This window comes from Microtus pennsylvanicus, chromosome 6, assembly GCF_037038515.1.
Source record: "Microtus pennsylvanicus isolate mMicPen1 chromosome 6, mMicPen1.hap1, whole genome shotgun sequence".
In the NCBI taxonomy this organism is placed as follows: domain Eukaryota; kingdom Metazoa; phylum Chordata; class Mammalia; order Rodentia; family Cricetidae; genus Microtus; species Microtus pennsylvanicus.
In genome coordinates this window covers 31,077,240-31,365,597 of record NC_134584.1, presented here as the reverse complement: position 1 = coordinate 31,365,597, position 288,358 = coordinate 31,077,240, and the positions used below count along the sequence as shown (strand labels likewise).

Sequence of the window (288,358 nt, the reverse complement as noted above, 5' to 3'; positions counted from 1 at the left end):
AGAAACAATGGCAGCTTCTCTACCTAGCATCCTCAATCCTAGGCTAAAGAAACCTATTTCAATGGAACTGATGTTTTGAGTATAAATCTGGAGCTTTGGCCTTCAGAGCTTGATAGGAATGAATAAAGAGACAAATTGCAGGTCTGTGGCTGTCTCAGCAGGGACTCCTATCAGGCCATCAGTTTACATGTTCCTCCATGTGCAAACTGCCCGAAAGACCAGGGTAATTGAAAGGCAGGCATAAACCTCTCTGGTTTCTCGGTATTAACAGAAATTGCTTCCTACTGAAGTTGCTTTCAGGCTTAGTATTCTGAAAGAAATACAGGTCATTCTGTTCTCAATAGGAGTATCAAATATCTTTAACCAGCCTGTCATGAAGAAAAGTCTCTATGGATTGGTATGTGACCTAGTGGTGAAGTTCTTATAATAGAGTTCTTAAAATGATTCTTTCTCTCTCTGTCTCTCTCTCACACACACACACACATCTATATCTATCTCTCTCCCCCACTCCCTCTAAAGATGTAAGAGTTAGCCAATAAGAAGCTAGAGCAAATGGGCCAAGCACTGTTTTAATTAATACAGTTTCTGTGTGGTTATTTCAGGGCTAAGCTAGCTGGGTGGCCAGGATGAACAAGTAGCCTTCTTGCAACATCCCTCTCTCTTTTTCTTCTCTCCTTTCCTCTTCCCATCACCTTTCTTTCCTTCTCTTTCCTCTCCTCCCTTTCTTCCTTTCTCACCTTCTCCCCTCTTTTTCCTTCTTGTCTATCTACTCCTATATCAAAAGTGAATAAATAGTGAATTCTTCCAGAGGTTGCAGTGTTTTATCTCACCTCCGAGTTTATCATGCCATCTACTAGGTATCACGCTGCCATCACAAATAATGTAGATGCCTAAGGCGGGTGCAATGGTTTGGCTATTTCCTCCAAGTGGAGCTATTGGTAATGGGAGCCTGGTGGAAGGTTCACTAAAGACAGGTCTTCAAAGAAAAGTAGGGTTGCTCTCTTCCTCTTTTCTTTTGATTCTTGGCTCCAGGAGTGAGTTGCTTTGGGCTCCCACATGCTCCTACTGTGACATGACACCTTCACCTGAAGCTTAAATCCATGGAGTCTGTCAATTTGGGACTGTAACCTCCATAATCATAATAAATCCTTTTCTAACAAATTGATTGCCTCAAATATTTTGTTATACTAATGGGAAGATGACTAATACAGAAGACTGGTAAATATGAATAGAAGAAGATTAGGTTGAAGTAGAAAAAAATACAGAATAAGTAATAGGATCCAAACATCTAACCCTGATGGGAAAGTAGTAATGATTTATGTACAGACACATCTAAAGCCATTTCAGGAAATACTGGGTAAAGCAAGTGTCCAGTACCTACAACTCTGAGCATATTCTCCCCACGATTTGATAAGCTCACGTCTTAAATGGAGCTGAGATCAGCCATCAGCTAGCTGGCTGTGAGAAGACCCCTTAATAAGTTATCCGAGTAGTTGCTAGACAATCCAGAGTTGTGGGGGCCATCTATCACACAAGCTCACTTACCATTCTATACCCCTACCATATGCCATGTGACTATCCACGCTCTTCCCTCCGATTCGAGGTAATGACAAGATTCTTAGAGAGATGGGGGATGGAGAAGGTACATGTAGATTGGTTTAGATGAAGTTATAAAAACCCAGGGGGCTGGTGAGCATCACTTCCTGTTGATAGGTTAACAGGAACGGGATGAGATCTCAGGAAGGCCATCCCAAAATCCAAGGCTGCCTGTCAGTAACTTGGAACAGCTATGTAAATGGTGGATGAAGATCTGTTTCTTATGTGGTTCTGTAAAAGTAATGAGAGTAAAGTACCCATTTCCTCCTCCCCACAGATCCAAAGGACCTTAATTTCAACACTGCTTTCAGCCTTTATGCAACATCTTGCTCTCAATCAGGTAATCCTCCCTTGGTCTGAGACAGAGCAAAACAGGCAGGAAGGATTTATTCCCTTCGCTTTTATTTACTTATGATATAAACAGTCCTTTCTCGCTTTCCTTGCAGACTTCTGCTTACAGAGCTTATTTTTAAATTTTCAAAATATCTTCCATGAGTCATTATCAAAAATAACTTCTTGAAGACCTCTGACAACTATTCTGATTCTTTGTAGGTAATTGTGGATTCCCTGCCTGGATTGAGGAAGGTCAGTGGGCATAAAAATGTTTGGAGCGGGACACACACACACAAATCCCTCAAGATGCCTATTGACTGCTCCTTCCCTCCTCCCATCCTTCCTGTGACTCATCAGTCTTTTGTGTCTCCTCCAGGAATGCTGTTGAAACTTCTTTCCCATACACCTTAGCCTTTAAATGTGCTCTTCCAAAAGGTTTGACCAGGAGAGTTTGTGATTTCAGATACTTTTGGATTTTAGAATATTCGCATGTACATGGTGAGGTATTTACGAGACTAGGATGCAAATCTAAAGACAGATTTCACGTAACCTGAAGGTCATTTTTTAGGACATGTTTAACACATTGATTGTGACCTGTCACTATGAGATCAGAGGCAGAATTTTCCACGTGTGGACATTTTCTGTCATGTCATCAATAAGTTTCCAATTTTAAAGCATTTGAGAATTTGGATTTTCACAGGGTAGGTGCTCATAAGTAGCTGAAATGTAACTCCAAACTAGAAAAGTAAATAAAGGAAAGACTGGAGGATGTTGAGATTGGTCCTTCTACATCATTCCTTATCTAGTTCTTCTTTGTGCAGTGTAGAAGTCTAAACCCACAGCTCCCTCTAACCCGAGGGCTTAAAATGTTTAAATGTATTGTTTTCAATAAGTGAAACCTACCTCTGTGTATCTTCCATATATTACATCTGCAGCAACTCTCAAGAGAGATTCTAGTATAAAAAGCTAAGTCTGGCTCAGTCAAATCAAACACTATACACTTCAAAAAGTTGAAAGAACAGTATCTTGGTTAAGTTGTCTAACTCTTAGCAACTTTAAGTTTGTTTGGAATGTATCTATCAGCCTCAAGAAATATATACAGAGATAGTGTTTATGCTTTCTTTAAATTCTACATCAGCCCACACACTTCACCCCATAGCTCATTTTTTGTTTATTTTTGATGAAAGATGAATAAGAAATAAACCAAATGCCAATGCTGTGTTCTTCTGGAAAAATCTAGGGGAGTAGCCACTTTAGAGAAGACTGTTCTCGAATATGCATCACTCAATAGCTCTAGCAGAAACTGGTGCTTCTTTGAATAACAGAGTGATTTCAGCGCTTGCATTTGACACATAATAAAGCAAACCTCCCAAGAGACTGAATCATATTTGTTCCCAGACAAGAAAGCAGACGGTGCCCTGTGACCACAGCATGATGAATTCTGCTCTGACATTTGAATGGTTCAATCTTCTGACAAGAATAAGGATCCCACACATGGGGCTGACTTTGTAAGACAAAGCATGACATTCCCCCTCAGGATAGAAAAAATTGCATCTGTTTCTTTCAATGTGTGTGAGTGTGTGTGTGTGTGTGTGTGTGTGTGTGTGTGTGTGTGTGTGTGTTTGATTTCACTGAGGAAAGTCAACCTTGCTAATCAGGAAATTATGTCCCTTCTGTTTTTCTTACCAATCCATAGGCCATGGACTAGGTCATTCATATTTAACAGAATCACAGGATGAATGGGGAACAAAACCATCTCTAGTCCCATCCTTTAATTTTACAAACACACACACACACAAAAGTCAAAGACCAACATGTTTTTCCAAGAACTCACAAGTAGTTCATACCGTTGGGAAAACAAAGATTGTTTGCACAGGTGTCTGAACAGAGAAGGAAGGAATATATAACAGAGGGAAAGGAGAAAAGATGGTGCCTTCATGGTGGGAAAGTCATCTAAGTGCCAAGTACAGATGTTTTAACTCATCATCCATTGACCACTAGACTGTGATGAAAAGGACCAAGGCTCCCTGGGTCCTACTGGGCTTCTTCAGCACAGGGCTTTATGGCTGTTATGGAGATGCTCTGCCCTCTGCATCTTAAGACACCTGCCTCACACTCGGACATCGTCTCCTCCTTGCCATTCACATCCACACAGATGCTGTACCCTGCTTCCTGGCACTCCGAAGCTTCTCTGCAGACACATTTGCTGTTCTGAGCTGGAAGAACAAGTGGGAGAGACTTAATGGCACATTGTGGACATGGGAGACTCAAAGCACATTCCCTGCAAACCAATGGCACAGTAATTTGGGAGCCCCTGCCTTGAGTGATACAATAAACTATCTGCTGGAAGAACAGGAAATAGGGCTATTTTGTTTCACTTGGTATAAATGAGCTTTGAAATTGGTGCCAGGCTTTCTACTGGCTGGACACATCTGAGGCAGGTCTATCCAACTCAAGCGTTCTTCCTCTCTTTCCCCATATGGGCAGCACTCCTTGTGGCCAGAAATCAAGGATAATTCCTTGTTCCCCAGACCAAATAAGAAGGTTTCAGCAGACAGTGGAGGGGGAATCAAAGCTCAGAGACACAGAAAGAAAAGAAGAAAAAGTTCTTTGAGAGAGAAAGTATGGCATTGAGAAGGGCACTTGTCCTATAAAAACTAATCAGAAACAAGGAGAAAATGTGGGAGGTAGCTTGGTGGGAATCCATCACCTGGGTCCTCTGGGGGAGAATAAGCGGGTCAGCCAGAGAACAGTAAAGCAGCAATGAGCCTGATGTGGTTAGAGTTATATATATTGTCATCCTACTGCAACTCAGGAAGAACTGAGGAAAATGTCTCTTGTGGTACACAGGACGGAGAATCAGGAAGCTTACAGATGTCACTATATATCACATAATTCAGTTTCCATGTTTACAAGGACAGAAACTCCAGGCAGAAGCTTGGTTCCTGCAGCCTAGCCCTTCCCCCTTCGCCATATTCCCCAAAGCTTGGGTGGTGTTGAATATCATTGCTAATCTCTGGTTAGCCATATCTTAGGATAATGAACCACAGTCTGAGAAAGCAGCTCCTTTGTGCAGTCTCTTCAGGATTCTGATTATTTCAAGAAGGGTCAGCTTGGCACTCTAACACTTTTTAAACACCCCTTACAACAAGGAGAGGTTTCTTTAATCTCAGAGCAGCACCTGGCTCAAATCTTCAACTTTACTTTGTTCCACTGTATGTATGTGTATGTGTGTGTGTGTGTGTGTGTGTGTGTGTGTGTGTGTGTGTTTGTATTCACACACTATGATGTGCATGTGGATTCCATGGACAGAACTCAGGATGTCAGACTTAGTCACAAGCACCTTTACCCACCGAACCATCTAATCGGCCCAGGGAAACTTCTTCACTGGGGTGTAAAATACAACGATCCAATCTTTAGAAGTTATTTTTCTGTAAGTCCTCTTTTTCCTATGATCTTTTTCATGTTTATTTTATGTACACGGGTGTTTTGCCTGTATGTATGCATGCATGCATACAATGAAGATAGACTGAGAATTAGTGGGGATTAGAGGGACACTTAGATGATCAGGAATGGATTTTTGCCCTCTGACGCTCATCACCCAACCCCCTCTCTAGGGAGAGAACTCAAAAGGAAGTTTACTGTCAAGCTAATCTAATATATTTAACATTTTGAGGTATCTGCTGATAAATTGGAAAGTACATTGTTTAAAACTCTTGGCACTGTCGCCTTGGCATTCATACAGTCGCAAACATGGAAGGTTCCTTACCATCACATTTGCTCCATGGCGGACAGGCACCACAAGCTTTCTCAGCTGACGCAGGAGGAGTACAGCTGTCCTTGCCAACGAGGGTGTAATTTCTTCCCTGACAGTGGAGAACGTGCATCTTGCACACGGTCAGAGACAATACCCTTCTGCCTCTCGCGTCTCGAGCACAAACATCCAAGGAAGATCTAGAAAGAGCATTTTAATTATGTTATTGGCAAGATTTATTTTCTTTAGAGCTGAGGAAGGTAAACAAAAGTAAGAGTTCATGTTCACGACTCTGCAATGCAATCAACACAACGACAACAAAAGCTATGTTTTCTCTTCATGTGCTTACAGGTTTCATACGCCCAGATACCTAGCGCTGGTTTATCTTCATCTCGGACAGACCAGACACAGCAAATTGGATGAGAAGGTGAGGTCTGCCAGCCACTGCAGATGGATTGATACCAAAGGAAACAGAAAACCAGCAAAGACCAAACAACCCCAAGAGATCATGTGAAACCACTGACCTCCCAGCTCTGCAACCCTCTGAGGCTATAATTGTGCGTTGTTCACTAGAATCCTTAAGTAAACAAGTGAAGATGGAACTACTTCTCAATGCTGTCTTAAAGGTTTATTTGTATTGTTTTAGTTAAGTATATATAGATCTGTGTGCATGCGGCTGTGCACACGAGTGCAGGTGCATGCAGAAGCCAGAGGGCTGAGATTTCCTAGAGCTGGAATTACAGATGATTTTGCCTGATATGGGTTCTGGGAAGCAAATTCAGATCCTCTGGAGGAGCAGCAAGTGCTCTTAACCACTAAGTCATCCCTCCAACCCAGTTTAGGGAATATTATATATATATTTATGATTATGTGTGTGTGTGTGTGTGTGTGTGTGTGTGTGTGTGTATCCAGTGATACAGATTGTTGAATAAAGACATTTGCCACCAAATCTAATGATGTGAGTTTGATCCCCAGAACCAACAGGGCGGAAGAAAAGAGCCAAATCCAGCAAGCTATCTTCTGACTTGTGCTGTGACTTAGTAACCTCCCCCTGCCAACAGACATGACTGTGCTTACAAAGGACTTAGAAATATTTCCACTAAATATCCTAGTGGTTTTTTTTTCTGTTGTTAAAATGGTTTGTGGTAATTTGAAAGAAAATGGCTCCCAAAGGGAATGGCACTATTGGGGGGATGTGACCATGTTGGAGTAGGTATGGCTTTGTTGGAGGAAGTGTGCCACTGTGGAGGCAGACTTTGAGGTCTCATATATGCTCAAGTCATGCCCAGTGAGGCAGACCACTTCCTGTAGTCAAGATGTAGGACTCTCAGCTCCTTCTTCAACACCATGTTGGCCTACATGCTGTCATGTCTCACTATGATGATAATGGACTGAACTTCTGGAAACGTAAGCCACCCCAAATAAATGTTTTTCCTTTATAAGAGTTGCTGTGGTCGTGGCTTCTCTTCACAGCAGTAGAAACCCTAACTAAGACATGGTATGATATAGCTATTTAGAAACATCATTTTAAAAAGGAATATTCCCTAAACTGGGCAGAGTATCACACGTAGTCTCAGAATTTGAGAGAAGGAAGCAGGAGGATGAGATGTTCAAGGCCAGTCTCAGCTACACAATGAGTTCAAGGCTAGCCTGGACATACAAGACCTGTCTCAAACTCCCCCTGAACCCTATACTCCCCCCCCCAAAAAAAACGTTTCTGAATAAGGATGGATATGAAAAGTGTTGTTGCAGGGAAAAGCCTTACACAACAAAGCATGTTTTATATACTTGTCAGGAAGATCTTACTTTCACATACTTCATTTTCTTTTTCTCTTTGCCCTAGAGCTGAATTTCTCTGGAGTAGCTTATATAGAAAAAAATTATTATGGATAAATCTTTTTTCTGTTTATTTAAAATTTGAATATAGCTACTTAGAGTGGTTTAAGAAGCAGAAACTTTACAATGCGATGTTGATATTGGCATCCGATACTGTGAAATTACACTAAAAATCATGCCATGGCTATTATGAATGGCAGAGTGAGGATAAACTGAGGGAGATGGAGGAGTTAGAAAGAGAAAAAATGATTGAAATAAATAATAGCTATAAGACAGCAATACCAGAGATGGAACACGAGGATAAAAACATATCTGGACTGATCACAATCTCACTAATTTTCTGCATATGAAAAGTCATGATAGGTTATCATTATCATCTAACATTAATTTGAGAGGTAGATATGGGTTTTGAGGAGCATGGAAACTACAAAATATTCAGTAAATTGCTGTTTTGATTCCTAAAGATGAACCAACTTAAATCCTTAATATTAAAAATGAAGATGGTCCAGAGACTGAATATCTCCTATGTCCTCCCAGAGCCGTCTCCATTCCTGTTCATCTTCTTTGAAATCTGGCAAGGAAGGACCGTATGAGACCATGCTTATCCTGTAGTTGTGAGTCATTCTGTCATTGTGAAGCCCTGGTGAAACCAGGAAGAAAGTGTTCTAACCACGGAAGGGAGTGTTTATAACCCTGGATTAGACCTGTGGTGCCTCTCAAGTCCCTAAAGGGAGTCTGCTCCTCCTTAGCAGTCATCCCGCCATAGCCGTATCTGTTTTCACATTTCATAAATGTCTTTCTCCCTCTTTCAGGCCTGGGTATGGATATACACATATACGAGATTATCGTTTGCTTTATTCTGCCTACGTTTTTGTAGGCATGCTGATAAACCTCTCCAAATTGTACAACCTGCATCTTGCTAGGCTCCTGACACAGGCATCCAGGAGCTACTTCCCAAATCCTCCTAAAAGCGGGGACCACCAGAAACTGGTAGCATTCCTAGAAGGCAGATCTAGAAAGGAAGCTTCCAGCATCAGAAAAGCAGCTGCTCTATTATCTATTGGTTTTTTTTTTAATTTTACATCCCACAGGAACCTCAGCCTAATCCTCCAAGGCTCTAAATCGTCAGGTGACAGTACCGTCATTTTGCCTCAGTTTATATAGAGAACAAGCAGTGTTCAAGCCCCTTCAGATTAGAATCCTGCTTAACACCATGGCCGTCACCCTATGTATAACCTGCAATGGCAGCAATGGGACAGATTGAAATGCAAAGACCCTTAGCTATTCATAAGCTATACCTTCATCCAATAAGCTGTTGGAAGCCACCCCATTTACCCTGGATAAAAGCGAACAGAAGAGGGGGTGGCGAAGACAGACTTACCCACACTCATAGGGCATTCTACAGATGCACTTTGAGTTCTGCGGTTTCTCCCAGGGCTGACATGCAGGAGCTGCTGGTGGGAGAGGGGTGCTGTCTGAAAGAAACGTTGAAGAGAGAGGTGATTCTTAGTAGAAGACAACTGCTTTACAATGAACTTGCTCAATCAGGCTCTGTGGGAGTCCCAGTTGTAAGGTTTTCCTATAGTTAAAAGATGTGCATTTGGGTAGATGGGGTCCTGGGGAGGATGAGGTTGGGGGAAGGGGAACCAGAGAAAAATTGTGTGAAAAAAATGCATTTTCAATTTTAAAAATTAAAAAAAAAAACAAAAACTGTCACCTCTCGTCCCTAACCAAGCAGCCATCTCTAATTGGCATCTGCTTGCAAAGGAAAAATTAGCTTTCTCCAGTAGCATCTCGCTGGGTATATTAAGCACACTTAAGGGTGGGCTCTGAGCCCAGCATGGGGAGGACAACACACAATGAACTCGATGGTATTTCTGTAATTTTTTTTGTCTCATATTGCTTGTTAGAGCATTTTTTTTTGCATTACTGTCTTTTACTTGTATATTATGGTCTCCAGTTTTGTGTTTTTATGGTGTGTGTATAGTTTGTGTACGTCTGTGAGTTTCTTTGTTTAAAATTCTGGTTTGTTTGGATTTGTTGCTGTTTACCTGTTGTTTTCTAAAGAAAGACAAAAATGGGCATGGAATTTTGGGTAAGGATCTGGGGAGGACGCAGGAGGAGTTGGGGGAAGAGAAACCATGATCAGGATATATGATATGAAAAAATAGTTTCCAGTTAAAATTATTTACATATTTAGGTGTGTGTGTGTGTGTGTGTGTGTGTGTGTGTGTGTGTAGCAGCAATTAAATAAATAGAATGCCATGAATTTGAGAGAAAGCCAGCAGGTGCATGGAAATGGTTGGAATGAGGCAAGGGAAGCAGAAAAATGATGCAATTATATTTTAATTTCAGGAAATAAGAAAATTTAATGTATACATTATAAAACTCTGAAGCATTTCACGCTATACCCCTGCAGAATGGCAACAGCTACCCCTTCCCAGGCATGTTGAACTGATCATGCACGGTTCATACACTTGATGCTTGATCCCTGTTAACAAGCTCCTATGCAAGAGATGAAAAGCCTAGAAATGGAAGCTATTTCAAATATTTAACAAATGTTCACATTTGAATCCAGGGTTGTGAAGCAGGTTCCCTTTCACGAAGCCGACCCTTGAAAACTGTCATTTTGGACTGCACTTCACCACAAAGCCCACACTGCCCACAAAGCCACTCAGAGCGCTGGAGCGATGGTTCAGCACTTATGAGCCCTTGCCAATTTTCCAGAGAATTTGGATCTGATTCCCAGTGCCCACATGGCAGCTCACAACAATCTGAAACTCCCATTCCATGGGATCTTATGTCCTCTTCTTTTGTGGGAACCAACCATGCTTGTGATACACATAAATACATGCAGACAGAACACCTATATACATTAAATAAAAAAACTAGTTTTTAAAAAGAACATATGTTGGAGAATTTTCTGGTACCCAAGGTACAAAGGTACCATAGTCTCTCACATGCAAATGTCCAAGTGGTCTTCCCTCAACAGTGTGCTTATGTCTGGAGTTGCTTACATTAAAAATATTCTATGTAGAAACTCATTATTTTAAGTAAACTATTGTTGGAATTTTGCTAGCAAAGCACCTTGGTGTGGCTTACAGTACCATAGATTGAAAACCTTTGCCTTGACTCTGGAAGATGGCAATGTGAAGTCTAAAACACTCATTTTTTTTTCCACTTTCTGCTTGCCTCATTTTAATGAAACTCATTTGCATCAAACTTTTGAGCATAAAATTAGATATTCATATAGTAGATTGTAAAGATAGTTTTATTAGAAGAACATGTTTTCTTATTTTTAACTGCATTTATTTACTTAGTGTGTGCATGTATATGGCACACATGTAGAGATCAAAAGACAACTTCCACCGTGTTAGTCCTGGGGCAACAAACTTAGGCCACCAAGTTTGGCAGAAAGTGGCTTCATACACTGAAGGGCATAATTTTATAAGTAAAAACAGCATAGGATACATATGTCCCTTGCTGTAGGAAATATGAAAAAGTTAGACAAGATAATACAATCTCCCAAGAGATTCACAAAATTGGAAAAACAGTAACAATATGAAACATCTTCCACAGCTAGAAATCTCAATAACAATCATGTCCTCTAAACACTTCAACTTGATGCGATGGCACTCCAAATGCAAAGCAGAAGCTGAAGCAGATCCTAGAAATTACAACTGCATAGGGGGAAACGTGGTTCTGAATAATAGGTTAGTCGGTAGCATCCTAGTAACGTTACATTCTCAATGTGTTTTTGCTTTGTTGTTTCCTTTTCTTTTGAGACCAAGTCTTATAATATAGCTCAGGTTAGCCTCAAAGTTGAGATCCTCCTATCTCGGTTGTCAAATACTACCATGGCTTGGGAAGTGGTCGAAATAAGAATGTCCCTATCCACACCATGGGCTCATATGTTTCCATTCTTAGTCCCCAGCTGAACTGTTTGAAAGGTTTAGGAAGAGCATCCTTGGTGGAGGAGGTGTGTTATTAGGGGTGGGCTTTGAGGTTTCAATATCCATACCAGACCCAGTCTCTCTCTCTCTCTCTCTCTCTCTCTCTCTCTCTCTCTCTCTCTCTCTCTCTCTGTGTGTGTGTGTGTGTGTGTGTGTGTGTGTGTGTGTGTGTGTGTGTGTGTGTGTGTGATGTCTGCAGATTAGGAATGGAAAGTTCTCAGCTGCTTCTCCAGCACCATGCCTGCCATTATGATAATGGGCTAACCGTCTAAAACTATAAGCAAACCCCCAATTCAATTCTTCCTTTCCTAAGAGTCACTTTGGTCACAGTGTCTCTGCAGAGCAATAAAACAGTAACCAGATATGGGCCACCACAACTGGCGGTTTCTTTGCTTTCATCAACTATGTTATGTCAATTTATAAAAAAAAAGTGAAGATAGGTGAAGATGTATAGAATCTAGATTTTGCAACTTTTCTGAGATCTTAAATTATCTCAAAGCAAAACGGTTTTCTATTTTTTAGGAGCATGTATTTTGGACTGAATTAAAAATATCCCCCATAAGCTCATGCACTTGGTGGCACCCTCTGAGGAGATATGGAAACTTTAAGAGGTACAGTCTTCCTAGCGAAAATATACCATTAGAAGTGGGCTTTGAGAATTCAGCCTTGGATCAAGCTGGTTTCATCCCAGAGATGAAGGGATGGTTTAATATACAAAATTCTGTCAATATATTCTACCATATAAAAAAGCTGAGAATTCACCCTGGCCCCCACATCCAGTTCTCCCTCTCTGTTTCCTAGGTGCAGATGTGATGTAATCAGCCAGCTTTCAGTTTCTGTCACCTGATCCCACCCCCACCAGCAACACCATTATAGACTCCCCCTCTGTAAATTGCTTTGGGTCATAGCATTTTATCAAAGCAACAGAAAAGTCATGAATACAACTCATAAGCTAATAGATTTCATTATGATATCTTCCTTGATGAGCATCATTGTATTTTTGTTATATTAAGCCCCCTATTACTCTCTCACCTTCCTCTCCCTCTTGCTGGTTCCCTTCTTCCCTCTAAATAGCCATCTACTTTAATATCAAATACATTTAGTACTGTTGCTTTTATTTTTGTTGTTGTTTATATGTGCACACAGGGACATATGTACCACAGTGTGTGTGTGTGTGTCTGTGTGTCTGTGTGTCTGTGTCTGTGTGTGTGTAGGTCAGAGGACAACTCTCAGAAGCAAGTTCACTTTTTCCACCCATTTTGGAGGCAAGATTTCTTTTTTCACCCCACACTCCAGATAGCTGACCTATAGCTTTCCATTTCACCATAGAAGGGCTAGGATTACAGACACTCACTACTGTATCTGGTTTTTTCACTTGGGTCCCAAGGTTCAAACTCAAGTCAGCAGGCTTGTATAGCACATGCTTCTACCTCTTAGCCACATTATCAAGTCTCACGCACATGTTTATAAGTGTGCATTGTACATATGAGAGGAAAACATGTTTGTCTCAATCTGCTTGCCACAGTGATCTCCAACTCCACTATTTTCTTTCAAATAATACAGTTTTGTTTCCCTTTGAGGTAATAAAACCCTCAAATGTGTTTATATGCCACATTTTCTTCTTGTTCTAATTTTTAAATTTGTATTTAATATTAATATTTTTAAAGTATCAAACTTACACCTCATTCTCTCCCCTCGAATACTTCTACTCTCCTCACACACACACTGCTATCTCCTCCCAACTTCTTATGCTCTTTTTTTTTTTTAACCCAGTGAGTCCACTTAGTGCTGCCTATATGTGGGTGGGTGTTTGACCAGCTACTGGGGCCTGGGTAGCCTCTCACAGGCTGCATTCCTGGAGAAAACTGATTCCACACACAGCAGCCATCAATTACCCAGCTTCTCAGCTAGCATGGGAACTTCAAGACTTCCTTCCCCATGCATGCTGGGATTTCTTTTCCAGTTTGATCTTAGGCAGGTCTTGTGTATAATAAATGAAATTTTGTTCGTTCATTCATCTGTTGGTACAAATCTAAGCCGATTCCATCTTTGCTGTTGTGAGTGCCGTGATAAATATGCATGTGTGGGTATTTATGTCCTATGATGACTTAGATTCCATCAGGTAAGTAATGTCATCGGAATATATAGTACTTCTAGTTTTCATTTTTTTTTTGAGGCATCTGTGAACTGGTTTCCAAAGTGATTAGACTAATTTACATTCCCATCTGTAGTGTATAAGGGTTCCTTACACTCCCAGAAGTTGTGATTGTTTGGTAAAATATTTTTTATTTTATTTGCTAGATCAAAACACATTTATATGCAAAATCTTGGAGACAGGTAGAGATGATAGCTATTCATCACGGAGTGTGCTTTATATTAGTTATCTGCATATTAAAATGATTAAAATAGTGAATCTTATGTATATCTTAGCAAAACTTTTACATGACTAAATATTTAGACATTAAAAGGTCTAGTACTGGCTTTGTGGGAGCCTAGCCAGTTTGGATGCTCACCTTCCTAGACCTGGATGGAGGCGGGAGGACCTTGGACTTCCCACAGGGCAGGGAACCCTGACTGCTCTTTGGACTGGAGAGGGAGGGGGGAAGGAGTGGGGGAGGGGGAAAGGAGCGGGGTGGGGGAAGGAAATGGGAGGCTGGGAGGAGGCGGAAATTTTTTCAATAAAAATAAATTAAAAAATAAAAATAAAAACAACCACAGCAACAATAAAAAGGTCTAGTACTTCATTCACATATCTATCACATAGCTGATATTTGTGTGTGAGTCTGTATGTGTGTGGAACGTGCATGTGTCGTGTGCTTAGCACGGTTTCTAAAGGATTAAATATTCAAAGGCTAGTACTTTACTCACTTATTACTTAATATTGTGTGTGTGTGGTGGTGATGGTGGTGTGTATGTGTGAGTGTGAACATGTGTGTTAGAGGTGTGTGTGGTGGTGGTAGTGAGTGTGTATGTGAATGCGTGTTATTATGTGTGTGTCTATGTGTGAGTGTGAACGTGTGTGTTAGAGGTGTGTATGTTGGTGGTAGTGAGTGTGTATGTGTGTATGTGAATGTGCGCGTTATTATGTGTGAGTGTGAATGTGTGTGTTAGAGGTAAGGGTGGTAGTGGTGGTATGTGTGAAGTGTGTGTCTGTGTGTGTGTGTTAGAGGTGTGTGTGGTGGTGGTGGTATGTGTGAATTTGCGTGTTACTATGTGTGTGTGTGTGTCTGTGTGTGTGTTAGAGGTGTGTGTGGTGGTATGTGTATATGTGTGTTAGTATGTGTATGTGTCTATGTGTGAGTGTGTATGTGCATGCGTGCAAGTGTATGCATATATGGAAGCAAGAGATCAATGTTGGGGTGTCTTTCTCTATCACTCTGCACCTTATTTTTGAGACAAGTCACCTGGAGCTCACCATTTTGGCTGGACTGGCCAACCAGCCAGCTGCCAGCATCCGCCAGTCCCTATGCCCTCAGCACTGAGAGTAAGGACACCACAACACCCGGCTTTTCTCTGAAAGCTGCAGATCTGAACTGGGCTCCTGGTGCCTTTGCAGCAGACACTGCACCCCCTGAGCCATCTCCCCATCCCCATGCTCAACTAAGATTTTAAAGCACTAGCTCTGAAAGCTGATAAACATGAGAACTTTAGTTCGTTATAGGTTTATTTTAAGTACACCTATTTTTGTTATCTACATATTCAGAAAAATACACAGGTCCATAAAACACCCTTAATTAGAACCAGCCATAATACCATTTTCTTCTACTGAGTGGGGGGTGGGAGGAAGCACACTAAATTATACAATAAAATGACAGAAGCAAGCATTTCAGAAAAACAACTACCTAATTTCCTCTGGAACCAAAGTATATCCTCATTAAGTGTATATTGTTCTCTTTCATCTTAGAATCACAGGTACAGGTGCCTTACTTGACACAACACTATGCTAGAGGGAACACAGGAGACAGCAATTGTTTTTTGATGTGTTCAGAAGAGAGTTCGCACCAGAGCTAATGCAGAAGGTACTCCATTAATCCACTCTCCTCCTCTCTACTGTCTGTACATCACCACAGTTCAGGTCTAATGCAAGGGAACAGGGTTCCAAGAAGTCTGATCTTTTCTGTTGTAAGCATCGAATTCACTTAACTGGATTTGTTATAGAATCTAGTACTTCATCCTCCTAAGAACAGACAGATTTTAGCACTGCATTAAAATGTTTACACTGATGACATATTATGTAGAATAGCATGTCCATGAGATTTCCCTCTTTCCTGGTTATAATTACTAAAAGCATCTTTCCAGGCTGGAGAGATGGAGCGGCAGTCAGGAGGACTTGCTGTTCTTGCAGCATCCCTGGGCTCAGCCCATGTCACACACACACACACACACACACACACACACACACACACACACACACATCTCTCACTACTGTCCTTAACACCCCCACTCTCCAATAAAAGCCACGGGCCTGAAACTGGGCTCAAAGTCCCAGGAAGCAGCTATCTGGGATCTGACTCCAACTCCAGGAGCTAGTGGTTGCAGAGACAGCAGACCCTGCAATCACATAGCTTATCTAAGAAAAACAGCTACCTCACCCCCACATTCTGCCCCTAACAAGGCCCTCATGCCCCTTCCCTATCCTTGGCTACAAAAACATCAGCCTTAAGAGTAGATCTGCATCTCTTGAACTCCAGTCATTGAGAGATTGGATCCTGTGCCTTCATCTTGGGGTGATTAGAATTGGAGACATCACCTCTCTGGTATTAAATAAAGGAAGCTCTACCTGCTGAGCCATCTAGACTCTCATCTTTTCCTTCTTCCTGAAAACTTAATTCTTCCGTACCCTCACAAAGAGTTGCTTCACTAACAACAAGATTTTTCTTTGACTAATGTCTTCTCTGCAGGGTTAAACACAAATGCTTTACAAATTTTCAACTTTAATATCAATAAACTCTGAGATTCCAGAAATAAAGCATTCAAAGTTGAAAATAAATTATCATCTTGACTCTGAGTTTAGGAAATCAGAAGAAAACCAAACACCAGCCTGCAAAAAGCCTTCATTTTCTTGGTACTCTGGCAGATATAACTGTCTATGGAGGAGTGAAATTCCGTGTGCGGTATCTTCTCCTGCCCCTGCACTCCATGAGTCTATCGTGAACCGTGAATGGCTGTTACACAATCTACACACTGACCTCATCCTCCTAGGGAGCCAGATGCAGAGAATGATGTGCTGTGCCAGAATGCCATGACGGTCATCATAAGGATGTTCACCTGTCTGAGCACAGGTGGCACTGAGGAGACACGGGGACCACTCACCTTTTTGCACACAGTGGGCATTCTTCAGCTCAGGACTCCACTTAAGGCTGGAGCCGCACAGGAATGCTGAAGGACCTTCTAAGGACATGCCAGCGGCACAGGAGAGGGTCACCTTCTCACCGACCGTGTAAAAGGGTTTCTGGGGGTGGCTCTGCAAGCCATTCATCAATACAGGGAGAGTGCAGGCAATTTCTGAAGATGAAGGAGAACAGAATGCAAGGGTCACTGCTTCCCCAAACAACCTTTTTAGGACAACCTGGGTGTGTGCTAAGATCCAGGCTCTGCCTTTTCGCGTCACAGGACAAGTAGGGAAAACAGAGTCTACTCATAGGGCGCTCCCAAAGGCAGGCTCCGCGGTGTCTGACACATAATTGACCAGCAAATGACTGAAGACAAAACAGCTGTCATCTCCTTCCCCTGCCCTCAAAGCAATGTGACAACCTAAAATGAGCAAGCCTACAAATAGAGTCCCAAAGCCCAGGCTGCTGCTAAAATTTGCAGCCTTCACAGCTGCCTCTCATCTCTGTAGTGAGGTGAGGTCCCACCAGAACTTCCCCAAGAGCTTCGCTCATTTGCATATCATTAGCTCTAATTAGATATGTCACTCTCTACAAATCTAAAGCACCACCTTTCACCTTGCAGCCGTGAAAGTACGCAGTGCTCTGTATTTTTCCCATCTCAAACTTTCCCTTAATGGCATTCATTAGTCCAAATCTATTTAAAAACAAAACAGCAGGAAAAAAAGTGAAAAATATACATAGTTAGGAAGAGCAGGTCAGGAACCATGACTGGAAACAGGAATCTTTGCCAAGTCCCTCGTGGATTTTGGACAAGTATGGCATTGCTCTGTTTCAGCCCTGACTTTATCAGAAGACCCGTTCATTTATTTATACAAACACAGTATTTATCATTTATTAAGTGCCTGTATTTTGTCCAATGGGTTGTGTACTTTGCTGGTAGATAAAGCAAAGTACTGGTCACATGCTGTGCCTTCAAAATCTGGCCATGAGTTTGTTTCTGGCATGATACATCTGTCAGATCTATTGCGAGAATATCCTTCAGCTTCTCTCCGACCAAGACAGATAGGAAAGTTGTTCAAGATTAAAGGAAAAATGTTTCTGAGACTCAGAAGGTTGTCAAACAAGTACAGATTCAAAGGTCCAAGACTTCAGGGAGGAGAAATCTAAGGCAGTGGTTACAGATTGGGCAATGCTTTTCTCCATGTGGTATTTGCAAGTTTGAAAAACTAACACAAAATAAAAACTAAGAACGTAATGCAGAACAGAAAAACTGGGGAGAGAACTGCAGCTCATAGGTTAAACTGTTTCTGGAGCCTGCATTAGAGTCACAGGGGAGAGGATCTAAAGGTCTCTGCTGTCAAGAAAAAGGGGGCGGTGCGGACAGCCAAGAAGAAAGTTCAGACTTTTCCTCATGAGCACTTAGTGGCTAGACACCATTGGAATAAAAGTTAACCAGTTGAAAAGTAGCTTCATTGTTGACACCTCCAAAGATGTCCTCAACGCCTCAAATTGTTCTTAAATTTTTCATGTGTAGACTGGCATTTAGTTAGAACTAATCTAATGTTCAAAAAGCTTGACCACTAAAAATAAAACAGAAACAAGAGGTACAGATAATGAGATTACTAGAAATTTATTACTAGAGCCTTGAAAAAGCCGCGATTACTTTGTTGAGAAATCTAAATGATGTCAAGTGTAGTGTCTCAGCCCTAGGAGGCTGAGACAGGAGGACTGCCATTAGTTGTGGTCAGGTGAATTCCATGCCAGCTTGGCTATTGAGTAAAATTTTGCATCAAAAGCAAACAAAAAAAAAACTAAATGACAAGATGGAAATTTTCTACAGAACATTGGAAAATAGCAAAGGCAGTAGTGGTGCGTGCCTTTAATCCCGCACTCGGGAGTCAGAGGAAGGGAGATCTCTGAGTTCGAGGCCAACCTGGTCTGCAGCATAAGTTCCAGGACAGACAGGGCCACACAGAGAAACCTTGTCTCGAAAAACGTAACAAAACAAAACAAAAAATTGGAAAATATAAATATCAAAAAATATTAACAATTCAATAGGATTCTTTCAAAAAACTACAACCACGATTATGCAGAAAATTTATGAGTGAAAGATAAACCAATAGAAATACTTACCATGAAAAGCAAAGCAAATTATATAAAGTATTATATACACAGTAATTGGGCACCAGCATCCATTTCTCTCAGCTTTCTGGCTGAGGAAGCTATGGGAACAGCCACCCAATCTCCCTCCACTAAGGCTTCCTCATCATGAATATACCTTCCCTGCAAACTGTGAGCTAACATAAGTCTTTATTTCCTTAACTTGCTTTGACCTGGTATCTTTGTCACTGTGGTAAGAAAAACAGCCGATGCAGGCTCCTGACAGCCTTTCAGGAAAAGGAGATGAGTTGCTAATGTCATAGAGTTGGTGTTAATTTGTTCTAGAGTATTGGGGTTAACATGAGTGTTATTTATCTTGATTCACCTCTTTCTCTATCATTCTGTCATCTTAGGATATATCCTACCGCCAAGACCACTCACTCTGACAATGCATTTCTCCGACAAGCCACTGCAAATCTTCTCCACATCTGGCAATGGGATCTCCAACAAGGGAATACCCTTCATTGCAAGCATATACTATGGTTTTCCCGACAGGAAACATGGTACCTTCATCCTAAAAAAGGCAAAAGATGAAGAAAGGTTGAGTTTGTGTGTTTCTCATTAATGAAATGTTTCTTTAGGTTTATTTGTCCTACAAACCATAATTAACTTTAAGCATTGGTGAACCTACTTTCAAGCAATTGATTTAGAAAACCAATATAAAGCATTTTACCCTGTAAGGGTCTATTCAACAACACTAGTACCACCACTGATTGAAATAAAGCCATAAATGCCAACATATAGCAGACATATAGACTGTTCCCCAAATATCAAGTGCTGCACTGAGCATTTGACTAAAATCACTTTAGTGGACACCATTATAGTGATTTCCTTCCCTTATACTTGCAGTAAAAAGCAGTTTGCCATCAGATTTTGGAGGCAGCTTTTTTTCCCCATCAATTCTTCATCTGAAGGATGTATATTTTGTTCATTGACAACACTACCTAATAAAATGTCAGCATAACAAAAATATTCTCATCTTCTCAATATCATCATGAAAGTCATTCTCATTGATGACATTTTATCAGCTCATTGTTTGCTTTGCTTTTTGAGATAGGGTCTCACTGTGCCTCTCAGGCTAACCTGAAATTTGCTAAGGAGTCCAAGCTGGCCTCAAGCTCAGAACCTTACCCTTCTAACTCCCAAGTGCTGGGATTACCACCATGTGCTACCACACCTAGCTCACTGATTACTTAAAATAAAAATCATGCTGTTGATCTCCTCCCACTCTTCACTATAGTTATGGAAACGCAGCTATGAATGGATTACATATGTTATTAGCCTATAATGTTGGGAGGCAAATTGTCATAATAAAGGAAGGAATTTCAAATCGCAGCCTGAGAGGGGATAATGACCCACATTTGGGGTTCTTGCTTCCTTCCTTACTCTCTGGTTCTCCCCACCCTGGGGAAATCCCAATTTTCTGGTGTCTCATTATCATTCCCAGACATACTACTCCAGACTTAGTCTGCCTCCTTCCTAGAAGCTAAAGGAAACAATAGAGAAGGTACGTGTCAATTTTTTTACTGTAGCCCCGAGGCCTTCTGCTACTTTGCAAGAGGGACTTCATGATGAAGAGGTTTCACTCAACACCATCCAAACATTTCTATGCAGAAACCAGTTTCAGAAACCAGAAAAGATTTCCAGGCTCCACCTGCAACCTACTGAGTCAGAAAGGGTTGGAGGATGGGAATCAAGAAGCAATGTCTATTCGGAGGCTCCTGAGTGATCTATGTGGACATTCTGAAACAGTGTTTAAAAATGTTGCCTCCTAAAAAAAGCAAAAGAGCTTCATAGGCTGCTAAGATGTATGAGTTTGCAATATATTGCTCTAAACATGTTTCATTCAAAAGCCCCATAGATCATGGTGAGTGTGTAGAACATTCTACCATTCTCTACCTCAGCTCCTTCTTCCTCATTTTCTCAACAATATATGCATTTGTGGAAACTTAAGCAAACTCTCATTATTGAAAGCTTAAGAGCCTAGAATTTAAGAATCAAAATGTCCCCTGAAGGAGATAAAGTTGGCAGCATTGAAGGCATCCTCATGAAGCCTATCTATTGTGTGAGCCATGAAGAGATCTCATTGAATTGGGACTCAAAACTCAATTGTAAGAAAAACTTGGAGAAGAACTAATTAAGACCATCACAATGCCAAGTGACATTACTAGAACAACCAATAAGAGATGACCAGGGTCCTTTCATGACAATAAAAATTGGTAAAAGTACAATAGCCTCCATCCATCAGACAGTGGTTAAAAATATCTCTGGCGGTAAATAAAATACTTCATGATGAAATGTTTTTATTTTTTTCAATGAAAAGAATAAAAAAGATTCTTTAGTCTTAAGAGTTTGTGTGTACGTTCACACTTAGTAACACTGGCAATGTTGACTAGCCCTCTGGCATGGTGGTAGCTCCCATTCATTAGGGGGCAGTAGTGACATCCCAGACCATAGAAGGAATGTTACCTTCTACAAAATTTGAATCACCTTGGGACAAAGAAGAAACATCACAAATGAAATCCTCCACTACTGAAGTTAAAGCACCTATAAAATATTTTACCACTATTTCACCGGGGAGAAGGAGATAGATTATAGCCAAGAGACAAAAGCAGTAATATTTATAAAGGAAAAAGATATCTTTTCATAACCAACTTGAACAAATCCATCTTTTAAGGCAGGAGGTGATGGGCAGAATCCTTTGGGAACCAAAGACAAAGGAAAGCAATGCGGTTCAAGTAATCTGGAAGAAAAAAAAACAGAAACAAATGGAAATCAATGTGATTGGTTTCCACAATTTAGATGGTATATTATATTATACTTTATTTTTTATTTATATCTGAACGTATGCAAGTAGAAAGTACAAGACCATGGATAAATATTTTGATCATTCTCAGAACCAAATATGTGACCACATTATATTTTTTAAATACCTTGAGTATAAACTCAATCTAGCAAAAGACAGCGATTTAAGTATCTACAGGATCAGTAGTATGATAAGCAAGCAGGAAGAAAGATGAAAGCCTTTGGGTAATGCATCCACATTATATGATTTCTAGAGTTTATCTCTTTCAGATATTGCTGTCTCCTGCTGTTGGGTTATGAAATTCTTTGATCACAAAATTAATTCTATCTACTTGGGGAAAGAATAGCAAGTCTAAAAGGTGCAGAGATCTATAATGCCACATCACCACCCTATTCCTGAAAATTTACCATCACCGTGATCATTCCAGCAGAAGCTTATAATTGTAATGACAATGGACATATCATCACTAAACAGTGATTGTCCACGGTGCCTCTGTGCTCATTTTACTACCATTTCTCTCCAGCGAGCAAAATCTGAGTGAGAGGAACCCAAGTAGGCTGTGGCACTTTCTTCTCAGCCAAATTTTTCATCTTTTGCAACACCCCAAGGAAACCAGAAATGTGAAGTAATCATCAAAATTTTCCTATATCTACCAATCAGGAGGACACATTCCCTCATTGCAGCAAGAGGAGGAGGAGGAGGAGGAGGAGGAGGAGGAGGAGGAGGAGGAGGAGGAGGAGGAGGAGGAGGAGGAGGAGGAGGAGGAGGAAAGAAAAACAGAAGGCAGAGATCACTTCCATGTCTCCTTAAAAACATTCCCCACTCTCTCTGGCTTTGTATATAAATGTTTGTTATTCCTGCATTTGGTAGACTTAGTTCTGTGTAAAAGGCAGAGACCTGCTTCCCACACTCATCCTCTTGGAGGTACAGTGCATTCTCACGATAACCCACAAGTCCTTCCCCACTGACACTGGTTATTGTCATTTTACAAGGCATGAAAGACCGAAGGTCAAGGCAGCCTATGCCTTCATCTATTACACACGCAAGATCTTTGTTTCTTTCTTTAACTCACATGGCCTACAAATTATCTTCCTGAAATCTTTTGTAGAGTTTTGGAATGTGGTACAAATGGACCAACAAATGCACTTTGGGAGTCTTTCAGATAGGTCCACTGGTAAAGTACCCCAAATGCCACACACGATAACCCCATTCAGCTGTCTAAAATGAGATCAGTCATTACTCCAATTCCAAAATGGCAACTAGCATTTTTTCTTCAGAGTGGAAATGATGAGGAGATAAAAATTGACTCAAAAGACCCAAAAGAAAAAAAGCCTGTTTCTTTTGTGGCTAAAAGCCACAAATCACTTTGTATCTCTTTGACCAACTCATCTTTGCCAGGTACCATGGATTCCAGAAGCACTGGGGGCTGTGATCCATGGTCTGGCTCCTAAATGATTTTTGGGTTACCACTTTACAACAATAAAGTCGCAGTAGGAGGAAACTCCTCTGGGGCTGGAGAGATAGCCCAGTGGTTGAGGAGACTTACTGCTCTTGCAGAGGAACAGAGTGCTGTTCCCAGCCTCCAAGTCAGAGGGCTTGTAACAGCTCCAGGGGAATCCTTAACCTCTAACCTTCTTGGGTATGGGCACTCGCATATACATATACAAAATTAAAAGTAAGAAAATAATTTTAAAAGAGAAAAAAAAACGCCTTCTGGTCAAAAAAATAAAGTCTCTGGGGAGACCGAAAATTTTAGTGAAGCCAGATCAATCACTTGGCCCCTAAGTGGACAGGCTCACCTTAAGCTATGCTATCTTTAGACAGAATAATATTTCTGTTAGGCAGAATAATTATCCCTTTATTGAGATCCTATACTTTGCCTTCGCTGAGCACTCCCCAGCACAGTCTCTTACAGAGGGCCACCATACAGCTTCACATATTAACTACTCAGGGAAATATAGCTTTTTCTTGTCTGTCTGTCTCTGCTCAACTTTGGATTTCCCTGCGTGTGACACTTTTTTCTTTGTTCCCTAAAGCTCCCCTCCCCATAACATGACTGCTAGTGTGTCACATGTCTGACCTCCATGTTAGTTTAAATAGCATGGCTTTCTTCCTTCCTTCCTTCCTCCCCCCTCCTTCCTTCTTTTCTCCCTCTCTTCCTCTCTCCCTCCCTCTCTTTCTTCCTTCCCCCCCTTCCTTCCTTCCCTCTTTACTCTTCCATTTTTCTCCTCTGGGAAGTTGATGAGATTTACAGCTCGCTCGCCATAGGAGTGTTTCTTTTAAACTCTAATAAAATTGCCTCCATGCTGAGAAAAATAAAATAACTCTGCAACAGAAAACAAAAACCATGGTCCTGGTGAGGCAAACTACAACACTTTGAAAGATCTGGAGTTCAAGACCATCCTCATTCACATGGCGAGTTTGAGGGCAGCCAGGCTACATGAAACCCAGGCTTGATTAAGTGAATAAATAAATGCTTTAAAATAAGTCTGGCTTAAAAGCATCTTGATTTATGACTTTGTTCTGTTGCTATAAAAAAAACTTCATGAAACAGAAAATAAAAATAAAAAATCTTCAAAAAATATAAGTCTGGCATAGAGGTTCGCTTCAGTCAAGAAAGCTGAGAGAGCTACTGCATGATCCTCACCAATGTAAAGTTAGAGTCAGATCACCACTAGACCAGTCAGGCAAAATATCATCCATCTAAAGTGTCTGACTTTATGCTTGTGCCACAGATCAAGAAAGTAGGAGGCAGTGCTGTGCCTGACCATCTACACGTTTATTGGCGTTTTCCACAAGCCTGTGTCAGTCACTTTTACATGGTGGATCTCTATAGTGCTTATATCGTATTATCGGTTTACCTACAACTATTATTCTGACTTTAAGGGTCAGTCAAGTGACTTGCTCAGGGCTACACAGCAAGAAGGAAGCAAAGCCACCGGCCTACTCCCAATTACTAGCCTCATATATCCCTGGTGCCTGGAACACCTGAAACTCACAGTCAGTGATATTGGCCATGACCAGCCTTCACTGCTAAGGGGCAAAATAAACAGTAGTAAAAAAATCACCATTCCCGTGCTGGTTATCTATGGGCAGCTATCATCAACCTTGTGCTCACTGCACAGGATATATTCTCAAAGTAACAGCCAAGAAGTTTGGTCTCCATTACCGCAAGTGCTCCAAGTCCTGGTCTTCACATTGCCGGCTTTCAGTTGTTTCTCCAATACAGGCCTTTCCACCTGCACTGGGACGGGGATTATTGCATTCTCGACTCCTTGATTTCTTCCCTTGAATGCAGGGGCCCCAAGAGGACCAACAACTCCAACCTCCATCAACCCCTCCTAGAAAGTAAGAAAGAGCCTCTTGACTTCTGCAGAGCAAGACTTCAGAGCTTGATGCTGGACTTGCTGCTTATGTGTTTACTGGGGGACAGGGATAATGAATGGCCTTGTGAGAGATTTAAAACAGGCGTATTGTAAGCTTGGAAGTGGCTGGGTGGGAATCCAGTGATGGTATTTTATCAGTTCATGGACTTGGACAAGTCGTTCAAACTTCTTGTTCCTTTGTTATTCTCCAAGTACTCCCAAGTGTTCTCTAGAATGTTTTACAACAGCCAGAAAGGCTCTCCCCTCTGACGTGAAGTATCCATATCCAGCCTGCTATAGCAAACATCTTGCAATACCTTAAAGTGTGCTAAATATTTTGAGAGTGTCAAAGTACATTCATGTACATTGTATGGTTTCTTTGCTTCTCCTGACAATGACCAAAGTGAAGGGGGGAAGACATTACCATTTCCACTTTAAATTCCAATTCCTACTAGCAAAGGATGCTTCCATTTGAATAGATAATTAAAAACCCACCTGTCTATTGAAAAATATTGACTAATGGTACACAATACAAAATTGTAGGGATGGTCCAAAGAGCTTGCTGTCAGAAAGGCTAGGCAGGTGACACAAGAGCTGTTGTAAAGCAAAGCCTTGTGAGACGATTATGAGAAGCTAGGTGATATTTTAAACATAATTCTATTCTACAGAGAATTCAAGAATGAGGAGTCAAACCAGAATGGTGTTTTCAGACGAGTAAGAAGAGAGAGCAAAGGACTTAACCTTAAAAGCTATACTGTGGAGATGGAAAACGGATGGAATCTAAGTGCAAGCGCAACTTCACGTCTGCAAACACCAAGCAGAGCATGTCAAGGGCCGAGGCGTTCCCTTTGCGGTGTATCCCTCTTGATGAGTGAAAACCCATCCCACTGACCTGCTTGATTGCCGACAAGGACGCCTTGCTCACAAGCTACACCAAACGTGTACGGTTTGCAGTGACACTGACACTGTGTCCCCACGACAATAGCGAGGCCACCATTCTGACAAGGCTGGCAATGGCAAGGGTCGAATTCATCCAGGTACTCCTCAAGAGCCCGCTTCAGGTACAGTCTTTTCACAGCGGCACAGGGCACCTCCTTGACCAGCTCATACAATGGCGTCAGCTACAAAGAGAAGACCTCAATCAGTGCTCAGACTTCAGTGAGACTGGGTTTCTTATGATATGTATACACAGTCCCACTGGAACAAAAGAAAAAGCCACTCTTGCTTTTGCTATAGCTGCTCCAGTAGTTCAAACGTCTCAAGATTTCCAATATAGTCCCCAAAGCAAGAAAGAACCAAATCCTACATAGGTTGCTTCTTCCTGTTCATATGCACCTATGATAAAGCATTAAAATGCTCTCTCACTCTCTCCATCTCTCTCTCTCTCTCTCTCTCTCTCTCTCTCTCTCTCTCTCTCTCTCTGTGTGTGTGTGTGTGTGTGTGTGTGTGTGTGTGTGTGTGTGTGTGTGAAAGAATGGTATATGTATGCAGGTGCCCGCAGAAGCAAGAAGAAAATGTCACTAATTACAGGCAGTTGTGAGCCTTCCAACATTAGTGACAGGAACCAAAGTGGGGTCCCCCAGAAGAGCAGCAAGTGCTCCTAGCTGATGGGCCATCACTCCAACTCACTGTGACAGAGTTTGGTTTACAAACAAGGCTGAACACGGAATTAACAATAACAGTTAATAATAAAATGAAACTTGTGAATTGCCTATTTCCCGATTTTCTGTGAAATGTCTTCAGACTGTGAAACTAAGGGAACTGAAAGGACTGATGAGTGTGTGCCCTGTACAACTGCTTCTTGTTTAAGGTGGTTTTCTTTTTAATAAAAAAAAGGGGGTGGGGAGGGAACTCGCTCTCCTTGCAACAAAATCTCCACAAACCTAGGAAAATTTAGAACAGATAGGGGGAAAATATTGCTTACATCTTGAGCATGCATTAAAGTAAAAAACAAAAAGCCAAAGAACATTCATTGTCTAGTTAATGGAAGATTGTTTAAAGACAATGCTTTATCACCTCCATAGAGCACAGAAGAATACAGAAGAAAAGAAATTGGGTTTGAATTACAGCAAGTAAGCAATTTCAATTACACATAGGATTAAATTTCCTGACTTAGAGATGTAATATCTCCTTCCTGGAGACCAAGGCCCTCTGCTGAAGAAATGTAAAGCAGGGAGACTTTATTACTTTATGTTTGGTTTTTTTCAGAAGAAAAGCAACTTTGAAGTCAAAGGTGCGGTGGCTAACCTTTAACAGCAAGGCTTATGCAAAAACATGCTTTCCCATGAACAAGAAGGCACTGCTAAAATTCCCTACACCCTGTTGTGATGGCTACATTCAGATTGCCACAATGATGTCACCAAGGGCTCAAGTGGAAAGAGGAGTGACTGCCAAACTCTTCTGAGCAAGGGCCTTCAGTGATCATAAAGCTGAATGGTGTCTGTTCATTCCTGTTCCTTTCCTGCCCAACAGTAAACTGGCTCATCCGCGACATTTTATGTGCCTTGTAGAAAAGAATGTAGTTGAAGCTGTGAACGAATGCCTACTTTCCTCTCGAGACTTTCATTGCAAAAGAAAGAATGGAACCGTGAAAATGGCCCATTCCAAATACTGAAAGGTAGTACTCTCTGAGACCTTTCCTGGAAATGTCCTCATTTAAGGTAAACAGACAGAGTATGTTAGGGATGCCTGATGAGCTAGTATCTTGAGCTTATGTGAGACCTCAAAGTCCACCTCCACAGTGATACATTTCATCCAACAAAGCCACACCTCCTAATAGTGCCACTCTCTTTGGGGGGCATTTTTTCAAACCACTGCAGTTATGTGTGTGGGCTCACACATGCCACCATAAGCTTGGGGAGACCCACAGACAACTTCATGGAGTCAGTTCTTCCACCTTTGCATGGGTTGTGAGGACTGAACTCAGGTCATCAGGTTTGTTGACCAAGTACCTTTATCTACCAAGTCATCTTGCCAGCCCCTTGACCATATTTCCTTTGGTTTCTAATCCAGAGGGGTTACAGATTTCCCCAGAGGAAGGCATATAGACTTGTTGTTACATCTGTCTATTGGATTACTTCTCTTTCTGTGCCATGGTTCATGGGCTCTGAAGTCACGCAAATAACAGTAGCACCTAATGCCAGGCAGAGCTGAGGGTGTTTTTACCATAAAAGTGATTTTTACTTTATAACACATTATATGTATTCCAAACAACAACGAAACAAAAAATAACCCCCCCAAATCCCAACCCTATTGAGTTATACAAACGTAAACAGTGAAGACCAAAAAAACATAGTGGAATATGGGGTTAGGTCTCCAACACTCAAAGTTAGCAATGATGCTGATTTTAAAAAAGGGGCATTAGCTGGGGTTGTGGCAGCGCATGCCTTTAATCCCGGAACTTGGGAGGCAGAGGCAGGTGGATCTCTGTGAGTTCGAGGCCAACCTGGTCTACAAGAGCTAGTTCCAGGACACGCTCCAAAGCTACAGAGAAACCCTGTCTTGAAAAAAAAGGGGGGGGGAGCATTGATAACAATAAATGCAAGGTTTCATGCATGTTAAATTATTAATAAATGCACTGATGCTGCCATAAATAAAGCAGTTTGCCTAGAAAACACTGAAGCTTCCTGGGTGCTAGAAGTTTGCAATGTTCTAGATCACACGGAGTAGAACAATCAGAAATCTGGTAGATAGTTCCCCAGATGGGTGGGTGTACATTGTTTATAATACTGTAGGTGAAAAGGCATGGATGTCTGAGCTGTGTGTGCATCTATGTCACATGTGTTCCTGAGCAGTGAGGTCTGTGCCCACTCACTCTGTGCATCTGTGGATATAACCGCACAAAAGAAAACACAAAATTTGCAAAATGCTCATGCAGTTCTCTAACGTGTCAACCTCAATTGAGCAAATCCACATTTCCTAAGGAACCGAGTCTCAGTTCTCTTCCTGTTGCCTGCAAGATGTAGGATTCTCAGCTGCTTCTCCAGCACCATGTCTGCCTGTACACCGCCATGTCCCACCATCATGATAATGGACTAAACCTCTGAAAATGTAAGCCTCCCCATTAAATGTTTTCCTTTATAAGAGTTGCTTTGGTAATGGTGTCTCTTCACAGCAATAGAAACCCTAACTAAGACACATACATCATGTACATACACTGATAATAAATCAAAGAAAGTAATTTTAAAAGAAAATATAATCATATTTAAGGCAAAAATTAAAACACGAATTCCCTCACTAATTTGCCTTGGGGTTTACAGGACATTTGAGCTTTACTGCTGATCTGTGAACAAACCACATCCCCTGCTTCTTATTATCATGTGTGCATTCATTTTCTATATAAAGCCTAATTGAGATGCAGAAATGCTAATTGCAGCCAATTCTGTTTAATCACCTTGATGTAATCTCATTTTCCCAACACAAATAAACACAACTGCTCCCCTCCCTGCTTCAAGCAGAGCATCACATACCTTTTGTTTTATGACTTCAGGAAGACTGGTTACAGATTCAGCCCAAGAAGAGTACCTCTCTTTGTTTCCGGCAGGATTATCCAGGTCCAGGTAGCTAAGGTCAGAAACAAAGCCGGAACTTCCGCCTCTGACAATGGGTTTTCCTTCAAGCTTCCTCCCCTGGCCTCCTACACAGGAGGAAACAAGTCAGCATAAGCAAATCAAGCAAAATCAACAAGGTAAAGTGCAAACTCTGTCAAGTGTTTTCAAAACAACTCCATCAAACTGTGTGGTATCTTGAGAAGAGCAAAAGACAACAAACCGGATGGACAGGCAGAACACACAGAGGAGTTTCAGAAAAGCTAAACATTCCGGACAACACTGCAGTCATTATTATCCATCGAGACATCCTTGAGAAGAGACATAAAATACACAATACCAAGAGCAAACCCTAATGTCGATTGATGTCATCTGAAAAGCCAGTAAGTCGATGAGATTCATTGTTTTAACAATCGCTCCACTGTAGCAGAAGATGTGGCTAGTGTGAGAAGTCTGGGGGCAGGAAGTATACAGCACATCTTTATATTTTCCTCTTGTTCTGCTGGGACTCTTAATGAACAGAAAAAATAAGATTGAAAAGTAGGCGGCTGGGGCTATAATTTAGCTGGTACAGCACTTGCTAACCTTTGGAAAACCCTGAGCTCACACCTGCAGTACATAAAACTAGTTGTAGGAGCGAGCCCAGGCCTATAATCTCAGCATTCATTCACGAGGAAGATGGGATCGGGTGTTCCAAGTCACCCTCTACTACAGAAAAAGTTGACTGTCTACCTGGGACACATGAGACTCTATCTAAATGATGATGGAGAAGAAAAAGAAGAAAACATCTATGGACTGGGATAAAGGATATTATAAAATTAGTTTTAAATACCTTATTTCAATAAGAATATCATGCATGCTTTGCAGAAGAACATCATTAGAAGAAGCATACGTATATTAAAGGATGAAGTATCATGAAGATGAAACTTACTTTCAAACAATTCCATAACTCACATAAGCTTTCTAAACACATGATCATTGATGTTGTTAAATAACCTGTCAATATTATAAACATTTATGTATATGTGTGGCAAGAGGTCAAATAAAATTATTATGTATAGGTAATCAGTATAGAAACAACTACTATGTCCCCTACATTTTCTGTATTTGAAATTCTTTGTGATAAAATATTGGAGAAAAAAACAATAGCCCTACATATAGCATATTAACAATTTTTAAAAGCTGTTACTTAACAGGAAGACATTACCTAAAATATGAGAAGTGCTCTGAAAAGTTTGAATGCTAATTGAATTCCTATTTTCCATTTATGTGCCTCATAATTTCAGACATATTTTTATCTCTACTTATCATTGGCTCTTACAAAGGTCACAACCAGACATTTCTAATCTTACAGATCACATTTTGAGTGATTTCCATTTCCTTTCTTGTAACTGTCCAAATTTTGCAATTTTTTTTCAAATGAACACACTGTACTTTTATAATGAGAAATTATGAAAACCTGGTATTTTTAATGAATTATCTGAGTGCCTCCTCATTTTCATTGTTAATTCTGGGTTTGATATGCAAATAATAGCCTTTTTCATGTAATATCTCACAAGTCCAAGCCATGAGTTAATGAGTCACCACCAGCTGGGGTGTCTGGAGATTTCTGAGCTCAAGAAAGACCTATAAGAATATCCTGGGAGGTTGAGAGATGTCTCGTGGTTAAGAGCACTGACTGCTCTTCCAGAGGACCTAGTATCAATTCCCAGCACCCATATGGCAGCTCACAACTGTCCATGACACCAAGATTTTACACCCTCACACACATCCATGCAGGCCAAACGCAAATGCAAAACATTAAAATAAATAATCATTATTTTAAAAAGAGAGAGTGAGAAAATATCTGAGGAAAAATGCCTCGGAATCTACATTTTTCTCTCTTTCCCCAAGTGACACTTGTGAGCATGAAAGATTGGGAATCATTGCCTTACTGACAAACCAGATTAGGATGAGCAGTCTCTACAAAATCGGTGCAATTTTTCTGCTTGTGTGCTCTGTCTCCAGACCCCATAAACCCTCTGCTCTGGCTAAATCACTCCCCCTCCCCAAGAAAGCATGGCAAGTGCAGCAACAAGAACCCAAATCCATGCCTTTACATCTGCAGCAAGCTTTCTTCTTGGATTAGCTTTGGGGCCCCAACCTGCAAATAATGATCTAGAGATTTATTAGTTATGAAAACTTGGCCTTAGCTTAGGCTTTTTCCTAACTACTTTTTATAACTTAAATTAACCCATATTTTTAAGTCTACATTCTAACATGTGGTTCATTATCTCATCTCCATACAGCTTACCCTGCTTCCTCTGCCTCTGCCTCTCTTCTTCCCAGATTCCTCTCTGTCCCTGGAAGTCCTGCCTAACCTGTTCCTGCCTAGATATTGGCCATTCATTCATCTCTTTATTAAATCAAAATCAGAAGGTGCCTTAGGCAGAGAAACATCTATATAGTGTAAATAAATATTTCACAATATACATCTCATTTTCTTGCGAGGTAATATTGTCCACAAACTTTCTAGTCAATTCATTTTTAAATTATTTAATCAACAATACTAGGACTCTAAAGAGGCCCTAATTTTCCTGGTACCACACAGTGCCCTGTTGAAATAGGAACGTCGGGGCTGCGTCCCCGGCACCCGGCCGCCCACATGGCTAGCTCTAGCTTATGCCCGAAATAATTACACGGAAACTATATTCTTTTACACACCGCTTGGCCCATTATATCTAGCCTTTTCTCGGCTAACTCTCGCACCTGGACTAGCCCATTTCTTATAATCTGTGTAGCCCACGAGCTGGCTTACCAGGAATGATCTTAACCTGTGTCTGCCTGGAGTGGGAGAATCATGGCGACTCCTAACTCAGCTTCTTTCTCCCAGCCTTCTGTTCTGTTTACTCCTCCCACCTATGTTTTAACCTATAAGGGCCAAGCAGTTTCTTTATTGCTTAACCAATGAAATCAACAGATTGATATATGACACTCCCACATCAGTGCCCAATATGGGGGTCCCCAAATTTCCTTGTGACAGAAGAATAATAATAACCCAGAGATTCAAGTGAGGATTAGTAACATAGTGAGAACCTATCTCAAAAATAGTAAAATAATAAAAAATAAAAATAATCAAATACATTTCTGAAGCAGAATGCCTGCTAATGATTAAAAAGCCTTGGAAATCAAAACTTAATTATAAGACGATCAAGGCCAAGCTAGTAATGAAAATTGAACTCTATCATTTACCTGAAGCTGATTTGAAAGCGTCATCCAGTTCTTTGCATCTCTCATTTGATGAACGTGCAAAAAAAATCTTAAGAGCCCAAGAAGAACATTTCTTCCTCTGGTCTGACACAGCATCTGGGAAGAAAGGAAAAAGCCAAAGTTTAGTTTATATGTTCATTAAAGAAGTTCTTTGGGATATAGCCAGGGGTGAAAATGGGAATTAGAAGTGGTTTCCATGATGACAATTAGGGTAGTCACCAATCTGATTATAGGGGAAAACGAGTTCAGGCACCCTGCCCACTACTGCTAGGACTCTTATCTGGGGTCATCCTTCTAGATTCCTTGGAATTTCCCTAGTTCCAGGTTTCTCCCTAGCCCCATAATGCCTCCCTCAATCAAGATATCTCTTTCATTGCTCCCCCCTCTTCATCCCTTCCTCAACTCGGACATTTCAAGCCCTCATGTTCCCATTACCCATCTTACCCTTCTACCCCCTCCCCAGTTTACCCTGGAAATCTTAACTACTACTCTTTCCTGGGACCCGCCATGTGTGTCCCTCTTAGGGTCCTTTATACCTAGCTGTTCTGTTGGATGAGGGTAGGAAGGGATGAAGAAGGGGAGGGAGGGGGAACTGGGCTGTTATGTAACATGAAAAAAAATAAATAAAATTATAATAGAAACTCTTTAGAAAATAACTGTAGTCACTCTGAGCTCCACCATCTTGTGGGATTAAAGGAATGTTCTATAAAATACTAAACTAATTCCATTTTAATGAATATTAATTGTGATTTTCCCAATTATGCATGATTATAGATGATGATGGAATAAACAACTTTCTGCATAATAAAAAGGAGTGGTTTCCAGCTGTCTGTGGCAATTTCCTAAAGAGTAACAAAATATGTGCAGTTTCAAGTGCTCTCCAAGGGCAAAGTTCAGAAAAGAGGATGCTTGGATTTTGTTCTTTTCCTTCTATTAGCTTTGGCTGAGGGTGGGGGTGGGAAGAAATCCCAAATAACTTTCACATAAATGCATAGAGGAAGCAGAAACTGAAACTTCACGGAGCTGCATTTTATACTCACTCACGTCAGTTTCTTACAAATAAAACAAATAGATAAACACGGGCGTGTGAGGGCTTCCTACTCACTTGCTAGAGATTCTAAAAGGTGAATTTTGACCCTATACAAACTAATTCCTAAACCCCTAGCCCTACTCACCTGGTATCTGTGGTTCCTAGTGAAAGGAATTAGGACCAAGATAGCCCTCCTTTGTAGTCATTATAGTCAGGGGTACAAGACTAAAGAAAACAGAATATCTACACACCCTGGTAGAACACGTAGTCAATGCCAAGAGAATCAGGACTGAACAAGAGACTCTACCTAATTGTTGAGCTGAGGGGCTAAACCCAGAAGGCTCTGACTCACCAATAATGTGTTCATCTCTTGATGGACATCTAGGCTGATCTCATAGTTTAGTTCTTATGAGTATAATTGATGTTGTCATTAGTGCAATGACATACTGCAGTATGCTAACAGTCCTTTGCTTAGATATCCAGGAGTGGTATGATTGGATCATATGTAGGCCTATTTTCAATTTTTCAATGCTGATTCCACAGAAGTTGGACAAATTGATAGCCCTGTCATCACTATACAAGGTTCTTTTACTCTGTAACCTCAATAGCCCTTATTGTTTTCTTAAAGATTGCTTGCAGGAGTAGGGCGGAATCTCAATGTAGTTGCAACCTACATGTAAATGCCACAAAATTTTGGATTTAGCAGTGAAACTAAGTTTATACCAAGCCATTTGCAATATTAATCTTTCAAGGAAATAATGCTAAAAAAACAAAACTAAACAATATTTGTGAATTCATTTTCAACTTATAAAACAAGAGAAGTTCAAATTCTATTTAAATTTAACGTGTAGGAAACTGAAAAGGTTCATGGAAGCAAGGAAAAGATTATGATTACCCCATAAGGAAAAACTACAAGCTCTTCTTAAATCCCATGGAAGAATTTTTATTCATCTTCAAGTTCAGAACAGAATCTTTACTGAAGTGGAAGACCTTGAAGAGATGAGTTGCAATGAAGGAATTGTGGGCAATTGCCCAAGGTAAAAGAGAAGGTTTGACATGAAACATTACTTAGGCAGACAGAAAATTCTCTGGAGAGGGCTGGAGAGATGGCTCAGAGGTTAAGAGCACTGCCTGCTCTTCCAAAGGTCCCGAGTTCAATTCCCAGCAACCACATGGTGGCTCACAACCATCAGTAATGAGGTCTGGTGCCCTCTTCTGACCTACAGTCATACACACAGACAGAATATTGTATACATAATAAATAAATATTAAAAAAAAGAAAATTCTCTGGAGAGATGGGACAGGGAAAGTGCCCCTCATCTGAGCAGATGGTGAGGGCCATCATTTCAAGCTGGAATCCCCAAAGCAAGAATTCTAGTGGCATGTTCATTTTCTAACAAAAATCTGTCACCTGTAGCAGCACAGAGGGAAAGCTAGGTTGGTTATGATACCAGTTTATTCTGACTTCAAACCCTTTCCCGGCCATTTATGTGAACTCAGAGAGTCTCATCATAACACCTCTGTTTTTTAGTGTGTGTGTGTGTAGTGGTGGTGGGGATCATGGTACCCACCTCAGGAGATGAAAGTGAGAATTCTAGGTATCAATGTGATTTAGTTCTCACCAGCTAAGCACAAACTAGAGTTACCTGGGAAAAGGAACCTTGACTGAGGAATTGTCTCCATCATACTGATCTGTCTTTGGGGCATTTTTTATGAATAATTGATACAGGAGGGGCCAGTCCACTGTGGGAGATGCCACCCTAGCAGCTGGTCATAAGATCTATAAGCAAACAGACTGAACAAGTTATGTGGAAGCTATCTTAGACATCTGTTTAAAATAGAAGTACTTTTTAATCCGAGAAATGGGAAAGACAGTCAAGTATGATAAAAATCTAACACTCTCTAGAGACAGCTGATAATGGTAATGGTTTAACTTGATATTATTCAAAAGAGTAGGCAGACATTTCTTAAATCATGTGAGAATTTAAGTAGAGTATAATAGATTCCTGCAATTTTGGGCTCCTCTGTAGTTTATCGAATTCCACAGCTGAAAAGTGTAAGTATATCCTCTCCCATTTAGACTCTTCAGATGCTTTCAGATAACACTTTTAATACCATACCACTGTGTTTGACATTTCCTGAATCCAGATAAAAGAGAACTCTGTATTCTCCTCCTAAGGACCCGGACTGCAGATAATGTGTCCCGTATTGGTCAATTAGCTGTCGGTAGGCACTGTAGTCGTACAGAGTGGGAAGATGGGAGAGCTCCTTCCAGAATGGCTCAGCAAGTTGTAAAAATTCAGGATTATTATTAATGAACTGGGCCACTTCAACACTGTTCTTAACAACCAACAATTGATAGCTCTGGGGGGAAAGAAAGAGCAAAAGGAGTTTTAGGTAGAAGCTAAAATCATACGATAAATATTTGCCTACCCATCATCTTGATCAGATGTTCATTCCTGTCACCTAGTCTGATTTTTCTTAAGACATAATGAGGTTTCTGCTGAGCTCACCTTCATGAAGAAACCTGAAGTTTTCTGGAGCCCAAATAAGGAAACATCTGAGCAATGCTCAACTAGGAAAAGGGAACTGACTTCATTACGCCTGCTAAATTAGTTTTGAAGAAAGTGTTCAAAGTAATCTATACACGAGACTCTGTCTTTAATAATAATAATAAATATTTAATGAGAAAAAGATAAATATATTATCAAATAACAAAACAATGTACCTCTAAAGAATGCATTGTCTGTTAAAGGAGTTATTTTGCCTTAATATAAAACAGAAAATTAGTACGTTTGCTAAATACACCTTTGTTAATGCCAATAACACTCAGTACTTGGTAAAAACAGAAAAAAAATGGTTAATGTTTCCTACTAACCTTTTTCATGTAGTTGTTGTTGTCCCGTGAATTATGATTCCGGTCATCAGATGAGGAAGAGAAAATTAGGAATTTGCCTGAAGAGGATGATTCAGATTCTCTGGATTCATGTTTTACATAAGCCCAGCTACTGTTGTAAAACTCATAGTCAAAATCATTATTTATTTTGACCTGTAAGAAAAAGACAACCTTTTACTATAACCAAATAAGGACTTGGTATATATCCAAGATGCTTTTGTTGTATCATTTAAGATGCATGCTTTTGGGTCTGGAGAGATGACTCAGTAGTTAAGAGCACTGCTTTTCCAGAGGACCCAGGTCCAATTCCCAGCACCCTACCATCTATAAATCCAACATCTAACAGCCTTACACAGACATACATGTAAGCAAAACACAAATGCATAAAAAATAAAAATAAATAAATTGAAAAAAGGATGCATTCTTTCTTCACACCGTTCCCCATGAACACAAATCTCTGCACTTACATAAAGCAACTAAGTCTCACAACAAAGTCAGGCCTGTGTACAGAAAGTGTTTGTTCTAAGACAACTCTGCTGCACAGGGGCTGTAGTATCAATGACAGTAACGCCATGTGACACACAAGGCACATTTGTATAAACATATATTCCATTTTCTTTACTCAGCATTTATCCCGGAAGTGAACGAACCCAGACAGCTATACTAAGGGAGAACTGGAAGCATTCGGCTCTTGATTTTCCATGTTGAGAACAGAGAAACAAATGGATGACGTAAAACAATGAGATCATTTGGACTTTGTGACATGATGCCAGTTTAAACTTCCTGATTCTATTGAATTGATGCTAAAATTCAATTCTCTTTTTCCAATAATAAATGATAGCAAAAAAAAGGATGATCCCACAAGAATTTGAAAACAGACCACAGGTCACAGTCACAGGTGGCAGAGAAGTGTCCTTCTTGGAGAGACAAATGACTCGTTTATCATTGACGTCACCTTGCATCAGAGGAAAATAAGCACAAGAGCTGGCAAGTACCATAACTAGAACAAGAACCTTGTGGAAAGCATGATAGTGACCACTTTAGGCTGCCTCCTGTGTAAAGGGTACCCAACACTGAATACATACAGTCATACTCTATAGCTATAGGCGCCAGAGCTACAGAATGACATACTTTTTTCACTATTTTGCAAGACAATTCCTTGTGTAAAAGTCTCTTAGTATCTTAATCTTTTTTTGTGTGTGTGGTTTTTCGAGACAGGGTTTCTCTGTGGTTTTGGAGCCTGTCCTGGAACTAGCTCTTGTAGACCAGGCTGGTCTCGAACTCACAGAGATCCGCCTGCCTCTGCCTCCCGAGTGCTGGGATTAAAGGCGTGCGCCACCACCGCCCAGCTTAGTATCTTAATCTTATAGGCAACAAATCTGCTTAGAATGTGAGTTTGCATAGTATAAAACAGACTTGCTAAAAGGTTTGTTTTCTCAGTTTCTATTTTATGCAGCAGTCAAACTGGAACTCACCTTTCACAAGCATTTCTATTTCACACACATCTGCTTTCATGATAAAAACATAAATAAATATTACTAAAACTCAAGGAACATATGGACTGTGTATGCCATACACAGTATTCTTCAATAAAATCCTGAAATTATGTCATTTGCAGAAAAATAGATGGAAGTAAAGATCATTAGTGAACTAAGCCAAATCAGAAAGTCAACTGCTGTGTGCTTTCTCCCATATGTGGAATCTACACTTAAAGATGATAGATAGATAGATAGATAGATAGATAGATAGATAGATAGATAGATAGAAGGCTAATGGCAGGCACATATAAAAATATCATGATACAAGCATTGTCAAACAGTGTTGTAATTAATATAGTTTCTGTATGATCATGTGGGTCAGAGTGACCAAGAAACATAACCGCAGTCTGCAGCTACAAATGGCACCTGAACGTTTGCCTGGGCTCTCTTTGCTAGAGGGGAGCAGAGGCACAGCTTCTTTAAGAAAGGCTTCCTGACTCAGCATTAATAGCAAAAACTCTCAGCTCTTTTAAGAGGCCCTGCCACCAAACACTTAAATGGTGTTTATGAGGAACCATTGGCATGCTTCTTGGTGGTAGCAAGGACCTAGAAACAGGGTTGTGGGGAAAAAAACCTGGCTTCTGCCAGTGCTTCTGCCATGAAGCTAGACTCTGAGAAAGCCAAGGAGTAGGGAGGAAACAGCTGCCAAAGCCACGTTTTTAATTCTAGTCATATCACTTAACCAAATTAAAGATTCATGGGGTCAGAAAAAGAGAGATATACAGTAAAGATAGATTCAGATGAAAAAAACTTCTAAATGGTTTACAGTGTGTTTAAAAATATATGTAGACTTAGGAGAGAAAAGAAAAAGGATAAGGAAAGTCCTTTTAAAAAAGAAAGATTGTAGTTGGGTGTGGTGGCACCCAACTTTAATTCCAGCATTTGGGGAGGCAGAGGCAGGAGGATCTCTGTGAGTTCAAGGGCAGCCTGGTCTACAAAGTGGATTCCAGGATATACAAAGATACCCTGACTCAAAAACCCAAAAATTCCAAATAAAAATAAAAAAATAGAGTAAAAATATTAAAGCCACATAAAGATGGAAAATACACAAAGACTTTGGATACTGTATGTTATTGTGTATACTGTTGTCTTTGAATTGTTTGACTGCTGAGGAACAGACATTTGATTATAAACATTGCTGGATTAATCATATATATATATATATATATATATATATATATATATATTCCTTTGACTTCAAATTTTAAGTTAAAAATATGTTACTTTGAAGCAGAGGTTTTGCTTTTATTTGCAGAGAAAATGTGAGGCTGCAGATTCATTCTGGTTAAGAAAAATAAGGTTTGACCAAGAAAGATCCCCTGAAAAATCTCCAATGGGAACAGATGACCCAGATGATCCAAAATTTCAGAGGACCTCTGATGCAGTTTCCTCTAAGTTCTATATCCAGGACTGCCTCAAGACTGCTGACTGAAATTATCCAGTCTCACATAATAATATTCAGTTAGGACTTGACCATAACCCTAAATTTTCTTTAGGTCCCCATAAGATTATCAATCTTAAAATCAACCTCAATCAGCAGGAAGTAGCCTGAAAACTATACCCACATTCCCTCCCCCAAAAAAATGAATTATGGATGTTTGTCTTCATTTAGAGTTTTGGTTACAAGTTGTTATGGACAATGATCAGGAATAAAACTAAACAAAGGAGATTAGATTCAGAGTTCTTGTTTTAAAAAGACAAAAGGGAGAAATGCTGTAGGATCATGCTCTTGTAGCCTGTAAAGATTTGTCACTTGTATTGGTTTAATAAAATGCTGATTGACCAGTAGCCAGAGAGGAAATATAGGCAGGGCAACCAGACTAGGAGAATTCTGGGAAAGAAAACACTCAGTCTGTGGTCACAAGCCAGACACAAAAAAGCAAAACGAAAATGCTGCACTGGGAAAAGGTGCCAAACCACGTAATTAACCATAGATAAGAATTATGGGTTAATTTAAAGTGGAAAAGCTAGCTAGAAATATGCCTGAGCCATTGGCCAAACAGAGTTGTAATTAATATGGTTTCTGTGTGATTATTTGGCTCAGGGTGGCTGGGAAATGTATGCACAGTCTCGAGCTACAAAGGTAAATAAAGTCATCTTAGCTATCATCCTCATATCAATAAAGGAAGTAGAGGCTCCAATAATTTAATATTGAAGTGAGCTTGTTCATTATTCCTTTGTATATGCAAGGTCTCTCTTCAAACAACATGATGAAATATGAAACACATTCATAACCAAAATCAGAAGACTCGATGACCTGTGTCCAGTGTGGTCTGTAATTCACTCCCATCTACAACAGGCTCCATGCTGAGAATGAAGGAAGCTGAGTGTCACCTTCCCAAGCAACTCTGGGGCCCTAATGTGTGCTTGGCTTCCAGTAGCCTTTTGTGTGTGAAAAGTATGAATAAGTAGAGAATGTGTATGACAAGGTTAGTGGCTTGGTCCAGAGGAAGCCAGACTTTCCCTAAAGCCTGCCTTCCTAATAACCAACATCCAGATTATAAGCGATCATACATGTTTTATGCTTATTAATATTGATGTCCCAAATAATTCCAAAGCTACCCTCTATGGGGTGGAGAGCAGACCGCACAGTGAGCACTGGGTCTGATTTTTTGAACTCTGGGGAGCTCTCACTGCCCTCATCTCCACAGCTGTATTTAGCACTCAGACGACTGGCTCCCTGCCTGTCCTCCCTTCCACCTCACTTCACTGAGGCTGGATTTGCAAATCAGTACTGTTCCGCAGTCAGTAACAGGCTATAATTTCCCTCTACTTCTGACAACACCTTCACTCAGTGATGGGAAAGACATTTCAGACGTCAGCCCCCAAACCAAGCCCTGCTGAAGAAAATGAGTGTCAGGAGCAGGCTGCTGTTAAATCATTTTCTTCAGAGGCCACAGGCTTCTAGTGTGTCTCTCTTCCAGTTAACTCGAAAATAATCTTCCTCATTATTTCCTCTTCTCTGTGACGTTCTAAATGTGTGTGACCCTTTTGAAAATTCATATACAATTTCGCTCCCTTCTAATTATGAAAGAATTAGTAACGTATCCTTCCAGGAATAGAAGCTGAACAATAATTATTAGTATCTACATGCTCATATCCCATGCTCTCCCTCCTAGCCAGAGGTTAGATTATAATACATGTCACTTATTATATAGAATTCAGAATTGAAATGCAAGAAATGAGGAAACAAAATGTGATATAAAATAAAGGGGTTCAGAATTTGAACCTCTCAAGCTAGGTCACACTGTTTTAATGTTGAAAAAAGTCAAAGTCTTCCAAGCCTCAATTTACACATGACAAACTAGCAAATATTACCTTCCAAAAATAGTGCAAGGATTAAATCTATACCTGTTACTTAAAACAGAGCAAATGCAGAGTAGATATTCAAAATTTGGTGGCTATACTTGTTTCTAAGTTAGGTTGATGTCACACTTACTTGACTCGATAAGCTTTTTTAGCATATTGTAACTGCACAAAAGTTAGAGGTTTTATGATGGCATTTCCATACACGAATATCATGCCCTTACGTCATATTCATCTTCGCTATCATTCACTTTTATTCCTCTTTTCCTTACTGTTCTCGCTGTAAGTAACTCCATCTATTGTAAACTGGAGGTTAATCCTTAGTAATCATAGTCAAAGCTGCTTCCCCAGAGGGTCTTTTGGGGGGGGCAGAGGGTCCTCCTTCCAGAAGTCATTTTTGTTTAAAAAACTGAAAGTTAAATGGAAGGATAACTCAACTGGAAATACAGGTGATTCTGAGATGAAGGAAAGAAAAGGAGTAAAAAGGTAGCTGTTGGAAGATGAAATTGACAAAGAGGTTAAAACAGAATGAGACCAGAAACCCCACTTTGCTGAGGCTGTGAAGACAGTTTTGAGGGGCAAGATATGAACTGGGGTGGGTGCAATGTGTTCAGGGTACTGGACTGGAAAACCCTCTTCCTCCACCCAAATCCCCAGGAAAGTCTCCAAAACCCTACGTATTTTGTGTGAGCATACTTGGTGTTGGTACCAAGAATCAGGATGAGCACAACAGGGGCATCTGAAGAGCTGGAGCTTGGAGCAAGAGGGGACTCTGATCAAAAGCAGAGACAAGTAGTCAGGTAGGACCAACAAGGACAGCATGGCTCCATGCCCACTTATCCACACTGCTGTTGGAATATAAAGTATAAAATTGTTGATGCAATCAATGTGGAATCACAGTAAGGCTTCATTGTGCAGATCCCACAGAACAGCGATCTGTGTGCTATGTGTACAACCCAAAGAATTTGTGTGAGATTCGTGCACAGGAACGTTGAAAGCATTTTCTTAAGAAAAAAAAAATGGGAACAGGGACGACAATTCCATCTTCATTAACATGAATAAACCTTAAAAACCTAAGTCAGCAAGAAAACTCATAAAATAATTAATACCATTTTATTTCTGTAAATAACAAAACCAGGCAAAGCTGAGTCACAAGCAGTTATTTAGAGATGCTTGGGTACATGTAGATATGTATGTGACAAACATTCAGAGCCAAACAAGGGAAGCATTAGTACAAAGCCTAGGACAGTGGCTTCCTGCAGGTGAGAGAAATGTTATCAAGGATTAGTATGTAGGAACCTGTGAGTCACTGGATATATGCTACTCCAACACATGGATAATAGAAACACATAGGCATTTGCTATATTGGTTTTCTTCCAATTGCAAGCATAAGTTACCAGACGCCTTTGTAAATATAAGTTGCTTCACAATTTTAAAATAACTCATTTTAATGAACCACTATGACAGAGGAAGGAAATCGCTGTAACCAGTCCCAGGCAGAACCTTGGATGTCAACACTCATACGAAGCAGATGATAAAAGGTCTTGAGCTCACATGAAACATGAACTTAAGAGGCATATTAAAAGTAGTATTGACCTGTATGCTAGACTTCAAAACCATGAACTCCTTTTAAACATACATAAAATGCTTATGAAAATTGACCACATGAATTCACAGCAGCTAGGGCTGGCTGTCCAAGGCCTGCTCAAGATCCAGCAGCCAGACTCCCAGGATGAATAATGGAGGGGCTAAGGAAGACTCACCCCTGGCTGGAAAGCTATTGGCAACTGATGATGTCTGCTGGGAGAGGTAAAGGTGATTTTCCCCAGGGATGCAGAACCTGTGAGGCCGCCCATGCCCCATTGCATGGCCCCACACCCGTGCACATACGGATAGTAGTAAATCGACTTAGTGGTTTGTTTTTTTGCTTTTCCTAACAAACAGTGCATGAAGTTAGGAGGTGAAAATAAGGATGATAGGGGAGGAATGAGAAAGATGAACATATTAGGCCATAAACAAATTCCCAACTAGTACTAAAATTTTGATGCATATAAAAATGATTGCTACAAAGTCATGGGTTACAGTGAATTACCTGGTGTAATTAAGTACCTGAAATGTATACGAGAGGATATTTCCACTCAGTCTGTAGAAGTCTTTTCCATCCCCACTAAACACTTTCCGGCATTGACCACCAAAACTTTTGGTGTTGAGGACTCTCTTCCCAAACTTGCCAGTGAGTGCGTTGTAACTGTGAGGAGGAGAGAGACGAGAAGGGGGAGGGGTGGCAATTAAAATCCAGAACTAGTACCTGCTGGAGAAACAAATATGAGTAAAGTCTTCTAGAAGCCAACCATTAAAATCCTCTACACCTAACACTTGAGACGCTGCACAAACAGGGCAACCCTAGCATCTCCTGGTGGTAGGAGAGCTAACACTAACAGCAGAGGAAACCCAACACTCTGTCAGCCTGAGGACATATTGGGGGACTTGGGTCTGTTGTATCTATGGCAACAGCTGCTTTAAAATTGATTCTATAGATAAAACCAATACAATTAAGGTTACTGCCGGTGCAGAGATTGCTTTCAACTGCAAGTTCCATCCTGACTCTCTTAGCATGCTGAAGAATGTTCCTTACAGTCACTCTGCCCTCTTCTTCTGTTAATAAACTTGACACTATTGTAGGGAAATTCACGTTGATTTTTCTAAGATAGATTATTTTAGAAAATAGAGCCTAGAATTGACTTGATCCTAAATTTTTAAAAGATGGTTTCCCTTTTACTTTCAGCTATGCTCCCTCTTCTCTCTTCCTTCTCCTCCTCCTCTTCCTTCCTCTCACTCTGTCTCTCTTTCTTTGTTTCTCTCTCCTTCTCCTCCTCTTTTCCCCCCTTACACTGACCAACTCTCCAGATTTTCCTATAGTTGAGAGGTTTCCCTCGATGTGAGACTATCAGCTCTAAATCCTTGTGTATCTGGAACAAAAGCTGGCTCTACATCTTACCCCATGTATCTATAGATATTCAACTATGAATTTTTAATTGCAGCAGGATGTGGCGAAGGTGTCTGAGCTGTTGGGTAACTTATTATTAGACTCGTCAAGCCCTAAAACACAACAGAAGTAAAACCTACAACCCATTGGTATTCTCGGAAGGCCTCTCAGCACCTTACCCATTGCCAGTAAGTTCTATGTTGGGAGGAGGTTTATCAGTGTCACAGGAAGGTCTGCTTTCTGCATCCTCACATCTGTCTTCATCGGCACTATCTTCATCACAGTCGGAATCCCCATTGCAAACCAAGGATTTGCTGATGCACTGACCTGGGCAGGAGAGAAACTCTCAGAACATATAAAGGAGGGAGGAGGGGAAAATATCCACTGGGATCACTCCAGCACCACAGTGACAGCCTAGTGTAGGTCTCAGACAGATCTTCAGATTGTCTGTAAAAGAACTAGTGATGGTTTTACCTCCATTTTGAAACACACAGAACTGATTTTTACCTTTTCTGAGTGCAAATTGAAAACAGACCTGAACTCAAAAGCCCAGAATCAAAGCCATAATCCTCAAGCATTTCTTGTCTACATTCTCCAAGATGCACACAATTCCGCTTACAGGTAAAACAGATTGACTCTTTTGTTTGTTTCTGTAGTTGTTAACCTAGACGTCAAACTAGTGATTTTCTTGTTGATTAATATGTGTGATTTTTTTTAGAGCAAAGAACTAGATCAAGGGACTGGAGGGATGGCTCAGCAGTTAAGAGCACTGACTACTCTTCCAGAGGACCCAGGTTCAATTCCCGGTACCCACATGGCAGCTCACCACTGTTTGTAACTCCAGTTCCAGGAAACCCAATACCCGTGGCAAAACACCAAGGCAAATAAAATATAAATTAATTAATTAATTAATTAAATGAAACTAGATCAAGAGGTTGAAACTCAGCATTTTTTCAGCATCTATTCTGTGGAAGACTTCCTGGTTGTGAGAAACAAATTTGTATGGTGTGGTCATTGCCAGACTTTTCATATGCTGTATAATCTGCTAATAAAGGCAATGATGATAGGAACCATTATAAGCCAGCAACATCACTGTTATGATAACTCAGAACACCAAGAGAGCACCAGTGAGTACCAGATGATCTTGGCCGTGTCTTTCTCCCCAGCATCATCCCAGCCTTTTCCTTATCAGTCTTCCTATGGTCTCTGCACGTTGGACCATTTGTATGCAGGTCCAAGTTTTCTGTCATCTCAATGACCTAATACCTCATTCTCTCTGTCTAGAAGGATTTTCTCTATTCCTCTCTGAGGTGCCTTTTAAATATCGAATTAAATATTATCCCTTTTTGAAAACGATCCTTGTCCCTCAAGCTATGAAGGTCATTCTTTCTCTATTTCTTCAAAGGCTGCTCCGTGCACAGGAGTCTTTACAGTGCAGCATGCAGCTCACTCTGTATCACTCAAGGCAACACGGCAAACTCTGTTGAGAGTCTGCCCATGCACCAGGCATTCCTCATGAGAAAATAACCAAACAGAGCTTATGTCTACCAAGCTTCCGAGAGATGGACAGGTCACCAATTTGGATTACGGACAGTGTAAGATCCACAGTGAGCACAGAGAAGTGATTTCCTGGTTAATTCTATCTCCTGGGGGATTAGTAAAAGCTTCCCGAAGCAGGTATCACCTGATTTGAGTTCTCAAAATAAAATAGGAGCTTTACAAGTACTATTTAAGAGCAACTGCAGACCTCCATGTACTCAGTCCTAAATGGAAAGTCTTTATCGAAGCCCTCTCCTCAGTGCTCAGGGATCTATGTGACAACATGCCACGCACAAGACCTGCGTAAGTTCAGGTCAAACAGGGTTTCAACCCTGAGAAGGGATAGTGGGCACAGGGTCTCATGCCTACCAAGAAGCTATTTGCAATGTATAACCCCCTATCAGAGAGAAAATCATTTTCTCCATTGGAGTGATACTGGGTGTATCAACCATACTCTGGGACAGGCCTCATGCTCAGGGGTAGCTAGCCAATACAAAGGGACTCCTGAGTGTTATTATGGTTTTTGAGGGTTTTTTTTATTAGTTTGGGTGCTTTTTTCTTTTTTGAGAACACAAAATTGGGAGGTGGGGAAGTAGGGATGATCTGAGAGGACTTGGGGAAGGGAAAGAATATGATCTAAATATATTGTATGAAAAAATTTAAAAAATAATAGTAAAAAAATTCTAACATACTGACTCTTGATCTACTAATCTGTTCATAAAACTCCAATATGTTGCAGAGTGGTAGCACACGGTCTTGAGCCCAGCATGTGGGAGGCAGAGACAAGAGGATCTCTGAGATCAAGGCCAGCTTAGTTTACAGAGTAAGTTCCAGAACAACCAGGGCTACACAGAGAAATCCTCTATCAGGAAAAAAAAGGGGGGGTAAAAAAAACTTCCATACGTTGTTTTTTTGTTGAGTAAGGGAGTTTCCACCTGTAACCTCAGCACTGAGGAGGTGGAGGATCAGGAGTTCAAAGTTACGCTCTGCTACATAGAGAATTTAACATCAGCCTCATCTACAAGACACCAGGTCTCAGAAAGAAAAAAGGAAGAAATTAGTTGAGGCTGTTAATAGCTTTAATTCTATCAACACACCAAAGAACGCCCATGCCTTTACGTCTCTCTTGCTTTTGAATGGATGCTAAGTGTGTAATTTATCTGACTATGCAATTACTATACTAGCAAAAGTCTTGCTTATATTAGGAGAAAATTCATTTGGAGGCCAATATAAATTTAAACAAATATGTATGGAGCCAGTTAACAAATAACATTTGAATTATATTGGCATGCTGAGCCCATGGAAAACAACTCACCAGAGAAACATCTAAAACGTTCTCCACAGCCCTCCTCGGTTGGACAGCCTTGTTCAGGGTTGCAGGACTGTGTTTCAAAAGCACTTCCCACGCAGGGGAAACCTCCATACTGCCCATAAACAGCAACCGGACGCCTTCGAGTCTGGAAGCAAAGCAGATCTCTTTGTATTTTCTATGTGAATTATCCCAAGTTTCCTTGAGGAATAAAATCTAAGAATTAATTCAATTTGAGAAACACTGACCAGAAATGTGTACTCTTGTGGTACAGAAGTAAAACCCACGAGGTCAATGAGCTCACAGGTTCAATGACAGTTGGATTGCTATTTACACAGAGCTTCTAACCATAGATTTACTCTCACTGTTGAGTGAGGGGAAAGAAACCTTCCTGACAACTCTTTGAAAAAGTAACTTGAGAGAAAAATACATTACAATGCAGAATGATTAACATTTTGGCCAAATCTATATTCTGAGAGTTAAGCAGAAGGAAAATCAAGTGTGTTTGTTGGAGGAAAGAGCAGGGAAGGTTCCAGGGAAAAGAGTTAAGATGTAGTGACAGTGGTGGCCCGCGCCTTTAATCCCAGCACTTGGTAGGCAGAAGCCAGCGGATCTCTGTGAAACCCCGTCTGGAGGGTGGGGAGATGAAGTGAAGAAAACCTTGATAAACATGATAGGTGATTGACCTGAGCTGAGCCTTCCAGGGGAAAAAATGAGACACGGAAAAGAACCCAGAAAGACAGTTACTGATACAGAGGCCAAGTGTACAAACTGAGCATGAGCAATCCAAATGCTAAGGGTGTTAACAGTGGGGTCTTACCAGCTGATGGAGAATTGCGCTCTGACAGGGGAAGTGCGTTAAGAGCAGACCTCTTTTAGAAAATGAGACAACGGAAGAATTTACTGCACTAAGTGAAAAAGTCCTAAGACATCCTAAAATTCACTTGGTCCACATTAAGTATGGAGTCATGTACCTAACGCTTGAACAACCTCAAGATCTGCTCCTGCTCTCCTCGCACTCCGGCCTCCTCCAGTACTTGCCTCTTGTGCGGTCTAGTTTTATGTCAGTTTGCACCAGCTGGAGTTATCTGAAAAGAGGAGCTTCAACTGAGAAAAATGTTGCCATGATTTCCAGCTGTGGGGCATCTTCTTAATTAGTTATTGATAGGGAAAGTCCCAGCCCATTCTGGGCAGTGTGGGCCTGGGTTCTATAAGAAAGCAGGTTGAGCAGGTCAGTAAGAAGCACTCTTCCATTGCCTCTGCATCAGCTCCTGCCTCCAGCTTCCTGCCCTCACTGCCTGTGATGATTTAACAGTTTTAGTTTTAAATGTACTCGTCCATCTCATGTTGGGTTGGCAGTGGGTATCCCCTGGAACAAGTGGTCACGCTGTAGTGTGGACTCTGAGTGAGTCTTCATGAGCCTCAGCCTGGCACTGGTACCTTGCCCTGCTTGCTCGTTCTCTCTCTCTCTCTCTCTCTCTCTCTCTCTCTCTCTCTCTCTCTCTCTCGTTTTGTTTTTTTGAGACAGGGTTTCTCTGTGTAGCTTTGGTGCCTGTCCTGGAACTTACTTTGTAGACCAGGCTGACCTTGAACTCATAGAGATCCACCTGCCAATGCTTCCTGGGTGCTGGGATTAAAGGTGTGTGCCACCATCACCTGTTTTTTTTTTCTTTCTTTGTAACTGACTAAGGCTTGCCACATATGTAACTTACCGGCGTGCCCTATTCTGGGTTCTGAACACAGACGGTATACTCTGCACAGGATTGTTTGCCCTTCCCCATGTTGCCAGCCGGGCCCTAAGGACTGCCCATCCTCCACAGACTCATTCTCACCTCTCTGGCTCTAGTCCTCTGATCCGTTCTCATTTTCACCTGTCTCTTTCTGAATAAAAATTATGTTTCATCATCTGGGATATAGCCACTGCACAATGACCTCCATCAAAGAAAAAAAAATACGTATGTGACAAACACTCTCTGTTTGTCTCTCTAGTTAGAAGTCTTTTTTGGCTTTTAAATTACAAAAAGGATTTGTGTGCTTGCTGTTTCTTTTAATTTGGCCTTGTTGTTCATGTGCATTTTCTCTGCAATCACAGGTGTCATCTATTATGTTTGTTAGATGCCAAATTTTTCATTCGTGTAACTTGCTTTGAAAATAGAACTCATATAAATAATAAAAGAATGCTTCATCAAAAAAATGATGGCCAAATGTAATCTCAGCACTTCAGAAGCTGAGGCAGGAGGATTGGCATGAGTTCAAGGCCAGCCTGGGCTACTGAGTAAGACTTTATGCCTAGCAATCCCAAGGGTCTGAGTTTGACCACAGAACTGCAAAGAAAATTGGAGGAGACGGTGGTGCCAAAGATGCTTCTGAAAGACCTGGATAAATCCAGACCCCCCCCCCAGCAGGAAAAAATAGAGCCAAAAATCTAAGCAGGGAGAGAAGAATCAGAAATATAGGATTAGCCGGTTCAGTGACTCTGTTTCAGGAACTAGCTGAAGGATAAGGTTAGATTGTAATCTTGAGAATAATCTTGAGAAACAGGGAGTTGGCCCCTTGTGATTATCATTGGTATTTTTGGAATACTCTGTTTCAGGAACTAGCTGATTATAATCTTGAGAAACAGGAAGTTGCCCCCTTGTGATCATCACTGATATTTTCAGAATTTTCTATGATGCCCTCCCTACCCCCTTCAGATTACTGGGCTGTGGTTTCTTCCCTTAAAAACCCCTTCTTTCAGTTCCTGCGTGGGTTGAGTCTAGGCCCCAGTGCACTGGTTCCTGTCTTGTTGAATAAACCTTGTGTGATTGCAGCAAGGACCGTTTCTTGTGAGTTACTGGGGTGGGGGTGGGGGGTCGTGTTATCCCGAGACTTGAGTGAGAGTCTCCCCTCACTGGGGGTCTTTCACTTCAAGACAAAACCATCTTCTGTGGAAGGGTTTTGTTATCTCATGCCTGATCTTACTCAAGAGACCAAGAAGTGACAGTCCTGCTATTCTAAAAGTTTACTTGTTTGAAAGAACTTCCTGCCAAGTCTGATCATCAGAGTTCAAGTCCTAGGACCTGCATGGTAAATTAAGATAACTGACTATTACAAATTTTTTTCTGACCTCCACACATGTGCTTTAGGACACACATGTTCATACACATACATACACCCAAATATAATTTTTAAATATAGTAAAAAAGTTTAAATTTCCTTTAAATATATACTTTAGCCATTTAAACTGAACCATTTAAAATAGTTAGCCGTTTGAATGCTAAACATCCTAAAATTCACTTGGTCCACATTAAGTATGGAGTCATGTACCTAACGCTTGAACAACCTCAAGATCTGCTCCTGCTCTCCTCGCACTCCGGCCTCCTCCAGTACTTGCCTCTTGTGCGGTCTAGTTTTATGTCAGTTTGCACCAGCTGGAGTTATCTGAAAAGAGGAGCTTCAACTGAGAAAAATGTTGCCATGATTTCCAGCTGTGGGGCATCTTCTTAATTAGTTATTGATAGGGAAAGTCCCAGCCCATTCTGGGCAGTGTGGGCCTGGGTTCTATAAGAAAGCAGGTTGAGCAGGTCAGTAAGAAGCACTCTTCCATTGCCTCTGCATCAGCTCCTGCCTCCAGCTTCCTGCCCTCACTGCCTGTGATGATTTAACAGTTTTAGTTTTAAATGTACTCGTCCATCTCATGTTGGGTTGGCAGTGGGTATCCCCTGGAACAAGTGGTCACGCTGTAGTGTGGACTCTGAGTGAGTCTTCATGAGCCTCAGCCTGGCACTGGTACCTTGCCCTGCTTGCTCGTTCTCTCTCTCTCTCTCTCTCTCTCTCTCTCTCTCTCTCTCTCTCTCTCTCTCGTTTTGTTTTTTTGAGACAGGGTTTCTCTGTGTAGCTTTGGTGCCTGTCCTGGAACTTACTTTGTAGACCAGGCTGACCTTGAACTCATAGAGATCCACCTGCCAATGCTTCCTGGGTGCTGGGATTAAAGGTGTGTGCCACCATCACCTGTTTTTTTTTTCTTTCTTTGTAACTGACTAAGGCTTGCCACATATGTAACTTACCGGCGTGCCCTATTCTGGGTTCTGAACACAGACGGTATACTCTGCACAGGATTGTTTGCCCTTCCCCATGTTGCCAGCCGGGCCCTAAGGACTGCCCATCCTCCACAGACTCATTCTCACCTCTCTGGCTCTAGTCCTCTGATCCGTTCTCATTTTCACCTGTCTCTTTCTGAATAAAAATTATGTTTCATCATCTGGGATATAGCCACTGCACAATGACCTCCATCAAAGAAAAAAAAATACGTATGTGACAAACACTCTCTGTTTGTCTCTCTAGTTAGAAGTCTTTTTTGGCTTTTAAATTACAAAAAGGATTTGTGTGCTTGCTGTTTCTTTTAATTTGGCCTTGTTGTTCATGTGCATTTTCTCTGCAATCACAGGTGTCATCTATTATGTTTGTTAGATGCCAAATTTTTCATTCGTGTAACTTGCTTTGAAAATAGAACTCATATAAATAATAAAAGAATGCTTCATCAAAAAAATGATGGCCAAATGTAATCTCAGCACTTCAGAAGCTGAGGCAGGAGGATTGGCATGAGTTCAAGGCCAGCCTGGGCTACTGAGTAAGACTTTATGCCTAGCAATCCCAAGGGTCTGAGTTTGACCACAGAACTGCAAAGAAAATTGGAGGAGACGGTGGTGCCAAAGATGCTTCTGAAAGACCTGGATAAATCCAGACCCCCCCCCCAGCAGGAAAAAATAGAGCCAAAAATCTAAGCAGGGAGAGAAGAATCAGAAATATAGGATTAGCCGGTTCAGTGACTCTGTTTCAGGAACTAGCTGAAGGATAAGGTTAGATTGTAATCTTGAGAATAATCTTGAGAAACAGGGAGTTGGCCCCTTGTGATTATCATTGGTATTTTTGGAATACTCTGTTTCAGGAACTAGCTGATTATAATCTTGAGAAACAGGAAGTTGCCCCCTTGTGATCATCACTGATATTTTCAGAATTTTCTATGATGCCCTCCCTACCCCCTTCAGATTACTGGGCTGTGGTTTCTTCCCTTAAAAACCCCTTCTTTCAGTTCCTGCGTGGGTTGAGTCTAGGCCCCAGTGCACTGGTTCCTGTCTTGTTGAATAAACCTTGTGTGATTGCAGCAAGGACCGTTTCTTGTGAGTTACTGGGGTGGGGGTGGGGGGTCGTGTTATCCCGAGACTTGAGTGAGAGTCTCCCCTCACTGGGGGTCTTTCACTTCAAGACAAAACCATCTTCTGTGGAAGGGTTTTGTTATCTCATGCCTGATCTTACTCAAGAGACCAAGAAGTGACAGTCCTGCTATTCTAAAAGTTTACTTGTTTGAAAGAACTTCCTGCCAAGTCTGATCATCAGAGTTCAAGTCCTAGGACCTGCATGGTAAATTAAGATAACTGACTATTACAAATTTTTTTCTGACCTCCACACATGTGCTTTAGGACACACATGTTCATACACATACATACACCCAAATATAATTTTTAAATATAGTAAAAAAGTTTAAATTTCCTTTAAATATATACTTTAGCCATTTAAACTGAACCATTTAAAATAGTTAGCCGTTTGAATGCTAAACATCCTAAAATTCACTTGGTCCACATTAAGTATGGAGTCATGTACCTAACGCTTGAACAACCTCAAGATCTGCTCCTGCTCTCCTCGCACTCCGGCCTCCTCCAGTACTTGCCTCTTGTGCGGTCTAGTTTTATGTCAGTTTGCACCAGCTGGAGTTATCTGAAAAGAGGAGCTTCAACTGAGAAAAATGTTGCCATGATTTCCAGCTGTGGGGCATCTTCTTAATTAGTTATTGATAGGGAAAGTCCCAGCCCATTCTGGGCAGTGTGGGCCTGGGTTCTATAAGAAAGCAGGTTGAGCAGGTCAGTAAGAAGCACTCTTCCATTGCCTCTGCATCAGCTCCTGCCTCCAGCTTCCTGCCCTCACTGCCTGTGATGATTTAACAGTTTTAGTTTTAAATGTACTCGTCCATCTCATGTTGGGTTGGCAGTGGGTATCCCCTGGAACAAGTGGTCACGCTGTAGTGTGGACTCTGAGTGAGTCTTCATGAGCCTCAGCCTGGCACTGGTACCTTGCCCTGCTTGCTCGTTCTCTCTCTCTCTCTCTCTCTCTCTCTCTCTCTCTCTCTCTCTCTCTCTCTCTCGTTTTGTTTTTTTGAGACAGGGTTTCTCTGTGTAGCTTTGGTGCCTGTCCTGGAACTTACTTTGTAGACCAGGCTGACCTTGAACTCATAGAGATCCACCTGCCAATGCTTCCTGGGTGCTGGGATTAAAGGTGTGTGCCACCATCACCTGTTTTTTTTTTCTTTCTTTGTAACTGACTAAGGCTTGCCACATATGTAACTTACCGGCGTGCCCTATTCTGGGTTCTGAACACAGACGGTATACTCTGCACAGGATTGTTTGCCCTTCCCCATGTTGCCAGCCGGGCCCTAAGGACTGCCCATCCTCCACAGACTCATTCTCACCTCTCTGGCTCTAGTCCTCTGATCCGTTCTCATTTTCACCTGTCTCTTTCTGAATAAAAATTATGTTTCATCATCTGGGATATAGCCACTGCACAATGACCTCCATCAAAGAAAAAAAAATACGTATGTGACAAACACTCTCTGTTTGTCTCTCTAGTTAGAAGTCTTTTTTGGCTTTTAAATTACAAAAAGGATTTGTGTGCTTGCTGTTTCTTTTAATTTGGCCTTGTTGTTCATGTGCATTTTCTCTGCAATCACAGGTGTCATCTATTATGTTTGTTAGATGCCAAATTTTTCATTCGTGTAACTTGCTTTGAAAATAGAACTCATATAAATAATAAAAGAATGCTTCATCAAAAAAATGATGGCCAAATGTAATCTCAGCACTTCAGAAGCTGAGGCAGGAGGATTGGCATGAGTTCAAGGCCAGCCTGGGCTACTGAGTAAGACTTTATGCCTAGCAATCCCAAGGGTCTGAGTTTGACCACAGAACTGCAAAGAAAATTGGAGGAGACGGTGGTGCCAAAGATGCTTCTGAAAGACCTGGATAAATCCAGACCCCCCCCCCAGCAGGAAAAAATAGAGCCAAAAATCTAAGCAGGGAGAGAAGAATCAGAAATATAGGATTAGCCGGTTCAGTGACTCTGTTTCAGGAACTAGCTGAAGGATAAGGTTAGATTGTAATCTTGAGAATAATCTTGAGAAACAGGGAGTTGGCCCCTTGTGATTATCATTGGTATTTTTGGAATACTCTGTTTCAGGAACTAGCTGATTATAATCTTGAGAAACAGGAAGTTGCCCCCTTGTGATCATCACTGATATTTTCAGAATTTTCTATGATGCCCTCCCTACCCCCTTCAGATTACTGGGCTGTGGTTTCTTCCCTTAAAAACCCCTTCTTTCAGTTCCTGCGTGGGTTGAGTCTAGGCCCCAGTGCACTGGTTCCTGTCTTGTTGAATAAACCTTGTGTGATTGCAGCAAGGACCGTTTCTTGTGAGTTACTGGGGTGGGGGTGGGGGGTCGTGTTATCCCGAGACTTGAGTGAGAGTCTCCCCTCACTGGGGGTCTTTCACTTCAAGACAAAACCATCTTCTGTGGAAGGGTTTTGTTATCTCATGCCTGATCTTACTCAAGAGACCAAGAAGTGACAGTCCTGCTATTCTAAAAGTTTACTTGTTTGAAAGAACTTCCTGCCAAGTCTGATCATCAGAGTTCAAGTCCTAGGACCTGCATGGTAAATTAAGATAACTGACTATTACAAATTTTTTTCTGACCTCCACACATGTGCTTTAGGACACACATGTTCATACACATACATACACCCAAATATAATTTTTAAATATAGTAAAAAAGTTTAAATTTCCTTTAAATATATACTTTAGCCATTTAAACTGAACCATTTAAAATAGTTAGCCGTTTGAATGCTAAACATCCTAAAATTCACTTGGTCCACATTAAGTATGGAGTCATGTACCTAACGCTTGAACAACCTCAAGATCTGCTCCTGCTCTCCTCGCACTCCGGCCTCCTCCAGTACTTGCCTCTTGTGCGGTCTAGTTTTATGTCAGTTTGCACCAGCTGGAGTTATCTGAAAAGAGGAGCTTCAACTGAGAAAAATGTTGCCATGATTTCCAGCTGTGGGGCATCTTCTTAATTAGTTATTGATAGGGAAAGTCCCAGCCCATTCTGGGCAGTGTGGGCCTGGGTTCTATAAGAAAGCAGGTTGAGCAGGTCAGTAAGAAGCACTCTTCCATTGCCTCTGCATCAGCTCCTGCCTCCAGCTTCCTGCCCTCACTGCCTGTGATGATTTAACAGTTTTAGTTTTAAATGTACTCGTCCATCTCATGTTGGGTTGGCAGTGGGTATCCCCTGGAACAAGTGGTCACGCTGTAGTGTGGACTCTGAGTGAGTCTTCATGAGCCTCAGCCTGGCACTGGTACCTTGCCCTGCTTGCTCGTTCTCTCTCTCTCTCTCTCTCTCTCTCTCTCTCTCTCTCTCTCTCTCTCTCGTTTTGTTTTTTTGAGACAGGGTTTCTCTGTGTAGCTTTGGTGCCTGTCCTGGAACTTACTTTGTAGACCAGGCTGACCTTGAACTCATAGAGATCCACCTGCCAATGCTTCCTGGGTGCTGGGATTAAAGGTGTGTGCCACCATCACCTGTTTTTTTTTTCTTTCTTTGTAACTGACTAAGGCTTGCCACATATGTAACTTACCGGCGTGCCCTATTCTGGGTTCTGAACACAGACGGTATACTCTGCACAGGATTGTTTGCCCTTCCCCATGTTGCCAGCCGGGCCCTAAGGACTGCCCATCCTCCACAGACTCATTCTCACCTCTCTGGCTCTAGTCCTCTGATCCGTTCTCATTTTCACCTGTCTCTTTCTGAATAAAAATTATGTTTCATCATCTGGGATATAGCCACTGCACAATGACCTCCATCAAAGAAAAAAAAATACGTATGTGACAAACACTCTCTGTTTGTCTCTCTAGTTAGAAGTCTTTTTTGGCTTTTAAATTACAAAAAGGATTTGTGTGCTTGCTGTTTCTTTTAATTTGGCCTTGTTGTTCATGTGCATTTTCTCTGCAATCACAGGTGTCATCTATTATGTTTGTTAGATGCCAAATTTTTCATTCGTGTAACTTGCTTTGAAAATAGAACTCATATAAATAATAAAAGAATGCTTCATCAAAAAAATGATGGCCAAATGTAATCTCAGCACTTCAGAAGCTGAGGCAGGAGGATTGGCATGAGTTCAAGGCCAGCCTGGGCTACTGAGTAAGACTTTATGCCTAGCAATCCCAAGGGTCTGAGTTTGACCACAGAACTGCAAAGAAAATTGGAGGAGACGGTGGTGCCAAAGATGCTTCTGAAAGACCTGGATAAATCCAGACCCCCCCCCCAGCAGGAAAAAATAGAGCCAAAAATCTAAGCAGGGAGAGAAGAATCAGAAATATAGGATTAGCCGGTTCAGTGACTCTGTTTCAGGAACTAGCTGAAGGATAAGGTTAGATTGTAATCTTGAGAATAATCTTGAGAAACAGGGAGTTGGCCCCTTGTGATTATCATTGGTATTTTTGGAATACTCTGTTTCAGGAACTAGCTGATTATAATCTTGAGAAACAGGAAGTTGCCCCCTTGTGATCATCACTGATATTTTCAGAATTTTCTATGATGCCCTCCCTACCCCCTTCAGATTACTGGGCTGTGGTTTCTTCCCTTAAAAACCCCTTCTTTCAGTTCCTGCGTGGGTTGAGTCTAGGCCCCAGTGCACTGGTTCCTGTCTTGTTGAATAAACCTTGTGTGATTGCAGCAAGGACCGTTTCTTGTGAGTTACTGGGGTGGGGGTGGGGGGTCGTGTTATCCCGAGACTTGAGTGAGAGTCTCCCCTCACTGGGGGTCTTTCACTTCAAGACAAAACCATCTTCTGTGGAAGGGTTTTGTTATCTCATGCCTGATCTTACTCAAGAGACCAAGAAGTGACAGTCCTGCTATTCTAAAAGTTTACTTGTTTGAAAGAACTTCCTGCCAAGTCTGATCATCAGAGTTCAAGTCCTAGGACCTGCATGGTAAATTAAGATAACTGACTATTACAAATTTTTTTCTGACCTCCACACATGTGCTTTAGGACACACATGTTCATACACATACATACACCCAAATATAATTTTTAAATATAGTAAAAAAGTTTAAATTTCCTTTAAATATATACTTTAGCCATTTAAACTGAACCATTTAAAATAGTTAGCCGTTTGAATGCTCAGGACCTTTAAAATAAACATTGTATCGTAAGAAGATTATGGGAACATATGACTGATGTCTTTATATTAAAATAGCCTCTCACTCATTGGCACAAAAGATAACTTTCTGAACAGAGCACTGATAACACAAGTACTAAGATCAACGATTAATAACTGGAACCTCATGAAACCTAAAAGCTTCTGTAGGGCAAAGGGCACTGTCAATAAGACAGAGGCATTCTACAGAATGGGAAAAGATTTTCACCAACCCCACAACGACAGAGGGTTAATTTCTTAAATACATAAAGAACTCAAGAAACTAGACATCAATAAACCAAATAATCAATTAAAAATAGGGTACAGACATAAACAAAAAGTTCTCAACAGAAGAATCTCAAATGACTGAATGGATAAAGAAAATGTGGTACATTTACACAATAGAATATTATTCAGGTGTTAAAAATGACATCATGAAATTCACAGGCAAATGGATGGAAAAAAGATCATCCAGAGTTAAGTAACTCAGACCAAGAAAAACAGACATGGGATGTACTCACTTATAAGTGGATATTAGCTGTAAAATGAAGGCAAATCATGCTACAATCTACAGACCTAGAGAAGCTAAATAACAAGGAGTGCTCAAGGGAGAACACATGAATCTCCTTATGAAGGGGAAATAGAATAAATTTTGTGGATGGACTAGAGGCAGTGGGGTTGGAAACAGGAAGGATCAGATGGGGAGGGGTAAGAAGAAAGAATACTAGGAGAGAATAAACTTATACAATATGAAACTATGGCTAAAGCCATCCACATACAATCTGTCCTGCCTACAAATGTGCTGGGGCAATGGTGATGCAGACCTTGTGGGAGTGCCCAACCAATGTCTTCTTTAACTTGAGATCCATGCCACAAGAAGGAGCCCATATCTGGCACTGCCTCTATGGCCAGGAACCAGAGAATGGCTAGCCTAGGGTCCTAGGGCAGAACCAAACACAACTAGCAAAGAAAAATCACTCCTAATGATATTTTGCTATACTCATAGATCAATGTCTTGTCCACTGTCTTCAGAGACAATTCCTTCAGCAGTAGATGGGAGCTGGTGCAGAGACCCACAGTGAGACATTATATGGAGAGAGAGAGAGAGAGAGAGAGAGAGAGAGAGAGAGAGAGAGAGGGAGTCTAAACTGGTTGTCTCCATAGGTTCCCTCTCCTCCAAGTTCATGGAACCTGGTGGGGAAGAAGGGGAGGAAAGACTGTAGGAGTGAGACAGGATGAAGCACACCAGGAGAACATGGTCCACTGAATCATCTAAGCAGGGCTCATATGGGCTCAGAGAAACTGAAGGAACAAGCACAAGGCCAGCATGGGTCTGCACCAGGTCCTCTGCCTATGTTGTGGTTGTTAGCTGGTATTCTCATGAGATTCCTAACAGTGGGAGTGGGTGTCTATCTGACTCTTGTGCCTGTTCTTGAGACTCTTTTCCTCCTATTGGATTGCCTTGTCTACCCTTGGTATGAGGGCTTTTGCCCTGCTTTCTTGTATCTTGTTTTTGTTGTGTTTGATTGTTGTCCCTTGGAGGCCTGCCTTTTTCTAAAGGGAAACAGAAGAAGAGTGGATCTGAGGGAGAATGGTGGCAGGGAGCTGGGAGGAGTGGTGTGAGGGGAAACTATGGTCATGATGTAGTATATGTTAGAAGAATCTATTTTCAATTTTAAAAAAAATCACTTAAAAGAATGTTGATAATGATAATTAAAAACTATAAGCAATATTGAAGATAAATTACTCATGAATGAAATTCTCAGCAGATAATAATAAAAATGAGTGTTAAAATGAATAAAATTAAGACTATAAGCATACAGAAAGAAAGCAAGCCGAAAGACTAGCAAAACTGTGGTATGTTTGTTTCTTCTAAACAGCAGAATTATGAGTGCTGTTTTCTTTCATTATACATTTCTGTATTCTCACCATTGAGTGTTTCATAAAGAAACACACATTTGTAGAAGTGTTGTGCAATATCCAAGCCAAGTGTTTCATTTTGCATTATTACTTAGGAAATAAATTTAAAACATTGAAGATCCTTAATTTATTCATAGTTGGTCCCTATTTGTGAAGTAAGGTGAAGCATCTCTTTCACTATTGACTGGTATTTGAAGTGGAAGGAAAAGTTGAAACTGGTGAAAAAAAGCACAGTTTTTTTTTTAACTTTCTTCTATGCTATTCCTATCTTTTTAAATAAAGAATTGCTGAACTCTCAGCCCATGTTTTGAAAAATTTTTAAAAATATATAAATATGGTATAAAAGTATTATAAACAAGTCCTTGTCTCTTCCTTGAAAATTACTAAAATAAGATTCAAAGTACATTAACACTAATTAATGAACATTCGAAAGTTGATTTTGTTGTGGTCATACCTTCACGTAACAACAACCAAGACAAAAGTTCTGTAGGAGCCTACCTGTGTCTTGGTACAACCATTGCATTCTGACCAAGGGCCAAAGGAGCCCCACTGGCAGTTAACTGGCGAGGAGGCTCTGTCACAGCACCAGGTTTGTCCATCAGGAAGCAGGTGGGATGATATGCAAGAGAACACAAAGAACAGAAAAGACTAATCAAAAGTCATCAAAAGCATCTCTCCTTGAAACAGTGATCATCTGTAATCCAAGACACACACATATATATGCCTGCGCGCCTGCCATGCTGGGAGAAGTCAGGTAGAGGCAGGAGGATCAGAAGTTCAAGGTCTTGCTCAGCTACTTAATGAGTTTGAGGATATCCTGAGCTACATAAGATCCTGTCTCAAAAAAAAAACACAGATGACAACAAAAATGTGCTTTAAGATACCGAATGTAATTATATGAAAATGTCACCATGAAGCACGTTTTATAAAATTATTATAGGTTGCTTAAAAAGAAAAAAATACTTCCAAAAATTTAAAGTGGTATTAAAAGTATCCTAAAATATATGAAAATGGGAAGAGGGGTACCTAATTTTACTATAGCTTAATTTTTGTTAACTATTTTGTACAAAGTACTGCTAACATACTTTGTTCAGTGTTCCTATCTGTAAGGATAGGAACACATACATTTCTAATCAATATACTATATCTGATGTGATAAATTTCATGACAGTGTTTGTACTGGCTAGTATTACATCAACTTGACACAAGCTCAAGTCGTCAGAGAGGAGGGAGCCTCAATTGAGAAAATGCCTCCATAATGGGTCAGGCTGTAGACAAGCCTGGAGAGCATTTTCTTAATTAGTGATGGATGGGAAAAGAGGGGCCCAGCCCATTGTGGGTGGTGCCATTCCTGGTCTGGTAGCCCTGGGTCCTATATGAAGACAAGCTGAACAAGCCACAATGAGTGAGTCAGTAAGAAGCCACCTTCCAAGGCCTCTGCATCAGTCCTGCCTCTAGCTTCTTGCCCTGCTTGAATTCCTGTCCTGACTTCCTTCTATGATGATTTGTGTTGTAGAAGCATATGCAGATAAACCCTTTTCTCTCCAATTTGTTTTGGTCATGTAATAGTAACCCTAACCAATATAATGTTTACATAAAATTTATTATGGAAAAAAATAAAGAAGTAGTCAAAATTAAGAGAGTAGGTGAGGATATTTGGTAAGAAGGTATTGGGCCTTTGAAGAAACTCGATAATGACTTGAACAGCTGTTAAAAACTTGAGAGACAAGTTCTAAAACAGCAGAAAAATGCTAGCAAGGCTATGAGACAGCAATTTATATTTAAATAGTTCCCATTTTCACTCTGGCCCCTTCTAAAGTACACACAGGTGAAAAGGGTGAGTTTATTTTTTTTATTCTTTTTTTTATTGAGAAAAAAAAATTCCGCCTCCTCCCAGCCTCCCACTCCTCCCCCCTCCCCCCACTCCTCTCTCCCTCCCACCACTCCTCTCCCCCTCCCCCCACTCCTCTCCCCCTCCCTCTCCAGTCTGAAGAGCAGTCAGGGTTCCCTGCCCTGTGGAAAGTCCAAAGTCCTCCCCCCTCCATCCTGGTCTAGGAAGGTGAACATCCAAACTGGCTAGGCTCCCACACAGCCAGAACATGAAGTACGATCAAAACCCCGTGCCATTGTCCTTGGCTTCTCAGCAGCCCTCATTGTCCGCCATATTCAGAGAGTCCGGTTTTATCCCATGCTTTTTTAGTCATAGTCCAGCTGGCCTTGGTGAGCTCCCAATAGATCAGCCCCACAAGCAATTCCACTCTTAACAAACATGTGGATGGTAGAGCGGCTCTCACATGATCCTAAACCCTGGCTGTGGAGGAAGACACCTGGTTTAGTCCATAAAGGTCAAGGAAGACTTGTGAAAAGCTCATGGGTTCCTTGGGCAGCTGAGGATAGGGAACCTGAAATGACCCCATCCTAGAGCAATACTGACGAATATCTTGCATATCATCATAGAACCTTCATCTGGTGATGGATGGAGATAGAAACAGAGACTCACACTGGAGCACCGGACTGAGCTCCCAAGGTCCCAATGAGGAACAGGAGGGAGAACACGAGCAAGGAAGTCAGGACCACGAGGGGTGCACCCATCCACTGAGACAGTGGGGCTGATCTATTGGGAGTTCACCAAGGCCAGCTGGACTATGACTGAAAAAGCATGGGATAAAACCGGACTCTCTGACCATGGCAAACAATGAGGGCTGATGAGAAGCCAAAGACAATGGCACGGGGTTTTGATCCTACTTCATGTTCTGGCTTTGTGCGAGCCTAGCCAGTTTGGATGTTCACCTTCCTAGACATGGATGGAGGGGGGAGGACCTTGGACTTTCCACAGGGCAGGGAACCCTGACTGCTCTTTGGACTGGAGAGGGAGGGGGAGAGGAGTGGGGGGAGGAGGAGAAGGGTGGGAGGAGGGGGAGGGAAATGGGAGGCTGGGAGGAGGGGGAAACTTTTTTTTTCCTTTTCTCAATTAAAAAAAAAAAAGCTCATGGAACCAGAACTCTCAATTTGTAGATTCATAGCACATTACTGGGCTGGGTGACATCTTGTGTCCAAGTGTTTCTTGAATCCTCAAGCTGTCAGATGATCCTACAAGTAACAAATTCCATTCTGTAGTGTGCGTTGAAAGAACTTTGGATACTTGCTAACGCATGGTACCAGTGAGCAAAGCGTATAAATGTTTTGACCCTTAAACAGTCCTGTGAATTTGCTGCTGCTGGCCGACCTGTGCCCCAGGGTATGGAGACAGGATGGACGCTGTTTGGCCTTCCCTCTTGTCTCCGTCACTACTCTGCACAGAGCCCTTAGCGTACCACACTGCTGGACTCAGGGCCTTGGCCACAGTGGACTCTGCACTCTGTCTCAATCTTTGTGATCCCACGTCTTGCACAGCTCCTGAAACTTATGGAACTAATAGTTCTATTAAGTGAGCTGGCTCTTTCCATTACCTTGGAAATAAAAAGAAGGGAATAGGTAAATGGTGCTGACTTTTATCCAAACTTCAGGAACCAATAAAACTATTTTCTTTAAAAAAAAAAACTGTTGACCTTTAAAATCTAAAGAATGTTTTTCAGGGACCAAATTTAAAGATTAAATATTACTCTGAGTCCACTGCAACTCTCTGAATTAAGGTGAAATCCTCGAATTGGGACCAAAAAAGGAACATGAAGTATTTTTTGTCCTTGTTTCTTCTTTAAAAGGAATAAATAGGCATCCAGAACCCTCCCCCTTTCTGCCTCTTTTCCTTCTTGGAGCTCTGGGGCCAAATCCTGAGGGCAACCTAGCGGGCGGAAGCTCCTTTGTTTCAATAGCCTGCCTGCAGCAAGCAAGGTAGGTGCTTTGTTTATGAGCTACCCAACCAGCATGGAGATCTGATCTCAGCACCAGGAGAGCCATCATTGGGGTGAGTTTTGGACCCTCAGCAGCAGCCCGGGATAGGGAACTCAGACATTCCTCATCCTCCCTATACTTCCTGGACTTCCTGCTGAGCCAATACTCCCAGCATACTACCTGTCTCTTCCTATCCCACCCAGCTTGCATCCAGAACCCTCCCCCCTTCTGCCTCCCTTCCCCCTTTCGGGGCACTGGGGCCAAATCCCAAGGGCAACCTAGCGGGCAGGAGCTCCTTTGTTTCAATAGCCTCCCTGCAGCAAGCAAGGTAGGTGCCTTGCTTACGAGCTACCCAACCAACATGGAGATCTGATCTTGGCACCAGGAGAGACATCCCTGGGGAACCAGGAGAGCCATTACTGGGGAGTGCTATCACTGGAAAGGTACATCAATAGGCAAAGAGACCTGATCCTGTAAAAGAAGATCCATAGGGAAGCATTCGGAGGAAGAGATGGGCAGGCGCCAATGCAAGAATTCACCCAACAATCTGAAAAACAACATGAAACCACTAGAACCCAGCGGCCTCACAACAGAAGGACATGAACACCTTAATCAAGAAGAAGTAGAAAAAATTGACTTCATGAAAGTGATTGACACCCTTAAACAGCATGTAAAAAAAATGCCCTTATAGAAATGGATGAGAAGTATAACAGAAAGTTTGAAGAATTGAATAAATCAGTGAATGATACCCTAGAAAACCAAGGAAAAACAATCAAACAGATAATGGAAACAGTTCAAGACTTAAAAACTGAAATGGAGGCAAAGAAGAAAACACAAACAGAAGGCCGGCTAGACATGGAAAATCTAGGTAAATGAATAGAGACTACAGAAACAAGCATAACCAGCAGAATACAAGAGATAGAAGAACTAATCTCAGATTCTGAAGATAACATAGAGAAAATAAACGCACTGATCAAAGAAAACAGCAAGTCCAACAAACTCTCATCACAAAACATTCAGGAAATATGGGACACAATAAAAAGACCAAACCTAAGAATAATAGGAGTAGAAGAAGGAGAAGAAGTGCAGCTCAACAGTCCAGAAACTATATTTAATAAAATTATAGAAGAAAACTTTCCCAACCTAAAGAAAGATGTACCTATGAAGGTTCAAGAAGCATACAAAACACCGAATAGGCTGGATCAAAAAAAAAAAGCATCCCCTCGCCATATAATAATCAAAACACAAAGCATACAGAATAAAGAATGACTATTAAGAACTGCAAAGGAAAAAGGCCAAGATACTTATAAAAGTAAACCTATCAGACTTACACCTGACTTCTCTATGGAAACCATGAAAGCCAGAAGGTCCTGGATAGATAGATGTACTGCAGAAACTAAGAGACCATGGATGCAAGCCCAGACTACTATACACAGCCAAGCTTTCATTCACTATCAATGGAGAAAACAAAATTTTCCAGGATAAAAACAAATTTAAACAATATGTAGCCACAAATCCAGCCTTACAGAAAGTAATAGAAGGAAAATCACTAACCAAGGACTTCATCAATGACCACAATAACTCAGACATCTAGAGACCCTTCACCAGCGCAACTCAAAGAAGGGAAACACACAAACTCTACTAATAAAAAAGTGACCGGAGTTAACAACCACTGGTCATTAATATCACTTAATCTCAATGGACTCAACTCACCTATAAAAAGGCACAGGCTAAGAGATTGGATATGAAAACAGGATCCAACATTCTGCTGTTTACAAGAAACACACCTCAACCACAAAGATAGGCACCTACTCAGAGTAAAGGGCTGGGAAAAGGCTTATCAAGCAAATGGACCTAAGAAACAAGCAGTTGTGGCCATACTAATTTCTAACAAAGTTGACTTCAAACTTAAATCAATCAGAAGAGATGGAGAGGGACATTTTATACTCATAACAGGAACAATTCATCAGGATGAAGTCTCATTCCTGAATATCTATGCCCCTAATATAAAAGCACCCACGTACATAAAAGAAACATTACTAAAACTCAAGGCAGCTATCAAACCACACACACTAATAGTAGGAGACTTCAACACTCCTCTCTCACCAATGGACAGGTCAATCAGACAGAAACCTAACAGAGAAATTAGAGAATTAATGGAGGTAATGAATTAATTGGACTTAACAGACATCTATAGAATATTCCACCCAAATAGGAAAGAATATACCTTCTTCTCTGCAGCTCATGGAACCTTCTCAAAAATTGACCACATACTCGGTAACAAAGCAAACTTCCACAGTTACAAAAAATATTAGTAACCACCTGTGTCTTATCAGATCACCATGGATTATAGTTAGAATTCAACAACAATGCTACCCCCAGAAAGCCTACAAACTCATGGAAACTGAACAGTCAACTACTGAACCATACCAGAATTAAGGAAGAAATAAAGAAAGAAATTAAAGTCTTCCTGGAATTCAATGAAAATAAAGAAACAACATACTCAAACTTATGGGACACTATGAAATCAGTCCTAAGAGGAAAGTTCATAGCACTAAGTGCCCACTTAAAGAAAACAGAGAAAGCACACATTAAAGACTTAACAGCCCACCTGAAAGCTCTAGAAAAAAAAGAAGCAGACTCACCTAGGAGGAGTAGAAGACTGGAAATAATCAAACTGAGGGCTGAAATCAACAAAATAGAAACACAGAAAACAATCCAAAGAATCAATGAAACAAAAAGCTGGTTACTGGAGAAAATCAACAAGATTGATAAACCCCTATCCAAACTAATCAAACGGCAGAGAGAGAATATGCAAATTAATAAGATTAGAAATGAAAAGGGGGACATAACCACAGACACAGAGGAAATTCAGAGAATCATTAGATCTTACTACAAAAGCCTGTATGCCACAAAACTGGAAAATGTAAAAGAAATGGACACTTTTTTAGATAAATATCATATACCAAAGTTAAACCAGGATCAGGTGAACAATCTAAATAGACCTGTTAGTTGCGAAGAATTAGAAGCTGTTATCAAAAATCTCCCTACCAAAAAAAGCCCAGGACCAGATGGTTTCAATGCAGAATTCTACCAGAACTTCCAAGAAGACCTAATACCTATACTCCTTAATGTATTTCACAATATAGAAACAGAAGAGTCATTGCCAAATTCCTTTTATGAAGCTACAGTCACTCTGCTACCAAAACCACACAAAGACTCAAGCAAAAAAGAGAATTACAGGCCAATCTCACTCATGAACATCGATGCAAAAGTCCTCAACAAAATACTGGCAAACTGAATCCAAGAACACATTAGAAAAATTATCCATTATGATCAAGTAGGCTTCATCCCAGAGATGCAGGGCTGGTTCAATATACGAAAATCTACCAATGTTATCCATCATATAAATAAACTGAAAGAAAAAAAACCATATGATCATTTCATTAGATGCTGAAAAAGCATTTGACAAAATTCAACATCCCTTTATAATAAAAGTCTTGGAGAGATTAGGGATACAAGGGTCCTACCTAAATATAATAAAAGCTATTTACAGCAAGCCAACAGCTAACATCAAATTAAATGGAGAGAAACTCAAAGCCATCCCGCTTAACTCAGGAACACGACAAGGCTGTCCACTCTCTCCATACCTCTTCAAGTGCTTGAAGGTCTAGCAATAGCAATAAGACAGCATAAGGGGATCAAGGGGATTCGAATTGGAAAGGAAGAAGTTAAGCTCTCGTTATTTGCAGATGATATGATAGTGTACATAAGCGACCCCCAAAACTCCACCAAAGAATTTTTACAGCTGATAAACAGCTTTAGTAATGTGGCAGGATACAAGATCAACTCCAAAAAATCAGTCGCCCTCTTATACACAAAGGATATGGAAGCAGAGAGGGAAATCAGAGAAGCTTCTCCATTCACGATAGCCACAAACAGCATAAAATATCTTGGGGTAACTCTAACCAAGAATGTGAAAGATCTATTTGACAAGAACTTTAAGGCATTGAAGAAAGAAATTGAAGAGGATACCAGAAAATGGAAGGACCTCCCTTGCTCTTGGGTTGGGAGGATCAACATAGTAAAAATGGCAATTCCACCAAAGGCAATTTATAGATTCAATGCAATCCCCATCAAGGTCCCATCAAAATTCTTCACAGATCTTGAGAGGACAATAATCAACTTTATATGGAAAAACAAAAAACCCAGGATAGCCAAAACAATCTTATACAATAAAGGATCTTCTGGAGGGATTACCATCCCTGACTTCAAACTCTATTACAGAGCTATAGTAATGAAAACAGTGTGGTACTGGCATAAAAACAGAGAAGTCGACCAATGGAATCGTATAGAAGACCCGGATTTTAACCCACAAACCTATGAACACCTCATTTTCGATAAAGGAGCTAAAAGTATACAATGGAAGAAAGAAAGCATCTTCAACAAATGGTGCTGGCACAACTGGATGTCAACCTGTAGAAGAATGAAAATAGACCATATCTATTACCATGCACAAAACTCAAGTCCAAATGGATCAAAGACCTCAATATCAGTCCGAACACACTGAACCTGGTAGAAGAGAAAGTGGGAAATACCCTACAACAGATGGGCACAGGTGATCGCTTCCTATGTATAACCCCAGCAGCACAGACATTAAGGGCAACATTGAATAAATGGGACCTAATAAAACTGAGAAGCTTCTGTAAAGCAAAGGACACTGTCACTAAGACAAAAAGGCAACTTACTGACTGGGAGAAGATCTTCACCAACCCCACAACTGACAAAGGTCTGATCTCCAAAATATATAGAGAACTCAAGAAACTAGACTTTAAAATGCTAATTAACCCAATTAAAAAGTGGGGCACTGAACAGAACAGAGAATTCTCAACAGAAGAAGTTCAAATGGCCAAAAGACACTTAAGGTCATGCTCAACTTCCTTAGCGATCAGAGAAATGCAAATCAAGACAGCTTTAAGATACCATCTTACACCTGTCAGAATGGCTAAAATAAAAAACACCAATGATAGCCTTTGCTGGAGAGGTTGTGGAGAAAGAGGTACACTCATCCATTGCTGGTGGGAATGCCAACTTGTGCAACCACTCTGGAAAGCAGTTTGGCGGTTTCTCAGGAAATTCGGGATCAACCTACCCCTGGACCCAGCAATACCACTCTTGGGAATATACCCAAGAGATGCCCTATCATATGACAAAAGCATTTGTTCAACTATGTTCATAGCAGTATTATTTGTAATAGCCAGAACCTGGAAACAACTGAGATGTCCTTCAATGGAAGAATGGATGATAAAAGTGTGGAATATATACATATTAGAGTACTACTCAGCAGTAAAAAACAATGACTTCTCTAATTTTGCATGCAAATGGATAGAAATAGAAAACACTATCCTGAGTGAGGTAACCCAGACCCAAAAAGATGAACATGGGATGTACTCACTCATAATTGGGTTCTAGCCATAAATAAAGGTCACGGAGTCTATAATCGGTGATCCTAAAGTAGCTAAACAAGAAGGTGAACCCAAAGAAAAACATATAGTTATCCTCCTGGGTATGGGAAGTAGATAAAATTGCCGGGGGAAAAATTGGGATCTTGGGGGTGGGGTGGGATGGGGATAAGGGGAGATGGGGAGAGAAAAGTGAGAAGGGGAGAATGGGGGGAACTTGAGGAAACAGGATGATTGGGATAAAGGAAGGTTGGATAGGGGAACAGGGAAGCACAAATCTTAGTTAAGGGAGCCAACTTAGGGTTGGCAAGAGACTTGAACCTAGAATGGCTCCCAGGAGCCCAAGGTGATGTCCCCAGTTAGTTCCTTGGGCAGCTGAGGATAGGGAACCTGAAATGACCCTATCCTATAGCAATACTGACGAATATCTTGCATATCATCATAGAACCTTCATCTGGTGATGGATGGAGATAGAAACAGAGACTCACACTGGAGCACCGGACTGAGCTCCCAAGGTCCCAATGAGGAACAGGAGGGAGAACGTGAGCAAGGAAGTCAGGACCACGAGGGGTGCACCCATCCACTGAGACAGTGGGGCTGATCTATTGGGAGTTCACCAAGGCCAGCTGGACTGTGACTGAAAAAGCATGGGATAAAACCGGACTCTCTGAACATGGCAAACAATGAGGGCTGATGAGAAGCCAAGGACAATGGCATGGGGTTTTGATCCTACTTCATGTTCTGGCTTTGTGGGAGCCTAGCCAGTTTGGATGTTCACCTTCCTAGACATGGATGGAGGGGGGAGGAACTTGGACTTTCCACAGGGCAGGGAACCCTGACTGCTCTTTGGACTGGAGAGGGAGGGGGAGAGGAGTGGGGGAAGGGGGAGAAGGGTGAGAGGAGGGGGAGGGAAATGGGAGGCTGGGAGGAGGCAGTAATCTTTTTTTTTTCTTTTTCTCAATAAAAAATTTTAAAAAAGGAATAAATAAAATAGATTATTGTATTTTCTAAAATCACAGACTATATGAAAGTTAAGCCATCCTAAACAATTTATTATTCCTTTATGTTATTTATTTATTTATTTTTGGGTTGGGGGGGTTTGAAGACAGGGTTTCTCTGTATAGCTTTGGTGTGCTGGAACTAGCTCTTGTAGACCAGGTTGGCCTCAAACTCATAGGGATCTGCCTCCCAAGTGCTGGGATTAAAGGTGTGTGCCACCACCGCCCGGCTAAGAATTTATTATTTCTTACAATTTTAAAATTTCCATACAAAATACAAAGCATTCTCACCTTGAGAAGATTTGAAACTCTGCCATGAATCCTGCCAAAATGAATAAGCTTGTTACCTAGGGTAGAAAACAATGAAATATTGCTTTAGTTTTCATTTCCTTAATGCATTAAAAAATGAATACATCTACTTGCATATGGCTTTGTGGGTTGAGAGAATATGAGTGGAGGAACCATATAAAAGATAAATGACTTTTTTTATGGGGTAGTGTTTTAAATAGAAGCTTGAAGGTTCTTTTTAAAAAAAAACTTAAAAATAGAGCTGCCATATGATTTTACCTTCCCCATCCCAATGAAATGAAATCAGTATGCCAAAAAAAGATATCTGCATTCCTTTATTTATTGCACTATTAGTCACAATCGCTAAAACAAGAAATCCAACAGTGTCCACCACTGGATGAAAAAATTAAGAAAAAGGTCGTAAGAGGCAATGAGGAATGTAGTTTTCTGGTGCTTACCTAATTTGTATGGTACCGTACTTGACCTTCAGTAAACTGGGTGGGAGGGACCAGGGTGGGGAAAGAAAACACACACAATGGAATACCATTGAGCCTTAAAAGAAAAAAAGACCTCCTGTTTGCAACAACACATATGGACTTAGATGGTATTATGTTAAATAAGATAAGCCAAAAACAAAAGGAGAAATACCATAGGATAAAACTCATTTATAGATGTTGTCTAAAAATACTGACGTCACAGGAGTAAAAAGAGGCTGTGGGGTACCTAACCCCAGCAGGTTTACGGTACCTGCTATAGGACAGTGTACTCTAGACATGACGGGGGTTGCACCTGTGACATCTCAAGGCTGTCATTGCCTGAACAAGATCAACATGCTAGCAAGGCTGAGGGAATCTCACAAGGCCCTAACTCTAGGTGAAGAGCAATGGAAAATGGATGGTTACAGAGAGATGGAGAAGCTGTTTCCTACAAGAATGGAGCTATGAGTTATCTAATCCCAAGTGGTCAGCACTAAATACATATACGCAAGAGGAACACAAAATGGATCCAAAAGGTTTTGGTGATGTGAGATTTCCCTCTGTATGCTGCGGTTACCATTGATAAATAAAGAAACTGCCTTGGCCTGTTGATAGGACAGAACTTAGGTAGGTGGCGAAAACTAAACTGAAGGCTGGGAGAAGGAAGGCAGAGTCAGAGAGAAGCCATGTAGCTGCCAGAGATGGACTCCAGAACTTTACCCCGTAAGCCACAGCCATGTGGCGATACACAGATTAATAGAAATGGGTTAAATTAATATGTAAGAGTTAGCCAATAAGAAGCTGGAGCTAATGGGCCAAGCAATGATTTAAATAATATAGTTTCTGTGTGGTTATTTCAGTGCTAAGTGGCCAGGAACTAACTAGTACCTTCTTACTACATTGTTGTGCGTGTGTATGTATGTATGTGTGTTTTGTGTGTGTGTGTGAGAGAGAGAGAGAGACAGACAGACAGACAGACAGACAGACAGAGAGAGACAGAGAGAGATGCTACAAAGCAGATTTTTTTTCTTTTTTTTAATTTATTTATTTATTAAAGATTTCTGCCTCCTCCCCGCCACCACCTCCCATTTCCCTCCCCCTCCTCCAATCAAGTCCCCCTCCCTCATCAGCCCGAAGAGCAATCAGGGTTCCCTGACCTGTGGGAAGTCCAAGGACCACCCACCTCCATCCAGGTCTAGTAAGGCGAGCATCCAAACTGCCTAGGCTCCCACAAAGCCAGTACGTGCAGTAGGATCAAAAACCCAAATCTGCGTTTACATCTACAAAGCAGATTTGTAGATGTAAAAGCCACAGAGGCAAACAAGACATGAATATCTAGAAAGGCCAGTGGAATAGTCTGAGAACAGCTAAAGACGATGTTGGGAGGACCATTCACAGGGGATTCTGGATTGTATAAACGAAGAAGGGGACTAAGCATAAGCATTTATTCACTGATTTCTTCTGACCACAGATGTCACGTTTTCAGCTGGAGCAGCCTTATTTCCCCCCACAAAGGGCTGTGCCTTGCCCTGGAAGCTAAAATAAACCCTTCCTCGAGTCGCCTTTGTCAGAGTACTTTGAAATAAAAACTGAGACAGTCCCTAAAATAAGAGCAATTTGTCTTCCTGCCCTTTAGAAGGAGAATAAAGCACATGAAAATAGAACAGCCCTGAGCACAAGCTGACTATAAACGATCAGTTCAGAATTTGCAGTGCTGAAAAATGGGAATGAACTGTGTCTGTCGCTCAGCGAGACCTCCAGCCCCATCAGTTCTTTTCTCTGGTTTTTCATCCCCAAATGGACACTATCTTGCCTGGTTCCACTAACACTTTCCAGCTGACTACGTGCTGATCTGAAACATCGCTGTGCCCAGCATGGACCAACCCCTGGTTTCACTCTGGGCTGAGCTCAGACCAAGAGGGCAGACTGCATAACTGGCCTGTAGCTAGCTTAGGGGGAAGCTCCTTGGCTATGAACCCTTCTTCAATAGCTCAGCCCCAAGTTACCACCTATTCAAGTGCTAATGAGAGAACTAAGGGGAATTCTGGAGCATGGATGGAGAAGGAGGTCTAAGATCATCCCTCCTTAAAATGCCAGACATAGAGATCACTTATGCTATTTGATAGCTCAGGGCTTTCCCATGTCTCCCTTGCTGGAAACATATCACAAAAGCATGCCATTCAGGTTTACACTAAGAGCGTAAACATGTACTTTGAAATACGAGCAGAAATTCTGCATGCATCTTGGAGTGAAACCTGCTTCATTTGTTGACATCCTATCAGCCAACTAAAAGGAAAAAAAACTATTTATTATCACAACATTAAAATGTCATAAATTAATGACTACGACACACGTTTTAAACATAAAACAATTATTAAGATGTCTCATCATAAAATAAGGAAGGAAGTTGATTGACAGTTAATTCAAATATTGGGGAAAACAGGTTAGCTAGGTGACTTTAGCAAGGATATCATGTTCCTTTTTGAACTAACAAGTATTCTAAATTGTTAAATGAACCCACAAAGCTCAGTAAAATAAATACCAGACCACACTGTAAATCTAACTTTGTAAATTGTCTTGATGCTGTAGCATTGTAGCCCCAAGTGTATCAACTTTGTAATTTGTGTTCAACTTCTAACCATAGAATTCAAAGGTTACCAAGGATCTATGTCTTGGACCTTCTCCAGCCTCACTAGTGAGCACAAATTCTGAGTAATAAGCCGGCAGTACAGTGACTAGGGTAACCCCACAGCTGGCAGGGCAGCAGAATTGGTCCTTCGGAGCGATAATGCAACAGTTTTATTTTAAATACCAAATCTGCAATAGCAAAAGACAGCTGCCTGGAAAGACAGCTCAATTGGTAATGCCCCTGCTGTGCAAACAAAAGGGTCTGGGTTTGATCCCCAGCATTTGTAGAAGACATTAGGTCCTTGGTCCCTGGCATCCATAGGAGGCATATAGATCCGTGTGCTCACAGATAAGTACTGCGAGACCAGGAATGTTAGACACACAGGGTTGTCTCTTCCAAGAGAGATGTATAACCTGTTTCTACCCAGAAGGCGGGGAATGGATGTATTGAACAGCTGGGTGACCTCTCGGCTAGCTGGATGGCCATCTACAGGACTATTCTCCCCTGGGGCCATGAGTTAGCCATGAGCATCGTTTTCCTTGAGCCTGCTTCCTTGGTTGATCTATAGAACCTATCTTTATGGGAGATGTCACTTGTACTTCACAAGAAGTTTGATGTAATCATGTCTTAAGCATACATGGTTGTGTTATACTGGGAAACTGTTTTCCAAATTGGGCTGTGTGTAAATATGACTAAAATAAACTGTCCAGGGTCAGACTCTTGAAGTTAGACCCAACCTTAGCTATTGTGTGAAGCTGAATTTCCTGCTTGTCTCCCCTGGATTCGCATTCTTAGGGCTGTGGTATTTCTAGACATTCTCTCCACCACCACCACCACACACACACATACATCTACATAAAAGCCAAGCATAGAAGTAGGTGCCTATGATCCCAGCACTGGGGAGGAAGAGGCAGGAGGATCCCTGGGTTTGCTAACCAGTCAGTCTAGACATACTGGTGAGTTCCAGTTTTAATGAGAAACCTTATCTCTTAAAAGAAAAGAAGGAAGAAAAGAGAGAAAAAAAATGAGCAGTTGGCCGGGCAGTGGTAGCGCACGCCTTTAATCCCAGCACTTGGGAGGCAGAGGCAGGCGGATCTCTGGGAGTTCGAGACCAGCCTGGTCTACAAGAGCTAGTTCCAGGACAGGCTCCAAAACCACAGAGAAACCCTGTCTCAAAAAAACCAAAAAAAAAAATGAGCAGTTGAGGAAGGCACCTGTGGCCTTCACACACACATGTGAACACACGAATTTACCCTGTGGCCTACACACATACATGTGAACACACAAATTTATCCTGTGGCCTGCATACATACATGTGAACACACAAATTATCATAGCAATTGATATATAAATAAAAACCAACTTGTTTTTCCATCCTACAGTTTCATTCTATAATAATGATTTCTGTCTTTGGGCTTTTGTGTGTATTAACTTTTTAGAGATATTGGATTGTTGTATGTTGGTCCAACACGTGTGTATGGTAAACTCATCAGTTCACTCCATGAACTTATATTGTCTGCCCTCACAGTCTTTTTCTCATCCAAGATTCTGAATTCTAACTTCCCAAAGCTACAGATTCAGTTTTCTATAAAGCTCTTACATCATCCAATCAAAACCCACTACATGGCCCAAAATTAAAATAAACAAGCAATCAAGCTGGAGAGAAGTTTGCCTTAGAAGTAACAATGGACGTACTGTATTCCTTTATTGCTTTCTTGGGAACTGTTTTCCTCATGAACATTTCTCAGGAATTTTCTTCATAAACATTTCTCAGGAATTGTTTTCTTCATAAACATTGCCTTCAGTTCCCTTTTTCCCAGCTTTCTCAGTCTGAAAACCTGATTCAATTTGGCTGAACTATTAAAAACCTGTTTAGATAAGGACATTTGTTAAAAGTCACCCCCCCACACCTTCTCACTCTGTGTTTTCCACATTCTTCTCTTTATCTGATTTCGTTCAGTTAAGTATGACCTTCTCTTTGAGATGCCTTTAAGTAGATAAGTCATAAATTATCATCTTACCTTCATGCTTGGGAAACATTCAGGGTAGACAAGAACAAGACAATTTCATCTGTAAAGACAGACAGGCTTTTGTCTCCCCCACAGTCTCTCCTCCTCTGGATTCTTTCTCCACTCATTTATAGAGCCAGCTACCAAGACTCGGCTCCCACCCCAGCTGGATTCTCCAGGGACGTGGAACGCCTGCCTCTGTACTTGATCTGTGCCTTGAAACCAGATACATTTTGTCAGTTACACAGACCCTTCCTGCAGCCAGCTGGGACCGTTTGGAAGTTAGAGATATCTTTCTGGGAAATGTATCTGCTAATCGGGAAAGACAGTAAATGTGCTCAGCTCAGCATCGAAGTGATTTCCAATCAAAGGAAACTCTGTGAAGCAAGGGCTGAATCTCCTTGCTATCTTAATCTCCTAAACAGAGTGCATGTTTTCATATCTCTCTCTCTTTCTCTTTCTTTCTCTCTCTCTCTCTCTCTCTCTCTCTCTCTCTCTCTCTCTCTTTCTCTCTCTCTCTTTAAACAAAAGGCATAAATTTATTTTAAAGATTCCAGGTGATGTCCCAATGTCAGTGAGTGGTTCCATTTCTTGTAGCTTCCATCAACCACATCCCTTTACAGTTGTTCATAAGAAGTAAGGCATGTGAGTGCCCCAGAGTCAGAAGCACTAGCTTCCCTGCACATGCAGTACTTGGTAAGGAAGAAGTCCCAAATGGTTACTAGTCTTGGCTAAGCTTCAGTTAAGCAGAAGCACATATTCCATGGGTATTCCAGCTAACTGAGGCTGGCAACATGAGATCATAGTACCAGAGCAAACAGAAAACATTTCCCTTTCTTCAGCAACTCCAAGAGGCCCTGGCCACCAACACATCACCTCCCTGCCCTCTTGGCAATACAAAATATTACTTTTGATGAGATCTTTTATATCCTATTTAGAAAAAATTCTTAAGTTGGTCCTTAGAAGATTTTTTTCTTTTTAACAGCTTCCCACAACTATCTGGTGACTCCCTATAAGGATGCTATAAAGCAGACTTGGAGATTGCTCTGTGAGAGAAGAGTTCTTTGCTCATTTTCTGTTTTCATAATAAGAAACTTGAGACTCGGACCTTTAAAATATAGAAGTATGTTTGGCTCATACTTCGGGAAACCAGGGAGTCCAAGATCATGGTGCTGGCTGGCATCTGTGTAACATCTGGTAAGAGCTGGTCTTTATACATCATGCACAAAAGAGGACATGACATGGTGAGACACCGTAAGTGTGGTAACACAACTCTAGTCCAGTCATATAAAACCACTAATGCTAAAACTAGGAGCCCATTCTCATGATGACCTCATCTAATCTCTGGAGGTCCTACCTCCAGATACTACTAATGGATGTAGTGGATACTACTAAATTTTCAACACAGGAATATTGGATGAATTTAAACCATAATAGATCTGGATGAGGTTCTGTCTGTAAAACATAAATGGAATGTTCTAGAATGGAATTTTCTGGAAACAAAATAGAGCATAATGGCACCACATTCATCCTTCTGTCTTTAACTTCCACAGATTAATCACAGAAAGTATTCGGGGGCTACAGCTTGCATGTGGAGTCTGTTCTCGTCTTCCAACTTGTGGGATCTGAGACTTGAACTCACAGTTTCAGGCTTAGTAGCATGCACCTTCACACAGCCAGCTGTCTTGATGGCCAGCTTTCAGTTTTCTTTTTCTCTCTTTAAGAGTTATTTTATTTTACATAGATGAGTGTTTGCATGCATGTATGTATGGGTACCATGTGCATGCCCGGTGCCCTCAAAGGTCAGAAGAGGGCATTGGGTTCCTTGAACTGGAGTTACGGGTGGTTGTGAGTCACCATGTGGGTGCTGGGAACTGAACTCCATCCCCTTTGAGAGCACAAGTGCTCTTAACTCCTGAGCCGTCTCTCCAGCCCTGATTCACCTATTTAAAGAAGCAGGCTTATAAAATGTGTCTCCACAATCTCACCAGTGATGTGCAGCTCACTGCTCCCTTTGTCCTGGTCCTGGAGGGATAAGGAATTATGCTTGGGCTCTGGCAATATCTGAGTTAGGATGCAGAAGGGCAGACAGACCTAATAAAACCACGTGGCAGCACTTTAGCCGTTGCACGGAGGGTGGAATTCTGAAAAGGAAAAGTACATTATTTCACTGAAGGGATAAATATTCCTCCCATCTCTTTAGCCTGGTGTTAGGTGAATCGCCTTCCTAAGCCAAGTGATTGATCAGTCCACCTGTAATGTTATGTAATGTTAGGTGTCCACCCCGACCACAGATTCTATTCTCTTGACCAGAAGGAAATGATTTTCCCTTGATGGATCTTTAATGCTACTGTAACAATGTCACATGAGTGCTTATCTGTTTGGAATTCCAACAGGGAAACCATTAGGATAAGAGCTTTAAACAGATGAGGTCTGCACTGTTGGCAGTGTGACTGCCAGCATAAGCTGTGTGGACTTTTGCAAAGATCAATGGAAACTCTTGCATGGTAAGGTTTTGAGGAAGAGCGAACACTCTGGGTCAAGAGGAGTCAAATGGGGGTGATGGGCAGGCTCACTGAGGGAAGAGACTGGAAGCAGAGCCTGGAATTCTTCAGTTTAAAAAAAAAGACAGAAAAAGCCTCATTTAAGGAGATAGACAAAAAGTCTAAAATGATTCTCGGGGCTTAGTGGTTAAACAGGATTTCAAGTCTGACTCCGAGAAGAGGAAGACCTTAACAGGCTAAATGAGGAAGGAAATAGAGATTCAAAGAGGAAGAGGTGATTTGTAAAGCGGGCCATCTGTGGTCTGGGAGAGCATCCCGCAGATTCCTGCAAGTAGGCTGTCTTCAGGAAGACCGAGGTCACCCCAGTTATGTAAGTGGAGCTACTGGTGTGGAAAAACACAGCTGGGGTCGTGGAATCTTCTGGCAACTTAGCATAACGAGACATGCGCCACCAGAAACATCCCATTTGGGGAGCGAGGAATAAAAAAGAAAAGAAAAGGAGCAAGAAAGAGAGATTATAGAAGTGTGTACCCGAGGGAGGCAACGCTATCAAGCCAGTTCTGGGAACTTCAAGGAGAAGAAGCCAAGGGGCAATGAGAAACAAAGGTCATAAAAAAGGAGCGCTAAGGGCCGGGCGATGGTGGCGCACGCCTTTAATCCCAGCACTCGGGAGGCAGAGGCAGGCGGATCTCTGTGAGTTCGAGACCAGCCTGGTCTACAGAGCTAGTTCTAGGACAGGCTCCAAAACCACAGAGAAACCCTGTCTCGAAAAAAAAAAAAAAAAAAAAAGGAGCGCTAAGGGAACACCAAGCCAACCGTGACAGCCCACTTGTTGGTGAACTTAGGGTAGCATTTGCCAATTTTTTTTTTTTGCCACAAAATTCTAGTACTGCAGGATACCTCCAGGGGAAAAAAAGGAACTTTAATTTATGGGTAAATAAGACTATAAGAGTATAAAATAGAGTTGGGGTGCTCCCAAGACCCTAACTGTGGGGACCTGGTGATGTGGTGCCTCCTTCTCTGGAATGGGAATGTTCAGCAGCAGCTTTGGCATTTAGGGAAAGTCAGCGTCCTGCCCTGGCCATGAGCGTCGAAAGTGTCTCCTGGTGCCAAATGTCCCCTGGGGCAAGACGCCCATCACATCCCTTGACTGATAATCACTACTACGCCATATTCCCAGCAAACACCCAGGTTCGTATCCGCGGTGTGGTGTAAAGTATGTGTCCTGAAAGACGTGAAGAAAGTGATACTATCGCTGAACTTGGTTAACCCAGAACTTCCCAAGCTCATTCAGCATCCTCACATTCCTGTTTCTAACAAGATTAGCGAGCCAGCATTTTTGGTAAACAGCATCTAAACCAAAAACGAATCCCTGAAAGGGGAAAGCAGGTTTCTGCCTGACTAGGGAGGGGTCAGCAAGGGCACATGCCCCTCCTCATCTCTCTCTATGACCCAGCCCCCTTTCCCATCTCTACTCAGTTCCCTGGGATCTGACGAGATCCGCTACTCCTGGGAAACTTTTAGGCTATTCATGATATCAGGACACAGTTTTGTTCCACCACGTGGACCTACATGGACGAGAGAGAGAGAGAGACAGAGAACAGAGACAAAAGAGTTCTACTTGTTGATTTGGCATACCTATTTAAGTTTTTAACCATTTTTACTGAATTGGGAACAAAACTGGAGCAATTCAGATCAGCTGCCTCTGGAGTGGTTGAGAAAAACAAACGAACTTGGGAAGGGTTAAAGCCTCTTTTTCCTTATTTGCGTTGAAACTGATAGGCCGGGCTTGACCTTGCCAGTCCTTGGAAGAAAAAAGCAATAGCACCCTCTAGTGGCCTCAGCCTCCAGGCCCTGCAGGAGAAGAACCGCAGCTGGCTCTGGAGTTGAACCACTCAGGAGCCCGCTAATCTTCCCAAGCTCCGGGGCAGGATCTTGTTAAGCTAATAAGTACTCCTGGTGGTATCTTTTCCCTAGTAAAGTGTCACTGTGTGAATAGTTTAAGAATGAAAAACGACTGCCAGGCAAGGCTTTATCCAAAGGAAGTTTTCAGCAAAATGATGGTTGTTAAGCTCTTTCTCGTCTCTGGCACCTACTGAGGTACTGAGCATCCTCGCTGGCAGCACTGCACTAAACACAGACCCCTGCGCTAAGTGAGCTCAAGTGCTGAGTTCTCTTAAGACCTTGTTTTTTCATGAGCTCATGTGCCGAGTTCTCTTAAGACCTTGTTTTTCATGAGAACGTTGTTTAGAGTTTAGATGTTTGCAATCTATTTATAGAGTTTTCCACTTCCCTCTGGACGGAAGGCCACACTATACAAGCCTTTACCCTAGCTGCCATAGTGACCGCAGAGGGCCAAGGTCAGATTATAATCAGGAGGTAATAAGATGTTTCGTCACTATTGTCTCCAAGAGTGCCTGGCGCTTATTAAACGTCGGAGAGAGCCTGGGTTTCTTCCGGTTTCTGACTGCTGTTTGGAATTTCGTTGTTGCTGTTGTTTTCTGTTGGGAGCCGTGAAACACACACACACACACACACACACACCCTGCCCCAGATCCTGAATTTCTGGTAAACAACTTGTAATGCTTGCAGCTGCTCTGAGCACAAGACCCTCAGAGTTCCTAATGACAGGGGAGTGGTTTCTGGAGGATATGGCTGGGGCGTGGCTATCAGTTAAGAATCGATAGATATATAAGCTGCCCCTGGACACAATAAAGGGGGCATTCCTGTTTCAAGGATGACTCGTGTCTCTGTCTGTGTGTCTTTGTGTGTTTTAATCTCCAGGCCCTTGCCTGGGCGAATGGTCCTGAAGCACATGCGCAGCTCTACAGGAGTAGTACCATAGTACACGTAGTAGTACAGACGGTAAAATTGTCTGCCACGCACATTGCAGTGCTGGCCAGAAAGCTCAAGAAACATTTCTTTGGGTTTAAATTTGAATCAAGTGAAACAATTCTGAAAGCGTTCATACAAACTGCGAAGATGTCTGAAGTTCTGGAGCGGACACTGTATAAAGTCACGCAGAGGCCATTGGCCGGCCAGAGGACACATTCCTTTATTTTACGTATACTTAAACTTTATGGTGCCAAAGAAAAGAAGTGAATTTTAAAAGAAAAAAAAGTTCAGCATGCAAAATTCTTTTTAAAAATCAGGCACTTCCAAAAAATGACAAGTGTGGGAGAGAATAATTGTTTTTTTTTTTAAATTTATTTATTTATTAAGGATTTCTGCCTCCTCCCCGCAACCGCCTCCCATTTCCCTCCCCCTCCCCCGATCAAGTCACCCTCCCTCATCTGCTCGAAGAGCAATCAGGGTTCCCTGACCTGTGGGAAGCCCAAGGACCGCCCACCTCTATCCAGGTCTCCTAAGGTGAGCATCCAAACTGCCTAGGCTCCCCCAAAGCCAGTACGTGCAGTAGGATCAAAAACCCACTGCCATTGTTCTTGAGTTCTCAGTATTCCTCATTGTCCTCTATGTTCAGCTAGTCCGGATTTATCCCATGCTTTTTCAGACCCAGGCCAGCTGGCCTTGGTGAGTTCCCGATAGAACATCCCCATTGTCTCAGTGTGTGGGTGCACCCCGTAATAGCCAGAACCTGGAAACAACCTAGATGCCCTTCAACGGAAGAATGGATGAAGAAAGTATGGAATATATACATATTAGAGTATTACTCAGCAGTAAAAAACAAGGACTTCTTGAATTTTGCATACAAATGGATGGAAATAGAAAACACTATCCTGAGTGAGGTAAGCCAGACCCAAAAAGAGGAACATGGGATATACTCACTCATATTTGGTTTCTAGCCATAAATAAAGGACATTGGGCTTATAATGCATGTTCCTAGAGAAGCTAAGTAAGAAGGTGAATCCAAAGACAAACACATAGGCATCCTCATGAATATTAACCTTCATCAGGCGATGAAAGGAGACAGAGACAGAGGAGCACGGGACAGAAATCTCAAGGTCCAAATCAGGAGCAGAAGGAGACGGAGCACGAGCGAGAATAATTGTTTAACTAAGAAGAGATGTATTACTATTTTACCTTGCCTGCCTAAGGCACCTCATTGGCCTAATAAAAAACTGAATGGCCAACAGCTAGGCGGGAGAGGGATAGCTGGGACTGGAGAGCAGAGAGAAAAGGGAAGCCAGCCAGCCTGGGCAGACAGACAGACACGGAGGAAATAGAAAAGCAGGACAGACGGCATGTAGATGAGGTAAAGGAACTTCAGGGCAGCACACAGATTAATAGAAATGGGTTAATTTAAGTTTAAAAACAGCTAGCTAGAAAGAAGCCTAAGCTACGGCCCAGCACTCATAATTAATAACAGGCTCCATGCCATGATTTGGGGGCTGGTGGTCCAAGAATGTCTGCTGCAGGCAAGCTGTCTCATAATTTAAACTTTATGTCTTCAAATTGTTTTAAATCCTCAATATCATATATATTCTGCATCATTATCATCGTCCTTATCTATTCATCAGGCCAGAAAAGAAGGAAAAATGAAGATAATAAGGATGTGAAATCCTCAATTGAAAGCCTCTTTTCTTTAAACTTCATTTATGTATTTTGTGTGGATGAATATTCTACCTACATGTACACCTTGTGCACCACGTGTGTGCCTGCTGCCCAGGGAGGCCAGAGGAAAACACTGGGTGCACTGAAACATGAGTTACAAACACGAGTTGTGAGCTGTTATGTGGGTTCTGGGAATCAGACTCAGGTCCTCTAGAAGAGCAGCCAGTGCTCTTAGCTGTGGAGCCGTCTCTCCAGCACCCATATGATCTCTTTAGATGCTAGTGGATAAAATTATATTGGAAGCCAGTGAAAAGCAGCCATACACACACGTGCCCAGAGATTATCCCTTTAATAAGTCGTACTGAAAGCAAAAGAAGGTACTACTTTGTGTTTCAGTGATACAGATATGTGCTCTGAACACAGTCTGTGCTCAAAATCTTTCCAATATTTTCGTATGTTGAACCAGCCCGGCATCTCTGGGATGAAGCCAACTTGATCATGGTGGATGATTTTTCTGATGTGTTCTTGGATTCAGTTTGCCAGTATTTTATTGAGTATTTTTGCTTCAGTGTTCATGAGGGAGATTGGTCTATAATTCTCTTTCTTAGTAATGTCTTTGTGTGGCTTGGGTATCAGGGTAATTGTAGCCTCATAAAAAGAGTTTAGCAGTTGAAGGCGTAAGTCATAAACAATGCCACACCAGTTTGGAATTATGATTGATAGGGTGGTATTTATTTAAAGGGGAAAAAACTTACAGATCACCGTCAGCCCTCTGCGCAACCAGAAAGGGAGTCTAGTGGCTGGCGGAGCAGGAAGTGAAGAGAGAGAGGAGAGGGAAGTGGCCGCTTTTTTAAAGAGAGAAAGACCACACCCCAATGGGCTGGTATCTCAGCAGCTATAGGCTGGAGGAACTGGAGGACCTCCCGCAACACCTCCCCCTTTTGTTTAAATAAGAGAGTTCTAAACCTACTATGAAATTATATACAATAAGTACAAATATCCTATTCTAACTAGCTTAGGTCTTGTATAATAAATAACTTGGCCAAATCATGAGAGAAAGTAACTACATTTATATAGTCTTCAACCCCATCAAAGATCTGAGAAGGGAAATAATGTTACCTGGGTAATTAGGAAGTTCAGTAAAACAACTTCCAAAACATGCAACAAATCACAGAGACAACTAGTTACCTGGGCAATCACCCAAAGTCACGTTAGCAGCGTTGAAGCAACCAACTTTGGCTAAGGCCTAACATAACTGACATACCATTTTCAAAGGCAAGCAACTTTTCAAAACTATCTTACCCTGTCTTGGCAGGATATGACAGTCCTGTTTTATCCATTGATGCGCGCTCTGTATCTTTGTCAGTGGTTGAGGTATGGGCATTTCTTTGCCCCAAGGCCACTTCTGCCAAAAAGAAAGGCTCCAGGTGGAGTGTCTTTGGTGCTCAACATTCTCTCGGGAATAGAGTGGTGTTGCCAGGAGCAACTGTGTCTCACTACCACAAAACTCTGAGTTAGATTAAAGGCCATTTTCTACAGCTCTTTGAAGAAGTTGAAGATTATCTGTCTATACTGAGTATAATCTCTATATATCTAAAGAACCTGATTAGTCTAATTATAAATGACAAACTTAGATGACTATTAGTCTATATTTCTCAATATCTATCTAACTTAAAGACTAAGACAATAAACGACTGTGAAACAAATGAGGACAATGACCTCCAAATATAAACAATGTACAAATATACATTGCACTATGGTAAATATATATCAATACACAAACATTATATAAGTATCTTAATCAGAGGTAGAAATGTACACTGCAATATGGTAAATATATACTATATATATATATATCAATACAATATATGTCAATACATAAAAAATGTTTTAAACAGAGGTAGAAACATGCATGCATACAATAGTCAATATAATTTAACTTTGTATCAATATACAAAAATCTATACCAATATATTTGTCTAAAAACAGTAACTCACAATTACAAATCTATTATCCCATCATCCCTCTTTTTTTTTTTCAAAATGATCCCTGAGCTTATAAAATTCCTCCCCCAACCCTCAATCGTATACTAATTATAATCAACCCCTAAATGATGTCCCTAAACCCAAGGGCAAACTTTACTGGGAGAGGGGACGTCGTCCTCTAGAATTACTTCCAGCTGTCATGAGGGCGACGTTCTTTCTGGGGGATCCTGTGAAAGTAAAATGATGGTTAAATTTCAAGATCAATGTCTTTTAAAATTGCCAATAGTCTCTGAGTATTTTGTGCAGGTCTGGCCAAAATGTTGTATAAGATGTGCACCATTTCAGCTAACCAAGTTGGAACTGTCTTGTGCAGCTGGTACCCAAAGCAGGTCTTGTAGTAGCGCTATCAGTATCATGACATCATATCAACCAGGTGGAGTTGTTGTTATGGGGCCCCATCGTCTTCCTGGAAACTTCAAATGTCACTTCAGGAAAAACTCATTGTTCATTGTGAAAAACTTAAACATTAATAATATATATTCACTGAAAGGCATGATAGATATATTCAATGAAAAGTATGATAGATATGAAGAAAAGCAAAGATGTTTTCTAAACTCATATTTCTTTCTGTCCCATATCATGGCTCTTGATATGAGACAGAAACTCCAGAAACTCTGGGTTTTTCTCTTACTAACAGGCTTGGAATTGGAGAGGGACTGAGCCAGAGTCCAACTTCAAAACCAGCTTTATAAATTTAGAAATATGGTTTAATATATTTTACTTACACAACTCATTCAGTTTTCTTGATATTTCCTATTGGGCAGGTATTTTTCCATCTGTCAGTATCCAAACATCCAGGGTCCCTTGAATTTTTCAAAGATGAGTGTTTTCCTTTGGAGATAAGAACAGAACCCTGGCCCCATTTTATATGTTTTTCTTAGCACCTGTATGAATATCATCACTGTGGATGAGTTGTCATTTCTCCTTTCCAAGAGGTTTCTCCTCTTCAAATCGAAACTTTATTAATTTTGATGGTATCCACAATTTTTCTTCTCCTGTGGAAACGAGAGCAAAACCCCTTTCCCAACGTAGCACATCTCCACTGAGAGGTCAGCACATCTTTGAAATAAATTGGTTGATTTAGTTCAACAGACTTTTCCATTATCCAATGTCTTTCTGCTGCTGTCGTTCCTTTCTCATTAGCGTTAAGAAAATTCAAGGTTAATAAAGCATTATGTAATCTATTTCTGGGGGTATTTTCGGTCCCTTTCTGTTTGTTCAGCATATCCTTTATAGTACGATTTGATCTTTCTATAACTGCCTGACCTGTAGGATTATTTGGTATACCTGTAATGTGTTTTATGTTATAATAATCAAAAAAGCGTTTCATTTTCTTAGATACCTATGCTGGACCATTATCTGTCTTTATTTGTGCAGGTATACCCATTATGGCCATAACTTCCAATAAATGTGTGATTACTGAATCAGCCTTTTCTGAGCTCAGGGCAGTAGCCCACTGAAAACCTGAATACGTGTCTATGGTGTGGTGTACATATTTTAATTTACCAAATTCCATAAAGTGGAACACATCCATCTGCCAGATTTCATTTCTCTTAGTGCCCTTTGGGTTACTCCCTGCAGGCAACGGTGTTTGGTTATAGAAAGAACAAGTACGACATCTCTTTATAATGTCCTTAGCTTGTTGCCAAGTAATGGAAAATTCTTTCTTTAGGCCTTTACTATTGACATGATGCTTCTTATGAAATTCTGAGGCCTGCAACACACTTCCAATCAATAATTGATCAATCTCAGCATTGCCTTGGGCCAGAGGACCAGGCAGACCTGTATGGGACCGGATGTGTGTTATGTACATCGGACAAAGCCTATTCCTGATTATGTCTTGTACCTGGAAAAACAATGAAGTCAACTCTGTGTCATCTGGTATAAATTCAGCGGTTTCTATATGCAAGATAACTCTTTCTGCATATTGTGAATCTGTAACTATATTAAGAGGTTCTTTAAAAATCCCTTAGCACCATAAGAATGGCATATAATTCTGCCTTCTGGACATAATTATAAGGGCTTTGTTCCACCTTACTCAATTCATCTGACTTGTAACCTGCTTTCCCTGATTTATTTTTTTTTTTTTTGATTTTTCGAGACAGGGTTTCTCTGTAGCTTTTGGTTCCTGTCCTGGAACTAGCTCTTGTAGACCAGGCTGGCCTCGAACTCACAGAGATCTGCCTGCCTCTGCCTCCCGAGTGCTGGGATTAAAGGCCTGTGCCACCACCGCCCGGCTCCCTGATTTATTTGCATCAGTATAGAATGTACGGGCTCCAGTTATTGGAGCATCACGTACAATTCTAGGAAGAATCCAAGAAGTTCTTTTTATAAGGTTAAGTCTACCACTTTTGGGATAGTTGCTATTAATTTCTCCAAAAAAATTAGCACAAGCTCTTTGCCACGGTTCATTGTCTTCCCATAACTTTTTTATTTCTTCAGTAGTAAAAGGCACTATAATTTCTGCTGGGTCTATACCTGCTAGTTGACGAAGTCTCAGCTTACCTTTTATAATTAATTCAGAGACTTTTTCCACATAAGTTTTTAATTTTTTACTTGGTTTATTAGGTATAAATATCCACTCTAAAATAATATCTTCCCTCTGCATTAGAATCCCTGTAGGAGAAATTCTGGAAGGCAATATGACTAGGATGCAGCTAAGATTTGGGTTCACCCTATCCACATGTGCTTTGTGTAATTTTTCCTCAATCATTGTCAGTTCCTTTTCTGCTTCAGCTGTCAGTTTTCTTGGACTATTCAAATCTTTATCACCATCTAAGGTTTTGTTTAAATGAACTATTAGATCAGGTGTTATCCCAACAGCTGGTCGTAGACTGGAAATGTCTCCTAACAATCTTTGGAAGTCATTAAGAGTCTTTAACCGGTCTCTCCTAATTTGTGCCTTTTGCATTTTAATTTTCTCTAACCCTATTCTGTAACCTAGGTAATTAATAGAATTTCCTCTTTGAATCTTTTCAGGGGCAATTTGTAATCCCCACCTAGGCAAGACTTTCTTTACTTCTTCAAACATTCTTTCTAAAGTATCTTTATTTGAATCAGATAACAAGATGTCATCCACGTAATGATAAATTATGGACTTGGGGAATTGTTTACGAATTATTTCCAATGGCTTACTTACAAAATTTTGGCACAATGTAGGACTATTGATCATACCCTGTGGGAGGGTAGTCCATTGATATTTCCTATTAGGCTGAGAATTATTATAAGTAGGCACTGTGAAGGCAAATTTTTCTCTATCCTTTTCTTGTAATGGTATAGTGAAAAAACAATCTTTCAAATCAATAACTATAAGACGCCATCCTTTTGGAAACAGAGAAGGCAAAGGAATTCCAGATTGTAGTGGGCCCATAGGTTGAATTACTTTGTTGACAGCTCTTAGATCTGTCACTATTCTCCATTTACCAGATTTCTTTTTTACAACAAACACAGGAGAATTCCAAGGGCTGGTTGATTCTTCAATATGGTGAGCATCTAGTTGCTCTTGCACCAGCTGTTCCAATGCCTGTAGTTTATCTTCAGCTAGAGGCCACTGTTTGATCCATATTGGCTTCTCAGTTAGCCATTTTAAAGGTAGGGCTGTTGGTACCTCTAAAGGTTTGGTATTTGCTGTATGTTCTTGTACAGCCTGAATGGCTGGTAACCTTTTTCCACAATACTTCATCATATCCTTCCCAGAATTATGAGTTCCTGGAACTACAGCAATGTTAATCTGGGTATTCCATTGCTGTAGCAGGTCACGGCCCCATAAATTTATGGCAATATTGGCTATATATGGCCTTAGTCTTTCTATTTGTCCTTGGGGCCTTATGCATTCAACCCATCTTGTGCTTTGTTTTACACGAGATAGGGTTCCAATTCCCAGGAACTGAACATCTACCTCTTGAAGAGGCCAATTTGGATGCCAAGATTCTGGGGTAATGATACTTACATCCGCACCTGTGTCTAATAAGCCTTCAATAAAAGTGCCATTTATACAGACTCTTAGCTTTGGTCTTTGATCATTAATAGAAGTCTGCCAAAATATACGTTTACTCTGTCCTACTAGATTTTTTTGACTCATCCTCCACATGTAATTCATCATTTAGACCAGTATTACTTTTTACAGCAGAAATTGGAGCTTTTAATTTTCTTGGTGGGGCACATTCTCCACTGTGACTGGGAATGACTGGGCCACTGTTGGCTTGGGGGCCTGCGAGAGGCCCCTCAAGGAGTTTCCCGATGGTATCGGGTTGCCTTGTTTGTCTGTTGTTGACCTGAATGCGTTGGACCAATGTCGGCCTTTACCGCATCTCCTACATATACCTGAAGGCCTAGGTCTCCTATTTTTGTCATTCCCAGAGGAGATATTATTCCTAGAAATTCTGTGCCTGCAATCCCTTTTCAGATGTCCTAATTTACCACAATTAAAACACCTGGCAATTTGATGTCTCCTCATTGCTGTGGAAATCGCTTCTCCTACCCAAGATTCATCGTTATAGCCAAAGGTCTCAACATTCATCGTATGCTGAATCCATTCATCCATAGGTGCTGATCTAGACTTTAAAGGCCCAATTATCTTTTTGCATTCTATGTTTGCATTCTCAAAAGCTAGAGATTCAAGAAGTATTCGTCTAGCTTCTGGGTCTGTTACACCTATGTCCAGAGCCTTAATTAATCTTTGCAAAAAGTCAATAAAGGGTTCTCTCTGTCCCTGCCTAATTCTGGTATATGATTCAACCCTTTTTGCTGGATCTTGTATCCTATTCCAAGCATTTAAAGCTGCTTGGTGACATAGACACAGTACTTCATCGTCATAAAGAGCTTGGACCTGTGGATCCTCCTGCACCAAGAATATGATCTTAGGAAACCTCAACACCTTTTGCTCTTCCTTGCTGTTCCATATGTTTGGATTCTTCTCTGAAATAAATTCCAAACATCAAGGAAGGTCCATTATCTAAAACTGCAGACACTAACTGATGGAAATCATGGGGGGTAGCTCTAGCATTAGAAGCCCAAGTCCTTATCATTTCCTTTACATATGCAGAGTGCAAGCCAAAATTAACAATAGCTTGCTTAATTTCTTTTAGATCATTCATTGCTATTGGCGTCCATCTAGCTTCTCTGACTCCCTTTGAGCCTTTAGAAGTTGACGCTTTGTCAGAATTAAGTATAGGGTATGCCGCTAAAACCTTGGGTAAGCCAGTTCTAATAGCTGATGTTGGCATTGTATCCTTTCCTTGTGCCTTATTACTCTGTTCACCAGCTACAATCATTTCTTCAATCATTTCAAGTCTTTTTATTATTGTCTTTATTATTGTCTCTTTTGAATCCTGAATCTCCTGACCTGCATGAGTTTCTAGTAAAGATTGTATGGTTCTTAGGAGTGCCATATTCTTCCTAAATGATAGAATATGCAAAAGAATACTGAAACCTAGTAACCAGTAAATTAAGTTATCCCCATAGTCATATAAACCTTGCATGATATAACCCATTGCATTGGTAACCAGAACAGTAAAATTCGCGTTGGAAAAGAAAACTGCCATATTACCTATTATCCAGAAGGTGGCACTGTTGCCAAGTCGTGACAAAAACAGGGTCCTGTTTCAGAGTCTGCCTAGTATTTGCTAAAAACTGGAAAATGTAAGTTGCTCAACAAAGTAAAAGTAATTAAAACAATTCCAGAGACGGAACCAGAAACCCAGAATCCAGGGGTAGAGAAGAGCAACCTGGAAGCCGCTTATGCCTCCACGTGACAGAGTCACCCTGAGGGGTTGCAGCTTTCAGCAACTGTGTGCTCTGGTTCGCACCACTTAAGAGCTGTGCTTGCAAGGGAGATTTTAAAATGACTCAGAAAAGAGCAAACCACACAGGCGGAGACTACGCAGGCCTATGGAGTTTAAATCCACGTGGGGAGGCAGACGATAGGGTGCGTGGGGACTGGAAGTCAATCTGAGGTGTCTAAAGAGAAAATATAAAGAACTGCAACAATAAAAGCCAGTGCGTGATCATTTATATTAAGCTGCTGGCTCCACGCACAAGACACAGGCCACAAGGCCGCCTGCCGGCCGCGGCAGCTGAGGAAGGGAGGCTCGCGCCAAGCCGAACTCGCGGCCGGCAGCCGAGCGGGGGAAGGAGAGGTTCTAACACCAAACGTTGGGTGCCAACTGAAGGCGTAAGTCATAAACAATGCCACACCAGTTTGGAATTATGATTAATAGGGTGGTATTTATTTAAAGGGGAAAAAACTTACAGATCATCATCAGCCCTCTGCGCAACCACGAAGAGAGTCTAGTCGCTGGCGGAGCAGGAAGTGAAGAGAAAGAGAAGAGGGAAGTGGCCACTTTTTTAAAGAGAGAGAGACCACGCCCCAATGGGCTGGTATCTCAGCAGCTATAGGCTGGAGGAACGGGAGGACCTTCCGCAACAAGCAGTGTTCCTTCTGTTTCCATTTTGTGAAAGTGTAGTAGGAGGCCGCTTGTTTGTTCCCAGCTGCTCAGCACCGAAACAATCACACAGAAACCATATTATTTGCAATACTGTTTGGCCAATAGCTTAAGCATATTTCTGGCTAACTCATATTTTAAATTAACCCATCTCCATTAATCTGTGTATTGCCACAAGGCTGTGGCTTACCAGGTAAAGTTCCAGCTTCTGTCTCTGGCAGGGCTACATGGCTTCTCGCACTGATTTCGCCTTCTTTCTCCCAGCATTTAGTTTAGTTTTCCCCACCTAGCTAGTTCTGCCTTGCTATAGGCCAAAGTAGTTTCTTTAATCATTAACCAATAAAAGCAACACATAGACAGAAGGACCTCCCACACCATGGAACAATTTAAGGAGTATTGGTATTAGTTCTTCTTTGAAAGTCTTATAGAATTCTGCACTGAAACCATCTGGCCCTGGGTGTTGGGTTTTTTGGTTGGAGACTTTTGATGACTGTATCTATTTTTTTAGCAGTTATAGGTCTACTTAATTTGCTTATCTGGTTTTTATTAATTTTGATAAATGATAATTATCCAGAAAATTGTCCATTTCCTTTAAGGTTTCCATGATCGAGTCAGCTTCATTCCAGAGATACACAGATGGTTCAACATATGAAAATCTGTCAATGTAATCCACCATATAGATAAACTGGAAAAAAAATGATCATCTCATTAGATGCTGAAAAAGCTTTCAACAAAATACAACATCACTTCATGAGAAAAGTCTTGGAGAGAGCAGGGATACAAGGAATATACCTAAACATAATAAAGGCAATATACAGCAAGCCAAAGGTCAATGTCAAACTAAATGGAGAGAAATTCAAACAGATCCCAGTGAAATCAGGAATAAGATAAAGTTGTCCAAACTCTCCATATCTATTCAACATAGTACTAGAGTTTCTAGCTAGAGCAATAAGACAACAAAACGAGACCAAGGGGATACAAATCAGAAAAGAAGAAGTCAAACTCTCACTATTTGCTGATGATATGATAGTTTACATAAGTGACCCCAAAAATTCTACCAAGAAACTTCTACAACTCATAAATGCGTTCAATAACATAGGAGGATACAAGATTAGTTTGAAAAAATCAGTAGTCTTCCTTTACACAGATGATAAATGGACTGAGAAAGAAATCAGAGAAATATCACCCTTCACAATAGCCACAAATGACATAAAATATCTTGGATCAAGTCTAACTAAACAAGTGGAAGACCTATATGAATAAGAACTTTAAATCTTTGAAGAAAGAAACTGAAGAAGACACCGAATAGCAAAGCTAACCCCTGGAGAGACAAAGCCTCACCCCGAGGGACACTGTCTCCAGAATGGCCCTTGCTTCTGCTGTGTTTATCCTGTTTGCTGCTGCTGTGTTCTGTTGTATTTGGCACAGTGTAGTTACTATGTGAAAGGATCCCACTGTATCTAGTGCAATTGTTTCTTGGGAAAATTCCACTCCTTGCTGGGCCATTTGCTTGTATAGCATAATGAAGATGATTCTTATGAGAACAGTGACGATTAGTTAGATCTATGATTTAGCTTGACTGTCTGAATTAGCCTCAATTACATGTGGTTAAGACAGTAAAGATGACTAGGGAAATGGTTTAGGTTATTCTGCCAATAGCTCCAATAAGATACAAAGAAAAGCAAAAAAATAGTCTAGAAGTTACCTTGTCTTTCGTTAGATGTGAGATTTGCTGAGTATAAAAAATAAGAACAAGGAAGTCTCGTGCCTTATAGACCCATGAATTCTGCCTGTGGGGAAAAAAAACAGGCTATTAATTAAAGAAAGCAATTATGCCCCTACACCCAAGGTTAGGCCTGAGTTCCTTGGTCATGGAGCTTACAGAATTAATCACAGGCCGCAGTATGCACCTTGATAAAACAAAGATGTGAAAGGAAATTAAATGACCCTATTGTGTGTAAAGAAAATAGTGGGTTAGCTGAGCACTTGTTTAAAGTTTTTTACAAAATAAAAGCCTACTACAGTGAAACAGCAAACAGCTGCCTGCCAGTGTAAAAGAACTGGCTGACATACCCTTGGCTTGCTTAAAAGTTTGCTAATCAATTATAAAAAATCATTGCTTTGGGATAAAGATGTTGTGGTAGGATAATTAATACAAGGAAAAATGTTTAACTACTTGTGGGCTTCTAAGGAAAACTTGTAACTTGTGGTCTTAGTGTGATTTCTTCTTATGTAAAGATTTTAATTTGTTTTTGGAAAATATGTAACCTAAGGTTGTGAGGTAATCTTTTCTTACATAGAAATCTTTGTATTCAGTATAAAAAAAATAAGAGAAGGAGAAGGAAAGATGTAGAAAAAAATCAGGAAAGAAATAGAAGGGAACCATCAGGGAATAAATAAAAGGAAAGCATCAAGGAAGAAACAAAAGGAGAACAATGGGGAAGGAGAAAGACAACATCAGGGAGAAGAACAGAACAGAGAAGGAACAATATGAGAACAGGCCGCCGAGAGCAAAAGAAACAGAAAATGAAGACTTGAGCCTTGTGCCTCAGATAAAGTTCCCATGTGCGTCTGTGCACCTGTCCAGCAGTTTGTCTGCTCTCCACCCCCTCCAGTTTCTCTGGCCTGCAGCGACACAGATACAACCTTGTCCACTCACAACAGGAAATGGAAAAGACAGCCCTACATCTCCTTTTAAAGTAATGGTGGCACATGCCTGTCATCTCAGAAAACGAGAGGCTGAGGCAGTGGATCACAAGTTTGAGGCTAGCCTGGACTACATAGCAAGATGGTGTCTCAACATGGATAATTCAATCTGGGCAGTGGTGTGCTCCCTTAATCCCAGCCACTGGGGAGCCAGAAGAAGGAAGAACTCCGTGAAGTCAGGGCCAGCCTGGTATACACAGTGAGTTCTGGGTAGAGTAGAGGGAGATATTGTGTGGGCCTTTAAGCACGCAGTTAAACTGAGTTTCTGAGACTCAGTAATGCTTTGTATTTGGGCACACAGTAGGCACTCAGAACATTGTACTGAGTGATCAGCTCTAGACACAATCTCCAATCCCAAAGATGCAAACTCCAGCTAGAGTTTCTCATTTTCCCAGAAAAATCTATTGCTAATGAATGTCTCCAGGAAAGAACGGTGAAGCATACTGATGCTGCCCATCCCGAGAGCAAAAAAGCTGTCTCTCCCAGTCCAGTTGTTTCTGTGTCATGAGTGGCTGTCCACCAAGCTGAGTGACTTCCATCCTAGAGCACCACAACCCTTTGCAAAAGATCATCGCAGCTGGGCTTGTTGACAGTGGAGATCCACAAATAGAGGGGCAAAGACAGTCCATGATTCTCACCTGTATATCCTGTTCCTCCCTCCCACCTGCTGAATACAATTCTGCATTAAGATAATCAGTAAGTCCTCTGCTGAGGGACTGCCTATGTGCCTTTCTAATAAGATTTATTAATTATTATGATTAATTTAATTGACCCCTTATAGACCCTGAGTCCCTTCAGCAAGAATAAAAAACAATGATTCTGACCATGTCTAAAACTGGTTTTCTAGGCCATTTCATTGTTCAGCAGAGAGAATCCTTCAAAAACATACGGCAAGGATACCGCAGCTGAAACCAGCCACCAAGCAGTGAAAGGTACCCTTCACCTGACTTGCTTAAGATGCATCAGGACTGTGCTTCTCAATGTTATTGACAATGCTGATCGAGGTAAAAGAGCTTTGGAGGTGACCCCGTCTTTGTCTTCTGCTTTTTAAATATTTTCTCTTTCAAAACAAAAAAAAATCTCCCTTATTAATCTTTATGCCCTCTTAGACTTATTTTCCAGGCATTCATGACCTGGCCTGGGTTTCTTTCTGCTGCTATGATAAACAGGGTTGACTGAAAGCATCTGGAGGAAGCAAAGGTTTATTGCATCTCCCAGGTTATCGTCCATCATCCAGGGAAGCTAGGCAGAAACTCAAGGCAGGAGCTTGAAGACAAAACTGACTGAGAAATGTTGTTTACTTGCTTGCTTCCTCAGGTTTATGGCTTGCTCAGATACCATTTTTTTTAGTTCAGCCCCACCTACCTAGGGATTCTGTACCGCCCACATGATGCAGCTGGACCCTTCTATGTCAACTAGCAAATAGCAGTCAATATAATGCCCCACAGACATAGCCACAGGCCAGCCTGCTGTAGGCAATTCCTCCGCTGAGGTTCCTGCTTCCCATAATGTGTCTAGGTTTGTATTAGGCTGACAGTTAAAACAGCTACTAGCCAACTACTTCTTTCACGAGACCTGAAATTAAAGCCTGCACCATTTGTCCTTTGCTTCCAAAGTTTTTCTCCAAGCTATACGAGATAAAAGGACCTCACTGCATGTGTGTTTACTGTGTAGAAGAAAAGAGAGAAGAGAGGTGAGGGAAAGGTATAAGAAAGAAATTGGGGGGCTGGAGAGATGGCTCAGTGGTTAAGAGCATTGCCTGCTCTTCCAAAGGTCTTGAGTTCAATTCCCAGCAACCACATGGTGGCTCACAACCATCTGTAAAGAGGTCTGGCGCCCTCTTCTGGCCTTCAGGCATACAGACAGAATATTGTATACATAATAAATAAATAGATAAATAAATAAATAAATAAATAGAAATTGGGGGGGGACTAGAGAGATGGCTCAGGGGTTAAGAGCACTGGCTGCTCTTCCAGAGGTCCTGAGTTCAATTCCCAGCAACCACATGGTGGCTCACAACCATCTGTACTGAGATCTGGCGCCCTCATCTGGCGTGCGGGCATACATCGAGGCAGAATGTTGTATACATAATAAATACATCTTTTTTTATTTTATTGAGAAAAAGAAAAAAAGTTTCAGCCTCCTCCCAGCCTCCCATTTCCCTACCCCACCTCCCACCCTTCTTCCCCTCCCCCCACTCCTCTCCCCCTCCCTCTCCAGTCCAAAGAGCAGTCAGGGTTCCCTGCCCTGTGGAAAGCCCAAGGTCCTCCCCCCTCCGTCCATGTCTAGGAAGGTGAACATCCAAACTGGCTAGGCTCCCATAAAGCCAGAACATGAAGTAGGATCAAAACTCCGTGCCATTGTCCTTGGCTTCTCATCAGCCCTCATTGCTCGCCATGTTCAGAGAGTCCGGATTTATCCCATGCTTTTTCAGTCACCGTCCAGCTGGCCTTGGTGAGCTCCCAGTAGATCATCTCCACTGTCTCAGTGGTGGGTGCACCCCTCGTGGTCCTGACTTCTTTGCTTATGTTCTCCCTCCTTCCGCTCCTCATTGGGACCTTGGGAGCTCAGTCCAGTGCTCCAGTCTGGGCCTCTGTCTCTATCTCCATCCATCACCAGATGAAGGTTCTATGGTGATATGCAAGATATTCGTCTGTACTGAGATCTGGCGCCCTCATCTGGCGTGCGGGCATACATCGAGGCAGAATGTTGTATGCATAATAAATAAATCTTTAAAAAAAAAAGAAAGAAAGAAATTGGGTTGTTGAGTAGGCTCTCATTCTCAACTAGCAAGAGTGAGCGAGAAAAAGCATCTGAGTATCACCATTATCCTATCCAAGACTTCAGTGGCTCAGTCAAGAGGATTAAGCTGCTCTGCCAGGGGCAAAAGTATATGAACAAAGAGAATGCGGCTTGCTCCTTGCCCAAAGGCACAGAACATGGTACAGTTATCCTTCCCAGAATAAGGGATCTCTTTTGGATAGAACAGTGTGACGTGTGTAAACTGATTGTGGTGGTTTGGATAAGAAAGGCACCGTAGGCTCTTGTTTGAATGGTTAATCATCAGGGAACTGCATGAGAAAGCTTAGGTTTAGGTAATATGGCCTTGTCAGAGTAGTGCGGCCTTGTTGGAGGCAGTGTGCCACGAAGAGTGAGCTTTTCTCTAGTATAATGTTTTTCTTTAGTACAAATGGCACCGAACACCTTATGCTCACTATCTTTGATCATTTATCATATCACAAAGCTAACATTATGTTTTACCTCCTGCTCAATTTTTAAAATCTTAATGTATGTTCCAGGTAAACTGTCTTTTGCTGTGATAAACTACTCTGACCAGAAGCAATTTGAGGAGTTCTCCTCCCGTTCGAATTATTTCATCTCACAATTCTCTGGTCACAGTCTGTCACTGAGGAAAGCCAAGAAGGAACTGAAGCAGAGACCATGGAGCAATGCTACTTACTGGCTTGTCTCCATGGCCTGCTCAGCCTATTTTCTTACGTAACCCAGGACCACCTGCCAAAGATCAGCACCACCCATAGTGGGCGGGGCCTTTCACATCAATCATTAGTTAAGAAAATGTCCCTCCCACTTGCCTACAAGCCAATCTGATGAAGGCAATTCTCCAACTGAGGTCCCCTCTTTATAAGCGACTCGAGTTTGTGTCAAGTTGACAAAAGCTCGTCTTGCACAAATATTTGCCATTGGCTGAGCTAATGGGTACCACAACTTTGTGGTCAGCCTGATCTACATAAAGAATTTCAAGCCAACCACTGTTGTAGAATCTTCCTTTACACTGTGGGAAGATGTGTCACTGTGACTGGTTTAATAAAGAGACGAATGGCCAATAGCTCAACAGGAAGAGGTTAGGCAGGACTTCTGAGGACAGAGAGGTCTCGAGGAAGGAAAAAGACCTACAGGAGGAGAGGTAAAAGCCATGAGCACGCGACAGTACATAGATGAATAGAAATGGGTTGATTTAAGTTAGTTAGAAACAAGCCTACGCTATAGGCCAAGCTTTCATAATTAATAAGTCCCTGTGTCAGTTTTAATGAGCTGGCAGCCCAAAGAAAAATCTGACTACAAGCCAGAGCTACATAGAAAGAACTGCAGAAAACAGCAACAACAAAAAATAATAACCAAACAAAAAAGAAGAAAGATGGGCATGTAGTTCTGTCAGTGGGGGTACCTTCCTAGCTTGTATGAGGTTAGTTCCCCAGGACTGCACACGCACCCACACACATGAACACACATACAAGTGGACAATGCTTATTTTTTGTACTGTTTCCCAATCCAAGCTTAAAACATTTAAAAATGCTGCAGAATGCTTAACAATTATTACTAGTATATTTATACCACCTTTAACCAATTGCACAGAAATACATTGCATAAGCATCCCGATTTTTCTTAAATTAAAATATACATATATATATATACCATGTATACATTAGTAAGTATATGTAGAATGAATTAATAAATTTCCTAAGCCAAACGTCATATCAATTTTGCTTCTTACAAATTTGTAAGAAAATTGTAGCCAATTTTCTTATCAAAGGGCAATAGCAATTTATATTCTCCACAGCACTGAGTACATTTTACCCAACACTGTGTGACCATTTCTCTTGGACTAATTAAAGAGGCTAACCAATGGCCAAAAAAAAGGTAGCTGTAACCTGGCAGAGGTGACACATATCTTTAATCCCAGCACTGGGAGACAGAAGCAGATGGATTTCTGTGAATGCGAGGCTGGCCTGGTCTACCAAGAAAGTTCTAGGACAGCCAGGGCTACACGTAGAAACCCTGCCTCAGAGACAAAACAACAACAAAAAAGGTGGCTGAATGACTTATGAAGGAAGGCCAACTACACATTTTTCTCCTTCCTCTGTGAATTAATACTGGTCTGATGAATAAAAATATCTGGCTCTATTAACTGAAGAGATACTTTACTGTATTTCCTCTTTAGAGAAGAATATCATAAAGTTTAATATGTCAGCTCCAAAGGAGTTACATGGACCAAGTTTTTAAAACCTGTTGACGTTTATGTGTGAGCATTGAAAGCGTCCACAAGGTGGCAGCATGATGATGCTTTTCAAAATTTTAGCTCTTCGGAGGGGAAAAAAAATCTTTGTAAAATCCAATATATAAATTCATTCTCCCGCTCTCCCCCCCCCTTCTCTCTCTAGCCCTGTCTCTCCCCGTCTCTCTTTCCATGTGTGTGTTGTTTTGTTTTGTTTGGTTATTTATTTGAGGCATGGTCTCTCACTACGTAGCCCAGGCTAGCCTCAAGCTCACCATGGCCATCTTCTTGCCTCTGACTCTCATTTTCTCCAATTTCAGCACCATATCCTTCTGTGTCTGGTATGACTTAAACTACTTCAAATCTGAGATGCCAGGAGAGCACAGAGGAGCATAAACTGAGTTGGGAGTGGGAGGCAAACCCACGGTGAAGAGCCTAGAGACTGACTTAACCAGAACGCCTGTGATTGTGTGGAGGGGTAGAGTGTCAAGGTCTGGATCTACACCTCTTGGGACTGCCTTTGCCCCCTTTATGTTCAATTGCCCACCTTTGTGCTTCTCCTAACGTCCATCTGGGTGACTATCATTGTGAAATGTTCAAACAAGACTCAACAGCAGCCAACCCAAAGGCTAATAACATCATCACACACAGCTGCGTCCTCTCATAGAGTGTCCCACTTTACTGTAACCCACAGCCTGATGTTCCAACTAAAGTATTCCTCGGTGCCTAGGCTTATTACTTTCTTTTGTTCTATTATAAAAATCACAAAACTGTTAGCAAGTCAGAACAAGGGTATTAAGGGGAACTTGAATCCATGTTCCTGGGCCATGGTCACTGGTATTTAGCTACAGAATAAATTACTTCATTCCGTTCAGAATAAATTACTTCATTCCGTTTAAAGTGAGAGCTGTATTTCGCATTACAAGCACAAACACATTTTTTAAAGTCAAGTGGTAAAGAAAAATCCTGTGAAGAATTAATATTTAAAAGAAAATGGGGGCTGGAGAGATGGCTCGGCAGTTAAGAGCACTGGCCACTCTTCCAGAGGTTCTGAGTTCAGTTCCCAGCACCCACATGGTGGCTCAAACCCATCTGTAATGAGAACCGGTGCCCTCTCTGGCATGCAGGTAGAACACTGTATACATAAAAACAGACAAACACACACAATGGAGAATGACAGGTGGGTACCCAAAGTGCTCTGAGAAATCTAAATGGTATGAAATAAGAACCTGAAATATTATCTCTGATTAAGAAAGACAAGAAAGAGCCAGTCATTCCCAGACAGGAAGGGGAAAGTACTTCAGGTGGTAGGAACCGGATTTAAATAGAGCTACTGTAAGCTTATTTCTGACAACTGAGAAATGCAAACATCTTTAATGATATATTAGGTGATATTAAGAAATAATTGTTCATTCTTGGGTGTCACAATAACATTCTGGATATATTTTTAAATCCTTCTCACAAATAACTGTTGAAATGTTTGTGGATGAAATAACTGTAGAGAGAAGGCCACGATTGGGAGCAGAAAAAGAGAATGCATCCAATCAAGGAGTTAGACAACACCAACTGTGCCTGAAGCATTCCTAATATCATAAAAGAAAAAGGGACTCCTTTCGGGCCTGCCTGCCAGGCAAAGATAGAGCACAGTAAATCTAGATTAACTGTGTGACCCAGTGGCACAGAACTCCCCACTCCAGAGACAAACACCGACTGATCAGGACATCAGGACCACCCTGGATTGCATGGTGAGATGACTGCTGGGAACCCCAGTGTAGGGAATGGCGCTCAAGTAAAAGTTGCCATGATCTGGTATTGCCCTTGCCCACTCTTTCCTTGCAGCAAATAAAACAAAAACACGGTCTGTCTTTTTGTCGTCCAGTCTGACTTGGGTGAATTTTTTCACTGCCCACCAATTCTCTGCCACAAGATTTGAATTTTATTCTTAAAAAAAAAGAAAAATATGGGGACAGGAGAAATAGTTCTGAAGTTTAAGAGCACTGGTTGCTTCTCCAGAGGACTTGGGTTTGAGTCCTAGCACTCGCATGGAGATTCGCAATCTTCTGTAACCCCTGTCCCAGGGATCCAACACCCTCTTCTGACCTCCTTGGGCATTGCATGCACACGGGGCACAAGCATACATGCAAGCTAAACACCTATACACATCCCTTCTATTTTAAAAAGAAAAAAAATGAGAATTTTACAAAGAGAGAAATTCATGGTTAGAACTGTATTGCTTTCTGTTTGTTTGTTTTCCAGCAGATGTAATGAACTTAGTAGAGGCTTAAGAAAAAGCAACTGACCTGGCCTGGATGACTGGTACAGATGAAAAATAAATAGTAGTGTTTCTGATCATGAAAAATCAGGTTTGCCTCCCACGCTGTATTTGGACTTCTCAGCACGGCCCACCATCTCCTGCTTCTGTAGAGAAGCTCCCGTGGAGAGGCAGATCGCAGGCCTACTCCAGACCTCCCATCAGAATCTCCAAGGTGGAACTCGGCAACAAGCAGCTTTCATGGTGACAAAAGGTGATTTTTATAAGCAAGCGCATTTTGAAATTGCAGTTTTAGAATTTCAGAAAACTTCCCAGGAGAGCGTGGAGAACACTGCATTTGACGTTTGGATTATAGAGGAGTTCAGTTTGTAGAATAACAGAAACCATTACAGTCCTTACATATACGCTTTTGAGTCAGGAGCAGGAGAAGGCTGGATTGCAGTAACAATCTCATATTCAAGGGTACATAATCTAAAGTCTCACCGCAACATCATTCAAAATCTGCTGGTCAATTGCTACCCCTCCCATGGCTAGAATCATGTCTGTCCCAAAGCCTATAGTAAATAGCAGATTAGGATAGATAGTAGGGGCGAACATTTGGTGTTTGGTGGGTTTTCTGTTCATGCCACTTGTACCAGAGGAAAGTGACACACACCAGCTACCTCTGCCTCCCACGGGCTAGGATTAATGCACCCCCAAGCTCTGTTTTTGCCCAACAATTTCTAATCCTGAGGAAGGATTGAGAGAAGGTTCTAACAATAACCACTATGGTTCACTTCAAAAGTTTAAACACAAAGTACATTTAAATGAGGAATCCTACTTTTACAGCAAATATCTATTTATTTAAGTGTGTGTGGTCTACGTAGGAGGTTGAGAGGTTGACGTTGACTGTCTTCCTCACTTGCTCTTCACCTTTTTTTGGAAGGGGGAGGGGGATGTCTCGCTGAACCTGAGGCTCATTAATTCAGGTAGAGTTGCAAACTTCAGGGATCCTCCTGTCTACACTCTACCCTGCCAACCCAGTGCCGGGCTTACCGATGTGCACCACTGTATCCAGCCTTTTGCATGGGTCCTCACGCTTTCATGGCAAGTGCTTAACTAACTGAGCTATATCTTCAGTCCAACATCAATGTTCTCTAGCCATCAACTATTTATTTAGTTATTTAGGCGAAGTCTCGCTAAGTAGCCTGTCCTATTTAAGGTCACCTTGACACAAGCCAGAGTCTTTTGGGAAGAGTATAACGGACAAAGGTTTTTCCATCTTGTCTCAGCTGAAGCCATCTTTGGTTTCTACCCCCTGCCCTGAAAAGTCCTGTGGGAAGGCACTCAGTCCTGTTATAGAAACTTAAGGTCAAAAATGTCCCAGCTAACTGCATGTTCTTGGCTCTTGTTAAACTACTTGCTTGCAACCACCAACCAGGATGTGGTTTTTCTGTGTTCTGTCCTTAAAACTTTCTGCAATGCTTCCTCCCCCGTGCAAATACTTTTCGTGCTTTTCCTCAAGCATGCAGCAGCATGTTCAATACAGACTCTCAATTCAAACTTCAATCCTTTGATTGTGTTGGGTGGTCTTTGGGTCTTTACCCCATAACAAGAGGGAATTTCAGTTGATACAATGCCTTACCAGATGGGCCTGTGAACAAGTCTATGGCACATTTTCTTGATTGACATGGGAGGCCACAGCACACTGTGTGCAGTACCACCCTGGGGCTAGTAGTCCTAAAAGCTATAAGCAAGTGGGTTGAGCAAGCCGTGAGGAGCAAGCCAGTGAGCAGTGTCCTGCCCTGACTTCCTTCAGTGGTAAGCTGTGATGTGGATGCGGAAGTGACGTGTCCTTTTCCTCCGCAAGTTCCTAATGGTCTTGGTGTTTTATCTTGGGATTTTTAAGTCAGCAATGGAAACCCAAACTAAGACAGCCCAGACTTGCTAGACCTCCAATGTCCCTGTCCTTGCTTCCCTGGTGCTGAGATCGCATGTGTGTACCAATATGTCCAGCAGGCGACTTTCATGTTTTCTATTGTGAGAATGAGGCTCCTCGGTTCATAATGAAGAGCACTGGAGACTGAGAATAGTAAAAGTTGTGCAGTTTATCTCACAATCTTTCATAGTCTGGTGGCAACCCAGACAAGAGGGGGCACAAACAAACTGAGCACCAAGAACAGTTTTTATGCCCTGAATGGTGGCCCCTTCCTCCTTATCTGCTTTGGCTGGGGGGTGGGGGTTAATGCATAGTCCCACGGGTCACCTACCACTGTCATTTGTCTGTTCTCAGCCCACATGATGTGCGGGTTAATTTACATATTTTATATCCTCCTTATTTAAGGATTTTCAGGAGCATGAAAAGCCGTGAAGCACTTTACGTCTGAAAGTCATCAGGCCAGCTTGTCACTTAGCCGTTTTCTTCTCTGAACTTCTGAGTTTGAGTGATGGTAGCTAGACTAGCAAGTGCCAGCAGGGCCCAGACTTCCTGTTCATCTATAGGTTGGTGTGCACTGGCTTAAGGCATTTTTGTTTTGAAAATGGTCCATTTTCAATGAGTACTACTGAGAACTCAAGAACAATGGCAATGGGTTTTTGATCCTACTGCACATACTGGCTTTGTGGGAGCCTAGGCAGTTTGGATGCTTACCTAACTAGACCTGGATGGAGGTGGGTGGTCCTTGGACTTCCCACAGGGCAGGGAACCCTGATTGCTCTTCAGGCTGAGGAAGGAGGAGGACTTGATGGGGGGGGGGGGGAATGGGAGGCGGTGGCGGGGAGGAGGCAGAAATCTTTAAGAAAGAAAGAAAGAAAGAAAGGAAGAAAGAAAGAAAGAAAGAAAGAAAGAAAGAAAGAAAGAAAGAAAGAAAGAGAAAGAAAGAAAATGGTCCATTTTATTTTTTACATTTATCATCCTAAAAAAATTCACAAGTTAAGATAAACATTCACATATACTGTCTTCTATTTCCTTTTCATCTTTACAACAACCATGAGAGAGAAATACAAGATTATTCAACATATGTACAAACACACACATTTTTGTGATATTAGACTATTTTCAGACAGTATTGATTCCTTTCAAAAGTTTAATTGTCATCCATTGGTCAATATGATTTTTTTCCTTGAAGCCTTGAAAGCAATTTTTTGGCTTAGCTGACTCCTTGGAACTATTTTACTATTTCAAATTAAATTTATGGGGACAGGTAAGATGGTTCAGCGAGGAAAAGCACTTGCTACACATAAAAGTGGAAGAAGAGACTTCATAAAGTTATCCACCGACCTCTACATATATGTTGTGACATGCATGTGCATACACACACACACTATACACAAGTACAATAAAATATTAAAATTCATACATTCAAAAACTGAGATGTTTAGTCCAATTTCTAAATCTTACTTTATTTCTAAGTGAGGCAAATTTTAACATCTACCTAGGAGTGGCTTGTTTTTGTTTCTTGAGGCTTGGTCTCCCTGTGAGCTGCTAACAAACCTTGATCCATCTTCCTCAGTCTCAAGTCAGAGGTGTGCAGCAGCATGTTCTGCAAATGTCGTCTTTTATTGGTACTTGATGCCACTTACAAACTCAGAGATGCTCCAGCTAAATATGTGGATCAAGTTTATTCTTTTAACACGGCTATCTGGCAGAAGCTATCCAAAAGTTCAGAACAATATGAATTTCCGAAAATTATAATTCCTCCAAACTATAAGTTCTCTCAAACATTACTTATATCCTTTATAAATTCATCTTAATCTTTTCAACTTAACTCTAAAATTAAAAATTCACTAACACATTTCTTATTTCATGTAGACAGAGGCTGCTTGTTCCCAGCTGCCCAGACCCAAAATATCAAACAGAAACTATATTAATTGCAATATTGTTTGGCCTATTATTTCATGTTTCTTATTGGCTAACTCTTATATCTTACATTAACCCATTTCTATTAATCTGTGTATCACCACGTGATTGTCTGGCGTTTGGTGTCTGTCTTCTGCAGTGGCTACATGGCTTCTCCCAGGCTTCACCTACTCTCTTGCTATATCTCTTTCAGCTATATTATGCCCGTCATAGGCCCAAGAAGCTTCTTTATTCACCAATGGCAATAAAACATATTTATAGCATACACAGTGGAATCCCACATTATCTCCCCTTTTCTGTCTAAATAAAAAGGGAGGTTTTAACTTTAACATAGGAAGCTTACATATAACAAAACAGGTATCAAGCAAGAATTACAGTTACAATATTTATATCTACTTAATCTTTTATCATAACTAAGAAAAACTATAATTATAACTATCTATTCTTCAACTTCATCAAAAACTCCAGACAGATATAATATTACCTAAGTTAACAGAAAATGCATTGTAAGCAACTTCCAAAACTCTAGAATTGACAGAGACATCTTGCTGCCTGGACAGTCTGTAACACTGGGGCACCCATCTTCAGCCTATAGGCCCATTTTTCATGAAGGGAAATTTTAAAGACAGTTCCACCTACATTGGCAGCTTGTCGGTCACTTTCTTCTGTGTCCTGCAGAACATCTGGCAGACTCTTTCATGAAGCAGGAACCCTGGAAGACTGTCTCACCTTTAGGCAACTTCAGCAGTCATTTTTCTGTGGGTCCTGCACATCCAGTTTATACAGAATAACATCAAGAAGTCCAGGCAAGAGCAGTTTCTTACCCAAATGGCTAATAAACTCTATAAGGAGCCTCTTCAATGCCTATCATCCTCTTGAAGTAGATTGCCAGGAGTAGATATGTCTCATTGTCATGAAAAGTCCTAAGTTTTTAAAATATTTTAAATGCCATATTCTGTTAGTCTTTAAAGATTTGAAGAATATCTATCCATCTGAAATATATCTCTGTACATTTAAAAAACCTAACATGACTACAAGCTTGACTATCACAGGTGATTGTATATTAACCTGTATTTCTTAATTATACATTACATTCTAAAATAAGTTGCACAAACATAATACCTTAATTAAGAGCAGAAATATACATATAACAAAACTGACCTTAAATTTGTATCAGTAGACTAAGACCCATACCAATGTATTCATCTCTATAGCAATTTCAATTAATTAAACTCATAATATCAGGACCTCTAATTAGCTAAATTTTCTTTGTTATTGTATACAAAGTATGAAACCTATAAAAATCAGTTCCAAAGTTTATATAAAATGATGTGTTTTGATAAACATTCATTGTTTCCCTGTATGTAAGAGCCAAGTGAGATAGTCTTATCAGGTATGAAAATTGGGGCTAGTACTCAACAAGCTTATTTAACTAACCAACAGTGCAGGGTCTCGGCTCAGTGGCTGATAATAAACCCAAAACCAAGGCACCTCAGAAGCAGTTTTTCTTCAACACTGAGACAATTTTAGCTCCATATTTTTATTACTTTGCAATTATACTGTAATTCCATTCCTCACAAATATGGCTATGCCCAAGACTCCATCCCCTGGGGTCAAATCACACATTGCTTGATAAGGAAGGTTGGATTCAACTGATTTATATATCCTTAGGTCCTATTCTTTTCCCACCTTGCATTTTTTATTTGACAATCTCAAACATGTATACGAAGATCAAGTCCATCCCCAGCTCTTCCCTCCTCCCACTCAGCCAGATCTCATGTACTCTGGCTGATCTAGAACTTTCTATGTTATGATGTAGATCAGGTTGGCCTCAGGCACACAGAGATCTGACTGCTTCTGTCTAAAGAGTACTTTGCTGTGCACTTAGACTTTGCACAATTTTTTATTGTGATTTTGCTCATTTTATCAGTCTTTCACTGAAACTTTTCTTCAGACTGTTACATGAGAGAAATAGCCTAAGACAAGAACATACTTCCGGGGTCTCTGGAATATGTTCTTCAACGTTTTCCTGTCCGTGGATAGTGGGCCTTGGCCTGAGAAGGTTTAGTCTGTGATGATGTATGCTGAGTAGATCTAGGTTGAAAAGGCTTAGATTGGGGTCTATGTGGCTTGAACTGAGTAGATGTGGATGGGGAGGGTTTTGCTTGCGAGGGCTGGGGATGAGTGGGTTTAGCTTGGGAAGGCTGGGGATGACTGGGTTTAGCTTGGGAAGGATAGGGATGACTGGGTTTAGCTTGGGAAGGCTGAGAATGAGGGGCTTTAGCTTGGGAAAGCTGGGGATGAGGGTTTTTTTTCTGAGGTTGAATGGGCTTAGGCTCAAAGTGTTTGACCTGGAACTTGGGTTGATGGAAGTTGAACTGGCAGGTAGATGAAAGTTTACTCTCAGATGTTGACTGAGAGCCTGGCTGGAATGCTGAATCTGAAGGCCTCCCCTGTTTAATCCTTTGAGATCCTTGATGACGAACAGGTATTTTTGGTTCTTGAATGGCTCCTGCTGGCTGACAGGACGGAGGGTGAGGGTACTTACTATGCGATGTTGTCCTCGCAGGTTTTCTAGAGGCTTCACTCAGCTGCACCCCCTGGGCACAGGCTTTCACAGTCTGCGGCTTCCCTGCTACTGTTCTTGCTTGCCAGCCCTGAGAATGTGAGTGGTCTACATGAGAGACCACCTGTGGGCTCTCAGGATGGTTCTGCACATGAGGAATTTGTCTTTGTGATCTCCCAAATGTTCCACTCGAATGATGCCCCTCAGAAGCTCCTGAAATTTTCATGAATCCTTGCCCTGAATAAAATCTCCAGGGTCGGAAGTTCCGAGGACCAAAGCTTTTCCCTTTGCCACGTACCCTTGTATTCTGATGGGGCAAAGGATAGAACCACTTAGCCCTCTGCTGTGACCCAAAGTGGGGGCTCAGAACCCAAGGGGCTCTCAAGGGCCCGTGGTAAAAGTTACTTCCAAATGTGGTCGGCAGGGGCCACGGGTTTACTGGTGGAGGCACAAACACTGGAGTCTGGTGCAGATTCTGAGCATTCTGCCTGTCCTCACATTGCACTCCAGGCTCTCTGACTGGCACCTGGGCTCGGCTTTCAGATGGGCTTTTTGTCTGACTACATGTTTGCTGGCTCTCTCCTCCAGTCGTACTGGGGGAAAGTTGAATATCTTGAGGAATTTCAAAGTCTTGGTCTACCTGAATGCCCAGCTCCCTGGCCAGAGAGGCCATATCTTCTAGGGACACATGTCTAAGCGAAGAGGACATTACTTCCTGGAGGGCAGCTTGAAGGGCCTCCATCGTCTTCCTTCTATCCCCAGCTTCCTCCACTTCCCAAAACAGTAACTGTGACGGCTTCAGTCTCAGGATCCTTTGGAAAATCTGAGCCTCTTCACTCTCCTTGGCCTGAGGACCAAGGACAAAGTAGCATCTTTCAATAGCATCTTCCCCTAAAAACATCAGCAAGTCCCATTCCTTCTCACCAAGGCAGTCGGTGAAGAAGAACACGGCTGAGGAAACTTCCACCAGAAAACCAAATTGAGTCCAAAAGCTTTCAAGATCTCCACGAAGGTTGGTCACAGCAACAGGCTTTTGGAAAACGTGAGGATTTCCCCTTAGCTCCTTGTCAGGAAAACACCATGTCACCTCCACCAGGCCATCAGAAATTTGCCGAGGAAGCACAGGAACGGACAGATCCTGATGGAGAAAGATTTTGTGCGGTTTCTGTGGGGAGGAGCTGAGCAATGTGTTAAGGATTCTGGACTTGGAGAAGCTACAGTGTCCTAGCCGCACAAAAGAGATGACAGGCATCTTCCTGAGACTCAGAAATGCTTCTGTTTCCCTGGGGGGGCCCTCTGAGGACCGCGCTGGGTGCTGCTGTAAGTCTCTCATGGCCCCCAGCATTAAGATGCTTTTGTTGCTTTCTGCATCTGGCAGCAGGAGGGGAAGAGCGAACTGGCACTGGTACATGTTTGACAGGACTTCACGCTGCAGAGAGCTGTCCGAACAAAGCAGGCAGGCGCAAAGGATGTCAAGGGGGTTGATGGTTTGTATGTCTCCAATTTCTAAATTCTCTATCCCAGCCAGCAACTCCTCGTTGCTCTCTTCATCCACCGTCTTGGGCTTAAGAATAAAGTCTCTGGCTGTCAAGTCTAAAGCCTGCACTTTCACCAGGAAATTCCAAGCTAAGTCTCCCGGAGTCTCAGGTGTCCACTCACTTGGTCGATCTATGGAAAATTGCTTCACAAAGTCTGGGAGAAGCTTTCTGCTTCTGTCCATGTTCAAACAGGACAGGACATGATGGAACACTCTTTTTCTTTCTGTAAAGCAGAGAGGACTCATTATTGCCTTGTTCAGAATCTCTTTCCTGCCCTTAAAAGTATGCAATTGGCAATTTCACCGCCCAAAGTTGAAAGAATACAAAATAAAAGTCTCATTTCACCGCCCTTCCTGCCCTGTCCTCCGTCTACGAGGCCTACTAATTTGACATAGTCTATGTCTTAGCCTGTTCTCTGTTGCTGTACTACAGACAATGACCAAAAGCACTGGGGAAGGGGAGGAGCTAAGTCAGCTTATCTGTCCCAGTCATGGTCTACCAGAAAAAGAACTTCAAGACATGAACTCAAGGCAAGAACCTGGACGTAGGAACTGAAGCAAAGGCCACAGAAGAAAACGCCTCACAAGTTTGCTTTATATGGCTTGTTCGGCCTGCTTTCTTATACATCTCAAGACTACCTGCCTTTTTCTCTACAAGTGTTATTCCTAGTAACTAGAAAAATATATGTGAAAATGGGAGATAAGGGTAAAATAGAGACAGCATGTAACTTTTTGTGGGGGTGGCACTGCCCACAGTGGGCTGAGTCCTTCCACATCAATCATTAATCGAGAAAATGCCCCCCACAAATATGTCTACAGACAAATTTTATAGAGGCATTTTCTCAGCGGGCAAAGGTGTAAGTCTTACAGCTCTGAGGAGAAAGTTTCCCCAATGCAAGTATTGCAGCTCTGAAGTGAAAAGTGTCCTGAGAGTTGGGAGCCAAGGAATACCACAAGCTACACCACACAGCAAGCCTCCCACAGATTTACAGGGAAAAAGACAGAAGCAAGAAGCAGCAGAGAGGGCTGGAGAGATGGCTCAGTGGTTAAGAGCATTGCCTGCTCTTCCAAAGGTCCTGAGTTCAATTCCCAGCAACCATATGGTGGCTCACAACCATCTGTAATGAGGTCTGGTGCCCTCTTCTGGCCTGCAGACATACACACAGACAGAATATTGTATACGTAATAAATAAATAATAATAAAAAAAAAGAAGCAGCAGAGAACTGAGTGGGAGGCAGGCTTATATAGGTTTCTTGGGGGTGGAGATTTCCATGGTGGGGATTGGTGGAATTTCAAGTCTTGAGCTCAGGGTGAGCTCAGGGATTAGTGAGGTTTCAAGCTCAAACTTTTTACCCAGCAAAAGATGGTTAGTAAGCTAGACAACCTGGGTTTCATCCCTTGGAGTCACACAGTAGAAGGTGAAAAAAACCAACTCCCACAAGCTGTCCTCTGACCTCTGCATACATGCCATGGTAAACACGCTCACACACATGCTCATACACATGCACACGAAATAGAATGTAATTCAACAGATTAAACAGTCTCTCAGAATTTACATAGTGGGCACTCCCCCTTTGGAACCCCTTATATTCTTTGGCACTTTCTTCACTCTCCCTTAATAAATCTATCTTTATTCTGCTTTAAAAAAAAAAGTTACATAGTTACATGCTGTCTCTATTTTATCCTTATCTCTCATTTTCACATATATTTTTCTATAATAACACTTAAAAAGAAAAATCAGAGCAGGTTTTACTCTTGACAGATGGCAGCTACCACAAGATGTTTCATCTCTTTTGTTTCGTTGTAACCGAGAGCTTGAAGAAGGTGTGTGTGACAGAGTTTCAGGCAGCCAAGTATGGCTTTCATCCTTCTGACTGGACTTCTCAAATGCTAGGATTTACAGACATGGAGCACCATGCCCTGAATAACATAAGGTATAAGACCTGGTCTTGAGGTAGAGCGTAGCTGTACAATGCCCATCTAGAGTATATGAAGTCATGTGTTTCATCCCCAGACTGGAAAAAAAACAAACAAAAAATAGGAGTGACAGCACAGCCTATGATCCCAGCACTTGGGAAACAGAAGCAGAAGTACCTAAGTTCAAAGTCATTCTTGGCTACAGTGTAAGTCTGAGGACGGCCTGAGATACGTACGACCCTGTCTCAAAAGAAAAGGTTCTCGAGCTACATGTCTGGTAGAGCCCACTCCTGTTCTATGGAGTCTATTCTATGTTTCTGTCTCACATGAAATACTTGTGTACTTTTAGTACAAAAATCTTAGTGTTGTAGGAGTGTGTGCGTGTATAGATGTGCTTGCCATGGAATGCATGTGACAGTCAAGGGACAGCCTTCAAGAGTTGGTTCATTACTCTACGTTCATTTTTAATAAACCTATACTTTCAGTACTCAAAAAAGAAAAAGGTTTGCACACATCATGTCTCTTGGTCAGGATGGTGATCTATGGACCAGGTCCAGACATCCTGAGACCTTAACTATGCACCGAAAGTTCCTCAACTGATGCTCTCCACTTAGTTAAAACTAAAAATTGCAACACCCAATTTGTTTCTGGCTTTGAAGCCACTAAAATTCCTAAGGTGCTTTAATCTGAAAACAGAAAGTACTGTCTAAAGTCACTGGCTAGTGGCTGGAGACAGAGATCAGGCAGTACGATGCTTGGCTGGCATGCACTGAGGTTCCATCTCTAGCACCAAATAAAATCACGTGTGGTGATCATGCCTATAATCGTACAACTTCAGAGGTGGAGGCAGGAGGATCAGAAACTCAAAGTCATCCTCAAGTACATAGTCACTTCAGGACTATCCTGGGTGTCACAAGACTCTGTCTCATGTGAATAAATGGGACCTCCTGAGACTGAGAAGCTTCTGTAAAGCAAAGGACACTGTCACTAAGACAAAAGCAACCCACTTACTGGGAGAAGATCTTCACCAACCCCGCAACTGACAAAGGTCTGATCTCCAAAATATATAAAGAACTCAAGAAACTAGACCGTAAAAGGCTAATCAACCCAATTGTAAAATGGGGCACTGAGCTGAACAGAGAATTCTCAACAGAAGAACTTCAAATGGCCAAAAGACACTTAAGGTCATGCTCAATTTCCTTAGCGATTAGGGAAATGCAAATCAAGACAACTTTAAGATACCATCTTACACCTGTCAGAATGGCTAAAATAAAAAACACCAATGATAGCCTTTGCTGGAGAGGTTATGGAGAAAGGGGTACACTCACCCATTGCTGGTGGGAATGCAAACTTGTGCAACCACTCTGGAAAGCAGTGTGGCGGTTTCTCAGGAAATTCGGGATCAACCTACCCCTGGATCCAGCAATACCACTCTTGGGAATATACCCAAGAGAGGCCCTATCATACAACAAAAGTATATGCTCAACTATGTTCATAGCAGCATTGTTTGTAATAGCCAGAACCTGGAAACAACCTAGATGCCCTTCAATGGAAGAATGGATGAAGAAAGTATGGAATATATACATATTAGAGTATTACTCAGCAGTAAAAAACAAGGACTTCTTGAATTTTGCATACAAATGGATGGAAATAGAAAACACTATCCTGAGTGAGGTAAGCCAGACCCAAAAAGAGGAACATGGGATGTACTCACTCATATTTGGTTTCTAGCCATAAATAAAGGATATTGAGCTTATAATTCATGTTCCTAGAGAAGCTAAATAAGAAAGTGAATCCAAAGACAAACACATAGGCATCCTCCTGAATATTAACCTTCATCATGTGATGAAAGGAGACAAAGACAGAGACCCACATTGGAGCACCAGACAGAAATCTCAAGGTCCAAATCAGGAGCAGGAGAGAGAGCACGAGCAAGGAACTCAGGACTGCGAGGGGTGCACCCACACACTGAGACAATGGGGATGTTCTATCGGGAACTCACCAAGGCCAGCTGGCCTGGGTCTGAAAAAGCATGGGATAAAACAGGACTAGCTGAACATAGTGGACAATGAGGAATACTGAGAACTCAAGAACAATCGCAGTGGGTTTTTTATCCTACTGCACGTACTGGCTTTGGAAGAGCCTAGGCAGTTTGGATGCTCACCTTACTAGACCTGGATGGAGGTGGGCGGTCCTTGGGCTTCCCACAGGTCAGGAAACCCTGATTGCTCTTTGGGCTGATGAGGGAGGGGGACTTGATCGGGGGAGGGGGAGGGAAATGGGAGGTGGTAGCGGGGAGGAGGCAGAAATCCTTAATAAATAAATAAACTAAAATAAAAAAAAACATAAAAAAAAAGTCTCTGTCTCATGGATCTGAAGCCCACTCTGTAGGAAGGTGTTTATGCCTAGTACTATAGACGTGGTCAAAAGCTCATAGTTAGGGAGGGCATAGGCCCTGCAGGAGAACACGCTGCTTCTGTTGTGCTGAATGAACAGGCTGTCAAACTGCCTCCTGATGGATGTGTATACCCATACTCTAGTGTTGCCATCAGCCTTGGTCAGAAATGTCTCCTTCAAACCAGGCAGTGGAGGTGCACACCTTTAATCCCAGCACTCAGGAGGCAGAGGCAGGCGGATCTCTGTCAGTTTGAGGCCAGCCTGGTCTACAAGAGCTAGTTCCAGGACAGGCACCAAAGCTACAGAGAAACCCTGTCTCAAAAAAAAAATAAAATAAAAAAAGGAAGAGTCACATCTAATATTTTGTTTCACAGTTAGACATCTTCGGTTGAGAACAATTAATTTCTCTAGATCAGCTAGCATGAGAACTATTTCGTTTTGTGTTTGCTTTGAGACAGGGCTTCATTAGCCCAGACTGACATCAAATTCCCAGTCTTCCTTCCTCAGTCTCAGAATGTTGGTATTACCTGCATGCACTCCCACACCCAGAGAGGGGATTCTGAATGTTCCCCAAAGAAATCATACATGTCTGGGCAAAAGCTAAGCCAATTACCCTCAGCTGATTAGCACACCTTGTTCGTGTTTACCGAAACGTTATATTTGTACTCCATAAACATGCAGGTCACTGTGCATCAATTCAACTAAAAATGTAACTTTAAAAATAAAAAACATGTAAGAAAATGTATAGAGATTATATACAGGTAGCAGGCTGCTTTCTTTTCTTTCTTTCTTTTCTTTTTTTTTTCTTTTTTCAGGTTTTTCAGTGTACAGTCCTGACTAGCCTGAAACTCTGTGCCTCAGGCTGGGCTCAAATTTTCAGTAATCATCCTGCCCCAGAATGAGCTCCATCACGAGCCACCAAACCTGATTCACTATGCCATTTTAAATAAGGGGTTTGAGTATTCACAGATTTTGCTAGCCAGAGGATGACATCAAATCTATTTTCTGGTCCTGGAGAGATGGCTCAGAAGTAAGAGCACTGGCTGCTCTTTCAGAGGTCCTGAGTTCAATTCCCAGAAACTACATGGAGGCTCACAAACGTCTGTAATGAGATCTGGTGCCCTTTTCTGGTGTGCAGCCACAACACTGCACACATAATAAATAAGTCTTTAAAAAAATACATCTATATTTCCATCAGATCCTGACTCTTTCTACTACACAACAATCTCCCACTTCCCAGACCTAGGAACTCCTTTGTTCAGCATCTCCCCCAATACCCCAGAGAAAACCCATGTGATGTGGGAGGTGATGTATGTAGTGAATATGTTTTATTGCCATTGGTTAATAAAGAAGCTGCTCTCAGCCAATGGCTTAACAGAGTAAAGCCAGGCTAAAAGAGATGTATGGAGAGAGTAGGAGGAGTCAGGGAGAAGCCATGTAGCCGCCAGAGGAGAAAAAAACAGCCACCAGCTGGAACCTTGCTGGTAGGCCACAAACCTCATGATAAAATATAAAATAATAGAAATGGGTTAATTTAAGATATAGGAGCTAGCTAGCAAGATGCTTAAGTGATTGGCCAAGCAGTGATTTAAATAATATAGTTTGTGTGTGACTATTTCAGATCTGTGCAACAAGGAACAAATGGCCTCAGCCAACACCCATGTAAAAAAAAAGATTTCCGGTTAGAGGAGACATATCATGTCTCCTCTCCAGGATGCCTTGACACCTCTGTAGCCCACTGATAATCTGTCTAATTAACTACACACTGTCGCCATACCTTCCGTGTTCTCCTCCTCCTCTTCCAATGAAATGCCGCTCTCTGGAGCCTCGTAGCTACCTTCTTCATCAGAAAATCTCATGGTTTCTTCATCCTCATACTCCTCTTCCTCTTCGCCATCATATACAAAGCACTGTAGGTCATCTGAGGCCCCTTCCTCCACAAGGGTCTCGATATCTTCCGGGTACCCAACAGACTCTTGATATTCCCCTTCTCCTAAGTACAGAGAATCGTCTGGCTCCTCATATCTTTGCTCATCATTTAAGTAAGTGATACTGGTTGGAATGTCATACTCAGCTCTTCCAACTGAATGTGGGGCCATGATTTGTGGTGTGCCACGCCCCTTCTGATTTTCCCTGGAGGATCCTGCAGTTTCCCCATCGTTACTTTCCCAATAGACACATTCTTTCTCTTCAGAGAGCACTGCAATCTCTCCATTCTCCGGAGTTTTCCTCCCAAGGAAAAAGGGGTCTGCTGAACCCCTGCTTACTCCCACAGCTGCTTCAGCCCCCTGCTGTGTGACTTCTGAAAAGAAAAGATTTCATTATTGCCTCTGTTTTTTTCCAAAGTAAGGATTTTAAATTAACTTAAGTCTCAAGTCCTCAAGCATCTCCTTCCTTTCTTTCATACAGAAGTTATCTGTGTTGCCTGGGCTGGCCCAAACAGTTGAGCTCAAATACGTCCGTTCCTCGTCCTCCCTGACTAGCTGCGGCTCTAGGAAAGCAATCAGCCTCTCTTCTTTATCTCACCAGAAGACCAAATGCCAATTGTGCATGAATAACCAATCAATTATCAGAACTAACTTTCCAGAGAGAAAAAAAAAATCAAAGCAACTGCTGCCTCTCAGAGCAGCTTCACAGGGTAAAAAAGTGAAAAGAAGTCTAGCTGTTATGAATTAATTATATTAATCCATATTAATATGTTTAATTAACACTTGTATTAATTATAGACTCAATGTAACCCACACTCAGATTTCTTTGGGCCACTACTAAGGAAATCCCAGTAACTCCTAATGAATGAGCTGATTACTGTGTTAGAATAGTGTATTCTAGAAATAGCAAACTGTTTCTCCAGGCACATGAGGCTCGTAAAGGTTAGTTTTGAACTGTCAACACAGCTGAGAATTGCCAGAGAAGAGGCTCTCACGTGAGGCGTTCTCTACATTGGGTTGGCCTTTGGACGTGGCTATGGAGGACTCTTTCAAATGAACTGATGTAGGAAGGCCCACCCACCCCAGCCACTGGGGGTGGTGTAATCCCTAGGCAGGGGGTCCTGAAGAGCAGAAGAGTCCAGAAAATAAGTTGAGCACAAGCCAGCAAATAAAAGGCATTCTTTTGTCTCTGCTCCTGAGTGTAGAAAGGATGGGACTAGCTCTCTCCTGAGAGCCTCTGTCTCCGTGACTCCTCCCACAATGATGAACTGTAGCCCGGGATTATGAACTAAAATCACCCGCATACATTACTTGTTGTCACAAATTACTTTGAATACAGTAACTGGAAAGGAAGCTAGAACAAGGTTTGGCCTGTTTTAAGGATCATGAACATACACTGTTTTAATCTAAGCCCTATCTCTATCATCCCTTAAAATCATCTTGGGTCTTCTTTTAGTATATTACTTAAAAAATAGAAAGGAAGGAAAGAAGGGAGGGAGGGGGGATGAAGAAAAGAAGGAAGGAAGGAGAAAAGAAAAAAAGCTACATCTCCATCTAGTGGTTATTTCTTGAATTGCTAAACAATAAACTGGACTAGTTACCCACCCCCATCACTAGCCATTACTACGTTTTGTAACAAGTCATTTTTAAGACACTATAAATTTATACTAGCTCTTATTAATCATACAATTAATAGTAGCAGTCTCTCTCTCACACACACACAGCTCATAGTTTGATTACACTCGTCCCATACTGCTCTCTCATCCTCTCTCTCTCCTCCAGCTTGTCTTTCTATTCCCAACAGATGCTCTCTCCCACCTTCTTATCATACATATTTAATGTGCACATATAGAAATATAGATTTACAAACGAGAGAAAGCATGTGATGTTTGTCCTTCAGATATGATATCGCACAATATGATCTTTTCTGGCTCTATCCACTCTTCGTACAAACATGATGTCATCCTTTCTGTTTGTTCTTATGCTTGCTTAATTTTGAGACAGGCTCTCACTCTGTATCCATGGGCAGCTTGGAACTTGCTATGTCGCGCAGGCTGGTCTGCAATTTTTGGTCCTCCCACCTCTGCCTGTGTAAGACCTACAGACATAAGCTAACATGCCTGACTTTCATTGTGATGGCTGAACTATACACCATTGTCTTTATATGGCATATTTTCTTTATTCATGCATCCACTGATTGGAAAATTCTGTAAGCTGGCTATTGTGAAAAGTGCCTCAGTAAACAATGGCAGAGTGCTATCTATGTGCACTGGTTTTGATTCCACTGAATATATATATGGTTATTTTTGGATCATCTAATAGTATTTGTGCATACTTTTAAATAGCTAGTATAGAATAGGATGTTCTATCCTATGTGTGCAGCAAACATCCATGTGTTTCTGTGTGCACTCTTTGGGGCAGGTGCACATGCCTGTGGAGCCTGGGGGTTGGAGCTGGGCTATATCTTCTTCTCTTGTGAGTCTAGCCGGCCAGCAAGCTCTAGAGACTATATCAATTTGCCTCTGCCTTCCAACGCTGGGTACATGGGTTCATGCTACCCTGGCCAGCACTCTAGGTGGATCCTGGGAATCTGAATTCAAATCCTCATGCTTTCCCAGCAAGCATTTTACCACATGAGTCAATCTCCCCAGTTCTGGTAGATATGCCAACAGCCAAGCTATCTGATACATTGTTTACATATAATAAAATTCCATACTGAGTCCCACTGTATGGATCCCATGCAATAGTTGTTATATTAATGTGCAGGTTTTTCTTTCTGAGTCTGGATTAACTTATTTAATATTATACTTTCCAGATCCATACATATTCCTGAAAACGTCATCATTTTATTTTTCTATTCCTTAGAGAACCTCATTTTCATTATCCGTTCATCTGTTGGTAGACATGTAAAGCTGGTTCCGTATCCTTGCTATCATAGATAAAGCAGTGATAAACACAGAATGTGCAAATGTCTATGTGGTATATTATGGTGTATTTTCCTGGAAATACACCCAAGGAGAAGAACAGCTAGGTCATATGACAATTCTGTTTTTACTTTTCATGTTGTCCCTTATATACAGATCACTGTTTACAACGTATGCATGTATCTATATGAGTAGGTAGAAGTGCGGGTAAAAGGAGACCAAGAGAAGATAGTAATAGATGAACAAGAAGGACATGAGTCATGAAAGAAGGTATAAAGCTACCTTTTATTGAAAAACATTTCCATACAATATTTTTCCCTGTGCGAAAATATGGTCAAAATATATTATATGGGGAAAAAACTACTTTTTCCCCCATTTTGAACTCCATCTTAGTTTCTTTTTTCTCTCTTTATGTGAACGAGTGAATAAAAATATAATTCAAAGCAGGAGAATAGCTGGGCAGTGGTGGCACACGCCTTTAATCCCAGCACACAGGAGGCAGAGCCACTATGAGTTCGAGGCCAGCCTGGTCTACAGAGTGAGCTGCAGGACAACCAGGGCCACACAGTGAAGTCCCATGGCCTGAGAATGGCCGTTCTGTCTGCACAGAAGTTCACTGAGAGCAGAGGGGTAAGACTCCACAACTTTTTGAGCGGCCTCCTTAAACTAGCTGTATTTTAGTTGTGAATTAATGACAATAAAGTGATTTTTTTTAAAAAAAGAAAAAATAACCATATTCTATAGAGTATGAGTTTCAAGACCTTAAAACCTGTATTAATCAAATGGAGAAACCACAATTTTAGAAACTACTGTTTTACCGGCATTCCTTCCCAGAGAACAGGAAGCTGCCGATTCTCTGGCAGGTTATTACAAATGGTTTTCCCTGTACTTTCAGAGTGAATAGTCAAAGGCCCTGCTCAAGGTCTTTGGGAGCGTGAGTCTCAAATGTACCTACCTGTGCAGGAAAGCCCTAGAGAGTACCATGATTGACAGTGAGCTCTTTCCAGCCCCGGAACAATGAGGATCTGCTGGGGGCACTGAAAGAGCGGGGGCACTAAGCGCTCGGATCAGCGAAGACCAGTCTCCTAATCAATGGGATCATTGTTCCCTGCTGTAAAAACTACACTTCCTGTCTCAGAATTCAGTAAGAATCGCCTTCGGAAGTCAAATCCAAACAGCAGGCAACAATTCGTTTTCTTTTTTAGAAAATCCGTTCCTCCCCCTTTCCTTCAAAATTTAAAAAAGCAATTTACCACGCTGTAAGTCCAAAGTGGCAGCTGCCTCTGGGAACACGTCAGACAAACACCTGAGGAAACAATGACAGCTCTCCTCTCCTCTCTTCCGGATCACAATTAACAGCTTCCGACTTTTCTTCAGGGGATCTGGAATCTGCTCTAGCATCTCATACTCGTCCTCAGAAATCAGTCTCTGAGAGGCTAAAGTGTCCAAGAGAGAGTCGGGGTCTTGCTGGAGGACATTAAGCAACTTCGTTCTTTGTCTTGCTATGATTTCTGAGGAAGCACTCTTGGTAGCCATTGCTTCCTGAAAACCAGGAAATGAATTAAAACATTCTGGCAAGTATAGAAGTATAAGAGAGAGAAAGAGAGAGAGAGAGAGAGAGAGAGAGAGAGAGAGAGAGAGAGAGAGAGAGAGAGAATTCTACTTAGCAAAGATAAAATATGTCAAGAATACCTGTGTTGGCTTTGTAGGAGAGGGCAGAGAAGAACAAACATAGGAGGGGAACAGCAGCTTGGAGCACTCTGTCCTTCATTTCCTGGTTGCTGGCCCTTTATCTGCTCGTGTGTGTGTGTGTGTGTGTGTGTGTGTGTGTGTGTGTGTGTGTGTGCAAGTGCTTGCTGAGGACAGAAACCTCTCTGCTCTTTGATTATTAATACCGGGCAGCGGTGGATGATTGGGATAAAGGAAGGTTGGATGGGGAGCAAGAAAGCACAAATCTTAGTTAAGGGAGCCACCTTAGGGTTGGCAAGAGACTTGAGCCTAGAGTGGCTCCCAGGAGCCCAAGCCGAGGTCCCCAGTTAGTTCCTTGGGCAGCTGAGGATAGGGAACCTGAAATGACCCTATTCCTAGAGCAATACTGACGAATATCTTACATATCATCATAGAACCTTCATCTGGTGATGGATGGAGATAGAAACAGAGACCCACACTGGAGCACCGGACTGAGCTCCCAAGGTCCCAATGAGGAACAGAAGGGAGAACGTGAGCAAAGAAGTCAGGACCACGAGGGGTACACCCACCCACTGAGACAGTGGAGCTGATCTATTGGGAGCTCACCAAGGCCTGCTGGACTGTGACTGAAAAAGCATGGGATAAAACCGGACTCTCTGAACATGGCAAACAATGAGGGCTGATGAGAAGCCAGGGACAATGGCACGGGGTTTTGATCCTACTTCATGTTCTGGCTTTGTGGGAGCCTAGCCAGTTTGGATGTTCACCTTCCTAGACATGGACGGAGGGGGGAGGACCTTGGGCTTTCCACAGGGCAGGGAACCCTGACTGCTCTTTGGACTGGAGAGGGAGGGGGGGAGGAGTGGGGGGAGGAGTGGGGGGGAAGGGGAGAAGGGTGGGAGGAGGGGGAGGGAAATGGGAGGCTGGGAGGAGGCGGAAACTTTTTTTTTCTTTTTCTCAATAAAAAATTAAAAAAAAAAAAATAATACCGGGCAGCAGAAGCACGCCACAAACAGTAGCGCACACCTATCATCCTAGCATTCAGAAGGCAAAGGCGGGAGAACCAGGATTGCCGCAGTTTCAAGGTTAGCCGAGTCTACACTGTGTTCTAGGCCAGTCAGGACCACGTAGAAAGACCCTCTCTTAATAAAACAAAACAAAACATGAAGTGAAGCTGGGGCTTCCCCCAGGAAGTTTCCCTTGAACTTCAAATTCGGCTCTATATGCCTGCCCCGGGTACTGTACTATGATGATACCAATGTAAATTAACTGATTTGTGGAGAGCAATCTTCAATATGCAGGTAAATGATAGAGCTAAATAAAGATTCAAAATGTATAACTTTCAACCCAGCAATCCCACCTTGGATGTGCAGGGGCTGGAGAGATGGCTTAGCAGTAAGAACACTCGTTACTCTTACAGAAGAACTGGCTGCTGTTCAGTTCCCAGCATTCACAAGATGGTGGCTTAGAACCATCCATAAATCTAGGTCTAGCCGGGCGGTGGTGGTGCTCGCCTTTAATCCCAGCACTGGGGAGGCAGAGGCAGATGGATCTCTGTGAGTTAGAGGCCAGCCTGGTCTACAAGAGCTAGTTCCAGGACAAGCACCAAAACTACAGAGAAACCCTGTCTTGAAAATCAAAAAATAAAAAATAAAAAAATCTAGGTCTAAAACTGACTTCCATGGGCACCAGGCACACATGTTGTACATGTACATACATATAAATGAAATCTCATATATATAATGAAATTAAAATAAAACGAAAATATTTTGAACAAAATATTAGATACATGCCAAAGATGTATGTATAAAAATCCCAAAAGTATAATAGCAGAAAATCAAAGATAACCTAAATTTTCATAAATTGGGGCTCTGTAAAATAAATGATAACAGTAAAATAACAAATATATGTCATACATATATATGAATATATATTTTTTGAGACAGAGTTTCTATATATAACAGCCTTGGTCATCCTAGAATTCACTCTGTAGACCAGGCTGGCCTTACAGAGATCCACCTGTCTGTCTACCAAGTGCTGGGATTTAAAGAGTGTGCCACCACAGCTGATCCACCCACCAAAAAAACTACTGAACTGTTAAGATTTTATTTGTGAGACGTTATGTGTGTGCTGGGAATTGAACCAAGGTTCCCTGGAAGGGTAGCCAGTTCTTAACTGTTACGCTGTCTCTCCAGCTTCCTACTAGCTATTAAAAAGGATAGAGAGACCCTGTCTTGGAAAGAAAAAAAAGAAAAAAAATGGATAAATCAGAACTTAATAAATGATAATACCTACATTATAATATTTTGGAAAATAGCAAGTTATTATAGATCCCATTAAAAAAAAAACAAGCTGGGGACGGTAATGTATGCTTTAAATCCCCGCACTGGGAGGCTGAGGTAGGCAGATTTCTGCTGTGGGATAACCCTTCTGTACACTGTGAATATATGTTGCTCTCATTGGTTGATAATAAAAGCTGCTTTTGCCTATACCTAGGTAGAATATAGTTAGGTGGGAAAGCCAAACTGAATACAGGGAGAAAGAAAGGTGGAGTCAGGGATAAGTCAGCCAGCTGCCCAAGAAGCAAGATGCCAGCAGACTGGTAAAGCCACGGCTACGTGGCAATACATAGTTTAACGGAAATGGGTTCATTTAAATGTAAGAGCTAGTTAGTAATCAGCTTGAACTATAGGTCAAGCATTTTGTAATTAATATTAAACCTCTAAGCAATTTTTGTTGTTGTTGTTGTTTCAAGACAGGGTTTCTCTGTGGCTTTGGAGCCTGTCCTGGAACTAGCTCTTGTAGACCAGGCTGGCCTCGAACTCACAGAGATCAGCCTGCCTATGCCTCCCGAGTGCTAGGATTAAAGGCGTGCGCCACCACCGCCTGACTTGAATAATTATTTATTTATTTATTATGCATACAATATTCTGTCTTGTGTATATGCCTGAAGGCCAGAAAAGGGCACCAGACCTCATTACAGATGGTTGTGAGCCACCATGTGGTTGCTGTGAATTGAACTCCTTTCCTTTGGACCTTTGGAAGAGCAGGCAATGCTCTTAACCTCTGAGCCATCTCTCCAGCCCCCTGAATGATTATTTAAAAGCGGCTGCAGGGCAAGGCAAGACAGAGAAACCTCCATTTGCAAATTTCTGCCAATCTGGTCTACACAGAGAGCTCCTGGGTTATTTAGGGCTATATAGTAAAAAAGAAAAAATAGTATGTAAACTAGGCATGGTGTTGCATGCCTCTAACCTCAACACTGGGGAAGTGGAGGCAGAGGGATCTCTGTGAGTTGGAGGCCAGTCTAGTCTACATACCAAGTTTTAGGTCAGCCAGGGTGGCATATTGAGATCCTGTCTCAGAAAAAAAAATGTGCATAGCATAAGTGTATGAACGTATACACACATATCGTAAATATTTTTATAAGATAATCAAGAGATATTACAAATTTTAATACTAGCTACTTTTGAGGATGAGATTATAAATGGGTTTATATTTTGTACTTTAAATACTATATATTTTAGGGCTGGAGAGATGGCCCAACAGTTAAGAGCACTTACTGCTCTTACAAAGGACGTGGGTTTGATTCCCAGGACCCACATAATGGCTCACAATCAACCGTACCTCCAGTTCCAGGAAATCCAATGCCTTCTTCTGAACTCTGCTGGCACCAGGCATGGATATGGTATATATACATACAAGGAGGCAAAACACTCATACACATAAAATAATTTTTTTTAATTTAAATTAATTTTTTGGGACAGGGTCTCTCCAATGTAGCCCTGGCTGTCCAGGAACTCATTGTGTAGGCCAGGATGGCTTCAAACTCACAGAGATACAACTGCTCTGCCTCCCAAATTACTTTTGTCATCAGACAGAGAGAAGTCAAGCTGATGCCCAACCAGAAACTTCACCCCGATTAACTAGTATTTATAGTACTGGAAGTACTGTGCACACCACCAGAGGAGAAAGGCAATTATCACCCAGCTCCATAGCCTGTGACCTACAACAGTGACCTGCCGGAAAGATATACTGGTGCAATAGTGGCGCAAAGGTTATAGGAATAACCAACTTTCGGACTGAACTTAAGGCCCACTCCATGAGATGGGACCAATATTTGACAATACCTGGGTGACCCAGAACCTGAAACTAGACAGGTCACAGGCATGGGCAGTAGGGGATAATCTACTACTATTATTCTGCCAAAGGAGCATAGCAATAAAATGACTTTTAATGATATACTGATATAGCCACAGATCAGTGTCTTGCTCAAGCCACATCAGAGAAGCTTCCTGTTGCAGCAGACAGGAACTAACAGAGACAGGTGGGCAATATGCAGAGAATGAGAGACTTTGGAGTACACCATCCTAAATGGGCTATCTTCATCAAATTTCAGGGGTCTGTCTGGAAGAGGAGCAGGAAGGTAGCATGTACTAGAAGGGACGGATGACTCCAAGGAAACCGTCTTCCAGACGCAACAGGACCCGATGCACATAGGAACTCTCAGAGGCTGTGGCAGCGCACACAAGACCTGCACAGGTTCAAGCCAGAAGCACTGAGAGGGGGATGCGGAAGTGGGGTCCCCCTCCTCCACCACTAACCAAAAGGCTATCTACACTTGATAACTGCCGACAAAGGGAAGATCAGTTCTCACCAATGAGTGACACTGGGTCCATCAACACTGCAGGGCAGGCCCCATGCCCAGGAGGTGACAATTTTTTGACTAACTGTTTTTTTGTCTGTTTGAATTTCATTTGGGTTTTTTTTTTAGTGGAGGCAGGGATTATATTTCTTTTTTGTTTGTTTTTTTTTAAATAAAGGGAGAAAAAAGATATAAGGTTGGAACGGTAGGGAGTTGAGAATATGGAAGGAACTGGGGGAGGGAAAAAGCATGATCAAATATTACAAGAAAATATTTTTCAATAAAAAATGTATTTCACCAAAAAGGAGGAGGAGGAGGGGAGGAAAAAGAAAATAAAAACTGATCTACCACCAATTGTTAGTAGCCAAAACCTGATTTTTTATCAGAATCTCAAATTCAGGATTAACATGGTCTCAACAGGTAATGAAAGCAAAGTGGTAGAGGGTGAGCACCTAGGCTGAAGGTCTCAGTCTAAAGCTGGGCATGGTGGCTCACTCCTTTAATCCCACGGCACCCAAAGCAGAGGCATACAGGTCCCTGTGCTGTCAGCCAGCATGGTCTACATAGCCAGTTCCAGGCCAGCCGATGCTCCAGAGAACCTGTCTCAACCACACAGAACAGCTGTTTCAGAAACTGGCCTAACTGCATGTGGCAGCATGTGTCCGCACTACCTGTCAGCACCTGGGAGGCTGGGGCAGGAGGATCACTTGACCTCAGGGGTTTGACACCAGCCTGGGCAGCATAGACCCTATCTTAAAAATGAAAAGGAAAATAAGAAAAATTAATGTTGAGCTGCTGCTGACCTACCTAAACCTAGCTATTGAGTAGACACCTGGAAAGTCTAAGGGACTTCCTAGGCCTCTGGAACATAAATTTCAGGTCTCCAGCACACCAAAAAGAAGTACCTCACATTATGGAGAAGAAAAACATATCTCACTGTCTTGATGTCCTTGGGTCTAGGAGTGTCTTGAGGAAAGGCACTGACATCCCTCTCAGAGCTGGGCTCCTTGGTAGTTAATATGCATTCACTCTTTCTTCACAATTCATATTTATCATGGCCTCTGATGTAGATGACCCCATCCAAAATAGCTGTTTTCGTACTCGTAACACATGAGTATTTTAAGGTTACGAGCTTGCAGATAGCATTAAGGTTTCAGATTAGCTCACTTTGAGATGGAGAAATTATCTGGGTGGGGGTGGATATAATCCTTACAAGGGGCCTTAAACGCAGAAGGAAGGAGAATACATGTGAGTTGGGTTATTATTCCAGCAAGATGGGAGACAGCAATTAGTTTGGGGTAGCCTCTAGAGGAGTGGTTCCCATTTACTAAATCTAGCTTGCTTCACGCCACTAAATTTGTAGCAACTTGTCATACAATCTCCTGAGACTTATTTATGTTCAGGAAAACAACTTAAACGGTTGTTTTCCTTCTCTTGGGTTCGCTGTATCTCATCCGTCCTCCACTTGCAGACTACCTCAGTTTTTCATTTCTACTCCCTGCCCCTAGAAGAGACTAGTACTTAAGTCCTATTTGCTAACACGCAAAATAAATAAGCAAACAAATAAAAAAGCCCTTCTGATTCGTTAGTGTTCACCTTGTTCTGCTGTCAATTAACTAAGATGTTGCATGTGACAGACCAGTAATTGTCACATTTGTTTTAGAAAGTAAGTGGATGAAAAAAGTACGTAGATGATATGGCCGAGATTATTCCCCCGTTCAAAAATGTTTGTATATAATCTTCAAGTTTTGTACTGGAAGAGGTTGAGAACCACAGACGTATTAGAGTTATCAAGCAAATCTGGAGTTATTAATTTCAAAACGATCTAGAGAACATTTTTACACTACAGACTTCCGAGCTGTACTCAAGCCTGAAGGATCAGATTTCCTGATGGCAGAGCGCTGGAAACTGTTATTTAACAAGTTTTATGTGCGATTCCTTGTATGGGATCAGACAATTTGCCTCTGTAATTACTTTTGCAAGAAAACGAGTTAGAGACAAAGATCCTACCCTTGAGGGTGTTAGCGAGCGTCCCAGGGAAGACGAACCTGGGAGGCTGGCTTTCCAGCCTCAGGATCCTAGTCCCAGTAGCATACACAGCCAGCGGTACTGTCACGCAGAGAGTCCGACCGCCCTCGAGCCCCACGACCGGAATCCACGCCGCGGGCCCAGACCGGACTGCAAACGCTGACGTTTCCTGGCACCGCTGCAAAAGGACAAAGACTGCAAACGCTATAGCGGCCAGGGACAGCAGCGGAAGAACTGCAAACAGCGCCTTGGTCAGGGGCGGCTGTGGACGCCGCCTCTCTAGGGGGAGCCTCTGGCGCTCGAGGGGGCGGAGTCGGACGCGCCAGCCACGCCCCCTACCGGCGCGGGCGCTCGTTTGGCTCTCCGAATCTCCGGGTCCCAACCACACCACTGCGCCGGAGCCTTAAGAGTGCTGCACCTCGGACGACGGAAGTAGTTCTCCGGGCGGAAGCTTATCCACAGGAAGTAGCGGAAGTGCTTTCTCTTCCGGTCTCTTTGGCCTCGGCGGCAGAAGCAAGATGGTGAGTGCGGTGCTCGGGCTCTGTTAATCTCTTTCCATCCTTCTTCCCCGGGCTGCTCCGCCTGCTGCCGGTGCGTGGGGGACGAGATTCCCAATAAGGGGAACTGTTGGGCCCGGACGGGGTGCCCGCGGTGGCCCGCAGGAGCCAGGGGAACGGCCGCTCCGTGGCGGGCCGAGCCTGCGGTCCCAGCGCCGCCGTGGGTCTCCGGGCTTTGGGGGTATCGTGCGCGGTGTTGTCCCCGGGGAGATGCCCAGGACGGGTTTGGGGACATTCGGATCTAAACACCGAGAAACGAGTGGTGTTTCTTCCCTGGAGCTCGGAGCAGGAGGCGGGCACCTTCTTTGCTCTAAACCCTTAACGCTTAAAATCAAGGAGATTGCAAAAGCGCTGACGCCCTTTCAGATCGTGTGAGTTACCGGCAGTAGTTTTTTAACAATTTTCGTGGGAAGAATTTAATGCTTTGCCCCATGTACTTGTTACATCTCGTCAGTAGTCATTTTCCGTGAAAATGCCAGAGTACGTCGGAAAGTAGTCTTCAAAATTGCTTATAAATGCTTTTACCTTGCAGACGAAAGGAACGTCATCCTTCGGAAAGCGTCGCAACAAGACGCACACATTGTGCCGCCGCTGTGGCTCTAAGGCCTACCACCTTCAGAAGTCTACCTGTGGCAAATGCGGCTACCCTGCCAAGCGCAAGAGAAAGTGTAAGTGCCTTAATCTTCTGGCCGGTTATGCCTTGAGCTGAGGTAGACTAGAGAACCCCTTACTGGGTGCGTGGTGGTTGGCGAAGCTCGGTGAAAGCATTGTAAAGACACTTCTGAGAAAATTGGGTGCTTGAGAAAACCCTTTGGAATCGTGTTTTCTTAGATAACTGGAGTGCCAAGGCGAAGAGACGAAACACTACCGGGACTGGGCGGATGAGGCATCTAAAAATTGTCTACCGAAGATTCAGGTACAGTTTGTTTTGATACCATTGGCTCTGGAGGGTGGGATAAGAGTCCTGTAACTTTCCGCTGATGAATAGTGGGAATAATACTGTGGCCTGTTTGGGTTGGTTTTTTTCCCCTTTAGAGTGTATCTGTGAACCACCCGGATTTGTCAAGACTTGTTCTACGAATGGGGTCCCGAAGGCTACTTACTTGCTTGGTTAACTCTTTGGATTTTTCGAGACAGGGTTTCGCTGTGGTTTTGGTGCCTGTTTTGGAACTAGCTCTTGTAGACCAGGCTGGCCTCGAACTCAACAGCTATCCGCCTGCGTCTGCTACCTAGACCTCTTTTGGGTGCTAACCCTAGATAGGGGTTTTGTTGGTTTTTGGTTTGTTTTTAGCCCTGAAGCCGGGACCTTGACATTTCCTTAAGAATACAGAATTCTCTGCCCCATCTTAGACTTCAGAATCTGTATGGAAGCCTGCACCGCTTGCCTCGCTGCTCATCCATGATGTAGGGATTGCCCATAGGGAAAGTGAGGTTTGAGTGCTGGGGGCTTCTGGCTACAGTCTGCTGTAGGACCTGACTTCAGGGTCACAAGGCAGCAAGCAAGAGAATGTAGACAATTCCTTGTGTTTGAGTTTTTGTGTAATGGCTTGCTGGTGTTTTGTGCTTCAGATGGCTCACATTAATGAAATGAGGTTCCTAGAGTAGGTTGAGTGTTGATTACAATTCAGTCTTGGAGCCGGGCGATGGTGGCACACGCCTTTAATCCCAGCACTCGGGAGGCAGAGGCAGGCGCATCTCTAAATTCGAGGCCAGCCTGGTCTTAACAAGAGCTAGCTTCAGGACAGGCTCCAAAGCCACAGAGAAACCCTGTCTTGAAAAAACAAAAAAAAAGAATTTAGTCTTGGTTGAGCAGCTTCAAGGATGCTGTTCATCTGGTCATTCTTTTCCGTCACTAAGGAAAGATTGGAGCCTGTCCTTTATACCATAAGGACTTTGGTTCTTTTGAAAATTGGGGAAATGAGCCTAAAATTGTTGGGCCTTTTTGTTTGAATCAGTTCGTTGTAATCTGATGTGGGTATCTTAAGTGGAGTGAATGATGGCTTATCAATGATGTTCTAAAAATAAATGTCTGAACTTATGAATGCTATATTGATTTCAGCATTTTAACTGAGATAAGCTTAAGGTTTAATCAAATTGGAAATGATGTTGATGTTCCTGCATTAAGTTTTCTTGTTTTTTTTTTTTAACTTGGTGCAGACATGGATTCCGTGAAGGGACAACCCCTAAACCCAAGAGGGCAGCTGTTGCAGCATCCAGTTCATCTTGAGGATTTCAATCTGTCATAAAATAAATGTTCTGGTTTCCAAAATTATGTGTGTTGTGCTAAGGTATTTTAATGTCAGTTCAGTGTTGGATTTTGTGATTGCTTTGAATTTTAGTAGCATAAGGTTAATTCCTATGAGGCTGAAGTAGGGGCTGGGAAAGAGAATCTGAACCTGGGGACACAGGAAGTGGTGGGCTGAGTGAGGAGGCTTGCTAGGGAAGACGACCATTAACTGGAATGTTTATGTAAAATACCACAGCTGTGCAGTCTAAATTATTAATCCCTACTGTGCTTAGGGTGTCTCAAGGTGCTTGCAATCTAAATGGGACTGAAATTTCTGAGCAAAGCCCTCATGGATGGGGGCATTTGTCCTAACCCTTTTGAGCTCTTGATTCCTGAAGTTTCAGATTTTAGCATTTACTTAGACCAAGCAAGATGGTGTTTGCCTTTATTCCCAGCTCTTGGAGACAAGTGCTGTTTACTTGTAAATTGTTTTTCTAGGTGTTGGTCGGACTTTTTCGTAGTACATGAGACTACTCAAAGGTGCCAAATTCAAGGGCATGAAATTGTTTTTGGCAATGTATGGTTCATCGTGGTTGTAGGCTTGTTAAGATTATGGTGTGTTGTATGGTTACTAATGGTTGAAACACATAAATTCTAACAAGGGATGGTCAGACATTGAGACAGATGGGAGTTAAACTGGGTATCTGGACTTGAGTGGGTCTAGAGATGAAAAGGATAGCACACAGCCCCAAGGAGGTGCTAGAAGAAAAGCCCTGTTAACTAAGGTAAGTTCATCTCTGAACTAATGGCCTGTGGTGTTTGTGTGCAATAGGTCTGGGGGAAACTAGGCAATGCTGAGGCTTCTCAATTGAGGGTAGAATGCATCTAGATTCAGTTCACTGCTTTGGGTTTGGGTGTTTTTTTTTTAACTTATGTATACAGTGTTCTGAGAATAGGGAATATGGATGAAAATATAGGTTGTGAGCCACCATATGGTTGTTGGGTATTGAACTCAGGACTTCTGGAAGGGCAGCCAGTGCTCTTCACCTCTGAGCCATCTCTCCAGCCCCTGGTTTGGTGTTTCTAAAGACAGTTTCTCTGTGTAGACCAGGCTGGCTTCATCTTCAGATCTGCTTGCACCACCGCCTGGTCTAGTTTTTATGTTTGGTATGTCTGACTTGGTATGTAAGTCTTGAATTGTGACACTACACAATGTTGGGTTTCTTTCATAGCTTATGGGGTACATGTATCCTGTGATTCCCAGGTTGCACAGCTGGATCTAAACTGAGTTTTGAGCAGGGATAAGTGGCTAGAGAGCTTGGCTATTTAGCATTTTTTTTATTTGTTAAATAAAAGATCTCCAAGTCATAAGTAGCTTGAGACTCAATTTGTATATTTAGTGTTGAAAGTGCCCCCCCCCCCCAAGCCTTAGCTAACCATACTACGTCAAGTGCTAGGGTAATAGAGATGTGTGCCAGCATGCCCAGTTTTATGATCTGATTTTTGTGAAGCAGGGTCTCGCTTTGCCCAGGGCTGGCCTGTAACCCAACAGATTTGACTATCTTTCTAGTGCAGGTATTAAAGGCATGAGCCACTATGCCTGACTGTGCTCAGTTATTATTAACAAGCTGAAATCACATTTTATTGCTGTTCAGAATTTTACAAAAATATTAAAATTTTTACATTTATAAATGAAAGTGTTGATAGACCTGTGATTTTAGCATTTGGGATGATGAAAGGCAACAGAAACTAGGCCATTCTGGACTGCGTGAAACCATGTCTCTAGAAATTTTTTCCTGGAGAAGGAAATCAAATTTGGCCTGGTGCATGCTAAATGACCAAGGCAGGCTTCAGCTTTACTGAGATGACCTCTGAACTGTCTCCCTACCCGAGTTCTCTCTTCTTGTCCTATGTGTGGGGGCATATAAAGGGTCAGGTCAAGTAAGAGTTGGTCCTACCAATTGTGTTCAAAGGAAGAAATTGAAACGTTTGGTGACGTGTACCTATATCATCTTGCCAGCCCCTAATTCTCCCATTTTCTGCCTCTGTCTTGATCAAGAGTTGATGTGGACCAGCTGCTTCTGTGTGGCCAGCAACCTTGAGCTCCACTGTATCTTCTTGCCTTACTGGACTGTACTCAAATTGAACCAAAATTACTAGGTTGATTTTTGTCAAGACAGCCACACCCTTGCCTAGAGGGAATGCTGTGGCTCCCTGCCAAAGCAATTCTGTGGAAGACACTTTACAGTTTCTCTGAAGTGGTTTTTACTAGATACTAAAATAGAAGGGTAAAGATTTTTATTCACAGGCTTAAGTGCTGGCTGGGTGGTGGTGGCACATGCCTTCAGTCCCAGCACAAGGGAGGTAGAGGCAGACAGATGGATTTCTGCAAGTTCCTGGACAGCCAGGGCTACTCAGGAAATAACTAAAAATCCCAGTGAGGCAAGCAAAGTGAGTGATAGCAACCTGGGACTCCAGTTGGTTTGGGCTAGGCATGGACATGTTTTTAATGTAGTTAACCCATAACAACACAACTGTTCATGTACCCCATTCTGAACAGTGAAGTAAGATTCATCCCTCATGGTCTGTTTGGCTCTTATGTGCTATAAGGCACCTCCCTAAGTGAAGTTTTAGGGAGAGGTCTGTGCTTACCATCTGCATAGCTGAGCTTGGCAGTGGTCAGAATCAGGTCTGGTATGGAAAAGATCTTGCACTCTAGAGAGATGGTTATATATGACAAACCCTTATCTGTAACCAGCCCTTATCTGTACTGTATTACTCTATTCTCCACAGGATCTTCACTAAACCAGAACCTGCCTACTTTAGCTAAACTGGCTGACAGGAGAGCTCATGGTTTTATGAGACAGGGTCTCCCTTTGTAGTCCTGGCTACCCTAGAGCCTCTATGCAAACCTGGATAGCCTCAACTCAGAGATCCTATCTCTGTTCCTAGTGCTGGGATTAAAGTTGTTAAGCCATCGTTTCCAGCTGTTTCTCTTGTTTTTAATGTAGGTACTAGCCGTTCAAACTCTGCCTTATATCTGCACAATGAACAGTCTGAGTTGTCTCTGCAGGACTCCCATTTTTGCTCTTGGAAATCTATTTGTGATCCGTACTGTTGCTTTGCTTTAATAAAGTTGCCTTGCAACTTTTCTAACCTGTGAGCCTTTATTTCAATTCCTTGAATATGAAACTGAGAGCTAGGGCTACCTTTCAAAAGTTTGTTACTAAGAACAAGGGAGGTGCTGGGTCTAGGAGAAGGTCTGGTTTTCTCAAGTTAGAACAGAGGAAGCTGAGGTAGCATGGTAGCAAATAGCACTTCAGGCACAGAACATGGAGTGAGCAGTGCAAAATAGCAATAATTGGCCATCTGGGGATGGGAAAGGCATAATCAGAGCAGCAGCCCACAGAGGGGAAGCAGATCCCCAAGGGAGGAGAGGAAACAGGAAGCCTTCAAAGCCCTGTCCTATTAGACATGGCTCCTGAGAGACAAGAGCATGGCATAGTGATTCAGAACTCAAGAGTCTCGAGATGGTGTACTGTAACACTTTGTAAACGCAAACTACAGCATGAAAAAAAGATTTGTTTGAGGTTTCTTCTTTTTCCTCTGGTAATAAAGATGCTATTAGCAGTGAGTGTTGGAATGCATTCTTTTTTTTTAAATACTTTTTTTTTAAATATTTATTTATTATGTATACAACATTCTGTCTGTGTGTATGCCTAAAGGTCAGAAGAGGGCACCAGACCCCACTACAGATGGTTGTGAGCCACCATGTGGTTGCTGGGAATTGAACTCAGGACCTTTGGAAGAGCAGTCAGTGCTCTTAACCTCTGAGCCATCTCTCCAGCCCGGAATTCATTCTTAATTATTGAAACTGATAACAAAATTTGCCTTTTGGATGGAATTCATGCTCATGTAGAACCAAAATGCTAACTAATTGTACTCTTAAAACAGATGAAAGACACCATCCACACTTCCAAATGCAAGCAAAGCTGGGCAAGGCGGTACATGCCTCTAATCTTAGTATTTATGAGTGGGAGGCAGGAGATTTTGAGTTCAAAGCCAGTCTGGGCTACTCTATTTCAAAGTAAAAGACTGCAAGCCACTTCAAAATAATTATGGTCACAACAAACCTGCCCTTTCTTGATCTTCTTGGGTAAAAATAGAAAACAACCTTCAAGTTCTAAATATTTCTGAATACAACACTCAAGAGCATGCAATGTCAGTGTGGTTCCTTGAAAGAAGACTGGGCCCTGGCAACTAACCAAGGCTTTGAGATTTGACTGTAAATGTGACAAACGGATTCACGTTAGAGTACACCAGGGCTGTGACTGACTTGACTGAAATGTCTTGGAAGACACAAACACTGTCTAGTAGCAGATAATGTGAGGGCCAGGGAGATGGCCAAGCAAAGAAAAGAGGTAGCTAATTTACCCTGCCCAGCAGAGTCTGATAGCCCATAGCCAGAGTTCGGTCCTAGCAACCCAAGTGAATAAAAAGCCAGGTTCAGGGTCAGGCAGTGGTGGCACATGCTTTTAATCCCAACACCCGGGAGCAAAAGCAGCCCAGCCCAGTCTACAGAGCGAGTTCCAGAATGGCCAGGGAAATCCTGTCTGGGGGAGGTGGAGGAGCATGCCAGATGCAGTGGCACTCCTACAGGGAGACCAAAAGCTGAGGCAGGGGAATTGCTAGGAAGCTCTAGGGCTGCTACTTAAGCTAAAGTATCCAGTGTAGAAGAAATGGGGGAAATCTTTGCTTCAACAAGGGCGAGGATAGTAGCGGACCCCCACTCAGACTTGTGGAATATAGATAACTGCACATACACAGAAAGAATTATAAATACTAACATGTAATATGAGTTACAAGTGCAAACCAGGAATGTAGTTTCAAATAGTCTCGTAGTCACATTTAAAATGTGAAACTAATTCTACTGTATTAATCTAATGTAGCCCACATGTGTCACCACATACTAGGCATTAAAAATTGAAACATCTTGGAAAGCTGGGTGTTGGTGATGCACGTCTTTAATCCCAGCACGTAGGAGGAAGAAGCAGGAAGATCTCTGTGAGTTCGAGGCCAGCCTTGAACAGAGGCTGTGCCAGCACAAGCTCCAAAGTTACACAGAGAAACCCTGTCTCAAAAAGCAAGCAAAAAAAAAAAAAAACTGGATTAAAAAATTAAGACAGCTTAGATTTTCTTCCTACTTAGGAAAGTATAATATACTTTTCACCATCCACATATCTCACTTTTGCTAGCTGGATTTCAGTGCTCTGGTGTCTCGTGGCTACCTAAGAAGCAATGTGAACCTCCCTTTGAGTGTGAATGGCCATTTGATAACACCTCTTCAACAAGAATAACAACCAGCCGGGCGGTGGTGGCGCACGCCTTTAATCCCAGCACTCGGGAGGCAGAGGCAGGCGGATCTCTGTGAGTTCGAGGCCAGCCTGGTCTACAAGAGCTAGTTCCAGGACAGGAACCAAAAAGCTACGGAGAGACCCTGTCTCGAAAAATTAAAAAAAAAAAAAAAAGGATAACAACCATTGGGGCTGGAGAGATGGCTCAGTGGTTAAGAGCATTGCCTGCTCTTCCAAAGGTCCTGAGTTCAATTCTTCTGGCCTTCAGGCATACACACAGACAGGAAAAAAAAAGAATAACAACCATTGCAGTAGACTTGGCACACATGCCTGAATCCTAGCCCATATTCAGGGCTGGAAAGATCTGTTTAGAAAAACAAGCAGGGTGGTGGTGGTGCACACCTTTAATCCCAGCACTCAGGCAGACCTCTGTGAGTTCAAGGCCAGCCTGGTCTACAAGAGCTAGTTCCAGAACAGGAAAAAAAAAGCCAGGAAGCAAAAATAATACATATAAAATATATATATATATACAAAAGCTATATATTTTTAATATATTCCATATGTTGTAGTATACAATGTTAATATATGATACATGTTATATATCAATGTATTTTATGTGATAATACATAAATGATATAACAATACATATTATATTTATACATTAATATCTTTAGATAATTTATTTCACTTTATTTCATGTGCGTCGGTATGAAGGTGTCAGATCCCCTGGGACTGGACTTACAGACAGTTGTGAGCTGCCATGTGGATTTTGCAATTTGAACCTGGATCCTCTGGAAGAGGAGCCAGTGCTCCCAACCTCTGAGCCATCTCTCCAGCCCTACATTAATTTTTTTTTTTTTTTTTGGTTTTTCGAGACAGGGTTTCTCTGTAGCTTTGGTGCCAGTCCCGGAACTAGCTCTTGTAGACCAGGCTGGCCTCGAACTCACAGAGATCCGCCTGTCTCTGCCTCCGGAGTGCTGGATTAAAGGCGTGCGCCACCATTGCCCGGCTCTACATTAATATTTTTGAGACAAGGTTTTTGTAGCCCTGGATGTCCTGAAACACACTATGTAACCAGACTGGCCTTAAACTCACAGAAATCCTCCTGCCTCTGCTTCCTGAGTGGTAATTTTAAAGGTGTGTGACACCATGCCTGGCTTAGTTACTTTTCTATTCTTCTATTGCTATAAAGAAAAACCATGGTGGGGCTGGAGAGATGGCTCAGCAGTTAAGAGCATTGCCTGCTCTTCCAAAGGTCCTGAGTTCAATTCCCAGCAACCACATGGTGGCTCACAACCATCTGTAATGAGGTTTGGTGCCCTCTTCTGGCCTGCAGACATACACGCAGAAAGAATATTGTACGCATAATAAATAAATAAATAAATAAATGAATAAATATTAAGAAAAACCATGACCAAGGCAACTTATAGAAGAAAGAGTTTATTGGGTCTGACAGATGGAAAGACAATGGCCATTGTGACCAGGAGCATGGCAGTAGGCAGGTAGGTATGATGGAGCTGGGAACTTACATCCTGAGCTGCAAGCAGGAGGCAAAAAGGAGAACTAACTGAGATGGCCTGGGCCTGTGGAACCTTAGGTCCACCCCCAGTGACACACCTCCTCCAAGAAGAGCATGCCTCTTAATCCTTCCCAAACAGTCCTGGGAACCAAGTATTCAAATATAGGAGCCTATGAGGGCCATTTGCATTCAAACCACTACATGACACTAGGGAAGTGTAAATTAAAACACAACAATATAGTACTACAAGCTTCCAGAATAGCTAAAAGAAAAAAATCATAGTAAATGTTAATGAGGAACAGCTGCAATACTCGTTCATTGCTGCTGGGAATGCTAAACTCTATAGCCACACTGGAAAGGGCTGGCTGCCTCTTATACAGCTAACAGCAGTTCGAGCCTATTTATAGTTAGGATAAAGGTAATATTAAGGTCTGTATGTAAAAGTTTACTGAAGGCTATTTTTGCTTTTTTTTTTTTTTTTTTTTTTTTTGGTTTTTCGAGACAGGGTTTCTCTGTGGCTTTGGAGCCTGTCCTGGAACTAGCTCTGTAGATCAGGCTGGTCTCGAACTCACAGAGATCCACCTGCCTCTGCCTCCCGAGTGCTGGGATTAAAGGCGTGCGCCACTATCGCCCGGCCTATTTTTGCTTCTGCTCTGCTGTGTGACAAAACTTTCCCTGGGGAGGCACAACACACATGTCAACTCACCCCAGACAGGAAACCCATGCAGACCAAAGTACAGACCGCAAAGTCAGACTTGGTGAACCAATGAGTTTTATTGGGGTATCTTACATGAATATGAGTGAGCGATTACTCACAGGAACAGAAATGACTCAAAGACAGTTATATCACCAAGCCCAACACCAGCACAGGTGACAGTTCACCAAAGCTAGTAACTGCGGGGTGGTGGTGGTGCACAGCTGGAATCCCAGCCCTCGGGAGGCAGAGGCAGGTGAATCTTGGTGACTTTGAGGACAGCCTGGTCTACAAAGCATGTTCTAGGATAGTCAGGGCTGTTGCGCACAGAGAAACCATGTCAGGAAGGAAGGAAGGAAGGAAGGGAGGGAGGGAGGGAGGGAGGGGAGGGGAGGGGAGGGGTGAGGGGAGGGGAGGAGAGGGGAGGGGTGAGGGGAGGAGGTAAGAGGAGAGGAGAAAAGGAAGGAAGAAGCTGTGCATTGGTGGTACACACCTTTAATCCCAGCACTCGGGAGGCAGAGGCAGGTGGATCTTTGTGAGTTCAAGGCCAGCCTGGTCTACAAGAGCTAGTTCCAGGACAGGCTCCAAAGCTACAGAGAAACCCTGTCTCGAAAATAAATAAATAAATAAATAAATAAATAAATAAATAAAAAAAAAAAACAAAATAAATAAATAAAATAGCTAGAAACCTGGAACCACCAGCAGGAAGGTAAACAGTTTGGAAAGTGTACTTTCTGTCGGGGTCCAGCCCCAACATAAAACATTTCTCACCAGTGTAGAGGTGTGGGAATAAAGACACAATTTACTGGACAGTATCGGGAGGGATTTTCAGTGATCATTCAAATCCTGAAATCACCCGCTTTTGTTTTTTTAAATAGCTTTTATATCAATGTAAACTGAAAGGGAAGGTAATAAAAACTTCATTAGCATTCTGTTTGGGGGGTGTGTGACTTAAGTCACATCTTGTTTATGTCTATTTTGTCCTGTAGACTGAGAACACCTCTTCCCCAGGTGACCTCATAATTTACAACAGAAGGAACAGAGCTATCTTAGCATATCCTGACACGTGTTGGGATGCCACCGGGTTTGCTTTACTTCAAAAGAGCCAGGCCATCCCCTCCTGCGTGGAAGGTGCGTATTGTGTTTGTAAGTCACTCAGATTTCTGACCAGCAGACCATGTGGAATTTTGCCTGCATATTTCCGCCCCTACACCTTTCCAGGTGCCTCAGTTGGTCTAAACCTCCTCCAGGCAGCTCAGCTGCTCCTCCCACCTCAGCTAGTCTGTTCTGGTCTCGAGTCTTATTTATCCTTTGACTTGTCTAAGAGACATCTTGGCAGCCTGGCTCATCTGAGAGGGACTATCAGCTTTTGTTTTTTACTCTGGCAGGGAGGAACCCAGTGAACCCAGTCAGTTTCAGGGACTCTTGAAGCTCTTTTAAGTTGTTTACCTTTCTGCTTAAGGAGCATCCCTGCAGGATAGAATGTTTCAATCTTGGAGGAAACTGTTCCCCAACATGCAAAGGTAGTGCTTCTCTACCTTCCTAGAGCTGTGGCCGCTTGATACAGTTCTTCATGCAGTGACGACTCCAACCATAAAATTATTTTCATTGCTACTTCATAACTGTAATTTTGCTACTGCTATGAATTGTAAACATCAGTATTTTCTGATGGTGTTAGGTGACCCATGTGAAAGGGTTGTTTGGCCTCCAAAGGGGCCATCAACCCACTACTTGAGAACCACTGCTCTAAGATTATGCTAAGAGAAAGGACATTCTAAAAGAGGCAAGACTGTAACAAAATTTGGGTGGGTAATTAAAGTATTCTATATTCACAGTGGTTCCAGTTAAGACAACTGAATATGATTTTCTAAACTCATTGAATGCTACATCTACAATAGGGGAATTTCACTGCATGTCAATTTTACTTCAATAAATTCATCAAGAAAACAAGTGACATGTTTTCACTCCCCTAAACAACTTTGAGCCGTCTTCCTGATGTGCTATATTACATGTGGGCTGGAGGTACACAGGCAGGAGATACTTCAGGGTATACACGTACTCCTGATTGGACATGATGGAAAATGCAATGAACTATGAGCTTTCCTTCTTAAGCCCTTGCAATACTTGGTCTGGGGCCACTTCCGAGGATCTGGCCCTGGCCAGAGTCCATCCATCTGGCAAGTATTGAATTAGAACTTGCTTCAAGTTTTTTTTTTTGTTTTTTATCGGGACAGGGTTTCTCTGTAGTTTTGGAGCCTGTCCTGGAACTAGCTCTTGTAGACCAGGCTGGTCTCGAACTCACAGAGATCCGCCTGCCTCTGCCTCCCGAGTGCTGGGATTAAAGGCGTACGCCACCATCACCTGGCTTCAAGTTTGACTTGAAACTGTGGTAGTAGTCTTATTTTCAAGCCATGGGGTGAACAATATCTGCTTGCTGCTCTTAGTCACCTCTCAATGATGGATTATGACCCCTGGAAGGCCAATATGTTCTCTTAACTACTTATCCACTGTACCACTTCTCCAGCCTTAAATTTCTAGTTCTTAAGGATGGACATTCATTAGTGATTTCCTTGCAAACTTTGGAAAGAGGAAACAGAGTAACGATGAGAGGAAAACGTGAAGAAGGCAGGTAACCAAGGTCAAGATCGACAGGATGAATCCTGACAACAGGATGTGGCTTTGACTGGGCCACAAAAGCAGACATTAGTCCATTTTTGTTCCGCTAAGTCCACCAGCAATCTAGCTATGAGAAAAGTACCGGATGAATTTTACTGGGATATTCTACAATGTACCAGTGCTCCCAACACTGCCAAGGACGCAGAACTTGGAAATCTCAACTGAGAAAAGACTAAGAAGGCACAGGAGTTTGGGCTGCTGTTTCAGTGATAGAAAGACAAATAGATGTTTGATATCTGCACTTGGTTCCTGGTTCACAGCTTCTAACACCTTTGTAGAAAGAGGCACTAGAAAAATCTTTTGTCAACTTTTGGATTTGAGCCCTGCTCCTGACAAAGCACCAGGTGCCTTTGCAATCTTCCACGTATAGAATAGGAACATTTTTTGTTTTAACAAAAAGATTCTGTGATACCTTAAGATGGGGCATGCTCACTGAAAGATCCAGCCCTTTGGTTAGAAAATTGACACTCACCCCTATCTTCCCATATCCATAAAGGGCAAAGAGGTGAAGTTGAATTCATTCCTCCTGCTTATGTAATGTAGACTCTACAAAGACACAAAAGTGTAGTTTTTGTTTTTGTTTTGAAAGATCCCCAGAGTGGGAAGACTCTCACTCAAGTCTCGGGATAACACGACCTCCCAGGAACTCACGAGAGACCATCCTTGCTGCAATCACACGAGGTTTATTGACAGGAACCAGCGTGCTGGGGCCAAGATTCATATCCCGTGGGATAGAGGAGTTCGACCCTGAGTAGCTGGGAAAAGAGGTATTTAAGAGAAGAAACCACAACCCAAAGCAGATAGGGAGGGCGTCATTGGAAAATTCCAAAAACACCAGTGATAATCACAAGGGGGTAACTCCCATTTCTCAAGATTATTTTTAAGATGATAATCTAACTTTATAGTCAGCTAGTTCCTGGAATAGAGTCATTGAACTGGCTAACCTAGATTTTTGGCTCTATTCTTCCTACTAGGGGGTCTGGATTTATCTGGATCTTTCAGTTTTTGGTTTTCTTTTCCTCTTTTAGGGTTCTGCCATTCAGCTCCCAAACAAATGCTTGGAGACTTATTCTTACTTACGAATGGCCAGCCTTAGCTTGGCTTTTTTCTAACTAGCTTTTCTTTACTTAAATTATTCTGTTTATCTCTTGCCTCCGGGCTTTTACATTTCTCTATTCTCTGTTCCTTTCTTTCTTACTCTGTGTCTGTCTGGATGCCTGGCCCTGACATCTTTTCCTTCTCCTTTTCTTAACTCCAGCTCTTCTTTCTTCTCCTATTTATTCTCTCTGCCTGGCAGCCCCACCTATTCCTCTCTCCTGTCTAGCTATTGGTCATTCAGTCGTGCTTTATTAGACCAATCAGGTGTTTTAGACACGCAAAGTAGCACAGTTTTACATAGTTAAACAAATGCAACATAAAAGAACGCAGCACATCATTTCATCATTAAACAAATATTCCATAGAATAAACAAGTGTACACATCTTAAACTAATATTCCACCACACAAAAGTACATGGTTTGGATTACTGAACATTTACAAGTTTCTGGGTGCTTATTGTTGGTAGTGGACTTGGCTACCTCTTCCTAAATTCTCTGCCTGATCTGCCTCTTGCTGTGGAATAATCCCTTTGTGCACACTGTGAAGACTTGTTGCTGTGATTGGCTTAATAAACAAGTTAACTAGCCAAGAGCTGAACAGATTCTAAGGTAATGTAGGAAAGCCAAACTGAGAATGATGGGATAAGGAAGGGCGGAGTCAGAGGAGTCACCAGTCGATGCAGCCGGATATACAAAATGGGATAGAAGTAAAAGCCATGAGTCTCGGGTCAGCACATAGATAGGCTAATAGAAATGGGTTAAGTTGTAAGAGGTAGTTAGTAAGAAGCCTGAACTATTGACCAAGAATTTTAATAATATTAAGCTTCTGAGTGATTCTTTAAGAATGGCTCCCCAGACAGGAAAACTCCACCTACAACCTCTTGCATCTGAGTGAATCTTTTGTGACATCATCTGTAATTAACTATTTAAGTAGACTGTCTAAACAAACTGTTTTCTTTGGTTGTGTGAGCTGATGTAGAAAACAGAACTAGAGGAAAGGTTTGTAGGCTGTGATGTACAGAAGTACAAAATATATAGTTGACAACAGATAAGGAAAGTGGTTCTATGGGGTTGAGCTCTTAATTTATGGGGTCTGACACTATTTTCAAGAAGAAATTGTGAAAAGTTGAATAACTTGTAAGGTTGGTTCCTTGTGTTGTCTTCCTACATGGTGGAAAGAGAGCTCTCTGCAGTCTTTAAAGGCACGAATTCTATTCCTGTGGTCTTTACCCTCATGACCTAATTGATCCTCAAAGTAATGGTAGAATTTTAACATATACATTTTGGAGATACATGCATTTAGTCAGTAATATCTAAATATAGTGTAATATCCTGCAGATTATCTGATAACAAAGAATGCAGTGTTAGTGACTTTTTCTCATGATTGAGACAAAATAGCAAGAAAAGTGACTGTCTAGGGAATTATCATACAGAGACACAAAGCCCTTCAATGTAATGGTGTTTCCCATTTTTTAATGTGGGAAAAACCTCTCTCCTTTAACTAATTCCTCCCTTTCAGAATTCCCAATTGTCTTACCAAATCTGCCGTCGATGTTGAAGATGTGTGACTGATTGCTGCTGTGTAGAACAGTAAAAGCCTAACTGTATTTCAAGGCAGCTACCTAGTTTGTCAGCAGCCTGAGAAAGTGGTTCAGGGAGAGAGTCCACCAGGAGATAAAAAAGAAAAACCTAGCCTATAGGGCAGTGACTCTAGCCAACAACAGTGACTTGTAGCTCTGGTGATGCCGGTGACTGTAAAGCCACAGGCAATCGGTTTTTTTGTGAATTCATACCCCAAACATTGGACGTCAAGTATAGCATGAATAATTGAAACCCAGAGACAGATATTGGGGTTCAACATGAAGATCAGGCTGCTCGGATTAAAGGTGTCTGTTACTACTGCCTGGCCTGTTTGACTGACTAGTGTGGCTGTTTTGCATTCTGGTCTTCTCAAGCAGCTTTATTTATTAAAAAGCAAACGAAATATCACTACATATTCCATCATGGCTAGGTAGGTAGAATACAAAGAATTCTCTCAGTAGAATATGATACTTTTCACCTTTCTTAACAGTAGGAAACATGACTTTTCATTTCATTAAAAAATGTCAGTTTTCATAGTGCCTGGAACTAAAAAGCAGATGAAGAAAGTGAAGGTTTGGAGATGGATCAGTGCAAGAATGAATGAAAATAAGGTAGAAGAAAGTGTATTAACATTAAAAAAATAAAAACCCAAACAAACAGGAAGGATAGAGAAGAAGCAAAGTGCTATAGAGCTTATTCTTTATTATTTCAGACACTCAATTTGATTGGAGTTTTAACTCAAAATAAGAAAAACAAAACAAACTCCTCACCCCCAAACTAACAACAACACAATCCCTCCAAACAAAACCCTCAAAACCCTGAGCATGTAAAGCTGCTTAAGCCCCAGCTGTGGTCAATAGATAAGACAATCTCTAAGTTCCTGCCCAACGGTTTGACTTGCTATTTCAGACTTTCCACACAACCAGAAAATGTAGGCTTTATTGAAGACTTTAAAAAAAAAGGTAGGGGTTGGAGAAATGGCTCAGGGATTAAGAGCACTGGCTGCTCTTCCAGAGGTCCTGGGTTCAATTTCCAGCAACCACATGGCAGCTCACAACTGCCTGTAACTCCAGTTTCTGGGGATCTGACACCCTCACAGACATACATACAGACAAAACACTGGTGAACATAAAATAAAAACAAATAAAACCTTAAACCCAAAACTAAGAATGAACATGAAACTAGTCAATATTGAAGAACATAATTCTTTTCAACAATAAAAGCTACCGCTGCCTGGCCTGTTTGACTGACTAGTGTGGCTGTTTTGCATGCTGGTCTTCGCAGGCAGCTTTATTTATTAAAAACAATGAATAGGCTGAGGGTGAAAATAATACCGGAGTGCATTTCTTCATTTTTAAAATTTTTAAATTAATTATCTTTTGTTTAAACAGGTTTAACAATAAAATTTTACCAAATTACAAAATTTATTTATTTATTTTTTTTTGGTTTTTCGAGACAGGGTTCTCTGTGGTTTTGGAGCCTGTCCTAGAACTAGCTCTTGTAGATCACGCTGGTCTCAAACTCACAGAGATCCGCCTACCTCTGCCTCCCAAGTGCTGGGATTAAAGGCGTGCGCCACCACCGCCCGGCTCAAATTACAAAATTTAAAGTGTGTGGTTTATTAGAGTCAATTTCTAACTGAGACTATGGGAAGGCAAATCAAAGTGTTAAATTGACTTAAAAATGTGTTTCCAAGGAAAATTAAAAAAGAAAACCAAGAACAAATGTGTGATAGACATTTGTCTTTACACTTTCTCAGAGTATTTTATTTTGATTCTAGGATTTTTGAGACTTTAAACTTTGTGTGTTAACTCTAATTGTATCTGATAATAACACTTTATAAAAACAAAACAAAAATGAAAAAAATAAAGCCTTCCAGTTGCCTTTGTATGATTTTCAACTTTTTTTGTTTTTCTTTGTGAAACAGTCCTGGCTATCTTGGAACTCACTCTGTAGACCAGGCTGACCTCGAACTCACAGAAATCCACCTGTCTCTGCCTTCCAAGTCCTGGGACTAAAGGGTGTGCACCATTACTGCCTTTTTTTTTTTTTAAGATTTATTTATTATGTATACAGCATTCTGCCTCCATGTATACCTGCGTGCCAGAAGAGGGCGCCATATCTCATTACAGATGGTTGTGAGCCACCATGTGGTTGCTGGGAATTGAACTCAGAACCTCTGGAAGAGCAGCCAGTGCTCTTAACCACCGAGCCATCTCTCCAGCCCCTGCCTGGTTGATCTTTAGCTTTTGAAGGTTGTTTTTACTTTTCCTTTGGAGACAGTCTCAGTCCTGCAGCCTGGAGCCCTTCATGTAGCCCTGGAACTCATAGCCACATCTGCTTCTCTAGAAGAGCTGGGGTCGAGGATGCGCCTTCATGCTCGATTGTGTGTTAGATTCTCAAGTCTTTAATAGTTTCAGGAGAAACTGCAAATGGTTTTTTTTACAAAACTCAGTTCCTGTTTACTCTTTTGCAACATCCTAGTGATGTAACTGGCACACGGAGTATTCTGTTATTCTTTTCTTTATTTTGAACGTTACTTACTGTGTTTATGTGTAGGCATGCAGGTGGAGATCAGAGGATAGCTTCTGGGAGTCTGTTCTCTCCTTCTGCCATGTAGGTTCTGGGGTTCAAATTCAGGTCTTCAGGCTTGGCAGTGTGTGCCTTTAACTGTTGAGCCATCTCTCCTACCTTAGTTTGTGTTAGGTTTGAGAGGTCTCATGTGGTTCGGGGTGGCCTCAAAGTCCCTAGGTAGCAGAATTTCTGACCCCTCCCCCCCACCGTAATGTCGAGTGCTGAGATTTTCAGACACAAGCTGTCATGCTCACTTTTATGAGCTGCTGGGGATCAAACCTCAAACCTACAGCTTCATCCAAGCTAGGCAAGCGCTCTATCAACTGAGTTACAGCCTTAGTCCAGCTATTTCTTTTAGATTGAAATAAATAGCAGAAACCCCTTGGGCCAAATCCTAGCCACGAAGTGAATTAAGATGCTGTTTCACCCTCCTTAATAGAATTCAGAGCTATTTCTGCCTTATAGGAATCCAAAAAGCCTCACAAGGCAAAGAAGAAAAGTTAAAGTCAGTCGCTCAAATACACCAGCTATCAAAAATGTCTTATTTTCCTGTGAGTTCGAGACCAGCCTGGTCTACAGAGTGAGTTCCAGGACAGTCAGAGCTACACACAGAGAAACCCTGTCTCAAAAACCAAAACAAACAAAGTCTTATTTTACTTTTCAACCTAAGTGTAAGGTAGGGAGTTGACTATCCACAACTGGTCTCTGCTTATGAAATGCTGTAAACAAGAGGTTCTCAACCTGTAGGTCAGGACCCCTTTGTGGGTCAAACGACCCTTTTACAGGGGTTGCCTGTCCACGGATATTTACAATACGAACGGTAACAGTAACAAAATTACAGTCATGAAGTAGCAACAAAAATAACTGTATGGCTGGGGGGTCTCCACAACGTATTAAAGGGTCTCAGCATTAGGAAGGTTGAGAACCAGGGCACTAAGCTCCAATTGGATTTCTTTCCCCTGAAGTGCTTTTCTGGAACAAACCAGCACTTAACACCACTTTGATGTCTGAAGCTAGAAGATGAGGAAACTAGGAGACCTGACAATTTTCATCCCGAAGAAAAATGGCTTTTCTAGGTTCTTAAAACGAAACAAAAAACCCCTTCATGAAGACTGACCATTTTGTCCATTGACATCGACAGAAATTGAAACTGCAAAACTGAAGGAGGCATACACATTTTTAAAAAAAATGATAATGCGGTTGATTTTGCCTATTGTGTAACAGACTAACGTGAAATTTCTGTTACAAACGTTTTCTTTGTAATGTTATGGCTCCGTTTATACCAACAATACAATCCTTTTTTTTTAGTGCAGAGAAAGTGTACATTTCAGTGATAATGTAAAAATATTAATTTCTCTACACCATATGTTCGGGATAACATCTCTCTTTTCCGTAAACACACACACACGGGCCCACATTTCCAGTCTGCTGCTCGCCACAGGATAAATTTGAGGGTAGCAAATTTCCTAGGACGGAAGACTCTCCAGACTGCTTGAGCTGTGCGGTGACCAATAGTAGTAACTGGCTCAGAGTCTTTTTGTTTTGTTTTTTTCTTTTCTTTTCTTTTTTTTTTTTTAAGCAGTGGGAAGTATTAAAAGTGCAAGTGAAAACACCCCGGGCTTCCAGATGCCACTGAGATGTAAACTAAGGTTAGAAGTCAGTGGCAGGGCGGTGTCCCTTGCCATGTTTCAAAGCACACTGCACTGTCCCGGGGCAACGTTTCTGCATTGCCCTCGTGGGAATTACAGGGGGGACTGAACCCTCACCAGCAGACCCTGAAGTGGCCACTGGAGGGGACGCTAGGGAGCCCCCTCCACCCCCGCGCGCAGGTGGGCGGGCGGGCGCGCGCAGAGGGATGCGGGGCGCCGAGGCGAGTACCGGCGCCGCTCCCGCCACCCCGCCGCCCAGCCCGCCAGGGGGAGCGAGTGCGCTCGGCGGCCGGCTGCGGGGACTGCGGGGCCTGAGCGGGCGGCGGCCGGCGACTGCGCCCCGCCGCGGCGCACCCGCGTCCCCACCCCCTCGGCACCCGCCCGCCCCCGGCGCGGCCCTACCCGCCCCCTCCGCCCCCTCCCGCGGCGCCATGCGCAGACTCAGTTCCTGGAGAAAGATGGCGACGGCCGAGAAGCAGAAGCACGACGGGCGGGTGAAGATCGGCCACTACATCCTGGGGGACACGCTGGGCGTCGGCACCTTCGGCAAAGTGAAGGGTGAGGACGCCGGGGCCGGCGCGGACCCCGCGGACGGAGGGGGACCGTGCCTTTTCGCATCCTCCCCCGCGCCCGCCTTCCGGGTCTCTGGGCTCCGTATCCCCGGTCCCGGCGGCGCTGGGAGCCGAGCCCGAGGCCGCCGCGGGCTGCAGAGCCGTAGGGTCCGCTGCGGTGGGGTGGGGGCGGTCGCCTTGGCAACGGCGCGGCGCCCGAGGGGCGGGGATGTCTCTGGGTTCAACTTTCCCAGGCGAGGGAGTTGGTCACTGAGGCGCGCGGGGGCGCCTGGCGGGGACGAGGGGGTCTCATCTCGTTTCCTGCTCCCTTGTGCACCCTTGGTGCATAGCTAGCCCATCGCGCCTCGCCGGTCCTCGGAGTTGTCGCTGCCTCGCTTTTAAGGAGGTTGTCGGCTTAAGTGCTTGACCGGTTTCTTGAGTCGAAATGTGTTCTCCCCAAAGTAAGGTAGCTGTGGCGAGATCTTTCAGAAATAATAATAATAATAGTGATAACAGTCATGATGATGACCTTGTAAGGACTACAGATCTCCATTAGGACACTTGATGGATATGCGTGTGAACTGGCGCTGTGTTTTCTGTGCATGGTTTACAGCTGAATTCAGACCCTGTGCTTTTAAGTGTTTTCATTTTCGGAAGTTTTGCGATTTCTGAGAGCCATACCTGGTAGGTAGGGCATACATTATCTCCAGGTGGTATTTATTTGCCTATTGATATAATTTCCGTTTATCCTCACAGTATATGTATATTAGTAATTTAGTGCACATCCTTTGGGCTCTGTGTTTGTTTTGGTAGAATCCCGTTACTGTGTTAGCAAAAGTACAAGCATTCTTGTCAACAATAAGCTTGCTGTCTAGCCCCCAGCTAGACAAGGGGAATTCTGATGCAACCTTTGTGAGGTGGACTTTTTTTCCCCCTTTAAAATATTTAAGCTTGCTATTAAGTATTTAGAGGAAGGAAGTTTGGGACTGATAAGAAACAATTCATGCATTGGTTTGGAGAAATAATACACTATGACCTGCATATAGTAAACTCTTAGTAGATAGTGATTGAAATAAAAAGTTCATGGAAACTTACACAGTGAGCCAACTGAGCTCTGTTCTCCCAGGAGGAACAGAAGAACCCTTCCTTCTCTTGCCCTTTCCTAGTCCTAAAACTTGGACGTTGCTGTGTAACGCCCAGGGGAGCAAATGCATGAACCTTAGGAAAATCAGTTGCACCAATGTGGGAGAGGAGCAGGCAAAAGTGTAGGGCAGTAGCGAATCATGATGGGTATTAAGGTGCTGTGTGCTCATCCAGGTTTCTGCTTTTGGTTGGTTGTTGTATGTATGTATGTATGTATGTATGTATGTATGTATGTATGTATGTATCTATCTATCTATCTATCTATCTATCTATCTATCTATCTATCTATCTATCTATCTATCTATCTATCTATCTAGTGTTACAGTGCTGCCCAGGCTGGCTTTGAACTTGTCTATATGTCAGCCTCCTAAGTAGTTGGCATTAGAGGCAGCCCTTGCAGGGTTCTGTTTACTTCTAGCCAGGCATGGTCCTTGTTAGCCGTTCTAAGGTGCTTTTTTGTTTACAAGTGTTGATAAGAAATGCCCGTCAGTGCTCTGATGGCGGCGATAAGCCTGTCTTGGACTCACAGCGTTCCTTCTGGGGGTTCTGCTCAGAAGGTGGTGTCCGCAGGTCTCCTGACAGGGACCAGATTAGGTCAGGCAGATAGGAAAGGAAGAGGTTGTTTTCATTTTGGGGCTTTGACCTGTGAAGTGACATGGATTTTCCCTGGAGTGACTCGGCTTTTCCTTAACCTTCACTTCTCCACCCACACAGTCTTCTCTTGAAATCCTATACTGTCAGTCATAAGCCTCCCCAAAGGGAGAGGGCCAGTGTGAGTCAGAGGATCATAGCATCATGGTTATAATTAAACTTGTCCTTAAACCTGCTAGTTGATGTTGGTTTAATTATTCAACCAGTTCATTTTAAAACTGTTAGTTGGGATTTTTTTTATAGTAATAATAGAAACCATGATTTTTACTATGGTCCGCTCCATAGCAAGGAATGACCACGCGTCATTTGGTTTATGCATCCAGGGGAATAGCATGACCATGAGAGACATGAGACCCGGGTTTGGATGTATGTGTGTTGGGAGCATCTTTATTTATTTAGTTAGTTAGTTGAGTACTTGGACACAGTATGTGGTTATATGTGTTCTTGCTCTCGCTGGATGGACGCCAACAAAGAATGAGTCTTTTTGGGTTGGAGAGAAAATGGGAGGCAGGAATGGTCAGTGAGCCAGCAAAATGAACTACTGTAGTGGTCACGTTGGTAATTAACCTCAATCTTAGTTTGCCAAGGATTCTCAGAGATAATAACATTAGCCATATATTGTAATTTCAACGCTTATGTATGTTGGTAAATTTAAAATAAAATAATTTAACAGAAAGTATAATATTGATAGATAAATCTCCAGTATGATATTCAGTGCCTCCAGGGAGTTTAAATGGTTTGTTTGTCTCGTTTTTTGAGATAAGGGTCTCAATTTAGCCCAGGTTGGCCTCAGACTCACTAGGTAGCTGAGGGCAACCTTGGACTTTTGATTTTCCTGCACGCTCTTCCTGAGTGCGAGGACTACAGGGTGCACGTTACCCTGCCTGCTTTTATGGAGTCCTAAGGACTGAACGCTGGGCTTTGGGCTTCGTGTGTGCTAGCCAAGTGCCCTACCAGCTGAGCCACTTCCCAGCCCTAGCAATGTAATTTTGTGACTAAATTGTTAGTGATTATCTTGTATCAAAGAAACACTAATTAAAATAATTGGGTTACTTAATGATGACATTTGGAGGGGAAAGGTTAAGCAGAAAATAGGGGTTGGGATTGGGCTTGAATTATTATTTTCAAGGTATCTTTTCTTCCCCCTCCATTTGTCAAAGTGTTGGTCTCTACTCCTTTGCATGTCACCTCCCACCTCCCATGGAACTGTTACAGAAGCATCGATGAAGGGAAGTGTTTTGTTTTTTGTTTTTTTTGTTTTTCCGAGACAGGGTTTCTCTGTGGTTTTGGAGCCTGTCCTGGAACTAGCTCTGTAGACCAGGCTGGTCTCGAACTCACAGAGATCCGCCTGCCTCTGCCTCCCGAGTGCTGGGATTAAAGGCGTGCGCCACCACCACCCGGCTCGAAGGGAGTGTTTTTACTACAGTAAAATGGCAGTTTGTAAGAGGTTTTATGGGTAGGACGCATCTTCAGCAAGTCAGTTATTTCTGCAGATGATCTGTTAGGTTGGTGAGTCCTCCATTAAACCCTTATTTCAGGTCATAGATACTCTTCTCTTTGAGTCATGAAAATGTCATCAAGTTAAAAATTATCTATATATGCACACAATATATAATGTGTGTGTGTATATATATAGTATGTGTACATAAACACCATGTATGTGTGGCATGACTGAATCTTTATACTATAAGGTTAGGGCTGAAGAGATGACTCAGAGTTCAATTCCCAGCAGCACATTACAGATGGCTCATAATCATCTGTAATGAGATCTGATGCCCTCTTCTGGCCTGCAGGGTCACATGCAGGCAGAGCACTATACATAATAAACAAATACATCTAAAAAAAACAAAAGAAGAAGAAACTAAGGATAGACCCCAAAGGCTAGTTGTAGAGATGTACGTGGTGGGACATGCTCGTACTCACAGTACTTGGGAGGCCAATACAGTTGTTATTTTGACAAGATACGGAGTTTGAGTCAAACAGGGGTTAAGGAGATCCTGTTTCTAAAAAACAAAAACACAAGTTCGTGTTGTAGAAGATTATGTATAGTCTGATATTGATGTAGGTTAAGAAACACACAAAACAATGCTACAAAGTAATTACCACTCATAGTAGCTGACAGTATGTACTCAGGTTAGCAGAGCAATTGAACTTGTGGGAATTTATTCTGTACGTGTGTGCATGTGCTTGGAGCATTGTGTTATTTGTTACAGAATGTGTAATATGGAAGAGTAGAATTAGCTGGGTGTGGCACACACCGTTAAACCCAGCTCTTGAGAGATAGAGGAAGGAGGACTAGGAGTTGAAGGCTAGCCTCTTCTACATAACAAATTAAAGATCAGCTTCGGTTGCAAGAGATCTTGCCTCAAAAAAATGAACAACAGTTACAACAAAAAGTTTAGAAATGAGGCTCATCAGTTAACAGCCCTGGCTGTTCTTCCAGAGGCCCTGAGTTCAATTCCTAGCACCCACATGGTTGCTCACAACCGTCTCTCTGTAATGAGATTTGACTTTCTCTTCTGGCCTGAAGGCACACAAGCAGGCAGAACACTGTATACATAATAAATAAATACATCTTTAAAAAAGTTTAGAAATAACTTTTTACATACACACAGACATGCACATATCAGTGTATGTGGAACACTCGTGCCATGGTGCATATGTGGAGGTGAGAGAAAAGCTTGGGAGTGAATCTTTTCTTTCTAGAGTTCTTTCTACCTTGTTAGTTTCAGGGATCAGACTCAGAGCATTAAGAACCTTTGGACACTAAGCTATCTCCCTGGAACTCAAATTTCCCTCTCTCCCTCCCTCTCTCCCTCCTCCCTCTCTCATTTTTTTCAAGACAGGGTTTCTCTGTGTAATAGTCCTGGTTGTCCTGGAACTCACTTTGTAGACCAGGATGGCCTTGAACTCACAGAGATCTCCCTGCCTCACATCTCTTGCTTGCTAAAATCCTTTCTTTAAAAATAGGACCCTGTCTCAAAAACAAACAAAACAATAAATTAAAAAAAGGATCTTGTTACACTTCAGCATTCCGAATCTGATTAGATCATTTGTTGGCAGTGTTTTGTGTAGTTAGAGTTCCCGGTGAAGGGCAGTAACATAGTTAGCTCGTTTAGTTGAGTAACTTGCTGTACTTGGGAGGTAGACCCTATGGATGTGACTACGCCAGTGTTGCGGTTTGCTTCAAAGTAACATTTCAGCCATGTTGGAAACATAGTAACAGTCTGAAACTTGCAGATTAAGTGTTGATAAGGGGCAGGTGGGCCCCTCAGGGAATATATACTCTTGACAAAGTCCTTTTATTATGTCGCTGATTGACTAGAACAGCAATTACTTTGACTCCGCCTGAGTTTACTCAATAGGGAATCTTTAGCCCAGTTTTGAGAAAACAGTTCTGATTCTGACTTTATGCCATTTCCCCCTCTCCCTCTCAGTAATGGCTGGTAGGCGCCTTCTCATTGCAAGGGTAGCAGAGAGTGTCTAAGTCGAAAGACTTGGGTTCAGAAGAGCAGGTGGATTTGATCAAAATAGCTGTACCCTGACCAATTCCAGACCGAAAGAGGCCCAGTTTGTTCATCCTTAGCTTTTCAGACCTATGGCTAGGCCTAAGTTACTCCGTTTTATTTATTTATTTATTTTTTTAATTTATTTATTTATTTTGTATACAACGTTGTCTGTGTGTATGCCTGGAGGCCAGAAGAGGGCACCAGACCCCATTACAGATGGTTGTGAGCCACCATGTGGTTGCTGGGAATTGAACTCAGGACCTCTGGAAGAGCAGGCAATGCTCCTAACCACTGAGCCATCTCTCCAGCCCCAAGTTACTCCGTTTTAAAAAGCTTTAGGCTGATAAAATGTTAGTTTTGCCAGTCCTAGCCAAGGCAAACATTTCTGTGTTCCCGGCATGCCTACTAGCAACTTTGTGTTGTTGTGGCTTTAAATGACAGACTTAACTGGGAAGAGGGGAAGGATGAGTAAATTGAATGAGATGTCTACAGTCTTTTGTTTGTTTGTTTTTTGAGACAGGATTTCTCTGTGGTGTAGCCCTGGCTATCCTGAAATTCGCTGTAGACAAGGCTACCTTTGAACTCTGCAGTTCCAACCTCCTCTGAGCGCTGGGGTGAAAGGTGTGCACTACCATGCCCAGCTGAGATAATGCCTGTTTTAAAAGAGAAAATACTTTATGATCATCAGGGTTGAGACATTTGCTTAAGAACCGTAGAGAGAGAAGTTTGTCTTATTATTTTTACTTTGTGTCTGTCTCTGTGTGTGTGTGTCTGTCTGTCTGTGTATGTGTGATATGGCTCTTTTTATTTTTTTGCAGGGTCTCTCACCTTAAAACTCATTCATTCATTTAGTTAGTGTAGCTAAGTAGCCAGCTCTGGGGGATCAAAGGGAGATGAAGCAAGAGTAAAAGACCACACACCACTAACTGATGTACAAGTTAAGATCTAGCAAATGGCAGAGTAACCTTCTGCCATTCCATTCGTCTGATTTTATTGTACTGACAGCTGCCAATGATAGACGATGAAGAAGTGAAGTGGATTCTTTTTTACGAGGGTCACAATACTCACATCCAAACCAAGTAAGTACTTTTAACAGCAGGGATGGGGAATTAGGAGCATCTCGGTTACTGTTCTGTTGCTGTGCAGGGACACCATGACTAAGGCAACTTACAAGAGAAAGCATTTTTATTGAGTTTTAGAGGGTGCGTCCTTAACCACGGTAGGGAGCATGATGGTGGCAGATAGGCAGGCATGGCCCTGGAGCAGTAGCTGAGCCCTTACATCTGATTCATAAGCAGTAGGGAAGGCGGTGGCAGACAAGCGGGCAGGCAGACAGACAGAGAGACAGAGATAAACACAGACACACATTGGGCCTTGTGTGCGCTTTTGAAACCTCCAAGCCCACTCTTAGTGACACACGTTTACCAACAGCATCTCCTAATCCTTTTCAAACAGCACACCATAAACCAAACACTCAAACCGCCACAAAGAGAGTCCATGTTTAACAGATTTGTTTTGTTTTGTTTTTCACTGTAGGGTTTCTCAGAGCCTTGTTAATAAACATAGAGAGTCTATAGAAGGAAAAAATATACATCCTTTCCTAGGTTTGGGAAAACTTTCTCTGTGGAGGCTCCAGTCCTCTACATATTATGTACATATATTATACATAAAGTGCAGTCTATTTTTTGCTTAAAGAACATGACTTGAGAAAATCAATTTTAGTACTTTGAGCTGTATGAAATTTTCAGCCAATAGGAAATAATTAAAACACCAGAAAAGGGGCCATGGGAGGTGATTCCTGATAGACTGTGAAGCAGCTTAGCTTCAAAAGGAGAGAGAGCCACAGGACCGTCGACAAAATTATCTAGTCATCGGAAGTCCTCTGAGCTAACCGGTTCCCAGCACAGCATTGTGTGAAGGCACATTGTATGTGTTTACCTAAGCTGAACATTTGTGTCCTTGTCCTCATGAATACTATATTCTGCTTTTGAAACCTTGGGCATGTATAGTCCAGTGTAGAAAGCCTTTTTAAAATAGGTCTCTTGTTATTAATGCTATTTTTAAATTTTATTATTTTTCAAATTATGTTTGTCTATATGTATGTGACTGCAGTACTTGAGGAGACCAGAGGTGTGGGATCCCCCTGAAGTTGGAGTGACAGGTCGTTGTATGCCACCTGATGTAGGTGGTCCTCTGTGCTCTGAACTGCTGAGCCATCCTTCTGTCCCCCTAGTCTCATATAGCTTGGTTTGGCTTTGACTCCCAATCCTTCTCCCTCCCCTCCAGAATGCTGGCTGCTTTTTAAATCAATAAGCATGTCATCTTGCTGAGGCTGCAGAAGCCATGCTAAAGATCGGTGGCTTAAGAGAAAATTGTTCTCTTTCAGTCTGGAGGTCAAAAGTGTAAAGCCTGGGGTCCCCCAGGGCTGTGCTCCCTTTGAAGGTCAGCGGAGAATGTTCCTTTCCTCTATCTTCTGCCGGCTGGCTCCTGGTTTTGCTTGGCTCATGCTAGCGCAATTCCAGCCTGCTGCCACATGGTTAGTCTTGTGTGGGTCCTCCGTTTATGAAAAGAAGTCTGTAGATAATTTTGCTCACCCTGAGTCTAGCATCATACCATTTTGAGACCCTATGCTAATTCCATTTGTGAAGAACTATTCCCAAATAAGATAGCTTTCCGAGGTTCCAGGTTGAGGCGGATTTCAGCTCACTGTCTCTGTACTGTTTGGTGTTTTATTATTCATGTGTGTGAGTGCACACAGTCATGTGTGGAGGCCAGAGGAGGATGTCAGGTGTTGACCTCTCTTGTTCTGTCGGTCAAGGTCCCTCCTTAACCCAAAGCTAACTCATTCTTTCAGCTAGGCTAGCTGGCAGCTCCTGGAACCTGCCTGTCTCGGAGTTCCAGACTCTGAGGTTACGGGCATGCATTGCCATCCTTGGTTTTTATGTGAGAGCTGAGAATTTCATCTCAAGTCTGCTTGCCTTCTTTGAAAGGTCTCTCACAGTTTATGTTCTATGCTTTTTCTCTTTTCTTTTAAAGGATTTAATTAGCTTGTTTGTTTGTTTGTTTGTTTATTAATCAGAGACGCGTCTTTACTAGCTCTGGCTGTCTTGGAATTTTCTGCAAAGACCACTTTGACCTTGAACTCTAGAGGTCGAATGCCATTAATCCCGAATCTGGGATTGCAAACTGCAGGCCATCACCCACAGCTTCCTCTTTTTTCTTTTCTTTTCTTTTTTTTTTTTTGGTTTTTCGAGACAGGGTTTCTCTGTGGTTTTGGAGCCTGTCCTGGAACTAGCTCTGTAGACCAGGCTGGTCTCGAACTCACAGAGATCCGCCTGCCTCTGCCTCCCAAGTGCTGGGATTAAAGGCGTGCGCCACCACTGCCCGGCTTCCTCTTTTTTCTTGACTCTTAAATTCTGCCTTAATTTTTAAGGTGATTTGGGGGACTGTTTTAACAAAATGTCTTTACGGTGTATCTTAAGATTTTTAAATTTAAAAAACTAGAATAGAAAGATGTCAAAGTTGATAGGAGGCAGATTTTTAGCAGACAAGGCTCGTGTACTAAGATAGGAAAAAGATAAATAAAAGTGAAATTTTAAAATGATTTTTTTAGTATTGAAAAATTCAGTCTTTTATTTTCAAAACTTCACTACAAACTGATTGTTCAACTTTTATATGTTTTATTAGAAGGATACATATATATGCATTGTACTGTGCAGTTTGTTCTGAAAGATTTATCTGTTTTTTTTTTTTTGTTTTTGTTTTGTTTTTTTTTGTGAAGGTTGAGACCTTCGCTGAGGTAGACTTTGTTTGTTTAGGGAGTCCTAACATTCAATTTTTACCGCCCCATTTTGGCCCAAGAGCTAGTTCAGCAGATGCGCTTTAATAGACCTGAGCCACACAATTGGGCATAGACTTTTAAAATGGGTGCTTGCCATGGCCAGATCCGCCATCGCCCCTGGGATACCGCTTACAAAATCCTTTTAAATTGGTTTATCTAACTTAAAGCATACAACTCTCCAAAAGCCCACGGTTTCTAGATGCGTGCTGCTTCTTGCCCTCCTGCCTCTCTCCCCTTCTCCCTCCCCTCCCCGCTTCTTTCAATTTATCTGTTTTTAAAGATAAATTTTATCATCATTACCATTATTGGGGATATGTTTTCACTCTGTAGAGCAGGAGATCTTGAACTCAGAGATCCACCTATCCCTGCCTTCTTAGAGGTGGGATTGATAGTGCCATACATCTATTTTTATTATTATTTCATGTGTTTGCTGGGAATTGGGAATTGAACCTGGGTCCTCTGGAAACGCAGTCTGTGCTCTTAACCACTGAATCATCTCTCCAGCCCCAACTCTTTTATTATTTTTAATTGTGTGTGTGTGTGTGTGTGTGTGTGTGTGTGTGTGTGTATGTGTATCTATGTGTGGGCTTGCACTTATGGGTGCTGGTGCTGGCAGAAGTCTTGGATCGCTGGAGCTGGAGTTATTGCTAGTTGTGAGCAACCCGGTGTAGCTGCTGGTAGGAACTGATGTGGGTCCTGGGAACTGAACTCTGATTCTCCGCAAGACCATTTATTGTGAGCTTCTAGCTGCTGAGCTATCTCTCCAACTCCCAGATTTATCTTTTTCTAAGAAATATATTATTATGAACTGGCAAGATGGCTCTGTAGGTACAATCCCTTCTGTGCATACTTGGCCGACCTGAGTTCTATCCCTGGACACTGGGTGGAGGAGAGAACTGACTCCTGAAGGTTAACCTCTGACCTCCTCATAAGTGCTGCGGCCCCAGGGTTCCCACGCTCATACATACATACCACACATGCAGTAGTAATATATAAAATAGTTTTTAAAACATGCCTGAAGAGTGTTATCACATTTCCTCGCTTAGAAGATGCAAGAAGTTTTTAAACCCAGTCTGAGTTTAGCTTTTGGCTGTGCCTCTCACCAGCTGCGTACCTGTGGATAGGTTATTCCTCTCGTGCCTCTGTTCCCTGCAGTGATGTAACACCAGCCTTCCAAAGTTGGTGAGAGCCAGTTTGTTTGTGTACAAAGTGGATGTGTGACTGACTACAAAGGTGTATGACTTCATTGTGTTGCACAATACAAACCAGTGAAGCTTATATTACAGAAAATTGTATTTGTTTAAGAAAACTGTACTTGTTTAAACTATATTCAAATGAGCCTGCTTTCTCCCCTCTGGACTGTTCCCATCTGTGGCCATAGCACTGTTTCTGAAAATTTTAGGTAGAAGGTGACATGGTTGCAAGTGTGTAACAGTGACCTGTTGAATATTAACAGGTAAGGAAATGGACTGAACTTTGGAATCCAGAAATCTCAGGCTTGGAGCGAGGTGGGTTGGGGTGGTCGGATTTAAGCCGTTGAGAGGGATGGTGGCAAAGCCTCTTTAGCCTTGATAAGGGTAGGCTGTTGAACACAAGTGAACAGAGAGCACTAATCAAAGAGCTAAGAACCAAAATGTCTATTCCGGGTTTAAAATGGGTAGTTCAGGGCTGACTGAATAGGGATGGGGACTGTTTTGGGAATAATGGAAACGTATCTCTAAATACTACAATTGTCCCTGGTCCATTACTGTGCGCTAGGCAGTGTGATAGGTACTTTACAATGCTTTCTGTGCCACTGTGGCGACCCTTAGAGAGCAGGGGGCTGCATTTACAGCGTTTTAACTTGCCTGCAGCTGGTGTCTGCTAAATACCTTCAAATAGGAGCAACACCCAGGGCTACAGAATGTGCGCTCTGTACACACACTACCTTCTGGGGTGGGAGGGAAACTGGGTACGCAATCTGCCCCTGGGGAAGTTTGGATCTGCTCACGTCTAGAGTTGTTGCTTTCTTCTTGGATTTTATTTTAAACTGAAAAGAATATAAAACAGTACAATGAAGAACAGTGGCTATAGAATATCTTTCTTATTTTTTCGGTAGCTGGCAGATGTAGAAGTCTGTAACTTTGCATACTCTTTATTGATAGGAACATTTTTCAATCTTTCTACAGGAGTCCAATGTAGGACCAACAACGGATTAAACTTTTCTGAATTAACCATGGGGGGGGGGTTGCAGGCTTTTGTTTTTGTGTAATAAGCTGTAATAAACTGAGAAACATTTATACGGGTTTTTAGCTTACTTCGTAGTTCAATTTGGAGCACGACATTTTTTCTTTGTAAATACAGTGTCGTCTCTAACTCTCAGGATACTTTGGTTTTCCTGAGTGCCCTATTGGCTCATCCCGACATCCCCCTTGTTATGATTTATGGCGCGAGTGACCCTGGCGAATCCCATGGCCGGTAAGGGACAGGCAGGCCATGCAAAGAGAGCTTGGGTACGGACAGTTTATTTAGTGGATATTGGAAAGTATAAGTGTATATGGCCGGGGCGGGGGGTGGGGGTGGGGAGGAGAACGAAAGGGACAGAGAAAAAGGGGCTGGGGGGAGACGGGGGGCGGGGCCGCGGACGTGGGACGGGATAGCGAGCTGCCGAGCAGCCTTTTCGTCAGAAAGAAAGGGGCCCAGGGAGCTGCCTTGGTGGGCTGAGAGACTGGGAGTGGGTGGAGCTTGCCTCTTAAAGGGACAGGATACCCAGGTGACAGGGCAGGCCAGCAAGATCATAACACCCCTCACACGGAAAAGGAACTATTGTGTTAGTGTTTTGTTAAATAGAGAGAAAAAGCAATCATATTACCTTCTCCTTTGCTTCCTTTCTGTTTAGTTCACTGTGTGTGTGCTGGGGGGGCTGAATGACCTTTCACTTCATGCTCACCCCTTCCATCCCCCAGTCAGCCCTTCTCAGTTTTTCTTTGAATACAGTTAAATTTATGTGGCCTTTTTTTGCTTCTTTTTTAATATTTAAATAAGTAGCTCAACACTCATTTTAATTTATGTGTGTGCACGTGCATACATGTCTGTGTGTGCATGTGCATACGTGTCTCTGTGTGTGCGCACGTGTCTGTGTGTGTGCACTTGCATACGTGTCTGTGTGCGCACGTGCATACGTGTCTGTGTGTGTGCACTTGCATACGTGTCTGTGTGTGTGCACGTGCATACGTGTCTGTGTGTGCACGTGCACACGTGTCTGTGTGTGCGCACGTGCATATGTGTCTCTGTGTGTGTGCACGTGCATACGTGTCTGTGTGTGTGCACTTGCATACGTGTCTGTGTGTGCACGTGCACACGTGTCTGTGTGTGCGCACGAGCATACGTGTCTCTGTGTGTGCGCACGTGCATACGTGTCTGTGTGTGTGCACTTGCATACGTGTCTGTGTGTGCGCACGTGCATACGTGTCTCTGTGTGCGCACGTGCATACGTGTCTGTGTGTGTGTGCACGTGCACATGTGTGTGTGTGTGTGTGATATGTGTCACAGAGCATATGTGGAAGTTAGAGAACTGCTTTGTGCACATCCTAAGGAGTCTTTTTCTCCCTTCCCATCTTGTGTGAGAGGTCTGGGGACTGAACTCAGGTTCTCAGGCCTGGAGGGAAGCTCTGCTCACTGAAAGCCCTCCTGAATTGGTTTGGAAGTAAGAGTTTGGATTCCTGCACTTATGATTGCTTACAGTGTGACGACATGCTCAAGCCCAAGGAAGAGTGTTGTGGTGTGCTTAGCTGGATATGGGCTTCATTCCGTTTGCTATTTTCAGGAGGGGACCTCTAGTGTTTGCGGGTGAAATACTATTCTTTCTCCTTATTACTAAAATTATATACTTGATTCCTATTCCTTGGCTAGCATGTTACCTTTATTCCTGTTAAATTCTCTAATTCTCTGTTTTAGTATCTGGCTTTATTTGTGTCACTGTGTCTTACTGCCTTTCTTATTTTTTCTTTTCTTTTTTTTTGTGACAGGGTTTCTCTGTAACAGCCCTAGCTGTCTTAGAACTAGCTCTGTAGACCAGGCTAGTCTCGAACTCACAAAGATTCTCCTGTCTTTCCCTCCTCAGGGCTGGAATTAGAGGTGTGTGCCACCACCGCCTGGCATCATAATGCCTTCAAATGACTCGAATCCTTCTGTTGTAGATTTCTCATTTTGCTCTATGTGTCCCCCTGTGCTTTAAAAAAGCAGTGTGTGTGTGTGAGTCTGTGCTCATATGAGTATGTGTATATATAGGTGTGTAAATGTGTGTGTGTGTGCATGTGTTTATGTGTGAGTCTGCTCATATGAGTATGTGTATATATAGGTGTGTAAATGTGTGTGTGTATGTGTTTATGAATGTGTATGGGTGTATGCACCATGTTGTGTTAGTAGAGGTTAGAAGACAACTTTGAGGAGTTGGTTCTTTCCTTCTACTAGCAATTGAACTCAGGTTATCAGACTTGGTAGTAAGCAACCTTACCTACTGAGCCATGCTAGGTTTCTTTCTGCCTTCCTGCCTTCCTGCCTCCCTCCCTCCCTCCTCCTTTTTCTTTCTCCTTTTTTTGAGATAGGGTCTTACACGTTAGCCTTAGTTGGCCTTGAACTCATGGCAGTCCTCCTGTCTCAGCCTTCTAAGCACTGATATTGTAGGCATGAACCACCATATCTGACTTTTCTTTAAAATGTCAGTCTTCTATATCACAGGCTGACCTTGACTGTCTATCTATTGATAACCCAGAACTTCTGGTTCCCCCTTCCTTGGGCTAGAATTCAAGGGTGCACCATCACCCTCAGTTACACAGTGCTGGAGCTCAAACCCTGACTGCACTGTGTAAGCACTGAGTTGACATGTGTAGCCTTTGTTGTTAGAGACAGGTCTTCCTGTGTAGCCCAGACTGGCCTCGAATTCTCGGCAGGCCTTTTGCCTTAGCTCCCTAGTGCTAGGATTACAGGTGTGTGCCACAACTCAGGTTGCTTTTTGTGTACACACACACACACACACACCCATGCCTTAGGGTTTCAATTGCTGTGAAGAGACACCATGACCACAGCAGCGTTCGTAAAGGAAAACATTTGATTGGGCTGGGCTTATAGTTTCAGAAGTTAGTCCATTCTCATCGTGGTGCGACATGGCAGTGTGCAGGAAGGCATGATGCTGGAGAAGGAGCCGACAGTTTTCCATCTTGATCAATAGGCAGCAGGAAGTGAATTGTGTCACAGGGCATAGCTGGAGCATAGGTGATCTCAAAACCCATCCCTACAGTGACACACTTCCTCCAACAAGCCCATGCCTACTTCAACAAAATCATGGGTCCACTCCCTATGAGCTTTGGGGGCCAGTTACATTCAAACTACCACAATACACACACACTTGTTTTTAGTTGCAGGTGTACATGTGTATGTGTGTGTGCAGACTAGGGATCTACCTCTGGTCTGTGGTTCCTCTGGCAGTGTCCACCTTGTTTTTGTTTGGTTGGTTTTTTAATTTTTATTCATTCATTCATTCATTCATTGAGACAGGGTTTCTCTGTAGCTTTGGTGCCTGTCCCGGAACTGGCTGCGAACTCACAGAGTTCAGTCTGCCTCTGCCTCCACCGCCTGGCTGTTTTCCAGTATTCTTTTCAGGTTTGAGCCTGCCATTACCCTGCTTTGTCCTGTTTTCCAGTCGTGGCTCAGTTGGATAGCTGATGAAGAAGAGGTTCCCACTGGGCCAGAGCTTGTGAATTTGGGGGACAGTTGGAACTGATGAGATTAGGTGTCAATAAACTAGTTGTCAGACAGAAAGTACTTCCCAAATCGGGCTGTAACAGTTGCTGCACTTAATCACATCTAATTAGGATTCAAGATTGTCAAAAGCCACGTTAGAGATTAGAATGTTCTTGATTTTGCACTAATTTTAGCATTTTCTTCTTCCTGTACTTTTTCCTTTGTATTTCCATTTTCCTTATATATTTAAAATCCTGTTTTTAAAAATTTCTTTATTTTTCAGCATTTTGACTGCATAAATAATATCTTAGGTTTTTTTTTTTTTTTGGTTTTTTCCAGGCAGGGTTTCTCTGTGGTTTTGGAGCCTGTCCTGGAACTAGCTCTATAGACCAGGCTGGTCTCGAACTCACAGAGATCCGCCAGCCTCTGCCTCCTGAGTGCTGGGATTAAAGGCATGCGCCACCATCGCCCAGCTATCTTAGGGTTTTTATTGCTGTCAAGAGACACCCATGACCACACAAGTCTTATAATCAGAGGTTCAGTCCATTATCATGGTGGGGAGCCTGATGGGGTGCAGACGTGGTGGTGCTGGAGGAGCAGTTGAGAGTCCTACATCTTGCAGGCATCAGGACACATTAATAGTAATTGCTAAACCAACACCCTCGCTTTTTTCTTTTTCTTTTCTCTTCTTGGTGTTTTGAGACAGGGTCTCACTATGTAGCTCTGGATGGCCTGGAATTCACTATGTAGACCAAATTGGCCTTGAATCCCAGAGATCCACTTTGTCTGCCTCTTGAGTTCTAGGATTAAAGGTACGTGCCACTCTACCTGGCCTCATAGTTCATAGTTCATTTCTTATAGAACTTTTAATTTTTTTCTGGCTTGAGTTAATGAATTACTTTGTTTTTTTCTGGTTTTCTTTGAAATTAAGGCTATTTCCCATGTCTTCTAGTACCTTTATAATAAATCTTTGTCTCAAATAGTATTCCATAGTTTTTTTTTTTCTTCCTCCAAGACAAGGTTTTTCTGTTTAACTCTGGCTGTCCTAGGACTTGCTTTGTAGACCAGGCTGGCCTTGAACTCAGTGCTACAGCTGCCTACCCTCCGGAGTGCTGGGATTAAAAGTGTGAGCCACCACACCTTGCTTTAATAATACCACATTCTCAAAGGCATAGGATTATCATCTCTCTTCCCTCAAAATGACTGTCTTGGGTCCCAGCTGCGTTCTGAATTCGCTGCTGTCTGACATCTGCTCCCGTAGCTTTTCTTTCACCACCATCTGTGAGTTTTCGTAGTTTTCCTCCTGAGTTGCAGTCCTGTTTTTGGGGGGTGGGCTCTTTTGGGGATGGTGCCATTTAAACTGCTCCTGAGCTCTCTTTGTAGCAAAAATAACCTTAAGCTTCCCTCTCCTTCTCATAAGCTGGCATTACAGGCGTGCATGACCACACTTGACTTTGTTTTTGAGACAGTGTTCCATTCTGTAGCCCTTGTCGGCCTGGACCTAGGAGTAACTAATACTCCCAAGACTAGGAAAGCCAGCACACTCTTAGATCTTCTTCTTTTCTCTCGCTCTGTGTTTTTTTGGTTTTGTTTTTGTTTGTTTGTTTGTTTGTTTTTTTGAGATAAAGTCCTGGAAATTGCTTTGGCCTCAAACTTAACAGAGATCTGCCTTTCTCTGCCTCCCACGTGCCGGGATTAGAGGTGTGCACAACCAACCACCTGGCTCAGATCTCTTCTTAACTAGATATGAGGTCATTTTTGTTTGTTTCCACTCTGATTTTGATAGGATCTGTATCTCCCCTAGGTTCCTGAGAAGGGGCACACACAGATATTAAACTTTTGGAGACTTTGCCTCAGTAGCAGATTCTGAATTCTTCTATGCCTATTGACTGCTGGGATGGGCATAGCATTGGGCAAGATGGAATCCCTTTAAAAACTATTATTTTTTATATAATTATATTATTTATATTATTATATAATTTATATTATTATATAATAATAATATTTATATTATTTTTTATAGTGTTTCGACAGCATATATATCTGTGCACTATGTGTGTGTGTGGTGCCCATGGGGGCCAGAAGAGGTTATTGGATCCCTTGGAACTGGAGTTATGGATGGTTATGGGTCACTATGTGGGTGCTGGGAATCGAACCTGGGTCCTCTAGAAGCGAAGGTGGAACCTCTTAATCATCTCTCCAAACTAAACTCACTTATTTTTAAATTTCATATTTGAAAATGGGAACTACACCATAGAGCTAAAACTGAAAAAAAGTACATGGACCATTAATAATAGGGGAAGCATATCAATGCCACAGGGGAATTTATTTCGTTTTGTAGGTGTGCATGTGTGTGTTATATGTGTACATGCCAGGCCCGAGGGTGTGGCCTGCTTTATCATTCTCTAACTTTTGAAGATGGAACTAGGTAGCTAGTAAGCCCCAGTGGTCCTCGTCTCTGCCCAACTGCTCTTTTCCCCCAGTTATAGGCATGTATCATGCTACATGGTCGTGCCCCCCACCCCCGGTTTTTCTTTTTTTTAAAATTTTCCTGACTGATGTTAGTTTTTTTTTCATACACTATATTTGTCATATTCTTTTTTATTATTATTATGTATACATTGTTCTGCCTGTATTTCTGCCTGCAGGCCAAAAGAGGGCACAAGACCTCATTACAGATGGTTGTGAACCCCCATGTGGTTGCTGGGAATTGAACTCAGGACCTCTGGAAGAACAGTTAGTGTTCTTAACGTCTGAGCCATCTCTCCAGCCCTTCCCCTTGTTTTTCAAGACGGCGATTGTCTGTGTAGCCCTGGCTGTCCTGAAACTCATCCTATATACCAGGCTCAAACTCAGATATCCACCTGCCTCTGCTTTTGGAATTTAAGGCATGCACCATCATTCAGCTATGATTCATTTTTAAATATTTTTATTTTATATATCCAATAGTTTAAAAATGAAGAGTAAGTTAAAAGAATTTGAGTGAAGGCATACAGGAAGAGGGAAGAGTTTCTCCCAGCTCTCCCGTAACTGTTCTAGCGTTCCTTCTTCCCAAAGCCATTCTCTGCGAGCAGTTCCTGGTGTACTCTTGACTTAACCTTCTAAACTTTCAGGGGTGTAATCAGGGGAGACAGAAAGCAAACATGCTCGAGTACTTTCTCAGATTGCTTTAGCTTACTATTACAATAACCCCGAAGTATATTGCCAATCAAACCTGGTGCTAACGTATTAAAATTATTCGTCCTGCAGTGGGCAAACATGAACTGACTGGACATAAAGTTGCTGTGAAGATACTCAACCGGCAGAAGATCCGAAGCCTTGACGTGGTCGGGAAAATCCGCAGAGAAATCCAGAACCTGAAGCTTTTCCGGCACCCTCACATAATAAAACTGTAAGTGCAGCTTATCAAACCTGGTCCTGCCATCTGCCCATGCCCTTTGTTAACCTGCCTAACCTGGCAAACCAAAGAGAGGCCTGGCCTTCACCCTGTTTCTGAGACTGGAGGTTTCTTTCACATCCAGCCCCGTTGTCTGCCAATTACAAAGTCCGCCCCGTGTGTTACTGTGGTTCCTAGCATGTTTAGTCTTGTTCTTCCTGTTGTCTGATAACACTTTGTGCTTCTGTTTTTATGTAGAGAGCCAACTACTGATTTTTCTAGTAAAAGTTTCTGTAGCAGGAGCCGGGCCCTTTGTTTGGTCTCCAGTTCCACCCAAAGGCTAAAAAGGTGGCAGAGCCTTCTTGACCTCCCAGTTTCTCGTTTCCATTTTCCACAGGCTGGAATTAGACTCACGAGCGACTGTGTGCTAGAAATAGTTTGCCCTACCCCGCTTGTGCTTGCTGACACACGCATCAGACTGAGGCACCTAGGGTGGCAAGAGGGCACCGGAACTTATTTCTTACCCCTGTGTCACCAGGTGTCCTATAACTTAAAGTGCTTGGACTTTTCTGTTGAACTGGCCTGCTCAAAAACTGTTTGGTTTTCATCTCTCATTTATTAGAGTGTTTTGAAATATCATATCTGCCGACGACCCTACATGCACATTTCTTGCTTTGCCCTCTGGGCCCTATGCCCACTGCTTACTTTATAATCCTTGTTGGGATGTCCGCGAGGCTTCCAGACGACCTGTTCAAGTCTCATCTCTTTATCACCTCCTGGGGTCTGCTGGCCTCACCGTTTTCACCATAGTGGCCAATTGCCACTTGACCCAGGATGAAAACTTAAGAGCATCACGAACACTCCTGTTTATCCTCTTCACACCATCCCTCCATCTCTTCCTTCAAAGCGGACCTCCGGTCTGTCCCTCAGTGCTTTGTCGCCATCACCTTGGTCTGGACCATCCTCCCTCTCATGGGCTGCTGGAGGAGCTCAGCTTCGTAGCATTCAGTCAGTCACTTACTCTCTGACTGTGCAAATCATGTGACTGCCAGCATTCAGAATATCTCATAGCTTTTCATCTTCCTTTACGTAAAAGCCCGAAGTCTCTACCTTCCTGGCTTGTGACATGCTGCATCTTTGGCCTCCAGTGACTGACTCCACATCCTGTCTCTCTCCCGGCTTGTTGTGCTCTTGCCTTACCATGAGCATGCCAAGCAGGCTCCCACCTGGGCCCTTGCCCATGCTGTCCCCTCTGCCTGGTTCACCTTCCTCCTGGGTAATGCAGGGTAATGCAGTCTGCGCCTTCCTTCCTTCAGGCTCTCCGCGGGTGTCCTATGGCCTTCCTGGAGAGCTCTGTCTAGAAGAGTTTGCTTTCCCTCCTCCATCGCATGCTCTGCACTAGGTGATGCTCATTTACTCTGTTTCCTGGCCCCTGGGTCAAGAGCATCACTGACACAGGAGGCTGGCTTTGTTCCCCACAGCCTTTTGGTTTCTAGCATAGTGCCTGGTATATTAGGTGCGTAGTGAATCTTTATTGAATGGATGAATGCACATGTTTTAATATCAGTAGATAATGTTTTCTCTCACCAGGTACCAGGTCATCAGTACACCATCTGATATTTTCATGGTGATGGAATATGTCTCAGGAGGAGAGCTATTTGATTATATCTGTAAAAATGGAAGGGTAAGCAGTTCTCATTTCATCCTGTACATATTTTGTAACTTCCCTGTACCCCTTATCTGGATCAGAATGTCAGAAAGCAATTTTCAGAGGTCTGCTTAGTAACCAGTTCCTTAATCATATTTGTTTAGAATCATAGGCTACTTAGAGGTAGAAAGAAGGACCTCAGCGATGAGCCCCTGAGCCACTTATACAGACAGACGTGGATACTGAGCCTCCCAGTTAAGTAGTCTTTCAAGGTCACATGATTTAATTGTGATAGAGTTCACTTAAATCCCTAAAATTTATAATCCTCAGATTTATGTTTTGGGGTATAAAGCTTTTTTTTTTTGAGACTGGGTCTCACTATGCCACCTTAGCTGGCCTGGAACTCTCTGTAGTTCATTCTGGCTTCCACTACATAGAGATCTCCCTGCCTCTGCCTCCCAAATACTGGGAATAAAGGTGTGCCCAGCCTATACAAACCCTTTTAATATGCATCTTAAAGCTATAAGTAATCCTTAGAAAATCATTTAAGTTGCATTCATTCTTTGATTCTGAACCCGTATGTACCTGGAACAGTGAGAACAGCTTTGTGGAGGCCTTGGGGTTTAGACTTGAAGACATTAGCGTTGGGAGGAACTTTGGAGACATTTAGGTTATAGATGGGAATACTGAGCACTGTCCCCTGCCCAAACTTGGCCTCGGGTCATCTGATTTGTACCTTTTAAGAGACCCACCCCTGTCACTGGGCAAAGACCTCCGCCTGCTCTCAGTCTAAAGTTATATGTGTATTATTCATCATTCATTTTATATAGCGTTTCTCTGTAATCAGAATAGAACTCACTAACCAAGTTAATCTTTACTTACTTCTCAGCACGCTTAATTTCTGTTTAAAGTATTCCTTTTCTCATCCTTCAAGGCCCCACTCCTATCCCCTAGAGAAATAAATAATCCTAAAATAATCCCTGCTTTCTCATCTTTTTGTTCCGATTGTCATTTTCAGTCATTTTGTGCTACATTATGGGGATGTTGTTTTACATTTGAGTGCTGAAGTTTTGGCTATCGTGTTTCTGTATTTCAGATATCTGCCTCGTTTTCTGAAATTGCCTTTAGCCAGCCTTCCTGTCTGGCCTCACAGATACCCTTACCTGGTCGAGGAAACATTTTGGCTTTAATTGTCTTTTGGCTCCTGCACTGTTCCATTCTTGGCGCTCATTTTATTTGTCTTTTTTTCCCCCACGACTCTTTCTCAGATCTGGTGATTCTTGGAGGTCCTCTTAAATTTCAAAATTTCAGAATGACGTTCCAAATGCCAAGCTCATATACGTGCAAGATTTATTGATTGGTGGCTTTTCCCATAGGCGGAGATGTTGGGAGACCAGTTAATTTGGGTAGGGTAAATTGTTTACCAACAATCATATGTAGTTTTCTTCTTCATTTGATTTGGTATTTGGTGTTTCCCGTTTTGGTGATGGTGGTAGTTCAGCTGTCGGAACTGAACTGGAGTTAGGGTCTCTTCTGTTAGTGTGCTAATTGTCACTTAGGACACATCTTCCTTACGATGCTTTGTTCCTGACACAGTGTTGAGAATGGTCTGGTTTGGCTCCCCAGTGGCGGGGAGTTTAAAGGTTCTCACTGGGCCCAGCTGTCTTGTTTGTAGCCCACCCTCACTCTGCCTCGGAAGGTCCTGGCACATCTCGTTCCCCAGCTTCTGCAGGATTTCCTATGCACATGTGCTTATTTCTTCTGCTAGGCTTTGGGTTTTGCGTTTCTCAGTTTGCGTCTGCTGTCCAGGCACTCCTCGGTGGCTGCTTGTCTCTTGATCCTTTTGTTTTATGAGCCTTGTGTATTGCTGATAGAATCCTGGTGCTGTGATCATGCACAAAAGACTTAGTGCGTGATATTCATGAGCTGAAAGATGCTCTGATTTTGTTCATTCCTTGTACTATATTTTTGTAAATATAGTATTTTTTAACCTTTGTAGCCTTTCTACTTATTTTACTTCTTTTTAAAAAGGATTTATTTTTATATTATGTACATTGATGTACTGCCTGCATGTATGTCTGTATGCGGGTGTTGGATCCCATGGAGCTAGAGTTTACAGACAGTTGTGAACTGCCATGTGGGTGCTGGAAATTGAATCTGGAAGTACAGTCAGTGCTATTAACCACTGAGCCATCTCTCCAGCAACTTATTTTACTTTTTATATTGTCTGTTAGTTAAATTTTTGCTCCCGCTTTCATAAATTTTTAAAATAATTATCGACTGGAACAAATAAAGGCATTAGATTGCAAATATATTAATACATTTTTCTTGAGGAAGGGTATCTTATACTTCTATAGCAGTTTTAATTTTGCATTGCAAGAAATGCTGGTTTATCTTTTCCCCCATATTATCCATGCGTTGAAGGTGTAGAATTCTGAATTTAGAATGCTTACTCACGAGCTGCCGGAGGATTGCACGGGAGAGTCCTTGTCTGGGGGACCCGCAGTTTTGTTTATTTAGTGCTGTCCTGGAGCAGGTATAAACCAGTGGTAGTTATCACTTGTTGAGCAGACATCAGAAAATATGGGGGAGATTTTTGAAGATTATTTTTAAAAGATTTAAAATATAATACTTTTAAATATACTTTTAAATACTTTTAAAATATAAAGTATTAATTGTAGTGTAAGTCGTCCCCCCCCTCAGTTTTGGTAAATGTGCAAAAGCAAAAAGTGCTGAGAGTTTTCTTTTGTTTAAGTAAAATATCTCTGGCCTTAAGAGACAACTCAGCAGTCATGAGGGTGTGCTGTTCTTTCAGAGGTCTGGAGTTTGGTTCTTAGCACCCGTGTAGGGTGGCTCATGACTGTCTCTAACTCTAGATCCTCAGAAATCTGGCCTCTGTAGATACTCATATGTAGATGTATTCTTTCTCTCTCTCTCCTTCTCTCCCCTCTCTCCCTCATACACATATAATAGTTAAAAAAAATCTTAAATTTCAGAACACAGACTGTGGTTGTTTTGTAATTCATCTGAGGTGCTTGATCGTTATTTCGTCACATTCTGAAATAGTAGCCCATCCCAACAGCACATTCTATATTCTTTTTCTTTCCTTTCTTATCAGTTAAATTTGTTCTTGGACGCTTTCGTCCATGTCTCATGTGCCTCCTGTTTCTCACTCCGGCGCTCTCTTCTCTCCCACTCCTGTCACGCCCCTCCTTCCTACAGGCCCCTTCCCTACTTGCATGATTTGCATGATGTTTTGTGAGTTTGACAAGGACCATTTATTTGACTATGGGTTTGCATTTGTCCTTCATAGCACGTTTTGTATTGTTCTGACCATTTTTCCCCACTGCTACACTGGTGTATTTTTTTTAACCGCCTTTTTTTTTTTCAACTAGAGTAGGGCCTTCCTTTCATTCATTTCTGTATTAGGAATGTCTAACCTGTATAGCATATTGAATATGTTCAATACATATTTACTGAAAGAATGAAGGATTAAACATCACTAACTTAGAGTGGAAAGCATGTCTAGTTTCAGGTAGAAGTTGAAACTGTTAGGACTAACCCATGAACTACAGAAGAAGACAGTTTTTTTTCCTTTTTTTTTTTTTTTGTGTGTGTGTGTGTGTGCGTGCAGTCTGTGCAGGAGATAGGATCAGAAAGTTGAGCTGCTGGTCAAGGTCCCCATAAATGCCTGGCATTTTAGGTTAGTGCTTACCTGTATTACTTCCTCATTTTGAAAGTACCTCATGGGTGAAGTTCACTTAGAAGGGTTCATGCTTTGGAAAGTTCTGGCTAGAGAATTATAAGTAGGAAAAGTTTCCATTGAACCTTGTAATAATTAATCTAATGCACAGCTTAAAATATTTTCTATTTTTCCTAGTTGGACGAAAAGGAAAGTCGCCGTCTGTTCCAGCAGATCCTTTCTGGTGTGGATTATTGTCACAGGCACATGGTGGTCCACAGGGACTTGAAACCTGAAAACGTCCTGCTTGATGCACACATGAATGCAAAGATAGCTGATTTTGGTAAGGACAGTTTGAATATCCGTTAGCATGAGTGCTGAGAATCCCATCTTGTAAACGAGCATACAGAAGAGGAAAACAGTACGTTACTCTCTTCTTCAAAACTGAGTCTAAAGATTTTTATTTTGTGCACATGCACACATGTGCGTGCATACATACTCTTGTGTACACATGTGCACACACACACACATACACACACACACACACAGACTCATATACACATGTCAAAGGACAGTCTTGGGGGTTGTTTCCGTTCTTCCACCATTGGGTCTTATAGCTTGAACTCAGGTTGTCAGGCTTGGTAGTAAGCACCTTTGCCTGCCTAGCCAGCCATCTTGCCAGCAGTAACATTTAGTTTTGTGATAATAAATATTTCAAGTTGTCATTAGAGAGGTTATTATTTGTAAAGAAGATAGCAGCTTTATTTCTAATATATTCTTTTGGTCAAGTGTGGAGAGAGGGAAAGTAAGTGGAATGGAATTATTGAAAAAATTGAAATCTAGAAAGAAGAACTATATGAGGAAACTTTTAAATGTCTAATACTGAAAAGTTGAATTTCAGATGTGGTCGCACATGTTTATAATTCCAGAATGCCAGAAATGGAGGCAGGTGGATTCAAGGCCACAGAGAATGTGGGTTCGGGTGGCCACTCTGGGCTTAGGGTTTGCTCTTATAGAACAGAGCAGGACTGGCCAAAATCTTTCTGTTTATCTGAGATGATTTTGCCTAGCCATCACTATATTGAAAGTTAAACATTTCCCGTTTATCCTAGCAAGCAAAGCCGTCAGTAGTTTACTCATTAACCTCTAGTCATCGCAATACATTGTGCATTTGTGTGTAAGGGCAGGCGATCATGTTCATACAAACTTAGCTGTGTTGTTCAATGGACTTTCATTTTTGTCCTTGGGGAATCTTGAGTGGCCGTTGTTTGTCTTTTCAGGTCTTTCAAACATGATGTCAGATGGTGAATTTTTAAGGACAAGCTGTGGCTCACCCAATTATGCTGCACCAGAAGTAATTTCAGGAAGGTGTGTTTGATATTATGATACTTATGATGTATTTGTAGTTGCTTCGTTCTTTTAGATTTTGTTAGTCTGAATTGTCGTATTTAATACTAGTGAAGGAAGGGACAAGGGTTTTCTTATCTGCAAATTTTGCATTTTAAGGCTAATACACAAGGAGCTGGGGATATAGCTCTGTGGTTAAGAGCACTGGCTTCTCTTCTAGAGGACGAGAGTTTAGGTCTCAGCACCCACGTTTTGGGTAGCTCACAGTTGCCTTAACTTACCTTCAGGAGACCCAACAATCTCTTTTGCTTTCTGCAAACAGTTGCATGCATGTGTATATCACTACAGACACACATACACACACATGAATAAAAAAAGTTTTATAAAAAACATAGCAGATAAATTAGCAAATCCATTTAAAGAGGAAAATGTTGGTTTGCAAGTCATATTAAAATGGTTAGAATAGGGGCTGGAGAGATGGCTCAGAGGTTAAGAGCGTTGTCTGCTCTACCAAAGGTCCTGAGTTCAATTCCCAGCAACCACATGGTGGCTCACAACCATCTGTAATGGGGTCTGGTGCTCTCTTCTGGCCTGCGGGCATACACACAGACAGAATATTGTATACATAATAAATAAATAAATATTAAAAAAAAATTAAAATGGTTAGAATGAAATACTTTAATTTTTCTGCTGGAAAGAGAATTTCAAGCAAATAAGTTGTAGAGGGAGATAGGTAAGTTACTGAAAACCTGACTATCCAACTACTTACTCATGAGAAATGGCTTACTTGGCAAAAAACAAAAAATGAGCATTCTAAAGGGTCCATGCTTGTAATTCAAGAGCTTGAGAGGTTGAGATCATTCTGTGCTATCTAAGACACTATCTCAAAAAACAAACAAACACAAACAAACAAACAAAAACCAAAACTACCCAGACAGAAAGCAAAATGGAATTACAAGTATAATGTAATGTATAGTTTCATAATTATTCAAATAAATGCCATCTGTGTAGCAGCTTCATGTTTTATGAGGAAAGGAAGTGTCTTAGGAGATTGAATTAAAGAAGAGGTCCTCCAAAACCAGGAGTCAGACTGGCTGGATGTAGTGCACACCTGTAACCTGAGCACTGCGCATAGGCTGTGAGGCAGGACTATACACATAGACCCTGTGTCAGGAAAAAGCCAGGAGGGGGAAAGTCAGATCCATTTGTCTTAATCTGGATCTGCTAGACACTGAAATATGAGAATGCTGAACTTGAGACTTGAGAACTTGAGTGGGCGGTGGTAGCGCACGGCTTTAATCCCAGCACTCGGGAGGCAGAAGCAGGCAGATCTCTGTGAGTTCGAGGCCGGCCTGGTCTACAGAGTGAGTTCCAGGACAGGCTCCAAAGCTACAGAGAAATCCTATCTCGAAAAACCAAAAACCAAAACAAAAAAGTGGTGCCTTATGATCAAGCATAAAATGATCATACATAAAATGGGTGGTTAGTGTACTCTGTTTGTTGAGTTTGTATTGTCTTTTTTTGAGGTCTGGGTGAATAAGAACATTTACTTTCAATAAAGGGTTTTACTGATATTTATAATAATTTATTTGGTCATTTTAAAGATGTTTTCCACCTGAAGTCAAACTCTGAATGGATGAGCCAACTTACTTATTCATTCATTCATTCATTCATTCATTCATTCATTCATTCATTTATTTATTTATTTATTTTTGTAGCTAGTTAAGATACTCATCTCCAGAGTGCTTTGGAGAAGTTTAGAGAGCTCTGTGAATCCCACTTACCGTGGCTTGCTTCCACAGCCTAGAGCTCTTTGAGCTTTGATGTAAGGGTTTCAGGAGAAATGGGTCCAGAGTCTGTCAGCACAGAATTTTATCTTGGCCCAGCGGGATGGCACAGCTGGTCAGGTGCTTGCTGCCAAGAATGATGACCTGAGTTTGATCCCAGAAACTTATGTCAAGGTCAAAGGGGTGAACTGACTCCACCAAGTTGTCCTTTCACCTCCACACTCACTATGCACACGCACAGATACACACATGGCACACACAGACGTGTGTGCATGCACATACATACATGCACAAAATAAAAGTCATTGAAAACAGTGTTTTATCTCTGTGGCTCAAATTCAACATTGAGCATGATGGTTGAAGTTTTGGGCTTATTGGTGGGGTCCTTTGAGGGTCAAAGTAAGGTAGCAAAGCAGTTTTTCCCATGGCTCATAATTTACAAAGTATCTTAACTTTGAAAAGGTAATACTGGTATTTACATCTTTATGCGTGATGTGCAGCTATAAACATCATGTTCTGATCACTGATTTCTTTTAAAATGGTTTTCTTGTAGTCTTCATAAAATATTTGTGTTTGAAGAGGGTTGATTATTGATTAATGCAGTCGCAACCCCTGTTCAGATTGTACGCAGGTCCTGAGGTGGATATCTGGAGCAGCGGGGTCATCCTCTATGCCCTGCTATGTGGAACCCTCCCCTTTGATGACGACCATGTGCCAACTCTGTTTAAGAAGATATGTGATGGGATATTTTACACCCCTCAGTATTTAAACCCCTCTGTAATCAGCCTTTTGAAGCATATGCTACAGGTAGATGCCATGAAGAGGGCCACAATAAAAGATATCAGGTAATTCCAAGTCAGTGGGCTTTCCTACCGTTTTGAATCTCAAGACACGAGAGAAATTTCATTTTATTAATGATGTATTTTTTTCCCTAGCAGTATGCTTTGAGTCCTAGGAAACTGAGTTTTATTGGTAATGTTGCATTGTGTGTGGTTGAACCTAATAGTTTAAATAAGGCAGAAGGGATGGTGACAGATTGGCTTCTCAAGTTGAGGTGAGCCGTTTCTCATGAACACTCAGAGTATGTACTGGAGACTTTGTTCTGCCATCAGTGTTATCTCCCCCGTCCCTTTATTTTTGTTTTCCTTAATTTGTTGATATCCTGATTGACTAGACTACACATTTTTCTGGTACTGGAGAAAGAAAGAAAGAAAAACTTTGTGCATATAGAGGTAATAAGTAAGAAAGCATTAGGATAACCAGGAAGAGAATTATATGTGAATTTAAGATTTATTTTTTTTTCACTTCTTATGCTAAAAGTTCTGCTGAAGCCAGGTGGTGGTGGCCTACACCTTCAATCTCAGCACTTGGGAGGTGGAGGCAGGCAGATCTTTGCGAGTTCATGGCCACCCTGATCTACATAGTGTACATAGTGAGTTCAGGACAGCCAGGGCTATGTAGAGTAACCCTGTCACAAAAAAAACTAAACCAAACCAAGCCAAACCTGCCGAAAAGGAGATCCCAAGTGGCAAAGGGCATGGCTTTAACCTCATTCTCTTAACTTGACGCTGTAAAATATCTACGTGAGAAGTAGGTTTGCATCTGTTTTACACTGTGAATGGTGGCACACCTATAATCCCTGAACTTGGGAAGCTCAGGCGGGGATGATAGTGAGTTTGATTCCAGCCTGGGCTACACAGTGAGATTCTGTCTGAAAAACCAGTCTCCAGTTAGAAAGAAACAAACGTACACTGTTAAAATTACAAAACAAACAAACAAAACCCAAGAGAATAAAAGAATGTCTTTCACTTAGACGATAACCATTTTCTTTTGGGCATTTTCCTCTGTGGGTTTTTTTTTTTTTTTTTTTCTGAGTTTTAGCATAGTTCTTGATATGGTTCCCTATACTTTTACATGTGCAATTAAATAATATAATAGGGAATCAGAGAATGGCCTTTTGAGTCATATGGAACTGGGTTGTGAGGAGGAGGATAGATTTTACATGTATGAATTGCTTTAGCATAAAACTAAGTACACAGTAAGAACTCAGGATGTTGTGTAGTGTTTTTGTTTAAGTTCTTTTCATGTAACATGAAACGGTATAAACAAGAGTGTAACAGTGAAGCCACACAAGATAATTTCTTTCTGAGCTGAAGAAAACCATTTTGTCATTTGAGTAGACATACCTTTTTACTTGGCTGCATCAGTCCTTCAAAATTAGTGGCAAGTTAGAACATTTTTTTTTTTTTTTAGTATATTCAATAAAGTGTGAGGGGGCTGGAGAGATGGCTCAGTGGTTAAGAGCATTGCCTGCTCTTCCAAAGGTCCTGAGTTCAATTCCCAGCAACCACGTGGTGGCTCACAACCATCTGTAAAGAGGTCTGGCGCCCTCTTCTGGCCTTCAGGCATACACACAGACAGAAAATTGTATACATAATAAATAAATAAATAAATATTTAAAAAAAAGTGTGAGCTGGAAGAGGAAAAGAGTTAAAAGGTGGTAATGTAGTGTGGGTATAAGTGTAAATTAATTCATACCCTAAGCTCTTGAAAGGTATTATTTTTATTCTTGGCTTTACTCAAAATCCTCCGCACACTGCTGTTTTCTCTTAGGGAACATGAATGGTTTAAACAGGACCTTCCAAAATATCTGTTTCCTGAGGATCCATCATACAGTTCAACCATGATTGATGATGAAGCCTTAAAAGAAGTGTGTGAGAAGTTTGAATGCTCAGAAGAGGAGGTTCTCAGCTGCTTGTACAACAGAAATCACCAGGACCCACTGGCGGTTGCCTACCATCTCATAATAGACAACAGGAGAATAATGAACGAAGCCAAAGATTTCTACTTGGCAACAAGCCCCCCTGATTCTTTCCTCGATGATCACCATTTAACTCGGCCGCATCCTGAAAGAGTACCATTCTTGGTTGCTGAAACACCAAGAGCACGGCATACCCTTGATGAATTAAACCCACAGAAATCCAAACACCAAGGTGTACGGAAAGCAAAATGGCATTTGGGAATTAGAAGTCAAAGTCGACCAAATGATATCATGGCAGAAGTTTGTAGAGCAATCAAGCAATTGGATTATGAATGGAAGGTAAGAAGGCAAATATTCTACCTAACACATTTGATGAACCTCTGGACAAAAGTCTTTAATAGAAGATTTGATTTGATGTATCATTGTTTTTGTTCATATCAAATGCTAGGTTGTAAACCCTTATTATTTGCGTGTACGAAGGAAGAATCCTGTGACAAGCACATTTTCCAAAATGAGTCTACAGCTATACCAGGTGGACAGTCGGACTTACTTATTGGATTTCCGTAGTATTGATGGTATGTACACACAGACCCACAGATAAACCTAATTTGGTTTATAGTCATTTGTTTTGATTTTAATTAAAACTAAGCATGCAAAGTAATAAGTTTTAATATGGCAATACCTTCCCTCCCTCCCTCCCTCCCTCCCTCCCTCCCTCCCTCCCTCCCTCCCTCCCTCCCAATGTGTATTTTGGTGCACTCACCCATGTGTGCGTGGGTGGGAGCAGCACAGCGCAATGCGGACCACCTTCCTCTCTCACTCTCCATGCGGACCACCTTCCTCTCTCACTCTCCATGCGGACCACCTTCCTCTCTCACTCTCCACCTTCCTCTCTCACTCTCCATGCGGACCACCTTCCTCTCTCACTCTCCACCTTCCTCTCTCACTCTCCACCTCCCTCTCTCACTCTCCACCTTCCTCTCTCGCTCTCCATGCGGACCACCTTCCTCTCTCACTCTCCACCTTCCTCTCTCACTCTCCATGTGGACCACCTTCCTCTCTCACTCTCCACCTTCCTCTCTCACTCTCCACCTTCCTCTCTCACTCTCCACCTTCCTCTCTCACTCTCCACCTTCCTCTCTCACTCTCCACCTTCCTCTCTCACTCTCCACCTTCCTCTCTCACTCTCCACCTTCCTCTCTCACTCTCCACCTTCCTCTCTCACTCTCCACCTTCCTCTCTCACTCTCCACCTTCCTCTCTCACTCTCCACCTTCCTCTCTCTCTCTCCATGCGGACCACCTTCCTCTCTCACTCTCCATGCGGACCACCTTCCTCTCTCGCTCTCCATGCGGACCACCTTCCTCTCTCGCTCTCCACCTTCCTCTCTCACTCTCCATGTGGACCACCTTCCTCTCTCGCTCTCCACCTTCCTCTCTCGCTCTCCATGTGGACCACCTTCCTCTCTCTCTCTCCATGCGGACCACCTTCCTCTCTCGCTCTCCATGCGGACCACCTTCCTCTCTCTCTCTCCATGTGGACCACCTTCCTCTCTCGCTCTCCATGTGGACCACCTTCCTCTCTCGCTCTCCATGTGGACCAACTTCCTCTCTCTCTCTCCATGCGGACCACCTTCCTCTCTCGCTCTCCATGTGGACCACCTTCCTCTCTCTCTCTCCATGTGGACCACCTTCCTCTCTCGCTCTCCATGCGGACCACCTTCCTCTCTCACTCTCCACCTTCCTCTCTCACTCTCCATGCGGACCACCTTCCTCTCTCACTCTCCACCTTCCTCTCTCACTCTCCATGCGGACCACCTTCCTCTCTCACTCTCCACCTTCCTCTCTCACTCTCCACCTTCCTCTCTCACTCTCCACCTTCCTCTCTCGCTCTCCACCTTCCTCTCTCACTCTCCATGCGGACCACCTTCCTCTCTCACTCTCCACCTTCCTCTCTCACTCTCCACCTTCCTCTCTCACTCTCCACCTTCCTCTCTCGCTCTCCACCTTCCTCTCTCTCTCTCCATGTGGACCACCTTCCTCTCTCGCTCTCCATGCGGACCACCTTCCTCTCTCACTCTCCACCTTCCTCTCTCGCTCTCCATGCGGACCACCTTCCTCTCTCACTCTCCACCTTCCTCTCTCACTCTCCACCTTCCTCTCTCACTCTCCACCTTCCTCTCTCGCTCTCCACCTTCCTCTCTCACTCTCCATGCGGACCACCTTCCTCTCTCACTCTCCACCTTCCTCTCTCACTCTCCATGCGGACCACCTTCCTCTCTCACTCTCCACCTTCCTCTCTCACTCTCCACCTTCCTCTCTCACTCTCCACCTTCCTCTCTCACTCTCCATGCGGACCACCTTCCTCTCTCACTCTCCACCTTCCTCTCTCACTCTCCACCTTCCTCTCTCACTCTCCACCTTCCTCTCTCACTCTCCACCTTCCTCTCTCACTCTCCACCTTCCTCTCTCACTCTCCACCTTCCTCTCTCACTCTCCACCTTCCTCTCTCACTCTCCACCTTCCTCTCTCTCTCTCCATGCGGACCACCTTCCTCTCTCACTCTCCATGCGGACCACCTTCCTCTCTCACTCTCCACCTTCCTCTCTCACTCTCCACCTTCCTCTCTCACTCTCCACCTTCCTCTCTCGCTCTCCACCTTCCTCTCTCACTCTCCATGCGGACCACCTTCCTCTCTCACTCTCCATGCGGACCACCTTCCTCTCTCACTCTCCACCTTCCTCTCTCACTCTCCACCTTCCTCTCTCACTCTCCATGCGGACCACCTTCCTCTCTCACTCTCCACCTTCCTCTCTCACTCTCCACCTTCCTCTCTCACTCTCCATGCGGACCACCTTCCTCTCTCACTCTCCACCTTCCTCTCTCACTCTCCACCTTCCTCTCTCACTCTCCACCTTCCTCTCTCACTCTCCATGCGGACCACCTTCCTCTCTCACTCTCCATGCGGACCACCTTCCTCTCTCACTCTCCACCTTCCTCTCTCACTCTCCACCTTCCTCTCTCACTCTCCATGTGGACCACCTTCCTCTCTCACTCTCCACCTTCCTCTCTCACTCTCCACCTTCCTCTCTCACTCTCCACCTTCCTCTCTCACTCTCCATGCGGACCACCTTCCTCTCTCACTCTCCACCTTCCTCTCTCACTCTCCACCTTCCTCTCTCACTCTCCACCTTCCTCTCTCACTCTCCATGCGGACCACCTTCCTCTCTCACTCTCCATGCGGACCACCTTCCTCTCTCACTCTCCACCTTCCTCTCTCACTCTCCACCTTCCTCTCTCACTCTCCATGCGGACCACCTTCCTCTCTCACTCTCCACCTTCCTCTCTCACTCTCCATGTGGACCACCTTCCTCTCTCACTCTCCACCTTCCTCTCTCACTCTCCATGCGGACCACCTTCCTCTCTCACTCTCCACCTTCCTCTCTCACTCTCCACCTTCCTCTCTCACTCTCCATGTGGACCACCTTCCTCTCTCACTCTCCACCTTCCTCTCTCACTCTCCATGTGGACCACCTTCCTCTCTCACTCTCCACCTTCCTCTCTCACTCTCCACCTTCCTCTCTCACTCTCCACCTTCCTCTCTCACTCTCCATGCGGACCACCTTCCTCTCTCACTCTCCATGCGGACCACCTTCCTCTCTCACTCTCCACCTTCCTCTCTCACTCTCCACCTTCCTCTCTCACTCTCCATGTGGACCACCTTCCTCTCTCACTCTCCACCTTCCTCTCTCACTCTCCACCTTCCTCTCTCACTCTCCATGCGGACCACCTTCCTCTCTCACTCTCCATGCGGACCACCTTCCTCTCTCACTCTCCACCTTCCTCTCTCACTCTCCATGTGGACCACCTTCCTCTCTCACTCTCCACCTTCCTCTCTCACTCTCCACCTTCCTCTCTCACTCTCCATGTGGACCACCTTCCTCTCTCACTCTCCACCTTCCTCTCTCACTCTCCATGTGGACCACCTTCCTCTCTCACTCTCCACCTTCCTCTCTCACTCTCCATGCGGACCACCTTCCTCTCTCACTCTCCACCTTCCTCTCTCACTCTCCACCTTCCTCTCTCACTCTCCATGTGGACCACCTTCCTCTCTCACTCTCCACCTTCCTCTCTCACTCTCCATGTGGACCACCTTCCTCTCTCACTCTCCACCTTCCTCTCTCACTCTCCATGTGGACCACCTTCCTCTCTCACTCTCCACCTTCCTCTCTCACTCTCCACCTTCCTCTCTCACTCTCCACCTTCCTCTCTCACTCTCCATGCGGACCACCTTCCTCTCTCACTCTCCATGCGGACCACCTTCCTCTCTCACTCTCCACCTTCCTCTCTCACTCTCCACCTTCCTCTCTCACTCTCCACCTTCCTCTCTCACTCTCCACCTTCCTCTCTCACTCTCCACCTTCCTCTCTCACTCTCCACCTTCCTCTCTCACTCTCCACCTTCCTCTCTCACTCTCCACCTTCCTCTCTCACTCTCCACCTTCCTCTCTCACTCTCCACCTTCCTCTCTCACTCTCCACCTTCCTCTCTCACTCTCCACCTTCCTCTCTCACTCTCCATGCGGACCACCTTCCTCTCTCACTCTCCACCTTCCTCTCTCACTCTCCACCTTCCTCTCTCACTCTCCACCTTCCTCTCTCACTCTCCACCTTCCTCTCTCACTCTCCACCTTCCTCTCTCACTCTCCATGCGGACCACCTTCCTCTCTCACTCTCCACCTTCCTCTCTCACTCTCCACCTTCCTCTCTCACTCTCCACCTTCCTCTCTCACTCTCCACCTTCCTCTCTCACTCTCCACCTTCCTCTCTCACTCTCCATGCGGACCACCTTCCTCTCTCACTCTCCACCTTCCTCTCTCACTCTCCACCTTCCTCTCTCACTCTCCATGCGGACCACCTTCCTCTCTCACTCTCCACCTTCCTCTCTCACTCTCCACCTTCCTCTCTCACTCTCCATGTGGACCACCTTCCTCTCTCACTCTCCACCTTCCTCTCTCACTCTCCATGTGGACCACCTTCCTCTCTCACTCTCCATCTTACTTTTGAGACAAGGTCTCTTTCCAAAGAGGAAGTGGCCCTTTAGGTCAGACTTACTGACCAGCAAGCCCAGGGATCTTCTCATTTCCAGGCTCCAGTGCCAGGGTTACAGATGTGCACCTCCTGGCCTGACTTTTCCATGGGTGTGGGGATGGGAACTGAGGTCCTGATGCAGTGTAGTGGGCTGTTTATCCACAGAGCCATCATCTCCCTGGCCCCCAGCGTGACCCTTTCCTCCATAGGCATTGTTTTTATCCCCTCCCCCACTACCTTCCCCACCTCAACCTTTGTCTCATGAAGCTTCCTGCCTTTTTCCTGGTAAGTAATAGTAAACCTGACACCGACACTGATGATTGTGAGTCCTACTATTCTTGTTCCATGTAGAACAATGTTCTTTAACAGATTATCATTTTGGGGCTAGGGATGTAGTTCAGTAGTGAAGTTCTTGCCTTGCATACACAAAACACTGGCTTTAGTCACCATTACCATTTCTCCCAAAGTAGAAAATGATTATTATCCTGTAAACTCTTTAAAAATATACAGTTTAATCCTAAACTAGTAATTCTCTTTCATATTTCTGTCACTTTGTAAGGTTCATTTTGTCAACATAAATTTTTTATTTAAAAGTAAGTGTCAATGTTATTGTAGTTTTATTTACTATTAAGTACTTTTAAAATTAAATACTAGATTATGACTATTCTTCCAAATCACATATACCAGTATCTATGGGAGGATATTTAGAATTATTACTTACAGACTCAAAGACAGCACCTACAGAGTATAAGAAAAACAGAGGCTTGAGCTATGATATACACTGACCAACCTGATAGTCTGCTTGTTGATTTATTGACTTTTTATTTGTTTATAGATTGATTGATTTTTGAGGCAGGGTCTTCTATGTAGGCTGGCCTGGCTTTGAAGAGGCGCTCCTCTTTGCTCCATCTCTGAATGCTGGGTTACAGGTGTGCACCATGCACAGATGTCTGGATAGCATGTCCCTGCCAGCTAACACATACCAATACAGTTTGAGATCAGGCACGTGTGTTATTTGTTTCTCGGTATTTAGATAATTTTACAGTCTTAGTTATATCCACATCAACTGTATGAAATTTACTGTTTCTATATTTCTGTTATAGTACTTTAGTTCTACTTATATTTTGTTCTCTGTGATTGTTCTTTAGTTTCTCTGTAATTTTATTTTTAGCGATACTTTTGTGGTACTAGAGATGAAACCAGGACTTCTCAATGAGTTCTAGCTCCAACCCTCTTTTTACTAGTTATTTTGAGGGAAGTCTACCCAGGTTGTCCTTGAACTCCTAACTTAGGATCATCCTGCTTTAGCTTCCCGAGTAGCTGGGATTGAAGGCCTGTACCACTAGGCCTGGTCTTTTCTGACTTTGCTTATTGGAATTGCTTCCCTGCTATGCTTTTAAGTGAATTCGAGAGGCTGCAGTGCACAAAGCACTGAACTGAAGTCGGGAGGGTGGAGCACCCGAGCTACTGAAGCTTTCTGCGCATTTGTTTCTTTGAACAAATCACTTGACTGTTATATCAGTATAATAAATGGTTCTTGCGTGAGATGATTTCCGAGATACCTTCTATATTTCAAGTGATTAATTCTGTGGTTTTAATAGAAAAGAATATTACTGCTAGGGGATTTTTATTAAAACTCAGGATATTAGTTTCCTGGCTCTTAATCAGTGTAAAAGACAAGAGCAGTAGTTTATGCACCTGTGTGGACTGGATATCATAGGCATTCTTCGTGCTGTGTGTGGAGAGATGCTGAGTGGCTTACTCCAGGCACACTGCCCCCATTTGAGAATGTATTTAAGAGAAACGTGCTCCTGGGAGCCGGTCAGTAGTCTCACTTAAAGAATCTGACCCATACTGTTGGAACACTTGAGGGAGAAAGAGTAACATGTTCAAATTCTTTTCCACCAGATGAAATTACAGAAGCCAAATCAGGGACAGCTACTCCACAGAGATCGGGATCCGTCAGCAACTACCGATCTTGCCAAAGGAGTGACTCTGATGCTGAGGCTCAAGGAAAACCCTCAGAAGTTTCTCTTACCTCGTCTGTGACCTCGCTCGACTCTTCTCCTGTTGACTTAGCCCCAAGACCAGGAAGTCACACAATAGAATTTTTTGAGATGTGTGCAAATCTAATTAAAATTCTTGCCCAGTAAACCTAAAACTTTGCTTATTTCTTTGATGCAATAAGCATGCATAATAAAGAATAGCCAAACACTTCCACTTACCAAGTTATATATATATATATAATTATAACTAAGGATTGGCCTTTTGGAATGCAGTTTGCACAGGGATTGGAAAATGATTGATAATTAGAAGCCTATGTGCAGAAATGAACTGGGACCATTCTGTTGTCCCTTATTCAGTAGGTACATATATCATAATATACACAGAATGGATTGTAGGATCAGGCTCACTTGATTTTTGATCATTTTAATTTGGTACAGCAGGGCTGTGTAGGCCATAAATTTACCATAAAAGCCTTCATATATGTTGATGTGGTTTATATTTACTACATGAATTATTTGCCTAGAATCCCCATAGACCTTAGGTGATTCTGTTTTCTGGGCTCCTTAGCTTCTTAAATATTTACTATTTCCATTTCTGGTAACATTGTGAACTATTTCCATACCCTTCTTAAAATGCTATTTTGTGTGGTAAGTCATATCAGATACAGACTCAATTTAAAAATTTTCATTAGCTTGTAAGCCTCCAAACCCAAGTTCACTTCTGCAATTTCCCCCTCATGTTTTATGTATGAAGTGCTGCTTTGGATCCACGAGTTGAGTGCCCATACTGTACTGAATCATGTTTTTGTCACCCTCAACAGATTCTTCTGGCTATCATGATGACAGTATTGAATGTCACTTGATTGTGTATTTTTAAAATTGATTTAGTGCATAGAAAGGAAGTCTTTTATAAGCTTCGAATGTTTGGATTGGATTTTTAACCCCTGATTTTATTCTGGACGTATTTTAAAAAAGGACAGTTGAAAGAGTATAGCGCTTGCATGTGTATCTGACTCAGTTCCAACAGCCGCTCTGGCTGCATTTGCTCTTTAGGTCCATATATGTATAAAAACATAGGTATGCATATATCTTTGAATGTATGTATGATTTTGTTCTGAACCATTGAGAGTTTAAGATACACATACCAGCCCTAAGCACTTGTGTGGCAAGTCATATCAGATACAGGCTCAATTTAAAATTTTTCTTTAGCTTGTAAGCCTCCAAACCCAAGGAATTTATATATTCAGAGACTCCAAGTCCTAAGTTCACTTCTACAATAACCCCCTAAGCACTTTTAGCATCTCCTAAAAATAATGCTATCGTCCTGTAAGGAACTCTTTTTTTTTTGTTTTTCAAGACAGGGTTTCTCTGTAGCTTTGGAGCCTATCCTGGAACTCCCTTTGTAGACCAGGCTGGTCTCGAACTCACAGCGTTCCGCCTGCCTCTGCCTCCCGAGTGCTGGGATTACAGGCGTGCGCCACCACCACCCGGCTGTAAGGAACTCTTGAATCCATTATAAAATCAGCAATTTCCACATAGCGCATGGTCCTCCATATTTATCTCTTACCTGTCCAGAATCCCATTGAAGTTCTAGTCTGATTTCAGTTGTAGCTCTTTAATTGGGTTAATATTATTTTGAAAAAGTGTAGAAGAAATCAGTTCTTCAAAATGGTCAAGTTTATTTCAGGTTTTAATTTTTAAAATATTAGCTGCTAAAGGAGTTTAATCTTTCTTAGATCTTTGATTTATATACCTCCCCGTTGAGTGATAGCATAGCATAATAGTTGTAAATGAAGGTTTAAAATTTCATAAAACAAAGCTGATATTTGATGAGGTAACTGTTCATTTCGTATTGCCCATATCTGGCTTCTTTTAAATTTAAATTGAGTCCGAGGCTCTAGTTCAGTGGTAGTGCTTGCCTGGGGCACACCCAGTTTGTGGGTTTGATCCCAGCAATGCAAAACTATATTTTTCTTTAAACATTAATCATCTTCCCTTTTTTTTTAGGACAGACTTTTTTTTTCACTGCATTCATTTAAAGTCCCCTCACTCCCCAAATCTGTTGAGCACTTATGTAACCAGATGGCCGTGAATTTGGAGGTCATGATAGCTTGCATAAAAGATGACTCTATAGTTTATGCACTGAATTCCGAACAAAAACTATGATTCTTTTTGTTCAGGGCTTGTTTTATTCAACTCCAATTTGAATGCTGTATAAAGTAATGGAGACTCCGTTTATATGAGTTCCAAACTGTATTTACCTGTGTGTGTGTCCTGTTTGGGGTTACTGACGTCACTCATGCTGTCCGAATGCAGCATTGTGTTCCCGATATGAAGGACGGAAGACTGCATTTTTGAAGTTACAGATTTGTAAATAGGACTAAGGAATATCTCTATAAACTGCTGGGGGGGGCACAAAAGGAGGAACCAATGAAATAGGACCTTCTAAAAATTGTTAATTTTGTAAACTTTGCTTCTTTTATAAGTTATTCTGTGATTCCTTTTAGTTACCGAGTTTTATTTTGAAGATATTTAAATATTGCACTTGTATAAATAGGATGATAAATGCAGACTATTGCAGTCAATTTTTTTTAAAGCTAGGATATTTGAAATGACAACTTTCAGTTAAGTATGTCAAGCTAGCAACAGAATTTTCACAAATGTAGTTTGCAAATTCTTGTATTGAACATGTAAGGGGAGTTAATGCAAATGATTTTTAATCTTTTTTTATTATCTTTTCAGCAATTTATATTTTTTGTGATTTTATGCAACCATATTTTTACTTTGTCTTGACAACTGAAAGCTGTATAAGGTTTTGCCAGAAAAGTACTGTATACATAGTTTTAAATATAACAGATTTTGCTGGTATGTAAAAATTTTGCCATTAAAATTGATTTCTCACAAAAGGAACTTTTCTACCAAGTTGGGACATGTGGGAGCTTAATATATCTAATTTAAAATAATTTCACTGAAATAAACACCATTGCTTTTAATTTGATTATATCTTTTCTCAAGATGCTTTTGTAGTATTTTGGAGTTTTAGATAATTTTATATCAATTCTCTCCCTTCCTGACACCATCCTTTGGATCTTTGATATCATTCACAAATGAACTAACATGGCTCGGGTGTGTAAGATCTGTGTTCCAAGTGGCGTCTTGGGAATGAAGGAAAACTATGTCTAAATCTTTCTTCTCCTTTTCTCCTTCCTCTTCCCCCTGTTCATTGTGGGCTCCGACAAGATGAATGAAATCCACCCACAGCCTAGCTGTAAGTTGGTTTTGGGTGGAGTCAATCTTTGTGCTTTATGTATGATTGCCCAGAGTACCTTGATTTAGAAAGATGGCATAATAAAGAAAAACATTCATTTTTCACCTGGTATGTCTTTCTTGTTTAATGTAGGTGTGATAGGTGGAGGTTCACTGGTTCGTACACAGCTGAGTATCTGGGCTCCTTCATGGACTGAAATATAAAATAGTGCTTGATTATAGTTTAGTACTCAAAACACTGCTTTTCGTCTCTCGTAAATTTGTTTTGATTTCACCTAGAAATCAGCCATCGAAACAAAATACTTAGATGCAAGCAGAAAAGCTGGAGCAGCTGTCACATCCTGGTCACAAACCCTGGGCAGCAATCCTTCACTGCTCGAATACAGTTGCTATTAAATCTAAAACCCATCGTACGCTTCGGGCTTTTGCTGGACTGCTGACTTTCTAAATACTCAAGACAGCAAAGCTGCATCGAAGAGTCTTATGAGCAGCAAAGTACGTCTGGAGAACTCATTTCTCTAGGCCTTCTCTGCAGATTTGCACAAGAAACTGTCTTGTGAAGCAGCATCTATTAAGCTGTCTTATTTACTATGAATAAATAAAGTTCTGCTGTAAATGCCAATGAATAGAAACAAATATTGAGAGGATGTTTACTGACTTGGAGGCGGTTGCCAAGCCGTTATGGGAGTAGAGGACCTCAAAGTTAAGCCACCCTGAGAGACCTAGAAGGCACAGAGCCTCAAGTACTATTCGTTCCCCCAGATGGCCATTGTGAAACCTTCATGACAAACATGACCAAGACATACAAATCCTGCTCCGTCCATCTTGTTAGAGATGGGTGGAGACACACACATATGCACTAAAGTACAACAAATGTTAAGTGTGGACTTGGTGGGTGTTTAGTGTTCCAGGGTATTCGGTGTTGCAATGAATGTGGCCCCGTCACCTCCATCCAGGACGAACATGCCCCCACCACTGTTCCTACTGTGAGTAATGAGAGTGAGGACACAGACCAATTCTGCCACATCGTGGGAAGAATACCAGGGCTCGGAAGCACTAAAGCCCATCTTAGAGGCTGGCTACCAGCCATGCCCTGGTTACTTTGAGAATACTGGCTTACTTTACAACTATTGAAAGTGTTAATGAATGTAGTCAAATTATAAATAAAAATTGCATCTGAGACCATTATCAACATATCTAGACATATTGGGAAACTGTCAAAATCGTTATAATTTTATCATTGGTACAGACAGTGTTAGCTGTTTTTCATGAAACAAGAGTTCCTTTTCTAAGAAAAATGGAGTCTGTGTGTGTGTGTGTGTGTGTGTGTGTTTGCATGCTGTAGCACAGATATGGAGGCCAGACAACTCTCCTTCCACTCAATACTCTAGGGATGGAACTCGTCATCATGTTCAGCAGCAAGCATCCTCACCTGCTGAGTCATCTCACAAACCCCTTGCTTTCCTCATTTCAAGAAAAGGTCAAATACCCAAGTGTGAATAATCAGTCCATCAGTGGCTCCAAAAAAAAGTTGTGTTCCACAAGAAAGTAGAACTTCAACTTAAAATAGTCTTGAAGAACTGATTTTATTCTTAGTGGTGTGTATGTGATTGTGCGCAGGCTCCTGCAGAGGCCAGAACACAGTGTTGGGATCCCCTAGGGTGAGCCATCACGTGGTGGTGTTGGGAACTGAACTTGGGTCTCTTGCAAAGCAGGAGCCAGTGTTCTCAACCGCTGGGCTGTCTTGTCTAGTCAACTCTCAGTAGCAGCAAAGTACTTGGTCCAGTAGAAAAATAAAGGCCATCATTCAGAAAGGTCCTTGAGGAAGCCGGGATAATTGGTTTATTAAAGTGAGCCTGAAAGTTGGAGTCTAGCCAGGTACCACAGGCCTCATCTCAAAAGAACACTGTACCCAGAGTTACACTGCAGGGGTGTGATAGAGGGCTGCATCACTGCCATTGCAGCTTGGCATCCTTGCCTTAAACCAATGCAGCATCGTTTGTGAGAAATGGCAACATCTAAGAATGTTGGTGATGGATGGTGGAAGGTTCTTAATTCATATAGGCTAAGAAACACTGGCTTGAGTTTGTGAAGTGTTTTTTTGAGACAGGGTTTCTCTGTAACAGCCTTGGCTTTCCTGATACTCATTTTGTAGACCGGGCTGGCCTCAGACTCACAGAGATCCGCCTGTCTCTGCCTCCCAGAGTGCTGGGATTAAAGGTGTGTGCCACCATTGCCTGATATATCTATATATAAAAAAGATTTTATTAATTATGGATACAGTATTCTGCCTGTAGGCCAGAAGAGGGCACCAGATCTCATTATGGAGTGTTTTGCCTGCATATTAGCATGGAGGCCAGAGGTGGGGGACAGATCCCTTAGCTGGAGTTATGGTGTGCTGTTTGGACCATGAGTGTTGAGAACTGAGCTCTCTGCAGGAGCAGCAAGCCTTTACAGCATTGAGTCAGTGCTTTTGGTGCCAGTGATCGGGGTAGGATTTTTCTTCCCGGGTATGTTTGATATTTCTGAGAGAAACAGTTTGTTGGTCTTGTTCCTGACTGGGGCATGGGGAGTGTTACTTAATGGCATCTCAGCACCCTAAAATGTTTCTCCCAACAAATAACTAACCAGTAAGAAATGCTAAGTGCTGAGGTTGAAAAAGCGTAGTTTCCAAAAATGGGTCTTCCTTTGCGTACCGCAGCTATGTGGATAAAAACGTAACGGTTTTCAATCTCCTCAGTATACACCAGTGTAAACATTTGCCTGTAATATTCTTTTAAGAAATGGCCTAGTGCTACTTGCAAGCTGTGTTGTAGATTCTCACTGGAAGTCTGCAGTTTAGCCTTGGCCCTCTCTGATCAGCTTGTGTCTCAGTTTTCAATTGCTGGGCTAAAACACCACGACCAGAGTCTACTTGGGGGAGGAAAGGGTTACTTCAGTTTATAGTTCCACATCGTAGCAGGAAGGCAGGGGCAGGAACTCAAGAAGGGCGGGAACTTGGAGGTAGGAAGGAATTGATGCCCTGGTGGGAGGCTGCTTATTGGTTTGCTCCTCCGGACTTGCTCAGCTCAGTTTGCTTCCTAATACCGACCAGGAACCACCTGCCCGGAGGATGATACCATTCATCATGGGAGAGGGTGGGGGTGGGGATGGGGTCCTTCCACACCCTCCCACACCAATCATTAAGACAATACCCCCACAGATTTACCTAGAGGCCAGTCTCATGGAGGCATTTTCCTAATTAAGATTTTCTCTTGCCAGCCATGTTTGGTTTGTGTCAAGTTGATAAAAATAAATCAGCGCAGGTCCCCTGAACTTGTTTCCAGCTCATTTTTTCCCTCTTTTTTTCTGCGTCTCACTGGCCCTCACCTGCTAGGCCTGGCTAGGCTAGGCTAAGCCCTTCACCCGATGACTGTGTATATTACAAGTGATTACTGCCCGGGCCTCCTGCCCCAAGTCAGCCACTCGCGGCTGCTGCTAGAGGGCGCGCTGGTCTGGTGGCCCTACTACAAATCCCATAGTACCTTGGGCGCCGCAGTGACTTCTGGGATCTGGGGGCTTGTAGAAGGTGTTGGCGGATAAGAAAGTCCTCTTTTCTTCTATCCGCTTTTCTGGGTTGTTCGAACGTCCCCGGACGACTTCATGCGTATTTAATTGAGAATTAAAACGCACAGGCAGGCAAGGTCTGTTAGGGGGCCGGCGGGATCATTTCTGCTTCCGGTGCCAAAGGGCACGTGGAATGTAAACACGGGACCACGGAGTGGCTTTCAGGTAACTGCGAGTAGGCGGTAGAAGACAGAGGGGAGGGAAGCGAGGCGAGAGGGTGCTGCGTGCGGGAGAGGGGGACGAGCGCGGCCCGGTGAGGTCCACGGAGCCCGCAGGTTTGTTGCTGTCCCGGGCGCGGGGCGCGGTGGCCGGCGGCCTGAGGAGCTGCGGCTGCGGGCTCGTGGTTATTGTCGGCCTAGGAAGGGGAATGAATTCTCCTTTGGTAGCATTTTGAGATAAACCGTGTCTTTTAATTCTTCGCCTCCGAATACGTCTCTTCTGCTCGGTGGGATGCTCTATGTCCCAGCCGGTGTTTTTCCATTCTGGGCGCCGCATCCTCTCACGCAGTCGGTGCAAGAAAACGTTTACTCTGTCGCAAGCACCCGCCAGCTTGTGGCTGGGTCAAGTGTCAAGTCTAGCGATCTCTGTGGGGATCGTTGTACATAAATTTAGAACGCAGGTGCCATTGTTTAGAATTTTGACCCCACTCATTAATTCTGTAGAACATGTTGACTTTAACACCAGACTTGAATCATGCATTAACGCGAAACCTGTACAGTTGTGATCTACTCACTTGGTTTCTTAATCCTGGTGAAAAAAAGTGTTTAGGATCTTGGCGCCTTTTCCATCCAAGTCCAGATCTACCAAAGCCCCTCTTGTTAGGGTTTTTTAGTGATGAGCTAATTAAAAACACAATCTTAGAGGTACAAGAAACTAGTAGTTTAAAATGAAAACAGTTTAGTTGAGATATAACTGGCACGTTATTACAATGCCCCTCATATAGATTGCGTGACTCAGTAGCGCTTATTGCTATACACACACACACACACACACACACACACACACACACACACACGAGGGCCCCTCATTCTTTTTCTCCTCATCCTATCTTCAGCTTCTACTAACAGATTTGACCAGTGATTTAGAATGAATTTACCTTCAGTAAACACACCAGGTTTCGGTAATGTTAATATAGCTATTACACTGCCTGGTGCCCCAAATTGGTAATTGGTAAAGTAAGGTCCATTTGGGAAGTTGAAACCAGACAACGTGATCATCTTTGTCATTACTTTTAGGGATAGTCATAAATGCAAGAGAGCGACCACCACCACCACCTCCTCCCCTACTTATATTTTAGTATCGTTTGAAGGCACCCCAGGCATCCATTTCTGCAGGCTGTCTTCACTCTGTGCCTCTGGATTTGTGATCCATAGTAACCATTCTTCTATTTTTAGCCATTTCCTGGTCTTCTCCTGGGATATATAAAGTGATTTTTCAGACAGAGGAAATACATTTCCCCATGACAAGATGAAGCCAAGGAGGAAGTTCCCATTGTCCTAATTCCCTGGTGCAGGTTATACTCCACAATGTACCCAGTATTTCCCAAAATTCACTGCTCTGTGGAAAGCACTTGGTTTGCCTGCAGCAGCCCATGTGCTTGGTGATTGCGGTGACCAGATGCGTTTTCTCTAGTGTAGTAACAGGCCTGTGACCCACAATTTTCTCAAGGCTGATAGTAACTTGGGATTTTGTGTGGGAACGGCTTTTATCCACCCTCACTTTTTCCTCCTCTTGGCTACTTATATTCCACTTCAGTCACGTGCATCAGTAACGAATCCCTTTATACGGCTTTTATCCACCCTCACTTTTTCCTCCTCTTGGCTACTTATATTCCACTTCAGTCACGTGCATCAGTAACGAATCCCTTTTACCGTTGCCTGCCTTCCTTAATACCGATTGTTTGATAATTTCAAAAGACCTCTGAGTTATTGCTTTTTGCTTGTCTCCTTAAGGTTACAGATTCCTCTAAGAATGGATAGAATCTTAGACACTCCTGAATATACACAGCATATAAGCTACATGCCATATAAGATATACAGTTATTTATTTATCTTGGTTTTTCAAGACAGGATTTTTTTATGTAACAGCCCTGCCGGCCTGTATAGTGATATTTTGTTTGTATTTTAATAAATAAAGCTTGCTTGAAGATTAGAGTGCAGAGCTAATCCCAAGACTCAAGGCCACCCTGAGCCACGCAAGATTGAATCTGTCTAAGAAGAGAAATAGAACTCACACAAAGGTGATCCCAGCCCTTGGAATCCCATGCCTTTAATCCCAGCACTAGGGAGGTGGAGACAGGAGTGATACGGCTGGGCAAAGAGAGGTATAGAAGGAGGAGGTGATAGCTCAGTGGAGTCTGAGGTTTGAGAGACACAGTGCAGTCTGGTTAGTCTGAGGATTGCCTTTTCCCTTCAAGTCTCAGCACTGGTAGACATAAAAGGTCTCTCTAGTGTCTTACTGCTCTGCTTCTCTCATCTTCAGCTTTAGCCCCTATATCCTACTCTTTGTTTTGATTAATTGAGACCAACTAGAATTTTTGCTACAGTCCTGGAACTCACTCTGTAGACCAGGCTGCCCTTGAACTCATAGAGATCCACCTGATAATGCCCCCCCCCCCCCCCCCCAGTGCTGGGATAAGGCCTGGGACACCACTACTGGCTCGGATTCTTTTGTATCTTAAAGTCCACCTGTGTAGCTAGGGAATTACTGGATGTATTAGTTAATCCTGTCAGTGAGTACTGTTGAAGACTTCCAGTATTCATCTTTATTCTATCAGTTGCCCTTTCTTTTCCTTAGCTTTCAAATATAGATGATAGATTTACAAAGCCATTATATATATATATTTACTTATCCAAAAGTTTTGTTGAGTCATTACCTGTTTATATCTTTAAAAACTATTCTATAGCCAGGTGTAGCGGCACACGTTTGTAGTTTTAGCACATGGGAGGCTGAGATAGGAGGATCATGAATCCACTCTGAGCTAGAATTTTTAGTTCTAGGACAGCTGTATCCAGATTTCCATTCAATTTTATAATAAATACTTTGCTTGTAGTTCTTAAAGGAAAGGTTTTTTTTTGAAATTCAATCATACTATTAAAACAGCTGAAAAATAGGAGTGACTTATATTGTCAGTTGTTCAGCCAGCGTTGTGGTTTATTCTTTCATCCAAACAGTTCTGTTTTCCTTCCAGTTCTGCTTGCCATTGCCACATCTGATGTGTTACTATCCTGCTTTAATCTGTCGTGGGTTCTGTATAAATTGGCAGAGGCCTGTTGGGATCCAGGGTTAGTCTACTAGAGCACAGCACATCCATTAGGCGATGAGGTAAACAATAGTGCCCAGGTGCCATCTGTGAAGTCTTAGGGTTCTTGGTGGTTATTCCCTTGATCCCCGAGGAGGTGCTAGCAAGGCTGTGTCTCCTTGTGCCAGTCTGTCTCCACCTGGTCATTAGAGTACCTTTGCAGCATTTTAAAGCGGTTTCTGAAATTTTCCAGAATGGCTTCCTTTGGGTGGAAGAGGAAGATTGGTGAGAAGGTATCCAAGGCCACATCGCAGCAGTTTGAAGCTGAAGCTGCCGATGAGAAGGATGCGGCTGAGAACGAGGATGGGAGCTGGGTTCATGCCAGCAAACGGAGGAAGGAAACCCTCCAGGAAGGCTGTAAACTGAAGAGCAAGCAGCTGAAGGACGAAGGCGCTAATCTGGCTGAAAAGAAAAGGTATGCGTTTGGATGATGATGATGACTGATGGAGGCTAGTTTCCTTTTTCTGATTCATGGTCTCTAATGGAATAAAGAACTATTGTCTCAGATAGGGTTTCTATTGCTGTCATGAAACACCCTGACCAAAAGCAACTTGAGAAGAAAGGGGTTTATTTCTTCTTTCTCTTCTAGGTAACAGTCTATCATTGAGGAAAGTCAGGGCAGGAATTCCAGGCAGGGACACCAGGCAGGAACCTGGCGGCAGGTGCTGAAGCAGACTCTATGGAGGAGAACAGCTTGCTGTCTTTCTCCTCTTGGCTTGCCCACCCTGCTTTCTTATATGATCCAGAACCACCAGTCTCGGGGGGGGGGGCACTACCGATAGTGATCTGGGCCTTCTCATATCAAACATCAATCAAGAAAATGTACCACAGGTCCTGGGTGGTGGTGATGCATGCATTTAATCCCAGCACTTGGGAGGCAGAGACAGGTGGATTTCTATGAGTTTGAGGTCAGCCTGGTCTACAGTGTGAGTTCCAGCGTGAGTCCCACACAGAAACCCTGTCTCGAAAAACAAACAAACAAAAAAAAAAAGAAAAGAAAGAAAATGTAGCACAGGCTTGCCCACAGGCCAATCTGGTGGGGGCATTTTCTCAACTGAGATTCCCTCTTGCAACATGATTGTGGCTTGTGTCAAGTTGATATAAAACTAGTCAGCACAGCTGTATCTTATAGATTCACGTTTTATATATCTGATTTCATTTTTTAAAAAGAGATGTTTCCCTTTAATCCCAGTACTCGGGAGGCAGAGGCAGGCAGATCTCTGGGAGTTCAAGGCCAGCCTGGTCTACAAGAGCTAGTTCCAGGACAGGCACCAAAGCTACAGAGAAACCCTGTCTAGAAAAACCAAAAAAAAAAAAAAGAGAGAGATGTTTCAGGCTCACTTGCAAAACTCCCATTTTCAAGGAAAATGAGTTTGTAATAGTCACATTAAGATGCATGTACCACTTTTTCCTCTTTTGTTCTGTCTAGGGGAGTGTTCGTGAAGTCTTAGTGCAGTGTGTTGCTCAGTAGGGAAAAAATGACTGAATTATCCTTTTACTTTTTCTTTGCTTTTTGAGACAAAGTGTGTGGCCTAGGCGAGGCTCAGACTCAACTCCCTGCTTTCCGCATCAGTCTCTGAAGTGCTGGGATCATAGAGATATGTAGTAATAAGGGCGGCAGGGCTGCGTCCCCGGCACCCGGCCGCCCCCACGGCTAGCTTTACTCGAAATAATTACATGGAAACTGTATTCTTTTAAACACCGCTTGGCCCATTTCTATCTAGCCTCTTCTAGGCTAATTCTCACATATTAATTTAGCCCATTTCTAATCATCTATGTAGCACCGGTCTTACCGGGAAGATTCTAGCCTATGTCCATCCTGGGTCGGAGCTTCATCGCGTGCATCTTCCCGGGAGCGGGGAGCATGGTGTCTCTCTGAGGCGTCTGCTCCCGAGAGGAGAGCTGTGGAGTCTGAGCTCACTTCCTCTTCCTCCCAGCGTTCTGTTCTGTTTACTCCTCCCACCTATCTTCTAACCAATGAGGGCCAAGCAGTTTCTTTTTATTTAACCAATGACCTTCCTCCATCAGAGATATGCAGCCATACTGCTTGCCATTGACTTCTTATGTACTTTTGTAAACATGGTGGGTACTCAGGAACCTGATAATAGTATCTTTTTTAAAACAATAATTTATTTAAATTTATTATATGTGCATTGTTCTGAAGTTGTCAGATCCCTGGAACTGGAGTTACAGATGGTTGTGAGCGGCCTCATGGGTCCTGAGAATTGAACCCGGGTCCTCTAGAAGAGCAGACAGTGCTCTTAACTGCTGGGCCATCTCTCCAGCCCCTGATAATAGCATCTTTTATTTATAGTTCTTCCCTATCTAAATTACATATTTTTTCCCTTATGTATTTCTTCTTTTCTCCCTTCCCCCTATTGATTTCTTACTTTTTATCATCTTTCCTTCGCTTAGAAATTTCAGTGGGAATGAAAATTCCTTCACAAGTCAGGGGAGAAAAGACAGATGTTTCATGGAGTATGTTGGAAAACAAGATCAGAAGAAGATAAAGGTGGACCTTTATTAATAATGCCACGTAAGAGACAGGGCCTTGAAAATCTAAAGTCTAATCAAAAGGAAGATTGTCTTTATTTCTGAGATTAGGCTCCTATAACCCAGGTTGGCCTTGAACTTCTGACCCTCTTCCTGTCTCTACCTCCCAAGTACTGTGATTACAGGTGTGCTTCATTTAATCTAGTTTTCTCTGGTGTTGGCAACAGTAGTCAAGCAGTTTATAAACTGAGCTGCACCTCCAGCCCTGTAAAGTGTAAATATAAAGTTTATAGGTAATAGAAGAAGCCTCAAGTAGGGAGAATATTTTTAGCAGTGTTTGAGACAGGATGACAAGGTCTTATAGCTTAGGCTGGTTGGAGCTTGTGATCTTGTTTCTCCCTCCTGAGTGCTGGGGTCATAGGCAGGTGTCACCATTCACTGAACCATTACAACTTTTTACTGTGAAAAATGTTATATCTATATTAAAATTGAAAGAATATTGCAACCCTATATTCTGTTTTTTTTTATATTTATTTATTATGTATACAATATTCTGTCTGTGTGTATGCCCGAAGGCCAGAAGAGGGCACCAGACCCCATTACAGATGGTTGTGAGCCACCATGTGGTTGCTGGGAATTGAACTCAGAACCTTTGGAAGAGCAGGCAATGCTCTTAACCTCTGAGCCATCTCTCCAGCCCCCGCAACCCTATATTCTGTATTCCTAGACAAAACTTTTTATTATCATGTATTAACTATACATAATAATGGGGTTCATTATGACCATATTCTATGTGTATATAATGTATTGTGGTCCTAATCACCTCCTGCTAGCCTCTCCTATTCCCTCCATTCCCCAACTCCTGATGATCTCCTTCCCTTTCCCAGGTAGTCCTTACACCCTAATGACCCAGTGAATTTCATTAGGGTTGCCTATAGGTGCTTAGGGTCAGTGGTTATTTATAGGCAATTGGTTACCTTAGGGTTGCCTATAGGTGCATGGGGTAAGTGGTTATTTATATGCATTTGGTTACTCCTGAAGCAAGCAACCAACTCCCTTCTCTAGCAACCATTAATGACCTGTAGATCTTCAGGAAGTGGGGCCTCATGAGCCCCCTACTCAAAAATGCTTGATATTTACTTTAGTACATGCACACACACAAACACACAGGTGTACATGTATGAACATACACACGTGTACATGTGTGGACATACACATACACACACTACAAATAATTATGTATTTCGTTTTTTTTTTTTTTTGTATTTTGGTTTTTTTAAAAATAATCTTTGAGAGTAAGTTGCAGACACCTTTCATTCAGTACTATTCTCCAAAGAATAAGAATATTCCCTTGCCTGACATGCCATTATCAAATATATGAAGAGTAACAATTCTATAATCTTAGTTTATACTTAAATTTTTCCAGCTTCAGGAATTTCTTTTTCTATATATACATTTAAAACCATGGCTTAAATAGAGTTCGTAGATTGTATTTGGTTATTGTGTTTCTTTATTGGTGTCTTTAAATCTGTTTGGATCCCTTTCCCTTTTTTATTTTATTTTTATTTATTTATTATGTATACAATATTCTGTCTGCGTGTATGCCTGCATGCCAGAAGAGGGCACCAGACGTCATTGCAGATGGTTGTGAGCCACCATATGGTTGCTGGGAATTGAACTCAGGACCTTTGGAAGAGCAGGCAATGCTCTTAACCTCTGAGCCATCTCTCCAGCCCCCCTTCCCCTTTTTTAAAGATTTATTTTTATTTTATGTGTATGAGTTTTGCCTGTGTATGTATTTGTACATCAGGTGCATGCCCAGTGTTGATGGATGCTAGAAGAAACAGGAATTGGAAGAAGAGGCAGTGTGGCCTGCGGTGTGGGTCCTGGGGACTGAACCTGGGTCTTCCTCAAGAGTGTCCAGTGCTCTTCACCACTGAGCTCGCTCTCCAGTTCCTCCATTAATTTTTAAAATGTTTTCTAATTTATTTATTTTTGTGTATATGAGTTTGTTTTGTTTTGTTTTTTTTTTTTTTTGCCTACATGTTTGTATCTGTACCACATTTGTGCCTAGTGCCCTCGGAGGTTAGAAGAGCATGTTGGATCTTTTGGAACTGGCGTTACAGATGGCTGTGGGCCAGCATGTGGGTCCTGAGACCCACACCTGGGCTTTCTCTAAGAGCACCCCTTAACCTCTGACCTTCTCTCCAGCCTCAGTGTTCCTAGTAATTAAAAAAGTCATTATCCTATTTAATATGTACGGGTGTTTTGCCTGTGTGCATACATGTGTACCTTGTGCCTCAGAGTCTGGAGGAGAGCACTGGATTTTTTAGAACTCGAGCTGCAGATGGGTGTGAGCCTCCATGTGGGGCCTGAGAAAAGAGCTCTGGTCCTCTGGGAGAGTAGCCAGTGTTTTTAACTGCTGAGCTGTCTCTCTAGTCCCAAGGATCCCTTTCTAAACATCTAAGAGTTTTAGAGAGTAGTTACCAACTTTTCTTTTTTTCTGTCTTTTTTTTTTTTTTTTAACTTTTTGAGACAGGCTTTCTCTGTAGCTTTGAAGCCTGTCCTGGAACTTGCTTTTTAGCTCAGGCTGGTCTCACACTCACAGAGATCTGCCTGCCTCTACCACCCAAGCGATGCATTAAAGGTGTGGTGTGTGCCACCACCACCCAGCTAACTTTTCTATTTGCTTCTTCCCTTGTGTCTGTATTTAATTTATCCCTCTGGCTCACGTACTTTTTGTAAATTGTTAGTTGGATGTAAAGATTTGATGGAGAGTGGTCATTTATGGTAAACTTTGTGCTGGATACCTCCTCTTGTAGGGAGATAATAGCATGGCCTTCTGTTGGAGCAGCTGTCAGAATGACTTGTGCCTATATCTCTTTGCTTCGAGAACTATTCAGAGATATGTTTAATTAAAATCTTTATTTTGAAGCTGAGGTGGTATCTCAGGTGGTAACTTGCTCTCCATACAAACTTGAAGACTGGGGTTTGATTTCCCAGCACCTACATAAGCAGCTGTTTTGTGAGAGATAAAACACACACATGCGTGCGCACATGCATGCCACACGTGTGAGCCTGCTTACCTCACCTCAGATCGGGAACCCGAGACAAACCAAAGGACAGATACCACCAAAATCTAGCTTGGTGAACCATGAGTTTCATAGGAGTTACAGAAATATGGGTGAGGGGTTACTTACAGGACTAAAGGCAAAATGACTCACAGACAGCTGCATCACCAAAGCCCACCCCCGCATGGGTGACAGCTCACAAAGCTAGGAAGCTGGAGCACACTGCACAGTCCACAGGCAGCTCAAAAGTTTGGAGAATGTTTTTTCTAGGGGCCTCGGTTGGTTTAAGCCTCTTCCAGGTAGCTCTGCTAGTGTCTGCTTCCAGGCCGCTGGTCTGGTCTCAGAGTCTTTGCACACCGACTTGTCTGAGAGGGACTCTCAGCTTTAATTACTTTCTCTGCCAGGAAGGGGCCTAGGGGATCTGGCCAGTTTCAGGGACTTCCTGAGGCTATTTCGAGTGGTTTACCTTCCTGCTTACAGTCCTTCCCTGCAGCATGAAAGGTTTGAATCTTGGAGGAAACTGTCACTCAACAGTCATATGTCCTGGCTTGTACTTTTAATCCTAGTATCGAGGAGGTAGAGATAGAAAGGAAGGTCATTGGAGCTTGCTGGCCAGCTGGCCACATCAGTGAAGTCCTAGTGCGAGACCCTGTCCCAGAATTGTGATGGAGGAACGGTATCAGTGCCTGAACCTGTGGCCTCCATGTGCACATACACACGTGAGTATACACCTACACACGAGTCGCATGAACACCCCGCTACATACATAGAAAGATAAAGAGTTGTTTTCCTTTTTTGTTTTATGGATCAAATTTTAGTCATTTGTCCTTGGTGAAGAAAATACCTTAGAAAACTTAGTGTTATTATTCTGACAACTTTTGATATGTTTTCCACTTACTGTGATTCTTATAAGATGTATAAGTGACCAGAAGGAGTAATATCTAGTTTTTATTGTATGTATTTTTTGGCTAGGGCCTTTTGCATGCTAAGCTTGTGTTACACCCCTGAACTGTAGTCTTACCCTAGGAGTGGTGTCTGTGAGATAGAATGATGCTCATATCACCTCAAGATGTGATAAAGTTCGGCCTGTGTGCTGCTGACTGTATCGTCCTTGTGGTGTGAAAAGTTTGATCAATTTACCAGGGGCCACACCCTAAAAAAACCCGACTTTTTTCCCAGCAGATACTAGTTGCCAGTATGCAATAGCTCCTTAGCTAGGAGGTAGAGATAGGTGACAAGAGACAGGGGAGACGGTTCAGTCAGTGAATGCTTAATTCAGTTTGGCTCCATACTGTCACAGACAAATATGCATGCACAGCCACACACATTCATGTACATGTATGCACGCACGTGTCCACCTCTCCTGTGTTGGGATTCTGTCTGACTTGAGCCTGTGCACGTCTTAAGCATGCTGTCATAACTGCCGTGAGTGGCTACGTGCAGCTACTCTGCGGTGTTGAGAAGATACTCTTGCCTGTGGTCATCTACATACCTTAGACACTTCTACTCCCTTTCTGCTGAGATCCTGGGCCTGTCGGCAGCAGGCAAACTAAAGGAATGCTTTGATTTTCTTTTTTTTTCTTTGAACTGGTAAAAAAAAATGATTTGAGGTATTTTTGCCAGTTATTTTTATAATAAATGAGTCAACTGAGGCAGTAATATACTAGTTTCTAGGTCTGCTTTTATTTTTGATTCCTGGGGAATCTTTTCCTATATTTTAACAGAAAGCATAAGTCGTGCATCAACTATGTTAACATATCAAATTGCTAGGGACAAAAAAGGTAGAAATAAATAGCAATCAACATAAATCAAGTTTTTATTTGCATTTCTGTCTATCATCTATTTGTTTATTTTGAGATGCCCTCACTTTATAAATACAGCTTTCGCTGGCCTGTAACACGCTATGTAGACTGACCTGGCCTCAAACTCATAGAGATCCTCCTGCCTCTGCTTCCCGAGTGCTGGATTAAAGTGTGTGCCATCACACCCGGCTTTTGTTTTTGAGATAAGGTTGTGTACGAGGCAGGATGATCTCACACTCAGGTCAGTTCTCCTCTTGTAGTTTGCAGATTGCTGGAAATACAGGCGTGAGCCATCGTGCCTGGATGACTGCAGTTAAGATCTTAACAGCAGAATACTAGGTCGTGATTGTTGTTTGTGGTGCTTTAGGGATAAAGAGTTTTCTCTTGCAGAACTTTGCAGATTAACCATTGGGTCTTAGAAGAAAACCAATTTCAAGTTTTTCACATTTATGAAATTGCTTCTAGAACATCTATTAAAACATCTTTAGAAATTTTAGTAAACTCCTGGTAAAGTTCATTAATATCATTGTGTTACCTTTTCTCGATACCACAATAATGTGCAGAGGGAAAAGCCATTGATTACTGTCAGGACATTCCTGTAGGATTTTCTGAGGTTTCAGCTTTAAAGGTAAACAAAATAATTCATGTTTTCTGCCCACATCAGAGCATTGAGTCACATCACTAAAATCAGCTAGGCAGGATGCCTGGTTTTGAATGGAGAACACTTTAGAATCATGAAGGGTTTTTTCCCCCCTGTTAGCATAATATAGTATAATTTAGAATTATATAGGATATTTGGAAAATAAGGAGAATTAAGGAAATCTAGTGGAATTAAGAAATTTGGCTATTCAAAGCCAAGCAAAGATAGAAGTAATAGTTTAAAATGCCTAAAGCATGCTGAAGTTGTTTAAAAGCAAGGTAAGGAGCAACAGTGAAATTGAAACTAACAACAACCACACTGCCCAGCATCTTCCTATCAAAGCTGCTTTACAGTTTTCACTGCCTCACGCCACACTTGCCTTGCGTTTCTTTGTCGACACAATTTCATGTGTTTACATACATGTACATTCATATATGTGACTGTGTATGCATGTCTGTGTGAGTGTAGAGCCAGACTGAATTAAGGTCCTGCTGCCTGTTTGACAAGCATTTACTGACTGAGCTTTCTGCCCAGCCTCTCGTCACCATAGTTCTTCTGTGATTGTGTGAGGAGCTCTTTTCTCCCCTTTCTGGTGTTTTCCTGCCCCTTCTGCCCATGTCTTGTTCAAAGCTCCTTTCTGGTAGGCAGTCTGTTCTGCTGTAGCACACCCTGGGCTCCCTCTTCCCTGGCTCCTTGGTAGGCAGTCTGTTCTGTGGTAGCACTCTGAGTACCCTCCCCCCAACATTTTTTTCCCTTTTTGTATTTCTACTGTTTTGAAGTTACTTTAAATACTAAGTTACTTGTTTATATGTCCTTGTGATTTTCTTTTGTTTTTTTAAATTCTTTATATTTTCTCACTGAGTTTTATTGAGCATATAGAGTTATCTGAATATATTAATATGGCCTTATTCAAATAGGTTACTATTATCTCTTCTCTAGTGAAGGTTTCATTCTTTAGTATCTGTCTTTTTGGCTTGTTTGATCATAACAAGACTACTCTTTTCTGCTTTATTTCTAAATTAATTTCATTTTTAAAATTATTTAATTTTTCCCACTCTGGTTAGTTTCCCCTACCTCCTTCCTCTCCTCCCAGTTCCTCCCTGCAACCTCACTCCCTCTCCCCATCTACCCCTTCTCCCCTTTTTTTCAGAAAAGTGCAGGTCAGGTCTTCCATGTATATCAACCAGTCACAGTTTATCAAGTTGCAGTGAGACTAGGTGCCTCATTAATGCTGGAAGGTAATCCAGCAGGAGGAAAGGGTGCTAAGAGCAGGCAACTGAGGCAGAGGCAACTTCTGCTCCTGCTGCCAGGAGTCCCACAGGAAGATGAAGTCATGCAACTGGAACACATGTGCAGAGAACCCAGGCCAGTCCTATGCAAGTTCTCTGGTTGATGGTTCAGTCTCTGTGAGTCCCCATGAGCCCAGGTCAGTTGACTTTGTGTGTTTTCCCATGGTGTTCTTGGCGTCTCTGGCTCCCATAATCCTTCATCCCTCTCTCCCACAAGATTTCTCAAGGCCCCTCGAATGTTTGACTGTGGATCTCTGCATCTGTTCCCATCAGTTGTTGGGCGAAGCCTGTCTGATGACAGTTAGATCATGCATGATCAGGAGTATAACAGAATATGATCAGGAATCATTTCATTAACTTTTTTTTTTCTTTTTTGCCAGTCATGTTTGGTTCTATCCTAGGTCTCTGAGCTGTCCAGCCTCCAGTTCCTGGCCCTCCAGGCGTTTTCAAGAGTGGGTCTCAAATTGGACCAGTCATTGGCTGGCCTCTCCCATAATTTCTGTACCACCTTTGTTCCAGCATATCTTGTAGACAGGGCAAATTGGAGGTCAGGGGTTATATGGCTGTGTCGAGGTCCCAGTCATTTCACTGGCAGTCTTGCCTGGTTACAGGAGATGACTGGTTCAGGCTCTGTATCCCCCGTTGCTAGGGGTCTTAGCTAGGGTCACCCTCATGGATTCCTGGGAGTTTTCATTGCACTAGGTTTCTATCTCACCCCAGAGATGTCCCTGATTCCAGTTGGCAAGACTACTCTTAGATTTATTTTGCAATTTGAATTTTTTCCCTATAGTACTAATGATTCTTCATAATAGAAGACTGAGTTACTTTCTGTTCATCCCCAAGGTAGTTTTTTGCTTTTAAGACAGGCTACTTAATATAGTGGTTAAGAGTATGGATTTGAAGTTATTTTACCTTCATTCAGATCCTACCCTAATTATCATCTCTTTCTGTATAAGTTTTGGGCAGGTCATTAGCTTCTCTGCCAGTTTCTGGTTTCCTCATATATAAATGATGATACATGTCTTAAAGATTATTGAAAGATTACAGAGCAAGTCCATGTAAAGAGAATCTAGCACGTTATGTCACCCCTAAGTAAATGTGTGGTAGAATCTCTGTATTAGGATTTTATGTTACTGGTTTCTATCATGTACTGTTAAGCTTTCCAGGAGTTTGTTTCTCCAGATACTTGTAGACTTATTTCTAACTAGGATTTGCCTTCTTAAGCTCCCAACATTTTAAAATTAGTATATAGTGTCAACCACTAGATGGTGATACTTGCATAGCTAAGTGACTAGTTTTTCTTTGTTCTTGTGGCACAGGTGTATATGTGTGTGTAAGGCCAAGAGTAATTAGAATTCACTATGAACATCATTTAGGAAGGTATAATGACTGAAGTGACTTTGAGTGTTTTCATCATGTGATGCCTAAGCTCTGATTCCAACTGCAGTGTATTTAAAGTCAGTGATTTTGCTTCGCATCTCTAGAAAAAAAGTGGATGTAGTCTGTGCTTATTTTCCTACTCTGATGTCCTTCAAATGTATTTATCTGTAGAGTATTTGTCTTTACTCTGCAGTAAGGAATACAAATTCTCGTGAGGGATCCACCTTCTCACTTATGCACCAGGATTCATCACTTCTTGCCTTTGCAGGAACATTTCCCTAAATATCTCCCAGTGTCTTTGTGTCGTCTGTTCCTCCCTCCTATGCCTTCTCTAACTTACTGGCATGCTTTAGAACAAGGCATACTTGATGCCACACGTTCTAGCAATTCTTGGATCACTTTTGCTACAAACTCATTTTCCTGATGTAGTATTCTTTTTGACCATTCAGATTCTGTTCCCATTAATCCACTGAAACAGTCATACATACATACAACTGTCATACAGACTGAGCAGGTTATATTTAGAAACACACACACATATACATGTATGCATGTAACAAATGATGAAAAAAGAGCATGAACAAGAAGGTCTATGAAGAAAGCAAGGAGGGGTATATGAGAGGGTTTGGAGGGCAGTTAAGAAGGGAGAAATGATGTAGTTATATTATAATCTCAAGAATAAAAGAAAAAAGTGTTCCTAAGCTCATGGTGGCCTCAGATTCTCTATGTAGTGAGGCTGGCCTTGAACTCTTGATCCTTATGCTGTCACATCTGGAGTCCTGGGATTATAGGCATGTGCCATGATGCTTGGTTATTGTTTTCGTTCCTTAAACTTGTGTAGTTTCCTTCATTTAGTGTTTGAATGTTGACAGTATCAAATATATGTGTCCGTGTTATCCTCCCCAGCTGTTGAAGTGTTTTTGTACCTACTTGGATATGTAAAATGTATCAGCCTTAACAAAGCAGAGAACATCTGAGTTTTTACCCAAACATCTGCTGCTTTCTTGTAGGTGAAAGGCACTTGCATTTTCCCCAGTTGCCTGTTATGAGTCAGCTCTGCTGGCTTACTCCCCCTTGTAGAGCTGTTCTGTCCCACTGGCCTGTAAGTCACTGTTGCCTGACAGCTCTCTGTTCCTGTAGCCATGCCTTTCTGGTGCCGTTATAGACTAGTGAGCCTCTCACTAGTCCATAATGTAATGTTGATAGAAAGGCCACCACCCCTTGACACTGACCAGGTGAGACTGACTTGGTGAGTTCTAGAGAGAGTGGTGGGTTAAGGCTGTATGGAAGAGGCTTTGATTTGTGGGAGAACAGCATATGAGAAAGAGCCTGTAGATTACCTCCCTCACCCCAGTACATGGACTGCTTCCAATGCACAGTGATTTCATAGGTGTCTTTGAAGAAGTTTCTCAAGAGAGTGGTCATCTAGTTTATCTGTAGAGCTGTTGGCATCTTCTTATAGACCTTGTATTTATTCTTCTTTCCTTTGCCCTGGCCCCCGTCTTGCTTACTTGAGATCCCAGTTAAGTTAGCCAGCAAGCTTTGACCACGGACTTCATTCTAGATTCCTTCCTTTCCTTCACTCCTCATGCCCAGCCCAAGTTGAGTTTCCCACACCACATATGCTCTCTTACTTTCAGTTTTTCCTTCAGTTATCCTGGTCCATTTGGTAGTTACCTTGTCACTGAATTTCTTAATAAACCTGCATTGTTTTCCTGATATCTGGATAAGTTTTTATATCCTAATAATTTATTCCTCTCCCTTGATCTTGAAATCTTTTAGAAGTGTAAATTATGTCAGTGTTGATAAAAACCTATGAAATCTCCATCACACCTACATTAAATCAACCCTTCCAGCCATAGCCTGTTAGGTTTCTCTGTGATCATGGCTTAACCTACTTCTCTAATATTGCTTTCCCTTTCCTTATAATATAACCATACTGGTTTGACTTTTCTGTCCCCTTAACATGGAGTGCTTAGTCCTTCTTGGGTTCTTGCCTTTGTTTGGAATGGAGTTTCTCCAGATTTTCCGATTGTTGTCCTTTCTTGTCATTTCTGGTCTCAGTTCAGATGCATTCCTAAGAGGAATCTCCTGTTCCCCCATTGTCTCACTGTGAGAAGACTCTTGGTTTTAAATCATATATACATTTGGACCTTGTCTTTTTCTCCATGTCCCCTTCTTCCCATATAGTATTTAGAATGTTCTAGAGGAATAGTAGAGACCTTCATATCTTGTAGAATGCAGCATTCTCAGTATCTAGAATGCTACATCAACCAGAGAAAATGACCTATAAATATTTATAAAATATGCCATTAACTAAATAGCTCATTAGATTTGAACAGTAGTAAATTAGAAATGTAATTGGGAGCAAAGGAACTGACCACTGTGACATTTCCATCTGGTGAGTGAGCATGCTAGCTAACTGAGTTGGCTTGGTCACCAGCTGTTCTTTGCTTCGTTGTGGGGCATTATCTCACCCTGCCCTGTGTAATCCCTGAGCTGTTCTCTCTGCTTCCTTCCTTGTGCTAAATTAGTTCCATGCTCTTAAGGCTGCCTTTAAACTGGCTGAATCAGACTTCAGTCATTTATTAACCACAGTGACTTTAAACCAAATTTTTATCTTTTAATGTTTCCTATCCAACAGCTGCAACAGGGCTGTGTCTTTGCAGTTTGTTCCAGACTGAAGTTGAATTAGAAGATAGGCCATGGGGTTGGGAGAGACCATCGATTGACTTATTAGGTGCCAACTTTCTAATACTTCCCAAGTGGAGGAACTAAGTGGTGCCACCATTTACCTGTAGGGCAGGGAAATGAAGCAGAGTGGGAGAAGAGAGTGGGAGGGGCCCAGCGGTCTGCCAGGAGTGAATTACTTTTCATTGCTTGCTTCACTTTAACCACTGGGAGCCAGCTCATTTGCTCTTTAAATATTTGTGTACTTAGGCAAGAAAAGACTCATCTGGAAGTATTGATTGTATTTTCAAAATAAAAGTGCTGGGTGAGGAGAAGACATGCTTTTCTTTTTGTTTTGCAATTTGTATTCCTAACAGATCTGTGGGAGGTGTGTTTGCACACGTACATGTCTCTTTGTATAAGCATGCGTGCATATCCGTCTAACGCAGTAGAAGGAGTTGTGGTTAGTGTTCTTTGTGTACACATGCGTGCATATCCGTCTAACGCAGTAGAAGGAGTTGTGGTTAGTGTTCTCTGTGTACACATGCGTGCCTATCTGCCTAATGCAAAGAGTAAGTAGGAGTTGTGGTTAGTGCTCTCTTAAATTTCTTAGTTTATCTTGCTCTTTGTATATGGACAACTTTCTTGGATGATAGGATAAACCATCTTCCTTCTCAGCAGTAGGGTCAGTGACATTTTTGGGCAGTACAACCTCTGTAGTACAGGACTGCTGTTTTCCTTACAGGCTGTGGACATCCTTGGCTCTGTGTGGCTCATGCCACTAATTCCTTAAACTCACAGTGACAGTTGAAAATACCTCTTTGAATTCCCATAAATGACATTGTGTTGTGTTGTAATAACTGCCTCTAGTTTATTCAGGCAGAGGGTAGAATTTGAAGTAAAAAGAACATTTGGCTAACATGACAAACTTTCATCAGTAGCCAAGCCAGGCAGAGATTGATGAGCAAACCATTGCTTGTTTTTGAAAGTAAAATGTTTTATTCTGACAGAGCCATGGTCATATTTGCTCATGTCATGTCTGTGGCTGATTTTATGGCACAACGGTAGAACTGAGTAGTTGTGACAGAAACTATAGTCTACAAGTCTACAAAGCCCACAAAGTCTACAATATTTGCTAGCTAGGGCTGTCGCCCTGTCATCCCTGCTCTAGAGACCAGAGTCCTCCATGGAGCTGAAAGGCTGGAAAGATGCTTGGAAGCTTGGACATCCAAGAGCCTCTCTGTCATACCTAGTCTCCCTGCCCTCCTGCCTTCCTCTTCCTCTTTCTCCTCCTCGCCCTCTGTCTTCTCTCTTCTTATCTCTAATCACAGTTCTCTAGTCATAGGATCCCTTTTACTTGCTATTACTGAAATAATGAGATGGGATAAAGTAAAAATTAAAATTACTTACTTTATTTCAGGGAAGAACTTGTTTTAACTCCCCCTCATCACTTCCTGTCCTTTGTTAGCATGTGTTCCATGCTTCTCTCCCCTTTAGAAGTCTCACGGGACAGGTAGGAAAATTGGGGTAGATGGAGATGACTGTGATATTAGTGTCTTCTACGTGCACAGAAATTTTCTGTGGCTTAAAAGAATAATAATAATAAAAAAGGAATAAAACACCGACTCAGGCCAGATGTGGTGGCACAGTCAGGAGGAAAAGGCAGGCAGACTTCAGAGTTCACGGCCAGCTTGGTCTACAAAAGCAAGTTCCAAGCCAGCCAGGGTTACAGAGTGACGACGTCCTGACTCAAAACAAACCAAAAATCAAACCTACTCTGATTTCCAAATTAATAAAAAAGTATACAGAAGGACTAGAAGAATTGGGAGACATTGTTGAGGTAGTTGTAGAGGCACTGTGGGTTTGTAAGAGCCACCTTACTTACTAGCTCTGGCAGGTTTCATCAGTGTAGCTTGGGACTGGTCTTGTAGTCGCTCTCAGCCTTTGCTCTGTGAAAGGAGAGTGAGTCATGCCATTTTATAGGACTCTGAGTAGTAAAATCAGTTGTATGTTAAATAATTGTATTATCTCTATCTCTTTCCAGAAAGTCATAAAACATAATATACATTAAAAAGTAAAAAAAAAACCAACTAAACTATAATATACTTTAAAAATGAGTTACTATGGAGTCAGTCAAATGGTACTCATGGCTGGTGATTTGAGCCACCAGGAAGAGCAGAGTATTTTAATTTACTAGAGACTTCTTTATATATTGATAGATGAAGAGGGGAAAGACAGTTCTGATGTGGTGTTCATTAGGAGCTCTGTGAAAAGACATAGTATATGGCTGGTTTCAGGGTAAAACTCCAGTTGAGCAGAGATGGGTTAGGCCGTATAGACAGAAGATTGGGCAGAATGGAAGTGCTAAAGGAATGGTATTTGCTACCACTGTATCTTAGAACATTTATTGCTGTAGTATTTGCAGGCAAAGGAAGGCTCGTTGTGAATTCCAGAGAAGGAACAGAACTTTGCAGATTCCAGCTCCTCATGTTGTCAGGAGTTATACACTAACATTGTTTGGAAAGGCCTGGGATTACTCGGTCTACCTAAAGAAGCACAAGCACTTAATATTCGTGTGATGTTTTTTGGATAAGTCATGCAAACTTAGTGCATAATGGTACCAACAGAGTATTTGATACTGTATATACCATTTGATACCATATATATGCATGTATATGTGTATGACCTCACAGAGGTATATATAACCAGAAATTGGTGCTGTTTCTGGCTTTTGACTGGCTCATGTTTTTCCTCTGTTTTCCATTTCATACAGCCACATTTCTAATGTTCTGCACTGTACATTATGTTACGTATGGATTTTGTATTGTAAGTTTCTGGATGTAATTTACTAATCTGCTTAGGATTTTCATATTCATTTGATAGACGTGAAATCTTTAGGACAGATTCGCTCTTATAACAAAAATGCGCCTTCCATCTATTGTTAAATTCTCTAAATAAGCGGAAGTGATGGTAGGACCCTGAGCTCCATCACTAACCCAGGTTAAAGTTTAATTGTGAAATTTAACACTTCAGATTAGGTAGAGGCAGCAGGTTCTTGGCCTATTCTATATCATCCCATGCTATAACATAAAGACTCTAGACTACTCCTGTATCTACCTTTCTCCTCCAGGAATGATGATTCCTGTTAGGGGAGATGAGTACCAATGCCACTGCCTGAATAGATTTAAAAAAATTTTTTTTTTTTTTTACATATCGATCACAGTTTCCCATCCCTCCTAGCCTCTCAGTGTCATTCCCCCTTTCCCATGTACCCTCTTTTCTCTATTCCTCCTCCAGTCAGAAAGGGGCGTGTCTCTCATGGACTTGAACAAAGCATGGTGCATCAAGTTGAGGCAGGGCCAAGCTTCTCTCCTTGCATCAAGGCTGGACAATGTAATCCAGCAATCTGTTCTCATTGCTAGGAGCCTTACAAAGAGACCAAGATACACAACTGTCGAACACATGCAGAGGGCCTAGGTCAGTTTCATGGAGACTCCCCGTTGGTTCAGAGTCCATGAGTTCCCACGAGGATAGGTCAGCTGTCTCTGTGGGTTCCCCCATCATGAGCTCCCTGGCTCTTATATTTCCTCCTCTTTTTCTTCAGCAAGACTTCCAGAGCTCAGCACAGTGCTTATCTGTGGATCTCTGCATCTGCTTCCATCAGTTACTGGATAGAGTATCTCAGATGACAATTAGGGCAGTCACCAGTCTGATTACAGTAGATGGGCCAGTTCAGGCACCCTCTCCACTTCTGCTAGAGTCTTAGCTGGAGTTATCTTGTGCATTCCCCAGGAGTTTTCCTGGTGCCAGGTTTCTTCCTAACCCCAAAATGCCACTCCTCCCATGAAGATGTCTTTTTCCTTACTCTCTGTCCTGTCTCCAACCTGCCTCCTGAACCCAACCCCCACAACCCACTTTCTCAAGTTCCCATCCCTTCATCTGCCTGCCCCTACTCCAAGTTTACACAGGAGATTGTTTCTATTTCCCCTTCCAAGAGATATTCAATGCATAGAACAAACACAGAAACAAATTCAGATTTTCAAATTAATCTATAGAGAAGTTTCCATAGTGCTATAAGCAGTATTTACCAGAGTAATTTTGATAACCATTCAGTATGACATGTGCATAGTAGACATGTGCCATTGTTCACATGTGGAGGTCAGAAGGCAACTTGTGGGACTTGGTTCTTTCTTTTCCCCATGAAGGTATTGGAAATCAAACTCAGGTCATTAGGTTTGGGGAAAGTACCTTTATTGCAGAGCCCCCTTCCTGGCATGTTCCTAGAATAAATTTGATAAGGGGCTTTTCTAAGGAGAAAGGGATTGGATTTACTCTGGGGAGGGAATGAATTCCATTTATGCTTTTCCCTTTGCATACTTTGCATACTTTGTGGTCTTATCATTAAAAGAAGACAAGACAGCTTGCTATGATCATATAGTTTATTTTCTTCCTTTATTTGGTCAAAATTATTCTGTGATATTGGTACTAATTTCTGCTGACTTGGTTTTCCTGACATTTATGTGGGAAGTGAATGTGGGCAGTAAATAATTTAATTGTTCCATTATCAGAACTCAAACTTGGAAGATTGAAACTGACTTCTCACATGCTCAGAAAAGCCATCTCTCGTAGGTATGTAAAGACTAATAGGACTGTGTGGTTACGGCTAGTGTGGTAAAACTCAAGTTTCTTGCACTAGGTAGAAACTGCCATTGCTTTGAGGAATGGCCTTCATGCAGTGTTGTGTCCCACCCTCATGCCACGTCAGCTCTTTCTGCTCTTCTCACGGTTAATCTGCCGTAGATGACTTGGTTCTGCCCATACTTAATTAGAAACTACTGAGGGCATATTTACCCATTTGTGTAAATAAGCAGCCTAATTACTGGAAGTGGACTTATGATTAATCCCCTCTAACTGTATAATTTCAGTATGAGATATGAGCTGAAACTCAGAACAGTTTAGGATTTATTTTAAGACATATTTATACCTTTCCTTTGCCTAGTAGGACCATCGAGACCTCTGATGCACTGTCTATGGTCCAGTTTCCTGTCTCCTATATGTGACTGTCTTATCTGTGTTTTAAATTTACCTGCTTACTAACATGTATTTTATTATTTTTAAACAGTATTTTAAATTTGCTTTTGAAATTCACATATTATGTAATGTATCATTTCCATTCATTACTTCTACTCTCCACTCCCCCTATTCATCCCACTCCCTTCCACTAAAATGAATTTTATCTGTGGTCCATCTTTACTAGTGGATAAGCATAGAGAGACAAAAACAGGGAGTCTTCTGATAAGTATATTCTCAGCTGAGGTCAAAGAAGGCTATGGTCTACCATTGCTCCAGTTGTTACTCTGGTATTTGGTATCCTCTTTGTGGTATTTAGCACCATTTTCCAGAGTTTTATGCTTTTTGTTGATTTATGTCTATTTACATTCACCAAAAGATGTAGTTCCTGAGTGCTATATTATTTAAGCAGGTTTATTGGATCATATAAAGACAAGATATTAAATAGAGGAGCAGGGTTAGGGCTGAGTGAAGAATGCTTGCGAAGGTTTGCAGGTGAGAAGAGCATCAAAGCAAGGGAGCAGAGTAGTGTCTCGAGAGAGCCAGGAGGTCTGTGGGCTGTGAGGATGGCACGTTACCAAACAAGCTGTCTCCCAGCTCTAGAAATTACTTTGTTAATGAGAAATTAATGATGCTAGTCTTAACTTAAAATCTAAGCATCTGAAACTTCTATTTCTTACTATGCTAAAAAGGATTCTTAGTGGGTTAACATAATTGTCTGAATTTTATAGTGTGCCTGTAATTGTATGAAAGTATTAATATCAGTATCAACACTAAGACTAAATATAATTTAAGTGTTATTTTTAAATTTCAGGACCCTGCATGTTTTTTTATCTCTTTATCTCTTTACCACTGTGCTTAAACCAGGCTGAATTTCATCCTCCTCTCCCAAATAATATCAAACACATTCACAAATACTCCTGTCTGCTCTTGCATTCTCTCTTTAGAATTTTTTCAGATTTTCATATGGCCAACTAATTTCTGTCTTTCAGCAATGACCCAAATAATACCATTTCAGGCAAGCCTCTTTAAACTACTGAGACAGTGTGGGTTACTTTTAGTCTTCTAATTGTCTATATCTTTTTTATAGCAGTCATATTTATTCAATTACTCATTTGATGTCTGTTTTTTGTATTGGAGTGTAAGCTCTATCAAAGTAGACATTTTGTCTCCTTCATTGCTGTGTGCGCAGCCTAATGTGTGTTGAGTATACATTTGATTGACGTTGTGAATGTGAGGCCACATCAATCTGTCCTGATGATGTTCTTAGCAGGATTCACCAATGCTTTGTTAGAAACAAAGAATTCTGAAAATTGATTTGGTCAGAAGTTAGAGAAGTAATGTTTTTGGCAGAGAGGCGACTGAGACCTGAGTTTGTTGAACTAGCTAGTCAATAATATCTAGGCTATATAGGCAAGGGTGTCTTGCGATATGTTGGAATCAAAGAAAAAGTCTAGAGTATTCGTAGTATAGTTATTCAGGGAAAGAAAAGTCCTGGCAGGGGAAACAACATTAAAAATGCCCTAACAGCAGATGTTTGCCTGATGTACCTGAGGAATAGCAGAGTATGACCAAAGTATAATTGAAGTGTATCATGGAAAGGGGTCAGGTCAGAGACAGAAAAGGTCGTCAGGCTTTGTAAGCCTTGTTAAGGATTTGGACGTTGTCTCAGTCACTGTTCTATTGATTTGATGAGATGCTATGACCAATGCAACTCTGTTGGCAGAAGCCTCTTGTTCGTTCCCAGCTGCCCAGACCTTGAAATAGTCACACAGAAACTATATGATTTGCAATAATGTTTGGCCAATAACTTAAGTGTATTTTTGGTTTACTCTTGTATCTTAAATTAACCCATTTCTGTTCATCTGTGTAATGCCATGTGGCTGTGGCTTACCAGCAAGTTTCTGGTACGTCTGTCCCCAGTGTCAGCTACATGGCTTCTTCTGACTCTGCCTTCTTTCTCCCAGCCTTCAGTTTAATTTTCTCCGCCTAGCTCTATTCTACCCTATCACAGGTCAAAACAGTTTCTTTATTCATTAACCAATAACAGCAACACATAGACAGAAGGACTTCTCACAGCACAGCTCTAATAAGAGAAAGCATTTAATTGGGGACTTACTTGCAGTATCAGAGTTTCATCATGTCAGGGAGTATGGTAACATGCAAATGGGTGCTAGAGAAGTAGCTGAGAGCTACATTCTGTGAGAGAGAAAGCACAAGTCTTCCTAATCCTTCTAATCTTTTCAAATAGTACCACTCTCTGGTGACTAAGCATCCAAATATATGAGCCTTTTTGGGCCATTTTTATTCAGAGCACCACAGGCATTTATTCTCAATAAAGTTGAGAATTATTGACTTTCTCTTGAGTTTCTCTGCTGTGCCCTACTGCTGCTCAATTTCCCTGTTTTTTCAGTTTGCTCCTCCCAGAGTTTTCACTCTCCAGTTTCCTATTTTCAGATTCCACAAAGAATCTGATAGGTTTATGTCAGTTGGGCCAGGCCATAGAAATTATACATAGTCAACTAGACCTTGGATTGGTTTATTTGGATTGCCTATTTTCCTTTGTTCCAGTCAGCTATGGCCTGGGTGGAAAAACTTGTGGTCACCTTGCCTTGAAAAAATGAGTGGTTAAATCCAGTTTTTTATATCTATCAATAAAAGTACTATATATGTTTATATACACTCTAGTATGCTTGCTATAGGGAATCATTTTGTGATCTAAAGACACGAAGAAATGTTTCATATGCGTATGAGAAGTGCAATACGTTAAAAATCCAGATTTGTGATTTATTGTTGGTAAAGGTAGAGCTAGTAGAAAATAACCAGAATTGTGATGACACTTCATAAACTTGGGTTAGAACTGATAGATTGCTCATCCTTCTGTACAGCCCCACATCCATGCTCATATGGGCAGCCCTGATTGGACTTAATGGATTATGAAGAAGAGGAAGTAGAGGAAAAAAATCAGGAGGGGGGTTGTTAAGGGGTGAGGAGTGCTGGACGAGGGCAAAGGGAGAGGATATGATCATATGTCATTGTGTACATGGAAGGAATTATCAAGAAAAAAGAAAACATAGTAAATATGATATTTACAAAGGATAAAACTGAGGTGAATGAAGAAGTTTGAGTAATGAGCGGTAAGATGGCTGTACTATTTTCACATTATTAGAAAGGAACTCCTAAAGTTTGAGTAGCCTTACACCTAAAATTAAACATAGTGTTCAGGTAGTTGTGTTAAAAGCTATGAAGGAGCTGGACTTGGTGGTACACGCCTGCAATCTCAGTACTCAGGAGGCAGAGGAAGGCCTGTGTGAGTTTGTGGCCAGCCTGGTATGTAGTAAGTTCCTGTCTTAAAAGCCTTCCAAAAAGTCAGTTCATGGGATACCTTTCTCAACCTTGGTATAGCGGGGAGGGACTTGGTCCTGCCTCAACTTGGTATGTCAGACTTTGTTGATTCCCCCAGGGAGACCTTACCCTTTCTGGGGAGCGGTGGTGGAGGCATTCAGCTTATATTCCATTTTTACATCTGTGTCTTCTTGTGTCTCCAATGTCATAGAAACGTTCTTAGATAATTGATTAACAAATTGAATAGATGAGACAAAGCCACTGAAGCAACTGCAGTCGTAGTTAGCATAACAACAAGAGCAGAAATTCCTGCTACAACTAATCCAACAGCACGTTTCTGTCTACCTAAAGCTTTCTTAATTTCTTCAATTACTTGTAACCCGTTGTCATCAAACCATGGATCATTTACATGCACAGGCAACATTACAAAAGAAGGTTGTTTTAAGCCGGGCGGTGGTGGCGCACGCCTTTAATCCCAGCACTCGGGAGGCAGAGGCAGGCGGATCTCTGTGAGTTCGAGACCAGCCTGGTCTACAAGAGCTAGTTCCAGGACAGGCTCCAAAACCACAGAGAAACCCTGTCTCAAAAAAAAACAAAACAAAAACAAAACAAAACAAAACAAAAAAAACAAAAAAAAAAGAAGGTTGTTTTAAACCAATACACGGTCATCCACTCCACTTGAGAAATACAATTAGTCAAAATACAATCAGGGCATGATAACATTAAATACAATACCATTTATGGAGATTTTTATCTCTTCCACTAAAAGAACATAAAGCTTTTGACATAAGCCAAAACAGTTCCTTTGGGGGGGGGGGCAAACAGATTTTGTGGAACTGGATTGTCCTGCCACTGTTCCCATGGCAGCAGCAAGTTTCCAAACATAAGTCTGTAAAATTTTGTATTGGAATACCAGATTCTACCTGACAGTTCTCGGTTCCAAGATTCTGCTACAGATAAAGGATAAGAGTCACTACAATCTTAATTTCCAGACCAGTCAAGAGTGTACTGAGATGTCCTTTAATGGGATAATACTAGTACATTGTCTCCACAACAGAGTCCTGTTAGACTCTCGCAGTTCCTTTGTGTGTGGAGGAAATCGTTGAGGGGGTGAAGTACCATTTACCCAATTACCTTGAGGAAGTAATAACTTGGTATAATATGTACATTGTTTATCATGTCCCATTATTAGTTTGGAAGCACTCCAAGGCCATCTCTCTAAAGCAGCATTCTTTGCAAAACATACAGGAATTCCTTTGCCATACCCAACATAAAATTTTCAAGTAATCTGGAACTCTTGTGTGGCAGGTCAATCTAAAAGTTGTGTTATCATTGCCAACACAGTCTCCTTTCCTTCCAAACAGCAGGGTGTAAACTGGGTGGATCAGGGACAAAGGCCCAGTAGGTCTCACTCTGGCTTTTCTGGATTATTATCAGCAACATCAGGATCAGTATTTTTTGGTTCCACACACCATATCAATTAAGCTTCAATTTTTTTTTGTTTTTTTGTTTTTTGTTTTTCGAGACAGGGTTTTTCTGTGGCTTTGGAGCCTGTCCTGGAATTAGCTCTGTAGACCAGGCTGGACTCGAAGTCACAGAGATCCGCCTGCCTCTGCCTCCCAAGTGCTGGGATTAAAGGCGTGCGCCACCATCGCCCGGCCTTGAGCTTCAATTTTATCCTGTGAAAATACACAAACATGCTCTTTCCCTATACCAAAACATTGTCGGGATCCTTTCATAAACCAGTAGATGGATTTACACCATTAATTTACGCATTAGACCTGGGTAAATTATGTGGTGGTGCTTTCATGCCAAAATCTATTCATGGCAGATTGCTCACAGACATTTACATTTTAAATATTTAAAATTTTAAAATAAAATACACATATGATGACTGTGGGTATAGCCCTAACTCCCCCTTTTTAATTATATTTTTAATTGAGTCTTAAGACTCCCATATGCCCCTTTAGGATTTCTGCTTTTGCATAGTGTGTCATCTAAAATCTCTGAGATGAGTTTGTTCCAGAGGCTGAAATTGAGGTTTTAGCATCATTAACTTAATGGTACCCAGACAGGAGTTATCATTTATTAAAGGCATAATTGACCAAAATCCCTGTGATGACTGACAGAGAAATTTTCTTTTCATCTAACATTCCAGGGAGGGAACAGGGACAACGTATTTATTTCTGTAATTACTTCCTGCTGACCTTAGGACATTGCTCTCAGGGCCCTGGAAGTCTACAGTGTTAGTCAAAGGCAATGAGGGAACTTAGAAGCATCTGGTTCACTGACAAGCCAAACAGACAGCAATCACATTGGCTGGACTGGTCCACATCAGGTTTCAGAGAGTTCAGGACTCAAAGTCATTTGGAGCAGGTTGTTATCAGCAGTTGATGCTTGGATTTGTTTGTCCCCCAAGTGGGAACCTGGTGAGACAGATACAAACTGGGAACAGAAGTTAAAGTTATGAACTCACAGTCTCAATAATTAAGGAAGGGGAAGAGTCCAAGACCAGGAGAGATAAAAAATACCATAATTCTTTTAACTCATGAGAAGTAGATCCAAGTTTTATAATTTTCTCAATTTTCTGAAGTTTATATGAATCTCCATTTTATAAAAAATACAAGTTTTAGATATATTAGCATTATCAATCTGTACTGAAGTCCATATTGTAGAAAAAGCAGGTAACAGGTATCAATAAAACAGTAGGAGTGACTCACATCCTTGAGTCCTAGCAAAAACTGTAGATTTGGGTTAAACAGCATATAAGCCTGTATTTAGAAGACAATGAAAAGAAATTTAAAGTCTTGAGCTTGTGACCCAAACAGTAAGCAGTCATTGTTCTATCAGTTTGCTGAACATTTTGAAGTCCTATTATAATAATACTGTGGAAGGGGAAATAATTTCTAAATACATCTTAAGCCATTATTTCTTATAAATTGTATTTATATTTTTCAGAATATCCTCTCAGACCTATATAATCCAAACTTTTATGCCTCAGACAGACCCTTACGACCTGTATTGATGTCCTCAGGCCTGTATATTTTTTATACCCTCAGAATTAATATAAACTCATAATATTAGCTTCTTGTCCTATTATTAACCATTATAGTACCAGTTAGACTGTAATTTTCATTAACCGGCCATAGATGTTGAATTTTTTAATAAACATGTTTGAATTTCTCTGTGAAAGTCTGAATAGCTAAGAGCTTTAGCCTTGTCATTTCATAGGAGGCCAATCATATAGAACCCTGTAACTCAGAGGGCTACAATATGATGATTAATTATTAACTTTTATATAGGACCTTAATCCTTCTTTCACCTTTAAAGAACACAGTCTCATTATTAACATAACTAACTATTCTGCAGTGAAGAATCACCAGGCTTTTTAATGACGAAAATCAACCAGAATTAACATGGTTAAATCTCCAACATTTTTTATAGTTTCCCTTTAAATTTAGCCCCGCACATAAAGGAATTCCTTTTCCTGTATCATTTTAGTGTCTTGTTTGTCCCCTAGTCCTTCACACAACATACAAAATCTCCATCAATGTCTCCTCGTGATTTCTCTGAGTAGTCCAGAACATTACATAGATACATTTCAAACAAGAGCTTAATTGTGTGTACACAGTAGAGTATACTTAGAAAAACTTAAAGGCTACTCAAAAAGGATGCCTAGTGAGATATGTTTTGTTTTTGTAAGACAAGGTTTTTCAATGTATACCTGGTTGCCTGGAGATTACTATGTAACACACAGTGGCCTGGAAATTGGAGCGATCCCCCTGTCCCTGCCTTCTGAGTGCAGGGATTACAGGCATGTGTTACCATACCAAACTTAGATTTTATTCTCAGCTTTCCTTGCTTCCCGTACACACTGTGCAAGTGATGCTGCTGGCTCACTTGACCCCGGGACTGCATCTTAAATCCGCCTTACAGTCGGTAGAGTTGATGAGCTTTACCTGTCTCCCCCTCCATCAGTCCTTTCCTATCTCACTGGGAAGCCTGTTTACTCACTTTTGTTTGCCATAGCAGAGTACTAGTGAGGAAGTAGGATCAAGTGTGGCTTAGCATTTGGCTTTGATGTTACAATTGTTGCCTTCCCATCCTGCTTCTCCCTTGTAGCTGCAGTGTTATCTGCCTTTGGCAAATTAGCTTCCCTTTTAATCTTCAGCTTTCTTATTTATAAAATGGAGATAATAATTAATGCCACCTGGGGTTCTGGTGAGGGTCAAGTAAAATAATGCGTGTGAAGTAACTGGCATCGTGGTCAGTGCTCAGAGACTGTTCACCTTTGGTAGTGTATAATTTATAATTAACTAATCACTTGTCTTTTCCAAGTAGTATAATGTGAAAATGAGAAATATATTTCAGGCCAGTGTAATTATGCATGTAAATAAAAATAATTAGAATAAAAATAAAAAACCTGAGTGGTTTAGGCCAGTCTCTTGATGTGGCTTTTGATAAAGTCAAGAGACTCAGTGATAATGAAGAGTGTGCAGTTTTGCTTTGGGTGTAATGTACAGTGATCTCTTACAGTAAGCTTGTTCTCTGAAGCACTCTAAAATAGCAATAACACTATGTGGGTTAGATGGGGAGGTGACTGAGTCTGGAAGAATGCTTACTGAATACACATGAGGACCCAGTCCAGATCTCCAGCACTCACTTAAGACTGGACATGACAATGTGTACCTGGAACCCCAGCATTGTTGGCTGGGAGATAGTGGATCCCAGAAGCTCCCTGGCCAGCTAATGTGACAGAAATGGAATGTTTCAGGCTCAGAAAGGACCTAGCTCAAATGAAGAAGGCAGGAGTAATAAAGAAGGATACCTTCCTATGACCTCCACACACATCGACACTTGCATACATCTCTCCATCCATCCATTCATCCATCCATCCATCCATCCATCCATCCATCCATCCAATCAGTAACAGTTATCACTGAGTATTGTACATACAGAACACATATGAGGAAATGAAGGGTCTGGAAAACAAGTAGCAAGAAATGAGGTAAGAGAATTTAGTGCATGATAATCCTGACTGTGGCATACATTGTCAGTGATTGACAGCCCTGGGCTGCAGACAGGTGCAGGTGGTTGGAATAGGAATAGTGCTCAGCAGCATTGCCTAGGGAGCAGGAAGGTAGCGCCACACTGGCAGGAGTGTGCAGCTGGACTCCTCATGTCTCACGTCCTGGTGGAAGAGGATAAAGGGCTGTGTACTCTGTTTTGGGTCAGCCCCTAGTGATCTGTTTCTTAAAGGTTCCACAACTTTAGTTAGTGCAGCCATCTGGACTAAGTGTTCACATAGACACCTTTAAGGGACACAACACATTCAAACCGCAGCACACTAGAAGCCGGTCATCTGCATATTATTTTAGGTGCATTTCCCAATCTCTTAAGCTTGCCATATATGTATACTTATGAACAAAAATAGACAGTTGTCCTTTCCATGACAAAAGCAATTTGGGGAGGAAAAGGTTTATTTTGCATACATTTCCACATCACTGCTTCAGGGCAGGAACTCAAACAAGACAGAACTTGGAGGCAGGATCTGATGCAGAGGCCATGCAGGTGTGCTGCTTACTGGCTTGCTCAGCCTGCTTTCTTACAGAACCCAGGACTACCACCCCAGACGTGGCCTCACCCACAATGCTCTTGGTCCTCCCCCAACAACCATTAATTAAGAAATGCCCTACAGGCTTGCCTACCTACAATTCAGTTATATGGAGGCATTTGCTCAGTTGAGGTTCCTTCCTCTCAGATGAATTCAGATGTGTCAAATTGTCATAAAACTAGCCAGGACAGACTGACATCTCTACCAAGTAGATTTCTGTAGGAGAACTTAGGCATGGTTGCAAATATTTAAAACAAGTTTGGCCGGGCGATGGTGGCGCACGCCTTTAATCCCAGCACTCGGGAGGCAGAGGCAGGTGGATCTCTGTGAGTTCGAGACCAGCCTGGTCTACAGAGCTAGTTCCAGGACAGGCTCCAAAGCCACAGAGAAACCCTGTCTCGAAAAACCAAAAAAAAAAAAAAAAAAAAAAAAAATAAAACAAGTTTGTTAGAGTACAGATCCCATCAGTGAAGTTAAATAAAAAAAGACATTTTGGTAGCGATTTCTCAGCTCACAAAGCTCTTTTAAAATGTATTTTTATTATTACTATTAATTATGTGTTTATACCTGTTATGGTGTGTGTGTAGGTCAGAGGACAAGTTCGTAGAGTTAGTTTTTTTTAACCTCTCTGTGGAATACAGGGATTGAACTTAGGGGTTAGGCTTTACCCCTCTGAGCCATCTTGCTAGCCTGAGCTCCAAAATCTTAGAAAGAGATTTGTAAGATCTCTTATTTATATTCTGTCCTTTTCTCTTGTTGCTTTTTCCCTTCATTTCTTTAATTTGCCTAAGGTTTTTTTTTAAAACAGTATTATTATCAATTTCTAAATAGGAAATTTTCTTAGTAATTATTTTCAAGTCCTCAGTTTTCAAATTAACATGTACTCTCAAAGATTTAGTTAAAATTAAAAAAATTTGGGTGGTGGTGGTGCACAGCTTTAATCCCAGCACTCTGGAGGCAGAGGCGGATCTCTGTGATTTTGAGACCAGCTTGATCTCAAGAGCGAGTTCCAGGACAGGCCCCAAAGCTACAGAGAAACCCTGTCTTGAAAAACAAAACGAATCAAAGTGATATTAATGCAACATTAACAATTACAGGTACCAGGAGGCAATCCAGAAGTGGGACGAAGCACTGCAGCTGACCCCAGATGATGCCACCCTTTATGAGATGAAATCACAGGTACCAACCAAAAGGAATTTGATTTTTCTATATAATTAGGCTGTGTTTGTTTGGTGAGCAGTGCTGAACAAATATGTCTGCTCTCATTTCTCTCAACACAATTTATTTTTAAAAATATTTAAAATGTTGTATTGTATATAAAGTTAGAAATGCATTTGCTTTTGCAATGAGGTCAACTGTTATTTCAACCTAGCTTTGAGAAGATATAACATGGATAAAATTATTAGTACATTTTTAAAATAGATGACAAGTTTCTACTTGGGTTGTAAATTAATTGTCTACCAGTAGCTAATTTTTCTTCAAAATGAGGATGCATTGTATTTGGAATATGTATGTATGTATGTATGTATGTATGTATATGTATATATATACATACACACACATACAGATATACATGTGTGTATATGTGTGTATGTATATGCACACACATATCTATATATGTATTTGAATGTATGGATCTGCTGCTCCAGCATACCTAGAGCTACTCCTAGTGGAGTGTGTACTAGTCACTCAGTGAAGATGTTTGAGGAAATCCAGACCTAAGCCTGACCAATGGAGGAGCAGAGGTTGAAACTGCCTTTCATGTACAAATTGCCCATCTAATGTCACTTGATTATCAATGATTTCTAATGAAACAGATCTTTTTTGGAGCATTCATTTCAGATTTATCAGATGCTTTGTATAAATCAAATGTGAGGGCATATCAGATCCCGGTAACAAGACTATGGGAAGGAGTTCCTTGTCAATTCTTATTCCTAACAAACAGGATCAAACTCTCACTATTGCAGATACTGGAATTAGAATGACCAGTGTTGACTTGATCAGCTACTTTGGTAAGGTTGCCAAAAGTACATTTGTGAAAGCCTTTATGGGTGCTCTGCAGGCTGGTGCAGATACTTTTGTGATTGGCCAGTTTGGTTTTTGTTTTTACTGTGTATTTCATTGCTCAGAAAGGGATTATGGTCACCAAGCATGTAATGGTGAGCAGCATGCCTGGGAATCTTTAGCAGAGGGATCATTCACAGTATGGCCTTGGTGAAACATCTTCAAAAGCTTAGAGAACTGGTTTAGAACTGTGGCAGCTGATAAAGCCCATTGATAAGGGCTGTGTCCAACAGCTGGAGGGATTGGACCAAAGGAGTTTAGCGTCGGTCACAGGGGACTAGTGAGCCTTGGACCAAAGACTAGCCTATCTCTGAAAGAAGACCAAACTGAGTTCTCAGAGGAAAGAGTAATAAAAGAGATTATGAAGAAGCATTCTCAGTTTATTGACTAGCCTGTTGCTCTCTTTGTGGAAGAGTATGGTGAAGAAGTCAGTGATTATAAGGCTGAAGACAAGGAAGAAAAGAAGCCTGGTGACAAACCTTCCTTAAATAGAAGCTGTTCATGCAGGAGAAGGGGGAGGAGGGAGTAGAGAGGGAGTGGGAGTGAGGAGGAGGAGGGAGGGGACAGAGAATAGTGACTAGAAGAAGATTAAGGAAAGGTGCATCGATCAAGAAGCACTCAACCAAGCAAATCCTATTTGGACCAGAAATCCTGATGACATTATTAATGAGGGGCATGGAAAGGTTTATAAGAGCGTGACCAGTGATTGGGATGCACACTTGGCAGTGAAGCACTTTTCTGTTGAAGGACTTTTGGAATTCTAAGTGCTGATTTTTGTCCTGAGACATGTTTCTTTTGATCTATTTGAAAACGGGAGAAAAAGATTAACATTAAATTGTATACATGCTATTTCCTTCATGTCTACCTATAAAGAGTTAATAATTCCAGAGTATCTGATTGCCATTACAGGACTGGCAGACTCTAAATAGGGAGATATTACAACTGTGATAAGTTGTAGCAAAGCAAAACTTAATGTTATAAAAAAGAATTGCTCAAAAATTGCTTAGAATTGCTCAGTGACCTGGCAGAAGATAAAACTTTAATGAACAGTTCTTGAAAAAATATAACTTAGAAATCATTGAAGACTCAAAATTGCAAGAGCCTTTCAGAACTGTTACATCTGCCCTGGGGGTGAGGTCATTTTCCTAGGACGGCTGTAGTACCAGCATAAAGGAAAACTAGAAACGCTTCTGTTTCGGCACAGGTGAGACCAAGTACTTTGTAGCTACTTGGCCTTGGTGAAAGTCTCCAAAAGCTTAGAGAACTGGTTTAGAACTGCGCCAGCTGATAAAGCCCATTGATAAGGGCTGTGTCCAGCAGCTGAAGGGATTGGAGGAGGGGAGTTTTAGTGTCAGTCACCAAAGAGGGAGGGAGTGGAACTTCCAGAAGAAGAAGAAGAGAGAAAGAAAGAAAAAAATAGATAAAAGAGGAGGAAAAGACAAAATTTCTACTAAATTATGGAAAGACATTTTGGAGATAAAGGTGGAAAAGGCAGTCATATCAGACTTACTGGTAACTTCCCAGGCTGTATGTCACAACCACATAGAAATGGACAGCAAACATGAAAGAGGACAGCCTTAAGAGACAAATCAACAGTGAGTTACACGGCAGCAATATCACCTATGGGTGCACCCTGACCACTCCATTTCTGAAAAGCAGAAGGTGGAGGCTGACAAGAATGACCCATCTCTAAAGTGTCTGGTCATCTTGCTGCACGAAACTGTACTTCTGGCTTCTGCTTTCAGTCTGGAAAATCTCCAGACACATGCTAACAGGATTCGGAGGCTGAACAAACTCAGTCTAAGATGGTCCTGCTGCTGTAACTGAAGAGATGTCACCCTGGGAGGAGATAAGGGAGGGCAGCTTCGTCAGAAGAAGCATGTAGCTACATCTTCAATGCTCACCTTCTTTTCTTCTGTTTTATAGGAGTTTTTGGTTTACTTTTGTTAATATTTAAAATATCATTGTGGCATGATAACTCGGGAAGATAAGGTTTTTTCTCCTTGGGTATTAAAGGTTTCTCCTTGGCTTATTTGAACAGGTTAGTGGAACATTTGTTGTAGGAAGTAGGATAACCTGTTCCATGGTTGATAGGAAGCTGAATTCCTAGACTGAATCTCGCCACTGAAGTGTTCTGAGATATTTATCTTGATGTTTAAAAGAAAAAAAATGTTAAAATGCATTGAGTTCATCTTCTAGGATCCCCTTTTCAACGTTTCCATCCCCTCTAGTTATTTCTGCATGTACTAATCTTACATAATTCAGTATGTAAGCTAAATCAATTTGATAGGAAGAATTCCCCACAGGGCTTGTTGCCCAAAAGAAGTACTGAGGAACAAGACATTTAACCTCTCTAGGTCTCATTAAGCCAACCCAACAGCAACTAAGTAAGGCTTATGAGTGGAAGTAGAGGTCCCAAGTCACATCTGCCTAAGAGGTAAATACAGATGAAATGAAAAGAAAATAAATTGCATAGATCTGGGCAAAAAGGCTGGGAAAGGTGTGATTACCAGTTAAGAAACTGGCATTTGTATTAAATATGCATTTCTAGTACTTAGTGGTGACCCTCTGTATAGAGAGCCTCTGAGCACCTGAACTAGTTATCTAAGGAATACTGACTGTCTCAGCTGGGTGTGGTGGCACACGCACTCTGCGAGACTAAGGCAAGGAGAGTCAGGAGTTCCAGGAGCTTGAGCTCCATAGGGAAACTCTCAAAATTAAAGCAGCAAAACAGCCTCTAGAAAGTGATTGCAGTTTAGCCTTGATGTATATTAACAAGTATTTTTAACACATAATACTCTGAAGTGAAAGTCACATGCCGTAATAGCTTTATTTTATTGAGGAAGAACACAAATTAGTTCCACTGAAGCAGGTTCCTTAAAGCCCTTCATTTGAAAGCTTTCACATTCAGGGCTAAAATACGTGCAGGTTAGGGGAAGATTCGTGGGAACTATACGAAAAGTTTAATTGAGAACCTAAGAATGGTGTTCGTGTCAAGAATGTTCCAAAATGTTCATGGACTCAAAGGGTACAAATGAAGTACAACTGTTTCCCATGGGCGTTCGGATCTCTAGTTCTGTGAATTTTCTGATATATGTGGCTGGCTTAAAAAGCCTAGTTGTGAGGCCTGCAGGGTGTTTAATTCTCACAGCAGGTAAACTGTTATTGTTGAATGACTGGTTGAACAAATTCATTTATCTAGATTTAACAGCAAGACTTGTGTGTTTCCTAAAAATTACATTGTCCTAGAGTAACGGTAGTGAAGCTGGCCTTCAGACAGCCGTGAGCTGCTGTGGCCGGAGCACAACCACTGGTTTCGATCAGATGGACATAGAGACACTTTTTATTTTCACTTATTTGGGGAGTAAAAAAAGGTCTAGAATTTCTGATACTGAATGTAAATTAGGGGATAAAATCCATGGAAATGCTGTATGCCAGATTAAAATAGATTTTGTAAAGGAAAATCATTGCTTGCATATAAATTACCTACCAGTAGTTTGTTAGTTTATACTGCATAAGCTCATGACGGGTTTTGTTTCTTCTTCTTTTTGGCACATAGGTCCTGATGTCCCTTCATGAAATGTTTCCAGCAGTACATGCAGCCGAAATGGCTGTCAAACGTAACCCACACTCATGGGAGTCTTGGCAGACTTTAGGTCGTGCTCAGCTTGGATTAGGAGAGATAGTCCTGGTAAAGAAATTTAATTGTTATAATGCTCAAATTTAATTATATTTTGAGTTTTAGAATAAGTTTCTTCTATATGCATGTTGTATATTGAGTATACCGTTTACTCCCTCATCTTGTGTTTCTCTATTCTCTCTATCCCCTTTTTTCTCAATTATCTGACCCTGTTAGTCCACATTGTTCATCTACATAAATTTGCTTTTATTTCCATTTATTATATACATAGATTGTTTTATGTGACTTTATAAAATCTAGGACCAATAGGTGACAGAAAATACATATTTGTCTTTCTGAGACTGACTTAATGTCCTGAATATGACTGTCTCTAGTCACATTCATCTTCCTAAAAACAATAAAGCTTCATTCTTTATAGCTAAAAAATGCATTGTTTATGTATACCCACCACAATTCACTTCTCGTTGTTGTATACCTGGGCTGTTTCCTACTTAGCTCTTGTGAAAATTGTGCATAAATATCAATGTGTAAATATCTCTGTGATGTGTCTATTTGGTGTCCTCTGAGTAAATACCCAGGAGTGCTGTAGTGGGATCAAAACTGGGCCAAATAATAGATCAGTTTCTAATTTGTTTTCTCCCCTAAAATCCCTGTATGCTTTTCATGAAAGATTCTCACTGGGTTTTGATTTGTGTTCTCTGATAGCTAATGAGGCTGAACGTTCTTTCATGTTTATATTGGCCATTTGTATTTCATCTTTTTCTAATTTGACATTTTAAAAATTAATTGTGATGGGCTGGAGAGATTGATTGACTTTTTAATCACAAAAAGACTGAATTTTGTCATATTGTTTTTCTTCACCTATTGGGACAAATGCTGTGATTTTTATTTTTTATGTGTGTTGTTATACCAGTTGTCCATGTTGAACTGTGTGATCCACCTCTGAGGGATAAACCTTATGTGATCACAGTATAAGATTCTGCTAAGGTGCTCAAGCCCTTAGTACCAGTGCCCCTAATTTTAGCCCATTGGTGTTTTCTCAGTCTTTCCCCCTCACATCTGTATTTTTCTCTACCATAATCATCTGGACAGATGGCCTGTCTTTTGCGCTAAAATTAACTATAGTAGTATGCTAGAGTAGACATGTATGGATGCATATATACCTATACTCACTTGTATGTATTTAATTGTAGCTAACATGGTGATTTTTAGAAATAAGACAAATGAAAAAAATCTTTTTCCCCCAGGCAATTCGAAGTTTTCAAGTAGCCCTCCACATATATCCAATGAACCCAGAAATATGGAAAGAGGACCTTTCCTGGGCAAGAAAGCTCCAGGAACAGCAGAAAGTAGCTCGGAGGATTGAAAAAAAAGAAATTCCACCCGAAGGAACAGACATCTCCCCAGAGTCAATCCCTGACTATGACTTTGAAAGCGACGAGATTGTTGCTGTTTGTGCAGCTGTTGCAGAGAAACAGAAGTTGGTGTCTACAAATAAAACCATGGTTATAGTGTCAGCTTCTGGAACTGTGGAGATAGTCAATGAGAAGGAAGAGGGCACCTCCACCCCAGATGGCGCTGTCTTTATCAAAGCCCGATGAAGCATACGTGGTGAAAAGATGTTTGAATCTAGGTTTTTTTTTTGTTTGGTTTTGGTTGCTACTTAATGCTTAGATGACATTCGATATCCACCTTGGAGGAGGAGGGCAAAACTTGAGTTTTTCAGATGAAGCATATAAAAATCAAATAGTGGAATTCTTTAGTGATTGGACAAGCAAATTATACTTAAGGTTCACATCTTAAGTGAAATGTGTTTTGACTGTTGAGCATTTGATTGGACTGTTGGGAGAGGGCATTTGAAGATACAATTTGGAAATTGTGTTCTTGAATAGAGATTGACTTGGCAGGCAGTGTTATTACAATGTAGACTTGCAGACTTTTGTTCTATGATAAAGGAAGCGTGTGATTTCTCTCCCTCCTAGAAACCTGCCATTTGTCTCTTTTCCATTTTTCTTGCTGCACTAGTGCAAGCTTAAATATTTTTGACATTCATCTTGATTCAAAGTTATCATTTGGTTGTAATTTGATATATTTGGAAGTTTGCCTAAAAATGCATGCAGATGTGTGTATCCTGAACATTTCCTTGAATTTTTGTTCTAATTTGTGCTTATGTTTTGACTTTAAAGTTAAAAGGTGGTAACTGTTTTCTTCAGTACTTGCTAACTGTGAATACTGATGTCAGAGTGACCTTTCACTTCATTGTCAAGGTCAAGTCATCTTTGTCACAAGTCATTCATTTGTACAGGTGAATGGCATTTGGAGATTGTCAGTAAATTCTATGCTTACATTATCCTGGTCAAAACAGAGTTTCTTTCCTTTTTTCCTTTTACGGGGGAGGGTGTAGCTAGGCCCCCAGCATGCTAGACTAGTACCTCTGTTGCTGAGCAAAATCCTCCTATTTCTTTTCTGATTTTTACAAGTATGCAGAGCCCAGCAAACAAATAGTAAGACAAGTCTTCCTTTTCAACTCAGGCTAGCCTCAAGACTGCCTTGGCATTCGGAACTACTGGGAATACAGGCGGGGGCTGCCACAGCTGACGAGTATTTCTCGCTTGTAACTTTGCAGTGGACAGTTTATAAATGTCTTTCCAAAGATGCTTTTGTGGAAGTAGTCAATGAAATGAAAAAATAGTTACAGTTTCACATCAGTATAAAATAGCAGTCAAAATCTTTACAGTAAAAAGGCATTGATATTATTAGGGTGTCAGTATATGACTGACAAGCAGGGAACTGGAATGTGATTGGTAGTGTAAACCCACGTGTGGAGCAGTAAGGAAGCAGATGCCTCTCATCCCAGTCCTGTCGAAGGCAAGGCAGAGGACTCGTGAACTCACGGCCAGCCGGGGAGACCTTGCCTCAGAACAAAATAAAAATAGTGGAAAGTAAAGCAACCAAAGAAAAAAGCTTATTAAAATCCTCATTCACAGTTACAAACCAATACTATTATTACCGTGGGTGACTGTTTCTATTATGTATATTGTAGTACAAACAAAACATATGCAACTGTCAGGTGCTGTTCTTCCTGATACTCACGAAGATATAATTGATGTAATTTTTTTCCATTAGAGATGAAAGTTATTTCTGTTGTGTTATGAAATCTTAACAAAACCAGTTGGAACATGTAATTATGGGCAGCATTTTTGTGACGATGATATGTTTTAGAAGGTATTTTAGGGGAATGTTCATTTTTTTTTTCTTTCCGGTTGGAGAAATCAGCAGTTGCTTTAAATAGTGTTATATCCCCCTAAATTCTATCTGTCATCCAGAAATAAGCCCTGGATGGAGAGGTCAGCTTTAGAATGAGTGAAGAAAAGTACCTTGTTAAATAGCAAGGGATATTCTCGGGACAGATGGCCAGAGAGGTGAGTACAGTTGCTACGTTACATATGGATATCTGTTTATTGTGTACCTTGTGAAAGAATAGCCTTTCCCTTGTGTCTTGGAGATTTTCCTCTTCGATTTTGAGAATTAGGTAGATTTTATTTTTCTGTGTGTAAAAATATACGTGAAACATCTGTATGGTTCCCCACGTGTCAATGCTAGCCATTTCTAGGAAGAACTTGTCTTAGTTTGGGAATGCTTCCTCTCATTTCCTTCTGATTTTAGGAAAGATTTTTTCATAACCTTTTATCTGAATGAAGTCACGGCTCACGATACTGAAAGGCAGTTGTCAGTTACAGATTGCTCTTGGCATGGAGTCTGTGCCTCAACCTCAAAATAGGCAAGACTGTACGTGGCCTGCGTGCTGCTTCCAGACCGCTAAACCTGTTGTCTGAACTGTTTTGGTGTTAGTGGGTCATGCTAGTCTCTTTATTACTCAGATCTAAGATGCAAAATAGACAAGATGAGGAGAAAAAGTAAGACTTAGTTATGGAGAAAGGCTCATTTTTCCAGACCACCAAAGGTACTTTAGCTAACACTTCCATGTAGGAAGAGAAAACTGCATTGGTTATTTTGCTGGGATGTGAGTAATGGTATGTAAAAGTTCACTGAGCTTGTTAATTAGAATAATGTATCTCTTATGGACCTGAAGAAAAATGACACTCATGATGATATAATTATGTTTAATTATCTTAAGCAACAGTATTAGTGTTAAAATTATATCGAATATGATTTGTATGGTTCTAGTTTGAAAATTGTACGGTATAGATACTTGTTAGAGAATGAGAATAGAGACCATACCTGAAAACTTGAGACTCCTGTTAATCTCTAGAATGCAGGCGCCTGGGTGACAAAGTGTTGTATTTTAAATTAAGTTATGCGGGAGGCATTTCATAACTCCTATCTATAAGCTGGGGCCCATGACAACACAGGACGGTGACAGCGTAAGCACGTAAGTATTCTAGATTGCTCTTGTTGTTTGGCTAAAACTACTGATTTAGAAGGGGTTGTCTTAGAAAACCGATACTTCCATGATTGTAGCAGGACCGTGCAGCCCCGTCAGTTTGCAGATTATGCTTCATGCAGTGACTCACAGGCTGGCTCCCCTTTCCTGCAGTAAGGGAATTATTAATCAGCTCTTTAATTCCCTTCTGTGGGAAACCCTTCAAAACCCGCTTGGTGACAGACACTCTAGGCTGCGTCTGGATGAGTTAGGAGTGAACACAAGAACCATCATCATCATCGTCTTCAGTGTGTGTGTTAGAATGTGATTTTCTGAGATGACTTTAACCCAACAAAGGAGTCGCTGATTGGTGCCATGTTAGCATACAGAAACTCTTTTCAACCAGTAATAAAACATGACGGCTTGTGAATGGCCTCTCGACCCATGGAAGTTAAAATGAAATGAAGGAGATCATATCTGAAGTCACGGACCTGAGCCACGTGCAGTTGAGTTGGGCCAGTACGAATGCAAGAGCCACAGTGACCCTGCAGCGAGTGCACAGTGCCTTCTTGAGTGTTACGTGTGAGCTACCAGTGTTGTACTTGGAGAGCCGTGGACAGCTGATAAATGGGCAGTTTCTTGGGAAATCCTGATCCCCTCCCACCTTCCAAGGAGAGGAAGGAGCGTGGGAAACAGGGCTGGAGACGCTGGTCCCTTTCTCCCTTTTCTCTGCGTTGGTCAAGCCTCCTTTCAGCTACATTGTGAATCTTGCAGGAAAGGGGAAGCCTTTGCTTCAGAGCTGCCCATAGCTCAGCGAGGCCTCTCTAGGTCTGGGTTCAGTATTACTCGGTCATTATATGCTGTCATTTGGTGTCATCTCTGTGTCCCCGACTTGTCTCTTGGGTCATTAGGCCACAAGGGAGCACAGATCGTTTAGGACTCCCTTAAGCCCTAACAAAGATTTGAATTTATTTCAAATTAAGTATGAAATTTAGCAGAAGCAAAATGTCAAAGTCCTAATTTTTTTAAGTTGTGGAGATTTTATTGAAAATGAATAATGTCTGTTACAAGGCACCAGGAAATTTTGCTTATACTATTTTAAAGTCTGCTACCTGGGAATAGTAGTAAACCACAAAGCTGAAGGAAGGAACACGGGGTGGGTTATATCCTCACCTACTTCCGTCGGTTTTCTTACAAGACGATCATTCAGACAGAGGAAAAGGCAGCCGCTGTAAGTTTGCAGCTTGAAAAGTTCTTGACAAACGTGCGAATATCTGCTTATCTCTGCCCGCCACTGTGCCCACCCAAAAGGTCTCTACAAATCAGAAGTATCTAGTTCACCTCTTCTCCCCCCGTACCCTGCTCTATTCAGTGACCTATCTGCTTTCTGTGACTATAAATTAGATTTTTCTTTTGTGAAATTATAAATGAATAGATCATACAGTATGTACTCTCATGTCTGGCATATTTTGATTAGAACAGTGTATTTTGTTCTTCCATGCTCAGATTGATCCCTGATTTTGACATGTCAGCAATGTTTTCTGTTCTGTTCTGTTCCTCTACTATTCTCTTGTAGGAATATACCACAGTTTGTTTAACTGCTGGTGAGGATGAACACTTAGGTTGTTTCAAGTTTTGCTTTATGAATAAAGCTGCTTTGTACAAGTGACACATTCCATTTATGGCCATATGCATTACTTTCTTTTGGGTAAATGCATAGGATAAAGGCTGATTCTTGCTGTGTGTGGAGCATATTATATGAAGCCTTTAAGGATCTCCCAAACTATTTCCTCCAATTTCCCTTAGTTTGTATTTTCCAGCAGTTGCTGAAGAAGTGTTTTCCCACACATTTGTCAATCTTGGTATTGTCCATTTTTATCAATCTCTTCAGGTTAGTGGATGTTTTTGTTCTAAGTATGTATTTCCCTGGTGATGTGGGGCCGCCCTTCCTTCCTTCCTTCCTTCCTTCCTTCCTTCCTTCCTTCCTTCCTTCCTTCCTTCCTTCCTTCCTTCCTTCCTTCTCCCTCCCTCCTTCCCTTCTTCTTTTTTCTTTTTTTTGCACTTGCTCTGTAGTTGACTGCTGTGTCGTTAAGGATGAACTTGAATGATTGCTCTCCCTCTTGCCACCTCCCAAATGTCGGGATTATAGGCATGCGACCACACCTGGTTTACCTGGTGCTGGGACTGAAGCCAGGGTGGGTAAACACTCCCAGCTGGCCTGCATCCCAGTCTCTGGTGCTGTTTTTCATGGGCTTCCTTGACATTATATTTGGGGGGGGGGGTGTATGTTCCGATTTCGCCGTTTTAAACTTTGGTTCCATTACTCAGTCTTGTAACTAACACTGAATAGAAGTCTTGATGAGTTGGTAATGTGAATGTTTTCTCTCCTGTGGTTCTCTTCAAACACTGTTCTGGGTGAAGGTCAGTGTGTATACAAAGTTTTTCTCAGCCCTTCTAAGTCACAAAGAATTTCTATATTTTCTGTTAGTTATTTTAGAGTTTTAGTTTTTGGGACTAGGTTTGTTCCTGCTAAGTTCATTTTATATGTAATCTGTGGTGGAAGCTGAGGCTCATTTGATGTCTGATTGTTAATGCTGTTCACTGAGAAAACTGTCCTTTCCTACCTGATACGCCTGTCATCTCAGCACTTGGGAGCAGGGGCAAGATTGTGACATCCAGGCCAGCTGGAGCCACACAGCAGGAGCTGCCTCAAAAAATAAGCAGGTATGTATGTAAATAAATAAGTGAATAAAATAAAACGAAATTATCTCTTTTTATGATAAGTTACAGTTATTTTACAAATGTCAAATCAATTAAATTTCTTAAAATTTTGGTTGGGATCCTAGCCTTTAAAGGCTAAGCCATCTCTCAGCCCAAATCAATTATATTTCTGGGCTAGACTTCTCTTACTCATGATGGCTTATCCATTTTAAGTACTGCTCAATTCAATTTGGTAATATTACAGTAAGGATTTTTGTGTCTGTTCATACAGGATTTTGGCTTTTATTTTAATGTCTACGTTCAGTTTTCAAATAGGAATGATGCTGAGCCCCATACAAATGAGAAATATCTCTCCTACCCTTCTTCTCTTAATAGAGATCACACATGAAGTCACTTGGGCCTAGATTTTCTTTAGGAGAAGATTTTTAATTACAAATTCAGTTTTAAAAATAGCTAGTGTATGTATTATGTGATATTGCGTGATAATATTAAAGACTGAAAGAGCCCGTTTGCTGCTGTGTTGATATGTCTCACCGTTCTTTAGTACTTGAAAGTCTCCTTGCTCTCACCACTATTTTCATTTTTCAATTTTGAGATTATAACATAATCAACAATTCTTCCTTCCCTTTCCTCCCTACAAACGCTCTCTTAACCCCCACCCCCCAATCTCCTTCAAATCCATGGCCTCTTTTCACTAATTGTATATATATGTACACACACACACATGAATGCATGTGTGCGTGCGCACACACACACATGCACATTCTTTAACGTAACCTGTCCAGTCTCTGTGGTGTTACTTGTTTGTATGTTTTCAGGGCTGACCATTTGGCACTGGACAACCAATTGGTGTTCTCTTCCCTGGGAAGAACACTTCTGCTCCCAGCCTCCTCAGTTGCCAGCAGTCCCTGTGTAGGATTGACGCCTGTGGGCTTTTCTCTGTTCCGTTTACATTGTCCACTGCTGTCACCCTTGCTCTGCTTGCATTTGGGCGTTCATGTAGCTTCTGATGTTACTAGGAGACACAATCTCAGAACAAACTCCTTAATCTTCTGGTTCTTCCTTTTTAAAAATCTTATGTGCATTGGCGTTTTGCATATATGTTTGCGAGGGTGTCAATTCCCTGGAACTGGAGGTAGAGACAGTTGTGAGCTGCTAGGTGGGTGCTGGGAATTGAACCTAGGTCCTCTGGAAGAGCAGCCAGTGTTCTTAACAGCTGAGTACCATCTCTCCAGCCTGATCTTCTGGTTTTTAACAATCTTTCTGCCCCTTCTTCTGCAATGTTCCTTGAGCTTTAGGTACAGGAATGTTTTGTAGATATAGCCACTGGGATTGGGCTCCACAACTCTGCATTTTGATTGGTTGTGGTTTTCTGTAGTGGTCCTCCATCTTTTACAAAGAGACGTTTCCTTGATGAGGGGTGAAGACTACCCTTCTCTTTGATTATAAGTCATTTAGACTTTAGTTAAGGATTATGCTGGCTTAGTAAAGTGGTGGTTGAAGATGGTTCTAAGAGCCATGCCTTCGTGTTCCTGGGCAATTGACTAGGTTTCCAGTGCCAGGCATGAGATCTCTTGTTGAGTGGGTCATAAGTTTAATTAGAGAGCTGTTGGTCCCTGCCAAGGTGTGTGTGCTGGTGCCGTATCCTTAGGGTTATCATGGCTTGCTGATCATTGCCGTGGTTTATAGGCGTAGCTGGGAAGGACTGTTGGTTGTCTCCCTCCTTTAGATGCCTCCATGGTGCCTTCTGGTTCCAGGAAAGCTAGTCCTCAGGCCAGTCCCAGCTTAGGGGTCTCTTGGTCCTGTTTCTAGAGTGCATAGTGTCTTCAGCAATAGGGACCACTTCCCTTCCACCTCTGGTCCCCCATTACTTTAAAAAGGAATTAGTCATTTTTCTTTAGTATTTTTCACGTTTTGGATTTTGATTACTTCATCCTACTTAATACTATTAGTTTTCTTCTGTGTTTGTATGGCTAATAAATGGGTTCTTAGTTCTGGAGGCTGGTAAGATTCATTTTCTTAGTGGGGGTAGAGGAGGAGGTTTATAGCCTTGACTACTTCTACCGGAAGTTAAATATTACTAGCTATGACTTCTTAGTCTTATCAGCATTTATTGATTACCTTTGTCTGGTGTGCTTTCCTTGTTGCAGGGATAAAAGACCTCACAGAGAAACCTGAAGAAGGAAGGCATTGTTTTGGCTCAGTCCATCATGGAGCGGAAGGCAGGGTGGCAGCAGCACCAGGGAGCTAGCTGGTCATGTGGCATCTGCAGTCAGTAAGCAGAAAGAGCCAATGCGGATGCCCAGCTTGCTTCTCCTTTCTGTGCAGTCCAGGATCCAGCCTGTGGGATGGCTCATCCACATTCAGGGAGGGTGTTTCTTCTGGTAACATCTCATAGATATACCTGAAAGCCTGTGTTCTAGATGATTCCACATAGCAATAAGCTGACGAGCTTAGCCGTCCGATCTGGGTCATTCTTTCACATAATGATAGTGATCATTCTGTTTGTCTTTTAGTCCCAGAAAACTCTAAAGAGACACTCTGTGAGTCAACTGTATTTTCTTTCTCTGGGAAATAATTTATATAGTAAAGCCATTTAGGAGTAAAGACCTGACTCTTTTTCATTTAAAATTTAAAATTTGAAGTTAGCATACAAAATGATGGGTTTCATTATGGCGTTTTCATATATATATGCCACTATGCTTTGTTCTTATTCTTTGTTCCTTCTCATTGCCTCCTTTACTTCTCCCTTCCCTCCCCCAAACCATCCCCTTTTCCTTTTTCTTGTCACATAGAGTCCATTTGTCCCACTTGACTTCCCTTAAGGTATCTTCCTTCTCATAGTCCCTAGTTACATATTCCACACCTTGTACAGATAGACAGACACCCCCAACTCTCTCTCTCTCTCTCTCTCTCTCTCTCTCTTTCATCTGCATATGAAATAAAAGTATTTGTCTTTCTGAATCTAGCTTGCTCCCCTTAATGCAGTGATCTCTGGTTCTCTCCATGTTCCCACACACATCTTTCTTAACATTTAAAATAATAGGTTGGTTCCCTAGTGTTCTCCAGTGGTGACCAATGAACTGTTTAGTTTTGTTGCATCTTATAAAGCCATGCATTAAGACATATTTTTCGATGTGTTTCAGTTCTTAAACCTGCTATGCAAGTTAATTTTCAAGGTGGTTGTATAAAGTTTGCACTTCTGCCAACCATGTGGGAGATTTTCTAAAGTGTACTTGGTTCTCTAACTTATGTTCTTACTGTGTTTTAATTCGTTTTTTAGCAGTTAAGACATTATTGTTTTTTTTTTCTTTGCTACAGGTAAGTCTAGCTTATGGTATATATATTTACTGTCTCCCTTGTCATTTATTATGATTTGGTTCATTCTAAAGTCAGTATTTAGTGACTGTGTATATGATTGCTACATAGAGTTGAGTTAGACTATAGTATTTAACTTTCCATTGCTGGACCCCTCTTTGTTTTTCCTGGAGTCAGTAAGCATCTTGATTTTTGTTTTTTTTTCTATGTATATATTAGAAAAATACCCCAACTGTATGATGGATTTACAATTTTCCTTTTAGTAATGCGACATATCAAACAATCCACCTTAAAAAAAATCTTAGAATGGCCTAGAGTTCTTCCCTGCTGACTTCACTGTGTTCCTGACCTGCTGCAGAGCAGCTTTCAAGTGCTTTCATCATTCATGGAATTTGGATTATTTTTTCTTTGTAATAAGTCCTGGTTTATTCTTCTCTGGAAAGAAAAGTAATGATTTACCTGTTGAGATTGTGAGTGAGTGTTGTCTAAGGCATTGGTAAGTTTGGTGTTCTCTTCTGTCCCCTTCATCCATGGTGGGGACTGGAGAGAATGGCGAGACAAGGTATTGAATGAATGGATGGATGGCAGAGATGTTGACGCTGATCTGAGAACTGGGGAAACAGTTCTCTTCCCCTCTTCCTTTACCCCATGTGGTTCTAGTTTGGCTCTAAAGCACCAACTGTGGCCCATGGCAACTTCATGCGCAATGAGATTAATTGGTCTATCTTGTTGTAAAGCTTTGCTATCTAGTTCCTTTTCCCATGCACCTGGAAGGCAATCATGAGATCCTGACTTCAGAATCAGGCTCCCGTGTGGATGTGGAGTCAGGAGGCTGGAGGCAGTGGGAGGGTGGACAAAGTATCGTTTGTTTTTGCTCTGAAACTAGTTTAGGTAGTTTATAGAAAATGTCTTGTATAGCATGGATTTTTATAACTTCATATTCAAGACTAAAAAGTATAGCTAACAGTAAATATTAGAGTGCCTGGGTTTTACCATGGTCCTTCATGTTTTGTCTCCAAGAGGAAAACTGTAGAGAGGAATGTTTGGGAAAATAACACTAATTCCATGACTCCGGGTCGGTTGCCTTTCAGCAGCTCTAGCAGTTACATTTCTTTCTTGAACTTGACCTAGTTGGTTACATTTACCTGCTTGTTTATCCTGTCGTACTGGGATGAGATAGGATTCTATACCTGTCAGACAATCCACAAGTGCTCTACAGCAAGGAACACGAAGAACAAATAGTCTTTACCACTGAACTGTTAAATCTTATAAACCACGTGGAACAGATGATGGAAAAATGGCGGCCTTCTTTGGCTGTTCTTTAAAGCATATACTAGATTCAGCAATAAATTAAATTGTCCATCTGTCAAGTTCATTTGTTGGCTTTCAAATTCCATTCGGAGATAAAGCTTACAAGAGGTCCTCCCTGGTGTGCCTGGTGTCTTTATAATGGGCATGTATGTGTGAGTGGAGATGTGTACACAGCGTGGAAATACAGACAACGGCCATGTGAGGACACACGGAGAAAGAGAAGTCTCACGAGAAGCCAGCCCTGCCAGCACCTTTATCTTAAACTTCCAACCAATAGAACTCCGAGAAAATAAATTTCTCTTGGTTAAGCCATCTAGTCTGTGGCAGCTTTGGCAGATTATCATAGCCATATAAACCACTAAAAATGGGGAAAAAAATCTCCAATGGACATTTCTCTAAAATATAAAGCTAGTCAGTAACTATATGCATGTACTTTCACAATATCATCATTCGTTAAGGACATGCAGTTAAACTACTTCACACCCATCAGATGGCTATAATAAAAATACAGTAGTAAGTTTTGCAAGGTTATTGAAAAAAATCAAGGACTTATACATTGTTGGTGGGAATGTAAAGTGTTTTAGTCACGTCAAAAAGAGTTCAACATTGCCTCAAAGTACTGAACTTAGAATTACTATATGTCCCAGCAATTTCAGTTATGAGCCCAAAAGTTTTAAAAACACACACAAAAAAGTTCTTAGCATTATTTAAAATAGCCAGAATGTTAGATCAGTGCAACACTGGCCAATTAATGTGTGGATTTTAAAAAGTGGTATGTCCATTTCATGGGGTATTATTCAGATATAAAAAGGAATAAAGTATTGATTAATGTTGCCATATCAACAAACCGTGAAAATATTCTTCTGACACAAAGATGGCCGACAAAAATTCCAGTTACTGCATTATTTCTTTTGTATAGAAAGTTCACAATAGAGAAATCAATAGGCATATATTGGTTCTCAGGCTAGGGCTGAGAACAGTGTGGACTGATTGCATATGGCATGTGATTTCTTCTTGGGATGATGCAAATGTTTGGGAATTGGAAGTCAGTGATGGATGTATTTTTTAGTTGAATTTACTAAAACATTTTAAAGGATATGTACTTTGAAGAATAAATGTCATAGTATGTAAATATTTCAGTAAACAAGATTAAGCCAAGTCAGTGTTTTTGGTACTGAACCTGAAGTAAACATGGGTGAGATATGTCTTACATATTACTAATGCTAATTCATGAGTGAGGTTGTGCTTGCACCAGGGACACAAGTGAAGTTACACACACACACACACACACACACACACACACACACACACACACACACACACACACACATTAATTTATATTTAAATCTAGGCATGGGTGATCTCTGTGGATCATGGTCATGGAAGTGAAACAAAATTCTTATTCCCAACACATTTTCTGAAACCATTGTTTGTTGGGCATTCATTCAGATGACGACAGAAAGCATTTTAGAAGTTAAGTCTGCATGCTCCTTTCTTGCCATCCTTATCTGAATGCCAGAGCCAACAGGCCTGCAAAGATGGTGTCTCGCTTTTCTGACACTATCTAAAATATCTTTAATATTTGCAAAAAGCAAACCATGACCTCAGGCCTAGAGACTGTTGCTAAAGTAATCCTAAAACAGGCAGCGTCATTGTCACCCAGGAAAGCTGAGGAAATGTCTATCTTACTGAATCAGAGACCTCTGCTGGGTGTGCTGGTGCACTTCTGTAATCTCAGAACACCATAGGAGTGACAGGCAGCTTGAGCCATACAGCAAGATTCTGTCAAAAAAGACAGATGGACAGACAGACAGACAGGCAAGAAAGAAAGAAAAGAAGAAAGAGAGGGGGAGGGGAGGAAGGAAAAAGAAAAAGGGTAAGAAAGAAAAAATTTCTGTAGGTCTGTTGAGTACTTGTTCAGGCTGCTGTCTCAGGAATGCCGATATGCTGATACAGAGAAAACGCTAAAAGGAAGTGTTGATGTCAGTAGTTAGAGATAACTATTTGGGATACTGAGCCTGCAGCTAGTTAAGTATAACATTGCTTCTCCCACCAGCAACATACACTGGTGACATTTAGTACTAATTGTCTGTCACTTGGATCACGGTTCCTCAGTACCATTCATTCTCCACTAAGCAGATACAGGCTTTATATTATGCTTGACATCTTAAAAATAGCACTGTTTTAAAATGTTCATCTCATTAAGGGGGTAATTAATCTTCCTATTTCTTTAGCCAAGTTTAAGGTGGCCTCTACCTCCTGAGGGTATGTCTCTTGGCCAGGTGTTTGACACGGCATGTCTCCACTCTGCACGTAAGAGACAACGCACCTCTGTGCATTCCCTCCCTGCGTGAAACTGATTCTTGGCTGCCACGAACTTCTGCCGGGTCTGCCCACCTGTTGAAATCCTCACGCAGAGAGACGTGACTTTTCCTTTCTCGTCTTCTCTGTCTCGTTCTTTCAGAGGCTAGCCAGAGCCCGAGTGTGCATTTTCTGGTACACTGGGCTCCATTTCGAAAGCTCTACTTCCTACCGTGTGGCTGCTGCCTGCTATGTGGTTGACCTCCATGCCCACTCAGCTGAGATGCTGTGGCCCCTTCTCTCTTCTGTCCTCCTCTGGGCAGCTGGTAAGATTGACAGCTTGCTGCCTTGGAGTTTTTCTTCAAAATCTAATAAAAGTGTCTTCAAGCTTCAGACAAAAAAACAATCATCAAGAAGAACCCTTTCATTTTAAAAGGATATGTATAGAAGCCACCCCAAAACAAAACAGCAGCACAAAGCCCCATACACCGTTTCCCAAATTGAGGCTGTGGAGCGCAGATCAATATAATTATTTATTGTAATCTCCGGAATAATTTCAGTCGGTTCGGCTGCTCTTTATACCCTCCTCAGTGTCAGGCTCAGAAGTCGGTCACAACCAAGCAATTCACAGGAACACGTTAACAAAGCATGCTTAATATCTCTCGGAGAAAGCGCCTCCGAGCACAGGCACAGCATTCTTGGGTGTCACACAAAACTGTCAGTTTCTGTTGACACACATAACAGAGTGGAAACCACGCCAGAGCGCCATCTTCCTCTTTAGATTGGAAAGGACGCTGTCAGACATTCTGTTGGCAAGTAAAACTACACACACTTTCAGGACAGAACAAGCCACTTAGACTTTTTATACTACACACTTCAATTATGGGCAGCCAGAGACTTTTAAAAAAGTATGTTACATCTTTAAAAATACCAATTAGTGGGGGCAAAAGTTGAAAATATTTACCAGCAATGTTAAGTACTCCTGAAATCACAGTTTTCTGGATAAATAAATGTAATATTATATTTCTAATTTTTCTTATATATAGCTTGGAAAATATATTTTAGGTTGTTTAATTTTCACATCTTAAATAATCTTTCTTTTTTCCTTTGATTATGCTAAACTCTTTAAAAAATTTATATCTATTTTGTAGATAATAGTTTCATTCTGTTTTCAATACTTTGGCCTGACTTGTTTATGGAAAAAAATAACATTGACAATATTAGCTGGTTATACTGGCAGGAGAGGGCGTATCATAATTTTTTTATACCTTGTATTAACAATAAACCTTCTCACAGAGAAGAACATAAATACCTTAAATTATATTTCTAACAATAAAAATTCACATTTCATGCTTTAGTGAGACACTTAAATCGGCTGTAAGATAGTCCTTTGAGTTTGGGGTAGAGCCCTTCCAGTATCCGGACCTCCGGTAGGTGCCAAATCCAAAGTTCTGATGTTCTGAAAGTAGCATAGCTTCTGCCATCTTCCTATCCAGTAGAAAAAGGTGGCCAGCTGCAGCCGCTGCGATCTTGAGTCACATCAGAGTGAGTGCCAGTGTGCGTCAGGCCTTGGCACTCAAGGGGCTCGCCTGCTGCACTGAAGGAAGAGCACTCAAACTCGAATGTTCTCTGCTAGGAGTCGCGGACAGAGACAGCCCTTCCGAGTACAGCTAAACACGTGTATGTCTATTGCACAGGACTTTGAAAAGTTCCCCAAACAATGCTCCCCCAACCCCTGTAGCTACTATATACATTTTTCAGATAAGTTCAGCGTTTCACTGGGGAACGTGACTTGCAGAGAGTTTCCTTTAGAGGCAGGCTCCTCCCTGCCACTCCCACCAACCTCATCCACCAGCAAGACGCTCTCTGAGTCCTGGCCCTGGGAGGAGTCTGAGGTCTCTGATATTCGCAAAGTTCTCAGCGAGGTGGTGTCTGCTTGGGTCAGGCCCACGCCATGCACGCCCGGAAGCAAATTCCTGCCTCCCAGGCTGCTCTCGCTTAGGTCTGGTAGGTACAGGAGAGTCTGAGATGTGCTGCTGATCTCCCTCAGCTCCCGGGAGAGGAAGGAGCGGGAGTGGCTAGACATGGCCGAAGATGTCCTCCGACTCTCTGAGCAGTGCTGCGTTGACCCATCTCTGCCGGACCCACCTATGCGGCAGAAGAGGCACTTGATCTTCTCGATGGCTTTACTGAGTACAGTCTTCCGCAGAAGGATGTAGATCCAGGGGTCCAGAATGGGGTTCACGGAAGCGATTCTGATGGCCTGCAAGTCGGGGTTTCTGCTGATGTCTTTCACCACACTTGGCTGATACAACTGGTTGATAAACACTCGCACCTGCACAAACGAGAGGCCCACGTTGAGATTTTATAATTAAGCAATTTGGCAAAACACTTTTAAGTGTTGCATTTACCTTTGCAGTGATGTGATGTAGCTGCTCTTACGTGGTATTGCCTACTTTCCAACGGCAGTTTACACAAGTCAGTTACTATATATTTTAAAAGAGACTTTGTAAGTCAATTAACCATGTAATCATTACAAAATTACCGAGGCGCCTATGCCTTTACGTTAAGAGAAAATACTTCATGCTTTTGAACTAATATCAGTGTCTCCTGTTAGCCAGAATGGCCAGAGCGTGGTTTTCCTCTGTGGCACTCCTCCACTCTCCATAATAATCCGGTGTTGCTGTGTGTGTCTTGAATCCAGACTTTTTTCTAATCCATTTCCTCAACAGCATTTCTCAAGGAAGATAACATTGCAGTAGCCAACCAAATAACATTTCTCCCCGCAATCCCTCCTCCATACTGCCCCAGGTTATTTCTGAAGTGTATGTCCTTTATGCAGTTTGGCTGCTAAAAAAAAAAGCCTCCCGTAGCTCCCCGTGAGCTATAGTTTTGTGAATCTTCCAGATAGGGTTCAGCTGAATTCAGAGACTCTTCGACTACTCTATTGAGAACCCACTCCTCCTCTGCTTCAAAAGCCTCAAAAACAAGCAGGCAAAAAAAATGTGTCTTGGTTTCCTCCTTCCAGACACTTTACTAAAGTCCTTAGTGATCCATGGTAGCTGGAGGAGTTCCTTCTTTGTCAACTGATGCTTGTTACCTGGACCTGGAAGGTTGTGTGTGCATGGGTGCATGCATGCGTGTGTGTGCTTGCGTGTGTGTGTGCATGTGTGTGTGTGCATGGGTGCATGCATGCGTGTGTGTGCTTGCGTGTGTGTGTGCATGTGTGTGTGCATGTGTGTGTGCATGCGTGTGTGTGCTTGCATGTGTGTGTGTGTGTGCGTGCGTGTGTGTGTTTGAGGCAGGGCAATTTTTGCCATTCTGGCTATCCTTACCTCAACTTCCCAAGTGCTGGGATAAACAGGCATAAACTAGAGACCTGAAAAGTACTGAACTTTGCAAGCTCTCTCCTATCCTATTGATAATCAGGTCTGTTCTGGGCTCTAGTCTCCAGATGAATTTCACGTGGCGTTATTCGTTCTCCCAGGCTGGATTTACTTTTAAAATTTATTCTTAGTAGTGAGGTCATCACTAGAAAATATTGCCGTCTGTATTTTACTCACACTGTACTTAATGTTTCAAAGATGAAGGAAGTGATGCGCCTGAGCCTGTTAGCAGCAAGCCCCATCTGTGGCAGGGTTTATGCGAACCTGACACTTCAACCTCTAGAGGGCAGTGTTGCTCTACTTTGGAGCGGCTAGTACCTAGCATCTCTCCGATGCATTTTGCACAGGTACTTTACAAGAAGCTTTCAGAATAGTTTTGTCAAGTTTGGACTTTGAATTTCATGTATATATGCATAATATATTGTATATCATGTATTATCATCTATTATATATATTATATACTAACATTAACATGTTTTTCTGTTGGTTGGCTCTCCACAACCTCAAAGGAAACACAGTTACCCCTCAAAAGAGGAAATTTCTGAACAGTTAAAACAAACAAACAAAAAAGCTGTAGTTACTTAAAGCAATTCACATTTTGTTTCCAGATTTCTGTGCTATTTTAAAAAGTCAATGTTGTGAAAAATTAATGGTGTTTTTATTATCAAAACTAACAAGGAGCAAGGGAGAAAGCACCTTTGTATTTCATTTTATCTGCAGCCATAATTGAATCTGACTACCGCACAAGGGAATGAAAGACGCTGTAATTTTTTAAAGTTCTATTTAGAGTTCTATGGGGGCTGGGTGCTTACATTAATACAGGCCCCTGGATCTCATCACTTGGTGTCGTTCAGGGGCAGCATATGGAGAAGACCGAAGTATAAAGCACAACGTTCTGGGCTAGGGGAGGTGCAGGGGGCGAGCACTTGGCTAGCATGCATAAGCCTCAGGCTTAGTTCCCAAAGCTTCAGAATAAATTCAGTACATACGTCCCAATTCTAAATTCACATAAAAATTCTCAGAAGTCAATCAAATTATTTTCAGAGAACTCAAATGGTTGGGCTTGACTTTGCCGCCTAGTCTCAGTTTAATTTCGAGTAGAGTAAGGAAAAAGAAGCAAAAACAAAACCTGAGGCATTTAATAGCGCTTGAAAAAAAAAAACACAGCAGCTCTGGCTTCACTTTAAAAGCCACCAATAGCCCTACAGAATGAGTCCCAGGACAGACAAAGCTACGCAGAGAAACTCTGTCTTGAAACACCAACCACCACCACCACCACCAACAAAACCCAAAACAAAACCAAATAAAAAACCCAACATAAAGCAAAACACAGAAAAGACCTCTTGCTTTCCTGTCCCTGAAGAGCAGCGACAGGCTAGACAGGAATACTCATGGCAGCACTTTTTCTATGCCCCTTCTCCAGCAAGCCCTAGATGTTATATAAATAAATAAGTTCGGGCAGTCTGCAGTTATGGCAGCATGTGTTGCTGATAAAACAGAATGTCTGAGTCAAGAGAGGGGAAAAATTCTGAAAACCTTACTGGATACAAACAAGGCCCCTAACTTTCTTGCCTTTTGACGATGAGCAACTGCAGACTTGGTGGATGTAACTTGTGCCTGCTATTGGCAGTGACTCCAGGATTCTGAACTGCTGAAGATGGACCAGACATTCAGCTTAGAAGCACCAACATAGAACTGGGAGAGGATGCGATAAAAACTAGAAGGTGACCACAGGAAAGCTAATGGGAGGGAATATGGTAGCGTGGTGAATGCCCATGATTTGCTACCAAACAAATGACTCCATATTATGGCTGTGGCCTTTACCATTTATGCATAAAGGTTAGGGCCCCTTTTTGTAGCCCAGGATGATCTTGAACCCACAAAGCTTTGCCTGCCTCTTACCTAGTGCTGGGATGAAAGGCGAGCACCACCGGTTTGGGCTGTACGTAAATTCTTAAAGTGCTTAGTATAGGGCCTGGGATTTAACATTTGTTTTGCCACTTACTACTTTCCTTTGAATATAGATGTGGAAGCATGGCCACTCTGGGCTACTCTGATAGCTCAGGAAAAGGTAGCTTTGGGATATAGTTCGTGGCTGCTATTAAAAACATGTACTTCCCAGTTAATAGTCTTGTTTCAAGAATGTTGGACTGAAATGTTGGACTCTTGACTAGACCAGCGCAATAATTAGTTGTCTGAATTGAGATGCGGTCCAGTAAATGGCAGGCTCTGTAACTGGATCTGAGCATGCAGGCTACTTGTTCTGTTCCAAGCACATGAATGGAATTGTCTCTGTGTACCCAGTTATCTCATGGCCTTGGGAGGAGTCCAGAATTGACACAGCTGCTACTAGAAGTTCTTACCCCCCTCCCCTTTAAAGACAGGGGGGGAATGAATGTTCTTGACTGAGTGGCGGTATAAGAGTCTGTATTTTGTGTTCCTTCTAGCTCACTCACTGGCCATTCACTGCGTGCAAGTTACTTCATCCCTGGTGGCTAATATCTATCTTCATTGTAAAGGTTTTTCTTTTCCTCCTAATTCACAGCTTCAACACTTTAGCTCTAGGGGAGAAAAATGTCATGTTATAAATGTTTAATAAAACTAAAGCTTGAGATGCCAGTAAAGCTGGTCAGAAGAACTGAAGAAGGAGGCACTCCCAGCCACCCAGTTAGTCGCTGTTCTTCATCGGTGCCTGGGGAAACTGAGGTTCTGAGTGGGAGGAAGCTTCACTGAGAAGACTGCAATGAGCTGTTGGGTTTTGGGAAATCGTGTTTATGTGCTATTCTGCAGCCATCCCAGCACTTCTAAAAGGTCTGCCATTTCAAGCTGTGACTCAAACATTGCTTCTAGGAAGTTCTTTTAAAAAATTAGCTGCATTTATTAGGCAGGGGATCAAATGTCTTTGATTTCACTATAGTGGCATCTAAATTAATCAATTTTACCTGTGCATGCGCTTTTTTGTTCATATGATCATTTAGTGGGCCCCCTTCCAGTTCCTGCTTACTGTTCTATCTGCTTTTGTAAGCTGTTGTGGATGCCTTTATTACGACAACTGATTTACAGTAAGCAAAGAAAGAAACACAGGAAACTGTTTCCCTAAGGACGTAAATTTACCTGACCAAGACAGATGATTAATTTGTTATACTACTGGTAGCTCAGAGGAAGAAGAACGAAAAGGAACAAATAAGCAATAAATATGCCTGTGGCTTGCCTTTGTGTGGAGGGAAATGCAGTTCCAAACCTGACACCCTAGCTCTTTAGCCCCGAGGCAAAAGATCTGATTAGAACTGTTATCTCAACATTAGTATTAGAACTGCACAATTAAGTACCAGAAATCGATCTAGTTTTGATGGCATGTTCCTACAGAATGCAAGATATTTATCTTAAGCATGTACTTTCGTTTCTTTAGCTTCTCCTGCTTTGAAAAAACAAAACAAACCCAACCCCACGACGAGTTATAAATAGCAGAAAGGACAAAATGACAAAACCCACATTCCGACCAAATGTTGTTTGTGCTACAGGAGTGTGCTCACGCTTCCTCTGCTCACTGATTGTGACCCACGGAGAACTTCGCAGGTTTGGCTCATCCATTATGTCCACCAACTTTAGTTTTCAAGGCTCCATTTTGTACAACAAATTAAAATTTGCTTTTCATATTAAATAGATGTAGTAAGAGCTAATCTGGCCTCTTCCCACGGGTCCAAAAGGCAGACTCTTGCCTGCTTTGCCTTCTGTCTGTATTGTATGTAGCTCTCTCAAAGTCCAAGCAAGCTGGGTTTGCTCGGCCAGGTAGCTTTTCGAAAGCACTGAAAATGACCCAGAGGGCTTCAATTCCTCCAATGGAATTAGCACTCAATTTTATTCAATAATGTTAAAAGCAGGTGCTTCATCTTCCGTCTCGGGCTGAAGGTATGCCCAGCCGCTTTCACCGGCAGGGAGCTCTCACAGCTTGAATCTCATTTCTTCTCTGAATATATGAGAAACGTGGGGGCGGGGCTGTACAATAAGCCAAGAAAGACGGTAACTGAAAGTTTCTTTTGATTATTCCAATAATTACGGAACCGTGGGTGAGTATGTGGGTTCTACGGCTTCCCATCACTTGCCACAGATTTTAATTTAAACTGGCCTCTGAAAAAGATTGCTTTTTTTTTTTCGTAGCTCAAACTCAAGGCTAGAATCGGAAGCTGCTCTTATTTCCTGATTAGTTCTTTCTCACAAAAGCATTCGGGCTCTTGACCGACAGGAGCAGCCCTTAGCTGAGCTTAGCTGAGTCAGTCCCAGCTTTCAAATAGAGATGACTTAACATGCATACCTAGTTCTGACTTCCTTTAGACTGGACGCTATTTTTCATTCGCTAAAATGTAATTAACCTGCCAGCCATATATATAGCTCCAGGTCCTCACGCTTTGTCATAAATGGCCCTGAACCTGAGGGCCGGGTCAGCCCGTAGAATTAGTTCTGTATGGCTCTGCGGACGACAGAGATCACTTTATGGGTAGCTTCATGTGAATCAGTAGCGTGACATGCTCACTTGTAACCAAAACCTTTAGAAAGTACGTGTGTGGTTACTAATGGCCTAGCACCATTCCTCAGTTCCATGAAGTGGACGTCCTGTGAATTACAACCGCTCACTTGGTCATTTACCGTCCCGTGAAGTAGGAGGCAGAGAGACTGGAGGCAGAAGCAGGGTTCTTCCCTTCCAGCTCACACTTTATTTTGGGTTGACATTTGCAGACAGTAAAATATATTTATGTGGCTCAAGTGTGACTTAACTCTGTAAATTACATTAGGTTCTGGGATGGCTTGCAGGCCCTGCTGGCCAGTCATATTGACTTCTGTTTATACAGATTGGCAAGAAGCTACTGTATGCTGGCGTCTACCCCTCTCAGCCACCGCTAAGTTTCTTCCATTTACAGTCACTTTGGTAAGAGATAAAAATATTTTATATCAGAGATCCCTAGTAGTATTAATGAGCGAAAGAAAAGAATAATAGCCCATTAAATTTATTTCCACTTGGTTCCAGTAAACATAGATAGTAATTTCTTTTTGAATAGGTGGTTTAGAATTTCCAGGAATGCAGTATTTGGAGAGACAGAACTTGGAACAAGATAAATTCTAGACGAAGAATCATGTTCTACCACTGACCTGTTTCTAGTGCATTCTACCAAGGACAGGTAAAAGCAGAGACCTTAAGAGGCGTCTACCCCTCTCTGTTTATATTGTAAGCACACAGAAGGCAATTTCAAAGAGTGTGTTGCTTCAAAGATGAAGTGCACCAAAGCACCAACGGACACTTTCTCCACAAAAGCCCAAACTAGAAGTAACTGTAGTATGACAGTAGTGGGGACAGGAGTCTGGTGGCCGAAGGGAAACCATCTGCATAAAGGAGAAACCGGACCTCTCCTGGTCATTGAGAATTAAAATACAACGCCAGCCCGATCACATCAACTTGTCCACACTTCCCAACTCCACCGTGCTTTCTTGGCTTGCAAAAAGAATAAGGAACTTGAATTTGGACGTTACCCTGTTCCAGTGTCTTCTCAAGCATGCCATGGGTTTTGTGTGTGTCTGTGGGGGCGGGGGTGGATGGGTGGGGAGGCACTGAGGGAGGGGAGTGGGGAGCAGCGAGCAGCTTGAACCTGTCTGCAAGACTATTCTAAACAAGTCACTCTTTCCCTTCCGTCTGGCTTTTAAACTAAAAAGCATCTCATCTATTCTAACTTTAAAATGCTGCATAATCTAGAAAGAGCAAAAGGCCTACAGAAATCAAAACACCCAAACCCACAATTCCCCTAAGGGATGAATTCAACAGGGCTTATCACCCCTGGTTTGCAGTGTTCTGGGGGCCACAGAGTGGAGCGCTAGAGTAAGTAACCCTATAGTGAGTTGTCTCCACCCCCATCTGACTGAGCCTGCAAGTGAGGGCTCTGGGAAGATACAAAGCAAAACAACAGGCTGTGAGGGGAGCGCAGGGGGCTGTCCAGGGGACCTCAGAACCCATGCTTTCGGGGAAAGAATCTCGGGGGACCTCGGGGGAAATCACCCGCCAAGTCCTTAGGGTCAGGACTTAGAAGAAAAGCCTGGGTCTTCTAGGGAAGTCATGAGCAGGTCCCAGTCCAGACCTGGAGGAAACTTGTCCCCGCTAAGGACTCAGGGAGAAAGCGGGGAGCGAGGGGAGAGAAGTGGACGCAGGAGAAGGACCGAGTAGACCCCAGCCCCAGACACTCACCACCAGCGGAATGGAACATATGAGCACCACCAGGGAGGTGGCGATGAGTAAGATGACCATCTGGATCTCAGCGCCCGCGATGCGCCGGAAGCTCCTGCGGCGGCGAAAATCGCTGAGGCGCTGCAGGGCTGGGGAGGCACCCGCGTGGCCCCGACTGGCCGCCGAAGCCACTGCTGCCGCGGCGGCCGCGTGGTGCTGCTCGGTGCCCAGCGAGGTGCGGCGCATGAACTGGCGGTGCATGCGGAGCAGCGCGCCGCACACGAGCACATTACAGAGCACGGTGGCTAGGATGAGGAAGGAGCTGAAGCCCGCGTACATGTAAGAGAAGGCGGCATAGGCCGTCACGTTGCTGGTCCAGTCAATGAAGCACCAGGTGCCGGGGTACTGTCGTTCAGACCTGCCCAGGCCCATGTTAGGCAGTGCGCAGAACAGCACGTTGGATGCATAGACCGCGAAGAGTGTGAGGCCGGCCAGCCGCTTGTCCACATAGTGGCTGTAGAAGTAGGCGTGGTTGATGGCCAGGTAGCGCTCAATGCTCATGGCACAGATGATGCTGAGACCCGACAGGCCAAAAAAGAGTAGGATGAAGGTGCTGTAGTCACACAGTGCCTGGTCCCCGGGCCATTGGCCCTTCATGTATGTGGCGATGGTCACTGGGCTTACCAGCAACGTGCCTAGTAGGTCAGTGACAGCCAACCCACATACGAGAGTGTAGAAGGTCGTCTCCTTCTGCTCCTTGCGCGACTTGCACAGCACTATGATGGCCACCAGGTTGCCCACGACCCCGAAGATGAACATCACTGCCGGAATGGTCACTGGGCTGTTCAGCCTCTCCGAAGCGGAGAAGGACGCATTGACCCCAGGAGTGGACATGCTGGTGGTCAGTATACTGTTCACAGCTTTGGAGCTCACGGTTCGATCTGGAGATGGTGAAAGACAGGAAAGGGAGAGGTGAGCCATTTACCACTTGCAAGGTGTTCGACCCATGGCCAAAAATGCTGTGTCTATGAGACAAGGGAGAGCAACCGGATCCGACTTCCTGATCTGTAGCCACTTACTAACTGTGGCTACTCAAATCCCCAAGCTCTAAATGCGTCCTGCCAAGAGCACCACTCTGCTGACATTAATATTTATAAACTGATAACTGCCTTTCCCGCCTACCGCCCCCACTCCCAACTTATTCCATCGCCAAGATGAGTAAGACCCTTCTCAAGGGAAAAGTGACTTGCTAGTGCTATTGCTGACGGAGTCGATAAAATTCTCATTGAAACAAGTTATGGATGATTTGGGAAGCACATTCTATTCTTTGGTTCCCCGAAAGAGCCTGGCTCCTGTGCCATCCATGCAAAAAACATTCATCCCAACTTACCTGTAGGGTGGGTTTAGGAGCTGGGTGCGTTCCAAGGCTCAGGCCGCAGACGATCTGGACCTGCCTCTAACCTCAGCCATCAGTTTCTTCCCGCTCAGTGCGGAACTTGTCAAGCCTTTGCCCTCCTCGGAACCTGGTCTGCCAACTTTCCGGAACTGAGGTCAGAGCTTTCAAAAAGCTTAGAAAGCAAGCGAGGCTCAGTTGAAGACAGGTCTTGGCTTTCTTGTTTGATTTATCCCTTCCCAGGGCGAGTCTCAGCTTTGCAGAGCCCGCAGGTCTGGTGCGGGAGGTCAGCGTCCAGGTGTGCCGCCACGCGTGCAGGTGGAACGGAGCGTAGGTCCGGGTTCCCTCCTCCCCAGCCGCGGGCTGAAGGGACAGCTACCGGAGAAGGGGGCTGCCGTTGAGGCCGCTCCTTGTGCTCTGGGGGCGGCGCTGGGTCCCTTGGGCCTGGGGCTCTGATCTGGGGCTGCTCATCTTCCTCTCCCGCTGCCGGGTTTCGAGCTTGGTTCTCGCCGTTCCAGACTCTGTACAAACTTTTCTCCTCCCCGCAAGTTTCCCTGGCGAAGGCGGAGACAGTCGGCGCGCGGCCCGGGCGCCCATTGGCTGACACAGAAAGGGCGGAGTGAGTCTTCCTATGGCACCGCCCGGGAGCCTGGTGATAGAGGGCGGAGCGGAAAGCCTGGGGAGGTCTGAAGGGACCCGAGGGGGTGCCCCCGCGCAGCGGAGGTGGCTCCAGTGCTTTCCGTCTCTCAGAGATACTGAGAGCACCCGGGCCGAGTCCCAGGGAAGTCCCTGCACGCGCTTTTGCCACTCCTAAGCTGAGCATTTAGTGGGGATGCTGCTGGGACCAGCGTCTGGTCTACGTCGCTCTGCCGTATGGAGGGCATTAATTCTCTCACCTTCCACCCGCGGACAGAGCTTGTGGGTCTTGGGCTATCAGGACAATTGCTTTAGGATTCTACCCGGGAGCGGCAGAGCGGATATGTGGGTGTGTGGTTGTATGTGGGTGTGTACGCCCGAGAGCTCCAGGGTGAGACTTGGCAGACGAGTGGGTGGATGGGTGGGTAGGTACCAGGCTTGGGCGGGGAGACGACGAAGAATCCATCCTCTCACCATAAAAGGAGTTGGCAGTGCCCTAGTTGCCCTCAGTAGGGCACCAAAGCGGGGGCGGGGAGGAAGGCGAGCGACACCGAACTGCAACTTCTCCTGGCTTAGGTGGGAGAGCCCTTGGGACTTTGGAGAGACATGGTGGCAGCAGGTACACCTGAGACTTTAGTTGAGGTCCCGGGATTAACTGGGAAAGCATTCTTCCTTAGGAGGACTTCTGAGCTCTAAAACAAGGGTAGACTGAGCAGCTTCCGCCTTCCTGTTAGCTTTCTGGTAGATGCCTTCACCTGCAGGATGAGACGAGGTTTGATAAGTAAATAAGCAGATTTTCCAGGCGTTGCCTCTTTGTTAACTCAGAAAAGGTCTATTTGTCTTCCCTTATTCTTTGGTTTATAGTTTGTTCGGCTTATTTGATGAGGAATAATCATTTCCTAATTATCTACTTTTCTTCTAGGAAACAGATTTAAGATAGGAAAACACCAAGGCCAATTAAAACCGCTTCACCCTACTCTCTAAAAACTACACAATATAGTTTTCCAAGCAATTCAAATTCTTAGAAAAACCTCTATCCTGCTGAAGCATGCATACTTGGCATCTTATACAGTAATTAGGTGGGTTGAATCTTAAGTATCACTTCATGAATAAAAAAAATCTGCCAAGAATTTATCCGATACTTTAGCTAGTCTCAGTAACAAATGAAAAACAAGAGAACCAAAGAGCATACCTGATTTTAGCTACCTTAAGTCTATAAAAGTACCCAGAATTGTGTTTATTTGCATAAGGAAATGTGGGCATAGTATTATGGCATTAAGTGTGTGTAAAGCTTTTCATCATGGACATTAGAAGGGAAGGCATTCTTAGCTGATGGAAAAGTCAGTGGTGGTGTTTCATTTTTTTTCTCAGTGTGCTGTTACCACTGCATAGTCATTTCTGTTGTCTGTGCGTCCTTCGGATAGCAATCTCTAGAATGATCTCAGCACAGGACACAAATCAACGCCAGAAGAATAACAAGACAGAAACTGTACCCTGCACCCCTGTTCCTCACTAACCACATTGCATGATACTTACTCATGTTAGCTGGTTGTCAGAAAACACATGAAGGAAAGAGAGGATGTTTTCCATAGCCTGTTAATATACTCCCCCACCCCCGAAGATCCTGAAACGAAAAAGTTAGGATTGGTATAGTAACTGCAGGTAGTTTCAGTCCACACAGATGGTTTTGGCTAAACTAGATGGTTCACAAAGCAAGCCCAAACTCACAAATCTTGGACAGGGATTAGTTGGGAAGAGATTGGTAAAGAGAGGAAGGGGACAGACACAGAGATAGGAGCTAGAAGAGGGTATGGGAAGAGAATAATAAGAATGCATTATATATAGTTATGAAATTGTAAAGAAAAATTTGATTTAAGAAGATTGGTGGTATGAATTTTTCACAATGGAGAGTATATTAAGCTGGGCATTGCAGTACAGACTTGTATTCATAAAATTTGGGAAACTGAAGTAGAATTGTGAGTTCAAGGCCAATCTGAACTTTATTATGAGAACTTGTTTTTTTTTTTAAAAAAAAAAACCTAAAAATATTATTAAGTGTCCTGAGGTACGATGTTGAGAAAATCAGTATCTCTTACTAGATTTGTTATCAACTGAAGCATTTGCTTACTAATCCTTTCAATTTTCTTCCCAGTATCTTTAAAATGATGGAAAAGAAGAATCCAGTTCTCAAAGCTAAAACAAAATGCCATGAAGCTTATTTACACCTTCTTTGCTCCACTATTTTAAAAAGTACAATGCTACCTCTGGTGTACTGTAACTCTAAGGAGTTGCCTGCTCTTCCTCTTTAAGATTTATTTATTTTCACTGTGTTGAGTGTTTTGCCTGCATGTTTGCTTGTGTACCACATGTGTGCCTGCTGCCTGTGGAGACCAGAAGAGATCGTTGGATCCCTTGAGCCTGGTGCTACAGAAAAAAGGCTATGAGCTGCTATGTGGATGCAGGGACTCAAATCCAGATCTTCTGCAAGAGCAGCAAGTGCTTTTGTCCCCTAAGCCATCTCTCCAGCCGTGGTCACCATTCTTAGGACATAAAGTTAGTCTTCAGAGATTAAAAATTGAAAGTTTGGTCTTCAGCCATAATGACCTCCAACACATCTATGCTTAGGAAGCTAAGCAGGGACAGGCCGGGTTAGTACTTGGAAAGGGAGAAATTGGAAGTTTGGGAAACACTTTATTTCCTTGGTTTGGGAAACTGGGGCAGTGGAGTCCAGTTTCTCTCACATTCTGCCAGGAACTCACATTGCAAAAGGGAAGACTTGCTATAATCATGTGGGTAATTCTTGTTATTGTTTGTATATTTCAATGACGAGATCTTTATTCTAATCTTCGTTCTTTGTTTCCCTTGCCGTTTCTGTCTCTTCCCTACCTCTCTGCACTGAAGCTTCAGTTCTTTGGAACCGTCATTAAACCCTCCCCGAAGGGTTGAAGTAGTTCAAGAACTGATTGTGTGATTTCCTGTTCCGGTTAATTGTCTGACTACTCTGTCAAATAAATAACTTCAAGTGAAAAGCCATTTAAACCCAAAGGCTGTGGTACATCGCCACACATATGCCCTTCAACCAACTTGTGAAGGAACAGGTTTGGATCGTCCCTGGATGAAAGGGACTGTGGGACAAGCCAGATTCAGCCATCAGGTTTGGAGAAAGGAAAGGAATGACTTCTGGGCAGGAAGGGGAATCAGGTATGCCCCAAACTCCTTTAAAATTTATATTATTATTATTATTCCAACACAACATTTTTATTGATTCTCTGGGAATTGCACATCGTGCACATCGATCATAATGACTTCCTAGTCCTTCCGTGTCCAGTCTGTGACTGCCCCAAAGAGTAAAAATAAAAATAAAACAAGAGACAACAGAAAATCAAGTCCAATTTGTGTCATCTATACACTCACAGAAGCATGGTTATTTTATTATTTTTTTTAACTACATGTTTGTGTGTGTGTGTGGTGACTATGAGCATGCGCTAATACTGGAGGAGGTTAGAAGCTTTAGCTAACCCCTGGAACTGGAGTAGTAGGTGTTTGTGAGCCACCTGACATGGATGCTGGGGACCAAACCCTGCTCCACTGGAGGAGAAGCAAGAGTTCTTACCCGCTGAGCCATCACTGATGCCTCTGGTCCCGACCCTTTAATAAGTTCTCAATGCACTCCCCAAGTGCTAACTTTAATATGGTTAAAAATAACAGGAGGTCTGCACTGGCTGTGTTTGTTATTGCCTGCCTTTTGTGACCCAAAACACGGTCACAGGCATCTTTCTGGCTCAACAATGCAGTCTCTTTAGACACAGTTGACTTTCAAGGGGTTCAGTGCATTACAAAAATGACACTGATTGGACATTGGGTATGGCTGTGGCCCTAATGGTGGCTGCCCCTCTTTAGTGGCATTGCAAGTGCATGCTCCCCTATTGTCTTCATTTTCTAAGTGTGAACTCCTTGCTGAGTCCATTGCCTGGAGCCGTGACACATGTCAGTGCTATGGTTGATTCCCCCACTATCTTTCTGTGTCAACAAACCACACCGTGGAGGCTTGCACATCACGAGTGATTGCTTCAGGCTGCCTTCTGCTCCGGCAGTTGCACTTCTCAAAGCACAGGCTTTCTCTTCCTTCATTCCCACTCTGGTTTTCCTTCAAATACTCCTGCCACACCGGTGGCAACCTTTGGTTGCTGCCTGTATTTGAAGGTCCGAACGAAGTGTACACATTATTAATTCAGGGTTCTTTTCTAGAGGATGGAGGGGCTTTGCATTATGTGTCAGTTTATATTTTTTCTCTCCAGAATCTCTGTTTATAACCCTGTAAAAGATACACAGCAATGGGGACTTACCTTACTCCACTTCTGGGGAGTAACCAAGTTAAAGAGTAAAAGGTTTTATGGTTTGGGAGACTCTTGGACAGCCCTGGCTAACAGCTCAAAAGAGGACTTGTCATGTCTGGTGTTTGAGTTGTTGTTATGAGATTTTTGACTCTTGGAGGGAGCACCATCAGCGTAGATGAGAAAGGTTCAATAAAACTATATATTTATGCACGGAATTATGTGTGCAAACATGAGCTGAACAAGGATGACATCATAGGCATCAAACTGGATGGGGAAAAGCCATGAAGCCTTAACCCTACATAGCCATAAGCAACTGAGGAACACTGGGAGCAGGAGAGTTGGTGTTCCTCTGGGAAGGACACACTAATTGGTAGTCCAGTGCCAAGTAACACTATGTGAACTGAACAGGTTATATTTAGGAATATATATATATCCTATTATATACATACATATATATTATATGCATTCAATATCAATTAGTGACAAAAGAGTCAATTATTTGAAGGAAAGCAGTGAGGGTTATAAGGAGGATTTGGAGGGAGGAAAGGGAAGGGAAAAATATTGGAATTAAATTATAATCTCAAAAAAATAAAAGGAAAAAGAAGATATACAGGAACTCTGCAGCTGGTCACCACCACCAGTGTCATGTGTAGCTCATCATGGCCCACGGCTTTCCACTTTCATATCTGCATTGCTACATGGCTTCATGAGAACTTCCTGGAGGATGTGAGGTGGATGAGACAGTGTCTGACAGGAATAACCAGGCCCCATTCCAGCTTCCTCTTACACACACGACTGGATGTTAACCCGCATCCAGTTAACCCACATTGTCCTTGACGGTCAAGTGCAGCCCATGAGACTGAGGATGTAGCACACAGAGTGACTGTGTTATACCCAGGAGACAATGGTTCAAGGCCCTCCTCCACATCATCTCGCTTTTCCGTTTTTCTGCTCTTGCTTGATCTTTCTTGAAAGGGGTGATGCATACTTATTCTCAGCACCTTGACTAGCCTTGGGTTTTTGCTCTAGTTAACATTTGCTCCAAAAGTGGGCTTCTCTGCCCAAGGCCGAGAGCTAGCTCCTCTAGTCTGTTACCTTACTTTTCTAACTTTTTTTTTTATGAAAAGATTTATAAGTTAAAAGTTACAGCTTGCTCTTTTGTACATTTCCCCACACATTCGCCTTGAGAGAAAGATTTCTGATTCAGTAGCTTCCAGAATGTTTTTCTTATCAGAAAGTGTGTGTTCTTTGCAGCTAATCCCAAATGAGCTGTCAGGAGGTTGTGTGTGTGGGGGGGTGTTTGTTTCTAGGATCCTTGGCAAATCATTGCCTTTGCAAAGCTGTTATCAACCTATGATCTTTAAGTTATTATGTTAATTGTGTGTTATTTTACATAGTATGGTGATACTGACATCTCATCCCTTTCAACCTTTCTGAAAGTTCAAGTTAAAAACAGTATGGAATATCTATCACCGTGCATAAGACTCAAGTCCATGTTGGATCAAAGACCTCAACATAAAGCTAGCCACACTGAACCTCTTATAAGAGAAAGTGGGAAGTACACTTTAACACACTGGCATAGCAGACTACTTCCTAAATGTAACCCCAGCAGCACAGACACTGAGAGAAACAATGAATAAATGGGACCTCCTGAAACTGAAAAGCTTCTGTAAAGCAAAGGACACAGTCAACAATTCAAAACTTAGCCTACAGAATGGGAAAAGATCGTCACTAACCCCACATCAGACAGAGGTCAGATTTCCAAAATATACAAAGAACTCAAGAATTTGATCATAAAAAGGACAATTAATCAAAAAAAATGGAGTATAGACCTAAACAGAGAACCCTCAACAGAGGAATCTAAGATGGCTGAAAGACACTTAAGGAAATGCTCAACATCCTTAGTCATCAGAGAAATGCAAATCAAAACAACTCTGAGATTCCATCTGACACCTAAAAGAATGACCAAGATAAAAAACACTAATGCTTACAACTTATGCTGGAGAGGTTGTGGGGTAAAGGGAACACTCTTCAATTGCTGGTGGGAGTGCAAGCTGGTACAACCCCTTTGGAAATCAGTGTGGTGATTTCTCAGAAAATTAGGAAACAACCTTCCTCAAGACCCAGTAATACCACTTTTGGGTATATACCCAAAGAATGCTCAATCATGCCGCAAGGACATGTGCTCAACTACGTTCATAGCAGCCTTGTTTGTCAGAGCCAGAACCTGAAAACAACCTAAATGCCCCTCGATTGAAGAATGGGTAAGGAAAATGTAATACATTTACACAATGGAGTACTACACGGCAGAAAAAAATAATGACATCCTCAATTTTGCAGGCAAATGGAGCTAGAAAACATCATTTTGAGTGAGTAACTCAGACCCAGAAAGACAATTATCATATGTACCCACTCATAAGAGGTTTTAAAACATAAAGCAAAGAAAACCAGCCTACTTATCACAATCCCAGAGAACCTAGACAACAATGAGGACTCTAAGAGAGACATACATGGATCTAATCTACATGGGAAGTAGAAATAGACAAGATATCCTGAGTAAACTGGGAGCATGGGGATCTTGGGAGAGGGTTGAAGGGGAGGGAAGAGGCAGGGAGGGGAGCAGAGAAAAATGCAGAGCTCAATAAAAATCAATTAAAACAAACACTATGGAAGCTTGCCTACAATGCTGCTCTCCCCTGGTGAACATGTTTTGCATCAGGGATGCTCCAGTCATCCTCCAGTAGTCGAGCATCTCTGGAGTGAGCCACGAGTCAGCTACCCAGGAACTCTTCCTGAATAACCTTCACAACTAACCTTTAACGACCACCAGTCATGCAGTAGGGAATGTGTGAAGTACCTATTGAATCATTCCCCTTGTTTCACAAGTGAGGCTAATTGCCACAAAGAAGACCCAAGTAATAGTTCTCAGGTCACGGAGTTCAGTAGTGCTACGACAGGGAGTATGTGTAACTGGTCACTGGATGATGCTGTCCTGCTCTTAAATGCCTCACATCCATCCATAAAACATTACACAACAACGACAAAGCAAACGGAAAGCGCAGCATGTCATTAAACCAATAAAGGTGAAACTTTTGTGGACAGCAATGGCATAGTCGTGCTATCTACCCCGTTATCTCCATGTCCTCAAGAAGCTGTTGATGGAAACAGGAGGCATGAGGCCCTCAATTTGATAGGATGGCCTTGTATTTTAACTTATTGTCTTATGTGCAGAAAGCTACCTCTTCCGAAGCTGCTGGCAGGGTTGATACCGATTTCTGGGACAGTTTAAACAGTTGGATTTCCTTGTGACTCTTGGGTTTATTCTGTTCACAAACACACAGCCAAAATCAACTTTGCAGCGTAAGTCGGGCCTATGTCTGGTGACAAAGACGCATGCTTTCGTCAGTGTTAATATGGAGATTCATTGCACATGCGCAGGCTATATTCTGGGACTGCGTTTAACATTCAACTTTTTCTTAATTAAATATACAAGGGGAGTAAGTAACAGTATAGCCTTAATTTCACAGAATATAAACTGAGCCTTAGAAAGGCATTCTTCCCGATGACAGTGGGAGGAAAGGGGCCAGAAAGTGGTTTCCTAATTGCTGTTACAGGAAGAAATGGGACATCAAGCCTCAGCCATCCTCAGCTGTGTGACTTTTATATAGGTTCACTTCCTGAAAGTCTTGTGCTGTTAGTTTCTATGGGGCATAACTTCTGGGTTCCTTTCTCCGTCAGCAGATGTCATGGCCATGGCCACCTCCAATAACAGTAACATAAAACAAACGCTCTCTGTGATGCTGGGAATGAAAACCAAGACTCTGTGCATGGTAGGCACACACTGGACCAGTGGAGCTGTATCCCTAGCTCCTCCCTGTTCTCATCATCACTAAATTGATCATGTTTGCTTATTCATGACTTTAACACATACCATGAGTCTGTGCCCAGACCACTAAGATTTAGGTTCTCGGAGAAAATAAGCTTGCCCCCTGTATCTCCATCTAGATGCAGATGCAGCAAGAAAATCCCCACTTACTCTTTTTTAAAATTAAAAGCAAAGTATTTAATTTTTACTTATGTGTATATGTGTGAAACTTTTTGAGTTTATTTGCACCAGATATGAGTGGGAGCCTGCAGAAGACAGAAGGTGTGCCGGGTCCTCTGGAACTGGAATTATGAGGTGATTATCAGCTTCTCTGTGGGTACAGGGAACCAAAACCTTAACCACTCAGTCATCTCTTCAGCTCTACACCCCCCCCATTATTTCTTATTTTATGAGGGGTAGAGTAAGAATGAACATGACGAATTAGCATCAGCTCAGGGATGATGTGGACGGCAGAATCGATTCTCTAAGTTTTGTGTTTCTCCTGTGCACATTGGAGACATTACTAATCAATAATCTCACTGCTCCTTCCCGGGGTTATTCAGATTTATTGGTAGAGTTTACTTATTTGTTGGAAGGCTTAAGTTTGTAAGACACTTCCTGATGAATAAAATAGTTACCTAACTGCAGGAAGTTGACTCTTTGAAAATGATAAAAAGAGCCGGGCGGTGGTGGCGCACGCCTTTAATCCCAGCACTCGGGAGGCAGAGGCAGGCGGATCTCTGTGAGTTTGAGACCAGCCTGGTCTACAGAGCTAGTGCCAGGACAGGCTCCAAAGCCACAGAGAAACCCTGTCTCGAACCCCCCCCCCCCCAAAAAAAGAAAATGATAAAAAGAAACTATAGTTTCCTTTCTGCTTCTTTCATTCACAAATATTGGAACTATGTTTATAAGGATAACAAAGTATTATAAATGATAATTATTTTCTCATTTAATCTCTCAAAAAGAGAGCTTGTAACTTTTTGAAATTAATATAGCTTTGAGCATGGTTTCAATGCTGGCAAGTGCTTCCCCACTGACCTTGACTCCCAGTTCAGAGGGATCTTGCCTGGAGTCCCCTTGGTTGGAATCTTGAGAATAATACCCGTTAATCAAGTTGGTCTTGACTAACTTCCTTCTACATGACCTGTATACTATATCAATTAAAAAAAAATTATCTTTCTGACATGAGCATCTTCATCTCGATAATGTTTTGTGAAGATTTTCTCGTCTGGGATGTATCAGTAATTGAGTACTATAAACTATAGCATTTACACATTAGCATGTGTATGTTGCTTTATAAGGTAGTGGTAGAAATATCTGTATATGTGCCACCCAGCTTAAATAGAATGTTGCCAGACACTGTTTTATATAAAGTGCTCCTCTCCAGTTGCTTTGGGAATTCTGTGAGGCATTTACTTGCTTTTTGGTTTTTGTATTTTTCAAAATTTATTTTTGGGTTAGCATATAAAGCAATGGGTTCCAGAATGGCATTTTTATTCATATGTGTCACCAAACTTTGTTCTTAATTGTCCTCCTCCCCCACTGCCCTCCAGTGTTTTCCTTTTCCCTCACTAGGTCCCTTTTTTTTGTTTTTCTAGTTTTATCTTAGCCTATATAAATGACTCCTTAGGTTAATGCTAAAATTACCTAGTAATTCACCAACTATAATTACTATTTTTACATTTCTTTTAATTTTGAAATTATAATTATAAAATCTCTTCCTTCCCTTTTCTTCCTCCAAATTCTCCCCCATACCCCTCTTTTCTCACTTTCAAATTTCTGACCTCTTTTCTCATCGATTACTGTTACATATTCTTAATATAAGCTGCTTAGTCTGTACAACGTTTCCTGTATGTGTGTTTTCAGCACTGACCCTTTGCTATTGGGTAACCAACTGGTGTGCTCCTCCCCGAGGAAGCCTGTTTCTCCCACTCTCAGCATCCCTTTGTGTCCTGAAGTTCTTCGTGTAGAGTTGGGGCCTCGTGGGCTTTCCCTGGCCACTTTGGCACATCTGTTGATATTCTTGTTCAGCTCATGTTGAGTCCTGTTGGTAGGACTCTATGGCTGGAGCTTCTGTGATTCTTTTTACAGGTTGCCATCTTTGGTTGATAGAGTTCTCTCCTATTGAAGATTAGCTCCTTGAGATAGATTCTGAGAAATGCAATTACCAGACCAGGAGGACAATTTTCAGAGCTTTGGACAAGTGTTGTTCATGGTTTGTTCAGCTTATATTATCACAAAGCAGCTTATCTCAGGATACCAGTTAATACTTCAGTGGTCCACTTGAAAGGCAAGAGCGGGCCAGCAGGAGGGTGAAGCACCCGCCGCCAACCCTGCTATGATTTGAATATAAACTGTCCTCCACAGGCTCCTATGCTTGAGCATTTTGTCCCTACCTGGTGGGGGCTCTTTGGGATGGTTATGAACTCTCCCAGCAGGTAGTACCTTGATGGATAAAGTACTCTCACCAAAGAACAGGCTTTGTGGTTTTATAGCCTGGCCCTACTTCCTGTTCTATCACCCTACTTCCTAGGTGCCCATGAAATGTGATCCTCTGTTCCTTATCTGCCAGGCTGGTCTCACCGCAGGACTCCTACTGCTATGCCTTCTATTCTGTGGGGGACTAAATCCCTTTTGGAACCAGAAGCCGAGATAAACTTGCTCTTTCCTAATTTGCTTTTCACCACGGTATTTCATCACAGAGCTAGGAATGCAACTAATACACCTAACAACCTGAGTTTGGTCCCTGGGATCCCCAGTGTTGTCCCCTGGCTGTCACATGTGTGATATGACACATACAAAATAGCAACACAAAACAAATGAATAAAATTGTAGAAAGAAGGAAGGTACGGCGTGTCATATGTTACTGTAACTTTCAGTAACTTGCAGGTTTAAAAATCAACTCTATTTTTGGAAGAAATAGCCATACAACACAAGAATTTTGCCTGATGGATTCTCATGGGAGAAACGTCACTTCATAACTAATACCTAAATCAAAAAATAGAGCCTTTCCTCCACTCAAGAACGCATATAATATTTTTATAGAGATTTTTCTTTAGTTTTGAAGTACTGACTTATGATTCATTTTGTTTGTATGGCCCCAGTCACCCTTTCTATGTGTGCAAGTTTGAAGCTGTAAAACGAATTTAGCAGTTGCAGAAGTTGGGTGACCTCGGTGATAGTTTTATTGTCAAGGTGACACAACCTAGAGACACTTGGGAAGAGGCTCAGGACTGTCTAGGTCAGGTTGGCCTGTGGGGGAGTGTCTTGATTACATTGGTTAAGGTGGAAGGGTTAAGTCCACCGTGGATGACTCCGTTCCCTGGGCTTTCGGTCTGAGACTGGTTTGAGAGTAAAGAGTGGATGGAACACAAGCAGACATGCAGGCATTGACTCTTCTTGTTTTTTTTTTTTCCTCTTGGTTGGTTTTTTTCTCTTGGACTGAAACAGCTGTTTCAAGTCCCTGTCTTAAATTCCTAGACATGTTGGACTAGGTGTTATCAACTTCCTAACACTGTGATACCTTTAATACAGTTCCTCGTGTTATGGTGACCCCCAACCATAAAATTTTGTTACCACTTCATAACTGTAGTTTTGCTGTTGGGGTGAATTCTGACGTAAATATCTGCTATGCAGTGTCTGATATGTGTCCTTCAAAGGGGTCGCCATGCACAGGTTGGAAACAACTGGTCTATAACCTGGAGTTGTAAGCAGAGTAAGTTCTTCTTCCTTGTCTGATCACAGCAACAGAGATGTGACTGGAACGAGCCTCTCCCCTGTTTATCCGCACCATTAGCTCCTTCCTGTTCGCTCTTTCCAACAAGTCACTACACAGACTCAGGTCCTACATGATTGTAAGAGTGAGCACAGAAAGTTCTATACCCCACCCCCGAATGCACATATGTACACACACGCACACACATACACACACATGCACATACACATGCACACACACATACACACACATACACACATACATGCACACACACATATACCACTTGTGAAATATTATCCACAAATGATTTCCTTTTAGAAAACACATGGCTTGGTTTCCTTAATGCCTATTTATTTTCGTGTGAAACTTGTCCTGACTTCTGTTAGCATGGCCTCCACTAATTAGTGTGACTCTATGAGACATCGCAGATTCTTAAATCTGCCAGACTGTGACACACTAGTCTTGCAGTGCCTAAGAATACAGCTCTTGGTCATAAAAAGATGATTGGTGTGGTATCAGTTACTTCCTGCATGTATTCTGGGATCTGACTGGCCGTCTGAGAGAGAAGACTGAACTTGACCTCCTGCTGTTGAGAATCAGGAGTGAAGTTTATCGGCTTCACCTTAATTAAACCAGTGCAGCAAGACCTGCCATATCATTGCTCCTTTGTTACTCTTGGCAATGCTCCCATTTCTCCCTTATGACAAATTACCCACCCTTTGGCCTCTGATTATCCCCCGGGGAAACAGACCATTGCTTTGTGAGGCAGAAGGGGAAATATATTATAGTTTAATTTTCAACGGCAGGGATTGGCACATTGTGTCAGGAACAAATAAATCTGAATCGTACTTATCTAATGTTTAAGCAATTCCACGCAGCTTTTATGAGGACTTCACAGAAAAGTGTCAACAGTTAAGGCTGGTATCCTTCTCTGGCTGGCAGATGCTTGGGTTATCGAGCTGACTGCTTTATTTTATTTTGTCAGTTTGAGACTTTCCTATCGTCTGGGAAGAAGGAGCCTCAGTTGAGAAAATGTCCCCAGCAGACTGGACTGTGTAGGCAAAACTATGGGGCCTCTTCTGCATTAGTGATTAATATGGGAGGGCTGAGCCTACAGCGGATAGTGCCACCTCTGTGCAGGAGTCCCTGGGTTGTATAAGAACAGGAAGTCAGTAAGTAGCATTCCTCTGTTGTCTCTGCTTCGGTTCCTGAACACTGACCAACTCCGTTCCTGCCCAGAATTCTCTCAATAATGGACTGGGATGTGGGAGTGTAAGATAAACAAACCCTTTCCTTCTTGAGAAGCTTTTGGTCGTGGCCCTTATCACAGCAATAGAAAGCGAACGATGGCAGCTATGCAGGCATGACTGAGTCGCTGGCCTCGCGAGGAAGGAGCCATTTTGTTTCAGGGTGGGAGACAGCCTACAGAGTTACCCAAATGTTTCTACAAAGACCCCTTTGTGTAAAACATACTGTATATGTGCTGGGTGTGGTGGTATACTCCTGTAATGCCAGTACTCGGAGGCCAAGGCAGGAGCCTCTCAAGTTTGAGGCTAACCTGGGCTACTTAGTTAGACTCAATTTTGAAAGACTAAACTCTGTTTTTGAAGAAAACTAGCTTATGGTAGGTTGCCTGTGGTTTCATGGGTAGTCCTACACCTATGCACATATGGGAAGCACTAACTGAACTCAGTGGGTTGGTTAAAAGTCATGAAGTTTGGAGGAAGTTGTGGTGGTGGGGTTTGGGAGGAGTTGGAGGCAAATTGTGAGGGAGCTGAGAAGGAGTTAGGAGGAACTGGAGGGTGTTTGTGGGGAGTATATGTGATCTAAATACATCGTATAAACGTATGAAATTATAAAGTAAGCATCGAGGAAAAGTACCCAGAGCAAAGCAAAGCAAAACAAAACAAAACAACTTTACTGAGATAAAGATTGACATATAAGAGAACTGTCCACATTTAGGGTCGACAATATGATGACTCGGAAGACAAATACCCACGGAATCATTACCACAACTGAAATACACCCACAAGCTGCAGAAGTTTCCTCCTAACCTCTATTTATTTTTTTGCCTTTAAAATATTTCATTCATTTTTTGAAATTTTTGCATCCATCTTGATGGCATCCATCCACAGCTGCCCCTGTAACATCCCCATTCCATTTCTTTCTAACTTCATGTTCCCTCTTTGTTGTTGTTCTCAATAACCCCTTGAGTAAAGTGAGTGCAAGGAATGTGGGGCTATTCACTGGGGCGTGGCCACCTCCCCATGACCATGTCCTAAGGACAGTGACCCTCCCTTGTCAACTATTGGCTGCCAAAAATTATTCACCAAGGGTGGGGATTCAAAGGCTACTCTCCTATCCATGCTGGGATCTGGACGGGTTTGATCTTGTGGAGGTACCACAAGTGCTGCATCCATCGCCACATTGCGTCCAGCCATCAGCGCTTCACAATTCCCTTCCTCATCTGTCAGCTCTTCCCTTCTGTCCCCCCCTCCCCACCGTGTGGCCTGATCCCTCCATAGAGCAAGGCTGACAGACAATCATTCACAGCTGAGCATTCATTGGTACTTAGATTAGATGCTGTTACCAATTATGAATCTCTGAATCAACCCCTGCCCAGGGCAAAAAGAAGCTTCTCGGACCAAAGTTGGGAGCAACACAAAAATCTATTTCCATAAGGTTTCTTCCTATATCCTTGGTTTTGGCTAACCCACTTCCTGCCATCTTCTTGTTAAAAACAAACCAATTGTCAAACCAATTGAGCATGTGTTTCTCAACTGATCTACTTTGCTATTGTTATAAAGCCTTGTGTTTATCTTTGGTATGGTTGACTAGAAAAGAGAAGAAACGTGCCATGAAAAGAAAGGCATAAAATGAGCCAGCAGAAACAAACCTGAATTCTCGAGGCTGTGCCTCAATGGAATTAGCTCTGTGGGAGAGCAGAGCAAGGTTCTCCATGGTTCCATGGTTGGCTTGTCCTGCAGTAACAAAATACCACACCTGGTATGGCTTAAACAAAAATAAATGTACTTTCTTACCGTGATGGAAGCTGCAAGTCTTAAATCAAAGTATTGGCAGGTTTAGATTCAGACACATCTCCTTGCTGTGCTCTTTGTGGGCCAGGCTCTTTGTTCCTTGCCACACATTCCTGTGTGCCTGTAGCTTCTGTGCCCCCAGAGGCTCTTCCCTGTTGTGAGAATCCTAGAGACACTGAGTTAGAGCTGACCCCAACCCATGTCACCTTGATCCCTCCTGGGAAAGCTTTGTCTCTCTTTACATACAGTCAAGTTCTGAGGCTGGGACTCCAGTTTGAATTTCAGAGTGGGGAGCATAATCCAGAAGTAAATTCTTACAGGGCTTCTTTTTATTCTGACAGAATTCACTGAAAATGAACTGAGGATGAAAATGACTACAGACGCTCAGACAGAAAATAACTGGAGATAGTTATTGAAGAACGATGGGTAATGATGAACACATGATGCAAATGGAGAAAACGAGCACATTGAAAGGAAGTGGAAGCAGCTTTGGGCCGCACAGTGCATGTGTGGTGAGCAATGAATGAGAGAAGCCGCGCATCTGCAGCCCGGGAGAATGGACTTGTCGAAATTGCTTGTATCTGTCATGTTTGCGTGGTTTGTTTTGGAGTCTTCCTACAATTTATAGTCAAAGGGATTTATGGTACTTCCTTTATTATTTTTGGAAGAAAAGCAGCCATGGAAAGAAAGTGTAAACATTAAACAAAATGAAGCTCTAATTGAAGTTGTTAAGGAAATATTTACCTGGTATCTAATTCATAATCTTTTAAAAATGTAATCAAAATATTTAATTTAAAGGAGGCATCTAGTAAAATCCTTCTTTCATTTTATTAAAATCTGAAAATCAATATTGCCATAATTATAATAAAATTACAAAAAGCTTTTGTAGATTTTTGCCTTTTATTAATTTAAAATTTTTAAAAAAAGTCTTAGTACTTGGAATGCTGACTGTTCAAATACTTGTAGAAGAGCTTTTAAAAAATGTATTCACCGTCAGCTTGTCAATTTGACATATACCATACATTGCCCTTTAAAAAGACATTACATTTTTAAAAAAATGTCTAGCTCTCGTTTTTGTCACCAGGGCAGAATGACCATATCTAACACCTGGCATTGTTCTAGGGCTCAGCATATGATAAAGAGCTTGTGAATTAGATTACTTTTGAGGTTGTGTGGAAGAAAAAATTTCTCACACACTCAACTGGGCCTGGTCAGATTTTGTAAAGCTGTTAGTTGAACTCCAAAAACTGTGAGCCAGTTGACTCAGTCTTTATTTATTTAATTTGTCACCCAAAGAATTTCCTCAGACTCCAAAATATTTAAGCTTGAAATTAAGAAAAGGGAGGGAGGGAGGGAGAGAGGGAGGGAGAGAGGGAGGGAGGGAGGGAGGGAGGGAGAGAGAGAGAGAGAGAGAGAGAGAGAGAGAGAGAGAGAGGTATTGTTAGGTATATAGCAGCAAACATGCAGCTGCTGGGCATTTAATTCTGGTCTTACATTTATTTGATGTGACAACTCTCGGCAAGGTACCTAATGTGCTTGTGTGTCGGGTCCTTGTCTGTGAAATTGTCTGGGGTTGCACTAACGCCTACTTTTAGTGTCACTTCAGGATTAAATGGAGTCGTCGAAAGTGCTCGGAAGGATGCAAGCCCATTGTTAACCTGGTAATTTTATTAAAATCTGAAAATCAGTATTGCCACAATTACAATAAAAGTGCAAGAACTTCTGTAGTACTTTTGCCTTTTATTAATTTCAAATTAAAAAAATTTCTTAGTACTTGGACATACACTTTGCCATCCCTCTGCAATGTACGGCTGCACAGTTAACAAACAAACAGAAAAGAATTTCAATGACAAATTTTATTACATAGGAAATGAAGCTGGTGATTTGGGGGTATTAAGACGTGGTCTCTCGACTGAATCTGAGAAAGGTCCTCACCTGAGCATCTCCGAGTCCAGTCATGGCGTCTCCCCAGAGGGTGAACAGCAAGTGTTATGTGCGGCCGATTCTCGAAAACTGAGCTGGTGACAGTGACATCTAGGTAGGATTGGTTGTCATTTCCGAGGAAAGAATCACTTTAACCATCTGAGTAGTTCAGAAGGAACTTTTCTCAGCAGACCATAGATGTGCGTCATGTGAGTTATTGAACTTGGATGCTGCCGGTCATCTCAGCATGGACATGGTAACATCTCAGCACCCTTGGGGCAATTCTCAGCAGTTAAAAAATTACATCCCTACACTCATGGGTCTTGACTGATAGCAGAGCTAGCCTGTGGAGGTTGTCTCCTCTGATGGCTAGGTTGGACCACCAAGAGTTTATTATTGATTCTGAAAATATGTGACTTCTACAGACTTATAAACTTATTGCTTAGCTTCTTTGGACCTCAGTTTCCCAATGAATAAGTGAGGGAAAAGAGGTGTTTTTTTTTAACTGAAAATATTTTTTTCCCCACACAATATATCACAATTTCCATTCTCCCAATTCCTTCCAGATTCTACCCATACACCAAGTTCCCTGTGTTCTCTTTTGCTTTCTTTTGAAAACTAACAGGCAAACAAATAAGAATTAAGAAAAAAAGAGAGAAAACACAAGAAACACATACACAGACACTTGTACATACACAAAAACACTAGCTTACAACCCCACATCGCATTCACATGCGTAGACAAAAGCACACCCACACTTGCATATGTGTGCACACATGCACACATACAAACCTATAAATATGCAAAATTGTGTATCATAATATAAAAACACCATTAAGTCAAAAATGTCTAAATAGAGCATTATGAGATGAAAAGTCTACAAAAATACCATTGAGTTCATTTTGTATTGGACATTTACTGCTGGGCATGGGGCATACCCTTAAGTATGGCCAATATCCCCAGTGAAAAGCCATAGAGAGAATGTGACAATCTCATTAGATGTGACAATCTCATTAGATGTGACAATCTCAAAGCTACAAATAGAAAATCTGGGAAATAGTTGACTAGTAGTCTAGAAGATCACAGCCATGTGCCTGTTGTATTCTGCCCTACTTCCTGCTTCCTTCTTTCCCCTGCATAGTTCCTTTATAAACAATCACATTGGCTAAAGCTGTTTAACACCAGAGTACTGCCTTCTGAGACTATTCAAAGAGACCGTGATATGATTTGCCTTGGAGCTAAAAAGAAGGCCTTTTGGATAACCACAAATATTTGATTGTAGCACCACACTTGAGGATTAAGATGCTGCTGGTGACATCAGTGTTGAGTGAGAACTTATTCAAGGTGTTAGATTTGGATCCAATGAACAAGCCGAATCAGATGCAAGTGAGAGATGCCGTTACTCATGCTTTTATCCTAAAGCGGGAGTTAAGCACTTAAGCTCCCTCAGGCCCTGATGCATGAATTATAAACCAGATCACAAATTGCCTTAAGTGCAGCAGCTTCTCCTGCTGACTCACTTTCTTTTCAAATGTCCCTGAACAATGGGGTGAGGAGAGAGAGAAGCAGGGAGAGAGAGAGAGACCCAGCAAAAATTCCACAAGGGTATCTGTGCACGTAGAAAGGTGCCATCCAACTGTGTAGATATAGAAATAGCTTTGATTATTGTTATAATCGTTTGTTTTTCTTTGAGGAAGAGCAATAGCAGAGGCAGGAAGAAAATACATACATTACGATACCATAAGTTCAGCAACCAGAAAGATTATTAGTTAGGACAAATAAATATCATGATTGATGTCCCTGATAATTTGCTAGATGTGGGAGCTAACTTTGGATTAGATATAAAACATATTTTATCTGGGGACGTGTCCTTTGAAAGAGCCCCTGAAGCTATGTAGGGGTATAACTAGGGAATAGTGAGTCTTTGTTATCTGGGGCTCATGAAACATATTCAGTGTTATAGCTGTGCATTTGGAAGTGACGACAGCATTTTAAATATGCTGAGTTGATAGCAAGCGACTTAGATTTTTATGTTTTGTCGTTAGACGAGGGTGGGAGAAGATGTTGTCTGTTTTGCCTGCTGTGGAATTCTCACTCACTTGAAGGCTACTGCAATTTTCCTCCTGAAGATCTCAATCACTTCCGAAATGGATGCAAGGAAAACACTTGTCACCCTACAAGAAGATTCCTCCTTCACATACATTTCAGTTCAGGCTTCTTAAAGCTAATGATCTCCCAAGCAATAGCACTAAGCAAGGAGTAAAATATTTGCCACTATAGTCTGATAAGGAGTCGCCCTCAGACTTTCTTTCAGAATAGACATAGCAAGGCTTTGTTTTGGCCAGGGGGCGGGGCATGCACAGCAATGCTCAGGCAGATCACAGGCAGTCATTACTTTAACACTTTTCCTCCTGTTGGTTGTGTATGTCAATTGAATATGCCTGAGGATAAAGTTTAGATACTGTGAAACCTTTTCCGGGGATGTGTAGGGTAGCACATACATCTGTAAGTTTAGGATAAGACCTTCACTGACAAAAACGATTTCCACCTACTTACTTTATTCAGTAAAGAGCATAATAAAATGATTAACTATTTTGTAGATGAGGACAGATAACCATAGGCTTCTTAGAAAATACATCTATAGTAATCGCTTTGTTCCAAGACCAGAAGAGAATACAGCACTGCATGCTCAGCAAAGGGGTAAGCTCTCCGTGGGGTGGTAGCTGCCTCAGAGCATAGGAGCCAACAGCAGGGCCTCAAAGGTTTTGTCTTTCTGCCAGTCTGTAAGAGGCTGTGGAAATAAAATGCTCCATTCCCATAGAGCATCAAGGGAAAGGATGTGTGCTTTGTGGGCCAAATTGGAAATCTGAATTCATTTCTCTAACAGCCATTAGCGTCTTCAGTTGGAGCAGATTTGCCTTCCCACTGATGGAATTTTGTAGTAGTTGTTTTCCTTGACTGGTCCATGTTAGTCATTTAATCCAAAATATACCAAAGGTCCCAAATTATAGTTTCCGTTTAGCTTCCTTATTGCCATAAACAATAGATCCAAACCGACAATACTGTAAAGTTCTTGAGAAGGGTGAAATAAAGGAGCAGACAGAGAGACAGAACTGTTGGACCTAGAGGATAGAGGAGCTAGCATTGGGGGATGAAGCCTAACAGGCATCCTAGAGAAATGCCTTAGAGAATACATCACACAGTGCCTTTCAACACTCCAAGTACATTTGAATACTCTGATTGGGTTCAAAAAGTAAGTACTGACCGTATCCATCTTGTATCCAGAATCATAAACTCTTTTTTAGGGGATGCCAGTGAGACACAAGGGGTCAGAGTGTGGAATGGGTCTTCAGTGTTTGGGGATTCTCAGCCATTTTGGTGAGAATGCTCATCTCTCTTCACACACTACCTTCAGGCCAGCTCATGGGCAGAAGGCACTGTCTTGAAGAACTTCATAAACCTTGTGTCAGCTCAAAGTCGATCAGAGGCCATTGATTTTTTAAAAAGTCTTACTATTGTTATTCACAAAGTAATGTTTTGTGATGTTTAATGTGAGGGCAGGGCTTCCTTGAGTTGATAAAACATGATGATAAGGCTTTAGTAAACAGGCTCCTGCTAGAACTCGGGCATGGGTTCAGAGGGTTTGTGTAGAAGCCGTGGGAAAAGAAGTGAGAACACAGGGTGGAAGGGAGTCTAAAGACCTGAGATGTTGCATTACATATCTTCAGCAAGAAGGTAGAAATGGAAGGCAAAGAAAAGTCCCCCCAGAAACCATTATTATTATATTAGTCATCAGATTGGGAATTACTAATGACAATACAAAAGGAAAAGCAGGAGAGAGGACTTACGTTGAAAAGAGAGTTTCTGTTTAGGACCTATTAAACTGACATGGCAGAGCTAATCATAACCACTGACATTTGCATGATCGTTTACTTCAGCCCTTTTTCTATCCTGCCTCCCTCTATTCAAGATTTCTGGCCACTTCGACCCCTTTAAGATTTAGAGCTAGAACAGGGTGGTGGTGGCATATGCCTTTAATCCCAGCACTGGGGAGGCAGAGGCAGGCGAATTTCTGGGAGTTCGAGGCCAGCCAGGTCTTGAGAATGAGTTCCGGGACATCCCAAACCAACACACAGAAAGACCCCATCTTGAAAGGAAATCAAAAATCAAAAAATAAAAAAAAATAAAAGATTTAGAGCAGTGGTTCCCAACCTTCCTAATGCTGTGACCCTTTAATACAGTTCCTCATGTTGTGGTGATCCCAACCATAAAATCGTCTTCATTGCTACCTAGTTATTATAATCTTGCTGTGTTATGAATCATAATGCAACTATTTTTTGGAGACAGAAGTTTGTCAAAGGGGTCGCGGCCCACAGGCTAAGAACCACTGCTTTAGAGTCTTTTCATACCCCTTTCCTAACACACCCATGGATTTGTTCTCGTTTTTTTTTTTTATGGACCTCATTCCACTTAAAGTTTCTTTAAAGAAAGTTTTCCTTCTATATTATGAGCAAAAATTATTTCGACGTTGTATTGCTCAGCGCTGAAGCTCCTTATCATGCCTCTACTGCATACATCACTCTCTGCTTTAGCTCCAGGGCCTGCCAGCTCACTGGATGGTAACCTGCGCTGGCAGCAGCTCTGCTTTGCTCAGCCCTACCTTCTCAGAGTCCATCACATAGCCAAGGCGTGAGCAACTGAATGCGTATATGTTGAGCCTTGGGCATGCGGTGTTTCCTGTAATCCTCACAACCTCATTTTGCGGATTAGCAAATTGTGAAAATTAGTTCTCACCTACACAGAGCCTGTATAAAATAGGACTGTGGATTTTCCCTTCTTAGTGTTAGGCTCTTCTGCCTCTGCCTGGTGACTACATATGTAGGAGCTCAGGACACAGAACCATAGGAAAGCAGAAGGGAAGGGATGTAAAGAAGTCAGACATCTTAGAAGACTAGAGCTAGTTCCAGAGTCGGAAGGAGTGTTGATGTTCACAGTGACCAAAGCTTCAGTGTATGGGTTTGATGACGGCATGGAGGCCACAGGTTGATTACTGTTTGGGAGGATGCTTGAATTCTTCTAACCTTACGTCTTATGTGGGTGTGAAGGATGGAAGCAATAGCTTAAGGGCAGTAAATGGCAGAGTCTCCTTGACCCCTGTATCTCCGAGTGGAGGGCAGAGGAGAGGAACTGGGAAGGAACAGGAATGAGTATTATGGGATAAATGAAGTATTTTATGGAGCCTGGATGGCTCTGATTACACCACAACCACTCTTTGTTGTAGCAACAGCTGGAGCTGGCTTTTGATGTCTCTGTTGCAGCCTCCCTCACCTTGGTCTCCTGCTCTGCCAGGATGGCTGGGGTGCAGTGATGGGAGCCATCCTTTTGTTCCATGAAGAAACAGGAGGCTCATCAATGGTATGATCAGATCACACCCCATCCCCAAGGGCCCCGTCAATTTTTGTGGAGAAGAAGCGAAAGTATGGAGAGGTAAATGGCCCATCCCTTTTGAGTAGAAAGCGAGATAGTAATAAAGAAACACGAAGGAAAGAGGAAGGAAGGACAATTAGCGTGCCATTATGTGCTGGGAACTGAGCCAGGCGTATGTACCCTTATGTAAGTCCAGGTGATTCTGTCCTTGAGAGTACCTTGAGGGAGAATCTACCTTAGATTTCCTCTATGATCATATTGAAATTCCTAGACTTCTTTGGATCTAATTCTGGATTTCTAGGGCTTTGTGGGCACTACCTGGGAAGAAGATAGGCTAGACATTCTCTTAAGGGCATCCAGCATGTGTTGTGCTGCCATAGAACTGTGGAAACCACTCTCAGGCCCAACCAGGATTAGACACGAGAAGTCCATGGCTCTCATCCTCATCTGAGCTTCAGTTTTGCAAATACGGATGATGTAGTCTGCTTTTGCTTTGTTCTTCTTCAAGTTTACTCTCTATAAACCCCCCAACCCCCCAAAAAAGCAACCTAGTAATTTCCTTAAATAATTGCCACATACCACCATTGTCACCAACCTTTGTTCCTCTTCATTTTCACAGGTCTGCTGTGTGGGTAGGTCACAGGTGGGTAGACATCACAGTGCCACTGTGGGGTGGGGTGTGTGTGTGGTGGAAACAGAAACCCATGTGAAGAGAAAGTCCCCTAAAGTTTAGCTGTTGAGAAATTGTTCTACCTCCTGGCCTTTGTGACATTCCTCTAACAATGTCAGGAATTTCTCTGGCATCCGTTTCTATGGAACTCAAAGTCATTAACAGATGTGATCCAATTATCTTCCTAAATCTCTGGATGTAGCAGGCAGCAGGGTTTATCCGGCCTCTAGAGTTTCAGCATCATCAGGATTTAGGTGAAAGGTTCCCTCCAAATGATACTGTTAACTTGGGACTTGCCTGTTAGTCAAGTTTGTTGGTGTTTTTGTCCTCATAGGGCAAGAAATGTATCTCAGTCTTTCAAAGAGATCTTCTTTCTCTAAGGATTGTGGCTGTCCCGAGATCCTGTGAAGGGGTTGACCAGGAAATATTCTCAGCGATTATATTTAATCTGCGTCTTCATAGAGTAAAATGAAATCTGGCACTTAGGTGAGAAGGTCCTAGAATTTCTTACCTTAAAAATAATTGACACCCCTCCCATCCCCTTCATCTCCCTGCCCATCAATGTCTAAGGCAGGAGGCAGAGCCGTCCCTGTCCCTCATCAGTTGCAGCATTTAGGAGAGCAGGCCCTACATCTTGCCTGGGCAACATAATAGAACTGACCCTGTTGGTGGCCGCATGAGCGAGCTCCAGCTCTGAGGTTGTGAGCATGGGAGAGTTGTCCTCATTACTCATCTCTTTGTGGTGGCCTGGGTAGGGGAGAGATGCCTCTTAGCCCATCAATGCCTGAGGCAGATAGAAGAGTTGGCCCTGAGATCCTAAGAGCAGGAGAGCGGTCCCTTGTCCCTCATTGGCTGCAGCAATCAGGAGAGTGGCCCCTACACTTTGCCTGGACAACACAGTAGAGCCGGCCCTGGAAGCGTAGGTGTGGGAGAACTGATCCCGAGGATGTGAAAGCGAGAGAACTGGCCCCACGCCTTACTCATTGCTCTACGGGGTGAATTAGGCAGGGCAATGCTGAAGAGCCTATCCCGGTGGGGAAGACAGGGGAGAGTTGGTAGGCTGATCAACCCAGCGGCTACCCAGGCTCAGAACCACCCAAACACGGCCCCATCTGAGACCTGCTGGAGCATGGGAGGGGGCTGTCATTTCTGTGGACCCACAGCTGCAGGATCTGCAAGACACAGGGCAGCAACGGGATGTTCAGGAAGAGTTCCAGTGAGGGCCCAGCAGTGATGGTGCAGCAGAGACCAGGGTCTCAAACCAGACCAATGGTTCTTTTTGATAAACGCCTGCATGTAAAAATATACGGATAAAAAGGTTTATCATATGACTCACACTACTAGAACTTCAATGATGAGATTTTTCTCCTTCTTCCTTCTCCCACATTTTCTCCTAAATTTGATTTTGTTTTATTTTGGGGTGGGACAGGAGATGGATGGGATGGGGAGGCATGATGTGAAAGACTCAAAGAAGAAATAAAATTAATAAACAAAAAGTAACCAAAATGCAGAATGATTGTGACTGAGGCTTACAACTGGGCAAACCTGTGATTCCTTGCTTTGTAAATAGGACTAAGTGACACCATCACTTTAAGCGTAAACCAGTTCGTCTACTCTATTTACCACAGAGGGGACAGTGGAGTGTTAGCTCCCTGAGTTCAGTGATGTGTGACAGCTCTGTGTCTTGCCCTCAGAAATATCACAGGCTGTTATGGAGAGGATCAATACCTCTTCCTGTTTTTAGTTGGTTACACTTTCACCTTGTAATGACATGGATATTCAGAACTTCCTTCTTCGAAAGGAAACACTGTGATATTTCACTTAATCTTGTTTGGTAAGATGTAGTTCACAGAAACTCAGCTATCTTCGTCAAGTGCCTTTCTTTTTACAGTTAGCTACATAGATATTTTCAGCTGTGGTTTTCTTAATACCGCCTACCAATAATCCTAGTTTTGAAAGAATGCTTTGATGTAAATTAAGAGGTTTTAAAAATGAGATCGCGTCCAGTTAATGTATGTACACATATTGACCTTTTATCATGTTTTAAAGTTTACAAATTTCTTTCATGTAACTATTCAGTGGAGAACTCAGCGTTGTAGCAACTGGCCCTTTACTGTTCACAAGAAAATGCCATATGCCGTACTATGAAAGACATGTAGAGGCTACCCAACAAGTGTGTGAAAGAAATAGATTGCTTATTATATTGTTATCTTTCCAGGGAACCTTAATCCTAACGAAATATAAGCATTTAATGAATGAAACAATCATGGTAGCACTTCCCTTTCTTCTGTTCCTAAGGTTTAGAACCAGAGCCTGAACATGCTAGACACGTGACGTACCCCTGAGCTACACTCCTAACCCTATGATAGAACCTTTTTATCAGTGGCTGAGAGGATGGCATGGTCTTGAGTTCTATATTCTGCTCTTCATAACTACTAACCTACCCTTTGGGGGTCATGGGAAAACCATTCTTGGTAGGGGCTATAGATTTAGAAAAAGCATGGGATCCCCTAAAGGCAGGGAGCACCTCTTGTCTGTACGTGAAGAAAAGGGAGTCTAAATAAAATGCCCAAAGTGTTTTTTTTTTTTTTTTTTTTTTTTTTTTAGCAAGGTAAGGACAGACATTCCCAGCTGTTGGCTGTAGATCAGCTTTTCACAACAAAGAGCTCAGCTCAGGTGGCTAAGAGATAAGTCAGCTGGGCTGCTCTGGGAAAGATCATTTCTCCAAGAAGCTGCCTGTTACCAGAAATGACCAAGACAGAAGAAAGTACTTCCTGAACGGCTACCAAATTTGTCTGGAACAAATATTTTTAGTAAGACATGTGCCTAAAAAGTGATGTTTTGAGGAGTGTGCTCAAGAAACTACAATTCAATAGCTCTCAAACCACTTTCTAGAGAGGTTGGGTCTTGTTACCCCTAGGGTCTTTTTGAAATTGTTTGGGTTTATGGATTTGAAGATGGGCTTGTTGATTAAAGAATCTGAAGCTGTTTCCCCACAACAGACAGTTAATTATATTTTTTCTTTGTTAAACAGAGTTATGTTAGATTGTGACGGTGCAAGCCAACAGGCGAGCAGAGGCTACAAGGATATTTCCAATATTGTCCTTGCTAAAAGGAAGGAAAAACTTACCACGCTGATACTAATTCAGTTTTGAAGAGCTGGACCAAAATTTGGAGATACTAAAAAAACTTAAAATTATCTTAGCCACTATTATTGGAGTTTCCAATGTTGCTATAGTAATGCTTTCAAGCCCTTTTGATGATGCTGCACTAATAAATAGGTTTTCTATCACCACCACATGAAGATATGTGAGCAACAAAAGGAAATATATTAACTTATTATCAGCATTATTAATTTTAAGATGTGTTATTCATAACCCATTAAGATAATTTCATGACTCTAACTTCTGAAAAAAAAGGAAGCCATTGGAGGATGGTATAAAGTGGGTTAGTTTCTGAAGTATGTGATGCAGTACAAAGCAATCATTTTAAATGCATCTGTTTCCTTAAGGACCTGGCATTTCTTTGTGGTGTAAATGTTTGGAGCCCTTTCTAGCTCCTCAACTATGCAGTGTGTTAGTGTTAACTTTGGGCACGCTCCTTTGCCATGGTACCTTACCTGGCCTGTCTTCTATCTAAATGCAGCTTAATACTCGTTGACCAACCTTGTCCCATCCCCACCTTCTCACCATTCTTTGCAGCCTCCTGTGACCTCCAATTCTATACGAGGTCAGTGTTTTCAGATTCCCCACAAAAGTAAGGTTATGTGATCTGTGTGCTTCTTTTATCTTTACATTGGTTTGGGGAAACAAACAGCGGTTGTCAGAATTGGTGGCGTAGGTGATTACCTGCTGCAGGATTTTGTTGGTCCCCACGACTTGGACATACTTTAAGTATTAAGATTAAAACATATTTTTATGCATATGTGTTTTGTCTGAAAGTATATCTGTGCACCACATGGGTACATAGTGCCTTCGGAGGTCAGAAGGTGTTCAATCCCTTGAGACTTGAGTTACAGACAGTTGTGAGCCTCCATGTGAGTGCTGGGAACTGAACCCAGGTCCTCTGGAAGAGTAACCAGTGTTTTGAACTCCTGAGCCATATTTTCAGCTCTATTTTAAATATTTAAAACCTGTGCTCTAAGTGCATTGTATGAAAAAAGATTTATCCTATTTTTTTGGTATGTATGTTTTGTCTACATATGTGTATGTGCCCCTGGTGTGCACCTGGTACCTGCAGAACCAGAAGATGGTGTCAGGTACTGTGGAAGTGGAGTTAGAGACAGCTGTGGGTGTAGATGCTGGGTCCTCTGCAAAGGCAGCATGGCTCTTAACCACCGATCTATCTATCCAGCAAGCATACTGGACTTTGATCATTGAGAAAGAGCTCTCGTACATTGTTCATTGTATATTGTTCATTGGAAATTTTAAAGCCAAGATGGATGTGTGAAAGCATACCTGTCCATATAGCAATATGAAGAGATGTAAACATACATTACTTTCAAAATACATTTCTTTCTTTGTCCATGGAGAAAGAATTAGAGTCCACCCAATGGCTTGGCTCCTTCAAGATGACTGGGTACATAGGATTTAGGTAGCTATTCATCAAGTAGTAGCCTACCTGACCTTCTGGAAGCAATGGGAGAAGGGCCACTGAATTAAAATGACAAAACTGTGACTGTAAATAGGACAGGGTTATTAAAATGGAGTTTCCGGGAAAAATAGGCGCCGATTTCTAGAAAGCAATTCACTGTGCATGGAGATGTGCAGTCTCGTATTTCAGACTTGCACAAGTATTGTGTGAGATCCACCGTTGTTCAGCTGTGAACTCTAGTTTCTATGGAGTGACAAAGTAGGCAGGGAGATCCACAGTTGTTCAGCTGTGAACTCTAGTTTCTATGGAGTGACAAAGTAGGCAGGGATGGTCTATCATTTACAAATGTCCATGCCATTTGAACCAACTCTTGATATGTTCGGCTGTTTGAGCGTGTGGTTAGGAATTGGTGTGGCTGCTCTAATCATAAAGCGAGCATCCTGGCCTGGAGTAAGATCCCCTTTGCAGCTGTTACTTCCTTCTTTGACTCATCTCCAAACTAGCCCAAGTGCACATCATTTGATGAGCCGGTGCTACTCTGACGGTAGCTTGGCTCTCTCTTCAGTTTTGATAGTTACTCTACTTTTGCAGCAGAAAACTCTCCTCAGTTTGCTTGCCGATTACCTGACAGAATAAAATATACAAAAGCATCAAAAATATACACCAGTTGGCAGGGCACTGTACAGTTAGCTGTTCTAGTTAAGGATTCGAGCCAGTAATGTCTACAGGTAATGTTATAATTTTGTGTGAGGTTCAGGTTTGCTGGAGGTTTTTGAGGATTTTCGATTTTGTCTATTTCCCCTTATACATTAAGTAATTTTGTTCTTTTCAAAAGGTCCTCTTAAGTGCTACAGTCTAGCAGTTACCTCACCTGAACTCCGTAATGATGTCTCTCCTCGCTGATGGCAGTCGTCGTGGTGGTTGTTGGCCGTCTCTTCTGATTGCTCTAATCATCACTACTGTGTTTGGACCATGGTCTCATGTGCAAAGGAGGCAAAAGCAGAAGGTTGTGTGTGGAAATGTTTTCTCTCACTTGAAGTTCTTAAATAACAACAATGGAATTTGTAGTGTTGTGCTTTTGGCCCCCAAATCCTTTCTTTTTGTTTTAGGGAAATGGATGTAGAGATAATTCAAAAACATAAGGTTACCAACTGAAGCTACTATGGAAAAATATATTTAGATTTTTCTTCTCAGTCTGGGTTGGCTTGGAAATGAAAGGAATTATTTTCTGTTTGTTCAGTCTTAAAGTAGAAATTCTAACTAAAAATTTCAAATGTGAAAGATGTCAATATTTATGTGTACTGAATTAAAGTATTTTCATGCATATTGATTATAAGAGGCATAATTACTATTTCCCACTGACTTTAGTTTTTTACTTGGTATAGAATAAAATGGAGATGGACTGGATCAGGAACTAGGTACTGGATCAGAACTGTGTACTGCTCTTACAAAGGACCTAATTATTCCCAGAACCCATTTTGGGTATCTTACAATTGCCTGTAACTCCAACTCCAGGAAATCCAATGTACCGATGGACACCTGAACATGCACACACCCCTCTCATACAATTAAAATAAAATAAATCATAAATGGCCAAGGGAAGGATGTGGAGTAAAACAACTCTTAAAAAATAACAAGTTTGAGGGCTAATACATTGGCATCTGTTTTTAGAATACCATAAACAAAGTATTACACTTAAGATAAATACCTTAAAAATTTACTGTATTTGTCTCCTATGAAGCAGGCTTTCCAACTAACCTGTGTTCATCTAAGTAGGTCTTTCCACTATGTTTTTGAAAATTTGTATTTAATAGGGCAGCCTCCAGATAAGGCTTTTAGTTAGTTCAATGAAAATGTCTCTGAAGCATTGTGTTGCAGGCACACAGATGACTAAAACGTTCGAAGGAGCAATTAAAGAAACAAAAGGATGGAGTAAGACCATTGTGTATGCTCAACTGATTGTGAAAAGAAAAATCTGGACAATTTGTTGGGTGTTTTATGGGCTGCCCTTAGCCTTCTCTAGGCTTTCGGGGGTGGGCTGCTTTCACCTTTCTGGGCGAGCACATTTATTCAGCCTTGATTCCAAGAAGAATGATTTCTTTCAAAGAATTGATTTTGTCAGAGGACTTGGCCTTCTTTGGTAGTGTTTGCAGTCTGTTAGGGGTTTGGGGCTTTATTGTAGAAACTTGTTTCAAGTTCTGAGTTCTGCCTTTGGTTACGTAATCTTTGAACTGTTTTATCATTGTTCACTTCCCCTTTATCTTCCATTTTGAAATTTGGAATAAGTTGCAGAGTAAAGTGCCAAGAGACTCAAGGAAGGAAAACAGAGTAACGATAAGAAAAATCATTATATGAAGTGTTAATAACATAAGGAAAGACATCTGTTTCCTCCAGACAGTCCTGCCTTCATTCCATCATCCTCAGAACAGCCCTCCTGGCTGGCCCATGCAGAAGTATCTCTCATCTACAGCATTGGGTATTGAACTCAGGGCCCTGTGCACATAAGAGAAATACTGAACTACTGAGTGATTTTGTCAGCTTGTTTTCCTATGAATGAGGCAGAAGGACCTTTCCAAATCACCGAGTGCTCTTTCAGATACCCCAAGAGATCTGCCAAAGAACTGTGAGCTAGTCGTAAAGATCTAAAGACAGCTAGAAGATAGTTGTGGATGATTGTTTCCCTTTGTTTGTTTGTTTCAGAACACTCTAGAGACTAAAGTGGGAACTTTCCTGAGCATCACAGGTACCTACCCAGACAGATGCAAAACTCTGGATGCCCAGAACAAACCATGGCGTTTGTGCTACCCGCATACAGAGATCCAAGAGAGGGGGATATTAATTTTGGCTTTTTAAAACCACAGGCACAGCACAATTAGTAAATGAGCAAGGATTTCAGAGAGCAGCTGTATTTGAGCTTGCACAGTAAATTCTAACAGTGCATTTGGGGCTTGAAGAAATAAGGTCACAGATGAAAAATGGGGGTAAAATGGGAAGTGTGTCTAGGGTATAAGGTTTTTTTCTTGAAATGACAAAGTAAATATGTTGGAAGGGTCGGATAATCCAGCTGTGTTTCCAGTTCACAATATATGGCCGACTGTTAAGTGAATTGGCTTTGGTTATACTCAAACACAGAGCACAAAAGATTTCATTTCTGGTTTTCCAAGGAGCCACAAGGCAAGTAATATGCTTATCTCGTTTATTTTTGTCAGTTTTTCACTCCGAAATCACTCGGATGGTAGGATGGCTCCCCGTTTCCTCCTTGGGGCAGCTAAACGGTTCCTTTTTAAATTGAAGGCTTCTGCTAACATCAGAGGAGACGACATTACATAAAATGTCCTCTACATCTGTCTTACTTTTCATTGATACTTCTGTATTTTATAAAGTAGTAGGTTTCTTGACATTTTCAAGCATTTGTATCGTGTCCTTAGATCATATCTACTCCCTAATTACGTACTTGTTCCTTTGTCCTTTCCAAATTCAAAACTAAAAATTACATTTATTTTTATCTCTGTGCGTATGAACACACACACAGGACAGAGAAAGTCACGTGCTGGTGTGGAGGGAGGTCAGAGACAACTTTTGGAGGCTGGTTCTTTCCTTCAACTACGAGGGTCCTGTAACCTTGTCAGCAGCTGTGATGGCGGGTATCTCCACCCCTAAGCCATCGCGCCAGCCCTTTCTTTTGTCTCCTGCCCGTTCTTGTCCTCTTTGCTGTTGTCCCATTTCACATCCCTGCTTTATTCTGATAAAACCTAGATTTTGCATATGAGAGAACGCATCATCATTTGTCTTGTTTTACTTCTTTTTTTTTAAAAAAAATATTTATTTATTTATTTATTATGTGTACACTATTCTGTCTGTGTGTATGCCTGCAGGCCAGAAGAGGGCACCAGACCTCATTACAGATGGTTGTGAGCCACCATGTGGTTGCTGGGAATTGAACTCAGGACCTTTGGAAGAACAGGCAGTGCTCTTAACCTCAGAGCCATCTCTCCAGCCCCATTGTTTTACTTCTTAAACTTACGGTTTGGTACTTTGTTCTTTGGTGGTGGTTTCTAGAAAGAACCTCCTTTTCGTCATAACAGTGACTATCCAATGTGAGATGCCGTGTTCTCTTTATTTGTTATAATATCAGCTGACACAATCTGCTATTCTGCCTGATACATAACATCATGTAAAGATATTTCTTTTTGGACAATCTTTATAAAATTAAAGCAAAAGGCTACCTCAGATGAAAACAGAGAAATAACAAAAACTGAGAAATTCCCCCGATTTTAAGAGGCAGTTAATTGCCTTTCCTATTTCAAAATAAAACACGGGGGGGCATATTTTCTTTGCTGTTTCATTTCTAAGGGGATCCTACATGAGAAGAGTCAAATGATTTTACAGAAACATCAGATGTTTGTCCACCTGTCTGATTACTGCCCAGAGCTCTAATCTTGTAGTTAGGTAAATATCTTAATTAAATCACGTGTCATTTCAGTTTCCAGTAGAGTGCATCCAAAGCTGGAATTCTTCTCAGAAATTTGAGCCGGTGTTGCTTGCTATGGCTCCTCTTCGTACATAGTTAAGCATCTACCAATACAACCCACAGCGACGAGTATTCAGAAATCCAGATTCCAAGCTTTGCTAGCGATCTTGGGCCTCAGCTACCTATTTTGGACGATTGTGTCTGCTTGTGAGGCTCGTGTTTGAGGTGACACACTGTGTGTGAGGCACTTGGCAGAAGGGTGCTTGCTGATGTTTGCCATTCTTCTGTTTTGATGTTGCAACAACTTCTTTCGTCATCACCTTTCCTATTGGCTGAAGTGCTCAAGTGGTTTTAAAAATTTACATTTTGTATTCGTTCATTCATTAAATATTTCCTCAGTATGACTCAGATATGAAAAGTGCATGATTCTTACTTCTAAATTTAGTCTAATCGTCCAAATTAATTATGACGTTTGAAATATTCCTTAAGTCTAAAATAACCATGCTCAGGGTATCATCTCCTGTTGTTCAGTCCTGTGGTTTGCTAACTAGGAGTCACGTGGGCAGAACATCAACCCTATTTGGAAAAATTCTTTTCAAAATACTAATCCCTGGGCCCCAAGAACCTTAGTTGAGTCAGAATTTGCGGATTTGTGTGTAATTAAAAACCTCCCAAGGGCCACAGGATTGGGCTAAAGTGAGCCCAAACTTGGCTGGTCCTTACTTTATTTTGCTTCACATCCATCCATCAAGCACACCATCCCTTTCTCAGCATCTGTGACCTTCAGAATGCAGCTTCAGGTCAACCTTCCACGATGCCCACAGTGCGTTCTTCCCCTTGTTCAGTTCATTTCCTGTTTTAGTTCTCTGTACTATCTTATCATCTGAGCTTATTGGACAAGGGTGATTGGAAGAAAAAAAACATCTTTCTAAAACCATGCCTTCTGTATATTTTGCTTTTTACATTGGTGTCTAAGCTTCTCGTGGAAGAGATGGCATGTTCTGGTTTTGTTATTATTCTTGTCTCACGGTGAGCTTTACATTGCCTCTGACCACAACGGGCAGCACTGGTCGTGGCCAGCGGCCTCACTTCTGCAAAGCTGACCTCTTCCTCTAACCCAGTGCGGTTTGGCCATCTCTGGGACACCAACACGAGTCACTGCTTTTTGAAGTCTTGAATCTCTAGCTGCAAATTTTCATCCTTTTCATCAGCCAAGTATTTGGAATTTAATCTTTCATTTTTCACTAGTGGAACATGAAGCATAAAAATTTTAATCTTTGGATAGCTTTTAAGGACCCTGCATTATCAAGCCACAGCATGACATAATATATACTTCCTCTTGAAGACAGACCTTATCATATTTATCTTTGTATCTCAAGCACAAGTACCTGGCACATAGTAGGTTACAAATAAAGCTTTATTGAATTAAGTGAATTACTTATCTGGTTAAATTGTTTCATTAATAGATAGTTTATAAAGTCCTTTCTCATGCTGGCGATTTTGAAAATCACACGCATTTCTATTACTATTTTATACACATTTATCTTTTTTTTGTTGCTGTGTTTTTGTTTTTTAAAACAGGATTGTTCTGTGTAGTCCTGACTGTCCTGGAACTCTATAGACCAAGCTAGCCTCTAACTCACAGAGATCCTCCTGCCTCTGTCTCCTGAGTGCTGGGATTAAAGGAGTCCACTGCCACTGCCTGGCACGTTTATCTATTACTTGTGTGTTCTAAGAATTTAGCTTCCTTGTTCCCTTTCACTGGAGCTCTATACTTTGCCAACATCTCTTTGGACCTTTGACTTTTGCTAGCCATTGATCTGTCTGGCTGTCCATTCGTCTATGGATAATAGCATGCCTAAGCACGAACAATCTAAGATATCACACTTAATGCATGGGCTCTTTTGAAAAACATTAGAAAGTAAAATAACATAGATATTGATTAACTTATTTCAACAAAAGACACTCATTGGGAATTGCTTATATAATTTCTGCCAATCTTTTCCTCTATCCATTTAAAAATGCATGTTTTAATCTAAAATCTGCATTTAATTATATATTTTTGTGTAATTCTTTGATATTATAAATGATCTTGCAGTGCTTTATGAATAATTTCTAGAGCACTACTGAATAAATCAATTAATACCTGTGCAGTGGTTTTATTAAGCAATACTCTCATACTTGAATTTCCAGGGATGCATGAGTATTCCCCACTTCTTTTTTTAATATTTATTTTTGTTCTTTTTGATTATTTGCACGAGAATGTGGCTGCGTGTGGGCATGTGGACATGCATGTAGATGCCCACAGCAGTCTGAGGTATTAGAGCGTCTGGCTCTGGAGTCATAAACAACTGTGAGCTGCTTCATATGGTTTCTGGGACCCAGACTCAGGTCCTCTGCAGAAGTAGCAAGTGCTCTTCCCCTCTGGGCCATCCTCCAGCCCAGGGTATTTCTCCATGGCCAGGGACTCTTATCTCCTTGAGAACTTATTTATTTAAAACTAAACTTTTTAATGAAAGTTTCCTGCATGTCCTCTTCTCAAATTTATGACCTCTTCTTTAAATACTGATATATATATAACTGATACATATATATTGTCATGCACACATATATGTATACATATATATGTATATAGGCAGACACACACATATATATAAAAATATAAGCTCCTAAGAAATTTTTTAAAAATAAAATATCACTTTTTATCAAACATCCCCATGAGTGGTCTACTTTATATTTTATTCCATGTACTTAAGCATATTGTCACACCAACTTGTGAACTTTTACACACCAAACCTGCCTTGATACGGCTGTCAAACTGTACAAACAGGTTACTCGGTTTGGCTTCAGGGCCAAGAGTGAACGGTCCGAGTATACAGCCCTGGCTGTAGCATCAGATCTTGGCCAGAAGGCACTTAAAAATAGTTTCTTTTTAAATGTTTTATTAGCATGTGTGAATTGTAAATAATAGCAGTTTCATACCCGTATGTGATGTGCTTTGATCATACTCTCTCTCATCATTCTCTCTTGTCTGCTTCCCATTCTTTCTGACTCCTTTCCTCCTCTACACTAGTCCACTTTAAAAAACTAGAGTGTCTTTTGAGACGCAGGAGCTGTAGGTCCTTTGGAGAACGCATTGACTCTATATAGTCAGACTAGCTTCATATTCCAATGGAATCTTGTGGATCCTTCTCAGGCCAAAACAAAGAAGAAACCTTTTCTTTTTCTGGCAACTAGATCACTGCTATGTAGACAGAGGCAAATGTTATTTAGGGCCATGACCGTGTTGATTACAGCACTCATCTGTAAGGAATCATGAAGGCAGAAAACTCTGTTAAAGTTGGGATGGTTTGAGGTACTTTTCACAAAAAAAGTATCCATCTTTGAAGTTATTGGTCATATGTGCATCTTTTGTGTAACTTTTCTTGCCATTTTAATAGCTCTGCATGTTTTCTCTATTACCCTTGGACCTTCACCTGCATGATAGTAATGATAACACTTCCTCGATTGCATGACTATTTTCCTCTCCAATCAAGGTCTTGTAGAAGACAGGGTTAAAACACTTCACCCAAGAGGCCACCTTTAGCCATTTAAAAGAAGATATTTTGAGTCAAGGGAGATTCCAGAAGTTGGCCGGATATAAATCAATCACTTCATACCTTTGACACATTTCTGAGTCAGGACGGAAAATGAAGATTTTATTAACTCTTCGAGAGTACAAAGGGTAAGTCAATTGTTTTCTTTTTCTGTCCCCTTCAAAACCACACCAGCGGAGGTCAATGAGAGAGCCTGTTCAAAGACAACAGGGAGGTAAGGTACCGTAGAGCCAAATGAGAAAACAATACAACAAACAGCAGGGACAACAAAAAGCAAAACAGACCTTCACCTTCTGAGAATTAGTGAGTGACATCTCTGAAGATGGTTTAGGACTCAGACCATCAGCGCTGAGGCGACCCAGCCCTGCAAACCTCTGTGGTCTGT

General features: G+C 42.0%; 6 protein-coding genes and 1 non-coding gene across 10 annotated transcripts; 4 read left to right on the top strand and 3 right to left on the bottom strand.

Moving 5' to 3' along the window:
- Positions 1-3,686: 3,686 nt before the first annotated feature.
- On the bottom strand, positions 3,687-75,666 carry C7 (complement C7). Its single transcript, XM_075975968.1, has 18 exons — positions 75,437-75,666; positions 70,314-70,369; positions 60,230-60,305; positions 47,543-47,684; positions 44,868-45,015; positions 43,812-43,950; positions 36,841-37,011; positions 36,083-36,326; positions 32,915-33,028; positions 29,606-29,772; positions 26,029-26,257; positions 24,941-25,112; positions 21,621-21,708; positions 19,347-19,479; positions 16,786-16,977; positions 8,901-8,994; positions 5,699-5,883; positions 3,687-4,145 (listed from the first exon to the last, which is right to left on the bottom strand). The coding sequence occupies exons 1-18, from the start codon at positions 75,440-75,442 to the stop codon at positions 3,964-3,966; spliced, it is 2,538 nt and encodes an 845-aa protein (XP_075832083.1). The 5' UTR covers positions 75,443-75,666; the 3' UTR covers positions 3,687-3,963.
- Positions 75,667-103,775: 28,109 nt separating this feature from the next.
- Positions 103,776-126,667, bottom strand: Card6 (caspase recruitment domain family member 6). 3 transcript variants are annotated; one of them, XM_075975961.1, is made up of 4 exons: positions 126,373-126,667; positions 119,282-119,570; positions 114,954-115,478; positions 103,776-109,085 (listed from the first exon to the last, which is right to left on the bottom strand). In XM_075975961.1, the coding sequence occupies exons 2-4, from the start codon at positions 119,562-119,564 to the stop codon at positions 106,777-106,779; spliced, it is 3,117 nt and encodes a 1,038-aa protein (XP_075832076.1). In that variant the 5' UTR covers positions 119,565-119,570; positions 126,373-126,667; the 3' UTR covers positions 103,776-106,776. The 3 variants fall into 3 exon arrangements, with proteins under 3 accessions (XP_075832076.1, XP_075832075.1, XP_075832077.1); XM_075975960.1 differs by having other exon boundaries at positions 126,411-126,667; XM_075975962.1 differs by lacking the exon at positions 126,373-126,667 and adding an exon at positions 119,721-120,429.
- Positions 126,668-126,774: 107 nt separating this feature from the next.
- Positions 126,775-132,330, top strand: Rpl37 (ribosomal protein L37). Its single transcript, XM_075975964.1, has 4 exons — positions 126,775-126,911; positions 127,480-127,615; positions 127,779-127,863; positions 129,105-132,330. Exons 1-4 carry the CDS (start codon positions 126,909-126,911, stop codon positions 129,172-129,174), a joined length of 294 nt encoding a protein of 97 aa, XP_075832079.1. The 5' UTR covers positions 126,775-126,908; the 3' UTR covers positions 129,175-132,330.
- LOC142853227 (small nucleolar RNA SNORD72) lies at positions 128,946-129,026 on the top strand. Its single transcript, XR_012911145.1, has one exon. It is a non-coding gene; the product is annotated as a small nucleolar RNA SNORD72 (small nucleolar RNA).
- A 14,398-nt stretch (positions 132,331-146,728) lies between the features above and the next one.
- Prkaa1 (protein kinase AMP-activated catalytic subunit alpha 1) lies at positions 146,729-186,800 on the top strand. 2 transcript variants are annotated; one of them, XM_075975958.1, is made up of 9 exons: positions 146,729-146,876; positions 164,984-165,125; positions 166,701-166,794; positions 170,639-170,783; positions 171,721-171,808; positions 174,195-174,419; positions 176,188-176,674; positions 176,784-176,910; positions 183,331-186,800. In XM_075975958.1, exons 1-9 carry the CDS (start codon positions 146,750-146,752, stop codon positions 183,573-183,575), a joined length of 1,680 nt encoding a protein of 559 aa, XP_075832073.1. In that variant the 5' UTR covers positions 146,729-146,749; the 3' UTR covers positions 183,576-186,800. The 2 variants fall into 2 exon arrangements, with proteins under 2 accessions (XP_075832073.1, XP_075832074.1); XM_075975959.1 differs by lacking the exons at positions 146,729-146,876; positions 166,701-166,794 and having other exon boundaries at positions 164,993-165,125; positions 183,331-183,695.
- A 2,877-nt stretch (positions 186,801-189,677) lies between these two features.
- Positions 189,678-229,030, top strand: Ttc33 (tetratricopeptide repeat domain 33). Its single transcript, XM_075975957.1, has 5 exons — positions 189,678-190,466; positions 193,796-194,017; positions 222,074-222,155; positions 226,600-226,731; positions 227,928-229,030. The coding sequence occupies exons 2-5, from the start codon at positions 193,797-193,799 to the stop codon at positions 228,279-228,281; spliced, it is 789 nt and encodes a 262-aa protein (XP_075832072.1). The 5' UTR covers positions 189,678-190,466; position 193,796; the 3' UTR covers positions 228,282-229,030.
- Positions 229,031-241,235: 12,205 nt separating this feature from the next.
- Ptger4 (prostaglandin E receptor 4) lies at positions 241,236-252,253 on the bottom strand. Its single transcript, XM_075975956.1, has 3 exons — positions 251,700-252,253; positions 250,331-251,250; positions 241,236-243,050 (listed from the first exon to the last, which is right to left on the bottom strand). Exons 2-3 carry the CDS (start codon positions 251,201-251,203, stop codon positions 242,460-242,462), a joined length of 1,464 nt encoding a protein of 487 aa, XP_075832071.1. The 5' UTR covers positions 251,204-251,250; positions 251,700-252,253; the 3' UTR covers positions 241,236-242,459.
- Positions 252,254-288,358: the final 36,105 nt, after the last annotated feature.

What these genes read in the sequence shown, in the direction of transcription:
- Rpl37 (XM_075975964.1), top strand. An exon ending in TGCCAAGCGCAAGAGAAAGT is followed by an intron (nt 127,616 to 127,778) that starts GTAAGTGCCTTA and finishes GTGTTTTCTTAG; the next exon opens with ATAACTGGAGTGCCAAGGCG. An exon ending in ATTGTCTACCGAAGATTCAG is followed by an intron (nt 127,864 to 129,104) that starts GTACAGTTTGTT and finishes AACTTGGTGCAG; the next exon opens with ACATGGATTCCGTGAAGGGA.
- Ttc33 (XM_075975957.1), top strand. Translation starts at nt 193,797, where the DNA reads ATGGCTTCCTTTGGGTGGAAGAGGAAGATTGGTGAGAAGGTATCCAAG. An exon ending in TTTATGAGATGAAATCACAG is followed by an intron (nt 222,156 to 226,599) that starts GTACCAACCAAA and finishes TTTGGCACATAG; the next exon opens with GTCCTGATGTCCCTTCATGA. An exon ending in GATTAGGAGAGATAGTCCTG is followed by an intron (nt 226,732 to 227,927) that starts GTAAAGAAATTT and finishes TTTTTCCCCCAG; the next exon opens with GCAATTCGAAGTTTTCAAGT.
- Prkaa1 (XM_075975958.1), top strand. Translation starts at nt 146,750, where the DNA reads ATGCGCAGACTCAGTTCCTGGAGAAAGATGGCGACGGCCGAGAAGCAG. An exon ending in ATATCTGTAAAAATGGAAGG is followed by an intron (nt 166,795 to 170,638) that starts GTAAGCAGTTCT and finishes TATTTTTCCTAG; the next exon opens with TTGGACGAAAAGGAAAGTCG. An exon ending in TGCAAAGATAGCTGATTTTG is followed by an intron (nt 170,784 to 171,720) that starts GTAAGGACAGTT and finishes TTGTCTTTTCAG; the next exon opens with GTCTTTCAAACATGATGTCA.
- Ptger4 (XM_075975956.1), bottom strand. Translation starts at nt 251,203, where the DNA reads ATGTCCACTCCTGGGGTCAATGCGTCCTTCTCCGCTTCGGAGAGGCTG. An exon ending in TATGTTCCATTCCGCTGGTG is followed by an intron (nt 243,051 to 250,330) that starts GTGAGTGTCTGG and finishes TCGTTTGTGCAG; the next exon opens with GTGCGAGTGTTTATCAACCA.
- C7 (XM_075975968.1), bottom strand. An exon ending in ATGGTTGTACCAAGACACAG is followed by an intron (nt 47,685 to 60,229) that starts GTAGGCTCCTAC and finishes CTTTGCTTCCAG; the next exon opens with ACTCGAAGGCGTCCGGTTGC. An exon ending in AGAATGCCCTATGAGTGTGG is followed by an intron (nt 5,884 to 8,900) that starts GTAAGTCTGTCT and finishes TGCTCTTTCTAG; the next exon opens with ATCTTCCTTGGATGTTTGTG.
- Card6 (XM_075975961.1), bottom strand. Translation starts at nt 119,564, where the DNA reads ATGGCTACCAAGAGTGCTTCCTCAGAAATCATAGCAAGACAAAGAACG. An exon ending in CACTTTGGACTTACAGCGTG is followed by an intron (nt 115,479 to 119,281) that starts GTAAATTGCTTT and finishes TTTTCTTTTCAG; the next exon opens with AAGTCACACAGCAGGGGGCT. An exon ending in GGAGGAGGAGAACACGGAAG is followed by an intron (nt 109,086 to 114,953) that starts GTATGGCGACAG and finishes TCTGCTTTACAG; the next exon opens with AAAGAAAAAGAGTGTTCCAT.